General features: G+C 35.7%; 1 protein-coding gene across 1 annotated transcript; it reads right to left on the bottom strand.

Moving 5' to 3' along the window:
• Nucleotides 1–245,442: 245,442 nt before the first annotated feature.
• LOC131076676 (transcription factor KUA1) lies at nt 245,443–249,212 on the bottom strand. Its single transcript, XM_058013974.2, has 4 exons — nt 248,964–249,212; nt 248,500–248,853; nt 248,088–248,296; nt 245,443–246,129 (listed from the first exon to the last, which is right to left on the bottom strand). Exons 2-4 carry the CDS (start codon nt 248,789–248,791, stop codon nt 245,644–245,646), a joined length of 987 nt encoding a protein of 328 aa, XP_057869957.2. The 5' UTR covers nt 248,792–248,853; nt 248,964–249,212; the 3' UTR covers nt 245,443–245,643.
• Nucleotides 249,213–288,358: the final 39,146 nt, after the last annotated feature.

The following is a 288,358-nucleotide window of genomic DNA, read 5'->3' on the forward strand; positions in this document are numbered from 1 at the left end:
ATCGCCCGTCCACCGAGATCAGCTACCGGCCACCGGAGCTCCGCCTGTCCGCCATCGGAGCACCACTCCCTGGCCACCTCCGCCCAAACAAGCCACCAGACTCCCTTTTTTGGCTTTTTCAATGGGGGGGTTTGGTTTTTTGGCCCTATCTTGGGCATACAGAGTCATTTTTTTGAAAACGAATAGGTGTCAGAAAGCTAGTTCTGAGCTCGACCTCATGGTGTTGGTAATTTTTTTCCAATTTTTCTGTTTGACTGTGTTTTTTTCCAGTCAAAGTGAGGTCTAGTTTTTGCACTTCGGGAGCCATAGAATGAGCATCCGACCTCCGTTTTTTGAAAAATTTATATTTTCGGAAAGCGTGTGTTGTTTACTTTCCATCCATCTAAGTTTTATTTCCATATTCTACTCCATGCATATTTTATTCAGTTTTTTGCTTTTTCAGCACTCTAGTGGATATCGTGGTTGTTTCAGGTCCTGGGATCTCTTCTTTGAGTAGGATGTCTCTATTTTGGTTCACATTTCTATTTCCAGTCTTCTTATCATTGTAGCTTGTATTTATGCAAACGCACTGAGATAAAGTGCCATTATGAATTGTTTACTTGGAATCTTGCATATCTTGTGTCTTGTTGTACATGCACTATTGATCAAGTGCCATGAGGGGGTTGATGTTTGCCTATTGTTTGCCATCTTCCTTTGTCCAGTGAGTGTTCCTTATATGACATTCACCTCATGATGATGTGTCTCAGCACCTTTGATGTTCTTGGTTCTTCATCATGCAGTTTTTTTTGGCTGTCCTTTTCAGTCTTCCTGTCCCTCTCCCACTTCCACATTATGGGGAGGTTTATCCTGTTGGTTCTACTACTTTCATGGTTTGATTGATCAGCTCTTCAGGCTTTGGTTTCTCATGCCATCTGTATCTTCAATTTTAGTTATTTTTTGCCTTGTTTCCCTCCTAATTCGAGTAGTGTCATTTGAGGGCACTCATGCAGATTACAGTCTTCTCTACCTGGTCATGTTCTAGTTCAGTGGATGTTCTTCAGATCAGCAGTTATTCTTTGACAGAGTTTGCAGGTTCTTCATGCTTCAGTGATATTCTTTTCCATCTCTTTTTGGAGTAGAGTTTTGTTCCCATGTGGTTTTCTCTATTTCTCCAGTTCATAGAGATTTCATTGTATTTGGGTACCTGATCAGGCCTTGTTGCCGAGACCCATCTTTATTGCTTTTAGTAGTTGTTCTAGGTTTTAGCTTCTCCCTAAGTCTATCTTAAGGGGGGGTGTTAGAGTATTCAGGTATTTACTTGATTAATTAAACATTATTTGTTTAATTATTTAAGTTCCCTTTATCTCTTTTTACACTTAAGCTAACTTTAGGTGCATATAATTAATTATTTTAATTAATTATTATGTGCAAACCTAGGTTTTCCCTTTTAGGGCTTCTTGACCTATTAAAGGTTGAGTTCTTTCTTTTCATTGTATGAAGAAGGATTATTATTGACAATACATTTTGGAGATTATTGAGCTCTCATCTTTTGGAGCATATTTTTCCTATGTATTTTTTCCTTCTGTGATTTGCTTCATTGCTTCTCCTTGTAACAGGTTTTTCAGCTTGCAGAGATTATTTGGGCTCTTGTGGTGTTGTATTTTCTCAACTCCTATATAAGAAGCATGAGTGTGTTTTGATGTACTGTAACCTTGTGAGTTCTCAATAGCCTTGTGAGGGACCTTGTGAGAAAGTGAAGGGTTGTCACCTTATTGTATAGGTGAGTTGGGAGAAATATCTCCCCTATTGATTGAGTTTGTTGGATTCTCAACATCAGAGATTGTTGCAAATGGAGATTGTTTGTTGGACTAGTTAGTTGGGCATTTTGATGACAAAAATACTTTTTGTAGCACAAACACATTTTGATCCTCTTTGTCCTATTATCTTTAGTTGCATGGTTACTATTTGTAATAGGTTTTCCATATGGTTTTTATATATTATGATGGTGTTGTTAAAGCTTCAAATGAAATTCTATGTTCATGTTGAATATTCTCTTGTTCTAGTTCACAGAGTGTTGGATATTAGTTGTAGCCTCTTTGTTGTATACAACTTAGATATATGTGTGTTTGTGTGTGTGTGTTTTAATTTGTTCCATGATGTTTGATTTTCTCTCAGACATGTATGCATATTATTTCTTGGTGAGCAAGGTTTCTGGACTACCTTTCTAAATCTCGATTTGTTCTTTATAAGAAATTTTTTCTTCATAATGTAGTCGACTGTCTTGGCAAGAGTGATTGACATCTCTTCATAACTTGTCAAGCTGCACTACCATTTATTTTGTTAAGGACAAGTATTACAATAATTGTCTATTGTGGTTGAAGATGGTTATTGGACCGAATAACTACAAGTGGATAACCACCTTGATGGCAAGCAAACTATTTAAGAAGCAAGTAAAGTTGAAATGGGTTGTTGATTATGTTTTTTGTGAAAAAGGTTGATCAAGAAGAATAACGAAGCAGATAAAGAAATTTAGTGTTGATATTATGTTTAATGTTGTGTAATCATTTGTGTAGTGAATAAACTTTGGTGTATATGGAAAACATAGGTCTATTTTTGTAAGTATCTTTTTCATATGTTCTAAGCATTTCTCAATGTCGGTGAGATAAATTTTGTATGTCAGTGAGACTCTGTTAGTGGTTATATTAGTGAGGTAACATTGTATCTGTCAATGAGACATTTTACTTAAGCCAGTGAGGCACTTTTTAGAGTGGTTTTTATACCCTAAAGGGTTTTCCACTCATAAATTTTTGTCTCTTTTGTTGTGATCATAGTGTTATTCTTTGGTACTCATTTGAATTTGAAAAATAACAATTTTTTAATTACTTGCAATCTGCTTATATTTGTTTGTTTCAATTTTCAAGAGATTGAAAAATCTTATATGTCATTTGTCACTGATTCACCACTTTGAGCCCCTCTCAGTGACAATAGTATTTGTACACCATCACCATTGTACCAAACCTCAAGAACACTCACAAAAATGATTGTGAAACTAAAAGATTCACTTGTGGACCTCTAAAACACAAACCATCTAATTTGAGGATACACCAGAATGTCCCAAACACTCTGACAAATCTGCAAACCAAGATATTGAAATTCCGGAGCAATGTAGAGCAAAATCTATAACATTGAGCAATGTTGAACAACTGAAAAACCAACCTCAATACCAGACCTCATAACTCGAACAAATCACCATGCAGACCACTAAAATTTCTGTTGAATCAATTAGAGATAATTATCACAAAACCCTTTAATCCACAACAATTCATCTGCAACATAGTGGTCAAACCAACTCATTTAATCTAACTGCAACACTAGAACACATAGAGGAATATGTTGACATCAATGAGAAAAATTTGTTCCAACAAACTTCTCAATAATATCCAACAATATAACCCTTTGTCTAGAACCCATTTGACAAAATATTCTTTATTGGACTAATGTGTAACTTCTTAAATTATCTTGTATTACAACATAGAGTTTTAAATACTTATCTAAATTGGACACACTCCTTGCTACTACAAACTAGGTTCTGGGTTATCACCCTTAGTCCAAGCAAAAGAATATTTAAGACTTCTTAATAACAAAAAATACAAACATGAAAGCCTGGAAACATAACCCTTTGTCTAGAACCTATTTGACCAAATATTCTTAATTGGACTAATGAGTAACTTCTAACATTATCTTGTAACTAGTAATTAGACCATAGTTTCCTTTTTAAAGAGGAGAACAACTCTTATGTTATATGATCCTCACAAAATAAAAAATACTAATATGTAGACATGCACAAGAAGGAAGTCAAAATGATTCCACATGCATATCAAGCTACTTTTCATACCGATAACATAATAATAAATAAACCCAAATAGTTTTTTTCATATTATCATACAAGTATTTCAATAAAAAGGTGTATGTGCGTATGTGTACAATGTGCATCTATAATATCAATTAAAAGGAAGAAAAATGACTTCCAAGCAAATGGAGAATAGGCCTGGATAATTCTTCAAAAAACTTGAGATGAGAGAAGATGTGAGCCCTTGAATCCTTCACATAGTAAGCTCCTCCAATATCCCTCCAAAACTTCTCAAGTAGACAAGGCTAAATCAAAAAGATCACTTCTCTATCTTAACTATGAAAGAGAGAACACCAAGCTAACTATTTTCCCTTGCAAAACAAAAATAATTTTGCTTTTCTACAATTTTCCCCCAAGCACAAAATAGGTGTGTGCCAATTCTCAAAAATACCTCTTTATATAGGTGAAGGAGAATAGATTATTAAGCTATGTAAGCTTATCCATTCCCCATGAAAAGTTTAGTTTATTTCTAACCATAATGTGTGGGTTGGTTTAAACTAAAATAACCCCCATATAGTGTTATTAAATTGGCTTAACAAAATAATTTTAAATACACTCTCCCTATAACCTACCTTGTGGTGCTATTAAAGAGGGGGGAAATTTTATATTTCAATTATCCTTATTCCATGAGAGTAGGGTACGCATGATATAGTCCCCACTCCCTTGTGAATAGGGAGTGCCACCTATGGTGGTTACCCCCCTCTATTTGTCGTGCACCTCCTCACCACTACATAGTGATTAATGAATTCTTCTCACCACTATGTGATGGTTGTTGAGTTTTTCAAATAATCCCCACCACATGGTGATTGACCAAGTCTCCCATGATGTGGTGATGGAGACTCTTTAATATGGCCCCCTTAAAAACCGATTCATTAATATTTGATTTCCATTTTGTTAAATGATAACAAAAGTATGTACGTATGTATACAAATTTATATGCATGTATTATAAACAACAAATTTGATGTATTAGAAAAACAAAAAATTGTATTATTAAATACATACATGCATACATACATACATACATACATACATACATACATACATACATACATACATACATATATACATATACATGTATATATATATGTGTGTGTATATATATATTATTATTAAAAAATTACTCATAAATACATACATACATGCAATGTATATATGTATGTATGTATGTATGTATGTATATTTGTTCCTAATATAATGTCACATTCATTTAAACATATACATATATCTAGATGTATTCTTTTACGTATATGCATATATATTTAATATATTTACATTTCTAACATAAATATGTGTATTTATAATAGTCTGTCGAAAAGGAAATATGATGTCTATAGTTATACCTAATAACAAAAGAGAGATTTAATGCAAAGCACAAGAATGACATAAGGTCTAACACTAGGGTTTAACAAGGACAACTTACAAAATGTAGTTGACCCAACACAAACTACTTGCAACACTTACTCATGATCATTGCAACTTAAGTGTGTGTGTGTGTAGGTCTCAATATGGCATCAACACATTTTCCCTCTGTCTATACTCCTTTCCCAGATGATACTCCACATGTTCTTTTGGTGGAAAGAACTCGATGAACTCCTTCCTAGATATCACTTGGAAAATCAAACATGTGATTAGACCACTTTCATACCTAGTCATATTCTATAATGAAATATTCTTGTGTTCAAATTCATTACAAAATGAACAATTTAATCTATGTCTTTCATTGAGAATTTCAAAACACATTAGAAACCAAATTGACATCATCACGTCATTAATGACAATTCATCCAAATTCATAATAATTCTACCTCTATAACATAAAAGTTAAAAGTAAAAAACCATTTAGAATTGGAATAAAATACTAGAAAAAATCTATGGATGTAACATAGACTCCAATAATGTTTTAAATTATTAGCTATAACATCGATTTCAATGAAAATAAATAACCTTCACAAGAAAGAAAAATAGATGTGTTGGCAAATGTACACTCCAATGAGGAATTGTAGGTGATTGAAGGTATTGTCTGTTGGCATTATAACAGGCAATAAGAGATTGTTGGCATTTCAATTAGGATATTGAAAAGGTTGTTGATAATTATGGATATAATTGATTAAGGATGTTTACTATCTTCGCAATATTATTTTGTCATTGATGTCAAGAAATTGATTTTCTGATTTAGTATGATGTTTCCATATCTTAAGAAGTATGTTTTGAAGAGAATTAAGATGTCGGTAAAAGACATAGAAAGAATGTGATGAATAAGGGGAGGAATAAGTTATTCAATGGGCAACTATTACCGAGTTAGACAATGATGAGATCATGTTGTTTAGATTGTTTTGATATCCTACATATGCTATTGTTTCTAAGGTTAATACTATACTATGTTACCGAGCAAGGAACCTAGTCGGTAAACCCTAAGGAACCTAGTTGGTAAACCCTAAGGTTATTGCTATCGGTTAATGAAGGCGGAATGTCTACCGAGTGAAGTTTAGTATTTACCGAGTTGCAACAGAGTAATAACAGAATGCATTGGATGTATACATGTGTTATTTAATGATGGAAGCTGATGAGCTGGTTATGATTAAATGATTGATACAACATGTATGAAGTTTGTTAAGGATCTATGGCAATGGAAGATTGGCAGGAAGATCTACAGCTCAGATTGAACCGCAATACCCTAGCACAAGTTCCAAGAAATGTATGCAAGTTCCAAGGTGAGGTAAAACATTTTCAGATCGAAGGATACATTGAACCTGGTCAAGATTGAAGATCTAATGGCTATGATTGATCATGGGAAATGTGATCAAAGAGATTAAGCGGTTAGCAAATTGTTTATAAATAAGGAACTATTGATAAACAATGTATGCAGGAAAGTGTAAGCACAGGGATGCTACATAGTGATTACCGGGCACAGAAGCTTGAAGACCTGTTTGAATAACAGAGTAAGGAGCCCAACAGAGGGACAAGATAAGTCCTATGACTAGATTGTATTGAGCAAATAAGAATCTGCTTTAGCATTTTAGATGCAAAGTTGCAGACATATTCATTACTGTTATTTATTTGTAAGTGACAGAAAATCTCTTAACTAAGTGGACTTAACAGTCTTATTTGTAAATCCTCTAGCAAGGTGACATTCTGATTGAGTGTTTGAAACCCTCTAACAAGGTCACCTCTAACAAGGTGAAGATCCTAACAGATCTAAGGGAAATCCCTTAACCGGGTCACATCTAGCAATGTGTTTGTAATCTTTAACAGGATTTGCTTTTAACCAAGAATACTCTAGAAGAGTATATTTCTTAGTGGGTCCGAAATCCCACAATGGTTTTTCCCTATTTGGGTTTCCACGTTAAATCTAGTGTTATGAGTGTTGTTATGATTATGTGTTCTTAAGTTTGCATGTTTTACAGTTTTGGCTACGTATATCTGTTAAAGCTACCGAGGTTGAATCTGTTGAATATATTGAAGATTAAGTTTGTATGATTCACCCCCTCTCTCATCTTATTAACAATTGGCAGCAGAATTATCAATTGGTATCAGAGCTTTGGACTCCGGAAGAAAATTTTAAAGGTACTTGAGGAAAAGATCCAAAGATGTATAAGAGGGATGCACCGAAGCTGAACAAGTCAAGTTTCTCTACATGGTAGAAAAGGATGAAGCTGCACCTATCAGGAATTGGAGAATATGTTGTATATTATCTGGAGAATGATTTCATTACACGTAGCACCTATCCATTGACAATGGAAGAGATAAAGGCAAAGCAAGAACATATTCAAGCAATGATTGAAATAACATCTACATTGACCAACTCAGAGTTTAATGATCTAGAAGGCTGCAATGATGCCAAGGCAATGTGGAACAAGCTCATACCTGTGTATGGTGGTGATAAACATGTTCAAAGAGCAAAAGTGGACAGTCTAAGAGGACAAATTGAATCTATGAGAATGAATGAAGGTGAGAACATAACCCAGTACAGTACAAGGTTGAAGGAGATTGTCAATCAAATCAAAGGAGTAGGAGGAACCATTGAAGAGAAGGATGTCACAAGTAAGCTATTAATAACCCTTCTACCTGCTTATGCAATCCGAGTCTCTGCAATCAATGAATTGAGGTCTGTACCCAATATGCTAGTTTCTTTGGATGCTACTATTGGTAAGCTACATGCATTTGAGTTAAGTAACTTTGATAACAGTGGGTCTTCGGTAAATAAAATTGAGTCTACATTTAGTTATTTTCATCTTGATGAATCTGATGATTACAAGGGAATCACAGTGGAGCAAGTGAAAGATTTCACAAAAACATGGAGGAGGTACACAAACTTTATGAAGAAATTAGAAAGCAAGAGAGTTTGAAGCACTATTAGCCAGAAGGCTACCGAGAGGAAAAGGTAAGTACAAAGGAAAGTTGCCTTTGAAATGTTTTAACTATGATAGAATAGGACATATGGCTTCTAATTGTCCTGACAAAGAATCCAATGAAAAGAGAGATTACTGAGATGATAGATAGAAAGATAATCATTACAGAGGACACCAAGACTTCAGAAGAAGAGATAAAAAGACATGTCTAATAGCTGATGAGGAATCCAATGATGATAAATCAGATGAAACTGATACAAAGGAAGTTGTTTATGTGGCTATCAAAGATGGATTAGATGAAGAAAGGTACGAAGAAAAAGCTTTAATATCTCACATAAATACTAATGATTCTTGGATCATAGATAGTGGATGCTCACATCACATGACAGGTGATAAACACAATTTTGTTATGTTAGAAGATTATGATGGAGGTTATGTAAGATTTGGTAATGATGCACCATGTCTAGTGAGAGGTAAAGGATCTATAACACTTCTTGACAATGCTAAATGTAATGATGTTTATTGGGTTGAAGGTTTGAAATACAATTTGTTGAGTGTAGCACAGCTAAATAATACAAGATACCGAACAGAGTTTCAGAAAGGAATTGTCAAAGTTCATGACAAGCATGGAAAGTTAGCAGCTATCGGGACACAAACAAAAGGTAACACATTTCACCTTGACTCAACTCGGAATAAATGTCTATATGCAAAGATAGATGATACCTGGTTATGGCATAAAAGGTTTTGTCATGTAAATTTTCATGATCTGATCAAAATAAGAAAGAAGCACCGAGTGAGAGGTCTACCGACTCTTGAGAAACCTGAGAATTCTATATGTCAAGGATGCTAGATGGGTAAGATGACAAGATCAAGCTTTACAAGTAAGTCCTACACTTCTAAGGGAATTTTAGATCTTGTGCATATTGATCTTTGTGGTCCTATGAAAGTACAGAGTTATTATGGTGATAAGTATTTCATATTATTTGTGGATGATTACTCAAGGATGATGTCAGTAATGTTTTAAAAAGAAAAATCAGAAGCTTTTCAAATGTTTAAATGGTACAAGGCAAGAGTAAAAAATGAAACAAGAAGACAACTGAAATGTCTTAGATCTGATAGAGGAGGTGAGTTCACTTATGATGAATTTAACTTATACTGCAATGATCATGGTATAAAGAGGCAAGTATCTGCACCGAGAACACCCTAGCAAAATGGGATGCCGAGAGAAGAAATAGATCAATTGTGGATTGTGCAAGAACCTTGATAATAGAAAAGAAGGTACCTCAAATATTTTGGAGAGAAGCAATCAGCACTGCAATTTACACCTTGAACTGAGTACAACTAAAGAAAATAACCTTGAAGACACCATATGAAATCTGGTATGACAAGAAACCTAATGTAAGTTATTTTAAAATCTTTGGAAGTAGATGTTATATTCACAAAGATGACAAAAATGGTAAGTTTGATCAGAAAAATGAAGAAGGAACATTTCTTGGTTATTCTTATAGAAGCAAAGCATTTAAAAGTCTGATCAAATCATCTAACAAAATAGTAGAAAGTGCAAATGTGAAAATTGATGAATTTGCAGAAAGAAATGATGAAGGAAACTCCAAAGAACTAGAAGATTATGAAGGATTTGTATATGTTCTATCGAGAAGTCCTATCGAGAAAACTACTGAAGGAAATGAAGACAATATCCAGTTACCGAGTGATGAAGAAGATCATACAGAATCTACTGAGCCTATATTAGCCAAGTATGTCAAAAGAAAGCATGCATCAAGTTAAATTATAGGAGATAAGAATGATCCAGTGATGACAAGGAATAAACTGAGACAGAACACATGTCTGATATCTGAATTTGAACCAAGGATAGTGAAAGAGGCATTTAACAGTGAAGATTGGATAAATGCTATGACAGAAGAGATTGATCAAATCTAGAAGAATGACACATGGACACTGGTCCCAAGACCAAAGGACAAAAATGTAATTGGTACAAAGTGGATTTTCATAAGCAAGCTAAATGAAAAAGGTGAGGTCATTCGAAATAAAGCAAGACTAGTTTGCAAAGGTTATGCTCAAGAAGAGGGAATTGATTGTGGTGAGACTTTTGCACCTGTGGCAAGACTTGAAGGAGTAAGAACATTGTTGGCATACACTGCTTACAAGAATTTCAAAGTATATCAAATGGATGTCAAATCTGCATTTCTGAATGGTATATTAGAAGAAGTTTTTATTGAACAACCTGAAGGATTTGTTGAAGGAGAGAATAAAGATCAGGTATGTAAACTGAACAAAGCTTTATATGGTCTGAAACAAGCACCTAGAGCATGGTATGAAAGATTGCACTCTTATTTAATCAAGATTGGTTTTATAAGGACAAGTGAAAACAACAATATGTACATGAAGAATGATGAAAATGGAATACTGATCTCAGCCATATTTGTTGATGATATTATCTTTTGTGGAAATGACTCTTTATGCAAGAACTTTGGAAATGAAATAAGCAAAGAATTTGAGATGTCATTAATTGGTGAGATAAAGTATTTTATAAGTCTAGAGATACTGCAAATGAAAGATGAGATTTTCATTACTCAATCCAAGTACATAAGAAATCTTGAAGAAATTTGGAATGGAGGATTCAAAACTAGTAAGTACTCCTATGACTACCAACTGTAAGCTATCAAAGAATGATGAATCTGCATCTGTTGATGAGACATTTTACCAATCTATGATTGGAAAGTTGCAATATGTTGTTAACAGTAGGTCAGATATAGCACATGCAGTAGGTATAGTTGGAAGATTTTCTGCAGATCCCAAGGAAACACACATGATAGCAATCAAGAGAATTTTCAGATACTTGAAAGGCATTGAGGATTATGGCTTAGTATATCAGAAAGGAAATGACTTTGATTTAAAAGTTTATACTGATGCTGATTGGGCAGGCAACATAGATGACAGGAAAAGCACAAGTGGTGGAGCTTTCTTTTTAGGAGAAAGACTAGTAAGTTGGCTTAGCAAGAAACAAGGATGTATTTCACAGTCAACACCAGAAGCTGAATATGTTGCTACAGCATTGAATTGTACCAATATAGCATGGATCAAACAATTGTTGGAAGGCATAAATGAGAAATTTACTGAGCCAGTAACTATATTATGTGATAATACTAGTGCCATTAACATTTCAAAGAATCCTATTGTGCACTCTAAGACAAAGCACATCTCTATCAAATATCATTATCTTAGAGAAGAATTTCAAGAGAAGAAAGTGGTGTTGGAGTATGTTAGTTCAAAGGAACAAATAGCAGATATTTTCACCAAGCCACTACCAAGGGACACTTATGAGTATCTCAGAAGTAAGTTAGGGGTCCTACCCCTATCTTCTACTCACTGACCGAGTTCGGTGAAAGAATCAATTTGATGACTCTAAAGAACACCTTTAAGGAGTTTATGCTGATTTACACACTTTAGGATGTTTTCTAAAGGTGTGTAGGAAACAAAAATAGGGAACAAGAATTGAAGACAAAATGCTCTAACTGAGACTGATTTGATACCGAACAGCAAAGGAATTACTTCACTCAGGAAGAAATTATGTATTAGTTTTCTTTTGGCATTATTGTCAAAGGGGGAGAAGACTAATGTATGGGGGAGAAGACTAATTATAGAGGGAGAGCATTTCACCAATCATAGCAATCTGAATTCAAATCCTTTTAGGTCAAATCAATTGGTTTTGCCATCAATGCCAAAGGGGGAGATTGTTGGCATTATAACAGATAATAAGAGATTGTTGGCATTTCAATTAGGATATTGAGAAGGTTGTTGATAATTATGGATATAACTGATTAAGGATGTTTATTGTCTTCACAATATTATTTTGTCATTGATGTCAAGAAATTGATTTTCTGATTTAGTATGATGTTGCCATATCTTAAGAAGTATGTTTTGAAGAGAATTAAGATGTCGGTAAAAGACACAGAAAGAATGTGATGAATAAGGGGAGGAATAAGTTATTCAATGGGCAACTATTACCGAGTTAGACAACGATGAGATCATGTTGTTTAGATTGTTTTGATATCCTACATATGATATTGTTTGTAAGGTTAATACTATACTATGTTACCGAGCAAGGAACCTAGTTGGTAAATCCTAAGGTTATCGCTATCGGTTAATGAAGGCAAAATGTCTACCGAGTGAAGTTTAGTATTTATCGAGTTACAACCGAGCAATAACAGAATGCATTGGCTGTATACATGCGTTATTTAATGATGGAAGCTGATGAGCTGGTTATGATTAAATGACTGATACAACATTTATGAAGTTTGTTAAGGATCTATGGCAATGGAAGATCACCAGGAAGATCTATAGCTCAGATTGAACCGCAATACCCTAGCACAAGTTCCAAGAAATGTATGCAAGTTCCAAGGTGAGGTAAAATGTTTTCAGATCAAAGGATACATTGAACCTGGTCAAGATTGAAGACCTGATGGCTATGATTGATCATGGGAAATGTGATCAAAGAGATTAAGTAGTTAGCAAATTGTTTATAAATAAGGAACTGTTGATAAATAATGTATGCGGGCAAGTGTAAGTACAGGGATGCTACATAGTGATTACCGAGCACAGAAGCTTGAAGACCTGTTTGAATAACAGAGTAAGGAGCCCAGCAGAGGGACAAGATAAGTCCTATGACTAGATTGTATTGAGCAAATAAGAATATGCTTTAGCATTTTAGATGCAAAGTTGTAGACATATTCATTATTGTTATTTATTTGTAAGTGACAGAAAATCTCAACCGAGTGGTCTTAATAGTCTTATTTGTAAATCATCTAGCATGGTGACATTTTGATTGAGTGTTTGAAACCCTTTAACAAGGTCACCTCTAACAAGGTGAAGATCCTAACAGATCTGAGGGAAATCCCTTAACTAGGTCACATCTAGCAATGTGTTTGTAATCTTTAACAGGATTTTCTTTTAACCGAGCATACTCTAGAAGAGTATATTTCTTAGTGGGTCCAAAATCCCACAGTGGTTTTTCCCTATTTGGGTTTCCACGTTAAATCTGGTGTTATGAGTGTTGTTATGATTATGTGTTCTTAAGTGTGCATGTTTTACAGTTTTGGCTACATATATCTATTAAAGCTACCAAGGTTGAATCTGTTGAATATATTGAAGATTAAGTTTGTATGATTCACCCCCTCCCCCTCTCATCTTATTAACAATTGGCATCAGAATTATCATTGTCATTAATGGAAACCTTAAAATCATGTGATACCAGCATGCAAGCATAGGCACCGGCACCGACGGACTCTACATCGGCATACAGATCACCGACACCAAAAAAGAAGATTACTGGCACCATGGCCGACAAGAATTTTGTATAAATGTATTTTGTAATTAATTGTAAAATCTTTTATAAGCTGACATGGTGGATTATAATATAACTCATATATGTATGAGATCATTGTAGATCATTTATAGAGTGAACAATGAAAAAGAATATTGCAGACCTAATGTGCGAATTATTAGGATAAGGGTTTATGTATATTGCAGAGCTTAAACTGGTACTGAATTTGGCATAGTAGATGTTGATCTGAAGCAGTACAAGACATTGGATTTGTATAATCCAATTTTGTAAGTCAGTGTGACTTCTTTTTGTATCTGGGCAGTGAGCTCCTATTGTAAACAGTAATATTCTCTTATTACTGCATGTGCACTTGGCCTTCCTGCACGTGCATGTGCAGGTTTTTCCCACACCGGGTTTCCTCGTTAAAATATTGTGTTATGGTGTTCTTTTCATGTTGTGGTTGTTGTTCTTATTTGTTGCATTATTTTTGGTTTACCGGTACACAATTTTAATATGTTTTTCATGTTATAAGTTAAGAAAGTTATCCAACCGGTCATATACTGATTCACCCCCCCCCCCCCTCTCAGTATCTTTGGGAATCCTAACAAGATGCACATATATAAACAATAGTTAAAATTTAAACTTATTTGAGGTTTATTTAAAGAACTATTTAAGCATCGAAATTTAAATCAACTGCCTTATAGTTATGTTGGTAAACAGATTTGTCACTACAGTCCTTTATCTGAAACTGGCCTTGTTTGCCCAATGGGCAGTGATGAACGTTCCAACAGTTGGAGAGATTATGGTGAAACCACAATCTTCATTGGAGTGAAACCACAATCTTCCTCTGCATTTGAGAGGGGCAGCTCCCTCGTATGATAAGGGTATTTAGGATTTTTGTGTACTTTTAACCTGAAAGTACATAAAGGAGAAAACATAGAACTTAAACCAAGATTAATAATAGAAACCCTACTAGAAGACATACAAGTAGGATTCCATAAAGGATAACAATCATAAAAGGGGTTAACACCAAAAAGGTTAGTCATGCAACAATGATGAAAGAAGTACAATAAACCTCGACACATGAAGAGATAGGTTGTACTAGCACATGCAAGTCAAGATACCATGAAATGATGTATTTCATCAATAGATTTCACCAATACATAAAAGGGATTACTAATTCAGCATACAAGAAATGAGTAACAATAACTCATGAATACATTCAAGACACATGAACTCAATGCATTCTTCATTATTCTTTTTGAAAATCTACAAGTTCAAAAACCCCTTAGTACAAAGGTATGAACATCAAAAGATCTCACTTAGTTTCTCTACAAAAATTCTGCAAAGTTTTCCCCCTTTGTAAGAGTCCCCATACATTATAAATAGCCTTGTATTTATAGGATTTCCAGAATAACCACCTTATAACCAGCTTCAATCCTGGGTTAATAACTAACTCTTCTCTATGCAAAAAAAAAAAGAGTTTAGTTAGAAACTACTTCACTTTTGCGTGAATAAGGTCCACTTTCTAACCTTTAGTTACAATAAGTGACAAAAGTCACTTTTACAAAAATACAAGTTCAAACTTGTAATATCGATGAAGAAACAAGTCATGAGTTATGTTGAGGTACTTCTCCATCTTCATCCATTTCTTATGATCTCATAATCATATCACCAACATCTCTCTTGATCACACTTGGGCATGCACATTGTGTGTATGATGTAGTAATCCATCAATCCTTTGCATCAAACATATTCCGAAATAAAGGTGGTCTTCCTTGATTTGGAGTAGGTTCTATTTGAAATATACACATTCATTCCTATCAGAGATAACTCTATCCACTTTCATTCTAGTCACAAAATTATCTCCTCTCTAAATCTTGTCTAGCTCTTGAACATCCTTATCCCTCATGAACATAGTATTTCTTTGAACAATAAGAAGGCTTATATGATGGTATGATCAATTCATATGTAGTCACCTTCATCAATCTTCTGAAAAGTGATAATGCATCCCTATACACAATTAACCTCCATCTTTTCATTACAATATTCACATGCCTAAGAACAATTGACATAAGTGCCCATTCTTATGTAATCATCAAATTTGAAGTGAGACAAGCTATAACCACCACGAGGCAATAAAACTCTCCCTTGTCAATGGTGTTGCCATATCAACTCTACCTTTTTCAACAACCTGTTTCCATCTATTGTTAGACTCTTTCATAGATTTAGCTTTACCACACATGGTACCCTTGTGTTTATAGCCATAGAATACATGAGACCATAGCCTTGAACAACTATATCATAGCTCTTTCATCTTTTGGCTAAAACTCTACCAAATGTCTATCGAGTGAACAATGCATACCCACATTCATTGGCATATTGGGAAAAGCTGCATTATCTGGCACATATCTACCACAATCACTTACTTTTCTTTCTATGATGAACCCTTTTTCCGAGGATCCAGACGTTATCATGTTCATGACATTATTTTCATGGTCTCCTAGCTCTTGTGTGTCGTTCCACTACGGTTGGATAATATTGGTTGAGGTTCGTGAAATTAGTATTGCAATCTGTCAGACACTTGAAGTTCCTTGACAATGGTTCCACAAGCTTTGCACATAGATCTTCTCAACAAATATATTTGTCTATTTCTTGAGATCAATGTGAGCCATGAGTCATGCCATTACATTTGTTTGAAATCACTGCAAGCCATGAGATGAATTAGAGGCATTCTATAAAATGAATAGCACGTCTTGTCTTATGCTTCAATTTGTTTATGTATGATGACCATGGCTTTATATCTGACAACAATCCTCATTTATTTAATGCTTCGATGAATTTACATACTTTGTTTCAAAGTTTTCATTTTGGGTAGGCATGGAGGGTGGCGGCAAATAATTTGACTCTATACCTGCCAATTGCATTCACTTTAAAGTTTCTATCACTTTTCCAATGAGTGCATGAGTGTATCACTGCCATCATTTCATTACATTCCTAAGATAAAATCTCTTCGAGGCACTCTACAAATAATTCATGTGCTTGGTCTATGTTTCCATATTTTGCCTTTGGCATCTTGTGAAATGGTTCACTTGCCATGCATATCAACTTGAGCATTTCTAAATATAATGTCTAACAGAGATCTGCCTTTAATCATGCTTTAATGGATGTCTCTTCACTGCTCAAAAACTCACATTTTGGGACGAGCAAGAAAGATGCTAGCAAAGGGTTGCAGAATTTGGCTTTATACCCACGAACTGCATTTGCTTGGAAGTTTCACAATCTTTGAGATGACATCTCTATGAAGCATTTTGTTAAATTATTCACGTGCATTGCCTATGCTTCCCACAATTCGCATCATTCTATTTTGTCAAACATCTCACGGTATTGGCTATGATCCCACAATTTTGCAGTCATATCTACCAGAGCAGTTGCAACTTCATTCCTCTATTCTCTGTGGCTTGATGAATACCGCGAATGTCATATCTACTAGAGAAAATGGACACTTAGCGGTTTGATGAATTCCGTGATTAGTTTTGGGCATATCCCATGATCATTGCACTAAACCACATTTTTGTAAGGCATTCAGTCAAACAATTCACATGTCGTTCAAGCTCCACGCTCAGCATTAAAGACATTCATGGTAGCTACAACTCAACTTCAGATGAAATCACCCTATCTTCTATGCATTTGATGGATGTTGTGACATTTCAACTAATTATCGGGCAAAGAGGGAATAAAACATATAATTGCCATAACAAAACTTCCATATTTTGCGAATTTTAACCACAATTGGTATGCATGTAAACTTTACATCATTCAGTCAAACACTGCATCATATACATCATTCCCTGGGAAGATAGTTTGTTGAGGCATCTTGTCAAATGGTTCGCACCCTATCCACGCATTCTACATTTTACACACATCTGCATTTTACAACATGTCTTTGCTTTTATATCTTTTGCAAACATCTTAGTCGGGGCATAAAACATATTATACTTTGGTGGATGTCGATTCTCTTTTCAGAGCTTCCATTTCAGCACAGGTAGGGAGGATGCTAGCATAGGTTGCAGAGGAGTTCATTACCCTTGCCAACTGCAATCACTTGAAAGTTTCAAAAGTCTATTCAACAAATACATTATGTGTGTTCTGCCATTATTGCAACCGTGAGATGATATCTCTTTCAGAGGCTCCTGTAATTCACTTTCATGTTTCCAGAGAAGCTTGCAACTTCAACATATGATGAACTCCCTCTCTTCTTCAATGCATTGATGAATGTTCATAACCTGTTATTTGAAGTTTCTTTTTAAAAACTCTTATAGAGGAGGTTAAGAATGCTCCGAAATGAAGTATTTCTAACCTTCTTGACAAAGCGAGCCCACAAGGTTAGGAAATAAGGTTAGAGATGCTCCATTTTGGAGCATTCCTAACCTTTTTGTGAGAGGTTATAAATATGGGTTAAGAATGCTTGAAAACGAAGCATTCCTAATCATTTTTTTCTCAAAGGTTATGATTATGGGATAAAAATGCTCGAAAATGGAGCATCTTTAACCATTTCTTTCAAAGACTATGACATTGACCTCTAGAAACCATCGACCACAGAGGAAAATAAAGGAGAAATAAAAATGACATTTTTACACAACTTTTTCCTTCAAATGACCAAAATATTAAACTATTTATTTGAAAAATAATTTAAATATTTTAATGCTCAAGCTTGAGAAAAATGACCATATCTTCCAAATGGTAGGGAGTTAGATCCTGAAATTTGAAATGATCCAACAACATCAGTGACGAATCCTAAAATGAGAGATTCTAATCATTTCTAGGTGACAGACACCAAACTTTGAAAGTTTAAAATATGACAAACTATGCACTGGGTTCATGTGAAAATTGGCCACATGACATAGAATGATGCTAAGGGCATGTGTATCAAATGATTTCCCTCAATTCTTGGTAATTTCCAAAATTCATCCATTTTTCATATTTTGATTGGCAACGACCTTGGGCCACATGCTCACTGCTTACACATAAACACCTATTGGATCTTTACTCAATACTGAGATCGATTTGAAGTTCAAATTTTAGGTATGCCAAATATAGGGGCAACAAGTTATAAGAAAAGGTTGTTTTTTTGGTTTTTTTTTAAGAAAAAATTGTTAGAAGAGCCCAATCTCTCAACTCAAATGTAGAGTAATCTATAATGTCTCTAGTGCCATAAATATCAACATTCTCAGTAACTCCAATTACTTCAAATAAAGTTACTTCTTGAGAAGTAGATGATTTAGTCATTATAAATTGTTATGGATTACTTATCTACCTTTCACCAAGATTACTTAACAAGGAAAAAGGTTAGCAAGAGAAAAAGAGACAGAAAGAATCAAAAAAGAAGATCAAAGAACAAAGTCTAGAATGATTATAAATATAATGATGTAAGAAATTCTAATTAATTCAAACAAATTTATCTTAAGCATAGACAAAAGCTTTAATATGTAATCAACATTAATTATCTTAAGAAATGTAGTTTTTAGTCAACCCAAGGATGATCAAGGATCGTTACCTTCACAAAATGTCATATTACCTATTCTTGATTTTTATTGTAACAACAAAAGTGAGATTAGAAGAATTGTGCATGAACTTATAGGTTGGATAGAAACACAGAGTGAATTACAAATTACTAAGTAGAAATCTCATACTGTTTGCTTCATCAATCACCAATTGGTTCAAAGGTCAAATTTATAAATAGTGGGCAACTACCACAGATAATGCCAAAAAAAAATCTTTATGGTCAACATTCTATTGAAGATCTATTCTAGATCATACTTTATTTATTCTATGGTAACATCATTGATGAAACACAAAGTTCAAAATAAAACTATGAAGCAAAACCTCTAACATAGGACCATGAAAACAATATACATAAATTATATTCGGATTAATTAGAGAAAGTACAAACACAAGAAATGCAAATATGAAGTTAAATTAGAAATCAACATTGAAACATCTAAACATTTCATGATTGATGGGATGAAACAACTCAAAAAAAATAAAAAAAATCAAGAAGCTTTTAACAAAGAGAAATTACAATCCTTGAGAAAAACTAAAAAAATAATTCTTCAAAAATTGGTAATCAATTCAAAGACACTTTAAATTTTGAATGTGTAACTTAAAATTTATGTCATTGTAAACATAAATCAATATTTAAGGGAAAGTGATATGCATTTACACACGTTGCATGAATTCCAATTTTACAAATCTTCATTTTGCAGGTAACACTCATCTACAAAGAAGTCACCTCAATGGTTTATGGATTTTCATTTTGCAAGGAAAACACATCTATGAGAGCTCCAACATTAATCGCACTCATCTCCCCATTCAACTATTCTTTTTTAAATTATTTTAATTCCATAATGTTCAATTATATACAGAACAATAACTTTCAATGTGTAGATATTGCATAAAGTTATGTTTGAAAGGACAACATCAGGAACGAAGAGGACATCTCGACATCCGAAGACAATTGTATTTGATGTACCTAAATTTGAAAATTCTTGATCTCGTACATTGTGAAAAATATTTTATATTGTACAAACATTATATATAATTCACAATTCTAAATAAATTTACATTCATTCAAATTTAGAATTACAATATATATTACTATCCACGTAACCATTACACCTCCTTTAATACAAGTGCTAGAAAGTAAAATCAAATTGTATTAATTTATTTAAATATAAAATACTCCATGCTTCTTTTTTTAAAAAAAAAAAGTGTTTGATTTTTGTTGTTATTTTATGGAACCATCATAAAGATGCCTATCCTTTGTTTAAATAAATTAAAATAAAGAACACAGGGTTTTATATTTATTTTTCCTTGGCAGCTTTCACTATCTGATTTTGATGTATCGTACATACTCATCAATTTCTTCTCTTTATTTTTACCACCTATTTCTAAATGAACGGTGCGCATTGGTGCTTTGTACAAGACTTTGATGTCACATTAGGTTTGTGTCTTTATCTAGATGGGACATGTCTCATATCTTACTTTACCAATATATTCCTCATTTAAAATGATATCATCTTACCTAAATTTAATAATTTATTATTGCCAAAAAGAAATTTGATTGTGATAGGAAGTTTTAACTTAATTGTTTGAGTTTTGTGATTGATGAAAATTCTTTTATTAATTTTTTTTTTCTAGAAGAATGTGTACATTACTCTAGCCATCCAGAAATCTAAAGATTGAATTGATTTGATGAGGTTTGTGTGGCCTACTTGATTTTACAATATAATATGAGGGCATTTAAGGTGATAGATATTGGAATATGAATTTATTAATATGAGTTGAGATAAAAGTAATGAAGAAAATGCACCCTTCTTGATTTTACAATCTAATAGAAGGGCATTTAAGGTGATAGATATTGGAGTATGAATTTCTTAATATGAGTTGAGATAAAAATAATGAAGAAAGAAAGATGAGTCAAAATGTTGAGATAAAATTTGGGTTTATTTAAATTTAATGTGTTGATAATTATTTTGATTTGTTTATAGGTTATAATAAAGATTTGTAAATTAGTGTTTGGTATAGAATTAATGATTGGATATTTATGAGATGAGTTTTAGTTTTTTTAAAGTTTGGATTATGTCTTGTGATTTGATTCATAAATGCTTTTCTTGATGTAGTTTCAAACTAAAAAATAAGGATCCTAGAAGCCCCAAAAAAGTTTGGAAATTGGACAAATAGATCTTCAAATGTGTTTGATGTTATAGATATCTTCACGATATTTCCAATGTTATGTTGGAATCAATGAACATTGAGAGGGGGGGTGAATCAATGTTCTGCAATTTATGAGATTATTAAACAGATTCTTAAACCACTGGATGCAAAGAATAGAAAGTATAATGCAGAAACTCAAAGAAAATAACCACACAGCCATAACATCAGAATTTTTACGTGTAAACCTGAAAAGGGAAAAACCATGATGGGATTTGAACCCACAATATTATTATACTATGGAAAGTAGTAGAATAGTATTACAAAAGGGGAATGCACTTGCATTCAAGCACGCTGCCTAGAGCTCATTGCTCAATTACAAAACAAGGTTGCAACCTCGAAGAACTCACTATCCTACAAATAAGATATAAAGGCAATTACAAAGTTTGAACTAAAATATAGTATCTACCAATGCTAGAAATCAGTTATGGTTATGCTCAAAATGATCCACTGCCATTGATCTAAAAATTTGCTTTGTTATGCTCTGCTGCCAAATACTAGATCAACAAAACTCAAGATGTGCACGTGAAACTGCGCTCAATCGCACCAAAAATAATTTCACTCACATATATTCGCACCAAAATGATCACCCAAGTCCATCTTATATATCTGCATCACCAAAATAGATCTATATCAAGTCAACTTTGCAAAACTGCAAAACATGAAACATGTAGTCTCATGTCGGCTCAATCCATCACAAATTCATATTCTGGACCTAAAACATGTGGTCATAGGCTTCATACGCAACGACACAAATGACTCAAACACACACCAATCACCAAAATCATTCCTATAGTTCTGCAACACACATTACCCAACTTACTACACAATAGCTCTGTTATTTTGGAATCATTGGATACCCGAGCCCTAAACTTGCACATAATTCAACACCAGTTGATAGGATTATGAAATAATCTATCTCAAACCTCAAACCAACTGCCTAGGTCAAATTTGCAACCAAAAATACTTCACCGAAATCAGGATATGCACCATAAACTCATGGTCTATCAGTTACTGTGTTCCACCTTCCAAACTTATGCCTTATGAACAAAATGGCTTCCAGTAAACCGATTCTATGTACACCGGATAGGATCACTAGGCCAAGTTGCCATCAATGGCAACCCCTAAGTAATCTCCAAGCATCTAACATCACCTGAATAGTGTCTCTTGCCAACATTATTGAATGATGAGTAAGAACTAGTCCGAAGGAGTAATTTATCTCACACAAGATGTTATTGTAATGATAAAGCTTGAAATGTTATTATAAATGGTGGTCTAGTGCTAATAACCTTATTTTAGATGAAATGGTTAGTAAATTGAAGTTATTAAAAAGAAGACATTTGAATCCCTACTATGTTTCTCGATTGCAGAAGTGCCATGAGGCTTTGGTCAATGAACAATGTCCGGTAAAGTTAAAGATTGGAAACTATTATGATGAGTTATTATGTGATATTATGCCTATGCATATTTGTCATATGATGTTGGAGAGACCATGGCAGTTCCATTACCATGTTGTACATGATGGGTATGCAAATACTTATTATTTGACAAAGAATAAAGTTTGACACAAGCTAGAGTCATTAAAGGAGATAGAGGAAAAGGTATGTAGTAATCCAAGAATATGTTTAGTTGATGGAATAAAATTTTTAGATGGCATGAAGCATGAGTATCTATGTTTTTCTTTAATTTCTAAAGATAACAAAGAAGAAGTACAAGGTATCTATGGAAGTTGCAGATTTGTTGGATGAGTTTTAGGATATTGTATCTAGTAATGTACTTGACAACATACCACTAGTGAGAAATATTAGGACCATCAAATGGTCATGATTCCTAGAGCTAGTATGCCAAATAAGGAAACCCATAGAGTGTATCCAATATAGAGTAAATAGTTGAACAAACAAGTGAAAGAGTTGTTGTAGAAAAGATTGATTTGAGAAAGTTTGAGTCCATGTGCAGTACCTGCAATACTAGTACCAAAGAAAAATGGATAATGAAGGATGTGTATAGACTCCTAAGCCATTCATAAAATTAATATCAAGTATAGATCTCCCTTGAGAAGGATTGATGCCAATATGGATTGCTTGAGTCGAGCCAAGTAATTCACAAAGATAGATTTGAAGAGTGGATATCACAAAATTTGTATTAGAGAAGGAAATGAATGGAAAGTAACCTTCAAAACCAAGGTGGGCTTGTACAAGTGGTTAGTCATACCTTTTGGGCTAACAAATGCACTGAGAACATTCATGTGGTTCATGAATGAAGTATTAGAAGAGTTTTTGGGTAATTTGTTATTGTTTACTTAGATAATATTGTAAGGAAAGCCATGCACAAAAACACTCTCCTATCGTCAATTCAATAGCGAATCAAGAAAGAATGCCTTTTAAAATTCTTTTGCAATACATTAAGATGACACAAACATATGATTCAAATATCCAAACACACAGAGAAATAACACCAAGATTTACGTGGGAAAACCCTTATGGGAAAAAACCCACCACCCAACTGAAAGACTACTTTATTTATAGTAAAAAGACTACAGTAAAGATACAGTCTTAACAAAGAAGGTATTCATCCTCAGTCTACATAGTTCAGAACTTTGCTATAACATCATGCAGAACATTCAAGACTACAAACATGCAAGACTACAACAACGTAGCCTCTCAGCATCCCCTCGTAGTCACTTCATTCTGCTCTGATCAACACAAACCTATTGCTTCACTCTGTTCTACCGGTTACATCTCTGGCAACATATATCAGCCATCGAGCATAACCGTTATGGAGTCCAATGGCCTAACCAACATTGTATGCGGTTCAGACAACAGTCAATTGCTCTAACTCTAATTACATCTGTCGGATGCGGTTCAGACAACAGGCAGTTGCTCCAGCCGCTAGGAAGTCTAACCGTCTATGTTGGTCTGCATTCACGACTTGTCCATTATCCCACATGCACCAGGAAGTCGGATCAATTCATATTCATATACACCAACAAGACTATCTTCAGTGTCTAAGTGTTTATCTTTTGGACTCTGGTCCGAGCACACACCCGTAGTTGGTCTCTACTCCATCAACTCATCAGGATAGCCTTCAATAGGTAGACCTGATCTCCCAATGATACCCCAATCGCCAAAGGTGCCTCCATCAGGTCATTGGCATAACACTTCGTGAGTCACCCCGATCTCTCGATAATACCACAACAACCCCATCGAACCATCGACATATCACTTTGCAAGTCATTTCAATCTCCGATGACTCTATTGGGCCATCTGTGAGACTACTTCCGAGTTATCCTGATCTCTAATATCCTAAGGCGCTTCCATTGGGCCATTGGTGAGACTGTTCCTGAGTTATGTTGATCCCCAATCAGCAGTAGACGAATCCATCGGACTTCAACATGGCACCGAACAAGGAATCCTGATAGCCGAAGGCGACTTCATCGGGTATCGGCATAGCTCCGAACAAGTAATCCCAATAGGCGATAACCCAATGACCGAAGTCGACTTAGTTGGGTCATCAGGATGACTTATAAACAACTATTTCGATATGCAAAACATTCCAACTAGAAGACAACTAACACATCGGGACTTCAATGTAGTGAATGAAAACCACTCTGAGAAGTTGAGTTCATCGGCCAAGGTTACTTTGATAGGAAGAATCCATCGGGCAAGCACAACTCGATACCTTCCCACAAGTTGTTCCATCGAGGTAAGTTATACCGATCGAACCGAACACTGGTCAGGAGAATTCGAGGCATATTTCCAACAAATATTATGGTTTTCACTAAGAAATTGGAGGAGTATATAATGCATATTCATAGGGTCTTTAAGAAGTTAAGAGAAGAAAATTTATTGATTAACCTAAAGAAATGCAATTTTGTGAAGGAGTTAGTGTACCTAGGATTTCTTGTCTCAGTAGATGGACTTAAAATGGACCTAGAGAAATTAAAGGCCATCCTTGAATGACCTACTTTAAAGAGAACTATTGAGCTAAGATCTTTCATGGTGTGGCTAGTTTTTACAAAAGAATTATCAAGAATTGAAGTAGTATTTGTGAACACCTAACTAAAAAAATGAGGGAGGATAGAAATGAGTTTAAGTGGACTACAATAGTAGGAAAGAGTTTTGATAATTTTGAAAGAGTTTTCATTGAAGTTGTTCATAGTCAAGAAGGTAAACCCATTTCTTATTTAGTGAAAATTTGAATGATGCAAAGGAGTTTTCTATTCATGATAAAGAGTTTTATATAATAGCTCAAGCATTAAAGAAATGGAGATAGTATCTTTTTCCAAAAGAATTTGTTTTATTTACTGGTCATCACGCTTTACAGTATTTGAATTGTCAAGGAAAATTAAATCAAAGACATTTTAAATGGTTTGAATTTTTGCAGTCATACATTTGCTTTGAAGAATAGAAGATGAAGATTTAATAGAGTTGCAGATTTCTTAAGTAGGAGGAAAAATAAATGTTAACATCAATGCAGGTTGAAGTCATTGGGTTCAATGAACTCAAGTATTTGTATTTAGGGGATCTTGATTTTGTATAAGCCTGGAAGGCTTGTATGGAGATAGTTATATTGGGTAGAACAAATGGTTGGATTACATAATCCAAGATGGTATGTTGTTTAGAAGAAGCCAGTTGCACATTCCAATATTTTTTATGAGAGACATCCTAATTAAGGAGAAGCATAGTGAAGGACTAGCAAGAAATTTATGTTAGGAAAATGGTGTCTCAATCTTGCATATACATAATGTTACTATTTTTAGTAATTTTTCATTTGAGCATATATTTGTCCAAAATTTACCCAAAACTTTGAACTCTCTAGATTATCATGTTGGTAAATTTTCGTTGCAAGATTATGTCTATATTTGAAGTTATTAAAGTTTTTTTTGTTTTTGAAAGTTACGAACAAAAGTTTCAAAGTCAATTTTGAGGGATTTAATGGCTCTGAAATGGCCTGAAAGTGTTTTTAATTGGCACATCATGTTACAACTTGATAGAGCACCTCACAAGATTTGTTTGCTTCAAATGGTTCATCAATCAAACACTCTATACAAAAGTTATGGCCTTTGGAAGTTGGGTCTCTTGAAATAGAAAATATTAAAATGTGTGGCACACATAAATGAGTTGTAAAGGGGAGGTACATGCATTAATGTGTTGTTTGACACATCATAGGGTATCTATAATTGGAGATAGGATGGGTGCCACTTTACTGGCACTAGTACATTTGGGTCAAAATTTCGACGGCAAATCGTTGGAATTCTGACGCATTTTTGTCGCACTACTGACAAAAAAAGCCGTTGAAAACTTTTTGTCGAAAGTTCCGACTATCCTTGTGGTCGTCGCAATTCTGACATCAGCCCCAACCTTTCCGACGGCCGCCATTGATACTCATACCCAGAAAGAATACCGTCACGATCTCGGCCTACCGTCGGAACTCCGACATCAGCCGGTAAAAATTCTGACAGAGGAGTGCCGTCGGATGCATAGCATCCTCGTCGGAACTCTCCTGGAGGCTGTCGTAATTTTAACCCTTTTGTGTCGGAATTCCGACGGTGTCCAGGAGAGTTCTGATGAGGATGCTATGCATCCAACGACACTCCTCTATCGGAATTTCCCCGTTTTGATGTCAGAATTCCGACGGTAGGCCAATTTTTCGGAAAATTTTTTTTTGTAGAAAAAGATTGACATTGGTATCTCTATTCTATCTCTCTTCTCTATCCCTCTCTACTATCTCTCTTCTCTCTCCCCTCTCTAGGTCTCTTTCTCCATCCCTCTCTTCTTCTCTCCCTCTCTACTTCTCTTTCTCTACCCTCTCCAGGTCATTATCTCTTCCTCTCACCCTCTCTCTCTCTCTCACCTCTATAGGTCTCACCTTCCATTCCTCCATCATTACCCATGTTGTCAAGTTGCAAGATATTTCCCAAAGTACTTGGTTGCTAGGGTTGATTTGCTTAAGTGTTGGAGTTGGAGTTAGATGAGACCTGCATGATTAAGTTGTATTAAGTGATCAAGTCACCAAGATCTCAATTGTAAACATGACTAGGTTGTAGGGTTTTATGGTAGCATAGGTCAAGATTGAGGTATGGTGGTCAACAATTACCTTCCAATGTACAAAAGACATCAAAATGATGAAGAATGAAGGCGATGAACTCATAGACGGCTGTTTGCTCAAATTATTGAAATTATCCATCTTATAAGTGAAATCCAGTGTTTGCTTTTGGATAGTTCTGTAATGACGTTAGTAAATTATTTGATTGCTTTGAAGGGTTCCTCTGGAGACAAGGAGTTCTGCTAGTTTGTTTGCCAACTTTGCCTATTCATAACAATGTGCAAAAGTTATGTCTGTGCTTAGCACTGATAATGTTCTAATATTATATAACCTCCTGCTAGTCACTCCCTTCTTTTGCATTCCTTTGATCACAAGGAGTGAGCGTTCTTCTATCTCTAGTCCCCTAATGCCAAAGTGGAGGGCTAAAGCTTAATAATGCGAAGGGCTTTACATTCACTATCCATAATGAGTCCTCCACTTCCTGCAATACCTGGGTTGTCCTTTGGAGCAATGTCAAAATTGAATTTGAATCTGCCTTTCTGTTGTGGAACAAATTTTCTATAGGCTTCTTTGTTAGAGTTCTTTTTCATATTCTAAGCTTCAGGCTCATTCCAAGTTTTATTAAGGTTTTTAAAGCCTTAATTTATTCAAAGGTGTCACATTTGTTTTATGGTAATACTATTAAAATCTTTAAAGTGGGGAGCTAAACTTTCATCAAAAGAGAAATAAAAAATTGCGTGGCCTTATAATTCATGAGTTGAAGTTTGAGTTTAACATTTTGGAGGTAATTTTCTTAGACTATTCAATGCCCATTCTAACTAAGGTCAATCAAAATTCAAGATAAACCTATGGTAAAGATGAGGATCTCGAGTTCATTGGTAGAGGACTCCACTTTTGATGGGAGAAAAACCTAGTATTCAGTTTGGTAAGCTCTAGTCGAAGGTGCAGTATGACAGCCACGTAGAAGGAGAACCATGACATGTTGCAAAATTAGAAGGGTAATTCTAACAAAGAATAGCTACGTGTCTAGAAAATTCAAAGCATTTCATGTCTGGGCTAGCTATCTTCTTTACTCTAGTCTAGGATTTCACATTTTTGAGAAAGAATGATTTGTATGGATGGTTTGATTGTTTCAAATGAAGTATAGTCCAGCCTCCACCAAAATAACAATGACAGTAAGGACTAGTAGAGTAGTCTATTAGAAGGTTTAGACATTGATAATAGTGTCTAGGTTTTCCCCAATTCTTGAATAGTATTAATAGATAATCATAAGTATAGCAAGGAATAGATTACTTAGAGCTTGTAATGAAGAAGGGTTTTGAATTAAAAAGACAATGATAAGAGTTTTTTTACGGTTCAAAACACAAAGACAATCACAACAGAAAATTACAAGTTATAGGGTTACATTGAAATAGAAAGGTGGATTTTAGATTTTTTGTAGTAACATTCACTGTTATAGCCACGTGAACAGCTCATAAGACTTGTAACAATCAACATGGATAAGAAACGGAAATCCTCTTCTTAGAGTATGGGATCATTGTCAACTTTAGAAGAAGCTCCTTCTTTATTTGAGTAGGTTTGATTGATTATTGAAGAATTTATTGTGTTTCTCTATCAATAAATAAGAGGTCTCAAGAAGCTAAAGACAATGAAAACTAATTGATGGGCAACCTTTTGACTGTCAAGAAGTGATTGCCTCAGATGAAAGTAGTGATAAATGTCACTATCAACAAAAGAACAACCAATAAATGATAAATTTGCAGTGAGATCATAGTGCCTAAATCAGTCTAAAAGCTTATAAGGATCAGAACCAAGCCATATAAGCTTCAAGAACAATTTGAGAGCATCAAAGTCATCTACCAAACATTAGAAATTGTCAAATCAATGACACATAGCAGCCTCATTACAGTCTTATATTGTATTAAATAGCAAAAGCCAAGTCTAAGATAGTGTTAGAAGGTGTGTGAGAGTATTCAACATGGATAACTGATAGGTATAACACTGAGAGCAGCAATATATGAGATTTGATGAATAACAGTGGCCATGATATGGAGATGACAGTGTCAAGTATCACTGTCAAAGCATGAATAGAGGTCCTAATCTGAGTCTTTTCAAGAGAGAACAATAAATATGAAGCACCAAGGTCTACAATCAGATTAGAGACAACCATGTAGCAGCCCAAAAAAGAATCAAAAGGCTGTGAAAGGTCAAAATCACAGTATTTCCATAGCCCATGAAGTTCTAGAAGATGTGCAAGGGCAGTTCATAGTGCAAGGTCATAGGTATTTAGTGTCATAATTATTTTCTTCACCCCCAGATCTTGATGAAAGATAAAAGGATGCCATGACACAAAGTGAAAAGTCTATAGCACTAATAAATAGGTTAGCATTATGTCATATGCATACAAGACATCATGAAGCAGATTTGACAGTAATAAAGTTGCAACAATCATCAACTCAAGCATAATGAAGGCATGGACACTGAGCATGCAAAAATATAATTGATAACAGTGGTGAAATGATTAATGTTGTATCACAATTTGATATCAAACTGTCTATGAAGATGGTTGTTGAAAGGTTTAGTGTTGGTTTTAAAGGTGAAAACATTGCATGAGGTCTGCCACCATAAAGGAAATACAAAGCTACAAATAAGACAGTGACCATTCAAAGATAAAGCTACTCAGAACTATCAAAGAAACCATAGTCCAATGAAGAATCAAGAGACAACAGGCCTAAGTGTAGTCTCAGATATTTGAAAACGTCATTATGGATAGTTAAGAAAAATAAATGCATTCATGATATTTGCACTCAACAAAAGAGAAGGGTTTGTATTCATCAAAGATTAGTCGAAACACTTGTGAGAGAGAGATCAATATCCATCAAGCCATAAATAAGATAATCACCATTACAAAGCACGATGAGTCAAAAAGGCAATCAAGAATTATCAGTTCAAAGGATCAATAGGTGAATCTTCTCTTGTTGATAATCTCTAGTAATGGTGTATAGGATCCCTGTTCCAATCTCAATGTGCCAAAGCTTGATGAGAAGTCATGGATTAGAAGTTACAAATGCCTTAAACAGTTTTCTATTGAGAGAAGCCATATAGTCAAATCAAGACTCAAATCCACAATGGTAAGATACAAACAACGATGATAGTCAAGGAGTCATTCATTGTAGGGTTTTCATAAAATTTTAGAATATGGTATGAGCAGTCCAAAGAACTATGACACTTCACTGAAAGGAGCAACATATTAGTCCTTATTGGCATCAAACTATACAAATGACAACTAGGGATGAAGCTATAGGAGACAATCACTATCTTAGTTTAAGACCCTAGAACAATATAGCCCCAATGGAGAAAGAAAAAATCAAAACGTAGGAGAAGTCCTAGAATCCCACTAAAATCTTATTTGCAATCGCAAAGTTGCAAGATCAAAAGCATATAATGGTAAAGATGACCTAGGGTTCTCTTTTTATTATTGAGACAATATTATTTGAATATGATAGTTTAGCAGTCCTTAAATGCATGTGAGTAGTCCCAATGAAGAAACAATACCATCAAGGTATTAGAATAATTTTTGAAACCTGCAATCATGTTAGATAAAACCTACAATCATGTTAGACAAGTATTGAAAGTATAATTCATAGAGCAACCATTTCAACTAGGTTTAGATAGCATATATTCATAACTATTTCAATTTTATGTGAACTACACAATATCTATAATGCATAATTGGAGTTAAACCATAATAGGGCTTGGATGAGGAACATGATAGGGCACCTGAAGCTGTCCACATGCTAAGCCCAAGAGCGGATATACCATCCCTCTTGGCCCCATGTGGCAGTTCGCCATCCATATGAGGTGGTGTGCTTAGTGGGTAAACTTGTACCTGCCCTCCCTATCCATGCTACCTTATCCACCCTTCTATGATTGAGACCCCTTTAATCACAATGGTAGAGGTTGATGGGGAAACCACAATTACATTATGTATGATCTCCTACCTTATCTCGTTGAATTCATTCCTACACCAAGTGACTATGAACAAAAGCATAGGTATTTAACAACAATGACATGGTCCATGGACTAGTGATCCTCCTCTTGATACTCCATCTACAAATGAGAACATCTCTTGTACACGTTGCTACTTTAGAATTAAAAGTTGCTTCTTCTAGAACTTTCCATGATTCTTTGCAATAGGATTATATGTCTTCTAGATTCACCCCACTAGGACACATTCATATCAAGCATCTTTACTTTTTTGAAAAGTAGACCACATTTCAGATCTAGATGACACCATAATGACTTTGATTTCCTCTTGCAAGATATTCCTCCATCATGTATTGCTTCATCGAAGTTCAAATTTGCTTCTTCAAGGGCTCTCAATGATTCTCTATATAGGATTCTTTGTGTCTATGAGATCCACTTCATTGGGAGGCCTACTTAAACATTTCACATCTGTTTGTGGACTCTCACCTTTCAAACATTTCACATCTTATTGAGCTTCGCTTTGTTTCGAGAATAGTTTAATATTCTCTACTTAATAGGGCCAACCACATGAAGGTGGAAGCTCATTTGGCCCCTCCCCCACCCCCTAACATCACTCTAAATTCCTGGTTAACGTCTAACATTCATTCATTCTTTCATCCATTATTAAAATATAACATTCATTCATTACAACATAATGTTCATTAACACATAAAATTCATTAACTTTCATTAAAACACAACATTCATCAGTAATCATCAACACATATCATTCATGAACATTCATTAGCACATAATTACATTCATTACACATAAAAATTAGTCATTATCAAATAAGGTAGATTACAATCATTTCTTTCTTTGTTTTTTCTTTGAAGCTATGAAAAGACTAAGTGGAACATTGGTTTCTTCATCATTTCCCCCATCTTCAGATGTTTTGCCCTCTTCTCGTGCTCTTGATGTATGCCTAGTCCTATACAAAGGACAAGGATGCTGAACCAAAGGGGGTTCCTCTGCAATAACAAAGAATTGGGTTAAATTCAAAACATTTTTTAATTATTGTTAGAAGTATTTCATTAATTTAAAGAACACAACCATTACACTCTTTACCTGATGGGGCCACATCATATTCCACGTCATTTTGTCTAGCCTCAACCTTGACATGTTGAGCACCCTCTAGATCCTTTGGAGTTGAAATATGAAACATTACATTAATCAATACACCAATTGCAATTAAATTTGTTTAAAGGAATAACAGTGGTCCTCTTTACCTGATTGGGGAACATCACGTTCCTGATGTTGTCTACCCGGATCATGCTCCACTTGGTCACCACCGACTACATGCTCTAAAATATTAACAATAAAGGTTACATTAATTACTACACTAATTTTCAATTTAAGATGTTTAATTATATTAATAATTACATTAAAAAATTTGAATAGCAAATGAATACCTCCACTACTAGGATGCACATCCAGACCTTCATGTACAGGTTCTATTCCACGATTATCATGCTGTATTCCAATGTCATGTGTAGTGTTATCATTGCTTGCTTATTTAAAAAAAATATAGTCACTTTATGTTGAAACTTAACATCAAATAGATTATTGGTTAAGTATTCAATTTGAAATAATTTTCATTTAGCTTAATTACCGTTGTGATAGATGCATCAGAATCTCATGTTCGCCCACTCTTTTCTCGTAGCCATTCAGCCACGGCTATATAGCCTTGCTGGTAGCCAATTCTTTTGTCATCTTCCGTGGGAGCTCTATTGAATTCAGAGCCCTGCATTTTTGCTTAGTATTGTGAATTTTGCTTGTATTGTTTGATCAAAAAAAAATTGTTTTCAATTTATAAATATTTTGATGTGATACTTAATTTACTGATTCTTACAATTCGTGCAGCAAGTTTCATATAGCCACCAAAGCCGAGTTTGTGTTGCCCATGCTTTTCTTGTCTTGCCTTGGTTGCCTTTGACGTGTCACTCAATCTATGAAAAGTTTGAAATATGTTAGATTATATAAATATAATGAATAATTAGTACATATTCACATTCTTAATAGTATCACATACCTTCTTCTGGCGTTTGGTGGTGCATTTCCTTTTTTCCTTTCAATTCTCTCCTTTGCATCCAAAATTAGGTCCTTCCACTCCCTCTCTGAAATCATGGGGGGATGCTCATACTTTACGTTCTTCTCTAAATGTGTCCTGTATTGGTCCCTCACATACTTTAGATATGTTGCAGCTTTTTCCAGGAGCTTAATCTTGTCAAATGTGTCATTTCCAAACAACCCTACCATACGGTTTGTGAGTTCATCTTTTAACTTTTTTCTTGGTCATTCCACCTTTAAAGCAAAAACAAACCTGTTAGATTTAGAAAGAAACTAAAGCTACCTTTGATATAGTTCAAGAAATGGATAAAAGGAAAACTATTCTAGCAATGATATGAAATCAAAATAGTGGATAAGGGTTAGTTCACATATGATGTTCCACCTTTTACGTATGGTGGGCCCAAATATCTGCAATGAAATGTCATTAAGATTTTTATAAAAAATATCATTTCCTGCAAAAAAAACATGGGATCATTAGTCCAAAATGAGTGATCAGTAAGTAAATTACAATTAGACTATATATAATAATATTTTTAAAGTACTTGGAACCTTTTGTATCTTCAAGGGAATCAATTCTTTGTCGCTCACCACCAATGTGGCTCGCAACGTTCCCGTACTAGCAATACGGGAAGATCCAGGAAATGATGGTATGTTATTAGCAGTACTCACCTCTGGTGCATCCTCATGTGCATCTCCTGCCATAGTAAATGAATCCACTATGAAATGCCTCCAAGAAAGAAAACTTCAAGGGTAATAAACACATAACGAAAGAGAGAGAAAAAGAGGGATCTACCACCAGTGGGTGGGTCAACACGAGCCAGTGCAATAGACGATGTCTGCATGCTATGTGTTGCTGACATTGCAGTCGGCAATACAATTGGAGTCGACCTCGAACCCATGTCAGCACCTGAAGAGTAATACATTAAATATGTAAAACATTAAAAAAGCAAGTTCACAAGTCCAAAGGAGTGGTTTTAATATATAGAACATGGTCATCACCTGAACTACCCACAATACCCTGATCATCGCCACCAGGATGATGAAGCCCTATAAATTTCTGTAAAAACAACACATACATATTTTAGTTAATGACATAAAAGAGAAAAAAATATAAACCATTATTGAACTTTTGTTATGATTAAAGCTTTCATTACTGCTTACTTGCAAGTTTTCCATTGTCTGCAACAATAGTTGCACCCTCTCTGTTATCTCATTAGTCTGAGGGATTATGGTTGCCAAATCAACAATCTCTTGTCTAATTTTTCTAATATTCTTTTGTACAAATTGTATAGGGTTTGCGCTAAGTGCGATGTCATCAGTGCATAACACTGTCGAGTGCCCCACATCCCTATGGAGGTGTTGAGGTACTGCAGGTTCCTTTCCCTTATCTCGAACATCCATCTATGACAAGAATATAATTAACACTATCAAAATTACTTCAAAACACTCAAGAAAAAGATCATAATGTAACAGTTTGCTTCTATCTAATTTGTACAATTACAATGAGGTTTACCTACTCCGTAGAAGTGTCGGGACCTACACCCCTATCTGTGCTATGTGGTGGATCCATGTGGCCCTGTGACAGAAAAAATATAAAAACGATAGCGAAATGAAACCAATAGACTTAGCAAAAAAACTTAATAATACAATGGTTTATTGGATTCATTAATTGGAAGTTGGCTTAAATGGTATATATATAGTAGATACCACCCCCATGATAGTAACTTTGTTTGTATCTATACGATTCAAATTGTAATCGATTAGCAGCTCTTCCCCTGCACTTATTGATTTTATCGCACATACAAACACACAATTTCCCTCACATGACTCAAATATGCAATTGGGTTGCTTATTAGTTGACCCAGGTCGTGTACTATTTATAAAACCTACAATATTCCCTGTTGCTTTTGGCCTTCCATCAATGTATACAGCCACTCATTTACTTTGATCATTATCTTTTTGTTGTATATAATTGGCTGACAGTGCATACCTACGCATACTTTTTTTATATCGAACAATCTGCATCCAATCATTATAATTGTAACAAGGTCCAACAAACTCCATCAATTCAGCAACTTTGTTGTAACAGACCTTTATGTTGTCCATGGAAAATAGGCCCAAACCATGTAACGATGAAGGTGCTATGCGATATATCCTCTCATTAACACAAAAATCAGTGTTTATTGGAGGAAGTTCCTTGGGTACACATTGTTTCAGTAGATGTTTGTACCTCAAGGGCACCTCAATGTCGCCTTTGGTCTCATCATCATAAGAACATGACCCCCCTTGAGCAAGAAAAAATTCCATGTGTTTATTGAATTTTCTTCTAATCTTTTGACCTCTAGTTGATCTCCCTATTTGAGATCTACTACATGTCTCACTTTCCTCTTCTATTCCTGCATTTCCCTCACTCGAGGAGGACACATTTGACAAATACCTATTTGGTGATACCTGTGCACCATCAAATGAGAGAGTTAGTTGGTAATGAGAGAGATATTTTGCAAATGAGGGTAATATTGATGAAGAAGTCGGCCATAAAGTTGATGTTGAGATTAAAATTTGAGTAAGTCCAACTGGGGCCTCGAGTGTTGGTAACTGTATTAGATTTACTGCTAATGTTGAGGTTTGAAAAACTGAGGAAGTTTGTTTTTCTTGTAATTTTAAAAAAATATATTATTTCTATAAGGTGTATTGACTTATACCTGTCGATCCATGAGACTGTGCTGGATCCTCGTCAAAGGGGTTTAGGTTCCTGCACCAACAATTGAGCATCATAAGCATTACATTTGTAATTTGATAAATAGTAAATACTGCAGTATCATAAGCATCATAAGCATCACATATGTAATTGAGCATCACAAGAATCACATATGTATCATCATAAACATGTAATCCATCACATACATATCATAAATCACCATCCATCACATAGCTAATAAGTAGTCCACATTCCATAAATAAACACAAAGTTCAAAAAATGTCACATCTATCATCATAAGCATGTAATCCATCACATATGTATTTTAAATCACCATCTATCACATAGCTAGAGGTGCATCATGAATTAATTAAGTAATGGCATTAGAATTCAAAACATATTAATTATTTATGTAACCATATAAGTCAAATCAATTTCTATCAAGATATCAATATTAAATAGATAATATAATAATCACATCTCATACATTTCATTCATGTCATTGATCTTCTTCTTCATCCAACTCAAAATCATGACCATCATCATCATCATCATCATCATCATCATCATCATCATCATCATCATCATCATCATCGTCGTCGTCGTTGTCGTCATTGTGTTCGTCATCGTCATCGTCATCAGCATCAGCATCAGCATCAGCATCACCATCACCATCACCATCACCATCACCATCACCATCACCATCACCATCATCATCAACAGCAGCACCATCATCATCATCAGCTTCTTCTTCGTGTACATTTTTGTCAGGAACATCATCGAGTAACTGTCAATCGTGATATCATCTTCTACTTCTTCGGTATCTTCTTCTTCCATCACATTATACATTATCGGCCTTCCTCTTGGATCATGTCTAACAACAAATGACCAACCCGATTTATGTGGAACCTCCGAGTAAAATACCTTCTCACATTGACTTGGAAGAACATAGGGCTCATCCCCAACTCGTTCAAATGACCTTGTATTAACCATTGTAAATCCATTATCATGTTCGATAACAGTTCTATCAGGATCATTTTTATTCAGTCGTAGCCTATACCATTTGATGATGAACAAAACTAATTTGAAGGAATTAAAGTCACACTCAAGTATATCATCCAAAATGCCATAGTATCGATTTTGAGACACTTGAGGATGTATGTCGTTTCTAGATGAAATATTGGTCACCTCAAAGACTGCAGTTATCCTAGGATCACAAGTTTTCTTCGTGTCATCCAATTGTTTGATGCGAAATTTATGACCATTGCACAACATAGCCTTGTGGTGTTTGACTTGCAATATGTCTAACATATTAAAATTATTGCATCGTGAGTTGATAAACATATGGGTGATTAATAAAATTATACGTACCTGTTGATCTCTTAAACCATATGCTAAATCAATTTCCCTTTGTGTAACATTGGAATCTCCATTACGATGAGCTTCTTTAACCAATGAAGCGACACCATCCCATGTTAATGTGCGACCAGAATGTTGACATCGTTCAATCCACACCGTCATCCAATCAAGATTGTTTGCAATATACAAATGTAGCGCATCCCACTCCCGACCAACTGTACAAATAATTAATAGACCACTTACAACTAAATTATTTAGAAGATGAAGAATTAATTTACTACAATAACATCTTATAATTACCTCTCACTTTCTTCAATCTACCTTTCCCCATCAAGTGCTCCCCTTCAAATTTATTAATGGGGTTGGGATCCCAAATGCGATCTACGTGGATTTTTGCTGTAAACTTAGGAAGATAATCAGTAATGTACATCATAGTTTGGTATACCATATATCCCTCCACCATAGAACCCTCAAGATGTGCTCTTTGTCAAACCAAAGCCTTCAAAAATTTCAAGTGCCTCTCAACCATCCTTATTGACCTAGTGTGTACAGGTCCACACAATTCGATCTCCTCAACTTGGTGTATGAGGTAGTGTTCTTGTGCATTGAAAAAAGTTGAAGGTAGACACTTTTGCATTCCACACATTAGATGAGGGATTTTTCTCTTCCAATATTTTATATCTTCCTTGTGGATTTCTTTAGATGACAACCACCTAAAAGAGATTGAAGACGCAAAAATATATAAATGAGACTTTACAAAATAATATACAATATATTGCATAGCAAGTAAAACAAATGGCAAATATAATATCTATACAACAAATTGAACAAACATCACTACTTACCTAATGTATTTTCCAAGATCATATATGACTTGCTTGATATTATTATCGAAGTGGTCTGGGAGAGATAGAGGTAGAACATACTGCAACAATTATAAAATGATCTTTTCATTGTTTTCTAACATAATACAATGAAAAGTACATGCGCAGTATACAAATATATAGTAAATACACAAGAACGCGAATTACCTTAATGAAGGTATGCCAATCATGCGTTTTCATCCCTGACCCAAATTCACTCTTCTTTGATATGAGATTGTTTATGTTCGCAGCAAATCCTGTGGGAAATCAAATTTTTTGTATGACTTTTTTTATAGAATTGCTTTGTTGCTCTGTTAATAACCAAGGAAGGGCACTTATATTAATCTGATCTCCATTGGTATTTGATTGAATGACATTTTTCATTGCATGATTGGATTCCACAATGTCACTACAAATTTTGACAATTTTTTCTTTGTCATGCCTTCCATCCAATATTTTCCATAATGTCTCTGTTATATTCTTTCCAATATGCATTGTATCAAACAAATGCACAATTTATAGCTGCTCATAGTAAGGCAACCTACTGAATTGTCTGGGATAAATTTTTATTCCCTTTGGAAGGTGGCCATCCATGCCTTGACGACCTTCAGTATCATCAATTACATCATCAGTAAACAAAACACGATAGAAAAATTCAAATTCCAAACATAAACCATTAGATGGAATGACATTACCTTGATGATTAATTCTATTATATTCCAACTTCCATAAGTGAGGAGTCATTCTTCGTGGCTTTGATGTAGTCTCTTCTTTCCCATTGAAAAGATGTTTTTCAGTATTCCGGTACTTATGATTTTTGTGAAGGAAGTGCCTATACTCATCAAACACCTGCTTTCCTAAACTTTTTGAATGACGGGATTTCATCTTTGGACCACAAACTAGACATGTAAATTTTCCCTTTTTTTGAAGACCTACAAGATAATGTATAATTCTATTAAATCTGTTAATTTTTATAATTATAATTATCATGCACAACTTGAACACTATAACGTACCACAAAAATGTGTTAGCCCTGGGGCATCATGTATTGTCCATACAAGCATTGCATGGAATTGAAATTGTCTTTGTCCTATTGGTCTAGAGATGTCATACATGGTCAAACCATTCCATAACTCCAGCAACTCATCGATAAGAGGCTCAATATATACATTGGGTGAATTCACAAAGCTGGTTCGCACTTTTGCTAACGAAGGAATTTGGCGAAAGTGGGAACTTCGATTTTCTAGGTGTTCGAGTGAAATAGTGGTATTTGCTCGAACTACCCCTGGGAGTTCGAGCGAACCACGTTGCAGACCTGGGTTCACTCGAACCGCGGGTGACTTTGTACGGGCTGAAATGAAGCCTATTGGTTCGAGAGAATGGGGGTTAACTCGAACCATAATTGATTTGAGAGAACCCCATTCGCTCGAAGTACTGTTCATTCGAACCCTCTAATTTGAGGTTTCTCCCAAAAAATTTCAGAATTCTGAAGATTTAATGACTTCAGAGCTCTAGTTCAAAGCACGAATAAAATAATCTTGATAACCCAAAAATATTAGATTGTAGTATTCGGAGCAAGCTTTCCAACGAGTATAATTTTGTTATATTTTGAATTTATTATGTTCTTGTTTTTTTAATTTTATGGAAAATTGGTTTTTCATCGAACATGACCTTCTCTATTCAACGCATTGGGAAAAATAAGAAACTAATTCAAAAAAAATCTGAAAAATATCTATGCCCCTGGTATTGATGTCTTCTTTCGAACAAAAAAAATAAAATTGAATTTCGATTTATATAGAACAAGTTATGTGTTCAAATGTAAACCTATGTCTAAATTATGACTAGTTGGACTTCAAAACTTTATAAAATGAAAAATATTGAACATATCACTATAAAACCAAATGCAAGCCCTGGATATTGATGTTACAAACCAAAATTCAAAAGAATTGAGTTTTTATCATTTATAGAAAAAAAAAGTTATACGTTTCGGGAGGCACCTCACTCTTAAAAAATGTAATTTGTTGTAAAAAACTACTTTTCGAGGGAGATGGAAATTTTTTTTAAAAATCCTTCAAAAAAATTTGAAAAAAATGTATATAGAATCTACAAACAAAATGCTATAAATCACTAATTTACATCATCTTCAAATTTTTAATAGTTTAAAAGTTATAGTTCTCGGAAGTTGAAGATTATTTTAAAAATGTACATCTCAGTGTCAAAAGTGGCAAAAAAGTGGGAACCATTATTGTGAGTTCACCCCATTCATATCTTTAACTTGGTACTTGCCTAGTGGAATGAACAAAAACATTACATAATTATTATGACCATTTTACTGCAATATTTATAATTAAATGTAGATGACTATTAAATGATAAAATACCTGGAACAATCATTGCCAACATTATGTGCTCCCTCTTTATTGACATCCATGGAGGAATATTATTGTTGATAACAAAAATAGGCCACACCGAGTAAATAGATCTAAACTCTCCAAATGGATTGACACCGCCCACTGCCAATGAAAGCTTGAGATTACGAGGTTCTTCTTTTAAGTGTGGCCACTTTTCCTCTATGTCCATAAATGTTGAACCATCCATAGGCATTCAAATAATGTCATCTTGACTTCTATTGCGTGCATGGTAATCCATAAATTGTGCCAAGCTAGTGCACCTGAATAATCGTTGCATACGTGGAATAATGGGAATATAACGAAGAACCTTGCGATGCACCTTTTTTGTTATTTGATCTGTTCGATATCTACTGATATGACATTTAGGGCATTCTGTTCCAAATTCATGTTGTTTATGATATATAATATGATCATTGGGACAAGCATCTATTGTTTGATACTCCATTCCAATATCTTTCATAATGGCAGATAATTCTTGGTATGAGTGAGGTAGAATATTGGATGGTGGTAAGAAAAACTCACCTATCAATCTACAGCAAAAAAAAAGTTTGAGGTGTTAATATAAAGAATATTAATGGTACATGATTCACCATTTATTAACTGTAATGACATGTATGACACACCTTACATACGTGAGATTGTTATGTTGGATAAACCATTCCTAACCTTCAAGTTCACCAACAACAAATACACCAGAGAGAAGAGTTGTTTGGGAGCCTTTGTAAAGGGGCTCATATGCCTTCTCAAGAAGAGGTAAATCATGAACATCAAGGTCATCCTGATCATCATGATCAGTTGTGCCAGTACTAAATGTGTCATGGATCAATGTATTTGTACCATCATCTTCAATTGTGTTTTCTGGTGCATGATCGTCATCTTCCATGGGATCATTATCTTTAGCTTCGATATTCACACCTCCATGTTCCTCCACTTCAAAAACCATATTCTCAGGGTTTCGTTGAACCATACCATGTGCTCCAGGGTGCTCCACCTATATAAAATTGATATATATATAAATAAACCGTGATCATGATCTCATTATCAAGTGATTTCTTATGTATATAAATTGTTAAAACGATATAATGAACAACTTACCAATGGATGATAATCATGTCCCCCTTCAATGTGACCATGTTGCCTACAATGTTTCTTAGCTGTTTTGATTAGAAATCTTCTAGTCTTTAGCCCTTACAAATTTTGTAGGGACAATAACATTTCCCATCACCTTTTCTTTTCAAGTTAGACCATAATCTAGCAATTGTCTCCTTATTTTGTTCTTCGCTGATATTATCTAACATGGTCTTTCTTCATAGGAAAAAAAATTAGGCTATGGAAACTTCAGTGCAAAAGCTTCATAAAAATTGCAAATCGAACCAAAACCATTTAACTCTTCTTTTTCATCTTAAAACATTGAACTTAATAGAGAACGTATTTAATGTAGCTGATTGTGTGAATTTTTGAGCATTGTGTCTACAAATTCTTACTAAAAGTTTGCCTGTTGTAGACTTTCTGAGAGACATTTTTGAGTATTCTAAGCTAATTAGGCCATGAAAAGATAGTTTTACACCTTCCAAGGGTTAGAGAACAAGGTTTACAAAAGTTGCTCATAAGGAGTATGCAACATTGACAACTTTTCCTTTCTTTCTTTCTACAAACACATCTTTAGTATGAAAACCAATTACATTCTAGAACATGAGAAAATGTCTATCATTAGAGACATAAGAGAATCACATTAGCCCTGCACAAAAAGGCATTGGCAATTACAAAACAATAAGTTGTTCACTGTCAAGTTAATTATGACTGCATTTTTGCCCTTTCATTGGTTTTTCACTTTGGACCTGCACTTTACACTATCTAAACTCTTTCCCAAAGGTCTAATTTGTGATCTTTATTAATGCCCTATCTTTGGATGCTTGTTGTCCTTCATACTTGCTATTTGGAAGAGGAAGATAGCATAAACAACTTCAACAAAAGTGTAAAAATCAGTCATAATTGACTGTGACAGCTAGCTGGGCATTACTACTTTGCCTAAAAGATCATTAATTGATCTTGGCAACCTCAAAACCCATGGGTAGGGTCAAAAAACACTCCTTGATCTTGTTTGCAAACAAATAGAAGGAGGTTTAAAGCTTTACAAACTCCAATGTATGGTGGAGAGTAAGCAAGTGAATGGAAATCAACTCCAAAATAGTGACTCACTAGTATTCTAAATGATCATTCGACTAAAGATACAAACATTAACATGATGCGTTTCTAGCATGTCTACATGAATATCTATGGTTACTATAACGTATTTCTATCATCATGAGATTTCTACTTTTTTGGTCAGTTTAGAATAGGATGTGTGTAGATGTATATATGTAACCACAGTTATTACTTCTAACACATCAAATAGACCATAGTAGATAAAGTATATATGTAACCATAGTTATTACTTCTGACACATCAAATAGACCTACAATTCTAGGTACTAGTTTGGCTAATTTTCCCAATGATATAGAACTCTTATGAGGTTTAACCCTCAAAAAGACTTTGTTTTGAAAGTCCCATTCTTACGTGCATAGCTCTTCTATATGTTTTCTACCTCCTTTAACCACCCCTTGGTTAATCTCATTTCATCATGTATCTCCTAAGAATATTTGAACCAATTCCAATCTTGTCTTCAACTAGATATCCCAAATGATATGTGTACAATACTTTCATCCATAAAGATATTTAAATGGTGTCATACCCAAAGATGCATGATAGGAGTTATTATATGCAAACTCTTCCAATGGAAGATACTCCTCCAACATAGACTATTAATCCATGGAATACATCCTAAGGAGGTCTTCGACTACTTGCTTCACTATCTTTGTTTGTCAATTTGTCTGTGGGTAGTATGTCAAACTAAAATTCAATATTATCCCAAATATTTCATTCAATATTTTCCAACATTTAGAAATTATATGAGTATCTCATTTTGATATGATCATCTCAAGTACTCAATTCAAATGAAATATCTCTCAGATAAACTTCTTAGCTAACATAAACAATCCATCCTGAAAAATCCTTTGGGTGAAGTATGCTACCTTGGTCAACTTATCCACAACTACCAAAATGACATCATGTTTATTCTTTTATATCGACAACCCTTAAATAAAATCCATTATAATAACTTGTCATTTATATTTAAGTATGTCATGTGAGTATACAAACCCTACTAGGTGTATATGCTTAGTCTTGGCTTGTTTTCACTCCAATCATCAAGCTACAAATTCAATCTCATCCTTCTCGATTCTTGGCTAGAAATATAAAGATCTCAACTTTCCTACTATCTTGAATAAGGTGTGCTGTGGATCTCCTCTAACATCAACCTCCTCAAATCCCTAAGTTTAGAATGTACATTCTCCCTTGGTATCTTAATAATCCATCTAACTAAAACAAATATCTATTGAATCGATGGTGCAAGGAGTTTTTCTCTACATCTTTCTCCATTATGGAATAATATCTTTGAAGATTATTAACCAATTTCTCAAATTAGACCTTTTAATAATAATGGCTGCTAGATGCCTTCTTCTACTAAGGGCATCTATTTTTCTATGTTTCATCTCCTTGTAGTAATCATGTTTGCACTCCAATCATCAAGCTACAAATTCAATCTCATCCTTCTCGAGTCTTGGCTAAAAATATAAAGATCTCAATTTTTCTACCATGGTGTGTTGTGGATCTCCTCTAAGATCAACTTCCTCGAATCCCTAAGTTTAGAATGTACATTCTCCCTTGGTATCTTAATAATCCATCCAACTTAAATAAATATCTATTAAATCGATGGTCCAAGGGGTTTTTCTCTACATCTTTCTCCATCATGGAATAATCTCTTTGAAGATTATGAGCCACTTTTTCAAATTAGACCTTGTAGTAATCATGGCTGCTAGATGCCTTCTTCTACTAAGAGCATCTATTTATCTATGTTTCATCTCCTTAATGTATTCAATCCCAAATTTATATTCAATAAGAAACTATATCCATCTATTTTTGTGAGCATTGAGATTGGGCTGAGTAAATATATATTTAAGGCCTAGGTCGTCCATCTTCAATTCAAAAGGCTTACCCAGAAGATAGTGCCTCCACATCTAAAGCACATGAACTATGGCTAATAACTCTAGGTCATGGGATGCAAAGTTTAACTTATATTATTTCAACTTGGACTAGACTAATAAGCAACCACTTGCCCATTTTGCATTAGCACTCCTCCTACTCCTTATCTTAATTCATTTTGTTATCACCATGAATTACCCATTTGGATTAGCTACAGTCAATATAGGATCTGAAATGAGCTTCTTCAAAAATTGGAAAGCTTGGTCACACTTCTCATTCCACTCAAATATTTTCCCTTTCTATGGAGTGAAGTGAATGGTGCTACAATTTTAGAAAATCCTTATACAAACTTATTGTAGTATCTTGCAAGTCCCATGAAGCTCTAGATTTTAGTTACATTATGTGGTGTAGGCAACCCCACAATTGCTTTTATTTTCTCTAGATCAACTACAATCCCTCCCACTAAAATCATAAGGTGTAGATAATTCACCTTGTCCTTGTAGAAAGTACACTTGAAGAGCTTACCAAAGATCTTATTCTCCCTTAAGAATTATAAAACTATCCTCAATCTCTTGGTGCAATGTTCAATAAATTCATGAAAGTTGTAGCATTATTTGACTCAAATGACACTAATGTGAAATCATGGTAGCCATAATAATTCCTAAAATCTATCTTTTAAATATCCTCTTCCTTAATCCTCAATTTGTGGCAGCCATATCTAAGGGACCTATCCTAGATAATATTATAGATCGTCTCATATGATCAAAGAGATCATTAATCCTTCATAGGGGATACCCATTCTTGATTTTTACCTTGTTCAACATCCTATAGTCAATACACAAGCACAAGGTCCCATTCTTTTTCTTCACAAAAATGAGTAGTCCACTGCATGGAGATAGACTAGGTCTAATAAGCCCTTGGTTCAAAACTCTTGCAACTATGACTTCAATTCATTCACCTTTGTAGTTGTCATCCTATATGGATATTTTTATTGAGGCTCAATACCTTATAGAAACTGAATAGAAATTCAAACTCCCTCTTAGGGGGCAATTTTGTTAAGTCTACTATGATTATATCATAAAATTTCTTGTCGATAGGGTAGTAATGAAGTATTCGCTTCTTTTTGTCAATGTCACTAACTTGGATGGCATACATGGAACAGCCCCCCCTTAAGGCCTTCTTAAGTTGCATAGCTAAAATTTGTCTAAGATCAAGAGGCCTCTGAATGCTATGAATCATTTCACACCCCATTTTATGACTTTGATATAGTTTTAACTTTCATGTTAATGTGTGTGTATTTATGCTTATCAGAAATGTATGTCATGCTTCTCAACATATGGGAAGTTTGCCTTGCTTTGTCTCGAAGAGATATCCATAGGAACAACAAAATAGTTCTTACAAAATACAATTGATGTCTTAAGATTACAAATCATCAAGAGGAATCCTCAGATTAAGAAGATTTATTCAAAATCATTGCTTGGGGACAAGCAATTTAGGGAGGGGAGGACTGTCATGTCCCCACCTATCAACCACTTCTTATCTGCCCTCTAGCATGAACAAAAACAGAAACAAATAAATAAAGAGAACTTGTTGATCAAAAAATTGTCTCATTTATGAGACTTCACAATTTTCTGAGGTGTTTGAAATGAGCGATTAGGTCAAACAAATTATGGTATGTGTTGTTTTTTGAATTTGGTAAACTACAGATTGGGTATGTGTTGTTTTGAATTGAGCAAGTTGGAAATTAAATGTTTGTGTATGTATGTTCTATCGAATTGACCAATTAGCTGGCATATGCAGGTATTTATGGGCCAAGAGGTGTGCAAGTCCCTGATCCTCTCCAAACAGTGTTCATGAGATGGGGTAGTGATCCCTTTAGTCTTGGTTCCTATTCACATATTGCAGTTGGGGCATTTGGTGATGACTATGATATATTAGCAGAGAGCGTGGGAGATGGTAGGGTTTTTTTTGTAGGAGAGGCCACCAATATGCGTTAACCTGCAACAATGCATGGTGCATTCTTGAGTGGCTTGAGGGAGGCAACAAACATTTCTAGAGTCAGTTAAGAAGGTGATTGTCATTGTTTTAGATTAGCTAATAGATTTTATTGGCACGAGAATAACAATGAATCCACCATACATACTTACCAGGAAACAAAGATGAGGCCAGAGGTGGACAAAAGTGAGCCAGAGGTGGAAAATTCACCTGGACAAAAGCGAGCCAAAAACCCTTGCTTGCAGTGCAGAGATCACTTTGGCGGGGGGGGCAGCGGCTTGCTTTCAAAATGAAAATGCGTTGTCTTTTTTTTTTTAATAAAATGCCCGGGGTCGTCGGAATTCCGATGAACACGGGCAATTTTTTTTAAAAAAATCAAATTTTCACACAATGCTCCTTGTCCGTCAGAAACCTCCATCGGAATTTGACCCCAAATGTATTAGTGTGGGTGGTTTTAGCCCATGGTTTTATAATATCGTTTGACGGTTTCATGTATTGTATCTCCTATATATGAGGTGCATGAGATGGAGGTTGTTTGTAAGAGTCTTATAACTATTGAGTCACCTATGAATATTTGGTTGGTGATAGTCCAGTGAAATTTTTTTTTGCAGGTATATTGTAATATTTTATTGATTTCTCAATAACATAATGGGTGGCTTGTGTGAGGGTTTTCTCTCAAAAGGGTTTTGCCCATGTAAATAATTGTGTTATGGTATGCATACTATTTATCTTTATTTTTGTTAATTGTATGTAACTATTGTAATTTGATCTATAAAACAATTTGCATTGCCCTCTTCTTAAGCTTAGTATAGAAAGTTGTTCTGCTACTTAAATTATTTACAATTTTGGTTATTGCACTTGTTTGAGAATATTTTTTTTGGCCACAATTGTAACAAGATGTGAAGAAATTTGTACATATTTGTAGAGTATGCTAGATAGAAAAATGAATTAAGTAGAATACAAGGCTATATAGCCATTGCCTATACAAGATAGGCCATGGGAGGATATTAGTATGGATTTTATTTTTGGTTTACCAAGGACTAAGAGAACATGATTCTATTTTTGTGGTATTAGACAGGTTCTCAAAGATGACACATTTTATTCCTTGTAATAATATTAACGATGTTGTTCATGTTGTAGAGTTATTTTTCAAAGAGGTGGTGAGACTTCATGGTGTGTCAAAAAAAATTGTTTTGGATTAGGATACCAATTTTGTTGGTTATTTCTCGAGAACATTGTGAAAAAATTTGAAGATTTATTTGAAGTTGAGTTCAACATGCCATCCATAGACCTATGGGAAAACCAAAGTGGTGAATAAGAGTTTGATAACCTACAAAGATGCTTAGTAGACGATAAACCTAACAGATGAGATTTGAATTTATTATAGGAAGATATTATATATGGAAGTAGTCCAAGAATTATCTTGGAGTTAAGAAATATGGAATTAGGAGAAAAGAATTTGAGTGTTGAAGTCAAAGACCTTGCAGAGTAGCTAAATTTTTTGTATGAATAAGTGATAAAATATTTTAATAAGATGAATATTTAGTACAAGGCTAGGGAAGATCAAAGGAGGAGGTATAAGGAGCTTTAGACTAGAGATAAACACATATTTCATTTGAGAAAAGAGAGGTTTCCCATAGGAGCATAAAATAAGTTACATATGAAAATATCTGGGCGATGCAGAATCCTAATGAAGCATGATTCAAGAAATGCTTACAAGGTAGAGTTGCCAAGTGGAATTAACATTTCACATGTGTTTAATATTTTAAATTTGATAGAGCATCATGAATGAGGCATTGAAGATGAATTAGCAAAAGCATGGTAGAATATTCTAGCAACTAATTCAAATAAGGAGGAGATAGAAGACATCTTGGATCATAGTATGGGGAGAATCACAAGAAATAGGTAGTATGAGAATTATCTGGTCAAATTGAATGGAAGGCCTATTGAATATTCATCATGGTTGTCTAAGGCTAAGGTTGAGTATCTTGGTTTTCCTCAAACACCTAACATGTGACAAAGTCACTCATCAAATTAACCTAGGTGTGTGATATAGGAGCATCTAGTGGTGTAAGGGCAATCTTGCATCGCCCAAAAATATTGTATTTTCCTTTTTTTTGTAGTTTTCTTTAGTTTATTTGGATCCCATGATGACACTTACAAGTTGTAGGATATTTAGAAGCTTGAAACAACCAAAAATATCCATATGTTATTTTTAGTAACTCATTCTATTTAGGTTTGTGTGGACATGAAAATTGACTCCAAAGAGTAATATTGAAAAATAAAATGATTGGTAAAAGAACGATCTTAATATCTTACACCATTTGAAAGATATTAAAGTTTACATCCCAAGAAATTTCTCCATTAAAGTTTCAAACTCAAAACTGAGGACCTTAGAAGCCCTAGAAATTTTTTAAAATTGCACTTGAATTGATCTTCAGATATATATTGTGTTGTAGATCTCTTTGCGATATTTTCAAAGATATGTTATAATATAAAATCAAACACCCAAGTCAAAAGCTATGGCTCCCAATAGTGCTACCACCAAAACTAAAATTTCAATGAAAAATCCACTTGGGTGAGAAAATGAACCATTAGACCGTTGACATAGAAAAGAAGAAAAGTTGATTTCTAGAACATTCTAAGGTGGTTTTTAGTGCTAAATAAAGAGGTTAAACAACATTTATAGGGGGGCACATACATCACTGTAGATTGTGGGTCTAGATTATATAGTTTTCTAAGAGAGTTGATTTTATTTGTAATGATTTGAGGCCATGTCATTGAACCATGTAATTTTAAATATGTTGTGATTCTTATTTTATTGAGATACTAGTAAGAAAGTATTTTTTTATTGCACTTTTTGTTTATTTTCATGTTGTTGTTGTGTGTTTGGGTTAGTAAGGGGGTAATACCCTTTATCAAGTGGTAGTAGAGAAGAAGATTTTGAGTGTATCAATAGATTTCCAAACATGAGGCATTTTGCACTAAGATAATGGTTGTGGCTTGTGAGATAATTGATAAAAATACCTCCATAAAGGAACCATGGTAGAAGAAATGCTATTATGAAAGATGAGGGTTTTAGATCCCTCAAGAGACTGTTGAATATTCAGAATAATGAGACAGGAGGGGTGAATCAATATTCCCTTGAACTTATTAAAACTTATAACTAAGAAATCACATAATATAATTTAAATGTAGTAAAGGAAATTAATGCAAAACACATAACACTAGATTTATACGTGGAAAACCCAATAATGGGAAAAACCACAAAGAGGATGATCTCTCAAGTATATTGTAATATGTAACTGGTTACACAGTACAAGGTGGCTCATTTTTGGAGGGGTTCACTTCCTGGAGGGCTCATTGTCGGATAATAGACTGTTAGGTCCCAGAGACAACTGAGGGGGGGGGGGGGGGTGAATCAGTTGTCTAATAAAATTCAAACCAAAAACCATTTAACCAACTTAACACTTAATACTGGTAAACCAGTTAAGTATGCCGGTAGATAGTGTTAACAGTAAATCGCTATAACGGTAAAGATTAATGCATGAAACATAAACATAAAGTCATCCACAACACATAACACCAATATTTGTATGTGGAAACCCTGTAAGGGGAAAAACCACGGTGGGAAACCTTACCCACAATTAGATGATACTACTGCAGATAGTAAGTGTACATAAATGGGGTCTACACATGCAGAAAGGCCAACAGCCTAGAGCTCACTACTCAATCAAAAAATGGGAGTCACACTGACTACAATTGGATGGTTAAATCCACTAAGAATGTACTGCATAAAATAGCATCTTCATATGCTAGATTTAGTACTGGTGTAATGATGATATGCTTCTACTAAAACTTAGCTTCACCTTCAAATGATGTCTTCATGTATACCTCTGCTTAATCTCGCATATACCTTCACACAATTCTTCTTCACATTCCCACATTCGATCTTACAAATAAGATCTTACATTTATACCATACCCTAAGACCAATTTTAGTAGGTCGGCTCTACAAGATATTACAATAATTTTTTTTTACAAATAATATAATATCTAATGCAATAACCAATTGAACACGTCGGCTTAATGCATTTACAACAATAATAAATCATCTCCATAGCATGCCATGCTGATTTGGAAAAGATAAACCTACCGATGTAACCCTAGAAAACCCTGGACCTATTTGCCGGTAAAAGCAAATATGCAAATATGAATATACCAATGATTAATTCTTCAAAACAAAGTGTCCACATGATGTCTTTGACATTACCAAGTGTCTTCCATATCATTCCAAGTGTTGGTGAGCCATATACTAGTAACTGTGCAATAGTTACTTGCTTGCCAGTGAATGTTGCTGGATCTCCAAAGTGCTAGTGTTTCAATAGGTGTTGACATCAATGACAAAACCATACCAAAATACCAACAATCTCCCCCTTTGGCATTGATGGCAACACAAGATGGAAAACCATCAAAGTGTCAAAACAAAAATGCCAAATACCAAAAACTAACAATCTCCTCTAAACAATTTCTCCCCCTGGGAGCAACATGTGTTTATCGAAAGATTTATTTTCAATACCAATCTCTCCTCAAAAGATAATGTGTTTTTCTATAGATATCTCTCCCCCTTTGACATCAAATGCCAAAGTTACAAAAATCAAGTTCATATACAAAATACCAATCAATTCAATATACCAACTACTCCCCCTGAGAAGTAGCTTCCTCATCAAAGACCGGAGTAAAAGATTTGTCTTTCAATTATGCTGGTTGATGACAATCATCAACTATCTAAGTCTCTACCAGTGGTGGTATGACTCCAAGCTGATCTCTGAGATATTCAAAATTCTCTTTAGGCAAAGGTTTTGTGAAAATATCTGCAAGCTATTCTTTAGTATTCACATAAACCAATTTTATCTCCTTTTCTTCAACATTTTCCCTTAGAAAATTCAGTTTGATAGAAACATGTTTTGTTTTAAAATGTAATACCAGATTCTTAGATATATCAATTGTTGCAGTGTTATCACAATATATAGTAATAGGTTCTTTGCATTTTACCTTTATGTCTTTCAACATTTGCTTAAGCCATAGTACCTGTGTACAGTTAGTTGTTGCTGCAACATATTCTAATTTTGCTGTTGATAAAGATGTACAACTCTGTTCTTTACTCAACCAAGAAACTAATCTCTTTCCAAGAAAGAATGCTCCTCCAGTGGTGCTTTTTCTATCATCCACATCTCCTGCCCAATTTGCATCTGTGTATGCACATAGATCAAAATTTTCATCTCTAGGATACCATAATACAAGATTTGCAGTGCCTTGTAAGTACCAAAAAATCCTTTTTACTGCTGATTCTCGATTTTCCTTAGGATTACTTTGAAATCTAGAAACAATACATACTGCATTCATAATATCAGGCCTGATTTGTGTCAAATACAGTAAACCTCCTATCATAGATTTGTATCTAGTTGGATTAACATGTGTAGATTCATCCCTTTGAGATAATTTGTCATTTGTAGTCATAGGTGTGCTTACAGGTTTAGAGTTCTCCATCCCAAATTTCTTTAGTAATTCTTTCATATACTTGGATTGACTAAAAAATATACCTTTATCAGTCTGTGAAATCTGCAATCCTAAAAAATAATTTTATTTCTCCAATCATAGACATTTCAAATTCTTGCTACATTTTAATAGAAAATTCCTTACATAATCCATCTTCTCCTCCAAAGATTATATCATCAACAAATACTTCTATAATCAAGATGTCATCATTAGTTATTTTGTAATATAAATTATTGTCCGCATTTCCTTTAGTAAAACCAATCTTTAAAAGATACTTATCCAACCTTGCATACCAAGCTCTTGGGGCTTGTTTCAATCCATACAGAGCTTTTCTTAACCTGCAAACCATACCATTGCCATTTGTCAAAGAAAATCCATCAGGTTGTTCAATATATACTTCCTCTTCAAGATCTCCATTCAAAAATGCACATTTAATATCCATTTGATAAACTTTGTAGTCCTTGTGAGCTACAAAAGCCAAGAATAATCTGACTGCCTCAATTCTAGCTACCGGTGCAAAGGTTTCATTGTAATCAACTCCTTCTTTCTGAGAATATCCTTTACACACTAGTCTTGCTTTATTTCTGACAACCTTACCATCTTCATTAATTTTGTTTCTAAATACCCATTTGGTTCCAATTACATTTTTATCTTTAGGCCAGGGAACTAATGTCCAAGTATTATTTTTCTCAATTTGTCCTAATTCTTCTTCCATAGCTTTAATCCAAAATTTATCTTCACATGCCTCATTGATAGATGATGGTTCAATTTGAGAAATAAGACATACCTCTTCATTTGCCAATCATCCTCTTGTCATAACTCCTTTAAATTTGTTTCCAATTATCTGATCTTCAGAATGATTCAATCTTACATACCGGGGTGTCTTAGTTTGCTGTTGTTCTTCAGTTACTGTGGAATCCTCTGATGGTACCGGGGTAACTAGATCTTCATTCTGTACCAGTGGATTTAGTGTAGGTTCATTTGTCACAATTTTTGTTGCCGGTTCAGAGTCTATATACCTTGAAGTTCCTTCGAATTGTTCATCAATCTTTACATTTGTACTCTCAACAATTTTCTGCAATCTCTTATTAAAACATCTATATGCCTTGTTCTTAGATGAATAACCAAGAAATGTTCCTTCATCACTTATAGGATCAAATTTTCCAATATACTCATCTCTTCTAATATAACATTTACTTCCAAAAATTCTGAAATACTTAAGAGTAGGAGTATTACCAAACCATAGTTCATGAGGGGTCTTATCAGTTTCACCTTTGATGTGAACTTTGTTGAATGTGTAGACAGTAGTGCTAACTGCTTCTCTCCAATACACATGTGGTAGATTTTCTTTAGATAACATACTTCTTGCTGCATCCAAGATAGTTTTGTTTTTCCTTTCAACAACTCCATTTTGCTGTGGTGTCTGAGGTGCTAATAATTGTCTTCTGATTCCATTCACTTCATAGAATGTATTAAAGTCCTTAGATGTAAATTCTCCTCCTTGATCTGATCTTAAACATTTTATTTTCTTACCGGTTTCATTCTCAACCATTGCTTTGAACAGTTTGAATTTTCCAAGTGCTTCTGATTTTTCTTTGAGAAAAGTAACCCAACACATTCTAGAATAATCATCAATAATTAGCATGAAATATCTATCACCTTGTAAGCTTTTAGTTCTATCTGGACCACATAAATTAGTGTGAATCAAATCAAGAGCATTATTGGATTTTTTTGGAATACTTTTGAAACTAGCTCTAACTTATTTTCCAAATTAACATTCCTTACAAATTGTATTATGAGGTTTCACAATTTTAGGTAGATCTCTAACTGCCTTAGAAGTATTGCTTTTCACCATGCAATCAAAGTTTACATGACATGGTCTCTTATGCCATAACCAACTTTCATCTATATGTGCAATCAAGCATGCCTTTTCACTGTTATTCAAATGAAAGATATTAACTCTAGTCTGATTACCGGTTGCAATTTCCAAACCAGTTATATTCATGATTTTGCATTTTCCATTTTTAAATTGTAACTGAAATCCCTTCTCAACTAATTGACCAACACTTAAAAGATTATGCTTTAATCCTTCAACATAGTAGACATTGTCAGTGTTATGCTTACCATCAAGAGATATTGAACCCTTACCTTGTTGGCATATGCACACTCCAGTGAGACTTTGTATGTGATTGAAGGTTTTGTCATTGATGGCAACCTTGCAATCCTATGGCACCGGCAAAGGCATTATACTGGCATCAGTAGATCACACTCTACACCAGTACTCAGGACACCGACACTGACACAAAGAAAAGAAGTATACCGGCACAGAGGTCGACAGGATTTTGTTATATTACATTTTGTTTATTATTTTGTAAGCTGACTTGGCAAATTGTAAAATAACTCTTATATATAAAAAAGATCATTGTAGACATTTTGTAATGAGTAAGGAAGCATAAAAGAAAAATATTAGGCATACCTATTATGCAAAATATAGGCTAAGGGGTATATGTAAAGAACAGAGTAGGAACCAGTACTGAATCTAGCATTGAAGATGCTATTGTAAAGCAGTACAAGTTATTGGATTTATATAATCCACATTGTAAGTCAGTGAGACTTCCCATTGAGTAGTGAGCTCTAGGCAGTTGGCCTTCCTGCATGTGCAGGCCCTTATTGTAAGTAATATTCTCTTATTGGCTAGTGAGTGAATATTGTGGGTCACAAATCCCACTGGGTTTCCTCGTTAAAACCTTGTGTTATGGTGTGCTTTTCATGTGGATGTTCTTAATTCTATTTATTGCATTATTTCTTGCATACGGTACACTATTATAATATGTTCTACATGTTTTAATTCAAGAAATTCTAATCACCGGTTAGATACTGATTCACCCCCCCCTCTCAGTATCGGTGGGATTCCTAACAATTGGTATCAGAGCCTGGTCCTCTATTTTCAGAAGCCTAACAGCTTGAGGAAGATCTCGACACCGGTAAAGATGGAGAATCTGATGAAGCAACTTGAAGGAGCTCTTACAAACTATGATGCAGAGAAATTGAAAAATATCAAAGTGGAAGATGATTTAGGGAAGCTCAGGATATCATTCAAGCACTTCAAGAAAATTTTACTGTTGCAAGAAATAAGAGAAGAGAACTTTGTGAATTGCAAAATGAGAATGATGAAAAGGAATCACTTAATGATATGATAAGCAAGTTGAAACAAGAGAACATGACAACAAAGAATGAGATGTAGGATATGACTATGAGATTTTGCAAAGAAATTGAGGATAGGAGGAAGAATGAAGAAGAATTGACCAGAATACTAAGTGATGCAACAAATGAGAACACATGACTTAGCTATGAAAATGACATGTTGAAGACAGATTTGATGCATACTCAGAATGACTCAAATGAACTGATGAGACAAAAAGAAGTCTTAGAAAGAGAACTAGAAACTACAAATCAACATAAAGAAAAATTCAAGAAAAGCTCAGAGGAACTTGGCACCTTGCTGAAGAATCAAAAACCTAAAGGTGGCACTTCTAGAATTGGCTTTGAAGTTGGTGAAAGCTTCGGTACTGCAATTACTCAGGATCATAGCAAACCGGTAAGACAACCTAATGCTTATAAATTCAATGGAAAATGCTTTAACTGTAATAAGTATGGTCATAGAGAAAATGAATGTAGATCTAGAAATTATCAAAATATCAACACACCCACCGGTCAATGTTCTAAATGAAACAAAGTTGGTCACAACTCTGAAAATTGCAGAATGAATGTGAGATGTTATGTTTGTGGAAGATTTGGACATTTATCTAATCAATGCAGAACACAAACCGACATAGGTTATGGGAAAGCTATTCAGAAGAATAATGTAACTTGTTATGCTTGTAACAAGATTGGGCATATTGCAAAATTCTATAGAAGTAAAGGAACACCGGTAGACAACAAAAGTTCTAGCTTGAAAGGTAAAGAAAAGGTTGAAGAGCTTAAGCAAGAATTCTCAAAACAATGGATTAGAAAAGCTGATCTAAATATTGGGAATACTCCTCCACCGGTAGAACAAATCAATGCTCCACTGGAAGGACAGAGTGATGCTTCACCGACAGGACAGAGCAGTGCTCCACCGGTAGGAAGTTCTTCATCTAATTGAAGAAAGTTTCCTTGAAGGTTTGGCAATCTAATGACACATGTGCTATTATTCCCTCGATTAGAGATAACAATTTGAAAATTACCTTTTACCGACAAACAATGTTAAGTGAACACTTAACCGGCATGCATTTAATGTGGTAGATGGCAAAAAGACACTATAAAACTGAGGTTTTGGCTCCATTTCATTTCACGAAGATTTCAAACCTACGAAGAGCGCGAAGATTCTAAGCTAAGGCATTTCGAGCAAGAGGCAAGAACACTCCAAGCAATCATCCATCCTAAAGGCAGTAAAAGGTATTTAATCATGGCATCCACCTCTGCAATTGAATATATAGCAAACCCTACTATTATCAAAGTGATAGAAAGACCTAGGCCCGTATTTTAGTTAGTTCCGGAGGTAGCTAAGAAAGATGATACCTTAGGTGCTTTTTCTCAAATTCCAAAGGGAGTTGTTTATGCTGAAGACCCCAAAATTTACATCCACTGCAACATTGAGGAACTAGGAGATGAAGAAATTAAAACCATGTTTAAAACTATGATATGTGATAAAACCGGCAATGTAAAAGATGAACACAAGATCATTGAAACCCCAGGATTTACAGAGATCCTTAGCATTCTTGAATTTCCCAAGGATGTGATTAGGATAGTCTTAAGCAGGGTACATGGTGAATTTTTCTGGTTAGATGCAGTCCACAAAATCATTAAGGAAGCTGTGAAAACTGTCACAGGGTTACCGACCACCGGTAAAAGGCTAGATAAAACCAAGAAGGTATCCAATGACCTAGTTATAAACCTAACTGGTGCAACATTCGGCAAAAGGTCCCTAAGAGTTAATGATGTAACAGACATTAATGTGAGATTTATCAACATGATATTAGGGTATAAAGCCACTCATGCAAATAGACTCAATTTAGTTTCAAGTTTATGCATTAAGAGTGCTTATGATATGGTCACAGATAATGCAAAGATTGATATATGTGAATGGTTAAAAGATGAATTAATTGACAACCTTGGAAAGATTAAAAAGGACAAGAAAGGAACTTTCAGGTTTGGAAATTTGTTAGTATGTTTGATGCGACATATAACAAAACAGGTTCCTGGTATAGGCTACAAAGAACTTGGATATGATATACCGGTAGGCAAACAGTTAACAAAACTATTTAATAACATGGGAGAAAATAAGGAAAACAATATTCATGACTTCTTTCAAGCATTAAAGGCCAAAATGAAGAAAAGAATCAGGTTATCACAAAAGATTGTCGACAAATACAAAGATGAAATATGCTTTGTCATCAAGAAGGATGAAATCTGGATGGAAGCAGTCATTGTTGGCATATGGACACTCCAATGAGACATTGTATGTGATTGAAGGTTTTGTCTTTGATGGCAACCTTGCAATCCTATGGCACTGCCAAGACATCATACCGGCAAAGCATTACATAGGCAAGACATCATACCGGCAAAGCATTACACAGGCAAGACGATACATCGGCACTGGCACCAGCACAGAAGAAAACATGTATACCGGCATAGAGGCCGACAGGATTTTTGTTAGGTAATATTTTGTTTATTATTGTAAGCTGACCTGGCAAATTGTAAAATGACTCTTGTATATAAAGGAGATCATTATAGACATTTAATGAGGTAATGTAGCGAGCATAAAGAAAATTATTAGGCAGACCTAATGTGCGAATTATAGGTCAAGGGTATATGTAAAGAACAGAGCAAGAACTGGTACTGAATCTGGCATTGGAGATGCTATTGTAAAGCAGTACAAGTCATTGGATTAGTATAATCCTTATTGTAAGTCAGTGTGACTTCTCTTTGAACAGTGAGCTCTAGGTAGTTGGCATTCCTACATGTGCAGGCCCCTATTGTAAGTAATATTCTCTTATTGGCCAGTGAGTGAATATTGTGGGTCACAAATCTCACTGAGGTTTTTCCCACACTGGGTTTCCTCGTTAAACATATTGTGTTATGGTGTTCTTTTCATGTGGATATTTCTAATTCTATTTATTGCATTAATTCTTGCATACCAGTACACTGTTATTTTATGTTCTACATGTTTTAACTTAAGAAATACTTATTACCAGTCAGATACTGATTCACCCCCCCCTCTCAGTATTTGTGGGAATCCTAACAATTGGTATTAGAGCTTGGTCCTCTATTTTCAGAAGCCTAACAACTTGAGGAAGATCTTGACACCGGTAAAGATGGAAAATCTGATGAAGCAACTTGAAGGAGCTCTTATAGACTATGATGCAGAGAAGTTGAAAAATATCAAATTAGAAGATGATTTAAGAGCAGCTCAAGATATCATTCAGGCACTTCAAGAAAATCTTACTGTTGCAAGAAATAAGAGAAGAGAGCTTTGTGAAAAATTACAAATTGAGAATGATGAAAAGGAATCACTTAATGATCAGATAAGCAAGCTGAAACAAGAGAACATGACAACAAAAAATGAAATGCAGGATATGACTATGAGATTTTGCAAAGAGATTGAGGATAGGAAGAAGAATGAAGAAGAATTGACCAGAAGACTAAGTGATGCAGCAAATGAGAACACAAGACTTAGCTATGAAAATGACATGTTGAAGACAAATCTGATGCATTCTCAGAATGACTCAAATGAACTAATGAGACAAAAAGAAATCTTGGAAAGGGAACTGGAAACTGCAAATCAACATAAAGAAAAATTCAAGAAAAGCTTAGAGGAACTTGGCACCTTGTTGAAGAATCAAAAACCTAAAGGTGACACTTCTAGAATTGGCTTTGAAGTTGGTGAAAGCTCCGGTATTGCAAATACTCAAGATCACAGCAAACCGGTAAGACAACCTAATACTTATAAATTCAATGGAAGATGCTTTAACTATAATAAGTATGGTCATAGAGAAAATGAATGTAGATCTAAGAATTATTAGAATATCAATACACCCACCGGTCAATGTTCAAAATGCAACAAAGGTGGTCATAACTCTGAAAACTACAAAATGAATGTGAGATGTTATGTTTGTGGAAGATTTGGACATTTATCTAATCAATGTAGAACACAAACCGACATAGGTTATGGGAAAGCTATTCAGAAAAATAATGTAACTTGTTATGCATGTAACAAGATTGGGCATATTGCTAAATTTTGTAGAAGTAAAGGTACACCGGTAGACAACAAAAGTGCTAGCTTGAAAGGTAAAGAAAAAGTTGAAGAGGTTAAGCAAGAATTCTCAAAGCAATGGATTAGAAAAGCTGATCTAAATATTGGGAATACTCGTCCACCTGTAGAACCAACAAATGCTTCACCGGTAGGACAAAATGATGCTTCACTGGCAGGACAGAGTAGTGCTCCACCGGCAGGAGGTTCTTCATCTAATTGAAGAAAATTTCCTTGAGGGTTTGGCAATCTAATGACACGTGTTGTTATTCCCTTGGTTAGAGATAAGAAGTTGAAAATTACTTATTAACGGCAAACAATGTTAAGTGAATACTTAACCGGCATGTAATTAATGTGGTAGATGGCGATAAGACATTATAAAAGTAAAGTTTTGGCTCCATTTCACTTCACCAAGTTTTTAAATTTTCAGAAAGTGCGAAGACTTCGAGCTAAGGCATTTTGAGCAAGAAGCAAGCACACTCCAAGCAATCATCCATTCAAGGCAGAAAAAGGTATTTAATCATGGCATCCACCTCTGCAATTGAATACATAGTGAACCCTACTGTTGTTGAAGTAATTAAAAGACCTAGGCCCATATTTCAGTTAGTCCTCGAGATAGCAAAGAAGGATGATACCTTAGGTGCATTTTCTCAAATCCCTAAAGGTGTTGTATATGTTGAAGACCCTAGAATGTACATCCACTACAACATTGAAGAGTTAGGAGATGAGGAAATCAAAACCATGTATAAAACCGTGATATGTGATGATACCGACAATGTTAAAGTTGAACACAAGGTTATTGAAACCCTAGGATTCACAGAAATCCTTAGCATTCTTGTATTTCCTAAGGATGTGATTAGGATAGTGTTAAGCAGAGTTCATGGAGAATTTTTCTAGTTAGATGCAATTCATAAGATCACCAAGGAAGCTGTAAAGCTGTCACAGGGTTACCAACCACTGGTAAGAGACCAGATAAAAACAAGAAAGTTTCCAATGATCTAGTTATAGACCTAACAGGTGCAACATTAGATAAGAGATCTCTAAGGGTTAATGATGTAAAAGATATCAATGTGAGATTCATAAGTATGATATTAGGTTACAAAGCCACTCATGCTAATAGACTTAACTCAGTTTCAAGTTTATGCATTAAGAGTGCTTATGATATGGTAACATACAATGCAAAAATTGACATCTGTGAATGGTTCAAAGATGAACTGATAGACAACCTTGGAAAGATAAAGAAGGATAAGAAAGGAACTTTCAGATTTGGAAATCTGTTAGTATGCAAAATGCTTTACATAACAAAACAGGTTCCCGGTATAGGATATAAAGAACTAGGATATGACATATCGGTAGGAAAACAATTGACAAAACTGTTCAATAACATGGGTGAGAACAAGGAGAACAATATCCATGACTTTTTCCAAGCATTAAAGACAAAAATGAAGAAAAGAATAAGGTTATCTCAGAAAATAGTAGACAAATACAAAGATGATATATGCTTTATTATTAAGAAAGATGAAATATGGATGGAAGCAGTCATCCTAAGGACAATTTGGGTAACCAAAATGGACTATGAGATAGATGATCACATAGTTGAAACTTATGCTAAAGCACTTCTGGAAGCCCCCAAAGAACCTAAGGAAGAAGTATTTGGTAGTGCTGAGACCATAGAAAGCCAAATACAATCTAAGAAAAGAGTAAAGAAGGTTGAGGCATTTGTGAGGAAAGGATCCAGACAAGCAAAGGCCATTAAGGAAGATGTATTAAAGAAAACTGGCATAACAGAAGATGAGTTGGCAGCTCCACAACCTGAAGCTCATCTATCACTGGTAGGTACTTCTTCAGAAGGTGACATGCCAGCAACTTTTAAAAGAGTTGTTAGAAAACGAGATCCCTCACCGGCAACCACTCCTTCACCTAGAAGGACAAGGCAGAAGCAACAGGCAGTGAGATCTCTAGTTAGAAAGGTCACAACCAAGAAGAAGCTAACACCAAAGAAAAAGAAAAGGACAAAAAGTGACTTGGTACCACTAGACATATAGTTAAATGAAATCACAAAGGAAGGAAAACTAAAAAACATAGAGAAAATTTATGACACTCTATCTGCTGATGAGAAAGGGCAAGTTGAGGAAAGTGTGATACTGCATATGGACATGTACAAGAAGTTTTTGATGGAAGTAGTCAATGAAATTCCTGATGATTTGTACAAAAGACTTGAGGCCAGAAGGCAAGCAGTGATTGAATTAGATAAGAAAATAAAAATAGAAAAGCTACTTGTTGTATATCCGGTAAACTCTCCCAAGGAAATTGATGATTTGATTGCTCAGGCAAATCGGTCAGTATTCTCTACTGCACACCGGTATATTTCACTGATGGCAGGAAGAGTTACGGAAGTAATAGAGGAAACTGAAGATGGTTGGGATATATTCTTGGTTGACAAAGAAAAACAAGAAGAATATAGGAACCCTAAGCCTATAAAGGTATATCAGAAGGATAGGGACAAGGGGAAAGGCAAAGTTGGTGGACCACCAAGCATAAAGGTTAAAGACAACCTACCCCCACCTATGAAAATTACAACCACTGAAGACCAACCGGCAGCAAAAAGTATGGATGTAGAGGATAGAAATCCTAATTCTGAAGTCCTATACACTGTAAATGTTGATACCTAAAAGATCAACATAATAGTTGATAAAGATACAACTGACAAGTCAGATATGGGTAATGAGCCTCCGGTAACAGGAGAAACAGAGAAACCGGTAGAGGATATAGGGAAAAAGATAGAATCTGAGGGACATACAGAGAAACCAACAGAGCTAAAGGCTCCGGAATAGGTCCACAAGGAAACAGTACCACCGGTAAGTAGTGAAGCAGGAAAATCAGTGCTAAAAGAAATGCAGACACAAACTGACCTGCTCGAGGTCAATACAAGCATGGTTCCCACAGACACTCAGATTGATGGGTCATCATCAACATTCAAGTCAACAAATGTGACTAAGGTATTATTAGATTCTATAAAGAAAATAACTGACTGTAGTTCACAGGCTTATAAAGCAATAGATGATTCAATACCAATTTTGAAGATAATTGCTCCTAAATGTAATATAGATAATAAAGACTCTTTAGGACAATTGGACACATTATGTAAATATATTTATGGAAATATTGAGAAAATAAGGGAAGAATCAGTAAAGGACAAGGTTGAAAAAGAGAAAAAGAAATTCTTTGATGAAGAAATAAAGAAGTGTAATAGAGACTTTGACACACTTCTACTGGAACTATGTAGTTTGTTGAAAGAATACAAAAATCTGTATAAAGATACATGCAAAACAAACTTTTTGACTGTAGTTATTGACAAGAAAATAAGAAAGACACAGGATGAGATAAATAAGCTTACAGACAATTTTGTCAACTCACCGGATTCATTATCAGTTTTTGAAGGAAAGTTAGCCAATTTTGAGGAAGAATTGCTCAAACTGGAAAGAGGAAAAGAAAGAATAATAAACAAGGCTGTAGCATCCTAAAATTGCGACACTTGCAATTTCGACTGCATTTGGGTCTTCACGATGGCGATGCAACACGGAACCTGAATGGAGACCCCGAAACTTGTTCATGACATCAAAAACTGCATTTTTTAGCACCCTGGCCTGATCCTCCTTGCACCCCGCTGTCCCTGGAGGTGGGACCATGGCACCCAACGCCCTGGTCCTTCAGGACTAGGGCGCCCAGCGCCCTGGTCCCCCAAGACCATGGCGCCCAGCGCCCTGGTCCCTGGCCCTATTTTGGGCCCGGTCTCTTATGGGGCTTTGGGTCTTTAAGTTTGCAAATTGGAAAATAATGTTTCCTGGTCGGCCTAAGGTCGGGAAAATTATTCTTTCAACCCTAATTGACAAGTATATAAACTACATTTCCTCTCTCAAAAAGGGAGGAGGACATATATGTGCAAAGACGCAGAAGCGATATTCAAACATTCAAGCATTCAAGCATTCAAGCATTCCTTCAAGCAATTGGGCATTCTAAGTCTCCATTCAAGGCTAAGTGTTGCATTCAAGACAAAGATTCAACCATTGAAGAGGAGATCACTTACAACATACTACATACATTACACCTTCGCATGTAAGAATACAAACATTCTTACAACAAGGTATTAGTACTTGTTTACATTACAAACATTTACATTTACAACATTCTCATTTCTTGGTTAATTCCAAAACCGGGGTTTGACCTAAAGACAAACCCCTCATCCCTAACCCCCCAATCGTCCTCTCTTTTCTATGTGTAGGTTGCAGGTATGCACTGTAATTGAAGATCTGGAATCCTTGTGCAGAGACGAACAGATCCACCTTCGTTTTGCAGATTTTTTGGAGGACCGTGTGCATGCCGGGCGCCATCGTCCCATCAACTTTCGCTCAAATTTGCAGAACAGCACCGTCTCGACATTTTACTGCTAATTCCAGGTCCGCAGCTTCATCCCATATCCCTATCTCTGTTTATAAGCGAATATTTCCTACTTTTCATGCATTCCTAGTTCAATCTTTCTATCCACATTTCTTTACAAAAGAGGGTATCCTTGATGTCTTAACCCTTGAAACTCATTTAGAATCCAACCTTGCATTGTGTGGGATTGGATCTTGTGGGTTTCAACCCCTCTTTTGAATGTAAAGTCTCTCCTAAGTGAAAACCATCAACCCTAGTGACTCTCCCTTCTCTCTCCTCGGAGTTGGGGAGGGGAGAACGACTAGGGTTCGATTTTTCCGCTTTACAAAGGCAAAACACTTGAGATCTAAACTGAGTCCAAGATTGGACTATTTAGCATCTCTGCAGAAGGAAATCTTAGAGGCATTAGCATAGGGAAGCAAAACACTGGCAGAGCATTTGCAGCATCTCACCGATACAGTGAAGAGGACTGAAACAACAATAAAAGATAGTAAAAAGTTTATGGATAGTATAAACTTAATTTTGGGAGATCTTTTTCAGATAATAACTACCCAGCTACAGGGTTGAGGATAAGGATAAGATATAACTACAAACTCTACTAACATCTTGACAACCTTTGTCATTGATGCCAAAGGGGGAGTAGTACGATGAGAAAGTTCAAAGATAGGAATCATATGCTCAGGGGGAGCCCTTAGATTTTTGGTAAACATTTTTAACTTTTTGACTACATATTTTGGACACTTTTTGAAATTTCTCATGAGTGTTGCCATCAATGCCAAAGGGGGATATTGTTGGCATATGGACACTCCAATGAGACATTGTATGTGATTGAAGGTTTTGTCATTGATGGCAACCTTGCAATCCTATGGCACTGCCAAGACATCATACCGGCAAAGCATTACATAGGCAAGATAGTACACCAGCACCAGCACCAGCACAGAAGAAAACATGTATACCGGCATAGAGGCCGACATGATTTTTGTTATGTAATATTTTGTTTATTATTGTAAGCCGACTTGGCAAATTGTAAAATGACTCTTGTATATAAAGGAGATCATTGTAGACATTTAATGAGGTAATGTAGCAAGCATAAAGAAAATTATTAGGCAGACCTAATGTGCGAATTATAGGTCAAGGGTATATGTAAAGAACAGAGCAAGAACTGGTACTGAATCTGGTATTGGAGATGCTATTGTAAAGCAGTACAAGTCATTGGATTAGTATAATCCTAATTGTAAGTCAGTGTGACTTCTCTTTGAGCAGTGAGCTCTAGGCAGTTGGCCTTCCTGCATGTGCAGGCCCCTATTGTAAGTAATATTCTCTTATTGGCCAGTGAGTGAATATTGTGGGTCACAAATATCACCGAGGTTTTTCCCACATCGGGTTTCCTCATTAAACATCTTGTGTTATGGTGTTCTTTTCATGTGCATATTTCTGATTCTGTTTATTGCATTAATTCTTGCATACTAGTACACTATTATTTTATGTTCTGCATGTTTTAACTTAAGAAATACTTATTACCGGTCAGACACTGATTCACCCCCCCCCCTCTCAGTATCTGTGGGAATCCTAATAGTCATCCCTAGGACAGTTTGGGTGATATCTCAATGATGAACCACTAGTACCAAACCAGTACTGAGAGGGGGGGGGTGAATCAGTACAAACACAAATATAGTCCAAAACCATTTGACAACAAATACTCCAAATAACTGATAAACAGGGATACTGGTAAAACAGAGTGCAACTGGTAACATCCAGTATAGCTCAATCAGTCATGAACCGGTCACTCAATAAGCTTTTCTCTTAGCTCAATACCACAGTATCATTATATTCTCATGCATAAACTAGTAAACCTAACCATCAGATCTTCACAATAGTGAGTTCAATATGTTTTATAGACAAGCATAAAACATAGAACCTTCATGTGCTTAACAGATAAAACAAAGCATCACAAGACAAGAGCATTACACATGACACACATATTTTTCACGTGGAAACCCAACTAGGAAAAACCACGGTGGGAATGAATACCCACAAGCTAATTTTTGAACTCTTTAAAAGTCTGCTCTGTTAGGAGCCTTATCCGGTTAAGGACATTACAATAGGTTCTGGTAGGAACCAATCCTGTTATGGAATACCCAGTTAAGGGATACCCGGTTAAGGGTTAAACCCAGTAGGGTTACCTTGTTAGAGGATTTTAAGAACTCAATAGCTGAAAGGATCTCCTAAGCTTCTCTAGCTTCTCAGAACTCATTAGCCTCAAGTTACCTAGTTAAGGGATTTGAAACAAGCTGGTTAAGACCACCCAATTTAAGGGATTTTGAATCAAGCCAAGTAAGGCTACCCTGTTAGGGGATTTTACAATTGTTGAAGTGGTTAGAGATCAATAGTTATTACAATGATCTCTTAACAACACTCAATGCTAATGCAGATCCGTTTAGGCTCCTCTTTTCATTCTGCACATTCACTTTGCAGGTATCTCTTCTCTCCTTTGGTTTGGCAAGAATCGCATATCACTTTCCTTGGATACACACTCACAACTTTTTTTTGCCAACATCCTCAGACAGAAACCCAACATCGACCTTATAGGAAACATACAGGTCGGTAGCAAAAACCCTAAACCCTAAACCTATTAGGTTGAGCAATTCAAACGGTCTGATCTTGACTGTTGGATCATAGTGCATTAAATGCACCAGTCTTGAATCGATCTCAAGACATTCTCCATCATCCATTATCCATCATTTTCATGGTGGCTTATAGCCCATCACGCTATATCACCGTTTGACAGACTTCACACATTCCCGAGGTAGATAGGAATAGTCATCTTCATGCAAGATCCTTTATGCACATAGAGCTTACGTGGCAACACGATCTGTCCTTCATCATACTGCTAACTCATCACACAAAGATCACCAATTGAGTCACACAGACTTGAGGTACTCCAACTGGAAACCCCGAAGTGGAAGCTGCCTACCAACCAGTAGTCATACAGTGCTTCCATGTGCCGGTTCCCATAACTACATGCCGGTTCACCTTGAACAAATATGCCGCTTCACTTTGGCATATACCGGTTCACACATATGTCCCATATTGACATCAATGACAACATACAATATCATTATGTCTTTATGCCGGTTCACATAAGGCTCATGCCGGTTCACATAATGCCAACAATCTCCCCCTTTGGCATTGATGGCAATATACAAAAGATATCTTCTCTACTTCACATCTTCTCCCCATTTGTTGCAGATGTCTTTTCACTTTACTCCTTCTCCCCCTTTGACAACAATGTCAAAGTAGAGCTACAATCATCACTATTTCATCATGCTACTCCCCTCGATGAGTAGCATCCATAAACACACCAATCAACCAAAGATTTGTCTTTTCAATACCTGACTGATGTGGAACACTCACTTTTAGTTCACCTCCTGAAGGGGCAAGACCCCTAATTCAGCTCTCGAATGCACAAATGTTGTCTTTGGGAGAGGCTTGGTGAATATGTCTGCTAACTGCTCCATACTAGACACATGCTCTAGTGCAATCTCTTTATTCTGAACCTTTTCCCTCAGAAAATGATACGTAAGCTCAAAATGCTTAGTTCTAGAATGTAAAACCAAATTCTTTGATATATTGATAGCACTTGTGTTATCACAGAATATACTTACTGGTTCAGATACAGGGATCTTGAAGCCTTCTAGTACATGCTTCATCCAGATTGTCTGAGTGCAGTTCATGAAAGCTGCAACATACTCCGCTTCCACTGTAGACTGAGAGATGCAACTCTGCTTTTTACTCATCCATGAGACCAATCTACCACTGAGAAAGAATGCACCATCGGTTGTGCTCTTCCAGTCATCCACATTACTAGCCCAATCAGCATCTGTGAATACTTTCAGATTTAAATTATTTTTGTATGGGTACCACAATCCATAGTCAATTGTTCCCTTCAGATACCTAAGAATCCTCTTGACTGCACTCAAGTGAGATTCTCTTGGACTCTTCTGGAACCTTGCAGTGATGCCAACTGCATGTGTAATATCCGGTCTTCTATGTAGTACATAATACAATTTACCAATCATTGACCAGTATTCCTTCTCATCAATCGATGCGGAATCATCCTCCTTTGTCAATTTGCAACCAGTCACCATCGGTGTACCAACCGGTTTGCTATCTTCCATTCCAAAAGTCTTCAACACCTCTTTGACATATTTGGACTGAGTGATGAAGATTCTATCTTTCATCTGCTGGATCTACAGTCCAATGAAGAACTTAATCTCCGCTATGAGTGACATCTCAAACTCTTTCTTCATCTGATCAGCAAACTCATGACTCATCTTGTCATCTCCACCAAAGATGATGTCATCAACAAAAACTTCACAGATCAGAATCTGATCTCCTTCAGACTTCAAGTAGATATTGCTATCTTCACTTGTTCTCTCAAATCCAATCTTCAAAAGATGGGAATGTAGGCGCTCATACCATGCCCTAGGTGCTTGCTTTAGCCCATATAATGCTTTATGTAGCCTACATACCATGTCACTATCTTCAAATAGGGCAAACCCATCTGGTTTCTCAATATACACCTCCTCTTCAAGTACACCATTTAGGAATGTAGATTTTACATCCATTTGATATACCTTGAACCTCTTAAAAGCTGCATATGCAAGAAGCATACAAACTCCTTCCAATCTAGCAATAGGAGCAAAGGTTTCTCCATAGTCTTCACCTTCTTCTTGAGCATATCCTTTGCATACCAGTCTAGCTTTATTCCTAATCACTGTGCCATCCTCATTCAACTTATTTATGAACACCCATTTGGTGCCAATGACATTTTTATGTTATGGTCTGGGTACGAAGAACCATGTACCATTTTTCTCTATCTGGTCAAGTTCTTCTTCCATTGCCTTGATCTAGTCTTCATCTTTATGAGCCTCTTTGAATGACATAGGCTCAAATTCAGAGATCATACATGAGTTTTCTCTAATCTTTCTTATAGTAAGGATTCCTACATCCTTATAACTTATGATCTGCTTGGGATCATGATTCAACTTGACATACCAAGGAATGGTCTTAACTAGTTCTTCTTTCTTTTCTTCTTCATCCTCATCTTCATCAGTATCAACATTCATCAGTTCAGCAACACTGTTACTGGTACTAGGTTGACTGACAACCGGTTCCCAGAAGGTTGCAACCGGTTCATTTACAACTTGCTCATTGCTGGTTTTCTTAGTCTTCTCAGAGGATTCATCATCTCTTACATTGATGCTTTCCATAATTCTTTGAGTCCTATTGTTGTAGCACTTGAAAGCTTTACTCTTGGTGGAATATCCTAGAAATATTCCTTCATCACATTTAGCTTCAAATTTTCCCTGATGTTCACTCCTCTTGATGTAACATTTACTACCAAATACCTTAAAGTAGTTTACCACAGGTGTCTTACTGGTCCAATACTCATAAGGAGTTTTGTCCTTACCCTTTTTGATGAGTACCCGGTTCATAGTGTAAACTGCAGTGCTCACCGCTTCTCTCCAAAAGGTGTGAGCAACCTTTCCCTAGATCAGCATAGTTCTAGCTACTTCAACCATAGTCTAGTTATTCCTCTCTGATAGGCCATTCTACTGTGGAGTCCGGGGGGCAGATAGTTGTCTCTTGATGCCAAATTCTTCACAATACTTGTTGAATTCACTTGAAGTGAATTCCCCTACTTGATCAGTACTGAGACATTTGATCCTTTTACTGCTTTCCTTCTCTACTAATGCTCTGAAAGCTTTGAATTTCCCAAAAGCTTCAGACTTGTCTTTCAAGAATGTGACCCACATCATTCTTGAGCAGTCATCAGTGAGAATCATGAAGTACCTATCACCCTGCACACTTCTAGTTTTCATAGGACCACATAAATTAGTATGCACAAGATCAAGCAAGTTGTCAACAATAAAAGATTTACCTTTAAAGGTTGAGGAAGACATTTTCCCCAATTGACATTCTCTACACAAGGTATTATCCGGTTTGCTCAACACCGACAACCCTCTAACTGCCTTGATCTTACTAGCCTTCACAATGTTATCAAAGTTCACATGGCAGAACCTCCTATGCCATATCCAGCTATCATCAAGCTTAGCCATAAGACATGTACTTATATTTGCATTCAGATTAAATAGGTTACCTTTAGTCTGCATGCCAGTGGCTACCAATTTACCATCTTTACCTTTGATTCTACAAACTCCATTCTTGAATTGTAGAGTGAGACAACTGTCATTTAGCTGGGCAACACTTAGAAGGTTGTGTCTGAGACCATCAACCTAGTACACATTGTCAGCACTACTCTTTCCATTCAAAGAGATGGACCCTCTGCCTTTGACCATGCATGGTGCATCATTGCCAAAGCGAACCACACCACCATCATACTCTTCTAAGGATAGAAACTTGCTCCGGTCACCAGTCATATGGTGAGAACAACCACTGTCAATGATCCACTCATTGGAATCATCAAACTAGGAGACAAGAGCCTTCTTGTCTGCCACATCTTCCTTTACAGCAACGAACACAATGTCTTCATTCTCTTCATCTTCTGATTCCTCATCTATGACACCTTCATCAACTGCCACAAAATAATTTCTCTGGTTTCCTCCTTTGAATTTCCTGAACCTTTCCAGTTTATCCTTGCTGTCACTATTAGGACAGTTCATAACAATATGTCCTATCCAGTTACAGGAGAAACATTTTAAAGGAAGCTTACCTTTGTATTTACCGGTTCCTTTTGGAAATCTCTTGGCAAGAAGAGCTTCAAACTCCATCAGAAACTCTTCATCCTTCATTTCTCTATTCTGATTAGGTTCCCCACTAGTGCTAGCCTCTTTTCCTTTTCTAGATGGTATAACAGAAGCTTTAAAAGATGATTCTATCTTTTGAACACTACCATCAAAACTATTCAGCTCATAGGCTGTCAACTTGGCTATGATGGAGTCCAAGGATGCCTTAGACTTGTCTATTGACCTCAACTCCTGAATAGCAGCAACCCTTATTGCATAGACCGACAACAGGGATCTCAGGACTTTACTTACTACAGTGGAATCTTCTATTTTGCTACCTACACTCTTTATTTCTCCAACAACTATTTTGATTCTTATTCCATATTGCTGAATGGTCTCTCCTTCAACCATCTACATGTCTTCAAACTTTCCTCTCAAGCTCTCTTCCTTAGCCTGTTCTACATGCTCATCACCACCATAGATATTTTCAAGAGCATCCCATACCTCTTTGGGATTTTCCTTGTCCTGAACATCAATAAATTCAATGTCAGATAGGCTATTGATGAGGGCTTCCATGACTTGCCCATTTTCTTGTATCTCTCTCTTTTGGTCATCGGTGAGAGTACCGGTAGGAACAACATATACATTGTCAACATAGCTCTAGTGTTGAACACCCATGCTTTTGATGAATATCTTCATCTTGTCTTTCCATATACCAAAGTTTTCCTTGTTGAACTTTAGACCTTCTCTCTTCATCATTTGGCTAGGATCTTTTCCTCAAGCGATTAAGCTTACAACACAGAGGACTTGGATGGCTCTGATACCAATTGATATCTCAATGATGAACCACTAGTACCAAACTGGTACTAAGAGAGGGGGGGGGGGGGTGAATCAGTACAAACACAAATACAGTCCAAAACTGGTTTGACAACAAATACTCCAAATGACTAATAAACAGGGATACCGATAAAACAGAGTGCAACCGGTAACATCTAGTATAGCTCAATCAGTCATGAAACAGTCACTCAATAAGCTTTTCTCTTAGCTCAATACCATAGTATCATTATATTCTCATGCATAAACTAGTAAACCTAACCATCAGATCTTCACAATAGTGAGTTCAATATGTTTTATAGATAGGCATAAAACATAGAACCTTCATGTGCTTAACAGATAAAATAAAGCATCACAAGACAAGAGCATTACACATGACACACATATTTTTCATGTGGAAACCCAACTGGGAAAAACCACAGTGGGAATGAATACCCACAAGCTGCTTTTTGAACTCTTTAGAAGTCCACTCCATTAGGAGCCTTGTCTAGTTAAGGACATTACAATAGGTTCTGGTAGGAACCGATCCTGTTAAGGATCACCTGGTTAAGGGTTAAACCTAGTAGGGTCACCTTGTTAGAGGATTTTAAGAACTCAATAGTTGAAAGGATCTCCTAAGCTTCTCTAGCTTCTCAAAACTCATTAGCCTCAAGTTACCCGGTTAAGGGATTTGAAACAAGCCGGTTAAGACCACTCGATTTAAGGGATTTTGAATCAAGCTAGTTAAGGCTACCTTGTTAGGGGATTTTACAACTATTGAAGTGGTTAGAGATCAACAGTTATTACAATGATCTGTTTCCAACACTCAATGCTAATGCAGATCCATTTAGGCTCCTCTTTTCCTTCTGCACATTCACTTTGTAGGTATCTCTTCTCTCCTTTGGTCTGACAAGAATCACGTATCACTTTCCTTGGATACACAATCACAACTTTTTTTTGCCAACAACCTCAGACAGAAACCCAACATCAACCTTATAGGAAACATATAGGTTGGTAGAAAAAACCCTAAACCCTAAACCTGTTAGGTTGAGCAATTCAAATGGTTCAATCTTGACCATTGGATCATACTACATTAAATGCACCAGTCTTGAATCAATCTCAAGACATTCTCCATCGTCCATTATCCACCATTTTCATGGCGGCTGATAACCATCACGCTATATCACCATTTGACAAACTTTGCACATTCCTGAGGTAGATAAGAATAGTCATCTTCATGCAAGATCCTTTACGCACACAGAGCTTACTTGGCAACACGATTTGTCCTTCATCATACAACTAACTCATCAGACAAAGATCACCGATTGAGTCACACAGACTTGAGGTACTCCAACCGAAAACCCCGAAGTGGAAGCTGCCTACCAACCGGCAGTCATACAGTGCTTCCATGTGCCAGTTCCCATAACTACATGCCGATTCACCTTGAACAAAATGCCACTTCACTTTGGCATATATCGGTTCACACATATGTCCCATATTGACATCAATGACAACATACAATATCATTATGTCTTTATGCCGGTTCACATAAGGCTCATGCCGGTTCACATAATGCCAACATTGGGTAACTGAGATGGGCTATGAAACAGATGATCATATAATTGAAACATATGCTAAAGCACTTCTAGAAGCTCCCAGAGAACCTAAGGAAGAAATATTTGGTAGTGCAGAAACTATTGAAAGCCAAATACAATCAAAGAAAAGAGTGAAAAAGGTTGAGGCAGTTGTAAGGAAAGGTTCCAGACAAGCAAAGGCCATCAAAGAAGATGTGTTAAAGAAAACCGGTATTACAGAGGATGAGTTAGCAGCTCTACAACCTGAAACTCACCTATCACCAGTAGGTACTTCTTCAGGGAGTGACATGCCTACAACTTTCAAAAGAGTTGTAAGGAAAAGAGATCCCTCACCAGCAACCACTCCCTCACCCAAGAGAACAAGACAAAAACAATAAGCAGTGAGATCTCTGGTAAGAAAGGCTACACCAAAGAAGAAGAAACTGACACCCAAAAAGAAGAAGAGGACAAACAAAGACTTGGCCCCTTTTGATATATTGTTGAATGAAATTACAGAGGAAGGTAAACTGAAAAATATAGAGAAAATATATGACACTTTAATAGCTGATGAAAAAGAACAAGTTGAAAATAGTGTTATATTGCATATGGATATGTATAAGAAGTTTTTGATGGAAGTAGTAAATGAAATTCTAGATGAACTATTTAATAGACTAGAAGCAAGAAGACAAGCAGTAGTAGAACTGGACAAGAAGATAAAGATTGAAAAGCTACTTGTTTATCCGGTAAATTCACCCAAAGAAACTGATGACCTAATTGCTCAAGCCAACCGGTCAGTATTTTCTACTCCACACCGGTACATTGCTTTAATGGTTGGAAGAGTCAATGAGGTGACTGAGGAAACAGAAAATGGATGGGATATATTCCTAGTTGAAAAAGAAAAACAAGAAGAATACAGGAACCCCAAACCCATAAAAGTTTATCAGAAGGATAGAGACAAGGGTAAAGGTAAAGTTGGTGGACCACTTAGTATCAAGGTTAGAGACAACTTACCCCCACCTCCTTTGATTACTCCACTGGTAAAAACAACAGCTACAGAAGATCAACCGACATCTGAGAATATGGATATAGAGGATGGTAATCCTAATCCTGAAGTCTTATATATTGTGGATGTTGATACTCAAAAGATCAACATAGTGGTAGACAAAGATACAACTGATAAGACTGACATGGCTAGTGAGCCTCCGGTAGCTAAGCAAATTGAAAATACACAGGAGAAACCGGCAGAAGACAAAGAGAAAAAGGCAGAGACTTAGACTGAAACAATGCAACAAACAGAGCAAAAGGCACCGGAACAAGAACAACAACAACAGGAACAGGAACATAAGGAAACAGTGCCACCGACAACTGGAGAAATAGAAAAACCATTGCTTAAAGAAATGCAAACACAAACAGACCTTCCAGAGGTCAATACAAGCTTGGTTATTTCCACCGGTACTCAGAATGTTGGTTCATCTTTAGGCTTCAAATCAAATAATGTGACTGAGGTACTATTAGATTCAATAAAAAAGATAACAGACTGCAGCTCACAAGCTTACAAGGCAATTGATGATACCACACCAATTTTGAAGGAAATTGCTCCTAACTATAATATAGACAATAAAGATTCTTTAGGACAACTTGATACACTGTGTAAATATATCACAGAAAACATTCAGAAAATAAAGGAAGAGTCATTGAAGGATAAAGTAGAAATTGAAAAACAGAAATTCTTTGATGAGCAAATAAAGAAGTGTAACAGAGATTTTGACAGACTTCTACCAGAATTGTGTAATTTATTGAAAGAGTACAAAACCTTGTACAAAGACACCTGTAAGAAAAACTTTTTGACTATAGATATAGACAAAAAGATGAGCAAGGTATAGGATGAGATCAATAAACTTGCAGATAATTTTGTTAACTCACCAGATACACTATCAGTTTTTGAGGAGAAAATAACAAATTTTGAAGAAAAATTACTTAAATTGGAAAGAGAGAGAGAAAGAATAGTGAATAAGGCAAAACATTTGAGACTTAAACTAAGTCAAAGATTGGACTATCTAGCATCAATACGGAAGGAAGTATCTGAGGCACTAATATAGGGAAAGAAAACACCAACAAAGCATTTGCAGCATCTCACCGGTACAGTGAAGAGAACAGAGACAACAATAAAGGATAGCAAGAAGTTTATGGATAGTATAAACTTAATTTTGGGAGATCTTTTTCAAATTGTAACCACCTAGTTAGAAGGTTGAAACTACAAACTCTACTGACATCTTGACAACCTTTGTCATTGATGCCAAAGGGGGAGTAGTGGGATGAAAAAATTCAATATCACAGGAATCATATGCTCAGGGGGAGCACACACATTTTTGGACTTCACATTTTTGGATATATTTTTGAAATTTCTCATGAGTGTTGCCATCAATGCCAAAGGGGGAGATTGTTGGCATATGCACACTCCAATGAGACATTGTATGTGACTGAAGGTTTTGTCATTGATGGCAACCTTGCAATCCTATGGCACCGACAAAGGCATTATACCGGCATCAGAAGATCAGACTCTACACCGACACTCAGGACACCATCACCGGCACAAAGAAAAGAAGTATACCGGCACAGAGGCCGATAGGATTTTGTTATATTACATTTTGTTTATTATTTTGTAAGCCGACTTGGCAAATTGTAAAATGACTCTTATATATAAAAGAGATCATTGTAGACATTTTGTAATGAGTAAGGAAGCATAAAAGAAAAATATTAGGCAGACCTATTATGCGAAATATAGGCTAAGGGGTATATGTAAAGAACAAAGCAGGAACTAGTACTGAATTTGGCATTGAAGATGCTATTGTAAAGTAGTACAAGTTATTGGATTTATATAATCCACATTGTAAGTCAGTGAGACTTCCCATTGAGCAATGAGCTCTAGGCAGTTGGCCTTCCTGCATGTGCAGGCCCCTATTGTAAGTAATATTCTCTTAGTGGCTAGTGAGTGAATATTGTGGGTCACAAATCCCATCGAGGTTTTTCCCACACCGGGTTTCCTCGTTAAAACCTTGTGTTATGGTATGCTTTTCATGTGGATGTTCTTAATTCTATTTATTGCATTATTTCTTGCATACCAGTACACTATTATAATATGTTCTACATGTTTTAATTCAAGAAATTCTAATCACCGGTTAGATACTAATTCACCCCCCCTCTTAGTATCTGTGGGATTCCTAACATACCTTTGATTGAACATGCTTTGTCATCTCCAAATCTTACTAAACCTCCATTGTATTCTTGAAAGTTCAAGAATTTACCTATGTCTCCTGTCATATGATGTGAGCATCCTGAGTCAATGATCCATTCATCCTTTACTTCAACTTTAGCTACTAGGGCTTGTTCTACCAGTTGAGCAGTAGGTGCTGGTTGATCTTCTATTATAGAAACAAAAACCCATCCATTGTCTGCTGGATCATCATCAGAATCATCAGTCACACCTTCATCAACAATGTAACAAGATTTGTCTTTGTTCTTCTTAAATTTGTATCTCTGATATTCAGGATTAGGCTTGTATGTTCTTCTAGCTTCTTCTCTTAGTCTAGCATGTCTATCAAGGCATCTCGAAGCCATATGACCAAATTTATTGCAGTTGAAACATTTAAAGGGTGCTTTACCTTCATACTTACTTCCAATTGGACCTTTTGGCATTTTTCTTGCAAATAGTGCTTCAAGTTCTTCAAGCTCTTCATTCTCCTTCCTAGTTTCTTCAAGTTCTCTTGCATAAAAGGCTTTCTAGTCTAATTTGTCAAATGATGGAGCAGATGATGTTGATGCTTTAAAGGCCAAATTTGTCTTTATAGTAGCAACAGGACCAAATTCCTCAATTTTAAAGGCTGAAAGTTTTCCAATCAGTGTATCCCTAGTTACTGATGTATTAGGCATTGTTCTCAACTCATTTATAGCAGTAACCTTCATTTTATATGCTGGTGGCAATCCTCTTAAGATTTTTGAAATAATTTCATCCTCACTCAAGGTTCCTCCACAACATTTAATACCCAAAACAATTTCATTTACTCTTTCCATAAAAGCAAAAATTCTTTCATCTTCTTCCATTTTTAGATGTTCATACCTGACTCGGAAGCTTTCAAGTTTTGCAATCTTGACTGTAGAATCTCCTTCATTTAGTATTTCCAAATGATCCCAAATAGCTCTAGCAGTAGACCTATATGATAATCCCATGATTTGTTGATCTGATAATGTGCTCAAAAGTGCTTCTCTTGCTTTGGAATCATTCTCCTCATCTTAGGCTAAGGTAGTTGGAGTAGTTTGATCAGCTACAACAGCAGTATAACCATTCTTTGTAACTTCCTAGATGTCTTTACCAATGCAATTTAGATGTGTTTCCATCCTGATCTTCCATATCCCATAGTTGGTTCCATCAAGTTTAGGACTGTCCTTCCTGAAATAATTAGTAGACATTGGATCTCCTCAAGTTGTTAAACTTTTGCAAAAGAGGACTAAGCTCTGATACCAATTGTTAGGTCCTGGAGACAATTGAGAGGGGGGGGGGGGGTGAATCAGTTGTCTAATAAATTCAAACCAAAAACCATTTAACCAACTTAATGCTTAATACCGGTAAACCAGTTAAGTATGCCAGTAGGCAGTGTTAACAATAAATTGCTATACTGGTAAAGATTAATGCATGAAACATAAACATAAAGTCATCCACAACACATAACACCAATATTTGTATGTGGAAACCCTCTAAGGGGAAAAACCATGGTGGGAAACCTTACCCACAATCAGATGATACTACTGTAGATAGTAAGTGTATATAAATGGGGTCTGCACATGCAGAAAGGCCAACATCCTAGAGCTCACTTCTCAATCACAAAATGGGAGTCACACTTACTACAGTTGGATGGTTAAATCCAATAAGAATGTACTGCACAAAATAGCATCTTCATATGCTCGATTCAGTACCGGTGTAATGCTGATATGCTTCTACAAAAACCTAGATTCACCTTCAAATGATGTCTTCATGTATACCTCTACTTAATCTCTCATATACCTTCACACAATTCTTCTTCGCATTCCCACATTCAATCTTACAAATAAGATCTTACATTTATACCATACCCTAAGACCAATTTTAGTAGGTCGACTCTACAAGATATTACAATAAAAACATTTTACAAATAATATAATATCCGATGCAATAACCAATTGAACATGTCATCTTAATGCATTTACTACAATAATAAATCATCTCCATATCGTGCAATGCTGATCTGGAAAAGATAAACCTGCTGATGTAACCCTAGAAAACCCTGGACCTATTTGCTGGTAAAAGAAAATATGCAAATATGAATATACTAATGATTAATTCTTGAAAACAAAGTGTCCACATGATGTCTTCAACATTACCAAGTGTCTTCCATATCATTCCAAGTGTCGGTGATCATTATATCCTACCGGTGAACCATATACCAGTAACTGTGCAATAGTTACTTGCTTGCCGGTGAATGTTGCTGGATCTCCAAAGTGCTAGTGTTTCAGTAGGTGTTGACAGCAATGACAAAATCATACCAAAATACCAACATAGATTGATAGCCGAAATACAAAATTGAACTGCTAGAGTTGCATATAACATATGCCTAGGACACAGTTTTGTTGAAGCAAAATGCTTTTACATCTACTGTACATCTACCACCTAAACAAAAATTCACATTTTCAAAACTTTCACATATACAATATGTAGACATTAGATATTTTTCAACAACTATGACTATATCTTGCAAAATTATTGTTTATATATCCACATCAAATACTTTGATAAGTCGACTCACACACTACTCCAAAAATAGCTTCATATAATCTCATCTACAATATTGAATCAAAACACCTTATAGAATATGCCTCCTTCATATCCGGATAGGACCAGATTCAAAAATTGCCTTATAGAGTATGCTTGTAGACACTTAAAAATAATTATTTTAATTATTTTTAATTCCTCGCATAATTAATTAATTAATTATGTTAATTCAAATTCTTGTCAATATTAATTAATATTGTCACTATAGCATATGATTGATTTATTTAATAAATCAATCCCTTTCTTTATTCTTCTAAAAAAAATCAAATCCTCACAAATCTTCCTCTTAGCTAATTAATTTCAATTAATTAGTTAACTTACATGATTCCTACAAATCATCTTCTTAATTCATTCTTCTAGAAACTCCCTAAACTCACTTAACATTATTCTTCTAATTTTTTATTCCCTCCACTCATTCTCTCTCCTAGTCAAATTCTCCTACAAATATTAATCCCACCTAACATTTCCTCTAACCCCCCTCCTAATGAGTCGTTAATGGTTAATCATCATGATTAGCCACAAAGTCAACTCTTTGTCCTTTTCATCCAGCCACTAGCTTTAAATGCTCTTTTCCTAGGTGAATGCAAGATTTTCAAAATCACACATTCCTCTAGGCATCCCCTCTCCCAAGGAACTTTTAATTCCTTTTTATTCCTCCAATCCCCATGATATCCGTTTTTGGAGAATTTTTAATTCCTCCAATGCATCTTGTGGAGTGTGGAGATACGAAATGCCTTTAAGGCATATTGCTTGGTCTTCACACCCTCTCTTGGACGTTGTGTGAGCTCACAATTAAATATTAGCCCATCATCTCGAATTAATCCTAGCCATTCATTTTCCTCTCCTCTTCCTATAAAATAGGGCTCCATCCTTTCATTCAAAACATCTCAAAATCCAGTAAGCTTATGCTGCCCTCTTGAGCCCAGGAAATCATCTTGGCAGCTTCATCATTTTCATCCTCCTGAAATCCATTTCATGTTGTGCACATCATTGGAGAGCCATCCACATCCAGCAATCAAAGGAGCACATCAAGTGGAGGATTATCAAGGGGCGCCTTCACTTCATCAAGCTCAATCTGAAGGAGAAGGTAAAATAGCAAGGTAAAATGGTCTTTTCATGCTATTTTAGCATTTTGCAGGTTTATTTTTGTTATGTTTTGATCATTTGACCTTCAATCTGTTTTCCCCTCTTCAATGCCTTCAACATTTCTAGATGGGACCATACGTGAGATGCCCTACTGGATCATATGACTATGTGAGATAAATACTAAACAAGTATCCATACTTTTCATATTTAAAGGAGAAAACAAGGACCAAAAACATATGTCAGAGAAAACAACTGAACCAATATATATGTTGGACTAGACCACATCAATGACATATATGTTAGATCAATGACATCAACGACAACATGCAAACATAAACAAGTTAAAACACTACAAGAGAAACTATGTATAGAGTTAATGTTAGTGGAAGAGATGAAAGTGAGGATGAATTTGAAGAACTATTTGAAGAAGAACAATTAACAATAAATTGATGCAGGAGCATCTGCAATCGATGAGAAATCTTGCATCAACCAAAAACATTTCCTTTCAATTTTGTTCTTGTTTAGTTATTTGTGTAGTTTATGTATTCTTATCGGTAGGTACTGGTAGTTGCTTGTTATTTGTGGTAGATCTTGTTTGTAGTTTCCTAGCGGTTTCATGTGGTTATTTCGAGATTTATTATTCTTTTGGGGGTCAATTATAGTTTTCGATTGGCTGTTTCTGGGTTCCTGAGATAATTCTTGTGTTTACCGATTGGTTTTCCTTGATTATCGGTGTGATTCTTTGCGTGTGGATCCATCTTGGGTCTTTCCCGATGTTCTTTGGCATGTGGCCGACCTTCCTTCTAAACCGCATCTCTTGGTTCTTATTTTTTGGAAAGATTTCTTGAATCTTAGGGCTGACCTAATTACATGTTTCATTTTCCTGCATTGGTGAATGCAATCTTTTGAGGCTAACCTGGATATGTTCCGATGGGTATAAATATGATGTTTGTTGGTATTTTGGTTATGTTGATATGGTTTTGTCATTGATGTCAACACCTACTAACACTTATCAACTCTGGCACTTTGGAGAATTGGCAATGTTCACCGGCAAGCAAGTGACTTTATGCACAGTCACCAGTATCTGGTTCACTGGCAGGATATAATGTTCACAGGCACTTGGAATGACATGGAAAACACTTGGTTATGTTGAAGACATCATTTGGACACTTTCTCTTGAAATTTGTTCATTGGTATATTCGTGTTTGCATATTTGTTGTTATCGGAAAATAGGTTCAGAATAAGCACCGATAGGCTTATCTATTCCAGATCAGTACGACATGCTTTGGAGATGATTTATTGCTATTGTAAATGCATTAAGCCAACATGTTGAATTGGTTATTGCATCGGTTATCGATTTACTTGAAAAATTGTTTTTATTGTAATATCTTTGTAAAGTCGACCTATACATTTTGGTCCTAGGTTTCAGTATAGATGTAAGATCTTATTTATAAGATCGATATGTGAATGTGAAGGAAGGAGTAATTCGGTATTTGCGAGAATAAGCAGAGCTATACACACAGACATCATTTGAAAGTTGAAGGAAGGTTTTTGTAAAGGTAATCAGAACTACACTGGTACTGAATCCAACATATGAAGATGCTATTTTGAGCAGTACATCTTTATTGGATCTAACCATCTAATTGTAGTCAGTGTGACTCCCATTTGTGTTTGAGCAGTGAGCTCTAGGCGCTTGTCCTTTCTGCATGTGCAGACCCCATTTGTATACACATACTATCTGCAGTAGTATCATCTAATTATGGGTAAGGTTTCCTACCATGGTTTTTCCCCTTACAGGGTTTCCACATACAAACATTGGTGTTATGTGTTGTGGATGTTATTGTCTTTCTATTTCATGCATTAATATTTACAGGTACTGCAATTAACAGATAAACTATCTACCGGCATAAAGTTTGGTTTACCAGTATTAAGCATTTAGTTTGGATAAGTTGTTTTTGGTCTGAATTTTTTAGACAACTGATTCACACCCCCCCCCTCTCAGTTGTCTCTGGGACCTAACAATGTTATGTGATTATTTGTAGGAGTAGGGGAAGTAGAAATGAGTAAGGATTGAGATTCATAGGTTGTGATCTGGTTGATTCTTACAGTCCTGGTTGGATTGTATCTGGCTTGAAGCTTGCATGTAATCTGTTAACTACCGGATGTTCTTGATGATAACATGAATATTGCCGGATGATTGTCAGAAGCTATAAGGTTGTAATCTAATTTTGTATGTGAATTTTTTATGTTTTCTTACTACTTTCATTGTGTCTCTCTTGCTGCATAAGATGGTTGACTCTTTTGAGGGTTTTACCGGTTATGGTTGCATCATAAATACTAATGAAGGTATGTTTTTTAGAGCCATTTCCAAGATTGGAAAGAGATCAAAGATCAAATTTTCTACATTTTTTAGAAATCTAAATCTAGAAGAATTAATCATTGGATCAATGATATGGAGGTGTATTTTGGGTATGAATAGGTAAAGGATGTTGAAAGAGTTGAGTTTGTAAAGACCAAGCTAAATGGCCATGCCAATATTTGTTATGAAGGAGTCTAGTTGGAAAGGAATAATGAGATGGGATTGATGATAGAAAAACTATAGAGACAGTTCATTCTTGTTGACTATAAGCTTGATTTTCTAAATAAGATGCAAGGGTTGAATCAAGCAATAAAATTTGTCAAAGAGTATAAAAAAGAGTTCTATTGAGTCCTAATAAAAACAAGCCATTATGAGGCCAACAAGGAGAAATTTGCCTATTACATAAATGGGTTGGAGCCAAACATTCAAGAACAATTGAGTTTGATAAGAATCTATACCATTGAATATGTATATTAGTTTTCTTTAAAGGTAGAAGAGATGATAAACCTAATATTTGTGAACAAGAAAAATGGAGAAGTCAGTAAAAGATATTTGTATTCAACAAGAGGTTATTGGTTGAAGGTGTAGATGAAAATAAGACCTAGGAATTCAACATTAATATCCAAATCACCAAGATAGTTAGGGGATAAGGACTTGTTGAATTGATGGCAAAAATAAATCTTGAGCCTACTCAAGTGAATCTTGTTGAAAAGGAAGTTGATGTTGTTTGTAGTCTACAAATATTCCCATGGTATGATTAAATCATATATTACTTGAGACATTTAAGTTATGTAGAAGGTTTAACTAATATTCAAAAGATGACATTAAAATTGCAACCTCTCAAGTATGTGTTTGTAAATGGATATTTAAATTGGAAGCATAGGGATGGTTTTTTTTTTTTTTCAATCATATCTAGATGAGTATCAATCTAAAACAGTCTTGAAGGAGATGCATGATAGAGTCTATGGTGGTCATTTTATAGGTAAAAAAACTGCTCACAAAATTCTTAGGGTAGGTTACTATTGGCCCACTCCATTTTCTAATGTTCAAAAGTTTGTGAAAAAGTGTGAGGCATGCTAGATGTTTTTGATAGACTTATAAAGCACTAAGAGGGGGGAGTGAATCAGTGACAACATAAACAATACCACTTGAAACACAGGCCGGTGGAGATACTTAAAAAGCTTACTTAATAATATGCATGCAATCCAAAATGATATTAAATCATCCACAACAAGTAAAACATCCACCATAACACAAGTGTTTATACGTGATAGAGGTTCACCTAGCCTGCTCAACACTTCCCAAGTTGATGTTGCTCAATTCCACCAACTCAACAAGCCTAGTTTCTTCCTAGACCTCCAAGTCCCTTTCACTCTCTTCTAGGGCTTCATTCTTGTCCCTACTAGGGTGTTTGCTTCAGGTGTTTTGGTTAGGAACCCTATCAATTCACTGTGCTTCTTAGATGCTCAATTCTGGCCTCTTAGTCTCAACTTGTCATAATGACCCCCAATTGATATGAGATGTTGCAGTGGTGTAATAAGGTCTTATAACATGTTTTTAGTGCATATGGAGTCCTTTGGTGGGTTGCAACCTTGAGATTTCCTACCGGTTTCACAATCTTGCCCGGAAAAAGGGCTACAAGGAATTAGGCCTAATTAGGCCTCCAAGACCGGTTTTCTAGGGCTTGGAGGAAAATGACTCAAAGAACCCCAAAAAAGTTTTACTTTTATTCAATGATACACCCATGCCTAATATATTTTTGTGGTTTTAGGCCCTGGTCTGATCGTACAAGGTATGAACCCCAAAATGAGGGTTTGTAGGGTTTTTAAGGGCTTTAACTGGCAGTGAGTGGGCAATTTGGGGTTTTGCTATTAAATGGATTCTTAAAGACTCCTCCTTGTACATAAAAGTCTTCCCCAACCCCATGAACTCCTCCAAATTTAGAAATAGTGTTCTTGCATTCACCTCTGTACTCTTCACCACTTTTTCACCTCTTCTTCTCTAGCCGGGTTGCTCCTGGACTCGCCTAGAATGAGGTGACAGTCATATCCAAACACTTCTCCAACACTTGAACCTGCATATTTACAATGTACAAGAGGTTTCCAACCATGCCCCAACTAGCCGTGATGGCAGCACGTGTGGGACTCATGGGGCAACCATATTTACAAGAAAATGACTATTTACAAGACAAAACTAACTACTTGTGAGTCAAATCACTTAAACAGTAGTAAATGCTAAATACTATTGGTATTTTGGTATGGTTTTGTCATTGATGTCAACACCTACTAAAAAACTAGCACTTTGGAGATCTAGTAGCATTCACCGGCAAGCAAGTAACTATTACATAGTTACTAGTATATGGTACACCGGCAGGATATAATGATCACCAACACTTGGAATGGCATGGAAGACACTTGGTAATATCGAAGACATTGTGTGGACATCTTGTCTTAATGAATTAATCATTGGTATATTCATATTTGCATATTTTATCTTACTGGCAAATAGGTCCAGGGTTATCCAGGGTTACACCAGCAGGTTTATCTTTTCCAGATCAGCATGGCACGCTATGGAGATGATTAATTATTGTTGTAAATGGATTAATCTGACATGTTCAATTAGTTATTGCATCGGATATTGTATTATTTGTAAAATAATTTTATTATAATATCTTGTAGAGCCGACCTACTAAAATTGGTCTTAGGTTATGGTATAAATGTAAGATCTTAGATGTAAGATCAAGTGTGGAATGCAAAGAAGGTTTTTGTGAAGGTATATGCAAGATTAAGTAGAGCTATACATGCAAACATCATTTGAAGGTGAAGCTAGGTTTTTGTGAAAGCATATCAGCATTACACTGGTACCGAATATAGCATATGAAGATGCTATTTTGAGCAATACATTCTTATTGGATTTAACCATCTAATTGTAGTCAGTGTGACTCCCATTTGTGTCTGAGCAATGAGCTCTAGGCGTTTGGCCTTTCTGCATGTGCAGACCCCATTTATGTACACTTACTATTTGCAGTAGTATCATCTAATTATGGGTAAGGTTTCCCACCATGGTTTTTCCCCTTATAGGGTTTCCATGTACAAACATTGGTGTTATGTTGTGTGGATGACTTTGTCTTTTATTTTCATGCATTAATCTTTACCGGTATTGCATTTATCTGTTAATCTGTCCATTGATATAACAGACTGTCTCACCAATCTAAATAGTAAATTGTTTAAGTTGTTTTTGGTTTAAAATTATTAGACAACTGATTCACCCCCCCCTCTTAGTTGTCTACGGGACCTAACAATTGGTATCAGAGCTAAGTCTTCTTTTGCAGAAGTTTAACAACTTGAGGAGATCCAATGTCTACTAACTATTTCAGAAAGGACAGTCCTAAACTTGATGGAACCAACTATGGGATATGGAAGATCAAAATGGAGACACATCTGAATTGCATTGGGAAGGATATTTGGGATGTTACAAAGAATGGCTATATTGCTACCACTACCACTCAGCCTAATCCACCTAACTTGACTAAAGATGAAGAAAATGATTGCAAAGCAAGAGAATCACTTTTGAGCACATTAATAGATCACCAAATCATGGGATTATCAGATAGATCAACTGCTAAAGCTATTTGGGATCATTTGGAAGCACTGAATGAAGGAGATTCCATAGTCAAAATTCCAAAACTTGAAAGATTTTGGGTCAGGTATGAAAATCTGAAAATGGAAGAAGATGAAAGAATTTCTGCTTTTATGGAAAGAGTAAATGAAATTATTTTGGGTATTAAATGTTGTGGAGGAACCTTAAATGAAGATGAAATTGTTTCAAAAGTTTTAAGAGGATTTCCATCGGCATACAAAATGAAGGTTACTGCTATAAATGAATTAAGAACAATGCCTAATACATCAGTAACTAGGGATACATTGATTGGAAAACTTTCAGGCTTTGAAATTGAAGAATTTGGTCTTGTTGCTACTATAAAGACAGATTTAGCTTCCAAAGCATCAACATCATTTGCATTATCATTTGATAAATCTGATTGGAAAGCCTTTTATGCAAGTGAACTTGAGGAAAGTAGGAAAGAACTTGAAGAACTTGAGAAACTTGAAGCACTATTTGCAAGAAAAATGCCTAAAGGTCCAGTTGGAAGTAAGTATGCAGGTAAAGCACCCTTTAAATGTTTTAACTGCAATAAGATTGGTCATATGGCTTCAATATGCCTTGATAGACATGCTAGACTAAGAGAAGAAGCTAGAAGGACACACAAGCCTAATTCTGAATATCAGAGATACAGATTTAAGAAGAATAAGGACAAATCTTGTTATGTTCCTGACGAAGGAGTGACTGATGATTCTGATGAAGATCTGCCAGACAATGGATGGGTTTTTGTTGCTATAACAGAAGATCAACCGGCACCTGCAGTGCAACCGGTAGAATAAGCCCTAGCAGCTAAAATTGAAGCAAAGGATGAATGGATCATTGATTCTGGATGCTCACATTATATGACTGGAGACAAAGGTAAATTCTTGAACTTTCAAGAATATAATGGCGGTTTAGTAAGATTTGGAGATGACAAAGCTTGTCAGATCAAAGGTAAGGGTTCAATATCTCTTGATGGTAAGCATAACACTAACAATGTCTACTATGTAGAAGGTTTAAAGCATAATCTTTTGAGTGTTGGTCAATTAGTTGAGAAAGGATTTCAGATACAATTTAAGAATGGAAAATGCAAAATCATGAACATAACTCGTTTAGAAATTGCAACAGGTAATCAGACTAGAGGTAATATCTTTCATTTGAATAATAGTGAGAAGACATGCTTGATTGCACATATAGATGAAAGTTGGCTATGGCATAAGAGACTCTGTCATGTAAACTTTGATTGCATGGTAAAAATCAGTACTACTAAGGCAGTTAGAGACTTACCTAAAATTGTGAAACCTCACAATACAGTATGTAAGGAATGTCAATTTGGAAAATAGGTTAGAGCTAGTTTCAAAAGTATTCTAGAAAAATCTAATAATGCTCTTGATTTAATTCATACTGATTTATGTGGTCCAGCTAGAACTAAAAGCTTACAAGGTGATAGATATTTCATGCTAATCATTGATGACTATTCTAGAATGTGTTGGGTTACTTTTCTCAGAGAAAAATCAGAAGCACTTGGAAAGTTCAAACTGTTCAAAGCAATGGTTGAAAATGAAACCGATAAGAAAATCAAATGTTTGAGATCAGATCAAGGAGGATAATTCACATCCAAGGAATTTAATACATTCTATGAAGTGAATGGAATTAGAAGACAACTATTAGCACCTTGGACACCTCAGCAAAATGGAGTTGTTGAAAGGAAAAACAGAACCATCTTGGATGCAGCTCGAAGTATGTTATCAGAAGCAAATTTACCACATGTGTATTGGAGAGAAGCAGTAAGTACATTGGTCTATACATTCAACAAAGTTCACATCAAAGGTGAAACTGGTAGGACTCCTCATGAACTATGGTTTGGTATTACTCCTACTCTTAAATATTTCAGAATATTTGGAAGCAAATGTTACATTAGAAGAGATGAGTATATTGGAAAATTTGATACTAGAAGTGATGAAGGAATATTTCTTGGTTATTCATCTAAGAGCAAAGCATATAGATGTTTTAACAAAAGATTGCAGAAAATTGTTGAAAGTACAAATGTAAAGATTGATGAACAATTCAGAGGAACTTCAAGGTATATAGACTTAGAACCAGTAATAGAAATTCTAACAAATGAACCTACACTGAATCCACTAGTACAGAGTGAAGATCCAGTTACATCGGTATCATCTAAAAATTCCACTGTGACTGAGGAACAATAGCAAACAAAGACACCCCGGTATGTAAGATTGAATCATTCTGAAGATCAGATAATTGGAAACAAATACAAAGGAGTTATGACAAGAGGAATATTGGCAAATGAAGAGGTATGTCTTATTTCCCAAATTGAACCATCATCAATTAATGAGGCATGTGAAGATAAATATTGGACTAAAGCTATGGAAGAAGAATTAGAGCAAATTGAGAAAAATAACACTTGGACATTAGTTCCCCGACCTAAAGATAAAAATATAATTGGAACAAAATGGGTATTCATAAATAAACTTAATGAAGATGGTAAGGTTATAAGAAACAAAGCAAGAGTAGAGTGTAAGGGATATTCTCAAAAAGAAGGAGTTGACTATAATGAAACCTTTGCACCGGTAGCTAGAATTGAGGCAGTTAGATTGTTTTTGGCCTTTTCAGCACATAGGAACTACAAAGTATATCAAATGGATATTAAATGTGCATTTATGAATGGAGACCTTGAGGAGGAAGTTTACATTGAACAACCTGATGGATTTTCTTTAATAGATGACAAAGATATGGTTTGCGGGTTAAAGAAAGCTTTGTATGGATTGAAGCAAGCTCCAAGAGCTTGGTATGCAAGATTGGATAAGTATCTTTTGAAAATTGTTTTTTCTAAAGGTAATGTTGATAGTAACTTATACTATAAAGTAACTAATGATGACATCTTGGCTATAGAAGTTTTTGTTGATGATATAATATTTGGAGGAGAAGATGGATTGTGTAAAGACTTTTCTATCAAAATGCTGCAAGAATTTGAAATGTCTATGATTGGTGAAATAAGATTCTTTTTAGGATTGCAACTTTCATAGATTGACAAAGGTAAATTCTTGAGTCAATCAAAATACTTAAAAGAGTTACTTAAGAAATTTGGGATGGAGAACTCTAAACCGGTAAGCACACCTATGACTACAAATGACAAACTATCTTTAAGAGATGAATCTACACCTGTTAATCCAACAAGGTACAAATCTATGATAGGAGGTTTACTGTATTTAACACAAACAAGACCTGATATTATGAATGTAGTATGTATTGTTTCAAGATTTCAGAGTAATCCTAGAGAAAACCATGAATCAGCAATAAAAGGGATTTTTTGATACTTACAAGGCACTACAAATCTTGGATTATGGTATCCTAGAGATGAAAACTTTGACCTATGTGCATACATAGATGCAAATTGGGCAGGAGATGTGGATGACAGAAAAAGCACCACTGGAAGAGCATTCTTTCTTGGAAACATATTAGTTTCTTGGTTGAGCAGGAAATAGAGTTGTACATCTTTATCAACAGCAGAATCAAAATATGTTGCAGCAACAACTAACTGTACACAGGTACTTTGGCTTAAACAAATGTTGAAAGAATTAAAAGTAAAATGCAAGGAACCTATAACTATCTATTGTGATAACACAGCAACAATTGATATATCTAAGAATCTGGTACTACATTCTAAAACAAAACATGTTTCTATCAAATTGAATTTTCTAAGGGAAAAAGTTGAAGCAAAAGAAATAAAACTGGTTTATGTGAATACTAAAGAATAGCTTGCAGATATTTTTACAAAACCTTTGCCTAAGGAGACTTTTGAATATCCTAGGGAACAACTTGGGGTCATACCCCCATCGGTAGATACTTAGAAAGTTGATGTTTGTCATCAACCGACAAAATTAACAGAGATATATTCTTACTCCGGCTTTGATGAGGAAGCTACTTCTTAGGGGGAGTAGTTGGTATATTATAATTGGTTGGTATTTTGTATATGTATCTAACAATTGGTATTTTATTGTAACTTTGGCATTTGATGTCAAAGGGGGAGAGATATCTATGGAAAAACAAAAACACATTATCTTTTGGGAAGAGATTGGTACAGAAAAACATAAGGAAACTCATGTTACTCTCAAGGGGAGAGATTGTTACTTTAGGGAGATTGTTGGTTTTTATACTTGGCATTTTTGTTTTGGCACTTTGATGGTTTTTCCATCTTGTGTTGCCATCAATGCCAAAGGGGGATATTGTTGGTATTTTGGTATGGTTTTGTCATTGATGTCAACACCTACTAAAACACTAGCACTTTGGAGATCCAGCAACATTCACTGGCAAACAAGTAATTATTGCATAGTTACTGGTATATGGTACACCGATAGGATATAATGATCACCGACACTTGGAATGGCATGGAAGACACTTGGTAATATTGAAGACATCATGTGGACATCTTGTCTTAATGAATTGATCATTGGTATATTCATATTTACATATTTGTTCTTACCCACAAATAGGTCCAGGGTTATCCAGGGTTACACTGACAGGTTTATCTTTTCCAGATCAGCATGACACGCTATGGAGATGATTAATTATTATTGTAAATGGATTAAGCTAACATGTTCAATTGGTTATTGCATCGGATATTGTATTATTTGTAAAATGATTTTATTGTAATATCTTGTAGAGCCGACCTACTAAAATTGGTCTTAGGTTATGGTATAAATGTAAGATCTTAGATGTAAGATCAAGTGTGGAATGCGAAGAAGGTTTTTGTGAAGGTATATGCAAGATTAAGAAGAGCTATACATGCAGACATCATTTGAAGGTGAAGCTAGGTTTTTGTGAAAGCATATTAGCATTACACTAGTACTGAATCTAGCATATGAAGATGCTATTTTGAGCAGTACATTCTTATTGGATTTAACCATCCAATTGTAGTTAGTGTGAATCCCATTTGTGTTTGAGTAGTGAGCTCTAGGTGCTTGGCCTTTTTGCATGTGCAGACCCCATTTATGTACACTTACTATCTGCAGTAGTATCATCTGATTGTGGGTAAGGTTTCCCACTGTGGTTTTTCCCCTTACAGGGTTTCCATGTACAAACATTGGTGTTATGTGTTGTGGATGACTTTGTCTTTTATTTTCATGCATTAATATTTACCGGTATTGCATTTATCTGTTAATCTGTCCACCGGTATAACAGACTGTCTCACCGGTACTAAACAATAAATTGTTTAAGTTGTTTTTGGTTTAAAATTATTAGACAACTGATTCACCCCCCCCCCCCCCTCTTAGTTGTCCCCAGGACCTAACAAATACAATGCTTGAAAATGAAAATCCTTCTCTGCAACACACTATTGAATCTCAATCTATCATTGGATTCATGGATTAAATCCATTAAACCTTCAAAGAATACAAAAATTGACCAAAAACAATAAAAAGTGCAATCCAAAATCTTGTATTTTGATTATTGCTTTCAAAATCCAAGTACACAAAACTTGGTAAATGTGCAAGAGGGGGTTTATATAGCTTTACCATGTGTGGAGTCCTTCCATGGCATTGGGAAATTCCTAAATCCACTGCTAACCAGTTTCAGGACAAAAGTTGTCATGACAACTTTTTGCAACTTCATATTTTTGCACTTTTGATCCCTCCCACCTATGAGACCTATATATAGTCATCACATATGACATTTCAAACATTTATAAGGCCTATTTAACCCTCTCTAAGGATTTTTTCAACATTTGACACTTTTGACCAACAAAAAGGCCAAAACTACTCAAAACACACTATTTACACAAAAATGCAAACCTAGGTAAAATGAATTCCACCTAGGCCTACATTAACCAATTACACACTCTTGGACCCTCCTAGAGTCCTTATTCCATACTAACTTGGCTAGGTTCAGTACAAGCCAAAATTTGCAAAAACAAGAAAGCTAGAACCTAGGTGCTCCTGCACCATTCTCCCTAACAAAAACAGACCATGTCACATCTTGAGGAATTAGTGTTGGATAAATGCCAAGCTTCTAGAACTCTAGGTCCATCACCCATGTAGCCTCATCATCATCCATTCCCTTCCATTTAATAAGGTGCTCCCAATAGGCTTGATGCCTAGTCTTCTTGGCAATTCTTGGACTTAATACCTTCTCAGCCTTAGGATTAGGCTTGGCCGGTAACTGAAGGTTATGCACATCATCTGAAACATCTATAGGACTGCATTCTACACCTTGGACTATCCCCTTGTATGCAACCAAGTCTGCTATGTTAAAAACTAGTGACAAGCCTATGTCACTAGGAAGATCAACTTTGTATACATTTTCACCATACTTAGCTAGAATGGCACATGGACCTATCCTCCTCATCTGCAACATGTTTGGCACACCTTATTGTAGCCTTTCTTTGTTCAAGTGCACCATAACAAGATCCCCCACTTGAAATTGTAGATTTCTCCTCTTTTCATCATCTTTTTATTTCATTTTTCTTGTGTTCTCCTTCAAAGCTTGCCTAACTAATTCATGTACCTCCTTCATGGATTGGGCAAAGTCCTTTGCATATCCACTTCTAATTGCTGCACTTCCTAAATCCCTCAACTCAAAAATTCCTCTTGGGTGCACACCATAGACTACTTCAAAAGGGCTTTTATCGGTAGTCCTATTTATGGTGTCATTGTATGCATATTTAGATTGAGAAAGTACTTGATCCCATGTCTGCCCATACTCCTTGGTAAGGCATCTCAACAAGTTTCCCAAACTTCTATTCACCACCTCAGTCTATCCATCTATTTGAGGATGGTAGGCTGATACAAAAGAGAGGCTTGTGCCAAGCTTTTTCCATAATGTTTTCCAAAAATGACTCATAAATTTGGAGTCCCTATTTGAAACTATACTTAATGGTAAACTATGTATCCTTACTATTTCCTTAAAGAACAACTGAGCTATGTGGCATGCATCATGAGTGGTCTTACAAGGCACAAAGTGAGCTATTTTTCTAAATCTATCCACAATGACATAAATACTGTCATATCCTTGCTTTGTCTTTGGAAAACCTACCACAAAGTCCATGCTAATGTATTCCCATGGTCTACTTGGGATGGGAAGAGGTTGATACAAACTGACATTTGTTGAAGTACCCTTAGCTTTTTGGCAAACTATGCAAGTCTCCACATACCCCTTCACATCTTGATTCATCCTTGGCCAATAATAGAATCTCTGAACCAATTCTTGAGTCTTATTGACTCCAAAATGACCACTAAGGCTGCCATTGTGTTTCTCTTGTATAAGATTCTCCCTCATTGAGCCTTTAGGCACACAAAGTTGTCCACCTTTGAATAATAGCCCATTTTGTAAAGTGAAATCTGAGTATTCACTATGGAAATGATTTTGATACTCCTTGCATACTTGGTAGGAACTTGAGAAGTCTTCATCCTCTGCATACAAATCTTTAAAACTATCCACAACTATGCTTCTCAACTGAATTTCTTGGACTATCAAGAGCCTCCTACTTAGTGCATCAGCTACCCGATTTTGCTGCCCTTTCTTGTGCTTAATGGTGAAAGTATAGGCCTGCATATACTCCACCCATTTCATGTGTTTGTGACTGAGTTTGTTTTGAGAATTCAGAAAACTCAATGCTTGGTTATCCGTGTACACCACAAATTCTTTGGGTAGGAGATAGTATCTCCATTTTCTCAATGCTTGCACTAAAGCATATAACTCAAGGTCATAAGAAGATTATTTCCTCTTGGCATCACTTAGCTTCTCACTATGGAAGGCTATTGGTCTTCCCTATTGGTTTAGGACAACACCTACTACAAGATTTCTTGCATCACACTTTACAATAACAAGTTTCTCAAAACTAGGCAACACTAGTACCGGTTGGGTAGCTATTTTCTCCTTCAAGGTTTCAAAACCTTTGTTTTCTGCTTCACCCCACTGAAATGGCCTTCATACCACCTCTAATGGTGTCTAACATTGGGGCACATATAGCACTGGATTGTCTAATGAACTTCCTATAGTACTAGGCTAATCCATGGAAGCTTCACACCTCTATTGCTGATCTAGGAGTGGGCCAATATACAATAGCTTCAACCTTGCTTGGGTCCATCTTGAGGTTTCTTTGAGATAACACAAACCCAAGGTAAACCAATTCCTACTTAACAAACTCACATTTCTCCAAATTCATGGTTAACTTCTCATCATATAATATTTGTAATACATCTTGCAAATGACTAATATGTGTTGCTCTATCCTTACTGAAAATGAGAATATCATCAAGATATACTACCATAAATTTACCTATGAAGTCCTTCATCACCTCATTCCTGAGTCTCATGAAGGTGCTTGGAGCATTGGATAAGCCAAATGGCATTACAAGCCACTCATAAAGACCTTCAGTAGTCTTAAAAGCAGTCTTCCATTCATCACCCTCCTTGATTCTAATTTGATGATAGCCACTCTTAAGGTCAATCTTGGTAAAGTAATTGGCTTTCCCTAAACAATCCATTAGGTCTTCTATTCTAGGAATAGGGAACCTATATTTGATGGTGATCCTATTTATGGCTCTAGAATTAGTACACAATCTCCAAGTACCACCTTTTTTGGTGCCAACATAGTAGGGACAATACAAGGGCTAATACTCTTCCTAATTAGGCCTTGGTCTAAGAGCTCTTGGATTTGCTTGGCAATTTCAACATTTTGTTGAGGAGTCATTTTATAGGTTGCCTTATTAGGAAAGGATGCTCTAGGAATGAATTCTATTTGATGGCTTATGGTTCTTTTAGGAGGTAAGGTGGCTGGCTGTCCTTCACTTACTATACCTTTTTAGTTTCTTCAACAATTCTTGCACCTCTATTGGTAAATCTTGCTGCTCTTTGTTGTCTTCTTATTTGGGCTTCATCACAAGTGAAAACCCTATGCCTTCACCATCCTCAAGTGTCCTTAAGAACTTCTTTTCACTCACCAAAAGAACATTAGGACCTGCTGCCCTTTTTTCACCTTCTTCAAGGATAGACTGAATCTTGAATGTGACTCCATCCTTCTTGAATGAATATGCATTCTTGGCTCCATCATGGATAGCTTGTCTATCAAATTGCCATGGTCTTCCTAATAGAAGATGGCATGCATCCATGGGTAAGATGTCACATAACACCTTGTCCTTATACCTCCCAATAGTAAAATCCACCCATGCTTGCTCATTAACAAGAACATGTTGGCCTTTGTTCAACCAAGTGACTCTATAAGGGTTGTTGTGAGGTATCCTCTACAATTTGAGCTTGCTCATTGCCTCTTCTGACACAATGTTGTCTGTAGACCCTGAATCAATGATCACTTTGCACACTTTATCCAAAATCTTGTATTTGATCCTAAACAAGGGCCTTCTTTGGCTAGGCTCTTCTCTGACTAGTTCTTTGATAAAAGTTATCCTTATCAACAAGTTGTCACCTACTTCTAACTCTAAGGCAACTTCTGATTTCTTGCTGCTTGAAGACTCTTCTTGAAGATAGCTCACTCTTCTTTCACCACTATGTGATGATAATCCCTTCTCTGGACACCTATATGCTGGATGACCAAGTTGGTTACAATGGTAACACTTCATTGTTGCAAAGTATGAGGAACCTCTACCTTGGCTACTAGATCTTCCCCTGGAACCACAATTTGATCCCCTTCCTCTATTGAATCCTCCTCTACTACTTTCACTATCTTTCTTCTTAGTGAGTTTAGACTCTCCTTGTGTTCTTTGTTCAGAACTTCTTCCACCAAAGCCTCCTCTATGGCCTCTATTGTCTTTTCCTCTTCCTCTGTCCCTATTGTTGCTTTAGTCATGTCTCCTTTTCAGTTTTTCCTCTACCTTAAGGGCAAGTTGAAAGGTTTTATGGACTATTTTTGGGCTCATTAAATTGATTTCTTCTTGGATTTTCCACCGTAGGCCATTTAGGTACCTAGCAACCTTGAGACTCTCCTCTTCTACCACATGAGATCTAAGGCCAATTTTGTGAATCTCTTCAGTGTAGCTACTGACATCAAGATCTTTCTTCCTTAAGTTTTGCCTCTTCTTATGAATTTGCACTTCATAGTCATCGGGGAGATAGACTTCTTTGATTTTGACTAACATCCCTTTCCAAGAAGAGATGGGTGCTTTGCCCATTTTCTTCCTCTCATCTTGTAAAAATTGCCACCATGTGAGAGAAGCTCCTCTCATCCTAGACTTGACTACCCTAACTCTCTGGGCTTCAGTTATGCATTCACACTCAAACTGGTTCTCCATACCTTCTATCCATTCTAGGACCACTTCTACCTCCATCTTGCCTATGAACAATGGCAATCCTTCCAGTGACTTGCCACTCAAGGCATTCAATGCCTTCAAGAAAGGTTCTTTCTTTAAGATAGGATCAAGCTTAGGTATCTTGCCTATCTCTACCAATTCTTTACCCTTTCCTTCTGCTCCTTCCACTTTTTCATACACTTCTTCTGCCTTGGTCTCAATATCACCAAGCTTACTCTCCAAGATTTCCAACTTTTCCTTCAGGAGCCTGTTCTCTTCCTCCCAATCTTCCACTTTCCTTTCCAATTTAGAATTGGTCACCATGTTGTCTCCAACTGACTCTCCTAACAACAAGGACATCAACCTTAATAGCCCAAATCTTGTAGGCTCTGATACCAATTTGATAGAGGTTCACCTAGCCTGCTCAACACTTCCCAAGTTGATGTTGCTCAATTCCACCAACTCACCAAGCATAGTTTCTTCCTAGGCCTCCAAGTCCCTCTCACTCTCTTATAGGGCTTTATTCTTGTCCCTACTAGGGTGTTTTCTTCAAGTGTTTTGGTTAGGAACCCTATCAATTCACTGTGCTTCTTAAATGCTCAATTTTGGCCTCTTAGCCTCAACTTGTCATAATGACCCCCAATTGATATGAGATGTTGCAGAGGTTTAATAAGGTCTTCTAACATGTTTTTAGTGCATATGGAGTCCATTGGTGGGTTGCAACCTTAAGCTTTCCTTTCGATTTCACAAGCTTGCCCAGAAAAAGGGCTACAAGGAATTAGGCCTAATTAGGCCTCCAAGACCGGTTTTCTTGGACTTGGAGGAAAATGACTCAAAGAACCCCCAAAAAAATTTTACTTTTCTTCAATGATACACCCATGCCTAATATATTTTTGTGGTTTTAGGCCCTAGTCTAACCGTACAAGGTATGAACCCCAAAATGAGGGTTTGTAGGTTTTTTAAGGGATTTAAATGGCAGTGAGTAGACAATTTGGGGTTTTTCTATTAAATGGATTCTTCAAGACTCCTCCTTGTACATAAAATTCTACCCCAACCCAATGAACTCCTCCAAATTCAGAAATAGTGTTCTTGCATTCACCTCTGCACTCTTCACCACTTTTTCACCTCTTCTTCTCTAGTCGGGTTGCTCCTGGACTCGCCTAGATTGAGGTGACGGTCATATACAAACACTTATCCAACACTTGAAACTGCATATTTACAATGTACAGGAGGTTTCCAACCATGCCCCAACTATCCGTGATGGCAGCACGTGTGGGACTCATGGGGCAACCATATTTATAAGAAAATGACTATTTACAAGCCAAAATTGGCTACTTGTGAATCATATCACTTAAATAGTAGTAAATGCTAAATACAATGCTTGAAAATGAAAAGGCTACTCTGCAAAATGCTACTAAACCTTAATCCATCATTGGATTCATGGATTCAATCCATTAAACCTTCAAAGAATGCAAAAATTGACCAAAAACAATAAAAAGTGCAGTCCAAAATCTTGTATTTTGATTATTGCTTTCAAAATCCAAGTACACCAACCTTGGTAAACATGTAAGAGGGGGTTTATATAGATTTCCCATGTGTGGATTCCTTCCATGGAATTGGGAAATTCTGAAATCCGCCACTAACCAATTTCAGGACAAAAGTTGTGATGACAACTTTTTGCAACTTCATGATTTTTGCACTTTTGATCTCTCCCACTTAAGAGACCTATATCCAGTCATCTCATATGACATTTCAAACATGTCTAAGGCCTATTTAACCCTCTGTAAGGATTTTGTCAACATTTGACACTTTTGACCAGCAAAAAGGCCAAAATTACTCAAAACACACTATTTACACAAAAATGCAAACCTAGGTAAAATGAACTCCACCTAGGCCTACATTGACCAATTACACACTTTTGGATCATCCTACAGTCCTTATTCTCTACTAACTTGGCTAGGGTCAGTACAAGCCAAAATTCACAAAAACAAGAAAGCTAGAACCTAGGTGCTCCTGCATCAATATGTGGAAAACCCAAATGGGAAAAACCACAGCGAGATGAGACTCACAAGTTAACTATCTATAGTAATAGATAACTGACCGGTTAAGGTCTAGAAAATTACTCTTCTAGGAGCGAATCCTATTAAAGATCCCAAAGCTCTCTTAGGAGCTATGCCTTGTTAAAGGTAGTACCATGTTAGGAGTAACCTCGGTAGAGGATTTCAGAATATAAACTAATGGATCACCTTGTTAAAGGATTTTTACAATAAAGCTTGTTAGAGCTTACCCAATTAGGGGATTTGACTGTTGTAGTGATTAGAAAACAACAAGTAGTGTGATCTAGAAGTAGCACAACTTTCTTGAATAGATCTTCCTCTACTCACTCAAAACTGCATCACCAACATATTCCAGAACGCCTTCAACAACTCAACACTTCTATTTTGCATCATAAAATAGTTCATCTTAATGTCATTATATAGACATTAGATTTTATGTCAGCTCAGGAATCATATCACAATTTCCTAGGTGCAGTGTATCTAGACAATCTAACATAACTCATCACAATTTGCTGCCAAATCTGTCAGTTAGGGATAGCTCATCATGACCGGTGATAACTCATCACAATTTGCCGTCAAATCTGTTGGTTAGGGATAACTCATCATGACCGATGATAACTCATCACACAATCAATGAATACTGGTTGGAACATTGATACCGGTTAAGAGTCCTCATTCAACAAATAAACCAATTGTCCTTCATTTTCTTCTTTGATGGTTTCCGCTAAATCTCCAAGCTGGTGTCAAGGCATTCCTGCATATATCGGTTGTCTACATATACCAGTTTGACACCCTCTAAACTATCTTTAAACTAATCATCCAATACTGGTTGCAATACAAAGACTTTTTAGGAGTAATATCGATTTGTCTTAACTAAGATGACTAAGACAATGTGAACATGTGTGTGTATACATGTGCCATCAATGACAACACATGAAGTCATCTATTACAATCATCATCAAACCAACAATCTCCCCCTTTGGCATTGATGACATCACTTAAATTTTTACAACTAAGTATGCATACAAAAATTGTACAAACATATTTCTAATCCCCCTTACTAATACATACAAAATTTTCACAACACATACATATTACTACTCCCCCTTTGATAACAATACCAAATTGAAAAGTAAAATACATATGTATATGTAGCAAAAATTTGCATCAAAAGTTTACATACACAAAAATGTAAGAGTCTTTATCAAGGAGTGTTCACTGCAAGTTTCAAGAAAATGTCACTGAAAGTGATCTTCATTTGAGAAAAATCATTTTCCCATGTTTCCAATAAGGTTTCAGTGATCTCTATGGTTGTCATAACCTGTGTAGCGAATTCTTCCATCGCATCTACTGTGCTCATCTCAGAGTGGCCAAAACTGCTTCTGCTTCCCTATATGCCCATTGCAAGATGTCCACTTTGGGTCTCAATTGGTTCTTTAGTTCCTTCAGGGATCAGAGTCTCTTAGCTTGTTCAAAATCATAGATATCTAAGTGATTTTGCAAATCATCAACTAATTTTCTAAATCCTAAGGATGAATCCTGTAAAGGTATGTAGGTAGTACATATATTTTATAGTTCCTGTTTTGTCTCTTCTTGCCTCTTAATCAAATCAGTATAAAAAAATGAAACATTAGATGTATAGGCTAGTATCCTTCCTCCTGTTTCAATAGAAGTTTTCAAAAGATCTTTATTCAAGGATAAATCAATCTTCCCTGTATCAATATCTTTCATTATTTGCTTTCCTCTTTTCTTTCTGTAATTCTTCTCAGCTAAAGTCTGAACAACTTCTTCAAGGGACTTCAGTTGGTCAGAAGCATCAACAACCAACTAGCCAAGCTTTCCAATAGGAGTTGACAAGTTTCCAATGTTAGTCTTTGATAGAAGACTGGACAAAATCTCAACGAAAGTTTGAATTGTTTATGCTTCCTTCCTCTGTTCTTTCAATCTTTTCTTTTGAGCTCTACATTGCATCACTTTTGCAATCTCCATAAGTTCATATGCACTCATATTTTTTACATCGATAGGCCCTTTGATTCCTATTGAGTCATCTTCATCATCGAATTGCTACTTGAGTATTGCTTATACCTTTTCAGTGGGTCTTTTCTCTTCAATTTTCTCTTTCTCTTGTTCTTTTCCTATTCAAATGCCTTCACTTAAACCTATTTCTCAGGTTTCTCTTTCTCATTTTCTGCCTTTGTTTGTTTCTCTTGAGTAACCATTGTAACTAATGGCAATTGAGTTTCTACTCGATGATCTTTTTGTGGTGGAGGTGGAATATGTTGGCAAATGTACACTCCAATGAGAAATTGTAGGCGATTGAAGGTATTGTCATCAATGGCAACCTTGCAATCATAGGATACCAACAGGCACCAACATCGACAGACTCCACATCGGTATACAGATCACTGACACTGAAAAGACTGATCACCGACACCATGGCTGACAAGAATTTTGTATTTAATTGTAAAATCTTTGTAAGCCAACATGGCGGATTGTAATATAACTCATATAAGTATGAGATCATTGTAGATCATTTAGGATGTGAAGAATGAAAAGAGGATAGTAGACCTAATGTGTGAATTATTGGGATAAGGGTTTATGTATATTACAGAGCTTAAACCGGTACTAAATCTGGCATAGTAGATGCTGATATGAAGTAGTACATGACATTGGATTTGTATAATCCAATTTTGTAAGTCAGTGAGACATGATTTTGTAACTGAGTAGTGAGCTCTAGGCACTTGGCCTTCTTGCATGTGCAAGGCCCTATTGCAAATAGTAATATTCTCTTATTGGCCAGTAAGCGAATATTATGGGTCACAAATCCCATCGAGGTTTTTCCCACACTGGGTTTGCTCATTAAAAATTTTGTGTTATGGTGTTCTTTTCATGTTGTTGTTGTTCTTATTTACTACATTAATTTTTGTTTACCGGTACACAGTTTTGAAATGCTTTTCATGTTACAATTCAAGAAAATTCTTTTACCGGTTAGATACTGATTCACCCCCCCCCCCCCCTCTCAATATCTTTGGGAATCCTAACAATTGGTATCAGAGCTTGGTCCTATATTTTCAAAATCCTAACAACTTGAGGAAGATCTTTACACCGGTAGAGATGGAAAACTTGAGAAAGAAATTGCAAACAACTCTTTCAGACTATGATGCAGAAAAAGTGAAGAATATCAAACTTGAAGATGATCTGAAGGCTACATAGGATATCATTCAAGGAATTCAAGAAAATTTCACTATTGCAAGGAACAAAAGAAGAGAACTTTGTGAAAAGATGCAGAATGATGAAGATGAAAAGGAAACTGTTAATGATCTGGTAAACAAGCTGAGAAAGAAATCAGTACAATGAAGAATGAGATGTAGGATATGACTGAGATTTTGTAAAGAAATTGAAGATAGAAAGAAGAATGAAGATGACTTGACTAGAAGAATCAATGATGCTACAAATGAAAATCTAAGACTCAGTCATATGAATGATATGCTAAAGACAGATCTAATTCACTTAGACATGATAAAACTGAACTCACGAGACAAGGATTTCTTGGAAAATGAATTGGCTACTGCAAATCTACACAAGGAGAAATTCAAGAAAAGTTCAGAGGAACTTGATGACATGCTGAAAAATTAGAAACCTAATGGTGATATAAATGGCCTTGGCTTTGAAGTTGGTGAAAGCTCCGGTATTGCAAATAAACATGATCATAGCAAACTGGTAAGACAACCTAATGCTTACAAATTTAATGGGAAATACTTTAACTGTAACAAGTATGGTCATAGACAAAATTAGTGTAGATCTAGAAACTATCAGAACACTAATACACCCACCAGTCAATGTTCTAAATGCAACAAAGTTGGTCATAATTCAGAAAATTGCAGAATGAATATAAGATGTTATGTTTATGGAAGATTTAGACACTTATCTAATCAATGCAGAACACATACTGGCATAGGATATGGGAAAGCTATTTAGAAAAAAACAATGTGACTTGTTATGATTGTAACAAGATTGGACATATTGCTAAATTTTGTAGAAGTAAGGCATCACCGACAAATAACAAAGGACCCAAATTGAAAGGTAAAGAAAAAGTCAAAGAGCTAAAGAAAGAATTCTCAAAACAAAGTCAGATGGGAATACTCCTCCACTGATAGAACATAGTAACACTCCACCATCAGGAGACTCTTCATCTAACCGAAGGAAAATCCTTTGGGGGTTTGGCAACAAATTGAAAAACATACTAATATACCCTCGATTGATGGCGAGAAGTTGAATTACTTCTTTACCGACAAATGAGTTAAGTTTTCACTTAATCGACAAGCATTAAATGCAGTAGTTGGAGAAAATAACTTTATAAAGTAAGTTTTTTGGCTCCTTTTTCATTCACCGAGCATTCAAATCTCCGAGACCGTAAAAATTATGAGCAAGGGCATCCATAACGAGAAGGAAACAAGTCATTCAAGCACACATACCTAAAGGAAGATTGAGGTATTTATAACCATGGCATCCTCCTCTGTTTCTAAATTTATAGCAAACCCTACTGTGATTGAGGTTATCAAGTGCCCTAGACCCATATTCAAACTTGTTCCCGAAATAGCGAAGAAAGATGATACCCTAGGTGCATTCTCTCAAATTCCTAAAGGAGTAGTATATGTTGAAGATCCTAGGATATACATACATTGTCATATAGAGGAATTAGGAGATGAAGAAATCAAGAACATGTATAGGACTGTTACTTGTGATGTAAATGGCAATATCAAACCGGAACATAAGATAGTGGAAACCTTGGGTTTTACTGAAATCCTTAGTGTCCCGGATTTTCCCAAGGATGTTATATCGATTGTGCTAAGCAGAGTGCATGGTGAATTATTTTGGTTGGGTTCCATCCATAAGATCACCAAAGAAGAAGCTAAGGCAGTAATAGGCCTGACAGAACTAAAAAGGTCTCTAATGACAAAGTAATTGACCTAACCAACACAACATTTGACAAGAGATCACTTAGAGTCCAAGATGTAAAGGACATAAATGTTAGATTTGTTAGTATGATCCTTAGCTATAAATCCACACATGCTAATAGATTAAACTCAATCTTTAGCTTGTGTATTAAAAGTGCATATGACAGTGAACAACAATGCTAAGATTGACATCTATGAATGGCTTAAAGATGAATTAATAGACAATCTAAAGAAGATCAAAGGAGATAAGAAAGGAACTTTCAGATTTGGAAATTTCTTGTATGTTTGATGCTATATATTACTAAGGAAGTACCCGGTATTGGAAGAAAAGACTTTGGCTTTGATATACCGGTAGGAAAGCAACTATTGGACACATTAAACAACATGGGAGAAAATAGAGAGAAAAATATAAATGAACATTTTCAAGCACTGAAGGCTCGAATTAAGACAAGAATAAGGTTGTCTCAGGAAATTGTAGATAAATATCAAAATGAAATATGTTTTGTAATTAAGAAAGATGAAATCTGGATGGAGGGATTGTCCCTAGGACTATCTGGGTAACTAAAATGGGATATGAAATAGATGATAACATCATTGAAACTTATACAAAATCCCTCCTTGAAGCACCAAAGGAACCATCTGAGAAAGTCTTTGGCAATGTAGAAACAATTGAGAGTGGTATTTAGTCTAAGAAAAGAGTTAAGAAAGTTGAACAAACAGTGAGGAAGGGAAATAGACAAGCTAAAGCTATTAAAGAAGATGTATTGAGCAAAACTGGTATCAAGGAAAGTGAGCTAGAAGGACTTCAACTAGAAGCTCATCTTTCACAGCTTGCAACTTCTTCTGAAAGTGATATACCGACAGTATTCAAAAGGGTAGAAAGGAAATGAAAACCCTCACCAGTACCCTCACCCACACCTAGAAGAACAAGACAAAACCAATAGGTAGTTAGGTCTCCAGTTAAGAAGTTAACTCCAAAGAAAAAGAAGGTAAAATAGGTTATTGCTCCACCGGATAAACTTCTAAGTGAAATAATAGAAGATGGAAAATTGAAAAATATTAGCAAGTTGTATAACACACTTTCTGCTAATGATAAAGAGAGTGTAGAGAATAGTGTAATTTTACACTTGGACATATACAAGAAATTTTTGATCAAGATTGTTGATGAAATACCCAATGATTTATATAGGAGACTAGAAGCTAGAAGGGTAGCTTTTGTTGAGTTAGATAAAAAGATAAAAATTAAAAAATTTCTTGGAGTTCACCCAGTGAACTCCACTTAAGAGATAGATCAATTAATCAGTGAGGCCAACCGGACATAATTTCTGAAGAATGAATGAAATTTCTGAAGAGACTACGGATCAATGGGATATATTCTTTGTTGAAAAGGAAAAATAGGAAGAACTTAAAAGACCTAAGACTATCAGAGTCTATCAAAAGAACAAGGATAAGGGGAAAGGTAAGGAAGGTGGACCTTCGAGCCTTAAGATAATTGATAACTTACCCCCACCTCCTTTTGATACTCCACCGGCACATACTACAAACAATCAATCGACTATAGAGAGTATGGAGACTCCTCAAGAGGATACAATTCTTGAGTCTGAAATTTTGTACACTATGAATATAGACTCTCAAGAGGTAAACATTGTGGTGGATAAAGAGACCACTAAGGATAAGAAGAAAGATGTGGCTACTGAGTCACTGAGTGCAAATGTTGAGATTCGGGTTACAGATATTGTAAATATAAGCACAAAAAAACCTACCTAGACAGAGGAACCGACAGAGGACACCACTGGGAAACCATCAGAATCACCAGTAGATAAAACTGAGAAACAATCAGGAAAACTGAAAATGGACAGTGGAAAGGTACATACTAAGACTTCATCAGAATAACTGACAGTTGAGAGCATATAGAAACCCTCTGAGACATAGGTTGAGAAATAGGAACTGAAATATGTTGAGGTACAGGTTCGTGCAGAGACAGTGCCAACGACAACAACTTAAAAGCCTGAACCTTTGCTAGTAGAAATGCAAAAACAAACTGACCTACCAGAGGTCGAAACAAGAAAAGTTATTACTACAACCGACAACATGGAGATTGTGAAAATAGTTGGGCAGACATCTGGCTCTTCAATGACAGAGTTCAGACCAATGAATGTGACAAAAGTATTATTAGATTCTATTAAGAAGATCACTGAGTGTAATGCACAAGCCTATAAGGCTATTGATGACACAATTCCTATTCTTAAATTAATAGCACCCAAGTGCATTGTGGGAAGTAAAGATTCCTTAGGTCAACTAGACACATTGTCTAAATACATCACTGGTAACATTTTTACAGTTGATCAGATAAATGAAGACACATTCAAAGAGAGAATGAATAAGGAGAAAAAGAAATTCTTTGAGGAAATAGTGAAGAAGAATAAGGAGAAAATGGAAACCTTATTACCGGCACTAGGAGAAACAATTTTGGATTTCAAGAAACTGTATAAATATACCTGTAAAACTAATATTTTGACAGCAGACATAGATTCAGAGATCAGCAAAGCACAAGATGAAATCAACAATATTGCTGACAACTTAATAGGAACATGAGATCCATTTTTGGGAATTGAAAAGAACATTGTAGATCTTGAAGAGAAAATTGAGAAGTTAGATAACGATAAAGAAAAGATAAAGGTTAAGGCAAAGAACTTAAAATGCAAACTAGGTCCTAAACTAGATTACCTCATTTCTTTGAGAAAAGAAATTTTTGAGGCTCTGGTTCTTGGACTCAAGACACTGGAAGAGAAAATGCACATACTCACCTGTATAGTTAAGTGAATAGAAGTGGCATTAAAGGATAGTAAAAGGTTCAGCGATAGTCAAAATTTGTATTGGCAAATCATTTCTAGATTGTAACCCACCAGTTACAAGGATCTAGGCAGGAACCACACTCCACTGACAGTGAATGACAACCTTTATCATTGATGTCAAAGGGGGAGTAGTGGAGATAAGAAAAATGATTAGAAAAAAAAGATCATTAGCTCAGGGGGAGCACATAGTTTACACAGTTTTGGTAAGACAATTTTGGCAAAACATTTTTGGATATACAATTTTGATTTTTCTCATGAGTGTTACCATCAATGCCAAAGGGGGAGATTTTTGGCAGATGCACACTCCAATGAGAAATTGTAGGTGATTGAAGGTATTGTCATTGATGGAAACCTTGCAATCATAGGATACTAGTAGGAACCGACACCAACAAACTCCACACCAACATATAGATCACTGACACCAAAAGGACTAATCACCGGCACCATGGCCGACATGAATTTTGTATAAATGTATTTTGTATTTAATTGTAAAATATTTGTAAGCCGACATGGCGGATTGTAATATGACTCATATAAGTATGAGATTATTGTAGATCATTTAGGATGCAAAGAATGAAAAGAGGATAGCAGACCTAATGTGCGCATTATTGGGATAAGGGTTTATGTATATTGCAGAGATTAAACTAGTACTGAATCTAGCATAGTAGATGTTGATCTAAAACAGTAAATGACATTAGATTTGTATAATCCAATTTTGTAAGTCAGTGAGACTTCATTTTGTAACTGAGCAGTGAGCTCTAGGCACTTGGCCTTCCGACATGTGTAGGCCCCTATTGTAAATAGTAATATTCTCTTATTGGCCAGTAAGCGAATATTGTGGGTCACAAATCCCAGTGAGGTTTTTCCCACACCGGGTTTCCTTGTTAAAAATATTGCATTATGGTGTGCTTTTCATGTTGTGGTTTCTCTTATTTACTGCATTAATTTTTGTTTACCAGTACATAGTTTTGAAATGCTTTTCATGTTACAATTCAAGAAAATTCTTTTACCAATCAGATATTGATTCACCCTCCCCTCTCAGTATCTTTGGGAATCCTAACATAATATCCACACTAGGTTGAATTACCAGTGCTTCAATTGCTTTTACCTGTGTAACAATGATATCTAGTTGTTGTAATGGTTCTATAACTGGATCAATGATATTACCAGATAGATCAATGGTGTCTTGAATATCATCAACAAAGATAACTGGTAGAGAAGTAGTGTCATCCTTATGATTACTAGGATAGACAATATGTGGTGCAAAAATTTCCTTTTCATCTAACTCCGGTTGTTCTCCAGTCTCTATTTGATCATTTTTATGAGACTTTGCTTATGCATCCATTAAACATTTTTGGCTATATGATGAGTTCCCACTCCAACAGATTGCACCTTTCCATTCATTAACATCAATCTTCTTGTCTTAAAATGAAACTATCCTTTGAATATATCAAGCATTGCTACTAACTCATCTTTAGACAATTTAGGAAATACTAAATGAAAGTACTATCAATTATTTCTTGATCCTGTTCAACCACCACTTTCCACTTATTTACAAGAATAGAATACAAAGAATTAGAAATGTTATCTTTAAGATCCTGAGGCAATCAATTGTATTGACACAAGTAGATGATTACCTGTTGAACAATTTGTTCCTTCTAAAATTCATTAAATGAATCAAAATATTCTTTCACATTATCAAACCTATTTCTCACTAATGTTTTTACAGTCCTCTCAAAATTATTCATAGGTTTGTAAGATAAAGAATTAATAGGAATACCCTATTGTGAGGTGTCTTATACTGGTTTGGATTTCTTACCAGTTGCTTTCATTTTCTTGGGCTCCTCTTCAGTGTCGTTATCATCAGATTCTTCTTGAAGATTAAGTTGCCTGCCTCTCTTCTTCATTGCAGTTTGCTTCTTAGCATATGCTTTTGGTGTTGGTTCCTTCTTGACTTGTACACTTCTTGTTACTCTTGTATTAATTGGCACTGAAGATGCTTGCTCAGCCTTCTTCTTCTTTCCTTAAGCACTACTGGGTTGAGTACTACTAGTTTGAGCTGATGCAGTTTGCTCCTCAAATGTTCCCAGTCTTTTCTTCTTCTTATCCACTAGAGATACCAACATATCATTAGAATAACTGATTAAAAAGTCATAATTTACTTCATAACTCATATCTTTCATTTCATCTTCCATGGGTTCGATGGTTTCCACGAGACAAAAGTCTATAGTGACTATGATACAGATGTCTTTTGCAAAGTTTTTCACCACATCTTCAAGTAGCTTTACCCTCATACTCATCTTCTTTTGGAATTCATTGAAATATCTATTTATTGCATAAGAAAATGTGTTCTTTACAAACTTAATGTTTTTCTTGATTTGAGCAGTTACCGGTAGGTCCTTTGACCATTTAATGTCATCAATTCCCAGTAGGAAATTCTAAAAGTAAAAGAATAGACCAATCGATAATTAACCAAATTTGAACTTTTGACTATTGTCTTTCTTTATTGATTGCAAATTCAACATCAATTGACTCCTTATAGCCTTGCATATGTCATAATCTGCATTCTCAATAATCATTCTATAAGTTGTATACATAGCTGCAGATGGCACACTATTCATTCTACTAGAATAAAATATCTTGTAACCAATAACTATAGTAGCCAGTCTAACTATTGGGTCCTTATTGTTGTTAACTAAAAAATGCATTTCTGTCAAAGGTGGTCTGAGTTAATGTAGTCATAGTTTCTTTTGAAATCCTCCTCAGCTTTGGAATTTTATCGGTTTGCTAAAAACCAATCACAACATGGATTGCTTCCTTAGTGATTATGTGTGACCTTTGAAGATACACATTTTCACCATGCACTCAACTAAGAATTATCCTAACATGTTCCTCTTCAAAGTCTTCAAGAAAATATGCCGCATTATGAAAACCCTTTTCATAAACCCTAATGTACTCGGGTTTGATCTTGTTGCTTTCATCACACAAGGATTTCAGTTGAGAGTAAATTGATAATGATCCTAAATCCTCAATTTTGTAGTCAATGTAACTAGATAAATAACCTTTTATAATAACACCATTAGGAACTTGAGACAAAGAATTGTATGACACTATTTGTTCAAATTCCATAGTCTCCATAGGTTCAAATGTGATCATAAGTCTCTCTACTTGCCTAGACAACGATGCCATTCTAGATAAACTCGATTTGAAAGAGATTGACAAAATAATACCTTAATTCTTCCATGTTGGCATGGTTTTCGGTTGATCTCTCAAATGTACACCAGTTCTGCCTTCACTAATATTTGAATCAGCTTCAATCTTTCAATTAGTAGCACAAAACCATCTACAATCAGCTAGCAATTCTCTTTTCTATCTGCAAGTGCTCAAGAATTCTCTTTCGAAAGCAATTAGGGTAAAAATGTCATATTAAAACTCATTTTTATATACTTTACCTACTGTATTAATTTCTCAACCAATAGGGTTACAAACCCTAATACATCGCTTAACAACACTTCCAATACTGACAAGTATATAACTAATTGACAATCTTTTAAAAAACCGATAGACAAAGATATCAAGATTTCTCACAAAATAACTCAAAATGCAAACTCTCTTACCACACATTTTTCAAGGGGTCTGGAAGTGGATTTACCATTATGCTCCCCTTAGGCCTGTTGAAAGTCTTAATTCACTAGTGCAGGATTCTCCGCATTGGGTGAAGGATTAGATTCTTTTGCAGGCTTATCCTCACTCTTCTTCTTCTAGATTTGGTTCATCTCCTCTTTGGTTTCCTCAACATCTACCTTATGCTTACCCTTCTGATCTACAAAATGATTAACCAGTTTGTTCTTTCTAGTTCTACAAAACTTTGCCATGTGTCACGGTTTGTGACAATGATAGCAAGCAATTCCAGATGATCTCCAAGGTCCTACATTACCTCTTCCAGTTCTCCTTCTAAAGTTCATAGCCACATGACCATAATTGTTACAAATGGTACAAACAACATTAGTTACCTTTTCCATTTCAAATGGACTAAACTAGTTAACATAAGGTTTCTACCAATTCATGTTTCCCTAGTTGTCATAGGTTCTCCTCTAGTCACCATTAGGTCTTGGATTCATGTGCGATGTCGGATTATTTGTTCCATATATGCATTCAACTGATCTATGTCCATACATGTTGCATGTAAAACAATGACCTTGAAATCTCCTAGATACATACCTAGCATTTGCATTATAGCCTGTATTCTCATTGGGTCTATTTGTACACATATTTGTAGTATGTCCAGGTTTATGACAGACAAAGCAGATAGGTTTAAAAAATTTCTTACTAATAGGCTTGTTAGCCTTAGGAGAAGTTTTACCTGTGTGTATGTTACTCTTTGTACCGGAAGATTCTCCTTTCTCATATGTATTACAACCTAGTCCAGATGTGTCACCTTTCATCCTCTAAGATTGGATCTTCTCATCCAACATATAAGAACTCTTATTGAACTTTTCCAGTTTTCTATTAGCCACAATGAGCTCTCTGGTAAGATCTTCATTATGTTTTGTAAGAGTCTCTCTTAGAGATGATGCCATTTAAAAAGATCTAGTTGCAAAGCCTCCTTTTCTTCTTTTTCTTCATGCCAATGCTCATGCAAAGTTGCATTCTCTTGTTTGATCTTAGCAATCTCATGATCTCTTTCTTTGATTAGGTCTTTAGTTGCCCTCCTTAATTCAAGATCTTGGCTCATGTAGATAGGTAGGGCTTCTAACTCTCTTCTTAGATTTAGCTTTTCACTATTCAGTTTATTAACTTATTCAGCCAATGTATCAATGTTAGCTTCATCTGAAGAACTATTATCAAATATCTCCAATAGTTGTTTAGTCAGCTCTCTCCTTTTGACTTGTGAAGCTTTAAATCTAACCCTTAGGGTTTCAAGCTCTTCCTTGGTAGCTTCAAGAACTCTAGCCATCTCAAAGTAGCTCATATCCCCCATGGTGTCTTTAGGGTTTCCTTCCAAGTGATTAAGCCTTAAGGAAGTTTGGTTCTGATACCAATTGATAGACTTATAAAGCATTGAGAGGGGGGGATAAATCAATGACAACAAAAACAATACCACTTGAAACACAAACCGATGAAGATACTTAACAGGTTTACTTAATACTATGCATGCAATCCAAAATGATATTAAAGCATCCACAACAAGTAAAACATCCACCATAACACAAGTGTTTATACATGGAAAACCCAAATGGGGAAAACCATGGTGAGATGGGACTCACAAGTTAACTATTTGCAATAATAGATAACTTACTGGTTAAGGTCTACAAAAGTGCTCTGCTAGGAGCGAATTCTGTTAAATGTCCCAAAGCTATGTTAGGAGCTATACCCTATTAAAGGTAGTACCCTATTAGGAGTAACCTCGGTAGAGGATTTCAGAATCCAAACTAATGGATCACCTTGTTAAAGGATTTATAAAATAAATCTTGTTAGAGCTTACCCGGTTAGGGGATTTGATTGTTGTAGTGATTAGGAAACAATAGGTGGTGTGATATAGAAGTAGCACAATTTGCTTGAATAGATCCTCTTCTTCTCACTCAAAACTGTATCACCAACATATTCCACAACGCCTTCAACAACTCAACACTTCTATTTTTCATCATAAAATAGTGCATCATAATGTCATTATATAGACATTAGATTTTATATCAACTCAAGAATCATATCACAATTTCCTAGGTGTATTGTATCTAGACAATCTAACATAACTCATCACAGTTTGCCGCCAAATCTGTCAGTTTGGGATAACTCATCATGACCGGTGATAACTCATCACACAATCAATGAATACCGGTTGTAAAATTGATACCGGTTAAGAGTTAACCTCATTCAACACATAAACTGATTGTTCTTCCTTTGCTTCTTTGATAGTTTCTGTTGAATCTCCAAGATGGTGTTAAGTCATTCCTGCATACACCGATTGTCTACATATTGATTTGACACCCTCTAAACCATCTTTAAACTAATCATCCAATATTAGTTGAATACAAAGACTTTTTAGGAGTAATACCGGTTTGTCTTAACTAAGATGACTAAGACAATGTGAACATATGTGTGTATACACATGCCATCAATGACAACACATGAAGTCATGTATTACAATCACCATCAAGCCAACAATGTTTTGAAAAAAAAATCAAATATTCAAGTGCATTGCCTCTTAGACCTAGGCAAGTGGAATCCCTTTTTCATCGGTTGGGTATGATTTTATTGGTGAGATTAGTGAAAAATCCAATGGAGGATACAAATGGATCTTAGTTTCCACTGACTAATTTACTAAGTGGATTGAAGCTATTCATACAAGGGAAGTAACAAGTAAAGTATTCATTGATTTCATCTTCGATAATATTGTTACCATATTTGGAGTACTAGTAGGATTGATCATGGATAATGATATGAACTTCAAATCTAAATAATTTTTTATTTATTCAATTCTTTTGGAATTAGTATGTCATACTCATCACCTTTTCACCCATAAGGTAATGGTCATGCTGAATCTAACAGCAAAATCTTGAAAATAATTAGAAGAATGTTGGAGAAGAAAAATTAAGATTGGGATTCAAACCTTCGACTTGCATTATGGGCTGATAGGTTTACAATTACAAAGGCTACTAGTAAGTCACCATTTTAGTTAGTCTATCGCATTGAAGCTATATTTCCAGTAACCAATTTATTGCCTATGTACAAGTTCATTGTATAGAATGATGAAGATATATATGATTCTATTGAGGATAGGTTATATCAGTTGACTAAACTTGATGAAGATAGAAGATATGCACAACAAAGTAATGTTAAGTTGTAGTAACAGGTCAAGTACTTGTTTGACAAAAGATCTACTAATAGAAAATTCAAGGTTAATTATTTGGTTTTGTATACACATAAAAATGGCTATGAGCAATTAAATAAATATTTTATATTTATTTAATAATTATTCTTCTATTAAATTGTTAATTTGAAAAAGAATAATTTATTTAATTCATTTCATGTCTTTCTATTAATTAATTTAATTTAAATATTTTATTAATTCATTCATTTATCCTTTTCTTCTAATCAATTAATTAAATATCTAATATTTAATGATTATTCTTCTATCCTATAGTATCAAATATTAAATGATTTCTTAAATTATTTAATTCATTTCCAACTCATCCTTCCATCTCCACTTCATCTTTCCTTTGCCAAATCATCATTCATGTGGCTAAATTAATTCAACAAAATTAAATAAATAAAACATTTATTAGCCACTTATCTCCAACTTCTAAAATAAATAAAATATTGTGTACGTACACATATTTCTTAACCTTCTTCTATATTCTCTCCAACATCCCTACATCTTAGGAAGGACTTGAGTCCATTTGTTGTCTCATGCCTAAATCTTCTCCAACCATCCCTAGATTCCCTCATTTAGCAACCCAGTCAAGGTGAGATGAGTGACACTTGTCTTCTCCTTCCCTCTTTCTCTCAACCTTCACCTTTGCTCACAACCATCCAAATTTGCAAATTTGATCATGACTATTGATCCAAGACACATCATCTTATCCTCTCAAAATTCTATAAATGTGGGAATTTGAGTTGAGAAAGAGTTAGTCTTCAAGTGAGTTTTCAAGTTAACAATTTGAGTAAACTTATGCATCTGTGAGTTTAATCTTGAAGAAATTAGCAATTTTAGCATTTTCTCATTTAGCATAATCATTTAACCTTAATCTTTTGCATTGAATATCATAGTATCAGTTAACTATCAATTATCAGTCCATTCTTCATATGCCATCTTGGAAGCTATCAGTGCTTGTCTGAGAGCACATCATATGCAACCAAGAACAGTGGAGTTAGGACACAATGAGACTAAAATCATGAAGGTAAAAATAGTGTTTTTATTTTATATCAATTTTATGTAGTTTCATTGGTTGAGGTTGGATTTTCTGTAGCATTTCCTTTGTATTTTGTGAAACTAACATGTTGCAGGTAGTATTTTGATGATGAAATTCAAGTCAACACAAGTTTTAATGTGGAATACCACATAAGACAAGGGAAAACATATAAAATTTAAGGCATTATGGTTAGGCCCCTATATTTTTGTAGAGCCACATGGATAAAATTTCTACTTTTTGTAGATCTTGAGTGGAGAAAGACAATAATTGTCAGTGCATGGACAATTCTTGAAACAACATTTTGCTTAATCCATGTCCATGCATAGTTTTACATTATGTAAATAGGTTTTCTCTTATTTGGTGTTCTCTTCTTGTTTTCCTATCTTGTAAAGTTGGTTGTGTTTTTTCCTACTCTTCCTTATAGAGGTATGTATCCTTGTGCTAATCTTGCAATTAGCCATCCACAACCAAAACCACTATCATTACTTTGTGAATTTTTAGGGTTTTAAGTCTATTCAACGTTTTCAAGATCAATCCACCTTAAACCCTAAAACCTTTGGGGCTTTGATGAATTTATTTTTTAGTTCATCATCAACTTAATATACCCTATAACTAGTTATTTAAGTTACAACTTAAGTATATTATAATATCATGATGACCAACCCCATAACCTAGTGTTTCATTTGTTTTATAGGATGCATCCCCCTTTGTTCATCATGGTTCATTGATATATCTCTATCAAGATCAATGGTCCTTGTTGATTGCATATTTGAACATGATAGTCATTGGCCAAGTTGCACACTCCACACACTTGTGCACTACCTTTTAAGATAACATATGATGTTTGTAGCCATACTAAGATCAATAGCCCAAGATATTTGTGTGGTTGTGCAAGATCAAGTAACCAATGAAGTTGTGCGGTTCATAATTGTGAGATGCTTAGAATATTCCATCTTTCAATTGGTGCTTAAATGTTATAAGATTCTTTAAAGATCAATGGCTATCCTTTGTTGCATGGTTGCACGAGATCAAAAGGTTGACCAAGTTGCATGATACTCACCTACACATAAGGAAAAGTATAAAGTGTTAAAGGCCTACTACTTCATCCATGATGAATGATGTAGGAGCATCAAGTGATTGGACTCATGATCTAAAGAGTGTAGAAGTTGTTCTATGTGCAATTACATACAAGGTGAAGATATGATGAATCAATAAGGATCCAAACAACTGTTGGCATTATGTGAACCGACATGAAGACATAATGACATTGTATGATTGTCATTGATGTCAATATGTGACATAATGTGAACCGGCACATGTGATAGGTGAGTGATAGGTGAGGAGAGAGGAACCAGCATATGTATGAACCGGTTTATATGCCAAAGTGAAGCGGCATATTTTGTTCAAGATGAACCAGCATGTAGTTATGGGAACCGGCACATGGAAGCATTGTGTGACTACCGGTTAGTAGGTAGTTTCCACTTCAGGATTTCCGGCTGGAGTACCTCAAGCCCGTGTGACTCGATCAGTGATTTTTGTGTGATGAGTTAGCAGTATAATGGAGAACAGATTGTGTTGCCACGTAAGCTTTGTGCACGTGAAGGATCTTGCATGAAGAAGACTATTCCTATCTACCTCGGGAATGTGCGAAGTTTGTCAAATGGTGATAATGCGTGATGGGTTATCAGCTGCCATGAAATCAGTGGATAATGGACGATGGAGAATGTCTTGAGATCGATTCAAGATTGTTGCATTTAATGCAGTATGATTCAATGGTTAGGATTGAACTGCTTGAATTGCTTAACCTAATAGGTTTAGGGTTTAGGGTTTTTGCTACCGACCTGTCTGTTTCCTATAAGGTCGATGTTGTGTTTCTTTCTAAGGTTGTTGGCAAAATTTGTAAGTGTGTATCCAAGGGAAGTGATACGTGATTCTTGCTAGACCAAAGGAGAGAAGAGATATCTGCAAAGTGAATGTGCAGAAGGAGAAGAGGAGCCAAAATAGATCTGCATTAGAATTGAGTGTTGTTATCAGATCATTGTAACTCCTGTTGATCTTTAACCACTTCAATAGTTGTGAAATCCCTTAACAGGGTAGCCTTAACTGGACTTGATGCAAAATCCCTTAACAGGGTAGTCTTAATAGGCTTGATTCAAATCTCTTAACAGGGTAACTTGAGGTTAATGAGTTCTGAGAAGCTATAGAGCTCTGGAGATCCTTAGCTATTGAGTTCTTGAAATGCTCTAACAAGGTAACCCTAACCGGGTTTAACCCTTAACTGGGTATTATAGCCATCCCTTAACTGGGTGATCCCTGATCAGTTCCTAGCAGAACCTATTGTAATGTCTTTAACTGGACAAGGCTCCTAACAAAGTAGACTTCAAAAGAGTTCAAAAGCAACTTGTGGGTATTCATCCCCATCGTGGTTTTTCCGAGTTGGGTTTCCATGTGAAAAATATGTGTGTCATGTGTAATGCTTTTATCTTGTGATGCTTTGTTTTTACCTATTGAGCATATGATGGTTCTATGTTTTATGTCTGTCTATAAAACATATTGAACTCACTGTTATGAAGATCTGATGTTAGTTTACATGTTCATGCATGAGAGCGTAATGGTACTATAGTATTGAGCTAAGAGGAAAGCCTAGTGAGTGACCGGTTTATGATTGTTTAAGCTGTACTAGATGTTACCGATTGCACTCTATTTTAACCAGCATCCCTGTTTGTCAGTCATTTGGAGTATTTGCTGTCAAACCAATTTTGGACTGTATTTGTGTTTGTACCGATTCACCCCCCCCTCTCAGTACTGGTTTGGTACTAGTGGTTCATCATTGAGTTGTCAATTGGTATCAGAGCCCTCCAGGGCCTCTGTGTTGTAAGCTTAACCACTTGAGGAAAAGATCCCAGTCAAAAGATGAAGAGGGAAGGTCCAAAGTTTAATAGGGAAAATTTTGGTATATGGAAAGACAGGATGAAGATATTCATCAGAAGCATGGGTGTTCAACACTAGAGTTATGTTGAAAATGTATATTTTGTTCCTACCAGTACTCTCACCGATGACCAAAAGAGAGAGATACAAGAAAATAGGCAAGTCATGGAAGACCTCATCAGTAGTCTATCTGACATTGAGTTTATTAATGTTCAAGACAAGGCAAATCCCAAAGAGGTATGGGATGCTCTTGAAAATATCTATGGTGGTGATGAGCATGTAAAATAGGCTAAAGAAGAAAGTCTGAGAGGGAAGTTTGAAGACATGTGGATGGTTGAAGGAGAGACCGTTCAGTAGTATGGAATAAGAATCAAAATGGTTGTTGGAGAAATCAAGAGTGCAGGTGGCAAAATAGAAGATTCCACTATGGTAAGTAAAGTCCTGAGATCCTTGTTGCCAGTCTATGCAATAAGGGTTACTGCTATTCAAGAGCTGAGATCAATAGACAAGTCTAAAGTATCCTTGGACTCCATCATAGCCAAGTTAACAGCCTATGAGCTAAATAGTTTTGATGGCAGTGTTCAAAAGACTGAATCAACATTTAAAGCCTCTGCTATACCATCTAGAAAAGGAAAAGAGGCTAGCACTAGTGGGGAACCTAGTCAGAGCAGAGAAACAAATGATGAGGAGATTCTGATGGCATTTGAAGCTCTCCTTGCCAGGTAGCTTCCTAAAGGAACCGGTAAATACAAAGGTAAGCTACCTTTGAAATGTTTTTCTTGTAACCGGATAGGACATATTGCTATAAACTATCCTAATGGCGATAACAAGGACAAACGAGAAAGGTTCAGGAAATTCAAAGGAGGAAACTGGAGAAACTATTTTGTGGTAGCTGATGAAGGTGTCATAGATGAGGAATCAAAAGATGAAGAGAATCAAGACATTGTGTTTGTTGTTGTAAAGGAAGATGTGGCAGACAAGAACGCTCTTGTCTCCCGGTTTGATAATTCAAATGAGTGGATCATTGATAGTGGGTGTTCTCACCATATGACTGGTGACCGGAGCAAGTTTCTATCCTTGGAGGAGTATGATGGTGGTATGGTTCGCTTTGGCAATGATGCACCATGCATGGTCAAAGGCAGAGGGTCCATCTCTCTGAATGGAAAGAGAAATGCTGACAATGTGTACTAGGTTGATGGTCTTAGACATAACCTTCTAAGTGTTGCCCAGCTAAATGACAGTGGCCTCACTTTGGAATTCAAGAATGGAGTTTGCAGGATTAAAGGAAAAGATGGTAAATTGGTGGCCACCGGCATGCAGACCAAAGGTAACCTATTTCATCTGAATGCTAATATAAGTACATGGCTAAGCTTGATGATAGTTGGATATGGCATAGGAGACTCTGTCATGTAAACTTTGATAACATTGTGAAGGATAGTAAGATCAAGGCAGTTAGAGGGTTGTCAATGCTAAGCAAACTAGATAATACCTTGTGTAGAGAGTGTCAATTGGGGAAAATGTCTTCCTCAACCTTTAAAGGCAAATCTTTCACTGCTGACAACTTGCTTGATCTTGTGCATATTGATTTATGTGGTCCTATGAAAACTAGAAGTGTGCAGGGTGATAGGTACTTCATGATTCTCACTGATGACTTCTCAAGAATGATGTGGGTCACATTCTTGAAAGACAAATTTGAAGCTTTTGGTAAATTCAAAGCTTTCAGAGCATTAGTGGAGAAGGAAAGAGGTAAAAGGATCAAGTGTCTTAGAACTGATCAAGGAGGGGAATTCACTTCTGGTGAATTCAACAATTATTGTGAAGAATTTGGCATCAAGAGACAACTGTCTGCCCCCCAGAATCCACATCAGAATGGTCTAGTAGAGAGGAATAACTAGATTGTGGTTGAAGCAGCTAGAACCATGTTGATTCAAGGAAAGGTAGCTCACACCTTTTGGAGAGAAGTGGTGAGCACTACAGTCTACACTATGAACCGGGTACTCATCAAGAAAGGTAAGGACAAAAATTCTTATGAATATTGGACTGGTAAGACACCTATGGTTAGCTACTTTAGGGTATTTGGTAGCAAATGTTTCATCAAGAGGAGTGAACACCAGGGCAAATTTGAACCTAAATGTGATGAGGGAATATTTCTATGATATTCCAGCAAGGGTAAAGCTTTCAAGTGCTACAACAATAGGACTCAGAAAATTATGGAAAGTATCAATGTAAGAGTTGATGAATCCTCTAAGAAAACTGAGGAAACCAATAGTGAGCAAGCTGTAAATGAACCAGTTGCAACCTTCTGGGAACCAGTTGTTAGTCAACCAAGTACCAGTAACAGTGTCCCTGAACTAGTGAACGCTGATACTGATGAAGATGAGGATGAAGAGGAAAAGCAAGAAGAACCAGTTAAGACCATTCCTCGATATGTCAAGTTGAATCATGATCCTAAGCAGATCATAGGTGATAAGGATGTAAGAATCCTTACAAGAAGAAAGATCAGAGAAAACTCATGTATGATCTCTAAATTTGAGCCTAAATCATTCAAAGAGGCTCATAAAGATGAAGACTGGATCAAGGCAATGGAAGAGGAACTTGATCAGATAGAGAAAATGGTACATGTTCCTTGGTACCCAGACCAGAGCATAAAAATTTCATTGGCACCAAATGGGTGTTCAGAAACAAGTTGAATGAGGATGGCACAGTGATTAGGAATAAAGCCAGATTGGTGTGCAAAGGATATGCTCAAGAAGAAGGAGAAGACTATGGAGAAACCTTTTCTCCTGTAGCTAGATTGGAAGGAGTTTGTATGCTTCTTGCATATGCAGCTTTTAAAAGGTTCAAAGTATATCAAATGGATGTAAAATCTGCATTCCTAAATGGTGTACTTGAATAGGAGGTATATATAGAGCAACCAGATGGGTTTTCCCTATCTGAAGATAGTGATATGATGTGCAGGCTACATAAAGCCTTATATGGTCTAAAGCAAGCACCTAGGGCATGGTATGAGCGCCTAAATTCCCATCTTGTGAAGATTGGATTTGAGAGAACAAGTGAAGATAGCAATATCTACCTAAAGTTTGAAAGAGATCAGATCCTAATCTATGAGGTTTTTGTTGATGACATTATCTTTGGAGGAGATGACAAGATGAGTCATGAGTTTGCTGATGAGATGAAGAAAGAGTTTGAGATGTCACTCATAGGGGAGATTAAGTTCTTCATTGGACTACAGATCCAGCAGATGAAAGATGGAATCTTTATTACTCAGTCCAAATATGTCAAAGAGGTGTTGAAGACCTTTGGCATGGAAGATAGCAAACCGGTTGGTACACCTATGGTGACTGGTTGCAAATTGACAAAAGAGGATGATTCCGCACTGGTTGATGAGAAGGAATACCGATCAATGATTGGTAAGTTGCATTATGTAGTGCATAGTAGACTAGATATTGCACATGCAGTTGGCATTATTGCAAGGTTCCAGAAGAGTCCCAGAGAATCCAACTTGATTGCAATCAAGTGGATTCTTAGGTATCTGAAGGGAACAGTTGACTATGGATTGTGGTACCCATACAACAATGATTTCAATCCGAAAGTGTTCACAGATGCTGATTGGGCAGGTAATGTGGATGACTGGAAAAGCACAACCGGTGGTGCATTCTTTCTTGGTGGTAGACTGGCCTCATGGATGAGTAAAAAGCAAAGTTGTATCTCTCAGTCTACAGTGGAAGCGAAGTATGTTGCAGCTTTCATGAACTGCACTCAGACAATCTGGATGAAGCATGTACTAGAAGGCTTCAAGATCCCTGTATCTGAACCAGTAAGTATATTCTATGATAGCACAAGTGCTATCAATATATCAAAGAATCCGGTTTTACATTCTAGAACCAAGCATTTTGAGCTTAAGTATCATTTCTTGAGGGAAAAGGTTCAGAATAAGGAGATTGCACTAGAACATGTTTCCAGTAAGGAGCAGTTAGCAGACATATTCACCAAACCTCTCCCAAAGACTACATTTGTGCACTTAAGAGGTGAATTAGGGGTATTGCCCCTTCAGGAGGTGAACTAAAAGTAATTGTTCCACATCAGTCAGGTATTGCAAAGTCAAATTTTTTTTGATTGATGTGTTGAAGGATGCTACTCCTCAGGGGGAGCAACATAATGGAACAGAGATGCTTTTGCCTCCACTTTGGCATTGTTGTCAAAGGGGGAGAAGGAGTGAAGTGAAAAGATATTTGCAACAAATGGGGGAGAAGATGTGAAGTGGAGAAGATATCTTTGTATATTTCCATCAATGCCAAAGGGGGAGATTGTTGGCATTATGTGAACCGACATGAAGACATAATGACATTGTATGATTGTCATTGATGTCAATATGTGACATAATGTGAACCGGCACATGTGATAGGTGAGTGATAGGTGAGGAGAGAGGAACCGGCATATGTATGAACCGGTTTATATGCCAAACTGAAGTGGCATATTTTGTTCAAGATGAACCGGCATGTAGTTATGGGAACCGACACATGGAAGCATTATGTGACTACCGGTTGGTAGGTATTTTCCACTTCAGGATTTCCGGTTGGAGTACCTCAAGCCTGTGTGACTCATTTAGTGATCTTTGTGTGATGAGTTAGCAGTATAATGGAGAGCAAATTGTGTTGCCATGTAAGCTCTGTGCGCATGAAGGATCTTGCATGAAGAAGACTATTCCTATCTACCTTGGGAATGTGCAAAGTTTGTCAAATGGTGATAACGCATGATGGGTTATCAGCCGCCATGAAATTGGTGGATAATGGATGATGGAGAATGTCTTGAGATCGATTCAAGATTGTTGCATTTAATGCAGTATGATTCAACAATCAGGATTGAACCACTGGAATTGCTTAACCTAACAGGTTTAGGGTTTAGGGTTTTTGCTACCGACCTGTCTATTTCCTATAAGGTCGATGTTGTGTTTCTTTCTAAGGTTGTTGGCAAAAGTTGTAAGTGTGTATCCAAGGGAAGTGATATGTGATTCTTGCCAGACCAAAGGAGAGAAGAGATATCTACAAAGTGAATGTGCAGAAGGAGAAGAGGAGCCAAAATAGATCTGCATTAGCATTGAGTGCTGTTATCAGATCATTGTAATTCCTATTGATCTTTAACCACTTCAACAGTTGTGAAATCCCTTAACAGGGTAGCCTTAACTGGGCTTGATGCAAAATCCCTTAACAGGGTAGTCTTAACAGGCTTGATTCAAATCCCTTAACAGGGTAACTCGAGGTTAATGAGTTCTAAGAAGCTATAGAGCTCTAGAGATCCTTTAGCTATTGAGTTCTTGAAATCCTCTAACAAGGTAACCCTAACCGGGTATTATAGCCATCCCTTCACCAGGTGATCCCTAATAAGATCGGTTCTTAGCAGAACCTATTGTAATGTCTTTAACCAGACAAGGCTCCTAACAAAGTGGCCTTGAAAAGAGTTCAAAAGCAACTTGTGGGTATTCATCCCCACCGTGGTTTTTTCCAGTTGGGTTTCCACGTGAAAAATATGTGTGTCATGTGTAATGCTTTTATCTTGTGATGCTTTGTTTTTACTTGTTGAGCATATGATGGTTGTATGTTTTATGCCTGTCTATAAAACATATTGAACTCACTGTTATGAAGATCTGATGTTAGTTTACCTATTCATGCATGGGAGCGTAATGGTACTATAGTATTGAGCTAAGAGGAAAGCTTAGTGAGTGATCGGTTTATGACTGTTTGAGCTGTACTGGATGTTACTGGTTGCACTCTATTTTAACCAGCATCCCTATTTGTCAGTCATTTGGAGTATTTGCTGTCAAACTAGTTTTGGACTGTATTTGTGTTTGTACTGATTCACCCCCCCCCTCTCAGTACCGGTTTGGTACTAGTGGTTCATCATTGAGTTATCAATAACTATGGAGAGGGGGGGTGAATCGGTAGATAGAAAATTGACTATACATTCACCAAACTCAAAAACCCAACTCATAAATCAATCACTAAACTAACTGGTTCAAACACTAAACTACAACTGCACTGTCAAATTTACTGGTTGACTGGCATAACAAAATAACAGTGTAACAGATCTAAAAATCTCAAACCATTTAACCAAAACATCAAAACAATTTACTAACATTAGTAAAAGAACTTTTTAGATCACATCCAATCATCTTAACATATCTATGTGGATCTACTAGTTAAACAAATTAACCATATCAAAACATAACCACAAAAACCATTCACCACTTGACACAATGATTTTTGACGTGGAAACCCAAATGGGAAAAATCATGGTGGGGATGAATACCCATAAGTATTTTGAACTCTTCTGAAGTTCACCCTATTAGAAGCCAAGCCTATTAAAGCTTTACAAAAATGTCCTGTTAGGAACACATCTAGTTAAGGACCACCTGGTTGGGATTGACTATAATGCCCTATTAGAAGAAATACCCTATTAGTAGTAACCTCGATAGAGGATTTGAAATCCAAGGTAATGGATCACCTGGTTAGAGGATTTAGAAAACACTAAGCCTGTTAAATCTTACCTGGTTAAGGGATTTAACTATTGTAATTGTTAGAGAACAACAGGGTTTTTGCTGATCTGGTAAATAGCACTACTCTACTTGATTAGATCCTTTTCATGCTCCTATCTGCCTTCAAACATTTTGCAGATACTCCTTCTGGTTCGACAATCAATCACACTGACACTTGACCAAAATTCCCAACACTACAACACAACAACTCATCAACCTTATAGGCAAAACAATAGGTTGGTAACACATCACAAAACATAAGATCTCATAGAAATTACAAACAAATTGGTTCAAGCATGACCGTTAGATCACATAGAAATCATCAGCACATTGTACAAGATAACCTCGACTGCTCCTTGATCAACTCTCATCGAATCATGTAACTCATCACGTGGTTTCCACTTCATGCAATGTACTCGCTCATTCCCAAGGTAAAACACTTATCTCTACATGCCAAAAACCACTTGAAACTCATCATGTGCATCATGAACACGTGGCATAATCATCTCTGATTACCATTTGATCATAGATCAATACAAATGATTCACCAAGATCCATCAGTTAGGGTTTGGCATATCAATAGGTAGGGTTACTAGTTGATCTCACTACTTCAATAGTAATAGCAGTTTCCTTCACTACTCAACTACCGGTTGCATAACAACTACATTACCAGTTATAATTGACATCAATGACAACACTTAAACTTCATTAATGCAATCTTCATACAAATGCCAACAATCTCCCCCTTTGGCATTGATGGAAATACAAATATCAATACCCTTTGATTATGATGATTGAGAGTAATGCACATACATAGGTATATGAATCCTAGTTTATATTTCACCATGTACTCTCCTTCAACTGAGTCTCCATGTCTTTAGCTGGTAACTAGCTATAGTTATTCTCTCTATCAATCATACAATTCTTCTCCCCCATAATCATACAGTTCTTCTCCCTCTTTGACAATAATGCCAAAGTGAAAGTAAAACATACAGTGTCATACTTCACTATCCTGCATCAAGTTACTCCCCCTATGGAGTAGCTCCACTCTACACCAATATTGCTTCAAGATCTTCAATAAGCTCAGGGACTGATGTCTTCCACATCTGTTCAACTAGCCTCATGTAGGGGCACACCCCCTAGCTGACTTCTAAGATACTCAAAATTAGTCTTAAGCAGAGGTTTAGTAAAGATATCAGCAAGTTGTTCCTTAGTAGATACATTCTCCAGTAACACATCTTTACTCTACACTTTCTCTCTCAAGAAATGACATTTTAGCTTAATATTCTTGGTTCTAGCATGCAACACCGGGTTCTTTGAAATCTTTATTGCACTGGTGTTATCACATAAAATCCTTAATGGTTCTATGATCTTTAACTTGAATCCTTCTAGAATGTGTTTCATCCAAATTTCCTAGGTACAATTCATATACATTGCAACATATTTAGCTTTGCTTCTTGCTGCTCCAAGATACGAGCCTTCCTCAAAGAAAGAATGCACCTCTAATTGTACTCTTTCTATCATCAACATTTCCTACCCAGTCTGCATCTATATAAAATTCAAATCAAAGTTACATGCATATGGATACCATAATCAATAGTACCTTTCAAATATCTGAATATTCTCTTAGTTTCTATCATGTGTGTCTCCTTCAGGGTCTTCTGAAATATGGCAACTAATCCAATTGCATGAGCGATATCCGGTCTGTTATGAACAACATAATGCAATTTCCCTATCATAGACCTATTCTCCTTTTCATCAACAGATGCAACATCATCCTCCTTAGATAGTTTACAACCTATAACCATTGGTGTCCCAACTAGTATACAATCTCCCATTCCAAATGTCTTCAATACCTATTTCACATAATTGGACTGTGTGATAAAGATACCATTCTTCATCTATTGAATTTGTAATCCTATTAAGAATTTTATCTCTCCTACCAAAGACATCTCAAATTCACTTTTCATCTCATTTGCAAATTCATCACTCATGTCATCATTGCCTCCAAAAATGATATCATCCACAAACACCTCACTAACCAATATCTTATCTCCTTCAGTCTTGAGATATATATTGTTGTCTTTACCGGTTCTCTGAAAACCTATCTTCATCAGGTTTGAATGTAGTCTTTTGTACCATGCTCTTGGTGCTTGCTTCAAACTGTATATAGCCTTGTGTAGTTTACACACCATATCCTTTGCATCAGTCAAAGCATAACCATCTGGTTGTTCAATCTATACTTCCTCTTCTAGTATTCCATTTATAAATGTTGACTTCACATCCATCTAATATACTTTGAATCCCTTATATGTTGTAAATAAAAGTAGAGTCCTAACACCTTCTAATCTAGCAACTGGTGTAAATGTCTCACCATAGTATTCTCCTTCTTCCTGTGCAAAACCTTTGCATACCAATATAGCTTTGTTTCTGACTACTACTCCATCTTCATTCATTTTATTTTTGAAAACCCATTTAGTAGCTATTACATTTTTGTTCACCGGTCTGGGTACTATAGTCCATGTATTTTTCTTCTCAATCTTGTCAAGCTCCTCTTCCATAGCCTTGATCCAATGATCATCTTCAGAGGCTTCCTTAGTAATTCTAGGCTCAATAGTGGAGATCATAAATAATTCTCTCTAATCCTTCTTCTGGTTAATACTCCAACATCTTTATCTCCAATATTCTGATCAGGATTATCATTGAGTCTCACATACCTTGGAATAACATGATCATTATCTTCATGTTCTTTTTCCTCACTATCTTCATCTTCTGCAGAATATACCTGTTCCGGTTGAACTAGTACTACATCATTCTTTTCACCAACTTCTGGCTTCACCAGTTCTAGTTCCAAAATCAGAATGTAAGGTTCATCTTCCTTCTTCTCTTCACTAGTTTCTCATGTATCTTCAGGACACTCATCCAGTCGGACATCAACACTTTCAATGATTCTCTTTGTCAGGTTGTTGTAATATTTGTAGGCCTTGCTCTTGGTGGAGTAACCAAGAAATATGCCTTCATCACTCTTAGCATCAAACTTACCAACATAGTCACTTCTCTTGATAAAATATTTAATATCAAAAATATTAAAATAACTAACATTAGGCAACCTACCATACCAGTATTCATAAGGAGTTTTATCCTTACCTCTTTTAACCAATATCCGGTTCATAGTGTAGATAGTTGTGCTAACAGCTTCTCTCCAGAAAGTCTTCACTACACCTCCTTGTATCAGCATAGTTCTAGTAGCTTCAACAACTGACTAGTTGTTCCTCTCTACAATACCATTTTTCTATGGTGTCCTAGGTGCAAAAAGGCCTCTTAATTCCATTTTCTTCACAATATCTAGTGAATTCCTCTGAAGTAAATTCACCACCTTGATCATTTCTTAAGCACTTTATCTTCTTACCACTTTCCTTTTCAGCTAAGGCCATGACTGCCTTAAACTTACTAAAGGATTTAGTTTTGTCCTTCAAGAATGTGACCCACATCATTCTTGAGAAATCACCAATGAAGATCATAAAATATTGATCACCTTGAATACTTCTAGTCCTTATTAGTCCATAGAGGTCTGCGTGAACTAAATCTAGCAAATTTTCTGCTGAGAAAGATTTTCTCTTAAAAGTTGAGGATGCCATATTTCCTAACTGGCATTCCTTCCACAGAGCATTCACCAGTTTCTCCAACTGAGGCAATCCTTTTACTGAGTTGTTCTTATTGACTTTGATAATGTTATCAAAATTTATATGATAAAATATTTGATGCCAAAGCCAACTATCATCTACTTTAGCAATTAAACAATTGTTGACTTTAGGATTTAGGTGAAACAAGTTACCTTTTGTCTTCTTCTTGGTTGCAATCAGTTCACCTTTGCTCTCATAGATTTTGCACAGTCCATTCTTTAATTCTAATAGATAACCTATGTCATTGGGTTGAGAAACACTCAAAATACCGTGTTTCAATCCTTCAACCCAATAGACATCATCTGCACTACTCTTTCCATTAAGAGAAATGGTTCCCTTTCTTTTTACCATGCAGGGTGAGTCATTTCCAAATCTCACAACTCCTCCATCAAATTCCTTCAAAGTAAGAAATCTACTGTGGTCACTAGTCATGTGGTGTGAACAACCACTATCTATAATCCAATCATCAAAACTATCCATGTGAGAGACTAATGCCTTCTAATTTGATGTCTCCTCCTTACTGGCAACAAAGACAATGTCTTCATTTGCATCTCCCTCAAATTCCTCATCAATGATTCCACCATCAACTGCAATGAGGCAATCAGTTTTGCCTTTGCCTTTGTACTTCTTATACTTCTCACGCTTACGCTCATTGTCTCCATTAGGATAGTTAACTGCAATATGTCCAATCTAGTTACATGCAAAATACTTCAAAGGTAATTTACCTCTGTACTTACCAGTACCTCTAGGTAATCGCTTGGCCAACAATGCTTCAAGCTCAATCATATTGTCTTCATTATCAACTTCTCTGCTGGATATAGACTCATAACTGTGACTGGCTTCTCTTCTTTTCCTTATAGGTGGGTTAGAAACTGAAGCTCTAAATGCAGATTTTGATTTTTGAGCACTACCATCATAACCATTTAATTCAAATGAAGTTAATTTACCAATGACAGATTCAAGAATTACCTTTGTTAATCAATAGACTTTAGTTCTTGAATGGCTGCAACTCAGATAGCGTAGATTGGTAGAAGGGTTCTCAATACCTTGCTAACCACTATGGTATCCTCCACTTTACCACTAGCACTTTTGATCTCACCAACTATCTCCTTGATCCTTTGACCATACTGTTGAATATTCTCACCTTCAGCCATCCGCATGTCATCAAATTTACCTCTCAGACTCTCTTCTTTGGCAATCTTCACATGCTCATCATAGCTATAGATATCCTCAAGTTTCTTCCACACATCATAAGTAGTCTCCAAACCATAGACATCAACATACTCTGAATTAGACAAGGAACTGATAATAGCCTCCAATGCTTGATTATTCTCCTGTTGCTCCTTCTTTTCATCATTAGACAAAATCCCACTAGGCAAGGTATATTTGGTAATAACATGTTCCTAGTATTGACTTCCTAGACTCGATATAGATCTTCATTCTATCACTCCAGATTCTATAGTTTTCCCTATTGAACTACAGACCTTCTTTCTTCATCATGTTCTTCTAGATCTTTACCTCAAGCTATTAGGCTTAGATGTTGGCATTATAACAGACAAGGAGAGATTGTTGGCATTTCAATAAGGATATTGGGAATGTTGTTGATGATTATGGATATAACTGATTAAGGATGTTTACTGTCTTAATATTATTATTTTGTCATTGATGTCAAGAAATTGATTTTCTAATTTAGTATGATGTTGCCATATCTTGAGAAGTATGATTTGATGAGTACAAAGATGTCGGTAAAAGACACAGAAAGAATATGATGAATAAGGGGAGAAATAAGTTATTCAATGGGCAACTATTACCAAGTTAGACAATGATGAGATCATGATGTTTAGATTGTTTTGATATCATACATATGTTATTAATTGTAAGGTTAATACTACACTATGTTACCGAGCAAAGAACCTAGTCAGTAAACCCTAAGGAACCTAGTCGGTAAACCCTAAGGTTATCGCTATCAGTTAATGAAGGCAGAATGTCTACCGAGTGAAGTTTAGTATTTACCGAGCTGCAACAGAGTAATAACATAATGCATTAAATGACTACATGCATTATTTCATGAAGGAAGATGATGAGCTGGCTATGATTAAATGAATGGTATGCCATGAATGAAGTTTGTTAAAGAATCTATCGCAAAGGAAAATCGGCAGGAAGATCTATAGCTCAGATTGAACCACAATACCCTAGCACAAGTTCCAAGATGGGGTAAAACATTTTCAGATCGAAGGATACATTGAACCTGGTCAAAGTCTGAAGATCTAATGGCTATGATTGATCATGGGAAATGTGATCAAGGAGATTAAGCGGTTAGCTATTGTTTATAAATAAGGAACTGTTGATAAACAATGTATGCGGGTAAGTGTATGCACAGAGATGCTACATAGTGATTACCGAGCACTGAAGCTTGAAGACCTGTTTTGAATAACAGAGTATAGAGCCCAGCAGATGGACAAGATTAGTTCTATGTCTATATTGTATTGAGCAAATAAGAATCTGCTTTAGCATTTTGGATGTGAAGTTGCAGATAGATTTTTATTATTGTTATTTTGTAAAGTGATAGAAAATCTCTTAACCGAGTGGACTTAATAGTCTTATTTGTAAAACCCTTTAGCAAGGTGACATTTTGATTGAGTGTTTGAAATCCTTTAACAAGGTTACTTCTAATAAGGTGAAGATCCTAACAGATCTGAGGGAAATCCCTTAATCGGGTCACATCTAGCAATGTGTTTGTAATCTTTAACAGGATTTGCTTTTAATCGAGCATACTCTAGAAGAGTATATTTCTTAGTGGGTTTAAAATCCTACAGTGGTTTTTCCCTATTTGGGTTTCCACATTAAATCTGGTATTATGAGTGCTATGATGTTTATATGCTTTTGAGTTTGCATGTTTAGCAGTTTTGGTTTTATTACTAAAGTATATGTCACCGAGGTTGAATCTGATGTTTTTTATGGAAGATTAAAGTTGTATGATTCACCCCCCCCCTCTCATCTTATTAGCTTGGCATCTATACTTAACATTAAGTATCAGAACTATCAATTGGTGTCAGAGCTTTGGACTTCGGAAGAAAAAGTTTAAAGGTCCTTGAGGAAAAGATTCAAAGATGTATAAGAGGGATGCACCGAAGCTGAACAAGTCAAGTTTCTCTACATGGCAGAAAAGGATGAAGCTACACCTATCAAAAATTGGAGAATATGTTGTATATTATCTAGAGAATGATTTCATCACACCGAGCACCTATCCATTGACAAAAGGCAAAGCATGAACATATCCAAGCAATTATTGAAATAACATCTGGATTGATCGACTCAGAGTTTAATGATCTAGAAGGTTGCAATGATGCAAAGGCGATGTGGGACAAGCTCATATCTATGTATGGCGGTGATGAACATGTTCAAAGAGAAAAAGTGGATTGTCTAAGAGGACAACTTGAATCTATGAGGATGAATTAAGCTGAGAACATAACCCAGTACAATACAAGACTAAAGGAGATTGTCAATTAACTCAAAGGAGCAGGTGGAACTATTGAAGAAAAGGATATAACAAGTAAGTTGTTAAGAACCCTTCTACCAGCTTATGCAATCCGAGTCTCTGCAATCAATGAATTAAGGTCTGTACCCAATATGCTAGTTTCTTTAGATGCTACTATTGGTAAGCTACATGCATTTGAGCTGAGTAACTTTGATAACAGTGGGTCTTCAGTAAATAAAGTTGAATCTGCATTTAGTTCTTTTCATCTTGATGAATCTAATGATTACAATGAAAGAAAGTATAAGTACTCTGAAGGAGATCACAGTGGAGCAAGTGAAAGATTTTGCAAGAACATGGAGGAAGTACACAAACTGTATGAGGAAATCAGAAAGCAAGAAGAGTTTGAAGCACTATTAGCCAGAAGGTTACCGAGAGGCAAAGGTAAGTATAAAGGAAAACTACCTTTAAAATGTTTCAATTGTGATAAAATAGGACATATGGCTTCTAACTGTCCTGATAAAGATTCTACTAAAAAGAGACATTACCGAGATGATAGACAGAAAGATAATCATTACAAAGGACACCGAGACTTCAAAAGAAGAGATAGAAAGTCATGCTTAATAGCCGATGAGGAATCAAATGATGATAAATCAGATGAAACTGATAAAGAGGAAGTAGTTTATGTGGCTATCAAAGATGGATTAGATGAAGAAAGGTGTGAAGAAAAAGCCCTAATATCTCACATAAATACTAATGATTCTTGGATCATAGATAGTGGATGCTCACATCACATGATAGGTGATAAACACAAGTTTGTTATGTTAGAAGACTATGATGGAGGCTATGTAAGATTCGGTAATGATGCACCATGTCCAGTAAAAGGTAAAGGATCCATAACACTTCTTGACAATGCAAAGTGCAATGATGTTTATTGGGTTGAAGGTTTGAAATATAATTTGTCGAGTGTAGCACAGCTAAACAATACAGGATACCGAATAGAATTTTGGAAAGGAATTGTCAAAGTTCATGACAAGCATGGAAAGTTAGCTGCTACTGGGACACAAACAGAAGGTAACACATTTCACCTTGACTCAACTCAGAATAAATGTTTGTATGCAAAGATAGATGATACCTGGCTATGGCATAAAAGGTTTTGTCATGTAAATTTTGATAATCTGATCAAAATAAGCAAGAAGCACCGAGTAAAAGGTCTACCAAGTTTGGAAAAACCTCAGAATGCTATGTGCCAAGGATGCGAGATGGGTAAAATGACAAGATCAAGCTTTACAAGTAATTCCTACACTTCTAAGGGAATTTTAGATCTTGTGCACACCAATCTTTGTGGTCCTATGAAACTTCAAAGTTATTATGGTGATAAATATTTCATATTATTTGTGGATGATTACTCAAGGATGATGTCAGTTATGTTTTTAAAAGAAAAATCAGAAGCTTTTCAGATGTTTAAATGGTACAAGGCAAGAGTTGAAAATGAAATAGGAAGACAACTGAAATGTCTTAGATCAGATAGAGGAGGAGAGTTCACATCTGATGAGTTCAACTTATTCTGCAATGATCATGGTATAAAAAGACAAGTCTCTGCACCAAGAACTCCACAACAAAATGAAATTGCTGAGAGAAGAAACAGATCTATTGTGGATTGTGCTAGAGCCCTGATGATTGAAAAGAAAGTGCCACAAACATTTTGGAGAGAAGCAATAAGCACAACAGTTTACACCTTGAATCGAGTACAACTGAAGAAAGGAACTTTGAAGACACCATATGAAATCTGGTATGACAAGAAACCTAATGTAAGTTATTTCAAAATCTTTGGAAGTAGATGCTATGTACACAAGGATGATAGAAATGGCAAGTTTCATCAGAAAAGTGAAGAAGGAACATTTCTTGGTTATTCTTCTAGAAGTAAAGCATTTAAATGTCTAATCATATCATCTAACAAAATAGTAGAAAGTGCAAATGTGAAAATTGATGAATTTGCAGAAACAAATGATGAAGGAAACTCCAAAGAACTAGAAGATTATGATGAATTTGTCTATGTTCAACTGAAAAGTCTTACTGAGAGAACTGTTGAAGGAAATGAAGAGAATATTCAGTTACCGAGTGATGAAGAAGATCATACAAAGCCTACCGAGCCTGTATTAGCCAAGTATGTCAAAAGACATCATGCATCAAGTTAGATTATAGGAGATAAGGATGATCCAGTGATGACAAGGAACAAACTGAGATAGAACACATGTCTGATATCGGAATTTGAACCAAGTAGTGATAGAGGCATTTAACAATGAAGATTGGATAGATGCTATGACAAAAGAGATTGATCAAATCAAGAAGAATGACACATGGACACTGATCCCAAGACCGAAGGACAAAAATGTAATCGATACAAAGTGGATTTTCATTAACAAGTTGAATGAAAAAGGTGAGGTCATTCGAAATAAAGCTAGACTAGTTTGCAAAGGTTATGCTCAAGAAGAGGGAATTGATTATGGTGAAACTTTTGCACCTGTGGCAAGACTAGAAGGAGTAAGAACATTGTTGGCATATGCTGCTTTCAAAAATTTCAAGGTATATCAAATGGATGTCAAATCTGCATTTCTGAATGGTATATTAGAAGAAGAAGTTTTTATTGAACAACCTGAAGGATTTTTTGAAGACAAGAATAAAGATCAGGTATGTAAATTGAATAAAGCTTTATATGGTTTGAAACAAGCACCTAGAGCATGGTATGAAAGATTGCACTCTTATTTGATCAAGATTGGTTTTATAAGAACAAGTGAAATAAACAGCATGTACATGAAGAATGATGAAAATGGAATACTGATCTTAGCCATATTTGTTGATGATATTATATTTTGTGGAAATGACTCTCTATGTAAGAACTTTGGAAATGAAATGAGAAAAGAATTTGAGATGTCATTAATCAGTGAGATAAAGTATTTTAAAGGTTTACAAATACTGCAAATGAAAAATGAGATTTTCATTACTCAATCCAAGTACATAAAGGAAATCTTGAAGAAATTTGGAATGGAGGATTCAAAACCAGTAAGTACTCCTATGACTACCAACTGTAAATTATCAAAGAATGATGAATCTACATCTGTTGATGAGACACTTTACCGATCCATGATTGGAAAGTTACAATATGTTGTTCACAGTAGGCCAGACATAGCACATGTAGTAGGTATAGTTGCAAGATTCTCTGCAGATCCTAAGGAAACACATATGACAGCAATCAAGAGAATTTTCAGATACTTGAAAGGCACTGAGGATTATCGCTTAGTATATCAGAAAGGAAATGACTTTGATTTAAAATTTTATACTGATGCTGATTGGGCAGGCAACATTGATGACAAGAAAAGCACAAGTGGTGGAGCTTTCTTTTTAGGAGAAAGACTAGTGAGTTGGCTTAGCAAGAAACAAGGATGTGTTTCATAGTCAACAACAGAAGCTGAATGCGTTGCTGCAGCATTGAATTGGACCAACATAGCATGGATCAAACAACTGTTGGAAGGTATAAATGAGAAAGTTACCGAGCCAGTAACTATATTCTGTGACAATACTAGTGCCATTAACATTTCAAAGAATCCTGTTATGCACTCTAAGACAAAGCACATCTCTATCAAATATCATTATCTTAGAGAAGAAGCTCAAGAGAAGAAAGTGGTGTTGGAGTATGTTAGCACAAAGGAACAAATAGTAGATATCTTCACCAAGCCACTACCAAGGGACACTTTTGAGTATCTCAGAAGTAAGTTAGGGGTCCTACCCCTATCTTCTACTCACTGACCGAGTTCAGTGAAAGCATCAATTTGATGACTCTACAAAATATCTTTTAGGAGTTGATGCTGATTTACACACTTTAGAAGGTTTTTGAAAGGTGTGCAGGAAACAAATACAGGAATTAAAGACATAAAATCTTTGACCGAGACTTAATTGACACAAAATAGCAGGAATTCACTTCTCAGTAGAAGAAACTATGTTTTAGTTCTTTACTTTTTGGCATTGTTGTCAAAGGGGGAGAAGACTGAAGAAAAGAAAGACTGAAGAGAAAAGAAGAGAAGACTAATGTATGGGGGAGAATTCTGATGACAGGGGGGAGAGCATTTCAGCATTTCAGAATCTCACAGCAATCTAAATCAATTAGGTCAAATCAATTGGTTTTTCCATCAATGCTAAAGGGGGAGATTGTTGGCATTATAACAGACAAGGAGAGATTGTTGGCATTTCAATAAGGATATTGAGAAGGTTGTTGATGATTATGGATATAACTGATTAAGGATGTTTACTGTCTTAATATTATTATTTTGTCATTGATGTCAATAAATTGATTTTCTAATTCAGTATGATGTTGCTATATCTTGAGAAGTATGATTTGATGGGTATAAAGATGTCTGTAAAAGACACAGAAAGAATATGATGAATAAGGGGAGAAATAAGTTATTCAATGGGCAACTATTACCGAGTTAGACAATGATGAGATTATGATGTTTAGATTGTTTTGATATCATACATATGTTATTAATTATATGGTAAACCCTAAGGTTATCGTTATCGGTTAATGAAGGTGGAATGTCTACCGAGTGAAGTTTAGTATTTACCGAGCTACAACTGAGTAATAACAGAATGCATTAAATGACTACATGCATTATTTAATGAAGGAAGCTGATGAGCTAGCTATGATTAAATGATTGGTATGTTGTGAATGAAGTTTGTTAAAGAATCTATAGCAAAGGAAAATGGGCAGGAAGATCTACAGCTCAGATTGAACTGTAATACCCTAGCACAAGTTCCAAGAAATGTATGCAAGTTCCAAGACAGGGTAAAACATTTTCAGATTGAAGGATACATTGAACCTGTTCAACGTCTGAAGATATAATGGCTATGGTTGATCATGGAAAATGTGATCAAGGAGATTAAGCGGTTAGCTATTGTTTATAAATAAGGAACTATTGATAAACAATGTATGCGGGCAAGTGTATGCACATGGATGCTACATAGTGATTGAAGACTTGTTTTGAATAATAGAGTATGCACATGGATGCTACATAGTGATTGAAGACTTGTTTTGAATAATAGAGATTAGTTATATGTCTATATTGTATTGAGCAAATAAGAATCTGCTTTAGCATTTGGGATGTGAAGTTGTAGATAGATTTTTATTACTGTGATTTTGTAAAGTGACTGAAAATCTCTTAACTGAGTGGACTTAACAGTCTTATTTGTAAAACCCTTTAGCAAGGTGACAGTATGATTGAGTGTTTGAAATCCTTTAACAAGGTCACTTCTAACAAGGTGAAGATCCTAACAGATCTGAGGGAAATCCCTTAACCGGGTCACATCTAGCAATGTGTTTGTAATCTTTAACAGGATTTGCTTTTAACCGAGCATACTCTAGAAGAGTATATTTCTTAGTGGGTCCAAAATCCCACAGTGGTTTTTCCCTATTTGGGTTTCCATGTTAAATATGGTGTTATGAGTGTTGTGATGTTTATATGCTTTTGAGTTTGCATGTTTAGCAGTTTTGGTTTTATTACTAAAGTATGTGTCACCGAGGTTGAATCTGATGTTTTTATGGAAGATTAAAGTTGTATGATTCACCCCCCCCCCCCCCCGTCTCATCTTATTATCTTGGCATCTATACTTAACATTAAGTATCAAAACTATCATTAGACACTAGAGAACCTGCAATTCTCTGATACCAATAGATGATATGATGAATCAATAAGGATCCAGACAACTACTAAGAGGGGTGGTGAATTAGTAGATAGAAAACTGACTATACTTTCACCAAACTCAAAAACCCAACTCATAAATCAATCATTGAACTAACAGGTTCAAACATTGAATAATAAACTACAACTGCATTGTCAAATTTATCAGTTGACTAGCATAATAAAATAACAGTGTAACATATCTGAAACTCTCAAACCATTTAACTAAAACATCAAAGCACTTTACTAACATTAGTAAAATCACTTTTTAGATCACATCCAGTCATCTTAACATATCTAAGTGAATTTACCAGTTAAACAAATTAACCATATCAAAACATAACCACAAAAACCATTCACCACATGACACAATGATTTTTTACGTGGAAACCCAATTGGGAAAAACCATGGTGGGGATGAATACCCACAATTATTCTGAACTCTTTTGAAGTTTGCCCTATTAGGAGCAAAGCATGTTAAAGCTTTACAAAAACGTCCTGTTAGGAACAAATCTGGTTAAGGGATTGGCTATAATGACCTGTTAGAAGCAATACCCTGTTAGGAGTAACCTCAATAGAGGATTTGAAATCCAAGCTAATGGATCACCTAGTTAGAGGATTTAGAAAACACCAAGCTTGTTAAAGCTTACCTAGTTAAGGGATTTAACTGTTGTAATTGTTAGAAAACAATAGGATTTTTGTTGGTCTAGTAAATAGCACTACTTTGCTTGATCAAATCCTTTTAATGCTCCTATCCACCTTCAAACATTCTATAGATACTCCTTCTGGTTCACCAATCAATCACATTGACACTTAACCAAAATTGCCAACACTACAACAAAACAACTCATCAACCTTATAGGCAAAACAATAGGTCAATAACACATCAGAAACCTAAGATCTCATAGAGATTACAAACAAATCGGTTCAAACATGACCATTAGATCACATAGCAATCATTAGCACATTGTACAAGACAACCTTCACCACTCCTTGATCACTGCTCATTGATCCATGTAACTCATCACGTGGTTTTCACTTCATGCAATGTACTCTCTCATTCCCAAGATAAAATCATTATCTCTACACGCCAAAAACCACTTGAAACTCATCACATGCATCATGCATATGTGGCATAATCATCTCCGATCACCATTTGATCATAGATCAACACAACCGATTCACCAACCTCCATCGGTTATAGTTTGCCATATCAATGGCTAGGGTTACTGGTTGATCTCGTTGCTTCAATAGTAATACCAATTTACTTCATTGCTCAACTACTAGTTGCATAACAACTCCATTACCAGTTACAATTGACATCAATGACATCACTTAAACTTCATTAATGCAATCTTCATACAAATTCCAACACAAGGAAAATACAAAGTAATTATATGCCCACTGATTGTGTTCAAATCAATGGTTGGTGTGCATTATGTGATTGCACAATATTGAAATACTCCCAAAGGTGCATGTTGTATAATTGTGCATAAAATAAGTATGAAGCAATTAGTTTCCAAATAGGTTCAAAAGGATCTATATTCAAGATTCATTATATGAATGTGCAAGAAGTTAAAAGATTCATCTTCCACACTCACAAAAAGTATGACCCCACCAATAGTGCTCATCTTCGTTGGTGCTTATGTGTCCAGTGTGGTCATTGGTGATTTGTTGTGCAATTGTGCAAGCCCTAAAGTGGGACCAATTTTGAGTTAGCAAATGTGTGCAAAGTTCAAATTCAAAAATAATAAATACATAACAATGCCAATTGCTTGCTCCTATATGTATTAATGGAAATTTTCTATCTCAATTGTTCATTCAAGCAAAACCAATTTATCTCCTAAGCTCTTGAAAGCAAAAAAGTGACGGTGTGCAAGAATTTGAGTTTGTGGTGTTGTGTTCTCTTTGTAATTTAGAATTTCAAAAAGAGGTAAATCTAGTGAGTTGTCTTCATACTTCCTTTCCCTAAACTAAATTTAAAAATTATACATTGAAGTGTTTGTAAAAAAATTGAAAATTTTCCCTTTGTTTTAAGGTTTGAATTCTAGGTAATTGTTATTGTTTGAGATTCTATTTTGCAAACTTAGTTGAAACCCTACAACCCTAGTTTTCAAAACCCTACTTTGCAAAATGGCCAAAACATCTAAAGGCACTAAGAGTCCAATCGCTTGGATCTTTAGAGACAACAAGTAAATCCGAGTGGCTAGAACAACTTATGATTTCTTCATAGATGATGGTAGAGATTGTTGGGACCTAATTATACCTCATAATAGTTTCTAGTTATTCACAAAATGTTATAAAAAGATAAATCCAAGATCCCTATTATAAATATATGGATCTATAACCTTGGGAGATTGGTAGTGCCTAATGTATTTGTGAATGTTGACCTAGTGAGAGTCATATCTAGGGTTTATAACCCTTTATTAAGAGCCTTAGTGAGCAAAGATAGAATACTTTGATGAAGGATTTTGCCAAGGTAATGAAGGGATAATTTGATCTTAAGATGGAAGAGGATCATTAGATGGAGTGGAAAGGGTTCTTTCCTCTTGATTTTGAATATGATCATTGGAAAGGATGGAAGGGATATCATGGTATTGTTTAGGAAGTGGATTATGACTGGGAATTGGAAGTATACATTTCTCTTGAGATGGAAGGGGTCATCTTGGATGGAATGAAAAGGGATAGTGGAATCATCATGAGATCCTAGGGAGATGAGATCTTCATCTTAAATTGGGTGGGATGGGAAAGATTTGGAATCTTTATCTTGATTTATTTTAGGAATAATTTTTGTTAGACAGTTCAAATAATCGGAAGACAACTAAGAGGGGGGGGTGAATCAGTTGTCATAGATTACCAAAACCATTAGCAATTTAAACTTTGATACTGGAACCCAAAACATTAATACCGAAATAGCAGTTAAACCAATTAAGCATAAATAATCATTATAGAATAAATACCACACATGACATAAATATTTGTACGTGGAAAACCTGGTAAAGGGAAAAACCACGGTGGGAAGCCTACCCACAGTCAAATAATACTTTTGCAGTAAGTATGTGAATTATAATTGAGGGGCCTACACTTGCAGGAAGGCCAATAGCCTAGAGTGCACTGCACATCACAAAAGGATCCCCACTAACTACATAGAAATCCATCCTACAATTTGGGGAAGTTTTGAGCTGCAAAAGATAGCATCTCCTATGCCTGAGTATAGTTTTGGTTAAGCTCAATATTAGAGGACTAAATCCTCTTACATAAACCCAATTCAATCTTCAAAGATTGAACAACTCCTCTACCTGTATGATATTAAATTAATCGCACATTACATTTCTTGACCATGACCTCTAACAATAACCATGATGATCTACAATGAGATCCTACATCTATATATACAAACCCTCGACCATAAACAATCAGGTCAGCCACCAGACAATAAACCAATTACATAATTACAAACCATGTTGGCCTAAGACCAAACAAATAATATCCAATACATAACACATCTCGGAAATACATTCAGAGGCCCAATCCATAGGTTACATTAAAGCTAGTCCATAACCTAGATCAACCGGGACCCAGTACAGGTCCACACATTATAGCAATGATCTCCGTCCACCAAGTCTCAAACATGATCACCAACAACATCCTGAAACTCCACCAAAAGTTGCACCAATACCACTTATGCAATTCATCAAATATCTCTACCAAAAGCTCTGCCGATGAAACCCTCGTCGGAACCAAAAACTAAGCTTTTAAGCAAGAAGGATAGCATCCGATCACCAGAACAAAACCAACTAACCAAATATGATCATAAGTATCATGAACAAGCCAATTCCGTCACCAAACTATACCAGAGCCTACTGGATCATGCCGGATCCAAGTTAACCAGAAACCACTCAACCTATCGGTACCAAAAGGGTGTCAGTAAAGCATCCAAATAGTTAGTGTTGGCATCAATCACAAAACATCAATGCAACACATAATCAATTCCACCAAATGGCTAACAGCCTCCCCCTTTTGCATTGATGGCAACACTAGATGTGAAAAAAATCTAAGTACCAAGAAATGCCAAACAAGTCTCCCCCAATGGAAGATAGCCAACAATCTCCCACATACATCTCTGAATATCAATATCTCTCCCTATGAATAATCTCTGTAAAGCTCTGAATTTCTCTTACTTTTTCACAACAATATCACTCCCCCTTTCTTTTTCTTTTTCACTTTCTTTTTCTTTTTCACATCAATATCACTCCCCCTTTGGCATCAATGCCAAAAAGGTAACAAAAATATTAAAGAAAGAACATAAACCATTGAATCATAAAGCTGACTACTCCCCCTGAGAAGTAGCATCCCACATCAATGTTGGAATGAATAGTATCTTTAATAATGCATGTCAAACTGATTCCAAACTGTATCAATCAAGTCTCTACCAGAGGGGCAGAAACTCCCAATCTGTCTCTCAAGTACTAAAATGATTCCTTGGGTAAAGGTTTAGTGAAAATATCTGCAATCTGCTCTTTAGTGTTCACATAAACTAGTCTAACTTCATTTTCTTCCACCTTCTCACTAGTACATTCGGAGCTGATTTTCGATGGCCGTTTGTTGGATTTTTGATGAATTTTCATTGGAGTGTCGACAAAATCCACCATCGAAAACTTGATGTGGGATTGGTTGACGATGCCATTCTGGTCGGAAATTCGACAATCCAATGGACTATGCCAACGATCAAAGAAGTCGTCGGTCGAAAGCTTGGTATTCGTCATAATTCCAATGATGACCATTTTTATTAAAAAAAGTAATATTTATCATCGATATAAAAAAAAAAAAAAACCTGAGAAAAGCCCTTTTGGTTTCTTATTTGGCGTTACTGTACTATTCACTTAAGCAATGGGCCCATTTATCATAAAATTGTTCTCCCCTTGTCATTTACCTAGGTGGTCCCTTTAAATATTTTATTCTTGTTTGCTTTTAATCTGCCTTTTCTAATGTCCATCCGGCCTTATAAGTATCATGCAATTTTCTATTGATCTGACGGCCCACCTTGATTCATGACCAAAAAGTGCTCGAAACTTAGTTTCCGCGAAGTAGCAAAAGGCAAAGGTGGACCCGACATATAGGTTTGGACCAAAGCTAAACACTGATCAAGTTTCATCTGATCGAATGGACAGCGTGGTTTCATGAGATCAAGCTGAACGTGTTTTAACCTTCGCGAAGTGGCCAAAGGGTTTAGTGGGTCACAGAGATAAGTAGTCTTCTTTGGTTAAAGAATGATTGGGTTAGAAAAAGATCAATGGCTTCTCGTTGTTTCGTGGTCAGGAGATGCACGAGCTATACCTTCAGCAAAATAACGAAAAGGTGGAGGGTCCTGCTAAGAGTGGTAGTAAATGTGGTAACCCTAGTTGGCGATGACATGGTGGTGACAAGGCATTGAGTTGGTAGTATGCAGTGGGTCTGGGCAAGGTTGTCATAAAAAGAGTAAACAACGAGCAAGTTCTTGAGATCTAACGGCTCATGTGAATTCGCAAAGATAAGATGCTAGCAAGTTAGTCATTGCAAAGTAGTGAAAAGGCCGATGGGCCCAAGGGACAGGCATGGCATGAAGTTAAAAGCAAATCAGGTCTATTTTGATCTAACAGTTCTCATGGTTTCGTGGCTGCAAGCCAAACGAAGAATAATGTTCGTGAAGTCATGAAAGATAGGTGGAAATCACATGGAGGAGTGACGTGGCATAACAGCTGCCGCTTTTTGTAGAGCTTGGAAAAAGATCAATGGCTTCTTGTTGTTTTGTGGCCGGGAGATGCACGAGCTATACCTTCAGCAAAATAGTGAAAAGGTGGAAGGTCCCTCTAAGAGTGGTAGTAAATGTGGTAACCCCAGCTGGCAATGACATGGTAGTGACAAGGCATTGAGTTGGCGGTATGCAGTGGGTCCAGGCAAGGTTGTCATAAAAAGAGTAAACAATGAGCAAGTTCTTGAGATCTAACGGCTCGCGTGAATTTGCGAAGATAAGATGCTAGCAAGTTAGTCATTGCAAAGTAGCAAAAAGGCCAATGGGCTCAAGGGACAAGCATGGTATGAAGTTAAAAGCAGATTAGGTCTGTTTTGATCTAACGGTTCTTGTGGTATTGTGGCTGCAAGCCAAATGAAGAATAATGTTCATAAAGTCATGAAAGACAGGTGGAAATCACACAAAGGAGTGACATGACATGTGGTTTAAAAAAGTGGTTGAGGGCCCACCTAGGTGTAACTAGCAGTTATGTGGGAATAGTTAAAGGGAACACGTGGCAGATAAAGGGTGGAACCAAAAGGAGTTTCTAGGGCTAATGGCCAATTGCCATGTGGCGTTTATTAACTGGATAACAAGTGGGGTAAGTAATTCTCGGATAAAGGGCCCACTTAAAAGGCATTCATGTCAAGATTGATCCAACGCTTCTCGTTGTTTCGTGACCCGAAGATGCTCGTAGCTTAACCTCAGCGAAATGGTGAAAACTGTTAGCCGTCAAGATGAGGTGCGGTTAGTTAAAAGGATTGATGGTCCCAGTTGGAGTTAAAGGCTGGGTGATTTGAGTTTGATCTAACACTTGGTGTGGCCTCGCGAAGGAAAAGTGCACGACTGTTAAACTCCGTGAAGTGGCGAAAAGAAGGTAGGGCCCGACACTTAAGAAAAGAGATTAAACAGAGATAAAGGCAATGTAAGTTCTCGAGATCCAATGGCCAGTGTTGTTTCACGAAAGAAAAGAGCATGGGTTTTATGTTCTGCGAAGTAGCGAAAGAGAGAAACAGAGGAAAGACTTAGAGAAATATTGACCTGTTGGAGCTAGTTTTGAATTCGATTTGGCAAATTTAATTTTGAAAAGAAAGTCGAAGCATGCGGAGTTAATTTCTAAAAACTTAAATGCCAACTTGCCCTTTTCAGTTCGCATCAACTTGATTGCTAAGTATTGTTTCATTGAAGTTTGTTGCAGAGCGAATTGTTGCAGAGCGATTTTCTTCAAGTGAATAATCAGGTTTCTTGTGCTTTTCTTGATCTCTTGGTTTATTCTCAAATACTATTGTGTGAATTACTTCATTAGAGGTCTATGCTAGCTTCTAGTGGTATAATTGTTTGACCAGAATGGCACCTAGAAGAGAATTTATAGGGAAAGTGAATTACCAAGACCAAAATATCTGTGATGATTTTTTAGAGCAATTAACCATGTCCACCAATGCTGGGGCTAAGACCAAAGAGCTAGTACCTCAGAACCCTCGTCTAAAAATTGGAGATGGCCTTTATGATAAGGGTAATTGGTTGAGGGACCTTGAAATAGGATTGTCAGGCTTAGGACTCTTCAAAGTTGGTCTTGGGCAGAGGAATTCCCTAGCTCCTTTGAATGGCATATGGGAGCAAGATGTAGGAAAGCTTGTGGTCCCAGGTGTTTTTATGGATGTAGATCTATTAGCCCTGATTGCACAAAATTATGACTCTGTGGCAAGGTGCATCAGGAACATAAAGGGATTAGTCTTGATTGAGATAAATGAAGATGAATTCAGGAAAGTGTTTAAACTCAGTGAGTCCTCCAATTTGTTAGAACCTATTGACTTTGAGTCATTAGCCCAGGTTTACAACACACAAAGGGATCATCTTAGAAGTGGCCCATTGAAAGAATTCTTTGTAAAGATAGGGGGTTAACAGTTGTAGGCCCCAACACAATGGAACCATTCTCTCTCAACCTATTCACTCTTAGAGCTAAGGGTATGTATTGGGCATTATGCCAGATTTTTGGAGAGGATGCTGAAAAGAATATGCCAACCCATTATATGTTAATGATTGCACAAATTCTAAACCCCTCCCTAGCAATAACATTTGATTATGCCTCATACCTTGCTTATGCAATTCATAAAGGGCTAGTAGGAATCAAAAATGGTAAGGTGGATAGGCCATTTGGATGGTACTCCAAGTTAATGCATATGTTTCTGTTCAAAGGGGTTGATTATTTTGGAAAGGAGATGGACCTGATTAAGGTCAAGGACAAAGAGGAGATGCCAATGCAATTGTGGAGTATTGTTCTATCTTGGGATAGAGAAGATGAAAGTTATTTAAAGTTTGATAGATGCTTTGCATCTAAAATTAGGATTCTTCTATGCAGAGAAAACCCTAGAATTCCTAAGGCTCTTTTGGAGTTTCTCAGACCAAAGCAGTTTGCAGAGGATATCAAGATTGTTCACAATTGGGGAGACATATATTTGTACCCTGTGTCTACTATTTTTAGAGTGTTTGGATTTAGAGGCACCCCCCTTTTACTACCCTATTAGGTCCCATTGAATATAGGGATTGCAGAAGTCCTGAGATAAATTGGGGGAGTACAAGAAGCAGAGCTAACCAATAGAGGTAAAGGGACTATTTTCCCAACTATTACCATGGCTCACCATTTTGTGATCACTAAGGGTGGATGGAGATTTTTTGAAGAATTCTTTAAGCCATATAGGTTGTCTACTGCAGTGTCAAGATGTGCAAACCCCGAGGATTTTTTCAATGGCATGTTTAGAAAAAGAGCAGTGTGCATAGGTAGGCCACATCAATTTCAGATCCCAGAAAATCTGATTAGAAATGAATTCAGCTTAGATGAGAAAGAATTGAGGAAGGAGAAGTGGGTGGCATATAAGAAAGGCCTTGATTTTATCCATCAATTTGACACTGGATATGACCCCCTTTCTAGCTTCAATCCATTTAAGGAGAAAATAAAATTCTTGATTCTTTATTTTGAAGATCTCATGCAGACCTTAAAAGAAAAGAGGGAGGCCATAATGCAAAATGAGCCTGATAAGGCTAAGATGGTATTGGCTAAGCCTGCCTTTGCTAGAGATATCCCACACGGTGACTATGTAATGCACAAAAGGTCAAAGTACACTGTGATAATGCCAGTGACAGGTGAGCCTTCCACTTCAAAAGGGAAGAGGAAAATTGAAGATGTCATTGACACCCAGGATTCCCCTAAGAAGTAGAGAGTGGGAAAGGAAATTGAAACTAATGAGCCTCAATATTCTCCATCTCAGTCTCCTATCCACATTAGAGATGAACAAGTTGTGGGTGAACAATTATTGCAGTTAGGGAGTCTCTGTGAGATTGCCTATACCTATGAGGAGACCCAAGAGGGGATGCTCGAAGAGCCACCTAATGCTGAAATGAATTTGACTAATGGTGAGTTAAGGGCAAAGAAATGGACCTTACTGTTAAGCAAGCTAGTGAACAATTCCTAGCTGATAGTAATTTTGTCACATCAGGAGCTTTTATATAGTTTCTATGGAAGCAAAATATTGATCAATTCAAGACTAGATGTGAACAAAGGAAAAGTGAACAGCCTCTTAAAATTACAACTCAGGTAGATGAAGAGGTTAAGCAAGAAATGATGGAGGAGTTCAAAGCAATCACCCCTAAGAAAGGAAGAGATATGGTAGCAAAGGCTGGTGTGTTGATTCTCCCTGAATGGGATATAGTTGATGCCTTAGTGCTTGATGCAGTGAGGAAAGAAACAAAGCCTATGGAAGGAGTGACATTCAGCAAAGATATTGCTTCTCTTTTCATGTGGTCTTTAAAGAAGGATGAAAACAAAAGAAGGAAGGACGCATCAGATTCTAGCCTCTTAGGAGGCATGATAGTTAAAAGAGTCCAAGACACAGGGGTAGTGGAAGCTGCAAGCACAGTCCTAGAGAGTGCAAAATTCAGTGTTGCAGTGGCAGAGAAAGAGGCACAAGAAAAGGCTAATCTCCAATTGAAGTTGGAGACTATTTTAAAAGCTTACAATGATGCTAAAGAAGGAATAGCCAACAGAGACAGCATAATTGCTAGACTCCAGAGTCAACTGGCAAGTCAATATCATCCCGGTGAATCTTCTACACTCATGATAGCCTCCTCTCTAGCAAGACCCCCTCCTACTAGTCCCATCATTGAATATCCCCCTTCTCCTATGCCTTCTAGTTCCCAATTACCTGAAAATGTCCAACATGAGTTGGAAAAATTGAAACAAGCTTAGACATTGTATGCAAACAAATATGAGGAGAAGGTGAAAGCCACCATCTTGAAGTTTGCTGACTCGGTCAAAAACTCCAATGTATACATAAATATGAAGAGGATTCTTGAGATTTTGATCAAATTGAGAGAAGAAGAAGCCACTTTGGAAACAATCCTGAATAAGTGGGTGCCTAGAGGTAAAGAGTTAGAGCTCATGTGTTCTTCCCATGCAAATGCAGAAGAGAATGAAAATCTAAGGTCCACATGTGAGTTTATAAAAGTGATGAATATTCTTTTAGTGGAAGGAGCAGGTATAAAAAGACAAGCCCAACTTTATAGGAAAGAATATGCAAATCATAAATTTGAAATATTTCCAAGAGGTTTCATTGGTCTTGTCCAGCTAAAGGAAGAGAAGACTTGGTTAAATGAGGTGGACCATAATTTGTCCCTAAGGACCAATCAAATTATTAGTACTAATGACACATCCTTATTTGTCCAAACAATTGAGGAAATTGAAAAAGTGAAATCTCATTATGGTTTCATAGAAACAGAGATTGGGCATGTATGAGTCACTTGGAAGTGGCTAGAAGATATGAAACAGAAGATTGCTAGTTTTACTTGGCCTAGTGATGATGTGTATCAGGAGTGGAAAGACAAGTATATGGGACAGAAAGAAGATGTTCGGGAGCAGTTACAGGAGGTTGCAATAGAACAACAAGCAGAGGAAGCCACAGATGCTGAAAAGGACTTATAACCACTTCTTGAAAATGACCGATTATTTGTAACAAACTTTCTTTTGAAGGGTCCAAAGCTTGTATGCATCCATACTATTATAAATGGATACCAAGACTCCTAAAAAAATGATTGCAAGTAATTGTAAGAAAATGCTGCAGAATTTATCTGAGCTTTTTTCTAGTCTTATGGAGAATACTTTGAGTTTTGTAATATTTTCTCCAAATTAATATCAATATACAGACTAGAAATAGTGTATATACATAAATGTGCATAGCAGTCATAGGGAAAATCATATCAAATGTGCAACTCAATACAATAAATAATCTTAGTTTGTAGCCCTATAGCATCATAATGCAGTCCTTGACCAAGTATGCATACAAGAAACATCTAGTTCTATTAAGGCACAAGCATCAAAGTCAAAGGTTATGACAACTAGTGAAAAACATCAAGAACAAAAAGTTTAGTCTCAAGAATTAGGAGTTGTAATAAAAAAACTTACAAGGATGAGGCATATTCATAACTTTTGTAGTCCCACCTTGGATATCAACACTAGAAGCAACTCATATTGTTCGTGTAAAGACAAGACAATATGGGAGTTCATTATACCCAGCAACTCGTGGTGTTGATGTTCGTGTTGGCTCTGTTGGACCCTGCAATTAAGATTCAATATACATTATTCAATAAGATTAACTATGGAACATAATGAAATATTGAAAAGTGTGTTACGTTGTTGAGCTTCGCTTGGTTTCAAGAATAGTTTAATATTCTCTACTTAACAGGGCCAACCATGTGAAGGTGGAAGCTCATTTGGCCCCTCCCCCCCCCCCCCAACATCACTCTAAATTCCCCGTTAACATCTTATAACATTCATTCATTAATTCTTTTTACCATTAATAAAATATAGCATTCATTCATTAATATCACATAACGTTCATTAACACATAACATTGATTAACATTAATTAACATGCAACATTCATCAACATTAATTAACATATATCATCCATAACCATTAATTAGCACATAATTACATTCACTAACACATAAAAATCAGTCATTATCAAATAAGTTAGATTACAATCATTTCTTTCTTTGTTTATTCTTTGAAGCTATGAAAAGACTAAGTGGAACATCGGTGTCTTCATCATTCCCCCCCTCTGCAGATGTTCCGCCAACTACTCATGATCTCAATGTATGCCTAATCCTATACTGAGGATGAGGACACTGAAGCAAAGGGGGGTCCTCTGCAATAGCAAAGAAATGGGTTAAATTCAAAAAAAAAATATTATTGTTACAAGTATTTCATTAATTTAGAGAACATAATTGTTGTGCTCTTTACCTGATGGGGCCACATCATTTTGTGTAGCCTCAACCTCAACATGCTGAACACCACGGTCCTCTTCACCTGAGTGGGGAACATCACGTTCTTGAGGTTGTGTACCCAGATCATGCTCCACTTGCTCACCACCGACTACATGCTCTAAATTATGATTCTTCTTCTTCTTCTTCTTCTTCTTCTTCTTCTTCTTGGTGTTTGACCTGTGATATGTCAAACATGTAAAATTTATTGCATTGTGAGTTGATAAACATATGGGTGATTAATAAATTCATACGTACCTATTTATCTCTTAAACCATATGCTAAATCAATTTCCCTTTGCGCAACATTGGAATCTCCATTACAATGTGCTTCTTTAACCAATGAAGCCACACCTTCCCATGTTAACGTGCATCTAGAATGTTGACAACGTTCAATCCATACCATCATCCAATCAAGATTGTTTGCAATATACAAATGTAGTGCATCTCACTCTCGACCAACTATACAAAAAATAAATAGATGTCTTACAATCAATTTATTTTGAAGATTAAGAATTAATTAACTACAATAACATCTTATAATTACCTCTCACTTTCCTCAATCTACCTTTCCCCATCAAGTACTCCCCTTCAAATTTGTTAATGTTGTTGGGATCCCAAATGCGATCCACGTGGATCTTTGCTGCAAACTTAGGGAGATATTTAGAAATTTACACCATAGTCTGGTATACCATATATCCCTCCACCATAGAACCCTCAGGATGTGCTCTTTGTCGAACCAAAGCCTTCAAAAATTTCAAGTGCCTCTCAACCATCCACATTGACCTAGTGTGTATAGGTCCACACAATTCAATCTCCTCAACTTGGTGTATGAGGTAGTGTTCTTATGCATTGAAAAAAGCTGGAGGTAGACACTTTTGCATTTCACGCATTAAATGAGGAATTTTTCTCTTCCAATATTTTATATCATCTTTATGGATTTCTTTACATGACAACCACCTACAAGGTATTCAAGAAGAAAAAAAATATATTACATAAGAAGTAAAACAAATCACAAATATAATATCTATACAATGAACAAAACAAATATCACTACTTACCTTATGTATTTTCCAAGATCATATATGACTTGCTTGACATTATTGTCGAAGTCGTCTGGGAGAGATAGAGGTAGAATGTACTGGAATAATTATAAAATTATCTTTTCATTTTTTTGTAACATAATGAAAAGTACATGTACGCTCAGTACTTAAATACATACTATAAAACAAGAACATGAATTACCTTAATGAAGGTATGCCAATCATGCATTTTCATCACTGGCCCAAATTCACTTTTCTTTGATATGAGATTGTTTATGTTCACAGCAAATCCTGTGGGAAATCAAATTTTTCGTATGACTTCTTTTATAGCATTGCTTTGCTGGTCCGTTAATAACCAAGGAAGCTCACTTATATTAATCTGGTCTCCATGGCTATTTGATTGAATGACATTTATCATTGCATGATTGGAATCCTGAATGCCACTACATATTTTGACAATTTTTTCTTTGTCAAGCCTTCCATCCAATATTTTCCATAATGTCTCTATTGTATTCTTTCCAATATGCATACTATCAAACAAATGAACAATTTGTAACTGCTCGTAGTAGGGCAACCTACTAAATTGTCGAGGATAACTTTTTATTCCCTTAGGAAAGTGGTCATTTATGCCTTCACGACCATCATGATAATCAATCACATCATCAGTAAACAAAACAAAATAGAAAAGATGTTTTATGATAAACCAATAGATGGAATGGCATTACCTTGACGATTAATTCTATTATATTCCAACTTCCATAGGTGAGGTGTCATTCTTCATGGCTTTGATGTATTCTCTTCTTTCCCATTGAAAAGATGTTTTTCAGTATTTCGATACTTATGATTTTTGTGGAGAAAGTGCCTATACTCATCAAACACTTACTTTCCTAAACTTTTTGAATGACGAGATTTCATCTTTGGACCACAAACAGGACATGCAAATTTTCCCTTTGTTTGAAGACCTACAAGATAATGTATAATTGGATTAAATATGATAATTTTTTGAATTATAATGTTCATGCACAACTTAAACACTATAACATACCACAAAAATGTGTTAGCCCCAGGGCATCGTGTATTGTCCATAGAAGCATCGCATGGAATTGAAATTGTCTTTGTCCTATTGGTCTAGAGATGTCATACATAGTGACACCATTCCATAACTCTAGCAACTCATTGATAAGAGGCTTGATACATACATTCATATCTTTAACTTGGTTCTTACCTTATCGAATGAACAAAAACATTACATAATTATTATGACCATTTTATTGCAATATTAATAATTAAATTTAGATGACTATATTTAAATGATAAAATACCTGGAACAATCATTGCCAACATTATGTGCTCCCTCTTTATTGACATCCATGGAGGAATGTTATTGTTGATAACAAAAACAGGCCACACTGAGTAAATAGATCTCATCTCTCCAAATGGATTGACACCGTCCGCTACCAATGAAAGCCTGAGATTACGAGGTTCTTCTTTAAAGTGTGGTCACTTTTCCTCTATGTCCATAAATGCTGAACCATCCACAAGCATTCGAATAATGTCATCTCGAATTCTATTGCATGCATGGTAATCCATAAATTCTGCCAAGCTAGTGCACTTGAATAATCGTTTCATACGTGGAATAATGGGAATATAGCGAAGATCCTTGCGAGGAACCCTTTTTGTTATTTGATCTGTTCGATATCTACTGATATGACATTCAAGGCATTCAGTTCAAAATTCATGTTGTTTGTGATATATAATATGATCATTGGTACAAGCATCTATTGCTTGATACTCCATTCCAATATCTTTCATAATGGCAGATAATTCTTGGTATGAGCGAGGTAGAATATTTGATGGTGGTAACAAAAACACACCTATCAATCTATAGAAACAAAATATAATTTGTTATAATAAAGAATATTAATGGTACAACATGATTCACAGTTTATTATTGATAACTCAATGATGAACAAATAGTACCAAACCGATACTGAGAGGGGGGGATGAATCAGTACTGACAAAATATAGACCTAAACCGGTTCAACAACAATCACTCCAAATGACTAGCAAACAATGACACCGGTTTGAAACAGAGTGCAACTGGTAAAACTTAGAACAACTAAAACAATCATAAACCGGTTACTCACTGAGCTTTCCACTCAACTCAGAACTACACTACCATTTCACCCTTATGTATGAACAAGTAATCTATCATCATATCTTCACAACAACTAGTTCAACATGTTTTATTGATAGGCATAAAACACAGAACCATCATATGCTTAACAGATAATAACAAAGCATCACAAGATAAAAGCATCACACATGACACACATATTTTTCATGTGGAAACCCAACTGGGAAAAACCACAGTGGGGATAAATACCCACAAGCTTGTTGTTGAACTCTTTGGAAGTCCGCTCTTTTAGAAGCCTTGTCCGGTTAAAGACATTACAAAAGGTTCTGCTAGGAACCGATCCTGTTAGAGATCACCTAGTTAAGGGATGGCTACAATACCCAGTTAAGGGTTAAACCCTATTAAGGGTACCTTGTTAGAGGATTTCAAGAACTCAATAACTAAAGGATTTTCAGAGCTCTCTAGCTTTCCAAATCTCAATAACTTTGAGTTACCCTGTTAAGGGATTTACATCAAGTCGATTAAGGCTACCCTATTAGGGGATTTTCCAACTATTGAGGTGGTTAGAGATCAACAGGTATTGCGATGATCTGGTAACAACACTCAATGCCAATGCATATCCGCTTAAGCTCCTCTTCACCTTCTGCACTTACACTCTGCAGGTATCACTTCTCTCCTCTGGTTTGGCAAGGATCTCATATCCCTTCTCTTGGATACTCACACACAACTTTTGCCAACAACCTCTGAAAGAATCACAACATCAACCTTATAGAACAACAAATAGGTCGGTAGCATAAACTCTAAACCCTAGACCTGTTAGGTTAAGGAATTCAAACAGTTCAATCCTGATCGTTGATCATACTGTATTAAATGTAGTAGATCTTGAATAAATCTCAAGACATTCTCCATCGTTCATTATCCACCGATTTCATGGCGGATGATAATCCATCACGCATTTTCACCGTTTACAAACTTCGCACATTCCCAAGGTAGATAGGGATATTCTTCTTCATGCAAGATCCTTCATGCGCGCAAGGCTGACATGGCAACATGATCTGTTCTTTGTTATACTGCTTACTCATTACACAAAGATCACCGGTTGAGCCATACAGGCTTGAAGTACTTCAACCGGAAACCCTGAAGTTGAGACTAGCAACCGATAGTCATACAATGCTTCCATGTGTCGGTCCCATAACCATATGTCGGTTCATCTTGAACAAGCACACCACTTCACTTTGGCACAAATACTGGTTCACAGTGTTATACCGGTTCTCACATATGTCGGTTCATACCTCTTTAACATATTGACATCAATGACAACATACAATGTCATTATGTCCACATACCAGTTCACATAATGCCAACAATCTCCCCCTTTGGCATTGATGGCAATATACAAAGATATCTCTCCGCTTCACATTTTCTCCCCCAATTTCTGCAGATATCTTCTCCGCTTGACATCTTCTCCCCCTTTAGCAACAATGCCAAAGTGGAGGCAGAAGCTTCTTGGTTCCATTATGCTACTCCCCCTGAGGAGTAGCATCCTTCAACACATCAATCCTGAAGAAAGATTTGACTATGCAATACATGACTGATGTGGAGAATATACCTTTAGTTCACCTCTTGAAGGGGAAGTACCCCTAATTCACCTCTTAAGTGTGTAAATGTAGTCTTTGGAAGAGGCTTGGTGAATATGTTTGCTAACTGCTCCTTACTAGACATATGCTCCAGTGCAATCTCTTTGTTTTGAACCTTTTCCCTTAAGAAATGATACTTAAGCTCAAAGTGCTTGGTTCTAGAATATAAAACCGGATTCTTTGAAATATTGATAGCACTTGTGTTATCATAGAATATACTTACCGGTTCAGGTACAGGGATTTTGAATCCTTTCAGTACGTGCTTCATCCAAATTGTCTGAGTGCAGTTCATGAAAGCTGCAACATACTCCACTTCCACTGTAGACTGAGAGATGCAACTCTGCTTTTTACTCATCCATGAGACCAGTCTACCACCAAGGAAGAATGCACCACCGGTTGTGCTCTTCTGTTCATCTACATTACTAGCCCAATCAGCATCTATGAACACTTTCAAGTTGAAGTCCTTGCTATATGGATACCACAATCCATAGTCAATAGTTCCCTTTAGATACCTATGAATCCGCTTGACTGCAACCAAGTGGGATTCTCTTGGACTTTTTTGGAACCTTACAGTAATGCCAACTGCATGTGCAATATCCAGTCTGCTATGTATTACATAATGCAACTTACCAATCATTGATCGGTATTCCTTCTCATCAACCAATGCAGAGTCATCCTCTTTGGATAGTTTACAACCGGTCATGATCGGTGTACCAACCGATTTGCTATCTTCCATGCCAAAGGTCTTCAACACCTCTTTGACATATTTGGACTGAGTGATAAAGATTCCATCCTTCATCTGTTGAATCTGTAGTCCAATGAAGAACTTAATCTCCCCTATGAGTGACATCTCAAACTCTTCCTTCATTTCATCAGCAAACTCATGACTCATCTTGTCATCACCACCAAAGATAATGTCATGAACAACTACCTCATAGATCAAGATCTGATCTCCTTCAGACTTCAAGTAGATATTTCTATCTTCACTTGTTCTCTCAAATCCAATCTTAAAAGATGGGAATGTAGGCACTCATACCATGCCCTATGTGCTTTCTTTAGACCATATAAGGCTTTATGTAGCCTACATACCATGTCACTATCTTCAGATAGGGCAAACCCATCTGGTTGCTCAATATACACCTCCTCTTCAAGTACACCATTTAGGAATGCAGATTTTACATCCATTTGATATACTTTGAAGCCTTTAAAAGCTGCATATGCAAGAAGCATACGAACTCCTTCCAATCTGGCTACAGGAGCAAAGGTTTCTCCATAGTATTCTCCTTCTTCTTGAGCATATCCTTTGCACACAAATTTGGCTTTATTCCTAATCACTATGCCATCCTCATTCAGCTTGTTTCTAAACACCCATTTGGTGCCAATGACATTTTTATGCTCTGGTCTGGGTACCAAGTACCATGTACCATTTTTCTCTATCTAGTCAAGTTCCTCTTCCATTGCCTTGATCCAGTCTTCATCTTTGTGAGCCTCTTTGAATGATTTAGGCTCAAATTCAAAGATCATACATGAGTTTTCTCTGATCTTTCTTCTTATAAGGATTCCTGCATCCTTATCTCCTATGATCTGCTTAGGATCATGATTCAGCTTGACATACTGAGGAATGGTCTTCATTGGTTCTTCTTGCTTTTCCTCTTCATCCTCATCTTCATCGGTATCAACATTCACTAGTTCAGGAACACTGTTACTGGTACTTGGTTGACTAACAACCAGTTCCTAGAAGGTTGCAACCGGTTCATTTATAGCTTGCTCACTACCAGTTTCCTCAGTTTTCTTAGAGGATTCATCAACTCTTACATTGATACTTTCCATAATTCTCTGAGTCCTATTGTTGTGACACTTGAGAGATTTACTCTTGGTGGAATATCTTAGGAATATTCCCTCATCGCATTTAGCTTCAAATTTGCCCTGATGTTCACTCCTCTTGATGTAAAATTTGCTACCAAATACCCTAAAGTAGCTAACCATAGGTGTCTTACCAGTCCAATACTCATAAAGAGTTTTGTCCTTACCGTTCTTGATGAGTACCCAGTTCATTGTGTAGACTGCAGTGCTCACCGCTTCTCTCCAAAAGGTGTGAGCTACCTTTCCTTGAATCAACATGGTTCTAGCTGCTTCAACCATAGTCTAGTTATTCCTCTCTGCTAAGCCATTCTATTGTGGAGTCCGAGGGGCAGACAGTTGCCTCTTGATGCCAAATTCTTCACAATACTTGTTGAATTCACTGGAAGTGAATTCCCCTCCTTGATCAGTTCTGAGACACTTGATCCTTTTACCGCTTTCCTTCTCCACTAATGCTCTGAAAGATCTGAACTTCACAAAGGCTTCAGACTTGTCTTTCAATAATGTGACCCACATCATTCTTGAGCAGTCATCAGTGAGAATCATGAAGTACCTATCACCCTGCACACTTCTAGTTTTCATAGGACCACACAAATCAGTATGCACAAGATCAAGCAAGTTGTCAGCAGTGAAAGATTTACCTTTAGATGTTGAGGAAGACATTTTCCCCAATTGACACTCTCTGCACAAGGTATTATCTAGTTTGCTTAGCACTGGCAACCCTCTAACTGCCTTGATCTTACTAGCCTTCACAATGTTATCAAAGTTTACATGGCAAAGTCTCCTATGCCATATCCAGCTATCATCAAACTTAACCATAAGACATGTACTTATATTTGCATTCAGATGAAATAGGTTACCTTTGGTCTGCATGCCAGTGGCCACCAATTCACCATCTTTTCCTTTGATTCTGCAAACTCCATTCTTGAATTCCAGAGTGAGGCCACTATCATTCAGCTGGGCAACACGCAGAAGGTTGTGTTTGAGACCATCAACCCAGTACGCATTATCAGCACTACTCTTTCCATTCAGAGAGATGGACCCTCTGCCTTTGACCATGCATGGTGCATCATTTCCAAAGCAAACCACACCTCCATCATACTCCTCCAAGGATAGAAACTTGCTCTGGTCACCAGTCATATGGTGAGAATAGCCACTGTCAATGATCCACTCATTGGAATTATCAAACTGGGAGACAAGAGCCTTCTTGTCTGACACATCTTCTTTGACAGCAACAAACGCAATATCTTCATTTTCTTCATCCTCTGATTCTTCATCTGTGACACCTTCATCAACTGCCACAAAACAATTTCTCTGGTTTCCTCCTTTGAATTTCCTGAACCTTTATGGTTTGTCCTTGTTATCGCCATTAGGACAGTTTATAGCAATATATCCTATCCGATTACAAGAAAAGCATTTCAAAGGTAGCTTACCTTTGTATTTACCGGTTCCTTTAGGAAGCTTCCTGGCAAGGAGGGCTTCAAATGCCATCAGAATCTCCTCATCATCCATTTCTCTACTCTGTCTAAGTTCACCACTAGTGCTAGCTTCTTTTCCTTTTCTGGATGGTATAGCAGAGGCTTTAAAAGTTGATTCAATCTTTTGAACACTGGCATCAAAACTATTTAGCTCATAGGCTGTCAACTTGGCTATGATGGAGTCCAAGGATACCTTAGTCTTGTCTATTGATCTCAGCTCCTGAATAGCAGCAACCCTTATTGCATAGACCGGCAATAGGGATCTTAGGACTTTGCTTACCACAGTGGAATCTTCTATTTTACCACCTGCACATTTTGATTTCTCCAACAACTATTTTGATTCTTATTCCATACTGCTGAATGGTCTCACCTTCAACCCTTCGTATATCTTCAAACTTCCCTCTTAGGCTTTCTTCCTTAGCCTATTTTACATTTTCATCACCACCATAGATATTTTCAAGAGCATCCCATACCTCTTTGGGATTTACCTTGTCCTGAACATCAATAAACTCAATGTCAGATAGACTACTAATAAGGGCTTCCATGACTTTCCCATTTTCTTGTATCTCTCTCTTTTGGTCATCGGCGAGAGTACCAGTAGGGACAACATAGACATTCTCAACATAACTCCTGTGTTGAGCACCCATGCTCCTGATGAATATCTGCATCCTATCTGTCCATATACCAAAATTTTCCCTATTAAACTTTGGACCTTCCCTCTTCATCATTTGACTGGGATCTTTACCTCAAGTAGTTAAGCTTACAACACAGAGGACCTAGAGTGCTCTGATACCAATTGATAACTCAATGATGAACAAATACTACCAAACCAGTACTAAGAGGGGGGGGTGAATCAGTACGGACAAAATACAGACCTAAACCGCTTCAGTAGCAATCACTCCAAATGATTGGCAAATAGTGACACCTATTTGAAATAGAGTGCAACCGGTAAAACTCAGAACAACTAAAACAATCATAAACCAGTTACTCAATGAACTTTCCACTCAACTTAGAACTACACTAGAATTTCACCCTTATGTATGAACAGGTAATCTATCGTCATATCTTCACAACAACTAGTTCAACATGTTTTATTGATAGGCATAAAACACAGAACCATCATATGCTTAACAGATAATAACAAAGCATCACAAGATAAAAGCATCACACATGACACACATATTTTTCATGTGGAAACCCAACTGGGAAAAACCACGGTGGGGATAAATACCCACAAGCTTGTTGTTGAACTCTATGGAAGTCTGCTCTGTTAGAAGCCTTGTTCGGTTAAAGACATTACAAAAGGTTCTGCTAGGAACCGATCCTGTTAGAGATCACCCAGTTAAGGGATGGCTACATTACCCGGTAAAGGGTTAAACCCTGTTAAGGGTACCTTGTTAGAGAATTTCAAGAACTCAATAGCTAAAGGATTTCCAGAGCTCTCTAGCTTTCCAGATCTCAATAACTTTGAGTTACCCTATTAAGGGATTTACAACTAGTCGGTTAAGGCTACCCTGTTAGGGGATTTTCCAACTGTAAAGGTGGTTAGAGATCAACAGGTATTACAATGATCTGGTAACAACACTCAATGCCAATGCAGATCTGCTTAAGCTCCTCTTCACCTTCTACACTTACACTCTGCAGGTATCACTTCTCTCCTCTAGTCTGGCAAGGATCTCGTATCCCTTCTCTTGGATACTCACACATAGCTTTTTCCAACAACCTCTGAAAGAATCACAACATCGACCTTATAGAACAATAGACAGGTCGGTAGCATAAACCCTAAACCCTAGACCTGTTAGGTTAAGGAATTCAAATAGTTCAATCCTGATCGTTGATCATACTGTATTAAATGCAGTAGATCTTGAATAAATCTCAAGACATTCTCCATTGTTCATTATCCACCGATTTCATGGCGGATGATAATCCATCACGCATTTTCACCATTTACAAACTTCGCACATTCCCAAGGTAGATAGGGATAGTCTTCTTCATGCAAGATCCTTCACGCGCGCAAGGCTGACATGTTAACACGGTCTATTCTTTGTTATACTGCTTACTCATTACACAAAGATCACCGATTGAGCCATACAGTCTTGAAGCACTTCAACCGAAAACCCTGAAGTTGAGACTACCAACCAGCAACCGGTAGTCATACAATGCTTCCATGTGTCGGTTCCCATAACCATATGTCGGTTCATCTTGAACAAGCACACCACTTCACTTTGGCACAAATGTCGGTTCACAGTGTTATATCGGTTCTCACATATGCCGGTTCATACCTCTTCAACATATTGACATCAATGACAACATACAATGTCATTATGTCCACATACCAGTTCACATAATACCAACAATTATGACATATATGACATGCCTTAACATACGTGACATTGTTATGTTGGATAAACCATTCATAACTTTCAAGTTCACCAAAAATAATACAGCGAAGAGAAGAGTTTCCTGCGAGCCTTCATAAAGGCCCTCAGATGCCTTCTCAAGTAGAGGGACATCATGAACAACATCAAGGTCATCTTTGTAATCATGATCAGCTACATGAGTACTAAATGAGTCATGGATCAATGTATTTGTACCATCATCTTCAATTATGTTTTTTGGCTCATGATTGTCATCTTCCATGGGATCATTATCTTCAGCTTCAATATTCACACCTCCATGTTCGTCCACTTCGAAAATCATATTCTCAAGGTTGTGTTGATCCATAACATGTGCTCCGGGGTGCTCGACCTATATAAAATTGATATACATAAATAAACTGTGATCATGATCTCATCATCACATGATTTATTATGTATATAAATTGTCAAAACGATATAATGAAAAACTTACAAATGGATGATAATCATGTCCACCTTCAATGTGACCATGCAGCCTACAATGTTTCTTCGTTGTTTTGATTAGAAGTCTTCTAGTCTTGAACCCCTTACAAATTTTGCATGGACAATAACATTTTCCATCACCTTTTCTTTTCAAGTTAGACCACAATCTAGCAATTGTCTTCTTATTTTGTTGTTCGTTGATATTGTCTGACATGGTCTTTCTTCACAGGCAAGAAAATAGAAATTATTGTCTGACATGGTCTTTCCCTTAGGAGATGGCAGATCTTGCTTCCATACTTTAATTCTATTTTCCCAAAGGACAATCCTAAAAATCCATGCATTGCAAACAAATTTTTACACCTTTGTTCGTTGTGGTGGCATCACAGAGAGTTTACATCAATAAATGAAGAACATGCCAATGCTTTTAATGCAACAATAGAAATCTATCTCTTATTCAATATCTCTAGTGAAACCCCCATGATCTTTTGTTGGAGTAGAATTTTTTTATATTCTAGAAAGTGTCTTGTCCTTTGTTGATGGGATATTCATCTACCTCAAGAAATAACTGTTCTTATCTCCAACAAGAAGTGGAACTAAATGAAGATCTAGCACTGTGAAATTAATCCTCAAAAGGATTACTATAGTTAGTTTTGGTAGATAATGATTTGGGTAAAATACTAATGTGGCTTTATGAAACATTATGTACTAGCTTAGCATACTCTAACAACTCTGGTGCGACATGCTACATCCAATTAAGTCTCCATCAGTATCTCTATTGTGTTTATGGATTGGGATTCAATGTACTCTTTTTATACACAGATTTTACTTTCAACTGAGGAGGTTTGTATGTACTTACTTGTCTTTCGATTGTATCCCTATTTCAAGAATTTCTTCTATCAACAAATCATTTATTGTAAGTTGTACAAGTGGAAGCTTGAACATGCCTTCCATGCTAGCCTTGTTGATACGTTCAACACCATCTTGTGCAACAAATATTTAGAACTCCATTTTTCTGAATTGAAGAGTGAGTAGTAGGGACAATCTAGGACACTTACAGAGGTTTTGTAAGAGAGATAAATAGACCTAAATATTATGGCTTAATAATGATCAATAGGTAAACAGATAAGAAACTCTCAATATCAAAATGACTTTCTCAATTGTCTTTACTAGAAATGGATAGATCTGCTAATAATGGCTTTATGACTGTATGTCAACTTTAGACTCAATCCAAGAAGAGCTATAACTAATATGCGATATCTAGATTTATGATCTCTATAATATAACAATCCAATAATTATGTTTCCACACATCTATACCACAACACAAACATCATGCTAGTGTTCAGCCATAGCAATTGATATCCTAATTATAGAATGTGAAATATGCACATAACTATGAGTAAAGATTAAGAAAAACAAAGAAAGATGCTTATTGCAAACATAAATGACTAATGGACAAGAATTGAATTCATTGTAGATAGTTTTGAATATCAAATTCACTTATTTGTGTGCATTTAGTAACTCATGTACTTGTGGCCAACCATTTTTCTCTTTCATAAATTAAACACTTATTAATAACATTAAATGGCTGAGTAATTATGTTTTAGTAGAAATTGAAAATAAAATATTTTATTTCAGGACAGCTCATACTATTCCCTATCATATTTTAGACTCTCAATTTTGTTAGTAGTGGTTTGATGTCTTTGGAGCTGATCATTGCATTTCTTTAGTTACGTTTGCCAGCCTACTCCCAACCTGTGCCAAAATGGGAGCTTTGGAACAGGGTATGGACATCCATCAAAGCATAAAAGATAGAGGAATTTTGTCAGATGTAGTTACAATTGCACAAAATGGATTTGTTGAGAAGGCTTTAGAAACTTTCAAGCAAATGCAATCAGCGGGTGTAAAGCCAAATTCCATGACCATTTCTACTATCCTCCCTGCTTGTGCCAAAATGGGAGATTTGGAACAGGGTATGGACATTCATCGAATCATAAAGGATAGAGAAATTTTTTCAGATGTTGTAGTTGTAACTGCCTTGGTAGACATGTATGCAAAATGTGGAAGCATAGACAAGGCACGTGAACTATTTGATAGAATGCCTAAAAGAAATGTTGTCTCATGGACTACAATGATTGTTGGATATGCACAAAATGGATTTGTTGAAAAGGCTTTAGACACTTTCAAGCAAATGAAATTGGAAGGCATAAAGCCAAATTCCACAACCTTTTCCAGCATCCTCCCTGCCTGTGCAAAAATGGGAGCTTTGGAACAGGGTATGGACATCCATCAAAGCATAATGGATAGAGGAATTTTGTTAGGTGTTGTACTTGCAAATGCCCTACTTGACATGAATGCAAAATGTGGAAACATGGACAAAGCTCGTGAATTGTTTGATACGATGCCGCAAAGAGATGTGATCTCATGTGAACAATCAACACACGCGTATACGGGAGGAAGGGATTGCTGATACAAAATTGAACGCTTACTCCTCAATCATAGTTCTATGGTTTTACGAGATTGAACTAGGACAATTAACCACCACATGTATATTTTTTGCAACATGAAATTAAAAACTAGGGCAATTTGAATCTACCTCCTACGTGGGATTGCCTTCGATGCAGGTTTGATGTTCTTGGGAGTTGAAGTCACCACAAACACCTACATAGGATTGCAATTCACAAATGAATTCCCCACCTCTTTTTTTATTTTGTAATGGCCGTTGTCATTGGAAGTACAATGAACTCGAGCACTTTTTTGAAAAAAAGAAAATTCTCATTGCTAATACCTTCTTCATCAAAACCAAATGGGTAATTTCCATCGGAATTACGACGAATGCGAGCATTTTTTCAAAAAAAAAATCAAATTTGGCCATAATATACCTTCTCCATCGTAAACCTCAGTCAAAAATCTAGTCCAAATGTATTAGTGTCTCCTTCAAAAAGTTATACTTGATAGATATGTGCTTTGTTTTAGAATGAAATACCGGATTCTTTGATATATCAATAGCAATAGAGTTATCACAGTGAATAACTACTGATGCATCACAATCCAACTTTATATCCTTCCAAATTTGCTTCATCCATAAAACTTGTGTACAGTTAGTAGCAGCAGCAACATACTCAGCTTCAGTAATAGATAAAGAAGTACATGACTACTTCTTGTTGATCCATGAAACCAACTTCTTTCCAAGAAAGGAAGCTCCATCGAACGTACTTTTCCGGTCATCAACATCTCTAGCTCAATCAGCATTTGTATATGCACATAAGGTAAAGTTATCATCCTTAGGGTACCACAAACCATATTCTGATGTACCTTGCAAATATCTAAAAATCCTTTTCACCGCCATCTCATGATTTTCTCTAGGATCACTATAAAATCTTGAAACAATAAAAACAACATTCATAATATCAGGCCTAGTCTTAGTCAAACCTCCAATCATAGATTTGTATCTTGTAGGATTTACCAGTGCATAAACATCTTTTCTTGTCAATTTCTCATTTGTAACCATAGGAGTACTTACCGGTTTAGAATCTCCCATACCAAATTTATTCAACAATTCCTTAGCATATTTAGTTTGAGAGATGAAAATACCTTTGTCAATCTGAGTAAATTGCAAACCTAACAAAAAATTCATCTCACCAATCATAGACATCTCAAATCTTTTCTCCATATTCTTAGAGAATTCTATTCATAACTTATGTTCACCTACAAAAATAATGTCATCAACAAATACTTCAATAATCAGTATATCATCATTAGTGATTTTATAATATAAATTACTGTCAGCACTACCCTTAGTAAAACTAAGCTTCAAAAGATATTTATCCAACCTTGCATACCAAGCTCTAGGTGCTTGTTTCAATCCATATAAATCTTTCCTTAACCTACAAACCATATTTGTATCATCTGATAGTGAAAAACCATAAGGTTTCTCAATATAAACTTCCTCATCAAGATCCCCATTCAAAAATGCACATTGGTAGGGCTATCTGGACTTTAGAAACAGTTTCATCTTTGCTCAGAGTTCCACCACAACATTGAATTCCCATAACAATCTCATTTACCCTTCCCATGAATGTAGTAATCCTTTCATCTTCTTCCATCTTCATATTTTCATATCTCACCTGGTAATCATCAAGTTTATCAATCTTCATTGTAGGGTCACCTTCATTAAGAGTCTCCAACTTATCCGATATAGCCTTTCCAGATGATTTGTTGGTTAATCCCATTATTTGTTGATCAAAAAGTGCACAGAAGAGGGATTCTCTTGCTCTACAATCATTCTCAAGTTCCTTGTCTAGGTTTTTTGGAGGAGGATTGCCAAATCTTGGATTATAGGGTGTGACACCATTCTATGTGATCTCCCAAATCTCCTTGCCAAGACATCTCAGATGAGTCTCTATCTAAATCTTCCATACTGTGTAATTTATTCCATCAAGCCTCAAACTATCCCTTTGAAAGATAGCTCCAGAAGAACTGGATGAACTTGAACTATTAGTCACCATAGGAACTTCCTCAAGCAATTAAGCTTCCTATAGAGAGGACCAAAGCTCTGATGCCAATTGTTAGATAGTTCAAATAACCGGAAGACAACTAAGAGGGGGGGTGAATCAGTTGTCATAGATTACCAAAACCATTAGCAATTTAAACTTTGATACCAGAACCCAAAACATTAATACCAAAATAAAAGTTAAACCAATTAAGCATAAACAATAATCATAGAATAAATACCATCCACATGACACTAATATTTGTACGTGGAAAACCCGGTAAAGGGAAAAACTACAATGGGAAGCCTACCTACAGTAAGATAATGTGAATTACAATTGAGGGGCTTGCACTTGCAAGAAGGCCAACAACCTAGATGGCACTTCTCATCACAAAAGGAGCCTCACTAACTACATAGAAATCCAAACTACAATCCGAAGAAGTGTTGAGCTGCAAAAGATAGCATCTCATGTGCCTGAGTACAGTTCCAGTTAAGCTCAATACCAAAGGGCTAAATCCTCCTACATAAACCCAATTCAATCTTCAATGATCGACCAACTCCTCTACCTGAATGATATTACATTATTCGCACATTACATTCCCTGGCCATGACCTCTAACAATAACCTTGATGATCTACAATGAGATCTTACATCTATATATACAAACCCTCGACCATAAACAATCAGGTCGACCACCAAACAATAAACCAATTACATAATTACAAACCATGTTGGCCTAAGACCAATCAAATAATATCCAATACATGAGACATCCCATAAATACATCGAGAGGCCCATCCATAGGTTACATTAAAGTCAGTCCATAACCTAGATCAATCGGGACCTAGTATAGGTCCACACGTTATAGAAATTATCTCCATCCACCAAGTCTCGAACATGATCACCAACAACATCCTGAAACTCTACCAGAAGCTTCACCAACACCACTTATGAAATTCATCAAAGATCTCCACCAAAAGCTTTGCCGGTGAAACCCTTGTTGGAACCAAAAACTAACCTTTTAGGCAAGCAGGATAGCATTCAATCACTAGATCAAAACCAACTAACCAAATATGAGCATGAGTATCATGAACAAGCCAATTCTAGCATCAAACTATATCGGAGCCTACCAGATCATGCTGGATCCAAGTTAACTAGAAACCACTCAACCTACCGGGGCTAGAAAGGTGTCGGTAAAGCATCCAAACAACTAGTGTTGGCATCAATGACAAAACATCAATGCAACACAAAATCAATTCCACCAAATGTCCAACAAGTTTTTCATAGTTTGGATTATCCTCTTGACATGGAGCGTGAGTTTGGATATGCATGGGGGATTCTTGGATGGATTCCATGTTTTGGCATGATAGGAGTAGATATTGAATGGGACTCTCTTGAGTGTGTTTGATTGGAGATGGAGCATATGGTGGCATTGGTTCTAGGATTTTTTATGCATGGGAGGATTGATATCAAGAAGTGGATTAGTTTGGATTTCTAAACCGAATAGCCTCAGGGGGTAATTCTAAAAGGTGTCATCATTAGATTTATAGTTTTATGAAGATGGTAGGGATTGTTGTTGTAAAGCTTTAGGGGATGAAGGAATGGTGGGAGAAATGGAGGCTACCTATGGTCCAATTTATTTATGGGAGGTAGATGTGTCATTGGTGTGATAGTTCTAGGATAAGCCATTGCTAGACATAGGTAGATGATTTTGATCATGCTTGGAAATAGTGTCTTGACACATACATAATTCCTTATTAAGTGAACTTTTAAGATGTTCTTCAATACTAATGTCACCTTGATCAATAAGGTCTTGAATGAAGTTTTTATAATCTTGAGAAATAAAAATTTGTATGTCTTTTGATCGTATGGTATCCATAAAGTACATTATCATTCCACTATATGGATTTTACTCTCAATTAAAATAATCTAGCCTTAGGTAGTGTGATAAGTTTATTGGTAACAAGTTTTTGCAAGGCTGATTCAATTGGATCTCCTGAAGGTGTAAATTGTCTAAATGGTTTATTAGTTAGTATTGAGATTGTCCTTTTGGTATTGACTTGGTTGTTTGAAGTTTTAGGTGTGCATGTGGATTTTTGGTTGGGTAGAATGTTATTTTGGTAGATGTAGTTTGGATGTGTGAATTGGAGGTTTTACCTAGATTCTTTAACTTCCATAATCATTTTTTAAACCAATCCATGAAGTTTGGGTTTGGATTGTATGTGTTTGTGGAGGTATTTTGTTATATTGTTATTGAGGTATGTAGTTTTGGTGCAATTTTTGTGACATGTGGAAGTTGGATTTATATGATTGATAGGTTGGTTGCAATGGTATCTTTTCATGTGCTCTTTTGATTGGAGGGATAAATTTTTCACCTTCCCTATGAAATGTGTAACACCAATCAATGTTGTTTTTATATAGATTTTTTGATCTTGTTTCAACTACATAAGATATGATTGGGTTGTTTTGGAATTTTCTTGGATTTATTTTTATTTTTTATTGGCTTTTTATTTTTATGATTTTCTTTATGGATTTTTTATTAAATATGAAAACACACAATAAATAAATACAAAAAAAAACCTATGGCTTAATTTGGATGATGTGTCCCCTTTTGGTTTCAAGTGGGGAAGGTGGTCTAAACATTCAAGCACATAAAAAACACCAACAATCCTACTCAAGTGGCAGTATCAATCCTTGCACACACAAGAAACGATGTTCAAAAGGTTGGTATCCTTTATATGTTAGCGGAAATTAGGAAGGAACACTAAGAGGGGGGGTTGAATCAATCTTCACTGGAATAACAAACTTAACCACCAAAAACAAATCTAATAAACTACAACAATATGACAGATAGGAGAATTGAAAACACAACACACAACACCAAGATTTTGACGTGGAAAACCTAGTTAAGGGAAAAACCACGATGGGAACCTACCCATAGTAAGATGATACTCTACAATAGTAAGTGAAAATATTGCATTGGGGAATGCACATACATTCAAGCACACTGCCTAGAGCTCACTGCTCAAATCTAATGGCCCGAAAGGCTACAACCCTCAGGGAAGTCTCATTGACTTACAATAAGATTTAGACTAAAATCCAAAAGAAATGAACTGAAAGAATTGTTAATCCTATGAGGATCCGATTAATACTGAGAGGGGGTGAATAAGTATTAAGACCAATTGAAACTTTAAACCCAAAAACAAACTTATATTAGATCTAAATATATCTCAACTTCTTTTATCAAATCTAACAACCTCTTTATTAGATTTGCTAACACATTAATCAAATCATTTACCACATCTATTAATTCTTTCACCACTTAAGCAATCATATAGATTTGATCATTTACCAACTTATCTTATCAAATAAATCACTTTTCTCTATCAAATCTTATCAGTACCAATAACCTCTGATAAACTTATGATAAAACATCATAACCGATGTCTCAGAAATAATGCGTGAAATGAAACATGAACAAGAACATCACAAGAAAAATATTCCACACATGAACACCATAAGTTTTGGCGTGGAAACCCAAATAGGGAAAAACCACAATGGAAGTTGGCACCCACAAATATTTGTACTATTTTGAAGTACGACCTGTTAGGAGCTTACAATACGCCTTGTTGGGAGTAGACCCTATTAGGAGTCACTCGATTAAGGGATTTGCCTAGAAGCCCAGTTAGGAGCTTGATGATTTGTTAGGATAAAGCTTGTGAGAGGATTTAACACTCTTTTGAGAGCTTCCTTTTTAGGGGACTTAAATTTTTAAGGCCTATTAAGACCTACCTGATTAAGGATTTAACCTGCTGCAACTGTTAGGGAACAACAATGAATAAGTAATATGTTACTTGCACTTATTTGCTTGCTTGATCAGATCCAATTATGTTCAACACTCAACAACTCTCAGGAAGATCTCAAACTTCACTTGGATGACTCAACACATTCTCTTAGATCGCTGACACCATAAACATCAACTGTGTCAACCTAAATAGCCATCTCAACTAAGTTGGCCACTAAACCCTAATTACATCATGAATTTACAATAAAAATCATAAGAGGTCATCATAGATTGATATACAGATCATTACAACAAATTTAAATGCAATGTCAACCGTTGGTTGATCATAACCCATCACAAAAATCTGATCTGTACCAAAGTTAAAACCTCAAAACACTCCACTAAGTGTTTCACTGATTCCCAAGAAATTCTTCCTTGAATTGCACCAAAACAAAAATCAAATATTTTCACGTGGGTTGTGACATGTTACCACCTTCATGTAGACTCGTTGTTGATCATCGCCATAACAAAAATCATTACCATTTTGATAATAGCTTCACCGGTCTTAAACCCTACTAAAACATTAGTAAAACTTTGTCAGAAATTTAAAATACGCCTTACGATAATCTTCACAAGTTCTGGTTTCGGTCAGATACTCCTTTCCATGATACAAGCTCACCTTCCAAACCCTAAATTACCAATCATCATTGATCGTCCGATTCAACCAAAATATCTCTACTTTACCAGTCAAAGTACTATTTCACAAACTTCAGTTCTTTGATGGCAAACCCTATCTTTCGATAAACCAAATCACTTAGATGACAAAACAAAACATCAGGAACATCATTTGACATCAATTTCCATCAATGACAACACAAATAACCAATCCTATCATCTAATCACAAAATATCAATCTCTTCATCACAAATAGACTTCAATCCTTTACCGGTACAGTCATCAATCTTCAACTACATCACCTCATCTATATCAGTTATGCCAAATGCCAACAATCTCCCCCTTTAGCATTGATGGCAACAACAATTAGATATACAATCAGAGTAACATCATCATCTACAACTTGCTTGCTGGTATCACATCATTTGTCGGTTCTCCTTCTTTTCTCATCTCCCTCTTAACCAGTGCTTCTCTCAACATGATCTTCAACTTTTCCCATATCTAATTTCTTTTCTTCTCCCATATCTGCCATATCTAATTTCTATTCTTCTCCCCCTTTGACAACAATGCCAAAGGTGTAAATGTATTACTTGTCTTCAATTATATTGATGCCTCTTCCATCATCTCTGCTAATCAAATCATAAAAATTATAATAAAGCATTAAATCAAAACTTTACATCAGACTTACTCCCCTAAAGGAGTAGCCTACACCTTCATCAATCCTTAGTGAAAGATAAACATGAGATCCACAAGATTGATATATCTTCATCATTCTAGTTCTTCTGGTGTATGGGTCTAACACCTAGTTTACCTCTAAGAAACTCAAAGGTAGCCTTTGGTAAGGTCTTAGTAAAGATATCAACTAACTGATCTTTACTCTTCACATATTCCATCTTCACCTCTTTTTCTTTAACTCTTTCCCTTAGGAAATGATACTTCAATTCAATGTGCTTGCTTCTAGAATGAAGTATAGGATTCTTATAAATATTTATTGCACTTGTATTATCACAATAGATAGTCATCGGTTTAGACATATCTATGTTGAATCCTTTTAGCACATGTCTCATCCATATTATCTGTGTGCAATTCATGGATGTAGCTACATACTCTGCTTTAGTTGCAGATTGAGAAACACAAGTTTGTTTCTTTCTTGTCCATGCCACTAATCTTCCACCAAGTGGAAAAGATCCACCAGTTGTGCTTTTTTTATCATCCACATTACATGCCCAATCAGCATCAGTAAAGACATCCAAAGTAAAATCTCCTTTATAGGGATACCATAAACCATAGTCTATTGTGCCTTTGAGATATTGAAAAATTATCTTCACAGCCACCATGTGACTCTCGTTAGCCTCTTTTTGAAATCTAGCCACTAATCCAACAACATGAGCAATGTCTGGTTTGTTATGAACAACATAGTCTAGCTTGCCAATCATAGATACACACTCTTTTTCACTAACAATAGGGGATTCATCTTGCTTTGATAACTTGCAACCTTTCACCATCGGTGTTCCTACCGGTTTGTAGTCTTTCATGTCGAAAGTCTTCAACACCTCTTTGATATACTTGGTCTGACAAATAAAAATACCACCATCCAGTTGTTGGACCTGTAAGTGAATAAAGAACTTTATTTCACCAATTAGAGACATTTCAAATTCCTTTTTCATTATATCAAAAAATTCCATACACATCATTATTTCCACCAAAAATTATGTCATCTACAAACAAGCTTGCTATCAGCATCTTGTCCCCATCAGTCTTCAAATAAATGTTGTTTTCCTCACTGGTACATTGGAATCCAATTTTGATCAAATGTGCATGTAATCTCTCACACCATGCTCTCGGTGCCTGCTTTAGACCTTATAGTGATTTATGCAATTTACACACCACGCCCTTATCATTAATCAAGGAAAATCCATCCTACTGTTCAATGTATACTTCTTCTTCTAGAATCCCATTTAGAAAGGTTGATTTGACATCCATTTGATAAACTTTGAATCCCTTATATGCAGCAAATGCCATCAGCATCCTTACACCTTCTAATCTAGCAACAAGTGCAAATGTTTCACCATAATCCTCACCTTATTCTTAAGCATACCCTTTGCAGACTAAACTCGCCTTGTTTCTTACAATTCTTCCTTCTTCATCCAATTTATTCCTAAAGACCCATTTTGTTCCAATTACATTCTTATCTTCTTGTCTAGGAACAAGTGACCATGTTTTATTCTTCTCAATTTGATCTAATTCTGCATTCATTGAATTCACCCAATCATCATCTTTTAGTGCTTCCTTAATAGATTTGGGTTCTATTGTAGATATCAAACATGAGTTCTCTCGGATCTTTCTCCTAGTTTGCACACCTGCATTCTTATCATCAATTATCTGCTCTTGTGAATGATTTAGTATGACATATCTAGGTATTACCTGTGTCGGTTCTGCATCAGGTTCTTCATTTTCTTCCTCACTGTTATCGCTTACCAGTTGAGCATCTAATTCTGCATTTACCGGTTCTTCATTATTCTTTGCCTTTGGTTCAATGATTACAAACTTTTCCTCATTATCATCCTTTTCAGGTTTTGATTTGCTTGTACCTTTAGACTTATCAGATAGACCATCAACTTTTACATTAGCACTTTCAATAATTTTCTTAGTTCTCTTATTGTAACATTTATATGCCTTACTCTTAGAAGAGTAACCAATAAAAATTCCTTCATCATATTTTGCATCAAATTTCTCATTTTAGTTATCTCTCTTAATAAAATATTGACTTCCAAATTTTTTGAAATAACTTACACAAAGTGCTTTTCCATACCATAGCTCATAGGGTGTCTTATTGTTACCTCTCTTTACCAGTACTTAGTTTAAAGTGTATACAACAGTACTGACCACTTCTCTCCAGAACATTTTGGATACATCACCCTGTAATAACATGGTTCTTGCAGCTTCAACTATTGTTTTGTTCATCCTTTCTGCTATGCCATTCTGTTGTGGTGTCCTTGGAGCAGACATCTGTCTCTTTATACCCTATTCATCACAATACTTAACAAATTCATCAGATGTGAATTCACCTCCACGGTCTGATCTTAAACACTTCAAGTTCTTAGTGGTTTCATTCTTAACCAGAGCTTTAAATGATTTAAATGTATTAAATGCCTTTGATTTCTCCTTCAAAAATGTTACCCACATCATTTTAGAATAGTCATCGGTGAAAATCATGAAATACCTATCACCGTAACAACTCTTTGTTCTCGTAGGGCCACAAAGATCAGTATGTACCAAATCTAAAATATTCTCAGAAATACAATTCTTGCTCTTGAAAGAAATAGAGGCCATATTACTTATTTGAGAATCTTTGCATATCACACTATCCGATTTAACAATTTGGGGTAATCCTCTTACAACACTTGACTTGCTTATCTTAACCAAATTATCAAAATTATTAATATTATAATAACCAACTGTCTTCCATTCTTGCAACCACATAATTATTAATATTACTATTCAAATGGAATAAGTTACCTCTAGTTTGCTTCTCGATAGCAATCAGTTCACCATTACCTCCAAGAATTCTATAGACTCCACTATTAAACTCAAGCAAATAACCTTTATCATTGAGCTAACCAAAACTTAAAATATTATGCTTTAGACCATCAACCCAAAACACATCATCCACATTACTCTTCCCATTTAGAGAAATTGAACCTTTACCTTTCACCATGCAAGGAGAGTTATTTCCAAATCTAACAACACCTCCATCAAATTCATTAAGGGTTATGAACTTAATTTTATCTCTGGTCATGTGGTGTGATAAACCACTATTTATAATCCATTCATCATTATTCTTCATATGAGATACTAGTGCCTTTTTATCTGTTAGTTCCTCCTTCACAGCTACAAACACAATTTATTCATTGTCATCTTCATCTTCAAACTCCTCATCGGTCACACCTTCATCTACTACAACATAATAATGTTTCTTGCCCTTTCCTTTAAATCTTCTAAACTTCCCTTTCTTGTCAGTGTTAGGGAAGTTAGCAGCAATATGACCAATTTTACTACAAGAGAAACACTTGAAAGGTAGCTTTACTTTATACTTACATGTGCCTCTTGGAAATATATTTGCTAACAGTGCCTCAAGTTCCATCACTTGATCTTCATTGTCTTCATTTCCCCAATTACTTCCATGACTTGTCCTACACTCATGATTTTGACATATATCTTTTCCTTTTCTAGCAGATGAACTGGTAACAAAAGCTTTAAAGGAAGATTCAATAGATTTTGTCACACTATTGTCAAAACTATTTAACTCAAAAGTTGTAAGCTTACCAATCAATGAATCAACAATTACCTTATCCTTTGAAATAGATCTAAGTTCTTGGATTACAGATACTCTTATAGCATATTGAGGTTGAAGAGTTCTAAGCATTTTACTTACTATAGCATCATCTTCTATTTTACTTCCAACACTCTTTATGCCGCCAATAACTTCTTTGATTCTTTGACCATCCTGTGCAATATTTTCTCCTTCAAGCATTCTCATGTCATCGAACTTTCCTCGCAAGCTTTCCTCTTTGGCTCTTTGAACATTCTCATCTCCTCCATAGATTGTTTCTAACTTTTCCAGAAACCTCACCTGCAGTTTCCAATCCTTGGACATTAATATATTCTGAATTAGATAAAGTACTTACAATAGCTTCTAGGGCTTGCATGTTATCTTGTTTCTCTCTAAGTTCATCTAGTGTCAAGGGAGTAATGATGGGAGCAACATGTGTTGTTTAAACTTGCTTCCAATATTGTGCACCGAGACCTTTGATGTAGATCTTCATTCTATCTTTCCAAATCTTGTACTTATCCTTTTTGAACTTAGGACCCTCTTTCTTTATCATCTTAACTTCCTCATAATTTATTCATCAAGTAGTTAGGCTTTCTGCACACAAAGGACCAAATCTCTAATACCAATTGTTAATACTATGAGGATCCAGTTAATACTAAGAATGGGATGAATCAATATTAAGACCAATTGAAGGTTTAAACCAAAAAACAAACCTATATCAAATCTAAAAATATCTCAGCTTCTTTTATCAGATCTAACAACCTCTTTATCAAATTTTCTAAAACATTAATCAAGTCATTTACCACATTCTTTCACCACTTAAGCAATCATAAAGATTTGATCAATTATCAACTTATCTTATCAAATCAATCACTTTTCTCTATAGAATCTTATCAGTACTGATAGCCTGTGATAAACTTCTGATAAAATATCATGACCGGTGTCTCATAAATAATGCATGAAATGAAATATAAACAAAAACATCACATGAAAAACATTCCACACATGAACACCATAAGTTTTGACGTGGAAACCCAAATAGGGAAAAACCACAATGGGAGTTGGACCCCACAAATATTTGTACTCTTTTCAAGTATGCCTTGTTAGGAGCAGACCCTATTAGGAGTCACCCGGTTAAGGGATTTTCCTAGTAGCCCGATTAGGAGCTTGATGATATATTAGGATCAACCTCATGAGATGATTTAACACTCTTTTGAGAGCTTCTCTATTAGGGGACTTAAATGTTTAAGGCCTTTTAGGACCTACTCGATTAAGGGATTTAACCTATTGCAATTGTTAGGGAACAATAGTCAATAAGTGATCTGTTACTTGCACTTATTTGCTTGCTTGATCAGATCCAGTTATGTTCAACACTCTGCAACTCTCAAGAAAATCTCACACTTCACTTTGATAGCTCAACACATTCTCTTAGACCACCGACACCATAAATATCAACTGTGTCAGCCTAAATAGCCATCTCAACTAGGTCAGCCACTAAACCCTAATTATATCATGAATTTACAATATAAATCATAAGATATCATCACAAATCAATATACAGATCATTATAACAAATTAAAATATAATATCAACCATTGATTGATTGTAACCCATCACAAAAATCCGATCTGTACCAAAGTTAAAACCTCAAAACATTCCACTAAGTGTTTTGTTGATTCCCAAGAAATTCTTCCTTGAATCATGCCAAAACAATAATCAAATCTTTTCACATGGGTTGTGTCATGTTACCACCTTCATGTAGACTTGTCGTCGATCACCACCATAACAAAAATCATTATCGGTTTGATGATATCTTCACCATTCTTAAACCCTACTAAAACCTTAGCAAAAATCCATCATAAATTTAAAATACACCTTCCGATAATCTTCATAAGTTTTGGTTCTAGCTAGATACTCCTTTCCATGATACAAGCTCACCTTCCAAACTGTAAATCACCAATCATCGTCAATCGTCCGATTCAACCAAAACATCTCTGCTTTACCAATTAAAGTCTTATTTCACAAACTTCAGTTCTCTGCCAGTAAACCCTATCTTCTGGTAAACCAAAGCACTTAGATGACAAAAAAAACATCAGGAACATTAGGATCATCATTTGACATTAGTTTCCATCAATGACAACACAAATAACTGATCATGTCATATAATCACAAAATCTCAATCTCTTCATCACAAATAGACTTCAATCCTTTCCCAGTGTACTCATCAATCTTCAACTACATCACCTCATATGTATCATTTATGCCAAATGCCAACAAGAATAGCATTTCCAAATTCCAACAAGAATAGCATCTCCAAATGCCTGATTATAGTTTCGGTTAAGCACAATTGTCTGCTTTGCAACACTAATCTCTCCTCAAACTCAACATCAAAGGATAAATCACCTATTTGCACATACACCTCTCTCTGATAATGCTGACACAACATCTACATCCAAATTACATGAATGCATGAACTATATATACAATTCATCAGCCTTGATAATACGATTCGCTAAACCCTAACCCTCGACTCATAATTATATAATTACACCACATGATACAAAGATCGACCACCAGACCAATATAATTATTTACATATCATAGCATGGACCTAAATCAAATTCCCAAATGCACAACTCCACCGAAAATCATGCCAAGATCAACTGCAACACGCTACACCATCAGAAATACCGCATAACACAAAAATCAATACTAGTTGATGAAAAACACAAAAAACTTGCACAACGATCAATGCAGATCACCAACAAGCATGTTAGAATTATCAGAAATAGTTGCACCTATTGGGACTAATTAAAATTGAGTCAAGTTTAGAGGCCCAATTCGAATTTTTGCTTTGCATTTCCAAATGAGTCAATTTGAATGGCCTAGTTAGCAAGGGGGTAAAATGGAGCCAGTTGATCTTCAGAGGGTAAGGCTCGGGATTCATGTCCTAAACCTTTCATTTGGCCTATGCAGTGATGTGCAAATTTCAGAATTCAGTTTGGAGAAGTTTACCAGGTACCCATTTCGAGGGGTGAGCTGAAAGTGCATTTTAGGCACAAATGCAGATTTTATTGAGTAGCCTACTTTGAGTGTTTGCATCTTTTGCCTTGTTGATCATCATGGAGAATTTAAAAATGGATTCAATTCTATGCATAAATTTGAGTCAGCTTGCAAATTTTCAAGTCTTGACGAATCCATTTGCTCAGTTTTCAAAGCCAAATCCATTTGCAGTTTGTGTGGTTTGACTAGTCCCTATTTCGACAGCTAGTCGGAGCCCTGTTTTGCACAAACGTAAAAGTTGCCTCAGTAAGTGTTATGACATAATGTTTGCTCCAGGTTATTACTGGTATAAATTATGAGCTACCTTTCAAATTTTAAGCCTCTGTCAATTTGTTTGATTGGTTTTCAAAAAGGTTCATTTAGCCATCGTTTTTAGTTATCCGTACTTTCAGTGCTATATCAGTTAATGTAGTTGTTTTTATGAGCGCGCCATTTGCATCCTGTCAGGATTTTGGTTGAACTAAGAATTCAAAGATTTAGTATGTACTTCAAGGTACCTATGTTTCAAATTTGAGGGTCTGCGGAGGTCGTTTGGTATTTTTGAGAAAGGCGTCATCTGTTGCCAAAACATTAACTTCATTAGGTCCGCAATGTCGACAAAGCTAGTTGGTCATTTTTGCCAATTAATATCTCTTCGCTCGAGACTCATCTTGGGAAACTGCTTGGCAATTTTCATGCTTGTATATCAGAGTACACACCTATCAGATGGCGAGCTCCAGAAAGGTGATTTGACTGGCTTGAAAAATACGTCTTCGCGATTAAACGCGAAAATGTGGCATAATCGCCTAAAGGTTGTAAAATTCAGTCCGATGATCCGAAAATGATGCCGATAATTTCCAGAGGTATGGGTAAGGTTCCTAAAGCTTTCCGAAGGTTAGTTGCATGACAACGAAATTTTTTTTAGTCGGACCCACTTTCGGGCCCGACTTGACTCAATGCCTGTGTTTTTTTTTATGGCGACAATGTTGATAGTGCATGTCTTCATGATGCATAAATATATAGAATTGTATCAAATCATTTGACTAACATTGCAAACAAGTTATCCTCCTTGATGACACGTGAAGATTTGGAGGGTCTAAAGGCTGAATTGAGGCTCATGATCCGTTGTCAAGATGCCAGGCGTATCAATGCAAATCGTGCTTTGAATGATCCTTTGATGGTGGTTCCAACTGCGGTTGGATCATATCAAAAAGATTTCATCCAGTCTGGCAGAGTTGTTTAAGTTGCCAAATGACCAAGTTGATTCTCTTCTAATGGCATGTGGTTTGCTAACACATGGGAGGTTTTGATGCTGAAATACGAGGGTTGAAAGCCCACATAGGTTTCCAATGAAATTTCTTGTGAGAACAGTGATTATTAACCATGCTAAAGGTTGTCAGACATTGCTACAATAAATTTAAGTATTCCAATGGCAAATGTAAACATGGTATTCCTCCCTCACGTGCCCCCCATTCCCCTTAATGCTCACATAGTTGAAGGGGCTGCAGTTCTAAATGTTTCACGTGGAAATGGAGTTTGGAGTGCAGTAGAATAGACCTCCAGGAAAAGCGTGGTGTTTGTAGTATAGCAGAAAGATGCTATGGTAGATCAAGTGGTAATGAAGAAGGCAGCCAAGCTCACGCGGCATTTAAAAAAAAAGACCAGCAAAAACATTCAAACAAACGCAATGTGAATTTGGCAAAAGCATTAAATTTCAAATGAGAACACCAATAGCTTGTGCCTCCTCCCTTGTCTAACGTGGGGTTTTGTTGTGACGTATTCACACATCGCCCCATTGCAAATGGGGACCCCTGCTTTTTTCTTTCTAGGGTTTGTTTTCTAGGTCTTTTAGGGTTTTGTCTGTTAGCCTTTGCAGGATGAGTGTTGTCGAGGGGATCGTTGGATTACAGGCTTTGCTTGAGCTAGGGTGAGTCCACATGGCCCAGAATTAGGGTTTCTTTGAGAGTCTTCCTTAGGGCCTAGTTTTTCTCTTGTTGCTAATTGTGTCTTGCTTGGTGAGTGAGTATCATCCTTGAAGGTCTAAGTTAGGTCGAGTTGGTGAGTGATGAAGTCTAGAATGTCATCCTGGTCTTCAAATGCCCTGAAATTTGGCTAAGTCTAGAATGCCCTGATCCTGAAATTTGTCTAAGTCTGGAATGTCTTGATCCTGAAATTTGACTAAGTCTGGAAAACTGAAGAATCCTCCAAAAACTAGATTTTGCAATATAACTCCTGGAGGTCTGAAACCACTCTCAAACATCCTGAAAGTATATATGGAATATAACTTAAAGTATAAGAAATTATATCTTTCTTCTTTCTTATACTTAAATGTTATATTCCATAAAATGATCCTAACGGAGAGTCCAAAATGTCAAATTTCGCTCCTGACCCTTCCAAAGGGTCCAAAGCGAATTTCGCTCTTGACCCTTCCAAAGGGTCCAAAATGAAATTCTCCATAAGACATTCTACTTTGACCAAAACCTAGAACTAATGCATTCCTAGGCTTGAATGAAGGTAAAACCACTTGTTTGAATGAAGAAATGTGAAAATGAAGTCAGGATCTTGGCCAAGATTAGGAATTTCGCTCCTAACCCTTCCAAAGGGTCTAGAGCGAATTTCATCCTAAACCCTATTTCTTGCCTTGGATGGACTTGCAACCTTGTTCCTAGCTTGGAAAAAGACCTAACTTTGCCTTGTGAGGTGGTTTGAAACTTGAAAACTGAGCAATTTGGCCTAGAATGGAGATTTCACTCCTGACCCTTCCAGAGGGTCCAGAGTGAAAATTTTATTAGAGCTTATTTCTTCCTAACTTTGGCTAAGTTTTGATGTGCAGGGTTTCTTGGAATAAATATTGGACATTATTTGATACCTTTGAAGATTTGGAAGCATGTAAAAATGAAGAACTTTGGACAAAATAGTGAATTTCGCTCATGGCCCTACCAAAGGATCCAGAGTGAAATTCCCAAAAGCTCTTATTGTGCAGTGAAGAAGGTCAAGTTTTGGCATGAATGAAACAAGAACAACTTGCTTTTTCATTTTGAAGATGTTTAAACTTGGAAAGATGAAGGATTTTGCCCAAAATTTCGCTCCTGACCCTTCCAAAGGGTCCAGAGCGAAAATCTCTATAAGAGATATTTATTGCCTTGTTTGTTCAAATTGAGGTGTCTAACGCATGATGAAAGGAAGAATGAGCATGTTGAAACCCTTGGGCATGTTTAGAAGTCATGAAAATGAAGGATTCTGGTCAGGAAAGGCAATTTCGCTCTTGACCCTTCCAAAGGGTCCAGAGCGAAATTCCTTATAAACCTATTTTTTAGCCTTTCTTGGACATGAAATCCTATTCCTAGCATAATGAGACATGAAATCCCACCTTGCAAAGAAGTTTCAAGTTTAAAAAGTGAGGATTTTGGTCAAGATTGAGAAATTTGCTCCTGACCCTTCCAAAGGATCTAGAGCGAATTTTCTCAAAATCACTCTTTGCTATCAAGTTTTGCTAAGTCAAGTGTGGGATAAGGTGAAATATAGAAGGAATTGCCCTTGGGAATGACTTAAAGTGCTAAGAAATCATTGAAAAGTGAAGGAATTGAGCCAAATAGTGAATTTCACTCCTAACCCTTCCAAAGGGTCCACGGCGAAATTCCTAAAAACACCTATTTTCCTTGCAGGGTCAAGACAACTTTTTGGTTTTTATGGCTTGAATAGGTATGAGGAAGTGTGTTTTTTCCTTTTGAGGATGATTGAGGTTGAAAAGAGGAAGAAATTGAGACTAGAACATGATTTTCGCTCCTGACCCTTCCAAAGGGTCCAGAACGAAAATCCTTGAAAACATTGTTTTTTCAAAATTTTGGGCAAGGCCAAGCTAGGAAAAGGGTGTGAGAAGGCATTTGGATTTCCTTAGAATGAATTTTGGTTGCCAAGAATACAAAATTGAAAGCCTAATGAAAATTTTGCTCCTGACCCTTCCAAAGGGTCCAGAGCGAAATTTCCAAATTCTCCTTTTTCCTTGCAATTTAAGACAAGATTTTGATTTTCATGACTTGGAAAGGAGCGAGGCAAGATGTTCTATGCCTTGGAGGTGATTTGAAGATGAAAGGATTGGGAAATTGCCCTAAAACCTGATTTTCGCTCCTGACCCTTCCAAAGGGTCTAGAGCGAAAAACACTAAAACCATCCTTTTCTCCAAATTTTGTGCTAAGTCAGGCCTGGACTAGGGTGAGAAAAGCTATTTGGAATGCCTTGGAAAGATGTTTGACCTTCAAAAATGTGAATTTTGAGCTAAAATTGGAATTTCACTCCTGACCCTTCCAAAGGGTCTAGGGCGAAATTCTTATAGGGTCTGTTCCTGGAGAAAATCTTGGGCAAGTTTCATGTTGATATCTTTTCGTTGATGATTTAAGTTGAAAATGCTATGTTGAAATGAATTTATCATGTGTCCTTAATCATCTTTTGGTTTTTTTTGGCAAATGAAAGAAGACCAGGCCAGGACAAGGATGACCTTCTCCAGCCCAGCATCAACAAGGATGACCTTCTCCAACCCAGCCTCATCAAGGATGACCTCTTCCAGTCCAACATTTGAAGGAAAGACAAGGTGACATCCCAGTCATCACTCCTCCAGTCGGGTTGGTCCACTTCAGCATGTCTAGATTCAATGTACCTGACTCATCAAAGATGGCACTAACTTCAATGTACCTACCCCGACTATCCATTGGTTGAATATTCCAGAGAAGACATGTGTCCAAATAATGCAATTATTTCATTTGTCAGAATTAAGGTTGTTGTAACAAACCCTAATTAGGGTTTCATTGTAAAATCTTGGCCATTGATCTCAAATTGATCTAAGCCATTGAATTGTATTGTGGGCACTATATAAGCCCTAGCTCCTCATTTGTAAAGGCTAATAGTTAGTCAATAGTTGATAGTAGGTGAATAGTTAACTATTAGTGAATAGTCAGTTGATAGAATAGCAAGAGAAGGCAAAGATTGTTGCCAAGATGTTGTTGTAAAAGACTTGTAAAACTTCATTGAATAAATGGTGAAATCTATGGGTTGATTCAACAATTTGCATGGTCTTTATACTTCTCAGATTTGATTTCATGTTATTAGATGAGTGGAAGAAATGTGTTTGATTGATGGTGAAATTTGTATATCCATACTACTAGCAGTTTGTTGATTGCAGACTTGCCTTGTGTAGTCAACTAGAATCATTCAGCTTAAGCTTAATTCAATTGTCGCTTCTTCACTGATATGCATCAACCTGATGGTGTCTATGCTTATAGCGATGATCTGAACATCATAAAGCTTTCCTCTGAAGATCACACTAACCTTGGGGAGATGGTCCTAGGATGTCAAAACAAGACTTAGTTAGAATTTCACCAAAGGTTATTCATTGCTCCTACATTCTTAGTGTCAAAATTAGATCCTTTCCTTGCCCTCATCCTTTTTCTTTTTTTTCAAAATCTAGGCTAGTGAAATCTTGTGAATCCAGCAAATCAGACATTCAGGTCATCGAGTGTAAGTCCCCTTGTGATTCCAGCAAAATCACATCATACCACGGAGAGCTTATCCACACGTAGAGATCCTACATAACAAAACCTTGGAGTTACTCCGACTGATCCTTCAGCGAGATCTTCAGCAGTCGGGAACTTTGTTCAAGAGAGGATAAGATACTTCGATATTTTATTCTGTGTTTGCATGTGCATAAAAGACACATCAACAGGTTTCAAATTCAAAGAAAATGCAAATTTGGCAAGTCAAAACTAGTGACTCCTCTGCGTGGGGGTTTTCAGATTGCACCAAATGCAAAGTGCGTGGTAAATGGTCTGAAATCAAAGGCACTGCAACAACATTCATAACTTTTACTTCAAATGCCATTGACAGGTCCAGAATGAGTTCCAAAAGGCATTTTAAAAAAGGGAATCCCAAAGACAAAGTATTGGGAAAACATTGATCGCAAAGGAAGGAAAGCTTTTTGCAGACAAGCTTAGTTCAAATGGCATTGAAGAGTATGTTTGAAATAAGCACCCAATGTCATTAGAAGTTTTTATAAATTTACTCTCCAACATTCTCCTTGTCGTAAGCTGAGAGGTGGTGTTTATTATGGGTCTTTGGCATGGGAGAAGCATCATGGAACTTCCAAACAAATGCAAATGTGGCAGGAGTGAATAGCAAACTCCACGACCCTGCCAGTTACCCCTCCAATTTGATGATGCCTCCCTAAATCTCTCTCCTATGTGGAACATCTAGAATGGGAAGGTGTTGTAATTCCAGCATCCAAGCTTCACATGGTTGGAGGAGACAATGTAGAATCCCTCACCTCTCACGTGGTGGCAGAGAAGCTCCAGCAGACATAGAAACCATAAAAAATGCAATAATGGCAGCCCTGCGTAAATGAAGGAGGAGTATCCATTAAATCTTCAACAAGTGTAAATCTGAAAACCCACGTGACTTTGCCAGTGTCCTCCCTGTGTAGTGTCTGGTGAAAAGGTAACAGAAGATGTTCAAGCAAGCTCCATTAGAACTCAAGGGGAAAAGCTTAAAACATGCAGTCCCGGATAAAATGTAATATCCCACATTGGTGGTGGGAGGGAAAGTTTTAATATTTATAACCAAAAGCCCACACATCTATAATGTCAAAGCCATCAAGGCTTTTGATGGACGGTGCTATTGGGGGCCCAAAGTGGGCCCATGTGCGGGTACAGATCCCAAGGTGACCTAGGTGGCGACTGAGCGGTGACCAAGGGGACCCCACGCAGACATGCTTCCCAAGGCAAACAGGCAAATTTTGCAGAGAAGGGTCGGATCAACCAGTGAGCAGGTCTGAGATGATCTGATGAAGTGCATTGATTCGCAGGCCGAAGATGCACGCAAGTTAAGCCCTATGAAATGGTGAAATGGTTTGGTGAAAATGCAGCAGTGGTAAAGGTCAAACAAGTTCGAGTTGATCCGACGGTCTGTGCGATTTCGGAGATTGAAGATGCATGAACGTTAGAGGCCGTGAAATGGTGAAAGGCAAAATGCAAAATGGCAAAGTCCAGCTGGTGATGATGTGGTAGGTACAGTCAAATGTCCAGCAGGTAGGTCCTGTCCTAGTGGCGAGGATGTGGCACAGAGGTGGTGATGATGTGGTGCTAAGGTGGCGTACACGTGGCGGCCAAGTGGCAGTGACAAAGTGGATGACATGGCGGTGGTGAGGTGTCATCCGAGGTGGCATCCAGTCAACCCCATTAACCAATCAAAGGCCACCACGTGGCAAAGCGTCAGGACCAAAAGGGAGCAAAAAATCAAATTTAAAATCAGTTAAATATATAGTTTCAACTATATGAATAATTCAAAAATTTAAATGATGGTGCACATTGGAAGGATTAATTCACCCAAGGCTATATTTTTGGGCAAAATATGAAGTATTATATGTTTCCGAAAAGCTCTCAGCGTGAAGAATCCAATTATGTAGTCAATTTTGACAAAGATTGGATGTTTTGGGAGAAGTTTTGATGGGAATGAAATTTAGTTAGAGAGGAGACACTTGGCAATTTCAATTGCAGATTTGATTTTCTTCCCTCTCCTTCTTATTCCCAATTTCTTCTCATTTGTAAGGGTTCCAGAAATTTGGAGAATGGCTCCCTATTTTCATGGCTTCCAATTCTAAGTTTTCTTCAAGATTGTACAGGGCAGGGCTTTTCTTTCAGTAATGGAGTTCAATTCTTTGCTATAGGTGTTCTTAGTTGCAAGTTCTTGTGTATGTAAGGCATGCACAGATTCATGCAGAATTTGTCTCTAAAATGTAATCTCATTTTATTCAAATCTGATTCTTAAGGAGGATCATGTTGGTCATGAGCAGTTGTGTCTGTGAGTGTAATGTTGGTTTGTAGGTAATCTTCAAGGAAGATTTTAAACTCTATGAGCAAACATTAATAAAATAGGGATTATGTTTCTGGATCTGATATTTTTTGTGGATGAGTTGAGTAATGCATTTATGCAAGGCATTAAATGCAGGAATACTTGAGAATTAAGATGAATCTATAGTATAAGTTTTCACCTATAGTTTGATTTGTGACTCTGTTGCCCTTGGATAAGGCACTGATCTTGCAATTAAGGGGGTTCTCAAACCAATTTAAAATCCAATCAGAATATCTTTAGTGTATGTTATGTTTTGAAATGTTTCATCTATCTCATGCTCAAGCATGGTTGAGTTTTATGTGTAGATCTAGCCCATCTGCAATAAACTACTTATTTTGGAGCCCTGGTGAGATCTATCTGTTTATGTTGATGCTGTCATAGGTGTGTAATAGGTTTAATTCTAAGCATCAAAGGTATACCCGCCTAGGTTTTGCAGAGCCTGAAGAGTAGAAGGATTCATATCCTTGTCATGTTGTCCAAGCCCTGAGGTTTTTCATAGATTGAACTGGCTACTTCATAGATCAATTGTAGATGTTCTTGGGTTAATCAATTTTCATGAACAATAGCACCAACACCACTTATCAAATCTTCATTGATCAACATCTAAGAGCTCAAGAACACAACCAATTGACAACTATCCTGAAGAAAGATAAATTGCGGAGCACCAAATCATGAGCCATCTGAAATGAAGATACACAATACCATCCCAAACATTATCCCAAAAAATCAGCACAAGATCTGATCACACTGAAATGTATCAGAGGATATACCAAACTCTGCAAAATAGTGATCAACAAAACCAAACTACAAAATCGGATCATAAGATCTTCCCAACCAGCAATCACTAGAGCAATACATAGGAATATGTTAACATCAATGACAACATATCCTATCATCAACAATGCATGACAATATCCAACAATTTCCCCCTTTGGCATTGATGGCAACATATGCGTGTGAAAAATAGTCAATGCAAAGAAAGAAGATATCTCCAACAAACTCCCCCTAAGATCAAGATATGTAAAGCAATTTTTCACATGATCTCTCACCCCCTTTGACAACAATGCCAAAGATCTCAAAATAGAAAACCAAACTCTCTCTCCAAAACATAAACATGAATCTCTCTCCCTAGGATACACAACCAAGATAACAAACAACTCCAATAGAGGAGCAATACCAACTCACCAATCTGAATAAAAAAATAAAGCTCTAAAATTCACTAGATTAATGCAAATTAATGCATCTAGTTCTTATCTAGAGGGGTGGATGCCCCTAACTTGTCTCTCAAATAGACAAATGTATCTGCAAGAAAAGGCTTAGTGAAAATATTAGCTATTTGTTCCTTTGTAGATACATACTCCAGCTTCACCTTCTCTTCAATGACTTGCTCTCTTAAGTAATGATATTTGATTGACACATGTTTAGTCTTTGAATGTTGCACCAAATTATTTGACATGTTGATAGCACCAGAATTATCACACTAAATAACAATAGGTCATCATAAATAATTTTGATATCTTTCAACATTTGCTTCATCCAAACTACCTGAGTGCAATTACTAGCAACAACAATGTACTCAGCTTTGGCAGTAGATAAGGAAACTAAATCTTGTTTCTTGCTATCCCGTGAAACCAACTTCTTACCCAAAAATAATGCTCCACCAATAGTTCTCTTCCAGTCATCAACATCACCAGCCCAGTCAGCATCAATGTAAGCACATAACATGAAATCATCATTCCTTGGATACCATAGTCCATAATCTACAGTTCCCTTCAGATATTTGAATATCCTCTTAACAATGGTGACATGAATCTCTTTCGGATCAACTTGATATCTAGTAGCCATGCACACAACATGCATAATATTTGGTCTAGTCTGAGTAAGATATAACGTTCCACCAACCATAGATCTATGCAAACTTTGATTAGCTTTCAGAGATTCATCATTTTGAGATAATTTACAATCTTTACCTGGTTTGTGTCTTGATGGCATGTCAATTAGAGAATTTCTTATATTCTCATGGTTGTGATATCTGATTGACTGAAGATCTTTTGAACATCTTGAGCCGCTCAATAGATCGCAAATTGTATTCCATTAAATGTAGATATTACTCATTTCTACCTATGATCATATCTAATTAGACTTCAAACTACCACATTCAGTGTGTTTATGTAACCCACCTCTATAAGAAAAATATCCTTTCATCTAGATGGACATTAATTCATTCTATATGCTTCACAACCACAACATCTCTTTCTATGTCATTGGGTCAACCTCAATCAACCATCCATGTGGACCACTCACATATCAGCATGCACTGGTAAGGAGAAAAACACGACATTTTTTTATCTTTCCCTATTGTTAGAGACATTTCACCAAGACTCCTCACAGTCACAGCAAAGTAGAACTCATATCTCTATAGCTCAAACTAGTCGGTAAGAAGTAGTTTGGGTCCTACCAAAAGGATAAGTCTCAACGAAGAGGAAACTTTATCGGCAAGACACACTTAATATTACACCAAAGTAGGGATATCAAAACAACACAGGGAATTTGCATGGTTCAAAATAGGTCTTACCAAAGCACAAAGTCACATTGAAAAGGATCTATATTGGCAAGACAGGTTTGATATCACATCGAAACAGTTTATATCACTACACCACCAAGGGGTCAACAAGAAGCATAAATCATTTCACCAAAACACAGTCATACCGAAAAGATACATTATCAGCAAGACATCTCATCCATCACAATGAAACAAAACATGTTGGTATAGCATCAAAGGTCAGCAAAAAGAAAAAAGATTCTTATTGAAATGTAGAATCACTCTGAACAAAAATCCATATCGGCAAGACCGAACATATGTCTCATTGAAACCTAGGGATATCAGTATGACATAAAATACTTGCAAAGCCCGAAAGAAGTCACACCGATAGGAAAAGTCATACCAAAAGACATCATATCAGCTAGATAGTTGAACGTTATACCAAAATGGGGATATCAGTATAACCTCAAGGATTTACACAACCTAAAAGTAGTCTTACTCAAAGAGGAAGTCACCACGAATTGTAGGGATTTCGAAGAGACTTATGGGTTCTCTCACTAAAAGCTTCAACAGAACTGAAATATTAGAGAGACACTATGGGTTGACCAAGGCTGAAAAAGGTCTTGCCAAAAGGAAATCTCACATCAAAATATTTTAATACTAAGATGCAAAACCCAATTCTGAGCGAGATCGACAAGACACTAATGATCTCCACGACAGTCAAAAAATCTTACTGACTGAATATCTCTTAGCAATAAACTTAGGCGTGTAGTGAGGATAAATCTCCTAGCAACATGAACTATGTAGTCGACATGAAAAGCACACTATGAGTCGACATGAAATGCCTAATATGAACCAACTCGAATCCAACTCGAACTAACACTTCTACAACCTTAACCAGATCAATCTACATTTGAACATGTTGACATCAATGATAACTAATTCCAACATCAAGGCTACTAATGGGATCCGAGAGGAGATCATACATAAGTGATCTTGGGGATGAAAGGACACTTGTTCATTTTAACTCCAAATCCAAATGTGTATTTGATCAATTTTAAGTCCATTTTTAATATGTGGAAGACATACTAATAAATTTTATCTAAAGAAAGAAATGATTTTATGATAAATGAAGAAGATTGTGATTAGTTTTATAATTTAAATGAGAGGATTTAGAACAAGTGCACCTTAGTTTAACGCTTTCTAACTATGTTTGAAACCCCTCGATCCAATATGATCATATCTAAACTAGTTTCTATCAACCTCAAATCATGTGTATGAAAGCATGCCAACAATAATAACCAAAGAAAATAAAAGTTATTCATAAGTTAATTAATTATGGTTTTCTCGTAGATTTTAAAAAAAAACTCACTAAGAGATGATTTCATATGAAAAAACTATGAAAAATGAAGTTTTAACAAGAAGGGTTGACTTTGAGTAAATTTAATAAAAGTTTTATACAAGATCTAGAAAAAAAATTAGAGCATGGGATAAAGTATAAAATCACCTTTCCAATGCATTTTGAATTTCAAAAATTTGATGTGTTATGCAAAAGTTATGGCCATTTTCATAAAAATTATTGCAAAAATGCAAGATTACAGAAAAAATAAAATGTAGGAGTATGATGCAAAAATGAAGGAATGAAACAATGTAGTATCATAAAAAACCTTACAAAAATGAAGCAAGATGGTGCAAAAATTAAGGGAGATGGAGATGGAGCAAAAATATAGGATAAAAAAAATCCGTACAAAAATGCAACAAGATGGTAAAAACATAGCAAGATGGTGCAAACATGTAGGAAGATGGAGAAAAAATTGTAGGATCATACAAAAACCTACAAAAAACCAACTATATCATGCAAAAGCACAACAATATGGTGCAAAAATGCAACAAAACCTTGCAAAACCATAAGAAGACCAATGTAGGAACAAAAAATGTTGCAAAATTTTGAAAAATGAAACCCTAAATGTTCAAACAAAAACACAATTCTGGTTAACAAAAACATGGGAAGAAGATGCATAAACACAACATGATCCCACAAAAATGCAAAATTGGTAAATTGTCACAAATTCAACCTCCAACTCCTAAAATCACTTTAAAACCCAAAGAAAATGACCAGTAACATGGGACCTAGGTCCCACTTAAGGTTCCAAATGTGTATGCTGAATTTTTGACCTATTTGTAAACCCTATCTAAGTCAACCACTAACCTAGATTTATAAATGAATTCAACAAACAATCAATAAAGAAACTACAAATGCAATGCAAATAACATGAAATCATTATAAATATACATTCACATGCATAAGAGGCTTGTTTCCATTGTTCTCCTATCTTCCATTACCACATTTTGGAATTTTTGACCTATTTGTAAACCCTAACTAAGCCAACCACTAACCTAGATCTACAAACAAATTCATAGAACAATCCATAGAGAAACTACAAATGCAATGCAAATAACATTAAATCGATATAAATATACATTCACATGCATAAGAGGCTTGTCTCCATTGTTCTCCTATCTTCCATTACCACATTTTAGAATTTTTGACATGTTTGTAAACCTTAACTAAGCCAACTACTAACCTAGATCTACAAACAAATTCAACAAACAATCAATAGAGAAACTACAAATTTAATGCAAATAACATGAAATCAATATAAATATACATTCACATGCATAAGAGGCTTGTCTCCATTGTTCTCCTAGCTTCCATTATCCTGCATTTGATAGTATTTCTCTCAAATTTGTGTTTCACTTTCACAAGAGCTCAAGAAAGAATGGATGTGTTTGTGATGATGTATGACTATGTTGGATGTGGTTGTGATGATGTATGACTATGATGAACTTGAAAAGCATTGAGAGGGGACAGGGGTGAATCAGTGATACCAAAACTAAAACTACTTCAAACACTAATCGGTAGATGGACTTAACAAAGCTTTTAAACACAATGCGTGCAATCCAAAATGATATAAAAACATACACAAAAAGTAAAGCATCCACCATAACACAAGTGTTTGTATGTGGAAAACCCAAATAGGTAAAAACCATGGTGAGATGGAGCTCACAAGTTAACTATTTGTAGTAATAGATAACTGACCGATTAAGGTCTACAAAGTGCTCTACTAGGAGCGAATCTTGTTAGAAATCCCAAAGATTGATTAGAAGCTTATACCTTGTTAAAGGTAGTACCTTGTTAGGAGTAACCTCGGTGGAGGATTTCTAAATCCAAACTAATGGATCACCCTGTTAAAGGATTTATACATTGAATCTTGTTAGAGCTTCCCCGGTTAGGGGATTTGATTCTATTGTAATGGTTAGAAAACAACAAGAATGGTTTGATCTATTATGAGTAGCACAATACTTTCTTAATCAGATCCTTCTAAACATATTCAACAGTACTCTTCTGCATACTCTGCAACTTAACTCTTTTTCCTTTTTCACATAACATAACACTTTTTAGTATATCAAATAATTCATTGCAAAGTCAATACATAGACCTTATGATTTCACGTTGGCCTTAAGAAATCATAATACAATTTCCTAGGTGTAGAGTATCTAGACAAGTGATCATAACTCATCACAAAAAAATTGCCACCAAGCAGTTGGTGCAAGTAACTCATCATGAAATATGGTAACTCATCACAAAATTACCAAATACCGGTTGGAACAATCAAATACCGGTTTGAATAAAACATATGAACCATTGTCCTTGAATCTCCACTCAATCTTCATCTTGATCTTCATCTTGATGCTGACTTAGTATAATCACAGACTGTCTCTTATACACATATCGGTTGACACAAAGTATCGGTTAGAGATAAACCTCTTAGTATAGCCTCTAACATACTGGTTGACAGAGTAAACAATTGAAGTTACACCGGTAGTCAATATAATCATATGTGTGTGAGTGAGAGAGAGTGTTTCATCAATGACAACAAATGATGAATACATTACCATCATCATCAAGACAACAATCTCCCCCTTTGGCATTGATGGCAACACTTAGATAATTTTACAGTAATACCACTAAGTGTGCATACACAACAAATTTACACATTTACTCATGCTCCCCCTTAATGCATACATTATACAAAATTTTCAAAAACACACATACATATTTCTACTCCCCCTTTGACAATAATGCCAAATTGAAAAAGCAATATATATATATATATATATATATATATATATATAGAAAATTTGTATCAAAGTGTTCAACATATACAACAATAACTTAAAAGTTCATGCATTAGATAATCTCATAAAAATATCATCGTAGCTCTTCTTCATCTGTGAAAAAGAATTTTCCCATGATTCTAATATGTTCTCAGTATATTCAAATGTAGACATCAACTGTGAATGGAATTCTTCCATTGAGTCCAATGTGCAGGTTTCAGGGGTTGCAAGAATAGCTTCTGCAGTGGAGTGGGCTCTCTAAAGTATGTCTACCTGTGATGTGAGATAGATTTTTAGTTCTTTAAGAGATCGGAGTCTTTTTGCCTTCTCATTATCATAGATGTCCAGTCCGTTATGCAAATTATCTACATATTTTCTAAAGGCAAGTATGGAGTCCTGGAGTGGGACATATGCCTTGCATATCCTTTCCAATTCTTTCTCTGTTTCAATTTGACTTTTTGAAATGTCAGAATAAAAGAAAGTAACATTGGAGGTAGAAGCAAAATACTTTCCTCCTATTTCAATAGCTTTACTCAACAAACTTTTATTGTGTGATAGAGCCATTTTACCACTATCAATATCCTTTGCCAATTTTTCTCCATATTTCTTCTTGTGACTCTTTTCAGCATACAGTTGAACATCTTCTAGTGACTTAATTTGATTAGATGCATCTGCAACTAACTAATCAAGTTTGCTAATAGGTGTAGATACATGTGTTGTAGATGTTTCCAGTAGTAGACCAGATAAAATATCTATTGCAGTCTGAATTATTTCAGCTTCAACCCTTTGCTCTTTCAATCTCTTCTTATGCGTCCTAGATTGCATGACATTTGCAATCTTCATCATTTCTGATGCGCTCATTTTGCTCATATCAATAGGTCTTGAAATACTTAGAGAATCATCGTCATCTTCATCAAGTTGTTTCTATTTTGTTGGTTTAGAGTATACAACCTTAATGATTGCTTTCTCTATATTCTTCTCCATTTCCTTTTCAGAGGACTATGTGACAACAATTTCAGTAGGCTCCTTCTGAATTACTTGAATGACCGGTGGAGATTGGGGTTTCTCTAGTTGTTCTATTTCTGGTGTATTGTCCACTTTTAGTTGAGTTGTTGGTTTCTCAACTAAGGTAACCTGTACATCAGTATTTGCAGGAGACTCCATATCTGGTGTAGTGTTATCTCCAGATAGGTCAATTGAGTCCTAAACATCATCAACAACATGAATAATGGATTCATCCTTTTTTCTTGAGAGGATAGACCTCATCAAGTTGAATAATCTATTCTTCATCCATTTCTGGTCGATTAACATAATCAGCAACATTATCCTCATTCATATTGGATTTGATAAGTTCTTCCATTTTTTTTATTTCACTGGCTATTTGATGGGTCTCAGTTTCAAGAACTGCCTTCTTTCCACTGAGTAACTTCAGTATTCTTGCTTTGAATGTAAAATGAGATTTGTATCGAGCAACTAAGGCACTAATATCATCTTTAGAAAATTCAAAGAAATATTGTACAAATACCTCATCAATGATTTATTTTTCTAGTTTAATAGCTTCCTCCCATTTATTCAAACTAATAGTGTACAAAGAATTTGAGATATCCTTTTCCAATTGATGTGGATATCTACTATAATGAAACAGGTGAGTGATTACCTATTGAATCACTTGCTCTTTCTCATTTTCGGTGAAGGAATCAAAATTCTATTTTACATTGTCAAACCTATTCCTCCTTAGTGTCTTCATTGTTCTTTCAAAATGGGTTTCTGGCTTGAAAGATGCTATATCAATAGGCACAATTGCCTTTGGCACTTCCTTAACCTTCTTGGATATTTTGCCAGTTGTTTTTGCATTCTTTGGTTCTTCATTAGAATCCGTTCCCTCATACTCTGGTTGTAAAATTAATTTTCTACCTCTCTTCTTTGTCTCCTTCTTAATATATACTTTGGGTTCTGGTTCCTTTTTGTTTAGGACACTCTAGGTAACCCAAGTACTCTTTATTGCTGGAGTTGCTTCATCAGATTTTTTATTCTTTCCTCTTGCACTTTTAACAGGTGTAGTACTGGTTTGTGCAGGTGCATCTTGGACTACCACAATGTCCAATTTCTCCCTCTTTTTGTCTTTAGGTTATGCTAATAGGGTATTAGCATAACCAACAAGTAGATCATAGTTTACCTCATAACTGGTGTCTTCCATTTCTTCCTCTCTTGGCTCAATTGCTTGCATCAAGCAAAAATCAGTGGTAACAGTGACGATTATATCCTTTTCAAAGTGCTTTACCACTTCTTCTAGTAGTCTCATTCTCATGCTCATTTTCTTTTGGAACTCATTAAAATACTTATTCATGGCAGCAGGGAAAGTATTCTTTACAGCCTTGATGCTATTCTTAATTTGTGCCGAGACCAGTGAGTCCTTTGACCACTCAATGTCTCTAATTCCTGGTAGAAAGTTCTGAAAATAAAATAATAGTCCAACTAATAGCTGACCAAACTTGAATTTCAAACTGCTATCCTTCTTGATAGATTGCAAATTCAAAAATAATTGACTCTTGATAGCTTCACAAAGATCATAATTTGCATTATCAACAATCATTATGTGAGTTGTATGAACTACTGCTGAAGGGACACTATTAAGTCTACCAAAGTAAAATACTCAGTAGCCTATTACCATTGTTGCTAGTTTTACTACAGGGTCTTTAATGTGGTTAACAAAAAAGCACGCCCATCAGATGTAGAACCAGTTAAGTTGAAGACAGTATCCTTAGAAATTCTCTTTAACTCGGGTACTTCACCGGTTGAGAAATAGCCAGTCACAGCCTAAATGGCTTCCTTTGTAATTGTGTGAGTTCTTTATAAATACATGTTTTCTCCATGAACTCGACTCAAAATGATTCTGATATGCACTTCTTAGGCATAATATGTCTTAACCTTACCGTTCTCATCACAAAGTGATTTCAACTATGTGTAAATGTATAGAGATCCTAAATCTTCTATCTTACAGTCAATGCAACTAGACAAATCACCTTTGACCAAAACTCCACTCGGAACTTGTGACAGTGCATTATATGACACAATTTGTTCTACCTTAACAGCTTCCATAGGCTCAGAAGTAATCATTAACCTCTCTATAGTCTTTAAAGATGATACCATTTTAGATGAACAAGATTCAAAGTAGTATGTTCAAAGAAATACCTTGTTTCATGCACGTTGCCCTGTTTACCAGTTGAAATGTCCAAGTGCACACCAGTTAGACCTTTTGCAACCTTCAATTCAACTTAATTTCACAAATCATGAAACGATTTGGCAATTAACAACAAAACAATCTTTCTCAGCTTAGCAAGCGCTCCAAATTTCTTTCTTGAATGTGTTAGGGTAAAAATATAAAAGTAAAACTCACTTTAATCCTTTTTACCTACTGCATTAAATGCTCTCTCGTTAGGGTTACAAACCCTAACTTCATCGCTCAAGGGGAAAATCGGTTGATAACATATTGACAAAAAGTTACCAGAATTTCATGTTTTAAAATTCTTTTCCCGTTCATTTTTCTCAAGGGGTCCGGATGTATTTTAATTGCTAAGCTCCCCTTAGCCATATTAAAAAGGCTTAAGTTATCGGTGCAGGATTCTCTTCACTGGTTGAAGGAACATTTTCTTCTCCAAGTGAGTCATCACTTTTCTTCTTCCAAATCCAATTCATTTCCTCTCTGGTTTCTTCAACTTTAACTTTCTACTTTCCTTTCTGATCCTTAGAAGAATTGACCAGTTTGCTATTTCTGGATCTACAAAATTTTGCTAAGTGCCCCGATTTGTTATAGTGATAAAAGGCCATACCAGATGATCTCCAAGGTCCTACATTTCCTCTTCTTGTTTATCTTTTGCAGTTCATAGCCACATGACCAAAGTTATTGTAGATGGTGCAAATAACATTTGTTACCTTTTCCATCTCAAATGGACTAAACCAATTGTCGTAGGGTCTTTTCCAATTCAGGTTTACCCGGTTGTCAATGATGAATACTAAGAGGGGGGGTGAATTAGTATGCCCAAAAACTTAACCAAACTTTTAAGCAATTTTACTATAGACCGGTATAGTAGTTTAAACAACAAATTGGTTAAAACACAAACAAGCCAAATATCAAATAGAGAATTCACCCACAAAAGCACAATCACCATAACATGATATTTTGACATGGAAACCCAAATGGGAAAAACCACAGTGAGTAAAACTCACAAGTCAAATATCTACAGAATAGTAACCAGACTGGTTAAGGTCAAACTGGTTAAGCCCCTAAAATGTTCTTCACTAGAATAGATCCTATTAGGAATATAGATCTATGTTAGGAGATAATTCCTGTTAAAGACTACCCTGTTAAAGGATTTCAAATCCACAACTATGAACCACCTTGGTAGAGGATTTACAATAGGCTTGATTGGGCCCACCCTGTTAAGGGTTTCAGACTTGTTGAAGAGATTAGTAATCAACAAGTGAATGATCTAGCAAGTAGCACAAAATGCTTGATTAGATCCTTGACTGCTCTCTGTTAATGCATTGCAACATTAATTCAGTCTTCTATCCTCTGCATGTTCAATCTCTATTGCATGATGCTTCTATAACAACTTCTCTCTTCAATATACATACATGCATACACACTCTAAACCCTAGACATGATGTCCTTAAATAGGAAGCTCATTTCATGTCGGTCCAATGAGATTGGATTACAATTTCCTAGGTTCAAAGCATCTAGACACATTTGGTAACATGACACAAAAGTACTGCCAAAGTGTCGATGGATGATAACTCATCACACTTTACAATTTTACCAGTTTAACGTAGTATACAGATTATCGATAAACAGAGACGGGTAAACTGGAACATATTGTTTTGATAAAAAAGATTAACTACCACTAGGGGTTCTCGTTCCACTTGAGGTCTTCATACTACTTGATGTCTTCATACCACTTGAGGTCTTCGGTCATGCTTTGACTAGTAAGCGTCTTCTCCAAAACACCGATAGTCTTCTACAAACAAAGACTATACATTCAATGGCATACAATATTGGTGTGATCAATAGAACACATATTACCAGTTGAGAATAACTCATACATAAAATAAGTGTGTCTCCATCAATAATAATCACAACTAAACATCATCAAAATACCAACAGTCAAAGTTCATTATCCATTCACCATCTGGTCTTGGATGCATGTGTGGTATAGGATTTTTTTCTCCATATCTGCACTCAACAGATCTATGTCCATACATTCCACATGTGAAGCAATGACCTTCAAATTTCTTGGACACATACCTAGCATTAGTATTGTAACTTGCATTTATGTTAGGTTTGTATCTACAAACATTTGCAGTGTGACCAAGTTTATGGCAAACAAAACAAACAGGTTTAAAGACCTTCTTATCAGTAGGCTTATTGATCTTAGGAGCTGATTTGTTCTTAGGATTGCTGCTCTTTGTATCAGAGGATTCAACTTTTTCAGTTGTGTGAAAACCAAGTCTAGAGATATCACCCTTCATTCTTTGTGATTGAATTTGTTCTTTTAGCATGGTAAAACTTCTACTGAACTTCTCCAATTTCGCAATGGCTTCAGTAAGTTGTTTGGTGAGATCTTCATTATGCTTTGACATGTTCTCTCTCAAAGATGATGCCAGTTCAAGATCTAGCTACAGGTTATCCTTTTCTTCTCTTTCAGCAACCAAATGCTCATGCATAGTGACACTTTCCTATTTGATCTTTGTAATCTCTTGATCTCTTTCCTTGATAAGATCTTCAATAGCTCTTCTGGCTTCTAGTTCCTGACTCATGTGGATAGTGAGACCTTCTAGCTCTCTCCTCATATTCAGTTTCTCACTGTTTAACTTTTCAACTTCCTCTGCTAAAGAAACAATATTGGTTTCATCTGAAGAACTATTATTAGATATCTCTAATAGTTGTTCAGTTAGCTCTCTCCTTTTGATTTGTGAAGCTTTCAGCTTGACCTTAAGGGTTTCAAGTTCATTTCTGCTAGCTTCTAGCTCTCTAGCCGTCTCGAAGTAGATCATGTCCCCCATAGTGGTTTCAAGGCTACCTTCTAAGCGATTAGGCTTCAAAGAAGTTAGGCTCTGATACCAATTCATGGACTTGAAAAGCACTGAGAGGGGGGGTGAATCACTGACAAAAAAAATAAAACTACTTCAAACACTAACCGGTAGATGAACCTAACAAAGCTTTTAAACACAATGCATGCAATCCAAAATGATATAACAACATCCACAAAAAGTAAAGCATCCACCATAACACAAGTGTTTGTACGTAGAAAACCCAAATAGGTAAAAACCATGGTGAGATGGAACTCACAAGTTAACTATCTACAGTAATAGATAACTGATCGGTTAAGGTCTACAAAGTGCTCTGCTAGGAGTGAATCTTGTTAAAGATCCCAAAGCTTGATTAGAAGCTTATACCATGTTAAAGGTAGTACCCTGTTAGGAGTAACCTTAGTGGATGATTTTTGAATCCAAACTAATGGATCACCATGTTAAAGGATTTATACACTGAATCTTGTTAGAGCTTACCCAGTTAGAGGATTTGATTCTGCTGTTATGGTTAGAAAACAACAAGAATGGTTTGATCTATTATGAGTAGCACAGTACTTGCTTAATCAAGTCCTTCTAAACATATTCAACACTTCTCTTCTGCATACTCTGCAACTTAACTCTTTTTCCTTTCGCACATAACATAACACTTTTCACTATATCAAATAATTCATTGCGATGTCAATATATAGACCCTATGATTTCATGTCGGCCTTAAGAAATCATAACACAATTTCCTAGGTGCAGTGTATCTGGACAAGTGATCATAACTCATCACAAAAAAATTGCCGCCAAGCAGTCGGTGCAAGTAACTAATCTAAAAATTACCAAATACCGATTTGAATAAAACATATGAACCATTGTCCTTGAATCTCTGATTGATCTCCATCTTGATCTTCATCTTGGTGCCAACTTAGTATAATCACATACTATCTCTTATGCACATACCGGTTGACACAAAATACCGGTTAGAAATAAACCTCTTAGTATAACCTCTAACATACCGATTGACAGAGTAAACAATTGAAGTTACATTGGTAGTCAATATAATCATATGTGTGTGTGTGTGAGTGTTTCATCAGTGACAATAAATGATGAATACATTACCATCATCATCAAGCCAACAAACTATGCTTATGATGATGTATGCTCTGGATGGATTTTAGTAGAGTGTAGGTATGATCAAGGTATGCGTGATGTGGAATGATAGGAAAGAAGCCTCTTTTATAGAGATCATATTGAAAACAAAGGGTTTAGACTAAGAGGTTAAATTATGAATAGTCACGATCTCATATATGAGAGAGAATCAATAAGATTAGAGGGTAGGTAATGATGAAGGGAGGAGATTAAGAAGTGGCTTGAATTTGGAAAATCACAATGTGAATGAAGAGATAATTAACACTTGTAACATGAATATTATTTTCAATTATGATCCATGTGAATAAGTAGGATGGCTAGGATTCAAGAGGAAAAAGGTAATTAATTAATTATATGAATAAAAATATTTTTAACTAATAGAGGAAAGGGCTAGATAAATTAAATAAATAAAATATTTTAAAAAAATTAGGAGAGAGGATTAGATTAAATAAATGATAAATATTTATTTAATTATAGGACAATTTTAGGTGTCCACACCTTCTGTTGACAAGGCCATAGTGATGTACATGATGAGTTTTAATGTGGATCTCAACAAAATAATTGATCAACTTCTGGAGAGTATTGCAAACATACTTAGTGATAAAAGGGAAGAAGCAATATTATATGAAGCTAAGATGAGACAATAGGTATTGGACAACGTCGAATCATCCATTACTCAGGAAAAAATGTATAGGCTATCTCAAAGATAGACACAATATTTCTAGACCAAACAAAGAGTTAACACTCTAATGGGCATGAGAAAAATATAAAGAAAGGATGGCAAAAGAAATTAAAGAAAAAACTACAAAAAGCTTAATGACATTGAAAAACCTGAGGTGGTCCTTGAAGAAAAAGCTCCTTTAAATGTTCCTAACTTTCAGGATATACTCAATTTTTCTTCTCAAGGAATATATTTATCATCTTTTTATGTTTATATGAAAGGAAGTGATGAGGCTAAAAATGAGAAAAATTAGCAAACTTCTCCTCTAGAGAGAATTGAGTGTCCCTCCTCTAGGGAGCACAAATCTAGATGAAGGGCAAAACATTCCTCCTCCATAGAATCTAGTGCATGATGAGTAGGAGAAAGAAGATAATCCTGAGAAAGAACAGGGTTCTACTACCTATTGTATCCTAAATTGTAATCACCTACAATTTTATCCTCACTTTGGCATTCATTCTTTAAGGCCTAAATAAAGCATTGGTTCTACTCGCACCAGCTATCAAACACAACTTTTCAATGTCTACATTATCTCCCCTTGATTCTAGAGTCTTGATTACTAGGACCATGACCCAATGCCATTGTCCTCTCAAAAAGGGCCTGTTTTGAGGCCTCATAACGATCACCTAATTTGGGCAAGGACCAAGATCCCGTGTTGGCTCATGTAAAAAATTAAATTTGTTTTTCGAACAACAAGAATAAAAGGAGGTCTAATCTTCTCATTTCAAAGATAATCAATCAAGCAATAAATTCAAGATCTCAATTACACTCTAGCAAATTCAAGTGAGCAAGCAATCAGTCTTCTATCAAGCATTGAAGTAAAAGTAAAGTCAAGTTTCAAGCATTGGATATGTCATTCATATTCTATGTTTTATGAAGACTATCTACATGAAACCCTAATTCCTTGTGAAGATAAACAAAAATTCATTAAAGGTATATTATTAGGTTTTTCATTCATTCTCATCCTTTCCCTCAAAAGGAAAGTATTTTACCATAGTACTTCATTTACATTTTCAACTCAATTTCATGGTTAATTTCAAAATTAGGGTTTGACCTAAGGAAAACCCCTATTCCCAATAATTTCCCCCTTCTTTTTGTTTACAAGAAATAGGTACAAAGGTTCATTTTGGAGGATTGACATGATTCTTAGAGATGAACATGTTCACTTTTGATGACGAGAAATTCAAAGGACTAGGGTGCCCAGTAGCACGGTCTTGAAAAATTAGGTCAAACTTCTAGGAACATATCTGAATCATCCTATTTTTCTTAGATCTAGGTTGGTGGCTTTTCATGACATATGTAGCTCATTGTTTCTATCATGTACTATTTTGATAATTTACTATTTTTCCCTAATCTTTAACAATTCAATTTAGGGAAGAAAGAGCCCCGTTTAGGAGGCCAAGAATCTGATCAAAATCTTGACTTATCAAGGTCTGATATATTATATTTTATCTCTCCTCTAATGTAATGGTAAATTAGTCCATTTAGTGGTTTTATTATCTTAATTTAACCCTAAAACCTAATTTTCTTTTCATTACACAAACTAAGAAGATAGTTGAGAAGCAACATGCTTCTATGAGGATTTTCACTCTTTAGATGAATTTCCAAAGATTCCTTCCTGTAATTGTTAACTCTTTAGATGTAGTTCCAACCAATGCCAACACCACAACTAATGAAAATTCCAACTCATGTAGGACATTTTTACTTGTCTAACATGTCTCCCAAATATCCTTCACTCATCAACAAGAAAAGAGATTCGGCAACAACATTCAGAGAAGAATAGGCTCTTGTATGATGTGAAGATCATTCAGGAAGGTTTACCTCAAGTAAATATTGATTCATCTTTTCCTCCAGAGTAAAAGTTGAAACTTTGGATGGATTTATATAAAGGCCATTCTTCTCACATTGAACAAAAGGTAGAGCAAGAGGCATTGAGAAAGATAAATGATAAGAGAATGACAGAAGCCTCTGATAGGTGTGCTAATGCACACAACAAGTTGCAAGATAATATGCGAACCTTTAAGGAATGTGTAGATGAGATTATTCCACTATATTAGTTTTTCCTAAGATGGCCAAATTCCACCAGCAGTATAAAGGATTAGATTGACTCCATTGAGTTAGATCACACAAATGGCCAACATATATGATCTAACAAAAGATAAGGATGGATCAATAAGAGCTCAAATTAAAAATCTACATTTACTGTTATCATTTCTTCAAGACCAAAGAGAGAAAATAAAGAAATAATATAATTAGCTAAGGGAAGCACTTAACTTGAGACTTGCATCATTATCTAGGTTTCTAGATGATACAGAGAAGATTAACTAGAAGATGAAGGCACTTAGTAGTGAGGATGAGGTAGAGGACCTATGCATTCAATTTGAATGTGAGAATCACATTCTATCCTCAACAAAAGAAAATTGGGATGCAACTCTTATCCAACTCAAGGTAATTCACTAGAATATTCTACATTCTAAGTAAGTTGTACAATATTGTTGTAGATAAGACAATTTTGTCTTTGTATAGACTTGCAATATCATTTTTTAATTTTTGTTCAAGATGTTATGTATATAACATTAGTTTTTGGGGCATCTCCATCTCAAGGGAAGTATTTTGCTATAGATGATACAGTTAGGGAGAGTACATACATAATTTTGGTTGTCACGAGTATATACAAATTCCCTTTACCATTGATGTAAAAGGGGGAGAGGGAGAGAGTTGCTAAGTATTTCCATCAATGACAAAGGGGAATATTGTTGAAATATGTGCAATATGTTGCCATTGATGTCAACTTACCATTGATATCAACCTAACATACTTGTATAGAGATAGATTGTTGTAGTTGAAAGAGCAGATAAATGTTTTCATATTGGCATGTTTAAGAGAGATGGTTTGACACTAATGAAGGCATGGGATCAACATGTTTAAGGACATGAGAGTCCATAAGACTGTGCAGATGTATTCATCATATAAGATGACAACAAGATAGTTCAAAAGTATGGTATGTACATGGTTAAGTTAGTATCATGCAATTTAGAATTTGAATGAGAAATAAACTAGTATCTGCATGTTTGAAGGAGATGAATATATTTGGTCTATATTCATACTTGTGTGTGTGTGTGTGTGTGTGTGTGTGTGTGTGTGAAAGTTTGTCTAAGGCACAAGCAGTGCATTTCCTAAAGATAGAATCTCAATATTTTGGTATGCTTTTCCTTCGTATTACAATATTTGGCCTTGTGATTTTGGACCTAACTTTTTAAATTACCAAAGAGGTTGTTCCCAGATTTCTATCATAACATATTCTATAGTAAGAGTTTTTGAACACACCATGAGATTGAGAGGGGGTGATGAACTGGGCTAGACCTCAAAATAATCTACTTTTGATCTTTTAAATCTCAAATGAAAATTAACTTATTACTGCAGTTATGAAAAATGAAAGAATAAAGTACAGTAAACTCATGAACACCAGATTTACATGGGAAACCCTAAATAGGGAAAAACCATAGTGAGATTCACACTCACAATATGAATAATTTAGTACTATGTTTAGGTTCAAAACCAAGGAGCTCACTACCCCTAATTGGACTTGCAAGAGTAAGGTTCACAACCTTAGCGCAAGATATAAAGAACTGCACTAACTACCAAGAGGAACACACCTTCTTTCAAAAAGTGTAGAGGATCAATGAATTGAATGAACAAGATATTTTGATCATGAAAATTGTCCTTTAACAACCATATCAAGTTACCAATATCATGGAAAATGCATTTGACATCAATCATTGTCTTAAAGCTCTTCATAACCTACCTTTAGCACTTTTGTTATACCAAATTTTATTGTGCATCATTCACATCCACTTCACATAAATTCACACACATCCATTCTCAACTCATACAACCACACATCTATATATGCAAGATCATTCATTAAAACCCTCAACTAGGTTGGCCACATATAGAATATACAATATTATGTAAATTAGGCCACCTAGACCAAAAGTACTAAATGTGGTGCACTCTAGAAGATAAAGGGGACCCAAACACATCACAATAAATCCTCCCCAAATTATTCTAATGAACCACACATTCTAACACATCGACATCAAATGAAAGATGTAGATAAACAATTCAGCACACCAATCAATTGGCCCAAATACATGTTCCAATACAAAATACATAATGCAGATTGACACCATAGTGAGATCCATATAAACATCCAAACTCAACCTCCAATGCATATCCTGACCAAAAGTCATGATCCAAATGATGTACACCACTTTAATTAGCTAAAAGCCAAACCAACTAATAACATTGAACACAAAAAAATATAACTTAACTTTCTAACAAACTAACACTAGAAATTTGACCTGTAACACTACACAAACAAAATTAACGTGTCCTCCAAGCCGCAACACTTAAATCCACATATTTGAGAACTGCCATGCTTCTTCAAACTCGTTTTGACAAACACCTGGTTGTCAAAAACAACAACACCTAACTCTACCATATAAGCAACAGAGGACCTATACAATTGACAGTGTAATATACATAGATCATAAACATTATATCCAAAACTACAATTCATAATATTCACAAATCAAAGGAATGCACAAAAGTCTTCCACTAGGATGTTAAATACTCTTTCCTACATGTAAATATTGTTTCCTACACATTGAAACTTCCACCAAATCAAATTTCTGGAAATGCCTCAAACTTTTTCAAGATCACTACTAGACCACACAATAACATCAAAACACACTTTTGATCCATCTACAACACATAGTGATATCAATAACAACACAAGTTAACATAACTCAAGATTTCAAAATTCTTCACCTTTGTCATTGATGGCAACACTTATACCACCAACAACAAAGAACATTGAACTCTCAACTAATATATCTCTCCCTTTTACATAAACGAAAAAGGGTGCAAAAACTATCAACAACATCTCTCTCTCCCTCTTTTAGATAAATATCTCATAGCTATAACACTCACTACTCCTCTTGAGAGTAACCATCACATCAACCTAGGAGCAAAAATGAACTTTAGAGCTCACCCTAGATAGATTCACCCCTTAAATGCATCTAGTTTAAAGAACGAGGGGAAATAACCCCTAACTTCAACTAGATATACTCAAAGGTATCCTTTTCTAGAGCCTTAGTAAAGATATCTATGATTTGTTCCTTTGTAGGTACATACCCCAATTTTACTTCCTTCTTTACAATTTGCTCTCTCAAGCAGTGGTACCAGATTAAAATACGTTGTCCTTGAATGCATCACCGAATTCTTTGAAATTTTAATTTCACTTGTATTATCACATAAAATAGGAAATGCCTCATCATGCTTCACCTTGATATTTCTCATATTTTGCTTGATCCACATGGCTTGAGTATTGCAATATGTTGTTGTAATGTATATATCTTCTATAATAGATAATAATACATAATCTCATTTTTTACTCAACCAAGAGACCAATTTGTCTCTGAAGAAAAATGCACCACCACTTTTACTTCTCATGTCATCCGCACATTCAGCCCAATCAACACTTTTATATACTTTCAAAAGGAACTAATCATAATACATAATCCAAAGTCCCTTTCAAATATCTGAATATCCTTTTTATTGCTTAATCATGAGATTGCTTAGGATTAGGTTGATATCTGGCAACCAAACAAACAACTTGCATAATATTTGTTCTTGGAGTAGTCAAATACAACAATCTCCCAATCATAGATCTATATTTTTTTTAATCAACATCCATAGATCCATCATCCTTGCCTAATTTACAACTAGTAGCCAAAGGGGTTGCAACTAATTTAGAATTCTCCATCCCAAACTTGTTTAACATATCCTTGATATACTTGGTCTAAGAAATGAAAAATGCCCTTTTATGATTGAGTAACTTGAAGACCAAGGAAAAATGATATCTCACCTATCATAGACAACTAAAACTTCTTTTGCATCTCTTCTACAAACATTTTACATATATTATCATCTCCTCCAAATATGATATCATCAACATACACAACAATAATCAATAACTTATCACTTTCAACTTTGAAATAAAGATTGCTATTTATAGTACCTTTTCTAAAATTGTGTTGCAACAAATACCTATCTATCCTTGCATACCAAGCTCCAAGAACTTTCTTGAGTTAGTAAACATGAATCCATTTGGTTGTTCAATGTATACTTCTTCATTTTCTCCATTCAAGAATGTTGACTTGACATCCATCTGATATACCTTAAATTTCTTGTTTTGGAATGCACTGATGCTGACAGTAAATTGAGAGGGGGGTAGGGTGAATCAGTTTACTAACAAGTACATAAATTAATTCAATTATAAACTGTATACTAGAGCACAACATAGTGAAGGATATGACATGAAAGCACAACACACATAACACCAATATTTTGACGTGGAAAACCTGGAAAGGGAAAAACCACAGTGGTAAACCCTACCCACAATCAAATGAATACTCTATAGTAGTATTATAGATAATTACAATGGGGTCTGCACTTGCAGAAAGGAAAACATCCTAGAGCGCACTTCTGATCACAAAGGGAAGTCTCACGAAATTACACAAAAAGAAATGAATTGTGAAAGTAGCATCTACTAATGCCTGATACAGTTCCGATTAAGCACTAATGTCTGCTCTGCAACACAAAACCTTCCTCAAACCTTCCCTGAATGATATAACCTTTTTTCTCATAAACCACTCTCTGATAATGCAGACACAACCACCCATAACCATCCTATTTCAATTACATGAATAAGTCACCTATAAATACAGATCATCAACCTTATTGACAAGGTCGGCTAAACCCTAAACCCATAAACCAATAATTATAAAAATTACATCACACGATACCACCAAACCAATATTATGATTTACATTACATATCATGGACCTAAATCAAATATCCAAACAATTATATCTACCAGAAATTCTTCTTAGACCAAAATCCAACACTCTTCACCAACTCATATAAACACTCAATGAAGTAACATAAAGTTTAATTGGATCCAAATAGAACTTTCATAACAACACGCCATCCAATGCAAAGTCACCAAAAGATGGGAACATGATCAAGAAACACCTTCAACATGAAAGAAACTGATTCCATAAGCCAAACCCAAAATCCACTCACCAAGTCACCAAATAATACATACCGGTAAAGCTAACTGGCAACAATAGACAAGTTGGTAAAGCCAAAATCTAGACAGGTACCGGTAGATACCAAATCATGAACCATTGGAATATATAAAGCATGTAACCATCCAAAATAAGCATCCAAAACTGATTCCAGAGATCTGATCATATCGGATCAGAAACACATCCAAAACCAAAATGATCACCAAGACTAACTAGGATAGATCCAACCGAGATTGTGTCCAACTGGGATATAATGTTGACATCAATGACAACACTTAACCAAATCCAGCATATTGCCAACAATCTCCCCCTTTGGCATTGATGGCAACACTGAATGTGAAAAACATCCAAGTACCAAGGAATGCCAACAATCTCCAAAAGATGAATTGAAATATATCTCCCCCTTTGATTAAGAGTTTTTCACATGAGCATCTCTCCCCCTTTGACATCAATGACAAAGGATCGATACCAAACCAAGAATACTGAACCAAACAGCTGACTATTCCCCTTGAGTAATAGCACCATCTTCGTCAACCTAGATCAAAAAAGTATGTCTGATAAGCTCACTGGATCTCTGCATCTCTAAGTATCTTTCAAAGGGTTGGTAACCCTCAACTGATCTCTGGGATATTCAAAAGTGTCTTTAGGAAATTGTTTTGTTAGAATATCTTCAATCTATTCCTTAGTAGGTACATAAATTAATCTGACTTCCTTTGCTTCAACCTTTTCCTTCAAGAAATTATACCTTATAGAAATGTGTTTTGATTTGGAATGAAATACTGGATTCTTTAACATATCAATAGCAGTAGTATTATCATAGTGAATAACAATAGGTTCATCATAACTTACCCTTATATCCTTTAACATTTATTTCATCCATAAAATATGAGTACAGTTGGTAGCAGCTGTAACATATTCTACTTCAGCAGTAGACAATGAAGTGCATGATTATTTCTTGCTAAGCCATGAAACCAACTTCTTCCCAAGAAAGAATGCACCACCAGTAGTGTTCTTCCAGTCATCCACATCTCCTACCCAATCAGAATCTATATATACACATAATGTGAAGTCATCATCCTTAGGATACCATAACTCAAAGTCTTTTGTACCTGCCAAATATCTTAATATTCTCTTGACAATAATATCATGAGTTTCTCTAGGATCTGCCTAAAATCTAGAAGCAATACAAACAACATTCATTATATCAGGTCTAGTCTGAGTTAGGTAGAGCCAACCACCAATCATTGATTTGTATATGCTCAGATTCACTTTAGGGGATTCATCATCCTTTGACAATTTGCAACCGATTATCATAGGAGTACCGACAGGTTTAGAATTATCAAGTCCAAATTTGTTAAGTAACTCCTTCACATACTTAGTTTGACAAATGAAAATACCTTTATCAATCTGAGTAATCTGCAAACCTTTACTGAAACCAATCTTTGAAAGATACTTATCCAATCTAGCGTACCATGCTCTAGGGGCCTGTTTTAGTCCATATAAATCTTTCTTCAATTTGCAAACCATGTCCTTGTCTTCTAATAAAGAAAATCCATCAGGTTGTTCAATGTAAACTTCCTCTTCAAGATCTCAATTCAAAAATGCACATTTGACATCCATCTGATATACTTTGTAGTTCTTGTGTGCAACATAAGCAAGAAAAAGTCTTACCACTTCAATTCTAGCAACCAGGGCATAAGTCTCTCCATAATCAATTCCTCCTTCCTATGAATAACATTTGCAAACCAATCTAGCCTTTTTCCTTACAACTTGACCTTCCTCATTCAATTTATTCCTAAAAAACCCATTTAGTTCCAATAATGTTCTTGTATGTAGGTGTAGGTACTAGTTCCCATGTCTTATTCTTTTCAATCTGATCTAATTCTTCTTTCATTACTTTTATCCAATTTTCATCCTTAATTGCTTCAATAATATATTCTGGTTCAATTTGAGAGATTAAACATACCTCTTCAGCAGCTAACCTTCTCCTAGTCATCACACCTTTCCTTTTATCTCCAATAATTTGATCTTCAGAGTGATTTAGCTTTACATACCTGGGAGTCTTTGAATTTCTTGATTTTCTTACTCATTTTGTTGCTCTTCTGTCATAGTTGAATTTTTTGATGCTACTAGTATCACTGGTTCACTGTTCTAGAACTAATTCTTTCATTACTAGTTCCAGCCTGATAAATTCTTCTTGTCCATAATCAAATGATCTGATCTAATTACTGTCGTGCTCATCCACCTTGACATTTATGCTTTCCATAATCCTATTCAATCTTTTGTTATAACATCTATATGCTTTTCTCTTAGTAGAATAACCTAGAAATATTCCTTCATCACTTCTAGGATCAAACTTTCCTAATGCATCATCTCTTCTAATGTAACATTTGCTTCCAGAAATTCTAAAATATCTGATAGTAGGAGTGTGACCAAACCATAATTCATAAGGAGTCTTACTAGTATCACATTTAATATATACTATGTTGAAAGTGTATACAACTATATTTATAGCTTCTCTCCAATAGATATCAAGTAATCTAGCTTTATTCATCATAGTCCTTGCTACATCCAATATTTTTCTTTTCTTCCTTTCCACCAATCCGTTCTGTTGTGGGGTCCTAGGTGCAAAAAGTTGTCTCCTAATACCATTTCTTTCACAAAAGTTGTTGAACTCACCAAATGTAAACTCACCACCATGATCTGATCTTAAGCACTTTATCTTCAGTCCTATCTTAGTCTCAACCATAACTTTAAAGATTTTGAATTTCTCAAGAGCTTCAAATTTTTCCTTCAAAAATGCTACCCACATCATTCTAGAATAGTCATCAATAAGTAACATAAAGTATCTATCACCTTGAAAACTTTTAGTCCTTGCCAGTCCACACAAATCAGTATGAATAAGATCAAGAATTTTATTAGATTTATCATGTATGCTTCTAAAATAAGTCCTAACTTGCTTACCCATTTGACATTCTCTACATACCGGATTATGAGGTTTAACAAATTTGGACAAATCTCTAATGGTCGATATTGAACTGATCTTTACTATGCAATCAAAATTTACATGGCACATCCTCTTATGTCATAACCAACTTTTGTCAATATGAGCAATCAAGAAAGCCTTCTCGCTAGAGTTCAAATGAAAGATATTACCTTTGGTTTGAGTTCTGGAAGCAATCTCCAATCCATATCTATTGATGATTTTACATTTTCCATACTTGTATTGCAAATGAAATCCTCTATCCACCATCTGACCTACACTTAAAAGATTATTCTTTAAGCCTTCAACATAATAAACATTATTAGTATTAGTATTACCATCCAATGATATTGTTCCTTTGCCTTTGATCCTACACGCCTTGTTGTCTCCAAATCTGACCAATCCACAATCAAATTCTTACAATGATAAAAACTTTCTCTTGTCACCAGTCATGTGATGCGAGCATCCACTATCTATAACCCATTCATCCTTTTTTTAATTTTTTGCAGCTAAAGCCTTTTCTTCATTATGTGTTGTTTCAATCATGGATTTTGGAGAATCATCCTTAATAGCAAAAAAGGCCTAATCTTTGTCAGAGGAAGCTCCATTACCCATTACCGGATCAACTCATAGGTTCATCATCACTAGCATAATAACATGATTTATCCTTATTCCTTCTGAATCTAGGTCTACTCTGGTATTCAAGATTAGGCTTGTAATTCTTCATAAATCTTTCATGATTCCTAGTAGCTCTTTTAGGACATCTAGAAGCAAAATGACCAATCTCATTGCATGAAAAACATTTAAAAGGGAATTTTCCTTCATACTTACTTCCAGCTGATCCTTTAGGAATTCTTCTAGCAATCAAGGCTTTCTACTCTTCAAGTTCTCTTTCTTCTTTCTCAATTTCCTCCATATCCTTAGCATACATTTCTTTCCAATCTATCTTCTGCTTACTGGAGGAAGATGCTTTAAATGCAGTCTCAGTTTTAACAACACTCTGATCTCCAAGTTCTTGAAGTTAAAAAGCATTCCATTTCCTAAGTAATGTATTTTCGATCACAGGGGTATTTGACATTGTTTGGAGTTTAGTGATAGCAGTAGTCTTCATCTTGTAAGCTAGAGGTAGAACTCTTAGAACTTTTGACATTACTGCAACATTTGATACCCATGACAATCCCATTGACTCTAACCATGAAAGAACTTATCTTCTCCCATCTTCAAAGTTTCATACCTTACTAGGAAACCTTCAAGTTTAGAAATCTTTATTGTCTGGTCACCTTCATAAAGAGTTTCAATCTTCAACCAAATCTACTTAGCATTCTCCAATTCTATGACATTCAATAGCTTTTCATCAAATAGGGCGCTCAACAAAGCTTCTTTTTCTCTCACATTATTTTCAGCTCTCTTATGTTCATCAGCAGGTGTCGGTGTTCTAGAATTAGGATCATGAGGTATATACCCTTTCTCCACTATCTCCCAAACTTTTGTTCCAAGACATCTGAGATGAATCTTCATTCACTCCTTCCAAATTTTGTAATTAGTACCATCGAATCTGGGACTCTTCTTCTAGTAGGGATTGAATGTGGAACTAGATGCTAATGCCATAGGATCTCCTCAAGCGGTTAAGATTCTGCAAAGGGGACCTCGCTCTGATATCAATTGTTAGACAACTTAGATACCAATTGTTGGAATGCACTGCTACCGGTAGTAAATTGAGAGGGGGGGTGAATCAGTTTACTAACAAGTACAACAATTAATTCAATTATAAACCTTATACCAAAGAACAACACAATGAAGGATATGACATGAAAGTACAACACAAATAACACCAATATTTTGACGTGGAAAACCCAAAAAGGGAAAAACCATGATGGGAAACCCTACCCACAATCAGATGAATACTCTGCAATAGTATTGTGAATAATTACAATGGGGTCTACACTTGCAGAAATGTCAAAAACCTAGAGCGCATTTCTCATCACAAAGGGAAGTCTCATTGACTTACATAAACATTGTACTATAATCCAAATTGAAATGAAGTGTGAAACTATCATCTACTAATCCTGATACAATTCTGGTTAAGCACCGATGTCTTCTTTGCAACACAAAAACTTCCTCAAACCTTCATTGAATGATATAAACTTGTTCACTCATAAACCACTCTCTGATAATGCGGACATAACCACCCATAACCATCCTATTTCAATTACATGAATAAGTCACCTATAAATACAGATCATCAGCCTTATTGACAAGGTCGGCTAAACCCTAAATCCATAAACCCATAATTACAAAAATTACATCACACGATACCACCAGACCAATATCATGATTTACATTACACAACATGCACCTAAATCAAATATCCGAACAATTATATCTATCGGAAATTTTGCTAATACAAAAATCCAACACTCTTCACCAACTGGTAGAAACCCTCAGTGAAGCAACATAAAGTTTAATTGGATCTAAATAGTACTATCATAACAACACGCCATCCAATGAAAAGTCACCAAGAGCTAGGAACACGATCAAGAAACACCTTCAACATGAAAGAAACTGATTTCATAAGCTAGACCCAAAATCCACTAACCAAGTCACCAAATAATGCATATCGATAAAGCTAACCGGTAATGCTAGACAAGTTGGTAAAGCCAAAATCTAGCCAGGTACCGGTAGATACCAAAAGCGATAACCAAATTATGAACCAACAGAATATAGCAAGCATGTAACCATCCATAATAATAATCCAAAACCAATTCCAGAGATCTGATCATACCGGATCAGAAACACAACCAAAACCAAAATGATCACCAATACTAACCAGGATAGATCCAACTGGGATAGTCTCCAACCGGGATACAATGTTGACATCAATGACAACACTTAACCAAATCTAGCATATTGCCAACTCTTGTAAGCAACATATGTAAGAAACATCCTTATAGCCTAAATTCTTGCAATTGGACCAAATGTCTCCTCAAAACCTACACCTTCAACTTGTGAATAACCCTTACACACCAATCTTGCCTTGTTTCTTATGATTTTTTATCTTCATTTATCTTGTTCCAAAACACCCCCTTAGTTCCTTTCACATTCATATCTACTGGTCTAGGTACCAATTCTTATGTTTGATTTTTCTCTATATGATTTAGCTCCTCTTTCATCACCTTTATCCAGCTTTCATCCTTGCTAGCTTCTACATAGGTTTTTTGGATCCAACTAAGAAAAGAAATAGTTATTTTCTTGTCCACTAGTTTTTGCAATTCTTCTTCTTATCTGGACTCTATTATTCTTGTCTCCAACAATTTATTCCTCTAAATGATTCTTCCACACATACATTTTTGGTGGCTTTGATTTTTGTTCAGGTTCTTTTTATTCTGCACCTATCTCTTCTTTATCTTCTAGAGCATCCTTATCTTGTGCAATAATAGGAATAACTTCTATTTTTGTCTTATATTTAAATATAACATTAATCTAATTCTATTCTTCACCAACTCTAACATTTGCACTCTCCACAATCTTCTTTAGCCTCTTGTTGTAACATCGACATGCCTTATTCCTTATAGAATATCCCAAGAATATTCTTGTACCTAACCTTTCATCAAAATTCCATGGATATTCCTCATCTCTTCCTATGTAGCACGTTCTTCCAAAGATTTTGAAATACATATTCCATTCTATAGTTCATAAGGTGCCTTTGTGTGATTCACTCTTATTTCTAATTTGCTAATAATTTAAACAAGAATATGCATAGCTTCTTTTCAATACACATTTGGTAGGTTAGCATCCTTCAACATAGTTCTAGTCATTTCTACACTAGTGCTATTCTTTCTTTCAACAAATCCATTTTTTTGAGGGGTCGCAGGAGCATAAAAATATCTTTTAATATCATGATTTTCACATAATCTACCAAATTCATTTGATGTAAACTCTCCCCCTCTATCAAACCTTAAAAATTTGATCATAGAATTTACTTGATTTTCAACCATAGAATTGAATACTTTGAACTTCTCTAATCCTCCAAGTTTTTATCTCAAGTAACCCAAGACATTCTAGAATAATCAGCATTAAGCAACATAAAGTACCTTTTTCCATTTAGTCCTCTTGTCCTTGTAGATATACAAAGATCCATATGAATCAAATCCAAGGGTTTTGAAGTAGAATACTTTTTATCATTGAATCTCCTCCTTGTTTGCTTTCCCAACTAACATTCCCTACACACAGTATCAACAAATTAGATAATATTTGGTAAATCTCTTACAACATGAGTAGATCGAATCTTCACCATATTGTCAAAATTATTATGTCCCATCCTTTTGTGCCACAACCAACATTCACTTCTTTTCACCAACATACAATCGCTTCCATTAAATCCTTCACATAGTAGGCATTGTTATTAGTTCTTACACTTTCTAAATCTAATCTCTTGGAACCACCTTTTCTAATTTCACATTTAGACCCATGAATTATGAGCTTATAACCCTTTTTATATATCTAACTCATACTCAAAATAATATGTCTCAAACTCAACATAATAAACACCACCAATCTTATGCTTACTATTAATTAAAAAAGTACCTTTACCACAAATAGGTGTAGTTGTTGGCAATATTACAAGGATATTGAGAAGGTTGTTGATGATTATGGACATAACTGATTAAAGATGTTTTACTATCTTGATATTATTATTTTGTCATTGATGTCAAGAAATTGATTTTCTAATTCAGTATGATGTTGCCATATCTTAAGAAATATGATATGAAGATTAAAAAGAAGTCGGTAAAGACACAGGAAAGAATATGATGAATAAAGGGATAAGTTATTCAATGGGCAACTCTACTGAGTCAGACAATGATGAGATCTTGATGTTTTAGATTGTTCTAACATCATACATATGTTGTAAAATGTAAAGGTTAATACTATACTATGTTATCAAGCAAAGAACCTAGTTGGTAAACCCTAAGGAACCTAGTCGGTAAACCCTAAGGTTATCGCAGTCAGTTAATGAAGACAAAATTTCTACCGAGTAAAGTTTAGTATTCACTGATTTGTAACCAAGCTATAACAGAATGCATTAAATGGTTACATGTGATATTTAATGAAAGATGTTGATGAGCTGGAGCGGATCAATGATTGGCAAGCCGTAGAAAAAGTTTGTTAACAAATCTAAGGCAATGGAAAGTCGGCAAGAAGATCTACAGCTCAGATTGAACCGCATTACCCTAACACAAGTTCCAAGATGAATGTGCAAGTTCCAAGGTGGGGTAAAACATTTTTAGATCGAAAGATACAATGAACCTGGACAAGATTGAAGATCTGATGGCTATGATTGATCATGGGAAATATGATCAAGGAAATTAAGCGGTTAGAAGATTGTTTATAAATAAGGAACTATTGATAAACAATGTATGCAAGCAATTGTATGCATAGGGATGCTACATAGTTATTACTGAGCACAGAAGCTTGAAGACTTGTTAGTATAACAGAGTATTGATGCCCAGCAAATAGACAAGATTAGTTCTATGTCTAGATTGTACTGAACAAATAATAATCTGCTTTAGCATTTTAGATGTGAAGTTGCGGATAAATTGTATTAGTGTTATTTTGTGAAAGTGATAGGAAATCTCTTAACCGAGTGGACTTAACAGTCTTACATGTAAATCCTCTAACAAGGTTACATTCTGATTGAGTGTTTGAAATCCTTTGACAAGGTCACTTCTAACAAAGTGAAGATCCTAACAGATCTGAGGGAAATCCCTTAACCTGGTCACATCTAGCAATGTGTTTTGTAATCTTTAACAGGATTGGCTTTTAACCGAGCATAATCTAGAAGAGTATATTTCTTAGTAGGTCCGAAATCCCACAGTGGTTTTTCCCTATTTGGGTTTCCACGTTAAATCTGGTGTTATGAGGTTTATATTGTTCATATGCTTTTGAGTTTGCATGTTTGACAGTTTTTGGTTATATGACTGATATATATGTTACCGAGGTTGAATCTGATGTTTTTATGGATGATTAAGTTTGTATGATTCACCCCCCCCCTCTCATCTTGTTGGCTATTGGATCTGTACTTATATTAAGTATCAGAACTATCAGTAGCTTCCTCACCTACAAATTTTATAGATCCACCATCATACTTCTCAAAATGAATAAACTAAATCCTTTATCACTTGGCATATGATTTGAAAATACATAATAAATTATCCATGATTTAGGCTCTAATTATGCATGCAATGCAGTCTTCCCATCACTAGTTTTTCACCGTTATCCATATCTTTCAGATTGTGAGACCTTTCATTATTCTTCTCCTTTGTAGTTAAAGATAATATTGGCAAATGCACACTCCAATGAGAAATTGTAGGTGATGAAGGTATTTTAATTGATGGCAACCTTACAATCATGTGATACCGGTAGGCACCGACACCGGTAGACTCAACACCGACATATAGTTCACCAGCACCGAAAAGAAAGATTACCAGCACCATGGCCGACAAGAATTTTGTATAAATTTATTTTGTATTTAATTGTAAAAAAATTTGTAAGCCAACTTGGCAGATTGTAATATGACTCATATAAGTATGAGATCATTGTAGATCATTTAGTAGTAGAGAGAATGAAAGGATTATTGCAGACCTAATATGTGAATTATAAGGCAGATTTTGGATAAGGGTTTATGAATATTGCAGAGCTTAAACCGGTATTGAACTTGGCATAGTAGATGTTGATCTGAAGGAGTACATGACACTAGATTTGTATAATCAATTTTTGTAAGTCAGTGAGACTTCTTTTGTAACTGAGCAATGAGCTCGAGGCACTTGGCCTTCCTACATGTGCAAGCCTCTATTGTAAACAGTAATATTCCCTTATTGGCCAGTAAGTGAATATTGTGGGTCACAAATCCCACCGAGGTTTTTCCCACACCGGGTTTCCTCGTTAAAATATTGTGTTATGGTGTGTGTTTCATGTTGTGGTTTTTATTCTTATTTACTGCATTAATTTTGGTTTACCGGTACACAGTTTTGAATTGCTTTTCATATTATAAGTTAAGAAAATTCTATCACCGGTCAAATACTGATTCACCCCCCCCCCCCCTCTCAGTATCTTTGGGAATCCTAACAATTGGTATCAGAGCCTGGTCCTCTATTTTCAAAAGCCTAACAGCTAGAGGAAGATTTTGACACCAGTAGAGATGAAAAAATTGAGAAAGCAGTTGGAAACAACTCTTTTAGACTATGATGCAAAATAAGTGAAGAATATCAAACTTGAAGATGATCTGAAGGCTGCACAGGATATCATTCAAAGACTTCAAGAAAATCTCACTATTGCAAGGAATAAGAGAAGAGAACTCTGTGAAAAGATGCAGAATAATGATGATGAAAAGGAAACTCTTAATGACCTTGTAAACAAGCTGAGACAAGAAAACAATACAATGAAGAATGAGATGCAAGATATGACTGAGATTTGTAAAGAAACTGAAAATCGGAAGAAGAATGAAGAGGACTTGGTTAGAAGACTGAATGATGCTAGAAATGAAAACACAAGACTTAGTCATGCAAATGATATGTTAAAAACATACTTGATGCATACACAAAATGACACAAATGAACTCATGGGATAGAAAGGAATCTTGGAGAGTGAACTGGCTGCTGCCAATCAACACAAGGAGAAATTCAAGAAAAGTTCAGAAGAACTTGTTGACATGATGAAGAATCAAAAACCTAATGGTGATACAAATGGCCTTGGATTTGAAATTGGTGAAAGCTCCGGTACTGCAAACTGATAGTTCTGATACTTAATGTTAGGTATAGATGCCAAGCTAATAAGATGAGAGGGGGGGGGTGAATCATACAAACTTAATCTTCCATAAAAACATCAGATTCAACCTCGGTAACATATACTTCAGTAATATAACAAAAACTGCTAACCATGCAAACTCAAAAGCATATAAACATCATAATCCTCATAACACCAGATTTAACATGGAAAGCCAAAGAGGGAAAAACCACTATGGGATTTCGGACCCACTAAGAAATATACTCTTCTAGAGTATGCTCGGTTAAAAGAAAATCCTGTTAAAGATTACAAACACATTGCTAGATGTGACCCGGTTAAGGGATTTCCCTCAAATTTGTTAGGATCTTCACCTTGTTAGAAGTGACCTTGTTAAAGGATTTCAAACACTCAATCAGAATGTCACCTTGCTAGAGGGTTTTACAAATAAGACTATTAAGTCCACTCGATTAAGAGATTTTCTATCACTTTACAAAATAACAGTAATAAAAATCTATCTGCAACTTCACATCTAAAATGCTAAAGCAGATTCTTATTTGCTCAATACAATATGGACATATAACTAATCTTGTCCATCTGTTGGGCTCTATACTCTGTTATTTAAAATAGGTCTTCAAGCTTCAGTGCTCGGTAATCACTATGTAGCATCCCTGTGCATACACTTGCCCGCATACATTGTTTATCAACAGTTCCTTATTTATAAACAATTCACCAACCACTTAATCTCCTTGATCACATTTCCCATGATCAATCATAGCCATCAGATCTTCAAACTTGACTAGGTTCAATGTATCCTTTGATCTGAAAACATTTTACCTCGCCTTGGAACCTGCATACATTTCTTGGAACTTGTGCTAGGGTATTGCGGTTCAATCTAAGTTGTAGATCTTCCTGTCGATTTTCCTTTGCCATAGATTCTTTAACAAACTTCATTCACGGCATACCAATCATTTAATCATAGCCAAATCATCAGCTTCCTTCATTAAATAATGATTTTATTCATTCAATTCATTCTGTTATTACTCGGTTGCAACTCGGTAAATACTAAACTCACCCGGTAGACATTCTGCCTTCATTAACTGATAGTGATAACCTTAGGGTTTACCGACTAGCTTCCTTAGGGTTTACCGACTAGGTTCTTTGCTCGGTAACATAGTATAGTATTAACCTTACAATCAATAACATATGTATGATATCAAAACAATCTAAACATCATGATCTCATCATCGTCTAACTCGGTAATAGTTTCCCATTGAATAACTTATTTCTCCCCTTATTCATCACATTCTTTCTGTGTCTTCTACTGACATCTTTATACTCATCAAATCATACTTCTTAAGATATGGCAACATCATACTGAATTAGAAAATCAATTTCTTGACATCAATGACAAAATAATAATATTAAGACAGTAAACATCCTTAATCAGTTATATCCATAATCATCAACAACCTTCTCAATATCCTTATTAAAATGCCAACAATCTCTCCTTGTCTATTATAATGCCAACAATCTCCCCCTTTGGCATTGATGGCAAAACCAATTGATTTGACCTAATTGATTCGGATTGTTGTGAGATTCTGAAATGCTGAAATGCTCTCCCCCTATCATCAGTCTTCTCCCCCATACATTAGTATCCACTCCATTTCTCCAGTCTTCTCCCCCTTTGACAACAATGCCAAAAAGTAAAGAACTAAAACATAATTTCATCCTATATGAAGTGAATTCCTTACTGTTAAGTATCAACTTAGTCTCGGTCAGAGCATTTATGTCTTCAATTCCTGTTCCCTGTATTGTTTCCTGCACACCTTTAGAAAACCTCCTAAAGTGTGTAAATCAGCATCAACTCCTAAAAGATATTTTGTAGAGTCATCGAATTGATGCCTTCACCGAAATCGGTCAGTGAATGGAAGATAGGGGTAGAACCCCTAACTTACTTCTCAGATACTCAAAAGTGTCCCTTGGTAGTGGCTTGGTGAAGATATCTACTATTTGTTCCTTTGTGCTAACATACTTTAACACCACTTTCTTCTCTTGAGCTTCTTCTCTAAGATAATGATATTTGATAGAGATGTGCTTTGTCTTAGAGTGCATAACAAAATTCTTTGAAATGTTAATGGCACTAGTATTGTCACAAAATATAGTTACTGCCTCAGTAACTTTCTCATTTATACCATCCAACAGTTGTTTGATCCATGCTATGTTGGTGCAATTCAATGCTGCAGCAACATATTCAGCTTCTGTTGTTGACTGTGAAACACATCCTTGTTCCTCGCTAAGACAACTTACTAGTCTTTCTCCTAAAAAGAAAGCTCCTCCACTTGTGCTTTTCCTGTCATCAATGTTGCCTGCCCAATCAACATCAGTATAAACTTTTAAATCCAAATCATTTCCTTTCTGATATACTAAGCCATAATCCTCAGTGCCTTTCAAGTATCTAAAAATTCTTTTGATTGTTGTCATGTGTGTTTCCTTAGGATCTGCAGAGAATCTTGCAACTATACCTACTGCATGTGCTATATCTAGCCTATTGTGAACAACATATTGTAGCTTTCCAATCATGGATCAGTAAAGTGTCTCAACAACAGATGCAGACTCATCATTCTTTTTGATAGTTTATAGTTGGTAGTCATAAGAGTACTTACTGGTTTTGAATCCTCCATTCCAAATTTCTTCAAGATTTCCTTTATGTACTTGGATTGAGTAATAAAAATCTCATTCTTCATTTGCAGTATTTGTAAACCTATAAAATACTTTATCTCACCGATTAATGACATCTCAAATTCTTTGCTCATTTCATTTCCAAAGTTCTTGCATAAAGAGTCATTTCCACAAAATATAATATCATCAACAAATATGGCTGAGATCAGTATTCCATTTTCATCATTCTTCATGTACATATTATTGTTTTCACTTGTCCTTATAAAACCAATCTTGATTAAATAAGAGTGCAGTCTTTCATACCATGCTTTAGGTGCTTGTTTCAGACCATATAAAGCTTTGTTCAATTTACATACCTAATCTTTATTATTGTCTTCAGCAAATCCTTCAGGTTGTTCAATAAAAACTTCTTCTTCTTCTAATATACTATTCAGAAATGCAGATTTGACATCCATTTGATATACCTTGAAATTCTTGTAAGCAACATATGCCAACAATGTTCTTACTCCTTCTAGTCTTGCCACAGGTGCAAAAGTCTCACCATAATCAATTCCTTCTTCTTGAGCATAACCTTTGCAAACTAGTCTTGCTTTATTTCGAATGGCCTCACCTTTTTCATTCAGCTTGTTTCTGAAAATCCACTTTGTATCGATTACATTTTTGTCCTTTGGTCTTGGGATTAGAGTCCATGTGTCATTCTTCTTGATTTGATCAATCTCTTCTGTCATAGCATTTATCCAATATTCACTGTTAAATGCCTCTTTCACTATTCTCGGTTCAAATTCAGATATCAGACATCTGTTATATCTCAGTTTGTTCCTTATCATCACTGGATCATCCTTATCTCCTATAATCTGACTTGATGCATGATGTCTTCTGACATACTTGGCTAATACAGGCTCGGTAGGCTCTGTATGATCTTCTTCATCACTCGGTAACTGGACATTCTCTTCATTTCCTTCTGCAGTTTTCTCGGTAGGACTTGTCGGTTGAACATAGACAAATTCATCATAATCTTTTGGTTCCTTGGAGTTTCCTTCATCATTTCTTTCTACAAATTCATCAATTTTCACATTTGCACTTTCTACTATTTTGTTAGATGATTTGATCAGACATTTAAATGCTTTGCTTCTAGAAGAATAACCTAAAAATGTTCCTTCTTCACTTTTCTGATCAAAATTTCCATTTCTATCATCTTTGTGTACATAGCATCTACTTCCAAAGATTTTGAAGTAACTTACATTAGGTTTCTTGTCATACCAGATTTCATATGGTGTCTTCAAATTTCCTTTCTTCAGTTGTACTTGGTTCAGGGTGTAAACTGTTGTGCTTATTGCTTCTCTCCAAAATGTTTGTGGTACTTTCTTTTCAATCATCAGGGTTCTGGCACAATCCACAATAGATCTGTTTCTTCTTTCAGCAATTCCATTTTGTTGTGGAGTTCTCGATGTAGAGACCTTTCTTTTGATACGATGATCATTGCAGAATAAGTTAAACTCATCAGAAGTGAACTCTCCTCCTCTATCTGATCTAAGACATTTCAGTTGTCTTCCTGTTTTATTTTCAACTCTTGCCTTGTACCATTTAAACATTTGAAAAGCTTTTGATTTTTCTTTTAAAAACATTACTGACATCATCCTTGAATAATCATCCACAAATAATATAAAATAGTTATCACCATAATAACTTTGAACTTTCATAGGACCACAAAGATCAATGTGCACAAGATCTAAAATTCCCTTAGAAGTGTAGGACTTACTTGTAAAGCTTGATCTTGTCATTTTACCCATCTGGCATCCTCGGCACATAGCATTCTCAAGTTTTTCCAAACTCAGTAGACCTCTTACTCGGTACTTCTTACTTATTTTGATCAAATTATCAAATTTACATGACAAAACCTTTTATGCCATAACCAGGTATCATCTATCTCTACATATAGACACTTATTTCGAGTTGAGTCAAGATGAAATGTGTTACCTTTTGTTTGTGTCCTGGTAGAAGCTAACTTTCCATTCTTGTCATGAACTTTGACAATTCCTTTCTAAAATTCTATTCGGTATCCTATATTGTTTAGCTGTGCTACACTCAACAAATTGAATTTCAAAACTTCAACCCAATAAACATCATTGCACTTTGCATTGTCAAGAAGTGGTATGGATCCTTTACCTTTTACCGGACATGGTGCACCATTACCAAATCTTACATAGCCTCCATCATAATCTCTTAACATAACAAAACTTGTGTTTATCACCTGTCATGTGATGTGAGCATCCACTATCTATGATCCAAGAATCATTAGTATTTATGTGAGATATTAGGGCTTTTTCTTCATACCTTTCTTCATCTGATCCATCTTTCATAGCCACATAAACTACTTCCTCTGTATCAATTTCATCTGATTTATCATCATTGGATTCCTCATCAGCTTCTTCTTCTGAAGTCTCGGTGTCCTCTGTAATGATTATCTTTCTGTCTGTCATCTCGGTAATCTCTCTTTTCAGTAGAATCTTTGTCAGGATAGTTAGAAGCCATATGTCCTATCTTATCACAATTGAAACATTTCAAAGGTAGTTTTCCTTTATACTTACCTTTGCCTCTCGGTAACCTTCTGGCTAATAGTGCTTCAAACTCTTCTTGCTTTCTGATTTCCTCATACAGTTTGTGTACTTCCTCCATGTTCTTGTGAAATCTTTCACTTGCTCCACTGTGATCTCCTTTAGAGTACTTATACTTTCTTTCATTGTAATCATCAAATTCACCAATATGAAAAGAACTAAATGTAGATTCAACTTTATTTACCGATGACCCACTGTTATCAAAGTTACTTAACTCAAATGCATGTAGCTTACCAATAGTAGCATCTAAAGGAATTGGCATATTGGGTACAGACCTTAATTCATTGATTGCAGATACTCGGATTGCATAAGCTGGTAGAAGGGTTCTTAACAACTTACCTGTTATATCCTTTTCTTCAATAGTTCCACCTACTCCTTTGATTTGATTGACAATCTCCTTTAGTCTTGTACTGTATTGGGTTATGTTCTCACCTTCATTCATCCTCATAGATTCAAGTTGCCCTCTTAGACTGTCCACTTTTTCTCTTTGAACATGTTCATTGCCTCCATATACAGATATGAGCTTGTCCCACATTGCCTTTGCATCATTGTAGCCTTCTAGATCATTAAACTCTGAGTTGGTCAATGCAGATGTTATTTCAATCATTGCTTGGATATGTTCTTGCTTTGCCTTTATCTCTTCCATTGTTAATGGATAGGTTCTTGGTGTGATGAAATCATTCTCCAAATAATATACAACATATTCTCCAACTCCTGATAGGTGCAGCTTCATCCTTTTCTGCCATGTAGAGAAACTTGACTTGTTCAGCTTCGGTGCATCCCTCTTATACATCTTTGGATCTTTGCCTCAAGTACCTTTAAACTTTTATTCTGGAGTCCAAAGCTCTGATAACAATTGATAGTTCTGATACTTAATGTTAAGTACAGATGCCAAGCTAATAAGATGAGAGGGGGGGGTGAGTCATACAAACTTAATCTTCCATAAAAACATCAGATTCAACCTCGGTAACATATACTTCAGTAATATAACAAAAACTACTAAACATGCAAACTTAAAACATCATAATCCTCATAACACTAGATATAACATGGAAACCCAAATAGGGAAAAACCATTGTGGGATTTCGGACCCACTAAGAAATATTCTCTTCTAGAGTATGCTCGGTTAAAAGCTAATCCTATTAAAGATTACAAACACATTGCTAGATGTGACCCGGTTAAGGGATTTCCCTCAGACCTGTTAGGATCTTCACCTTGTTAGAAGTGACCTTGTTAAAGGATTTCAAACACTCAATCACAATGTCACCTTGCTAGAGGGTTTTACAAATAAGACTGTTAAGTCCACTTGGTTAAGAGATTTTCTATCTCTTTACAAAATAACAGTAATAAAAATCTATCTGCAACTTCACATCTAAAATGCTAAAGTAGATTCTTATTTGCTCAATACAATATAGACATAGAACTAATCTTGTCCATCTGCTAGGCTCTATATTCTATTATTTAAAATAGGTCTTCAAGCTTCAGTGCTCGGTAATCACTATGTAGCATCCATGTGCATACACTTGCCCACATACATTGTTTATCAATAGTTCCTTATTTATAAACAATTCACCAACCACTTAATCTCCTTGATCACATTTCCCATGATCAATCATCGCCATCAGATCTTCAAACTTGACTAGGTTCTATGTATCCTTCGATCTGAAAATGTTTTACCCCGCCTTAGAACTTGCATACATTTCTTGGAACTTGTGCTAGGGTATTGCGGTTCAATCTAAGCTGTAGATCTTCCTGCCAATTTTCCTTTGCCATAGATTCTTTAACAAACTTCATTCACAGCATACCAATCATTTAATCATAGCCAGCTCATCAGCTTCCTTCATTAAATAATGTTTTTATTCATTCAATGCATTCTTTTATTACTTGGTTGCAACTCAGTAAATACTAAACTTCACTCGGTAGACATTCTGCCTTCATTAACCGACAACGATAACCTTAGGGTTTACCGACTAGGTTCCTTAGGGTTTACCGACTAGGTTCTTTGCTCGGTAACATAGTATAGTATTAACCTTACAATCAATAACATATGTATGATATCAAAACAATCTAAACATCATGATCTCATCATTGTCTAACTCGGTAATAATTGCCCATTGAATAACTTATTTCTCCACTTATTCATCACATTCTTTCTGTGTCTTTTACCGACATCTTTATACTCATCAAATCATACTTCTTAAGATATGGCAACATCATACTGAATCAGAAAATCAATTTCTTGACATCAATGACAAAATAATAATATTAAGACAGTAAACATCCTTAATCAGTTATATCCATAATCATCAACAACCTTCTCAATATCCTTATTGAAATACCAACAATCTCTCCTTATCTATTATAATGCCAACACAAATAATCATGATCATAGTAAACCGGTAAGACAACCTAATGCTTACAAATTTAATGGGAAATGATTTAACTGTAATATGTATGGTCATAGAGAAAATCAGTGTAGATCTAGAAATTATCAGAACACTAATGTACCCATCGATCAATGTTTTAAATGCAACAAAGTTGGTCATAATTCAGAAAATTGCAGAATGAATGTAAGATGTTATGTTTGTGGAAGATTTGGACACTTATCTAATCAATGCAGATTACATATCGGCATAGGATATGGAAAAGCTATTCAGAAAAACAATGTTACTTGTTATGCTTGTAACAAGATTAGACATATTGCAAAATTTGGTAGAAGTAAGACATCACTGGTAAACAACAAAGGACCTAGCCTGAAAGGTAAAGAAAAAGTTGAAGAGGTAAAGCAAGAATTCTCAAAGCAATGGATCAGAAAGTCGGATCTGAATATTGATGGGAATACTCCTCCACCGGCATAACAGAGTATCACTCCACTGGCAAGAGACTCTTCATCTAACTGAAGGAAAATCCTTTGGGGGTTTGGCAACTAATTGAAAAATATGCTATTATACCGTCGGTTGATGGTGAGAAGTTTAATTACTTCTTTACCGACATGATGTGTTAACTTTGACTTAATTGGCAAGCATTAAATATGGTAGTTGAAGGAAATAACATTATAAAGTAAGTGTTTTGGCTCCTTTTTCATTCACCAAGCATTCAAATCTTCGAAAGCATGAAAATTCCCGAGCGAAGGCATCCTTTGCGAAAAAGTGAAGTAGTTCATCAAAGAACTCATCCTAAAGGCAAATTGAGGTATTTATAACTATGGCGTCTTCATCTGCAACTAAATTTATCGTAAACCCTACTGTGATTGAGGTTATCAAGCGTCCTAGACTCATATTCAAACTTATTCCTGAAATTGCGAAAAAGGATGATACCCTAGGAGCATTTTCGAAAATACCTAAGGGAGTAGTTTATGTAGAGGATCCTAGAATATATATACATTGTCATATTGAGGAATTAGGAGATGATGAAATCAAGAACATGTATAGGACTATAATATGTGATGAAAATTGTAATATGAAACCAGAACACAAGGTAGTGGAAACCCTAGGTTTTGTGGATATTCTTAGCATTCCTAAATTTCCTGAAGATGTGATAAGAATAGTCCTAAGCAGAGTCCATGGCGAATTCTTTTGGTTGGATTCCATCCATAAGATCACTAAAGAAGCAGTTAGGATAGTAACAGGGTTACCTTCCACCGATAGTAGGCCTGATAGAACTAAGAAAGTTTCTAATGACACTATGATAAACTTAACCGACACAACATTTGACAAAAGATCCCTAAGAGTCAATGATGTGAAGGACATAAATGTTAGATTTGTCAGTATGATTCTTGGCTATAAGGCTACACATGCAAATAGGTTAAACTCAGTATCCAGCCTATGTATTAAAAGTGCATATGACATGGTAAATGATAATGCAAGAATAGATGTGTGTGAATGGCTTAAAGATGAATTGATAGACAACCTGAAGAAAATCAAAGGTGATAAGAAGGGAACATTTAGATTTGGCAATCTGCTTGTATGTTTAATGCTATACATTACCAAGGAAGTACTCGGTATTGGTAGGAAAGACTTTGGTTTTGATATACTAGTAGGAAAGCAACTATTGGACATATTAAACAACATGGGAGAAAACAGAGAGAAACATATAAATGAACATTTTCAAGCACTAAAGGCCCGAATTAAGACAAGAGTAAGGCTATCTCAGGCAATTGTGAATAAATATCAAAAGGAAATATGTTTTGTAATTAAGAAAGATGAAATCTGGATGGAGGTAGTTGTCCCTAGAACTCTTTGGGTAACCGAGATGGGATATGAAACAGATGATAACATAATTGAGACTTATGCAAAAGCCCTCCTTAAAGCACCAAAGGAACCATTTGAGAAAGTTTTTGGCAATGCAGAAACAATTGATAGTGGTATTCAATCTCATAAAAGAGTCAAGAAGACTAAACAAATAGTGAGGAAAGGTAGAAGACAAGCTAAAGAATTAAGGAAGATGTATTAAACAAAATTGGTATTAAGGAAAGTGAGCTGAAAGGACTTCAACTGGAAGCTCATCTTTCATTGGTTGCAACTTTTTTTGAAAGTGATATAGTGGCTAAGTTCAAAAGGGTAGTAAGGAAAAGAACACCCTCACCTACACCCAGAAGAACAAGACAAAAGCAACAGGCAGTTAGGCCTCCAAATAAGAAGTTAACTCCGAAGAAAAGAAGGTAAAATGAGATATTGCTCCACTGGACAAACTTCTAATGAAATAACAAAAGATGGAAAATTGAAAAAAAATTAACAAGTTGTATAACACACTTTCCACTGATGATAAAGAGAGCATAGAGAATAGTGTAAGTTTACACTTAGACATATACAAGAAATTTTTGATGGAGATTGTTGATGAAATACCCACTGATTTATATAGACGACTAGAAGCTAGAAGGGTAGCTATTGTTGAGCTACATAAAAATAGAAAAATAGAAAAATTACTTGCAGTTCACCCAGTGAACTCCATCGAAGAGATAGATCAATTAATCAGTGAGGCCAAGCAGACAGTATTTCTGACTGGTCACCGGCATGTAGCACTAATGGTAGGAAGAGTAAATGAAATCACTAAAGAAACTGCAGATCAATGGGATATATTCTTTGTTGAAAATGAGAAACAAGAAGAACTTAAAAGACCTAAGACTATTAGAGTCTACCAAAAGGACAGGGATAAGGGGAAAGGTAAGGTAGGTGGACCTCCCAACCTAAAAATAACTGATAACTTTCCACCACCTCCTTCTGATACTCCATCGGTAGAAACTATTGACACACAACCGGCAACAGTGAGTATGGAGACTCCTCAAGAGGATACAAATCCAGAGTCTGAAATTTTGTACACTATGAACATAGACACCCAAGAGGTAAATATTGTCGTTGATAAAGAGACCACTGAAGATAAGAAGAAAGATGTAGCTACTGAGCCACCAACAACAGATGTTGAGATTAGGGTTGAGACACAAATTGAACAATCAGTTGATCCCCTATCTACTGGAATGGTGACTGATACAAAACCCACTAAGCAAGAGCAACAAACTGACAAACCAATTAAGACATCAACAGTGGACAGTGTAGAGGTGCATACTAAGAAACCGATAGTGAATACTAAAGCTTCATCAAAGAAACTAGCAATAGAGACCACAATAAAACCCACTAAGACATAGGTTGAGAAACAAGAATAGAAACAGGTTGAGGTACGGGTTCATGCAGAAACAGTGCCACCGGAAACAACTGAGAAACCCAAGCCTTTGCTAATAGCAATGCAAACACAAACTGACCTACTAGAGGTTAATACAAGCAAAGAGGTTACTCACACCGGCGGAATGTAGATTGTTGGTTCTTCCATGATAGAATTCAGACCAATAAATGTGACAGAGGTATTATGGACTCAATTAAGAAAATCACAGAGTGTAGTGCACAAGCATATAAGGCTATTGATGATACAATTCCTATTCTAAAATTGATAGCACCCAAGTGCAATGTGGAAAATAAAGATTCTTTAAATCAACTAGACACATTGTCTAAGTATATCACCGATAACATTGTGACAGTTTGTCAGATAAATGAGGAGACATTCAAAGAGAAAATGGAGAAAGAAAAACAAAAAAATTTTGATGAGAAAATAAAGAAGTGCATGGGACAATTTGGTACCCTTTTACTGGCACTAAGCAAAACAATAAAGGAGTTTAAGGAGTTGTATAGAGACACATGTAAAAATAATATTTTGACAGTAGATATAGACAAGGAGATTAGTAAGGTACAAAAAGGAATAAATGATATAGCTGACAATTTCATTGATTCATCTGAACCATTACCAGTTATAGAGCAGAAAATAGCAGGTTTTGAGGAGAAACTTGAAAAATTGGAAAAAGAGAAGGAAAGAATAAAAGGAAAGGCAAAAGATCTTAAATGCAGACTCAGTCCCAAATTGGACTACCTCATCTCTTTGAGAAAAGAGATCTAAGAGGCACTTGTTCAAGGACTGAAGACACCGGAAGAGAAAATGCAACACCTCGCCGGTACAATTCAAAGAATAGAGACCACATTGAAGGACAATAACAGGTTCACTAAGAGTCTGAATCTTGTATTGGTAGACCTTTTCCAAATTGTAACCAACCGGTTACAAGGATCAAGTTGAAACTGCACTCAATTGACACTTTGACAACCTTTGTCATTGATGTCAAAGGGGGAGTAGTAGAACTGAGAAAAATCCAACGATAGATGACATCATCGGCTCAAGGGGAGCATTTTTTTGACAACACAGTTTTTGGTAAGACAATTTTGGCAAAACATTTTTGGATATACAATTTTGTATTTTTCTCATGAGTGTTGTCATCAATGCCAAAGGGGGAGATTATTGGCAAATGCACACTCCAATGAGAAATTGTAGGTGATTGAAGGTATTGTCATTAATGGCAACCTTACAATCATATGATAACAGAAGGCACCGACATCGGCAGACTCAACACCGACATATAGTTCACCGACACCGAAAAGAAAGATTACTGGCACCATGGCCGACAGGAATTTTATATAATTGTATCTTGTATTTAATTGTAAAAACTTTTGTAAGCCGACTTGGCGGATTGTAATATGACTCATATAAGTATGAGATCATTGTAGATCATTTAGTAGTAGAGAGAATGAAAGGATTATTGCAGACCTAATATGCGAATTATAAGGCAGATTTTGGATAAGGGTTTATGAATATTGCAGAGCTTAAACTGGTACTGAACCTGGCATAGTAGATGTTGATCTGAAGCAGTACATGACACTGGATTTGTATAATCCATTTTTGTAAGTTAGTGAGACTTATTTTGTAACTGAACAGTGAGCTCTAGGCACTTGGCCTTCCTACATGTTCAGGCCCCTATTGTAAACAGTAATATTCCCTTATTGGCCAGTAAGCGAATATTGTGAGTCACAAATCCCACCAAGGTTTTTCCCACACCGGGTTTCCTCATTAAAATATTGTGTTATGGTGTGTGTTTCATGTTGTGGTTGTTATTCTTATTTACTGCATTAATTTTGGTTTACTGGTACACAGTTTTGAATTTCTTTTCATATTATAAGTTAAGAAAATTCTATCACCAGTCAGATACTGATTCAACCCCCCCCCCCCTCTTAGTATCTTTGGGATTCTTAACAAATAATTATTCTTAATTTGATTCATCACCATATTCTTTTTCTTCTTCTAACAAATAGGTCTCCAATGAACATAAATTCTTCTTAGGCCACTCTTTGTCATCTATTCTCTTATTTCTATTTTCCATCTATAATTATCTTTTCCCTTGGTTTCATCATCATATCTTTTCCTATAATCTACCCTATAAGTATATCTAGAAGCATAATGAGAAACCCTTCCATAATTGAAACACTTAAAGGGTAACCTACCTTTTTATTTTATGGATCCTTTCTTCAGTCTACTCAAAAAAAATTCTTCTAGTTCATCCATATTGTTCCTTGCTTCAGGTTCATTTTCAATCTTCTTGGTAGCTTTGAATGTTGCCTCCTTATATTTCCACAAATCATCTATCTCAAAAATTACAAAGGCAGAGAGTGAGTCATAAAGCTGATCCAAAGTGAATTTTTTTCATATCATCTTTCTTCAATAACACACTTCTCAGCTTTGTAGCATTTAGGCAGCGTTAACATTACTTTTCTCATAGATTCACTTTCTTCTAGTTTTCCACCAATACCCTTAATTGCACTCACAATCTCATTTACTCTATGTAGATAGCCTTAAATATTATCATAATAAGGCATCCTTGAGTCCTCAAATTTATGCCTCAGATTTGTCAACTTGGCTTGCTTTTTCTTCAAATCACCTTCATATACACAACTCAGGCTCTCCTAGATTTCTTTAGCAGACTTTATCCATATAACCTTAGCAAATACTGAATCACTTAAACAACTAATAATTGCAACTCTAGCCTTCACATTATTCTCATGTGCCTTCACCTCATCTGGTGTTGGAGGACCATTTGTAAGAGTAGTATACCCAGCCTGGATAATGTCCCATATTTCAGCTGACAAAGATTCTAAATGATATTTCATCATTTCCTTCCAATAGGATTAATTTGTGCCATCAAACATTGATGCCTTGTAATTATTTTCATGTGTTATTTTGAATCTTCCTCAAGTGATTCATCTTCCCTAAGAGGATCCAAGCTCTAATATCAATTGTTGAACACACCACAATACTTAGAGGGGGGAGTGAATCGGCCTAAACCTCAAAATACAATTTTTTATCTCTTAAACTTCAAACCATAATTGAGTTATTATTGCAATTATGCAACATGAAATCACAAAGAACAATAAACATATGAACAATAGATTTACATGGGAAACCTTTAATAGGGAAAAACCATGGTGAGAATCACACTCACAATATGAATAACTAATTAAAATATTTAGGCTCAAGGTCAAGAAGCTCACTATCCCTGATTGGACTTGCAATACTAAGCCACACAACCTTAAGGAAAGATACAAAGGACTACACAAGCTGCCAAAAGGAACACACCTTCTTCCTACAAGTAAAAAGATCAATGAATTGAATTTAACAAGATCTCCCAATCATGAATTTTTCCTTGACCCACTGTGTCAAGAGACCAATATCATGACAAACATATTTGGCATCAATCACTGTCTCAAATCTCTTCACAAACTATATTTATCACTTTTTCTACACTAGATCTACTTGCGTATAATTCACATCAATTCACACACATCCATGCTCAGCTCATACAACTGCACATCTATATATACAAAATCATTCAATTAAACCCTCAACTAGGTTGACTATAGACAAAAATACACAATATTACATAAATTAGGCCACCCAAACCAAAAAATGCCAAATGTGTTCCACTCGAAGAGATAGAGGGGACCCAAACACGTCACAATACATCCTTCCCAAATGATTAAAATAAACCACACACCTATCATATTGACATCAAACGAAACATGTAGATATATGATAAAGCATGCCAATGAGTTGGCCCAAAAACATCTTCCAATATAAAATACATAATGAAGATCTATACACAACACAATGAGACCCATATCAGTATCCAAACTCAACCTCCAATGCATATTTGGACCAAAAGGCATAATCTAGGTAAGGTACACCACCTCAATCTATTGAAAACCAAATTAGCTAACAACATTGAACACTAAACAACATAACTTCACTTTCCAATCAAACCAACACTAGAAAAATGAATTGGAACACTCCACAAACCAAATGAACATGTCCTCCAAGATATCACACTTGAATCCACATATCCGAGAACTGCTAAGCATTCTTCAGACTAGTTCTAACAAACACCTCACCATTAGAAACAACAAAAAATAACTCTACCATCTAAGCAATAGAGGACTTGTAAACTTGATAGTGCAACATACATAGATCATAAACATTATATCCAAAACTACAATCCATAATCTTCAAAAATCGAAGGAATGCACAAAATTATTCTACTAGGACATTAAATACTCTTTCCTGCATATAAATTTTGTTTCCTGCATATGGAAACTTCCACTACACCAACCTTCTAGAAAACACCTCAAACATGCTCAACATCACTACCAAACCACACAATAACAACAAAACACTCACTTTCAAACCATCTACAATATGTAGTGACAAAAATGACACCACTAGACACGTTGACATCAATGACAACACAACTCAACATAACTCAAGTTTCTAGCAAGAGTTAGTATTGAATGTTCTTTGGATTATATTATAATAGTTATCTATCTTAGAAGCTTACCAAAATGCTCTACAATCCTCCAGATTGATAGATGTATTTGTGTGGACTTGGGGATATGATCACGAAGGTAAAAGGTTTCATCCATACATATTTTTTATTATTTGGTATTCTACAATACAATATCCAAAGTGTTAATGAGTTACAATTAGACTAGGATGCTTTGTTTTCATCAATTTCATATATTTCTCTTCTTGCACTAGCACATAATGATCATATACTTCAAAAGAAGGTTGTAGGGATATTGTACATAGACCACAATGACCATGTCTTGGTCTCTCTCCAGTGGTACAAAGGTGTACAGTTGACAATTTTGGTAAATTACTACTGTTTCAAGGACAAATCCAATTTCTTTCACTTTCAATGATTTTTGATCAATTATATTTACTTTGGAGGATGTTTTGTAATGTGTTTGGTCCTGATTATGCCTTGGATTTATCTATAACTCATTATATTTCATGACGTATTTGGTTGAGGTTGACTTGTAGAGTGTTATATGCTTTTGATTAAAATATTTATTGGGGATGACCTAATTTGAGCTTTGAGGTGTTGCGGAGGATACATATAGAAGTTTAAATCATTTTGCAAATTGTGTCAATTTAGTCAAATGGTGTGAGTGTCCAAAAAGGGGGCTGCAACATCCACACATGACAAATGCATCGTGTATAGTAGTTCAAGTTCATTGTAATTCAAATTTTCATGTATCCTACTTTGAGATAGTAGATCTCTTTAGCAGGTCTTTGTATCTTTCTTAGCAAGTCCTTCACAAGAAGTGTGATTTATTAGGAAGTGAGCCTTAAAACAATATTGTAATACTTTGTTCATATATTGTGAGATAACTCTCATTGTGGTTTTCCCTTATTAGGTTTTCCTGTTAAAAACCTTGGTGTCCTTGTGGAACGTTGTGATACATTCTTTTCTTTCAATTATTCTTTGTATAAAATCTAATTTGATGCTTAATTTACAAATGGAGTTATTTAAGTTTAAGTAAATATTGGTACATCTCCACCTCTTAGTATTTTAGTGTGTTCAACAAGTTGGAGATATACCCAAAAATTGAGGAGGACACTACACCATTTGAATTGAATAAAAATTGACATCAAAGCTATTGTAACTGCTTGGAGAAGAACACATGATTGCAAAGCTAATGACATGGAAAAAATGGCCCTTAGAGATGACCAATTAAAATGCAAATAAAATTTGCATTAAAATTTATTTCATTTCACTTTTTTAAACATGTCTAAGAATTGATGATGTGGCCAACACTTGCTAAGTGTAACAATCATTACACTATTGGGTAAGCTAGTTTGCAATATTTTTATTTCCATGTTGTATGTACGATAGCTTCTGTGGCTATTCTGATGTTGATATTTTTTGAAGTCTATACAAGTGTTGCTAATATCTAACATCTATAACTTCTCTATCCTCTAGAATGAATATTTAAAAATTGGACTAAACCATGACAATTTTAAATCCACAACATCATTAAATATTTCAAGACTAATCTCCTTATCTAAATTAATGAATAAAAGAATAAATAAAAATTAGATCTCCATTTAAATAATCCTTTATTTTCCTCTATGATCAAGAATATTTGGAATAATTCTACATTGAATGTCCTCAAAGGATTTCAACATTTATTTTAGTTGTTGCTCTAAATGTTGTAAGAAGACATTTTTCTCCATCATTGTTGATGTCATGTGTGTTGAAGGGTTGAGTTCTAGATGAATGTTAGGATCAAATTGGACAATTTTTCTCTTTAATGACAATGTTTTGCTCCTTGACCCCCATCTTTCAACCAATAGCCTTAGAATTGGAGCATGCTTGACACATTCTCCCTGAGTTATGCATAGTGCTCTAAAATTTGTATATGTATCCTCAATCTTGTGATTTTATTTTTTATTTTTATGCATGAGGACTCCTTCAAGGGAAATCAGTTTGCTAGATCTCCATTTTTTCCCACCATCTTATTATTTTATTATAATATATCTATAGAAATAGTAGCAAATGGAGGAATTTGCACTACAAGAATTAGAGGCTCCAAGGTTGAAGTGGAAACAACATGTTTCATAACTTCCTTATTGTATGAATTAGTTAACTTAACATGCTCTTCCTTATGAGTGTAAGTTTATAATCCCACTAAAGTGAGGACTAGATGTAATGAAATAAATTGTATCTCTTTAAAATTTTACACTTTGTTTTGGGACCTACTTTAGTGTGCTTTTTCCTAAATTATTTTAAGCCTATTTGGGCCCTGTAATGCCCCGCTAGGAAACCCCTAAGGGTTTAAGTTAGAAACACTCAAATAGAGTGTAAATATTTTATTTTTTTCTTATAATAATAGTTAAGAGTATTACTGATAAGTTACAACCTCAAGATAAACTAGAGTTAACAAAAACTTAGATAGCATAGCGGAAGGCTAAACGATCCTAAGGAGTTTCCCAACGTGATTACATAACCTTACACCTAACTCAACTTGCGTCAATTGATCCAATAAACTGGATGGCTTAGTTACGAGATAATGCATTCAACATGGTCATATGTATGTTCAATGAATTGACGTCTTAGAATTTTAGGAAGCGTTCATTTTCTTTGGGTGGTTAGGAGGCCATCATGAGGTTATTTACTCAATGCACATTAACACCTATTTAATTTAAGAGGCCTCCCTTAAGGTTCAATGAGATAAATATAACGAAGTTCATTCATTGGTTTTAAGATACCACCCACATTTGATATCTTTCTTAAATATTAAAAGTTTGGCTAATAAGATGAGATTCGTTCATTAAGGATTAAACTTCCATTAATAGAGTGGGGTTCCATCATTTGAATTCAAGCCTAACCAACCAATGAGTCGTAGTTCTTTTATGGAGGATAAGATGCAAGAAGCCATAGAGTTCATTCATTGAAGCTTTAATAGTGCTATTAGATGGACTCAATTCATTAAGGTGGATATGTATTAGGACACATGAGTTCATCCTTTAAATTAAAATATAGTTAGCAAGATGAAATTCATCATTACAGGATTAAAATGTAAGTTTCATAGTGATGTTCTTCCATTAGGATTAAAATATAATTATCTTATTGCGTGTCACTCTTTTTAGTAAACGAAGTTAATATGAAAGGATACATTTACCAAGATTAAGATATAAACAACTATACGAATACTTCCCTTTTCAGTTCAATTTTAGCAAACATAAAGAGAATTCTTTTATAAGGGTTATAATTATGGATAAATAGTTGAGTTCACCCAATTATCAAGTTAATTTGGTAGGGATTATTTGTTAAGATTAAAACATAAATAATTCAACAAATTCATCCAATATAGTGAAGTATGATTAACATGGTGATACCCATTTAAGAAGATAAAGAGGAAAATACCTAAATGAAGTTCATCCTTTAGATTTCAACTTAGAAATTATAACATCAATTCTAACTTTGTTTCCCATACACATTCGATCAATTTACCAACTTATATCAAGCTAAAACAATAAAGGCATCCTAATGAGATTCTTTCCACCATTATTTCCTTTAATTAACATAAACCAAATTCTTTTCCATAATCATACTTACAATGTTTTATGAACCTTATTACTACATTTATCAAGATGAATAATTTTATGCACTTTGATTTAAATTCATTAAATTTCCACCATACACTTATACAAGATAACAACCATACATGATAACTTTAAGCATGAAACAAAGGAAGCTAAAACATCGCATAACATAGATATGATCTCGGAGTTCACCCCTAAAGGGCTACATCTTCAGGTCTGCTCAACTGCAAGACCCCTATGGCATTTAATATCATTAGGAATACATAATTTATAAGTCTTTTACATCTTTTCCACTTGGGCAAACACAACCAATATACAATAGACACCTCGGTTGGAATTTACATAATGATCCCTTTTGAAGCAGATCCAACTGAACACTTCAAAGCAATTACAGGTTCTAATGACTGACATTACTCTGACTAGGGACATAATCGGCCATGACCAACACAAGTAAACGGATGATAGAGTCCAAAACAAACCTAGCAAAGCCTTGCCAGTACTTAACGCAAACTAAGATGTTAGGCCTATTCGTGTTCCAAAGTTGTTCAAAAAATATTTGAGATCTTAGTTTGCATCCATTATGATAGGATCTCATTTCTATACACATCACCTCCTACTAAGATTGAAACCCATGTATTTTTTTTATTGACATGTTTTTCACTTTTTGTAAGTTGACTCACTAATGTGACACATTATTAAACTTCAATCCATATAAACAAGTATTTGATTTATAAATAGGTTTTTAGTATAATGAATCATAATGTCCATGTTTTTTTGAAAAAGTCTATCACTATAATGAATGAGGATCAATAACATTTTAAACTATACTTTGTGCTCTATTATCAAGGCAACTAAGAGAATACTTGTGCTCATTTTGTAGCTTGATATTTGAAATAGTAGTCATTACATTTTGAAAAGATTAGTTATAACAAATTAGATTACCAATTATAATGAATTTAATAGCTTATATAGTTTTTGTGTTCTTTTATCTAAAATAATTGCACATATACTTTAACAATAGAATTATGGACAAAAGAGAACATTATAAATATTTACAACACTTAACCAACACTTAATCTTTATAATCAACTTAAGTGATATTTTAAGAAATTTATCTTACAAAATTATAATAAAAGAATATATATTTTAATCAAAAGTGGTATGTTTATAGTTTGTTTTATTACACTATTTTTCTATGATTAATTGTATAGTGTTATTAGGTTATAGTATGTTTTGGGGCTTTCTAGTGAGACCATCATAAAAATGAGAGCATATGTTTCAAAAAACTCTTTATCAAGATGAATTGAGAAATTATAAATAGTTGTAAAATTGTATCATCCCCATGAATAATAGGTAGTTGTTGGCATTTTGATGATGTTTTGATTGTCATTGATATACACACACTTTCTTGATGCATGAGTTATGCTCAACCGGTAATTGTTCCAACCGGTAATATGTATCATTGGATGTATAGTCTTTAGACTATTGGTGTTTTGCAGAAAATCATTTACCGATCACAGATTGTATGAAGACCGCAAGTGGTATGGAGACCCGAAGTGGTATGAGCATCCCAAGCGGTTCAAGGAGCTCAAGTGGTATGAAGGAATCAAGCGGTAGTTAACTTTTGATCAGAACACTACAATCTACCAGTCTTCATTTTTGACAATCAGTAATCGGTATATTGTATTAATCAATATTACTCTGTGATGAGTTACCATTTGGTATTACTGTAATATGTGATGAGTTATCGTCCACCGACACTTTGGTGGTGATTTTGTGTCGTGTTACCAAATGTGTCCAGATGCACTGAACCTAGGAACTTGTAGTCTAATCCTATTGGACCGACATGAAATCAGTTTCCTTTATAAGGACATCATGTCTAGGGTTTGCATGTAAGAGATGTATGATATAGAAAAGGTTATGTGCAATCATTGAAGAAAAAATTAGGTCTGTGTGAAAAGATAGAGTGTGGAGATATTGAAGACTGAAGTAATGCTTAAATGCATTAACAATGAGCTGTCAAGGATCTAATTAAGTAGACTGTGCTATTGTCTAGATCATTCACTTGTTGGTTACTAATATCTTCGACAAGTCTGAAACCCTTAACCGGGTAGGCCCAACAAAGCCTTTGTAAATCCTCTAACAAGGTGGTTCACAACTGTGGATCTGAAATCCTTTAACAAGGTAGTCTTTAACAGGACTTATCTCCTAACAAGATCTATTCTAGTGAAGAAAATTGTATGACCTTAACCGATCTGGTTTCTATTTTGCAGATAGTTACTTGTGAGTTTCTGCTCATCGTGGTTTTTCCCATTTGGGTTTCCATGTCAAATATCTTGTGTTATGGTGATTGTGCTCTTGTAGGTGAATGCTTTGTTTTCTATTTGGTTTGTATTTATCTTAACTGGTTTATTAGTGAATCTGTTGTACCGGTTATCTACTAAACTATTTAAAAGTTTGTTTACAGTATTTTTTGGTATACCAATTCACCCCCCCCCACTCTTAGTATTCATCAATTGGTATCAGAGCCAACCTTTCTATAAGTCTAACCACTTGGAAGGAGATATGGGGGAATACAATGTGAGGGAACTTTCTCATCGTCTCACTCAGACTGAGAGAGCTTATGATGAACTCAAAGTCAAGTATAAAGTCTCTTTGGCCAAAAGAAGAGAGCATGTTGAGAAATTGATGGAACTTACTGAAAATAGCTCTTAAGATGAAGCTGACATGGATGCCCTAGTTGAAGAAGTTGAAAAACTGAATGAATCTAAAGCCAATCTGAGAAAAGAGTTGGAAGGACTAACTATCAGAATGTGTCAAGAGCTTGAGAATAGAAGAAAAGATGAAGATCTGGTAAAAGATAAAGATCATGAGATCTCCAAGCTGAAGCAAGAAATCAGTGCCCTTACCGCTCACCTCCAAGAGAGTAAAGTGGAAAAATAAGAAATGCAAGGTGAACTAAACATGGCTATTTTTGAGAATGCAACCTTGATGGAATATAATGCTTCTATTTCCAAGGAACTTATTGAGTCAAAGGAGATACTTGCCAAATTCAATCAGAGTACTGCTAAGCTAGAGCAAAAGCTAGAATCGGCAAAGCTAGTAAAAAATACCACTGGACTTGGTTTCTCTAGGTATGAGGAAGGTGAGACCTCTGGAACAAAAGTTGAAGCATCAAAGAAGCAACCAACATTCAAGGATAAAGGTAAGCAAATAATTAAACCTATTTTCTTTAATTGTCTCAAAGAAGGACATACTCCTAATGTGTGTAGAAACAAGGCCTACAACAATTTTCCTTATTTTCTAAACAATATGCCTAGATCTAATAGATTCAATGAAAACTATTATGCATGCAACAAGTTTGGGCATAGACCATTTGAATGCAAGTCGGTTTTGCACAACACTGGGAGATATCCTCCAAGGACTCGAGGAGTTATCCCGAGACCTTCTGTGAACCAGAATCCCAACCGGTACAATACCTATGACCATCGATCAGGTGGTTATCAAGCGGCAACTGGTTGGAGAGCAACCTGTTTGATCTGTCGTGGTAGTGTTCACATTGCTACAACATGCAGAAGGAAGAATGGAAGTATGAATAATGGACCATGGAGAACACCTGGAATGGTATGTTATCATTGCAACAAATCGGGACACACTACCAGATAACCTATCGGATGATATACCGATCACTCTAGAAGGGAAGATTGATGTTGAAACCATTCAAACAGAAATGAATAAAACTTGGAAAAAGAAACCAGAAGAAGTGTCATGGAATGAACTTGTTTTTGCACCTAGTGTGGAAGTCTCTGAACTAGCAAACTGAGCTTTAGAAAATCTTCGGGGGAACATATCGGTGAAATATTTCAAACCCCTAGTTTATATCGATAAAGACCTTAATCGGTATATGTTACCTGTCAATCAGCAGAAGATTTGAAGCGGTAAAAGGTAAAATTAGGGTTTGTGCCCTAACGGTGATGCATTTATTATGGTAGGTGAAAGTTTGTTTAAAAGGGTTTTCGTCATCATTGTCACTTATCTATTTTTGAGAGAATAATTTTTCAAGAGCAAAGTAACAAAGAGCAATTCATCTAGCGATTCAAAGTGAATTCAAAAATCTTGCAGAGGAATCTAGAGATCTTTTTCAATCTATCAGTGAAGAACACTAAGCGGTAATCCAGCAACCGAAGTGGTGTATTGTGGGCGACATTAGCAAACCCTAAATTTTGGATTGTGAAGGTATTTCTCAAATTTCTTTCTTATCATTGCTTCTACATCGCACTCTAGTTCTAGTGCACCTATAGATTCAATCGAATTTCTTCAAAAGAAAATGAAATATAATGCCTTATCTCAAATACCCATTGGAGTTATTGTTGAGGGAGATATTTCAGGGTATATTGACTGTAAATTGGAAGACCTAGGATCCCTAGTGATTCATTCCCATCTAAGTCTATTCTGTGGGGATGACAAGAAGATCAAACCTGAGTATAGTGTCCTTGAGAAGATGAAACTGCACAATGCAGTGTACTTTCTGGAAGAGTTCATAGAAGAACATATCTGCATCATCCTCAATAGAGTACATGGTGATAAGATGTATCTCGAGTAGATGCATGACATCACACCAGAAGCAATTCATGTCGTCACCAATTTCTACAATATTGGAGAGGTACCAGCTCTAAGGAAGGTCACCAAAACTGAAATGACAAAGCTCACTAGTTCTATGAGTGACCAATGGGTGATGACCGTCAACACCATCAAAGATGATCTGGTGAAATATGCTTTCATGGTGATTGGTTACCAGATATTCTATGCCAGCAGAATGAACTTTGTCCCTACTATTGCAGTGAATGTCGCTTACAGGATGAATAAGGAAGACACTACATTTGACCTATGTACTTGTCTATAGAAGCAATTGCTATTGAACCTGAAGTCCATCAAATAGGACAATTCTCTAAGGTTCAGGTTTGGACAACTTCTGGTTGGTTTATTCTTCTACTTTCAAGGTTATTTCCCTAAAGTAGGTGATGTGTAATGATCTGCTGACCTACCGGTCTCCAGGCAAATCAAGAAAAGTCTACAAGTAGTAGGAACTGGATATCCTGAGGTTCTATACAAATATTTCAATGAATTCAAGCGGAAAATGAACCAGAGAATGAGTATATCTGATGATATTGTGAAGGAATATAAAGATGACATCTGCTTCATAATAAAGGTAGATGAATGCATAATGGAAGTGGTGGAACTGAGGAAGGAAGCAGTTGAACCTATGGGTTATGAAGTGGTGAATGACCTATTGATCGAGTATGCCTCTACCCTACTTGCCTCACCACTGGATGCTAAGAAAAAGAGAACTGGTACCTACTTGGAGAGGGTCATACCGATTGAAGAACCAAAACGGAAAAAGGACAAAGCAGTGCCATCGGTATCTACACCGGTTACCTCTGCCAGTCCGAAAGTGACCAAGCGATCACTAGCTAAGAAGAAACCTGAGGTTATTCCAGCAAAGGTATTTGAGAGGAAGCAGAAAACCAAAACCAACTCACCGGAATCAGAGGACACTGAACCAGAGATCCAAACAAAGAAGACAAGGCAATCAAGCAAGAAGACAAAGTCTACTGGTAATGTACCTGCAACTTCAACACCAGTAAATATAGATATTTCCTCTTATAAACCAATGACACATTGTCAGAGGACAATTAAGAATATTAGGAGAAAAGTGCTTGACGATTTAAAGGAGTATTTTGATGATTTTAATGATAGCGAGAAAGAAGAGGTAGAACAGGAAGTCATTAAATATTTATGTGTTAATGACTGGTCACCATCAGAGATTAGATCGGTTACAACAGATTCTTTGTATAATTCTTTAGATAACAAATGGCGCATTACCATTGAAAGAGAATAGGAGATCAAGGAGAAAATTTTTGCACAATACTTTCCTGATGCTTCTAATTCAGAATTATTTGAGATAATAGATAAGAACAAAGGCATCTTCTTCATGAGAAGGAGAAGACTTGGGCTACTAGAAGGAAAAGCTTCTGAAGTGGAAAAGGATACTCACATACATGTGAAAGTTGTCAGGATACACCAAGTATCTGAAGCCAATAAGAAGGCTGAACAAGAACTTGACCTATCATCAGGCAAACTAGATGAAGTATTTGACAGTGAAGATGAAAGAGAGACAGAGTAAACTTATCCTATTGATGTTGATGCATTAGATAGTGAGGATGTCACTCCAGACAAAGAGAAAGAGAAACAAGATAAAGAAAAAGCTGAGAAAGAGAAACAGGACAAAGCAGAGAAAGAGAAATAGGACAAGGAAAAAGATGAAAAAGAAAAATAGGACAAAGAGCAAGAGGAAAAAGCAAGGCAAGAAGAAATCAAGAGGAAAGAGTCAGAGAAGAAGAAAGAGGAAGAAAAGAAGAAAGAGGAAGAGAAGAAGAAAGAGGAGGAGAAGAGGAAAGAAAAGGAGAAGAGGAAAGAAGAAGAGAAGAAGAAAGAAGAAGTCAGTCAAGAGGAAGGAAGAAGAAAGGAAGAAGGAGGAAGATAAGAAAAAAGCAGAAGAGGAGAAGGAGGCAGAGAAGAACAAACAAGTGGAGACTCCTAAGGAAACTAGTGATCAAACCAAACAGGTTGATACCACCAGTCCTATTGATCTTCAATCATCAGATGAGTCTGAGTTGCTACAAGGTATCAAACTTGCACAGGAGAGACTAGAAGAGTTGCAGAGGAAGAAAGAACAGGATGTCATACAAATTGCAGTTGACACCCTTACCAGTCTAATTCCTGGTACCAACCTCCCCAGTACCGATTCCTCTCTATCCAAGCTTAAACTTCTATGTATCGTAGTGGAGGACTAGGTACAATTCTTGGAAGATGTTGCTGAAGCAACTGCAAAGAAGAATCATGAAAAGGCACTCAACACTGCCTTAGTCAAGAAAGTGAATGAGCTTTGGTCACAACTACTGAAACAACAGAATGATATCAGTGTTGCAATGGGTGAAGGTAAATTATTGTTGAGTAAAATCTGCCAACCCCATCTATTTTGTGACGATGTGCTTAAACAGAAAGCTCAACTCCAATCGGAGTTACAAGCTTATATCAACAATTTCAAGATGACATATGATTCATTCACTACATATGGGAAAATGGTTCATCATTATCAACTTCAGACTGCCAAGATGGACTCATAGATCAACAACCAGACTAGAGATTTGCAGGAGCTTCAACTACTCTTATTGCCAAGACTACAGATTCTTCAGAAATGTTTTCTCAACCTGGAAGCTATCACGGTAACTCAAGAGATGAGTACCATTGATGTAATGGAAGAATTGGCATTCCAAATGAAGATTGAAAGTGAGTTTGCTACCTCATTACTTGAGTCATGGACATTGGCCATGAAAACTATTATGCGAGACTTTAAATCTATTTTTGATAAGTTTCATTCCTTATTGTCATGAACATTTACTCTATTTTTATATATAAGGAAACAGGGGTTATTCTACATTACTTTGTCATTGTTGGCAAAGGGGGAGTAGTGTACATTAAAATTTTGGTGAATGTTACCATTTTGGGAAGTAGTGTACATTGTAATTTCTGCAAAAGGGATAGTATATATGCTTAGGGGAGTAATTTTGATTATGACATTTTTGTTGTAAAAACACTTAGATGTCAAAATTTTCCTAAGTGTTGCCATCAATGCCAAAGAGGGAGATTGTTGGCATTTTGATGATGTTTTGATTGTCATTGATGGATACACACTTTCTTGATGTATGAGTTATGCTCAACCGGTAATTGTTCCAACCGGTAATATGTATCATTGGATGTATAGTCTTTAGGCTATCAATGTTTTGTAGAAAATGGTTTATCGCTCACAAATTGTATGAAGACCGCAAGCGGTATGGAGACCCCAAGCAGTATGAGGATCCCAAGCGGTTCGAGGAGCTCAAGTGGTACAAAGGAACCAAGCGAAAGTTAACTTTTGATCAGAACACTATGATCTACCAGTCTTCATTTTTGACAACCGGTAATCGATATATTGTATTAACCGGTATTACTGTAATGTGTGATGAGTTATCATCCACCGACACTTTAGCAGTGATTTTGTGTCGTGTTACCAAATGTGTCCAGATGCACTGAACCTAAGAACTTGTAGTCTAATCCTATTGGACCGACATGAAATCAGTTTCCTTTATAAGGACATCATGTCTAGGATTTGCATGTAAGAGATGTATGATATAGAAAAGGTTATGTGTGATCATTGAAGAGAGGATTAGGTCTGTGGAAAGAGATAGAGTGTGGAGATATTGAAGACTGAAGTAATGCTGAAATGCATTAACAATGAGCTGTTAAGGATCTAATTAAGCAGGTTGTGCTATTGTCTCGATCATTCACTTGTTGATTACTAATATCTTTGACAAGTCTGAAACCCTTAACCAGGTAGGCCCAGCAAAGCCTTTGTAAATCCTCTAACAAGGTGGTTCACAACTGTAGATCTAAAATCCTTTAACAAGATAGTCTTTAACAAGGCTTATCTCCTAACAGAGATCTAGATTCTTAACAGGATTTGTTCTGGTGAAGAACATTGTATGACCTTAACCGGTCTAGTTTCTATTCTGCAGATAGTTACTTGTGAGTTTCTTATCACTGTGGTTTTTCCCATTTGGGTTTTCACGTCAAATATCTTGTGTTATGGTGATTGTGCTTTTGTGGGTGAATGCTTTGTTTGCTATTTGGTTTGCATTTATCTTAACCAGTTTATTAGTGAATCTGTTGTACCGGTTATCTGCTAAACTGTTTAAAAGTTTGTTTACAGTATATTTTGGTATACTAATTCACCCCCCCTCTTAGTATTCAACGGTAGTTTTATTGTTCTATCATCATGGTGAATTAGTATTTGTCAATCTCCATCACGATGTTGATGATGATGATGAGGCAAATAATTTATATTTTAGATCACTATATTGTTCATCTATATGATTTATAGCTCAATTTTTTAAAACTTCAAATATATTTAAAAATAAATGTTTACAAAAAGTAACATATAATGTCAATTACCCATTAACCAAAAAAATAATAATAATAATTTAAACACTAAAAATTAATCATCATAATGAATGAGAGGCCAATAGTCCATATTTTAAGTGACACTTTGCAATTCATTATCATGGTGATGTAGAGAGCATTATAAGTATTTAAACACTTAATCAACATTAATAAAAGAAAATATATATATATATGAGATCAAAACATTAATTACTTACTTTTGATTCAACTTAATGATAAACCAAAAATATAACTCAACATATTAATTCTATTAATTCTTTTATTATAAAATTTCACACAATTTTTTTCCTTTTAACATAATATATTATCAAAGTCCTAAATATTTAAACTACATAATCTAAAATAGACCACTTAACTCTCATTCCTTCGAAAAATAGACCACAAAGTTTTGTCCTAATCATTGATTACTTGCCTCTCGTTTATTATAGAGATAAACTAATTTGAAACACCTAACTATTTTCCTATTATTCATCTTGACAATAAATCAACAAAATATGTTCTAAAAAATCAATTCTCTATTATAATATAATTGATTACTGAAGTTTTTAAATTAAAAATAGAACAGCTCACGCATCTCAGATATATGTCATTTCGTTTTCCCTTAACGTCAACTTCACAACCACTAAGTCAATGTCAATCCTGACTAAATGTTTTTATGATTTAAACTTCTTTATCTATGGGGTGGGCAAAACGAGCTCACTCCATTAAAAATTGTCCCGTACAAGCTACGTTACATACACGAAGACAAATATTTCGTTTTCTTGATTAAAAAGAAATGCACCAATAACAAGCTAGTGGGATATTCTCGAAGACAATCGAAACTTATATTCTAAGCATCTAGCACTAAATAACAACAATAATAACAGAGCTGTCTTGCACTGGCCGCAAATCCATACTGGCCAGGAAACATTTTAAATTCATCTTTAGACAAATCTAGATGAGCTATAATACTCTAATAGCATTGCTATTGGATCCGATATTGTTGGAAAGATCGGCACATGGAGGAGCTATGCTAAGGTTTAACCCACTATTTTCAATAGATTCTTTTGTCTCTAAATTTGGCGGCTTTGTGGCTGCACTTGATTTAGTGACATGCCTTGTGTTTGTAGCTAATTCTGGCCCCAACCTTAGAGGGAATGAATAATGGCAAGCAGAATTAATGGGCTCTCTAGAGTCTTGACGTTCAACCATTTTTAGGATGGAGAATGCGGCTTTTTCTCCTGCTATTTTGTCGACGATGGGATTTTCTGCCTTCGAAGTTGTCAAAGATAGAGGATGTGGATTAATTAGCGATGGTGAAAATGACGGCAGAGAAAATGGTCCCATAGACATGGCGAAATTCGGCGGTCCACTTTCGAAGAAGTTTCTAGAATTGTGCTCGCGGACGGCCGCTGAAAACTGTGGGATTCCTTGATGGTAATCTGCAGCCTGCATGAACATTATTTTTTGGTGTAAGACAAAATGAGATTTATCTAATAAGGAAAAACTATTTCTTAAATCTAAATTTCACTTAAGCCAAAAAAAATTGTAGTAATTTTTAACTAACGATAAACGCAGCATACAATCCAAAGAACCGTTAAGAGTTACAGGTAGAGATAATAAAGCTACACACATAAACCAGTATATACAAATAAACTGTGAACAGCAGTGTTAGAAAAGAAGATGATGCTACCATAACCAGTAGATCAGGAATCCAGCAAACGGGATAACAATGGAAAAGGAGACATAGGGGCAACAACTAGGAAATGCTGCCAGTCAGGAGCACTGAATCACCAAACACGTGTCATTTTATCATTAATTTTCTTCGTCTTTTGTTATGGTCATACAGTCAATAGATTTTATATTTCATTTAAATTTAAAGTAGTAAATAAAATGCATACAGATAAGTCAATAGATTTGATTTACTAATTTTTTTATAGAAATCTATTTTGAAAGTCAATAGATGGCTTGTAAAGAAATAAAGCTTAAAAAAAATCATAATTCTTTTAGGTTTTAGTTTTTTATAAGATTTTTACTAACTCGATCAATGAGATTGATTAATTCAATCAGAAAAGGAGGTTAAGTAATCAGGATTAAGGAGGTTGAATAATTTAACAATTAGTAACTTGACTGTTAAAGTCTGGCAATAAAGAAAAAATTGACGTAGAAGTCACTCTATTGCAAAGGTAAGTAAAAGATCAAACGCAAGAACAATACGAAGTCACCACCAAACTTCCTTTCGTCTCAGAAACATAAATGCGTTTTTGTCCTTTGGATAGTTTTTTAAAGCTTACACTTACTTTTTGCGAACAGGTATATTTACATGTGAGGCATCCCTTATCCCATGTGAATCAATTTTACATGGACAACTAAGCGAAGCAATTACACGTGATACCATTATAATAGACATACGGAAAGTGATAGAACATTTCTAAAAATTAATTGGCTGGGCTAAAAAGAAAGTTGGAATCCCTCTCCAAATATATAGCTGGTTTCAACGAGTTTCGGGTACTTCAGGTATAACTTTGCAATTAAGTTACTGGGGTTCCTCTTCTAACTAACCTGTACGTATGACAGAACATTTTAAAAATTAACTAGCTGGAAAAAAACAACTTAAAATGCCTCTCCAAATAGCTGGTTCCAACGAGTTTTGAGGAAATAACTTAACAATTAAGTTACTGGGGCTCCTCTTCTAAGTTTCTAGCCTGCAAGTAACTTCTGTCGATGTCCCATAGAAAGTAAAAATGTATAAAATGTGTTATAGGAATTAATATAAACATTTTAAATAATACGCAAAGTTTGTGCTTCGACGCTACTAGATTGGATCTAATAGGTATTAGGTACTTAGTCTTAAACACAGTACTAAAGAAGAGATTAAGCCATTTTACCACGAACTTAGCTTTGTAGGATTATTACTGCTGTATCGGTTGAAGAATGGTCGGGATGAAAATGAACCAGGCACAAATTCAAGATACGGCTGTGATTCCTTCCATTTTCCGTAAGTAAATTTCGAAAAGATGACATGTTTTGGAAAAATTGACAGAAGAATGGATCAAATGTCGGAAAGTCCTCGAGCGAAACGTTTCCTCACGGCCTCTGTCAAAGCATTTATGAAAGTTGTTTTGACAGATGTAAGTCTGAAATACGACAGAGTTGTTTTCTCTGGCAGAGAAATTCAAGCGCAGTACGACGCTCAACGTACCGCGTAAGAAATGAAATAATAACACGGCAACTGATAAAAATGCTGAAACTAAATCTAAATTTCGAAGGAAACAACCTTGCTCATAAAAATGCTGAAACTAAATCTAAATTTCAAAGAAAACAACCTTGTAAAATAAATCTTCCTACGCAATAATAAAGGTTTTTATTTTATTTTTTAAATGCAAGGCTGCAAACAGAAAACTTACAGCATCGGCCGCTATGTCGAAAAGGCTGGAGCGGCGTTTCCTCTTGTTCAAATTGCTCTGCCTTAGAAAATATTTCTGAGCGTGGCTCGCAACCTGAGTAGGAGTCCTCGATGTGACGAAGTTTCTCGAAATGCCTCTCCAGTCGCCCTTCCCGAGCTTCTGCAGTCCCAGCAGAAACATCTTATGCTCGTCTTCTGTCCACGGAACACCTTCAAAGAAACAAAATTTCTCAACTTTAAATGCAACAACTAAAACTAAAATAAAATCCTTTCAATAACTACTTTAAGTCTTAACTGCGCAAATCCCCAAACATCTGTCAAAAAACAGTGCTACAGCGATCAAAATTCTCAAATGCTTTAAATTATTGAAGTCTGCCATTAAAAAGAGCACAAATACTGTCTCAAATACAGACCTTTTTTCCTCTCACGAGATTTGGAGCTCTGGACCATGCCGTCCGAAACATAGCCGTCATCTGCGGCTCCAGATTCAGACTGCTCAGGCGTTAAAGCCAAATTACTATTGTTACTATTATCATTATTAGCTGAGGAAGCTGAAGCCGTATAATGCATAAGATTTCCCATGCTAACGCTCTTCCTCATCAATCCTTCTGTTGTAAGCCTCACTCCGAAGAGCTTAACGCCTCTGTCCGGGCATGTTCTGGAGTTGTGGCCATTGTGTCCGCAATGAGAACACCTTCTACTCATATCTAGTAACTTCGCCAGTTTGCCTCAATCCAAAATGCTCTTCAAACCCTAAGTTACTGCATCTGAACAAACAAAAACACAACTTATCAAAAAAATTTAGCAAATTTATAATTATTGATGCACTAAAATGTTCAGATCTGCTTTGACCATAAAAGGAAATCGTAAATGTCACCTGTAATCCGCTGCGTTTGTGACTACTGAATGCGAATTATGCGGTTTCCGTATCTGCAAGAATTTAGTGCACTATCAAGGCTTTGGAAATTTTTTTTCTTTTTTTCCCCGTAGATTTACAAACCCTCACGTAATGCGTTGGGAGTGGATTCAATTGGATGTTATTCCAACTGAATTTTTGGGATTTCAGTTGCAGGAAAAAAAAAAAAAAGAAAGAAAGAAAAGAAAAGAAAAGAAAGAACTTCGGGAAAAAATGATGAGAATGAAGGCAAAAGTATGCTTTAAACGAACGGTTCCGAGAGCCTTGCTTATGACATGATGTATGCTATGTATGGCTATGCATCTATGTATGTATGTATGTATGGTTTCGTTAATATGGAGCCCATTTGAGAATATTCTAATATTTATTCCTCTACGCGTGTTAGTTGGGTGTTACGGGGAAAAAGATCACGTGGGAAGATATTACAGTTGTTTACAATAAGTTTGTAGGTTGGACTGACCGGATAAAAGCTTTAAAATAGCTTTTAGATTCAGATTTCAAAATATGGGTACACTAAGAGGTTTTTCTAAGGTGGGTTTAGAAAAATAATTGAAATTAAGCTATCATGGAAAATATTCAAGAATTAATAAGATAGGATTTTTTTTTTCCAATAATTTAAATTGATGTAATAAAAGTTTTGATTAGAAATAATTTATGTGTTTAGTATAAAGTTGTGTTTGTGTTTTTTTAGTATGATAAGATATTTTTTGTAGTCTTTTGTCAAAATTAAAAAAATGTAACAAAAATGTATTTATGGAAGTGTCATCATATGTCAAAAATTTGATAGGAAAAAACAAAACCCAACAATAATTTAAGCCCACTAAACTTGTCACGTTTGACTATTTGTATGTCAAAAATCTTTTTACGAAATTCTAACATTATGTGACTTCTTGGAGTCATATCAAAGCAAGCCACAAAGTCTTAGATAGAGGTCATGTTGGCATTCTACACTCTTATGAGAATAGTTGATGTTGTCATTGATGGCAACCAACTAGCAATCATCTGGCAACCCACCGATAGTTACCGGCATCAGCAATAGACTTCTACATACACCAGCAGGCACTTCACCGACAGCGGCAACAATGCTTACCGACACTCAAGCCGACATGGAATAAACTTTTGTTTATTGTTTTATAATGTAATTATCTCTTGTAAAAGCCGACATGGCATATTGTAAAAGACTCATATATATGTATGAGATCTTATAGGTCATTTTGATATGTGAGGGAGAGAGAGAGAGAGGATAGATGATATAGTTGACAGCGAAGGTTTTGGCTATAGACTGAGCTTAAATTGGTACTAAACATGGCATAGTTGATGTTGATCAAGTAGTACACTGTATTGGATTTTGATAATCCATTTTGTAAGTCAGTGAGACTTCTGTTTTGTAGTTGAGCAGTGAGCTCTAGGCTGCTAGCTTTCCTGTCTGTGCATGCCACTCATTGTAAGTAATATTTATTCATTGGCCAGTGAGTGAATATTGTGGGTCACAAATCCCACCGAGGTTTTTCCCGCACCAGGTTTCCTCGTTAAATCTCTTGTGTTATGGTGTGTTCTCTATGTTGTCTCTGTTATTCTTATTTGTTGCATTAATTCTTATTTACCGGTACACTATTTTGGGATACAAAGTTTTTAATATGTTTAAATATTTTGCTAACCGGTTAGACACTGATTCACCCCCCCCCCCCCCCCCCCTTCCTCTCAGTGTCTTTGAGACTGTAATTGATTCTAACAATTGGTATCAGAGCCTGGTCCTCTATTTTTAAAAGCCTAACAACTTGAGGAAGATTCTAACACCGGTATAGATGGAGAACTTAAGAAAACAATTGGAAGGAGCTCTTGTAGATTATGATGCAGATAAATTGAAGAATATCAAACTTGAAGATGATCTAAGAACTACACAAGAATTCATTAAAGGACTTCAAGAGAACTTTGCTATAGCACAAAATAAAAGAAAAGAACTTCATGAGAAGATGTAGAAAGATGATGATGAAAAAGAAACTCTTAGAGAACTTGCAAACAAATTGAGACAAGAAAACAGTAATATGAAGAATGAAATGCAAGATATGACTATGAGGTTATGTAAAGATATTGAAGACAGGAAGAAGAATGAAGAAGACTTCACTAGGAGACTCAATGATGCTGGAAATGAAAATCTAAGACTTAGTCATGAAAATGATGTGTTGAAGACATATTCGATTCACATGCAACATGATAAAACTGAGCTTGTGAGACAAATGGGAATTCTGGAAAATGAGTTGGCTACTGCAAATAAATACAAAGACAAATTCAAGAAAAGTTCAGAGGAGCTTGATGACATGTTGAAAAGTTAGAAACCTAATGGAGATACTAATGGACTTGGATTTGAAGTTGGAGAAAGTTCTAGTACTACAAACAATGTAGATCAGAACAAACCGGTAAGACAACCTAATGCTTATAAGTTTAATGAAAAATGTTTCAATTGCAACAAATATGATCATAGAGAAAATCAATGTAGATTTAGAAATAATTAGAATATTAATGCACCCTCCAGTTAATGTTCCAAATGCAACAAAGTTGGTCATAATTTAGAAAATTGCAGAATGAATGTGGAATGCTATGTTTGTGAAAGATATGGACATTTATCTAATCAATGCAGAACACAAACCGACATAGAATATGGAAAGGCTATTCAGAGGAATAATGTAACTTGCTATACTTGTAAAAAAATTGCACATATTGCTAGATTTTGTAGAAGCAAGACTTCACCGGCAAACAATAAAGGATCCAGTTTCAAAGGCAAAGAAAAGGTAGATGAGTTAAAACAAGAATTTTCAAAACATTGGATTAAAAAGAGAGATCAGAAAGTTGATGAAACTATCTCTATACCAGTAGAACAGAGTAATCCTCCACCGGCAGGAGATTCTTCATCCAACTGAGAAATAACCCTTTGGGGGTATTGCAGCAAGTTGAAAATCATGTAGATTACCCTCGGTCGATGGTGAGAAGATAGATTTCTTCCTTACCGACAGATGTTTTAAGTTTTCACTTAACCGACGAGCATTTAATGTGGTTGGTGAAAGAAATGTCATTATAAATCAGCTGATTTCCCTCATTTTCGACTCACCGAACATTCAAATTATCAGAGAGCGCGAAAATCAAGCATTTAGGCATTCAAGGTGAAGGTGCAGAATGATTTCTTCAGGCATTCAGAATATTTTCAGGCAGTAAAAGGTGTTTTTCAATGGCCTCTTCTTCTTCTCCCAAGTTTATTTCGAACCCTACCATTGTGGAAAATGTGAAACGCCCTAGGCCCGTGTTTAAGATAATTCCCGAAATTGCTAAGTAAGATGACTTTGTAGGGGCATTTTTGAAAATTCCTAAAGGTGTAGCATTTGTAGAAGACCCTAGGATTTATATACATTGCAATATAGAAGAACTAGGTTCTAAAGAATTGATGAAAATGTTTACAAAGGTCATTTGTGATGAACATGGTGTTGTTAAACCCGAACATAAAATTGTGGATACTCTAGGTTTTGTGGAGATACTGAATATCCCTCAATTTCCAGAGGAAGTAGTAAGGATTGTATTGAGTAGAGCACATGGAGAATTCTTATGGTTGGATTCTGTCTGCAAAATAACCAGGCAAGCAATTAGTGCAGTTACTGGTTTACCCTCAACCAGCAGCAAACCTGATAAAACTAAGAAGATTCCCAACAACAAAGTGATGATCCTAACCGAAGAAACATCTGACAATAGATCACTGAGAGTAAATGATATTAAGGACATCAATGTGAGATTTGTAAGTATGGTGCTAGGATACAAGACCACACATGCTAATAGGCTAAATTCAGTTTCTAGTCTCTGTATACATAGTGCTTATGAGATGGTAAATAACAATGCAATGATAGATGTGTGTGAATGGCTAAAAGATGAACTTATTGACAATTTGAAAAAGATTAAATGAGATAAGAAAGACACATTCTTCTTTGGAAACCTTTTGGTATGTTTGATGTTGTATTTCACTAAAGAGATCCCTGGTACATGACCCAAAGACTTTGGTTATGATATACCGGTAGGAAAACAACTATAGGAAGCTTTTACCGGCATGGGAACTGCTAGAGACAACAACATAATAGATTACTTCAAAACTTTCCAAGCTAAGATGAGAGATAGAGAAAGGTGACCACATAGTGTAGTAGACAAATATGACAAAGAGATTTGTTTTGTTATAAAAAAAGATGAGACATGGATGGAGGCAGTACTCCCTAGGACTATTTGGGTGACTGAAATGGGGTATGAAGTAGATCTTACCATTCTGGAGACATATGCCAAATCTTTACTAGATGCACCAAGAGAACCATAAGAAAAGGTCTTTGGTAGTGCTGAGACTATTGAGAGTGATGTAAATCTGTTGAAGGAAAGAAATAAAAGAGAAAAATACATTAGAGATGTTTCTAATAAATCAAAGAAAATTAAGGAAAATGTCATGAACATTAGTGGAATATCGGATAGTGAGCTTGAAGGACTTCAACCAGAGGCACATATTTCACCGGTTGACACATCTTTTGGAACTAACCGTGAGAAACCAACAGAGTTTCAAAGAGTTGAAAGGAGGAAGAGAAAACCTTCACCGGTACCCTCTCCTTCACCTAAGAGAACAAGGACTCCAAGAAAGAAACAACAGGCAGTAAGGGGACTGCCCAAGAAACTCACACCAAAGAAGAAACAACAACCAGTTACTCCTTCTTTGAATGATTTGTTGAATGAGATAATTGATGATGAAAATTTGGCTAATGTACACAAACTGTATAATACATTTAATGATTCTGACAGGGAAAGCATTGAGATCAGTATTATTTTACACTTGGACATATATAAAAAGGTTTTAGTTGAAGTTGTGGATGATTTACCAAATGAACTTTATAGAAGATTGGAAGCAAAAAGGATTGCAGTGATGGAATTAGACAAGAAACTGAAAATTGAAAAAATTCTAGCTGTACATCCTGTTAATTCAAAAGAAGAAATTGATGAATTTATTTATGAGGCTAACCAATCCGTTTTTTCCAGTGGGCACCGACAAGTAAGCTTAATGGTAGGAAGAGTAAAAGAGATTGCAGATAAGACTGTAGATAATTGGGATATGTTTTTTGTGGAGAAGGAAAAACAAGAGGAAATGAACTGACCTAAAAAGACATTCAAAGTGTATCAGAAGGACAAGGACAAGGGCAAAGGAAAAATTGGTGGAATTCCAAACATCAAGATTACTGACAATCTACCGCCAACTTTGGATACTGCACCGATACACACAGGTGATCCACTAGTTATTGACACTGAAGGTGTTACACATGATGACACAAATCCTGAATCTGAGATACTCTTTACCATGAATGTGGATACTCAGGAAGTAAATATTGTTGTGGATAAGGATAATTCAAAGGTTAAGGAAGACATTGTTGATAGTGGCAACATGGAAGAGAAATCGGTAGAAACTATTGAAGTTGAGATCCCAACCCAAACAGAGAAATCGTTAGAAACTGAGAAACCTATTGAAGGTAAAAATGCTAGCACAGGGCCATAGGAGACAGAGATACTGACAGTTGAACAATCTGAGGCAGAGGTACACACTGAAACAGAAAAACCGGCAATCACTAAGACATTAAAATAGTCTGAGAAACCTTTGCAGGTTGAGATGCAAAACCAGACTAATCCACCAGAGGAAAATGCAAGTACAATGGTTACACCTATTGGAAGCACAGAGGTAATAAAGGTAATTGGTCAGACATCCGACACATCTACAAGTGAATTTAGACCTACCAATGTTACAGAGGTACTTTTGGATTTAATAAAAAGATAACGGATGCAATGCATTGGCCTATAAGGCAATTGATAACACTGTACCTATTCTTAAATTGATTGTACCAAATTGTAACATAGATCATATCAAGGATTCTTTAGGTAAATTGGATACATTGTCCAAATTTATTGCTGACAATGTAATAAACATTGATAAAGTGAATGAGGACACAATAAAGGAGAGAGTTGAAAAATAGAAGGACAAATTCTTTGAAGACACCATAAAGAAATGTACAGAACACTTGAATACATTACTACCGACACTTAACTCTACAATTTTGGAGTACAAGGAGCTATATAGGGAAACATGCAAACCTCACCTTTTGACAAAGGACATAGATAAGGAGATCAGTAGAACACAGAAATAAATCAATGACATAGCTGATAATATAATTGGTTCATCCAGACACATCAATTTTTGAGAAGGAAATGACAATTTTTGAGGAGAAATTAGAGAAACTTGAGAAAGAGAAGGAAAGGATAAGGTCAAATGCCCGAGAACTTAAAAATAAACTTGATCCTAAGTTGGACAATCTTATCTCTTAGAGAATTGAAATATCTAAGGCATTACTTCAGGGAGAACGATCACCGGAAGAACAAATGTACTATCTCACCAGCACAATCCAACAAACTGAGGCAACCTTGAATGATAGCAAAAGGTTTATGCAGAGTCTAAATCTAGTTTTGGCATATATTTTTCATATTGTAACCAACCGGTTACAGACTTTGAGGTGAAATTTTTGCACTCGTTTGACTATTTTTGACAACCTTTGTCAATGATGTCAAAGGGGGAGTAGTGGAGAAAATAAAAATGCTTATTCAGAGGAGATCATTTGCTCAGGGGGAGCACATCTTTTTGGAAACTTTTTTTGGACTTCAGTTTTTGGAATAGTTTTTGGACTTTTCTCATGAGTGTTGCCATCAATGCCAAAGGGGGAGATTGTTGGCATTCTACACTCCTATGAGAATAGTTGATGTTGTCATTGATGGCAACCAAATGGCAATCATCTGACAACCCACCGATAGTTAACAACACTAGCAATAGACTTCTACATACACCAACAGGCACTTCACCGATAGGGGCAACAATGCTTATCGACACTCAAGCCGACATGGACTAAACTTTTGTTTATTGTTTTATAATGTAAATATCTCTTGTAAAAGTTGACATGGCATATTGTAAAAGACTCATATATATGTATGAGATCTTATAGGTCATTTTGATATGAGAGAGAGAGAGAGACAGGATAGATGATATTTTTGTATAAGGTGATATAGTCGACAATGAAGGTTTTGGTTATAGACTGAGATTAAACCGGTACTGAACTTGACATAGTTGATGTTGATCTAAAGCAGTACATGTTAGGTCCCAGAGATAACTGAGAGGGGAGAGGGTGAATCAGTTGTCTAATAAATTTAAAGCAAAAACCAATTAATCAACTTAATGCTTAATACTGGTAAACCAGTTAAGTGTGTCGGTAGACAGTGCTAACAGTAAATTGCTATACCGATAGAGATTAATGCATGAAACATAAACATAGAGTCATCCACAACACATAACACCAATATTTGTACGTGGAAACCCTGTAAGGGGAAAAACCACGGTGGGAAACCTTACCCACAATCAGATGATACTACTGCAAATAGTAAGTGTACATAAATGGGGTCTGCACATGCAGAAAGGCCAACAACCTAGAGCTCACTGCTCAATCACAAAATGGGAGTCACACTGACTATAGTTGGATGGTTAAATCCAATAAGAATGTACTGCACAAAATAACATCTTCATATGCTGGATTCAGTACCGGTGTAATGTTGATATGCTTCTACAAAAACCTAGCTTCACCTTCAAATGATGTCTTCGTGTATACATCTGCTTGATCTCACATATACCTTCACATAATTATTTTTCGCATTCCACATTTTCGATCTTACAAATAAGATCTTACATTTATACCATAACCTAAGACCAATTTTAGTAGGTCGGCTCTACAAGATATTACAATAAAAATATTTTACATTCAATATAATATCCAATGCAATAACTAATTAAACATGTTGTCTTAATGCATTTACAACAATAATAAATCATCTCCATAGCGTGCCATGCTGATCTGGAAAAGATAAACCTACCGGTGTAACCCTAGATAACCCTGGACCTATTTGCCGGTAAAAGAAAATATGCAAATATGAATATACCAATGATTAATTCTTTAAAACAAGGTGTCCACACGATGTCTTCGACATTACCAAGTGTCTTCCATATCATTCCAAGTGCCGGTGAACATTATATTTTGCCGGTGAACCATATACCAGTAATTGTGCAATAGTTACTTGCTTGTCAGTGAATGTTGCTGGATCTCCAAAGTGCTAGTTTTTTAGTATGTGTTGACATCAATGAAAAAACCATACCAAAATACCAACAATCTCCCCCTTTGGCATTGATGGCAACACAAGATGGAAAAACCATCAAAGTGCCAAAATAGAAATGCCAAATACAAAAAACCAACAATCTCCTTAAACAACAATTTCTCCCCCTGGGAGCAACATGTGATTATCCAAAGATTAATCTTCAATACCAATCACTCTTCAAAAGATAATGTGTTTTTCCATAGATATCTCTCCCCCTTTGACATCAAATGCCAAAGTTACAAAAATCAAGTTCATACAAAATACCAATCAAATCAATATACTAACTACTCCCCCTGAGAAGTCACTTCCTCATCAAAGACCGGAGTAAGAGATTTGTCTTTCAATTCTACCGGTTGATGACAATCATCAACTGTCTAAGTCTCTACCGGTGGTGGTATGACTCCAAGCTGATCTCTGAGATATTCAAAGGTCTCCTTAGGCAAAGGTTTTCTGAAAATATCTGCAAGTTGTTCTTTAGTATTCACATAAACCAGTTTTATCTCCTTTTTTTCAACTTTTTCCCTTAGAAAATTCAGTTCGATAGAAACATGTTTTGTTTTAGAATGTAATATCGGATTCTTAGATATATCAATTGCTGCAGTGTTATCACAATATATAGTAATAGGTTCCTTGCATTTTACCTTTATGTCTTTCAACATTTGCTTAAGCCATAGTACCTGTGTACAGTTAGTTGTTGCTGCAATATATTCTGATTCTGCTGTTGATAAAGATGTACAACTCTGTTTCTTACTCAACTAAGAAACTAATCTCTTTCCAAGAAAGAATGCTCGTCCAGTGGTGCTTTTTCTATCATCCACATCTCCTGCCCAATTTGCATTTGTGTATGCACATAGGTCAAAATTTTCATCTCTAGGATACCATAATCCAAGATTTGATGTGCCTTGTAAGTACCAGAAAATCCTTTTTACTATTGATTCATGATTTTTCCTAGGATTACTTTGAAATCTAGAAACAATACACACTGCATTCATAATATCAGGCCTGGTTTGTGTCAAATACAGTAAACCTCCTATCATAGATTTGTATCTAGTTGGATTAACAGGTGTAGATTCATCCCTTTGAGATAATTTTTCATTTGTAGTCATAGGTGTGCTTACTGGTTTAGAGTTCTCCATCCCAAATTTCTTTAGTAATTCTTTCAAGTACTTGGATTGACTCAAAAATATACCTTTATCAGTCTATGAAATCTGTAATCCTAAAAAGAATTTTATTTCTCCAATCATCGACATTTCAAATTCTTGCTGCATTTTAATAGAAAATTCCTTACATAATCCATCTTCTCCTCCAAAGATTATATCATCAACAAATACTTCAATAATCAAGATGTCATCATTAGCTATTTTGTAATATAAATTGCTATCTACATTTCCTTTAGTAAGACCAATCTTTAAAAGATACTTATCCAACCTTGCATACCAAGCTCTTGGGGCTTGTTTCAATCCATACAGAGCTTTTCTTAACCTGCAAACCATATCATTGTCATATATCAAAGAAAATCCATCAAGTTGTTCAATATATACTTCCTCTTCAAGATCTCCATTCAAAAATGCACATTTAATATCCATTTGATAAACTTTGTAGTCCTTGTGAGTTGCAAAAGCCAAGAATAATCTGACTGCCTCAAATCTGGCTACCAGTGCAAAGGTTTCATTGTAATCAACTCCTTCTTTATGAGAATATCCCTTACACACTAGTCTTTCTTTATTTCTGACAACCTTACCATCTTCATTAAGTTTGTTTCTAAATACCCATTTGGTTCCAATTACATTTTTATCTTTAGGCCAGGGAACTAATGTCCAAGTATTATTTTTCTCAATTTTTCCTAATTCTTCTTCCATAGCTTTAACCCAAAATTTATCTTCACATGCCTCATTGATAGATGATGGTTCAATTTGAGAAATAAGACATACCTCTTCATTTGCCAATCTTCCTCTTGTCATAACTCCTCTAAATTTGTTTCCAATTATCTGATCTTCAGAATGATTCAATCTTACATACCGGGGTGTCTTAGTTTGTTGTTGTTCTTCAATTATTGTGGAATCCTCTGATGATACTGGGGTAACTGGATCTTCATTCTATACCAGTAGATTTAGTGTAGGTTCATTTGTCACAATTTCTGTTGTTGGTTCAGAGTCTATATACCTTGAAGTTCCTCTGAATTGTTTATCAATATTTACATTTGTACTCTCAACAATTTTCTGCAATCTCTTATTAAAACATCTATATGCCTTGCTCTTAGATGAATAACCAAGAAATATTCCTTCATCACTTCTAGGATCAAATTTGCCAATATACTCATCTCTTTTAATATAACATTTACTTCCAAAAATTCTAAAATACTTAAGAGTAGGAGTATTACCAAACCATAGTTCATGAGGGGTCTTACCGGTTTCACCTTTGATGTGAACTTTGTTGAATGTATAGACATCAGTGCTAACTGCCTCTCTCTAATACACATGTGGTAGATTTGCTTCAGATAACATACTTCTTGCTGCATCCAAGATAGTTATGTTTTTCCTTTCAACAACTCCATTCTGCTGTGGTGTCCGAGGTGCTGATAATTGTCTTCTAATTCCATTCACTTCACAGAATGTATTAAAATCCTTAGATGTGAATTCTCCTCCTTGATCTGATCTTAGACATTTGATTTTCTTACCAGTTTCATTCTCAACCATTGCTTTGAACAGTTTGAACTTTCCAAGTGCTTTTGATTTTTCTCTGAGAAAAGTAACCCAACACATTCTAGAATAATCATCAATAATTAGCATGAAATATCTATCACCTTGTAAGCTTTTAGTTCTAGCTGGACCACATAAATTAGTGTGAATCAAATCAAGAGCATTATTAGATTTTTCTGGAATACTTTTGAAACTAGCTCTAACTTGTTTTCCAAATTGACATTCCTTAAAAATTGTATTATGAGGTTTCACAATTTTAGGTAGATCTCTAACTGCCTTAGAAGTACTGATCTTTACCATGCAATCAAAGTTTACATGACATAGTCTCTTATGCCATTACCAACTTTCATCTATATGTGCAATCAAGCATGCCTTTTCACTGTTATTCAAATGAAATATATTACCTCTAGTTTGATTACCGGTTGCAATTTCCAAACCAATTTTATTCATGATTTTGCATTTTCCATTTTTAAATTGTAATTGAAATCCTTTCTCAGCTAATTGACCAACACTTAAAAGATTATGCTTTAATCCTTCAACATAGTAGACATTGTCAGTGTTATGCTTACCATCAAAAGATATTGAACCCTTACCTTTGATTGAACAGGTTTTGTCATCTCCAAATCTCACTAAACCTCCATTGTATTCTTGAAAGTTCAAGAATTTACCTTTGTCTGCTGTCATATGATGTGAGCATCCTGAGTCAATGATCCATTCATCCTTTGCTTCAACTTTAGCTGTTAGGGCTTGTTCTACCGGTTGAGTAGTAGGTGCTGGTTGATCTTCTGTTATAGCAACAAAAACCCATCCATTGTCTGCTGGATCCTCATCAAAACCATCAGTCACACCTTCATCAGCAATGTAACAGGATTTGTCTTTGTTCTTCTTAAATCTGTATCTCTGATATTCAAGATTAGGCTTGTATGTTCTTCTAGCTTCTTCTCTTAGTCTAGCATGTCTATCAGGGCATCTCGAAGCCATATGACCAATCTTATTGTAGTTGAAACATTTAAAGGGTGCTTTACCTTCATACTTACTTCCAACTGGACCTTTTGGCATTTTCCTTGCAAATAGTGCTTCAAGTTCTTCAAGCTCTTCATTCTCTTTCCTGGTTTCTTCAAGTTCTCTTGCATAAAAGGCTTTCTAGTCTGATTTGTCAAATAATGGAGCAGATGATGTTGATGCTTTAAAGGCCAAATCAGTCTTTATAGTAGCAATAGGACCAAATTCCTCAATTTCAAAGGCTGAAAGTTTTCCAATCAATGTATCCCTAGTTACTGATGTATTAGGCATTGTTCTCAACTCATTTATAGCAGTAACCTTCATTTTATATGCCGGTGGAAATCCTCTTAAGATTTTTGAAACAATTTCATCCTCACTCAAGGTTCCTCCACAACATTTAATACCCAAAACAATTTCATTTACTCTTTCCATAAAAGCAGAAATCCTTTCATCTTCTTCCATTTTCAGATGTTCATACCTGACTCGGAAGCTTTCAAGTTTTGCAATCTTGACTGTGGAATCTCCTTCATTTAGTGTTTCCAAATGATCCCAAATAGCTTTAGCAGTAGACATATCTGATAATCCCATGATTTGTTGATCTGATAATGCGCTCAAAAGTGCTTCTCTTGCTTTATAATCATCCTCTTCATCTTTAGCTAAGGTAGTTGGAGCAGTCTGACCAGCTACAACAGCAGTATAACCATTCTTTGTAACTTCCCAGATGTCTTTACTGATGCAATTCAGATGTGTCTCCATCCTGATCTTCCATATCCCATAGTTGGTTCCATCAAGTTTAGGACTGTCCTTCTTGAAATAATTAGTAGACATTGGATCTCCTCAAGTTGTTAAACTTTTGCAAAAGAGGACTAGACTTTGATACCAATTGTTAGGTCCCAGAGACAACTGAGAGGGGAGGGGGGGTGAATCAGTTGTCTAATAAATTTAAATCAAAAACCAATTAATCAACTTAATGCTTAATACCGGTAAACCAGTTAAGTGTGTCGGTAGACAGTGTTAATAGTAAAATGCTATACCGGTAGAGATTAATGCATGGAACATAAACATAGAGTCATCCACAACACATAACACCAATATTTGTACGTGGAAACCCTATAAGGGGAAAAACCACGGTGGGAAACCTTACCCACAATCAGATGATACTACTGCAAATAGTAAGTGTACATAAATGGGGTCTGCACATGCAGAAAGGCCAACAACCTAGAGCTCATTGCTCAATCACAAAATGGGAGTCACACTGACTACAGTTGGAAGGTTAAATCCAATAAGAATGTACTACACAAAATAGCATCTTCATATGCTAGATTCAGTACTGGTGTAATGTTGATATGCTTCTACAAAAACCTAGCTTCAACTTCAAATGATGTCTTCATGTATACCTCTACTTGATCTCACATATACCTTCACATAATTCTTTTTTGCATTCCACACATTCGATCTTACAAATAAGATCTTACATTTACACCATAACCTAAGACCAATTTTAGTAGGTCGGCTCTACAAGATATTACAAGAAAAACATTTTACATACAATATAATATCCGATGCAATAACCGATTAAACATGTCAGCTTAATGCATTTACAACAATAATAAATCATCTCCATAGCGTGTCATGTTGATCTAGAAAAGATAAACCTGTCGGTGTAACCCTAGATAACCCTGGACCTATTTGCCGATAAAAGCAAATATGCAAATATGAATATACCAATGATTAATTCTTTAAAACAAAGTGTCCACACGATGTCTTCGACATTACCAAGTGTCTTCCATATCATTCCAAGTGTCAATGAACATTATATCCTGCCGATGAACCATATACCAGTAACTGTGCAATAGTTACTTGCTTGCCGGTGAATGTTGCTGGATCTCCAAAGTGCTAGTGTTTCAGTAGGTGTTGACATCAATGACAAAACCATACCAAAATACCAACAGTACATTGTATTGGATTATGATAATCCATTTTGTAAGTCAGTGAGACTTTTGTTTTGTAGTTGAGCAGTGAGCTCTAGGCTTCTAGCCTTCCTGCATGTGCAGGCCCCTCATTGTAAGTAATATTTATTCATTGGCCAGTGAGTGAATATTGTGGGTCACAAATCCCACTGAGATTTTTCCCACATCGGGTTTCCTCATTAAATATCTTGTGTTATGGTGTTTTCTTTACACTATTTCTGTTATTCTTATTTGCTGCATTAATTTTTATTTATCGGTACACTGTTTTGGGATACAAAGTTCTTAAGAAGTTTAAATATTATGCTAACCGGTTAGATACTAATTCACCCCCCCTCTCAGTTTCTTTGGGACTGTCATTGATTCTAACAAGTCCAATTAAGGTCCCAAATTTGGGACTATAGGACTACTCTCAAAGAGACTTCAAAAAGAGACATTTAGAGTAAATTTTGTCAAGCTAAAGTGAGTTAGATTGGAAAATAAAAAGAAACAAGTTGTATATGGTTTTATTCAAATAAGGTCAAGGTTCACCATGTGCATATGGTGCCTTGTGATCAAAAAATTTAATTATAAGGATAATGATAGATCAATAAACCTTAGGATTCTCGTGAGGCAATAGAAAAGTAGTTATGGAAGAAATTTTTGAAACATGTTTGTCTCTAAACTCTCAAGGGAGTAAGAAATTGATAATAGAAGGCACTAATGGGAAGCATTCATTAATAAATTAGCGTAAGGATCAAGCCCTAGTACCAATGAAAGGAAAGGCTCTTCAAGAAATTATTCAACTTTATGATGAATACTAAGAGGGGGGGGGGGGTGAATTAGTATGCCAAAAATCTCTGCTCTTAAACACTTTGCAAGACTAACAGTAAACTGGTAAAATAGTTTAGCAAACAAACCAGTTAACACACATGCAAACCAAATAGCTAATAATGCATTCACCCACAGAAGAAAAAACACCATAACACAAGAGATTTTGATGTGGAAACCCAAATGAGAAAGACCACGGTGAGATGGAACTCACAAGTAACTATCTGTAGAATAGGAACCAGACCGGTTAAGGTCTTACAATGTTCTTTACCAGAATAGATCCTGTTAGGAATCTCAATCTCTGTTAGGAGATAAGTCCAATTAAAGACTACCTTGCTAGAGGATTTTAGATCCATAGATGTGAACCACCTTGTTAGAGGATTTACAAAAGGCTTTTGGGCCTACCCGGTTAAGGGCTACAGACTTGTCAAAGATGTGAGTAATCAACAAGTGTTTGATTAGCTAATAGCACAGACTGCTCGGTTAGATCCTTGATAGCTCATTCCTAATGCATTCCAGTATTACTTCAGTCTTCTACACATTCATATTCTCTCCAACTCCTCAACCACCTTAAACCCTAGCAACAACATAAACTATCGCTACAACCACATCAACAACCTAAAACCCTAGACATGATGTCCTTATAAAGGAATCTGGTTTCATGTCGGTCCAATATGATTACATTACAATTTTCTAGGTTCAATGAACCTAGACATACTTGGTAACACAACACAAAAAGCACCGTTAAAGTGTTGGCACCGTCAAACAATTGGTAGATGGTAACTCATCACAAAATGTCGGTTGGTAACTCATCACAGAGTATTACCGGTTCATACAATATACCGGTTGCTAGTTTGTCAAAAATGAAGACTGGTAAAAATGTGTTATGCTGCTTTAATTCCTCGTACCGCTTGGGATCCACAAACAACTTGGGGTCAAAATGCTGCTTCAGACTGGGAAACACATTCTGCAAAACACCAATAGTCTAAAGACTATAATACAACATTCCGGTTGGAACAAATACCAGTTGTGCTTTAACTCATATATATATAAAGGGGATCTCAATGCAAGTGTGTGTCCATCAATGACAATCACAACATAAACATCAAAAATGCCAATAATTTTCCCCTTTGGCATTAATGGCAACACTTATGAAAATAAAATTTTGACATCTAAGTGTTTTACAGCAAAATCATGCCATTAGAAAAATTGCTCCCCGTAAGCATATACACTATCCCTTTGACAATACAATGTATAACAATTTTGCATATAGAGCATAAACATTGAGATATTCAGAGCATATATCAAAATTTTAATTACCAGATACTTCTCTCAAATAGAAATCTTCTCCCCCTTTGCCAACAATGACAAAGTACAACTGAACAACCTTGTTTTCATTTTATATTAAAATAATAAAAGTTTATGACAATAAGGAATAATACTTGTCAAAAATAGATTTAAAGTCCTGCAAGAATTTTTTCATCAATAAAGACCAGGACTCAAGTAGGGAGGTGGCTACTTCTTTCTCTATTTGCATCTGGGAGACCTATTCTTCCGTGGCATCAATTGTGCTCATCTCCTGTGTCACTGTTAAGGCATCCAGATTCAGATAGAACTTCTTAAGAATTTGCAGACGTGGGAGTAGAACCAATTGCAGCTCCTGCAAATCTCTAGACTAGGTGTTGATCTCTTGCTCCATTTTTGCTGACTGGATGTGAAACCGGTGAACAGTTTGCCCATAAGTTGTAAAGGAATATAAGGTGGCTTGAATATGCTCATGTAGGACTGTAAGTCCGTTTGAAGCTTTTGCTTCTAAGCTAGCACATCGCCATAGAATAGATGGAGTTGGCAGATCTTGCTGAGTAGCAGATTCCCTTCATCCAGAGCGTCCCTTATATCCTTTTGTTCTTTTTTTCAGTTCAGACCGAAGCTCATTCAACTTCTTCACTAGAGCTATATTAAGAGCTTTTTGATGCTCCTTCTTGACATTTGCCTCTATTGCCTCTTCTAGGCTCTGCACCTGATCATCCACTACTGTGCATAGGAGCTTTAGTTTGGCCAGTGATGATTCAGTGCACGAAAGGTTAGTATCGGGTATCAAATCGGTAAGAGTGTCCACAGCCGCTTGAATTACATCCTACTCCTTCTTCCTCTGAATGTTTTCAAGTCGTTCTTGGGCAACTTTGATGCTCTGCATCAGCTCCATTTCACTTGCAGACTAGAGGTCAATAGGACTAGTGAGGTCAGTCGGTTTGGCTTGACTACTAGTTGCCTTTGGAGTCTCCATCTGGGCGCTCTTTGCCGCTTCTCTTTCCTTATCCTCTTTTGTTTTTTTCTTCTTCACTTCTCTCCTCTTCTCCTCTTCCTTTTCTTCTTCTTCCTTCTTTTTTTGTGCTTCCTTCTTCTTCTCTTGTTCCTTGTCTTCCTCTTCCTTCCTCTTTTTCTCAGCTTCCTTCCTCTTCTCCTCTGCCTTATCTTCATCTACCTTTTTCTTTTCTGCTTCCTTTCACTTCTCCTCTTCCTTTCTCTTCTTCTCATCCTCTTCCTCTTTCTTCTTACTTGCATCTTCTTGTTTCTTTTTCTCTTCTTCATCCTTCTTCTTCTTCTCCTCTTCATCTTTCTTCTTCTTCTCTTCTTCATCCTTTTTCTTCTTCTCTTCTTCATCCTTTTTCTTTTTCTCTTCTTCATCCTTCTTCTTCTTCTCCTCTTCATCTTTCTTCTTCTTCTCTTCTTCATCCTTCTTCTTCTTCTCTTCTTCATCCTTTTTCCTCTGTTCTGCCTGTTCCTTTGCCACTTCCTGTCTATCCTCGATTTGCTTATCAACCTGTTCAGCCTATTGCTCCTGTCCTGTTGCCTCAGTTGGTATTTCCTAAGTAACATCTTCTACGTCCAGGGCATCAACATCAATAGTGTCGACCGGTTCATCAACTGGATTTCCTTCATCATCAAGTACTTCATTCGGTTTGGCTATAACTAGTTCTTTCTCAGCTTGCCATTTGGCTTCACCCACTCGATGCATCTTTAGAGCTTCTAGAGTATGGGTGTGTGTATCCTTGAGCACTTCTTTACCCTTCCCTTCCAGTAACAGGAGTCTTCTTCTTCTCATGAAGAAAAGACCTTTGTATTTGTTCATTACATTGAACAGTTCCGAATTTAATACATCAGGAAAATGTTTAGCAAAAACTTTTTCTCTCATTTCCTGTTCTTGCTCTATGGCAATGCGTCATTTATTGTCTAAGGAATTATACAAAGAATCCAATGTTTCAGATCTAATTTCTGAAGGCGACCGGTCATTAACACATAAATACTGAATTATTTCCTTTTCATCCGCTTCCTTTTCATCATCATTAAAGTCATCAAAATACTCAATTAAATCATTTAGCAATTTTCTCCTAATATTCTTTATTGTTCTTTAACAATGTGTCAAAGGTTTATAGGAAGAGATATCTATATTTACCGGTGTAGATGATGCCGATTCATTCTTTGTCTTCTTTCTTGTCTGTCTCGCCTTCTTGGGCTACTCCTTAGACACAATTTCCTCTGAGTCCGGTGTATTGCTTTTTGTCTTCCTTTTCCTCTCGAAGACTTTAGCCAGTGCCGCTTCCGATTTCTTCTTGGCCGGTGACCGTTTGGTCACTTTTGGACTTGCTGTTGTAACGGGTGTAGATGTGAATGGCACTTCTTTTCCCTTCTTCACTGAAGGCTCTTTTCCTTTCTTTGCTAGTGGTTCCTCAACCGGTGTTATCCTCTCTAGGTAGGTGCCGGTTCTCTTTGCCTTAGGATCAAGCGGTGAGGCAATAAGGGTAGAGGCATACCCTTCCAGCATATCATACATCACCTCATAGCCCATTGGCTCCACTTCTTCCACTCTAGGCTCAACAACCTCCATTATGCATTGATCCACCTTGATGGCGAAACAGATATCATCTTCATATTTCTTGATGATGTCACCTGATATTCTCATTCTTTGGCTCATTTTCCATCTAAACTCATCAAAATACTTGTTCATAACTTCAGGGTAACTGGTTCCCACTGCTTGCAAACTTTCCTTTATTTGTTTGGTAACCAATTGGTCCATCGACCACTGAATGTCTCCCACTCCTGGGAAGTATCCTTGAAAGTAAAAGAACAACCCAACCAATAGTTGTCCAAACTTGAACCTCAATGCATTATCCTGTTTGATCGACTTCAGATTCAACAGGAGTTGCCTTTGCATATCGGTGCATAGGTCAAATGATGCATCCTCCTTGATCATCTGGTAAGTGACATTTACCGCTGCAGCAGATACAGAGTTAGTTCTGCTGGCTGAGAATGTTCGGTATCCAATAACCATACATGCATACTTCACTAGATCGTCCTTGATAGAATTGACGGTCATACCTCATGAGTCGCTCACTGAACCAGTGAGCTTGGACATTTCAATTTTGCTTACCGTCCTTAGGGCTGGCACATCCCCTGTATTGTAGAAACTGGTGATGGCATGAATTGCTTGTGGTGTTATATCATGTGTTCTTTCTAGGTACATCTTGTCACCATGAACTCTGCTCAGAATGATCCTAATGTGATCATCTGTGAAATCCTCTAGGAAATAAGTAGCATTGTGGAGCTTCTTCTTCTCCAAGATACTATACTCCAGTTTGATCTTTTTATCTTGTCCACAAAACAAACCTAGTTGGGAGTGGATAGCTAGAGACCCTAGGTCTTCAATCTTGCAATCTATGTAATCAGAAATCCCTTCTTCTACTATAACACTAGCCGGAACTTGTGATAGGGCATTATACTTAGACTTGCGTTGAATAAAACTTGCAGACTCGATAGATGCACTAGAACTGGTATGAGATGCGGAAGTCATGATAGAAACTTAAAAACTCGAGAAATACCTTTTGAAACATGTGAATTTATGGCTTTCAGATTCTCCTTCACTTCACACTCCATCGGTTACAAAATCACCGCTTTGCGTTCTTCACTTGACCGTTTGCAATTTGAATTTGAATCTCCTTCGCAGTTTCTCAATTTCTCAAAATCTCAACACAAATCACCTTTTCTTTGCTCTGCTTTTTAGAAAACTTTTCTTTGTTCGAAAACTGATAGTGAGAAATGACTTGAAAAATTGTTTTAAACATATTTCTCACCTATCGCAATAAATGCTCCACTATTAGGGCATAAACCCTAATTTGCCTTTTACTGTTTCCAGTCTTCTACCAAATGACAGGTATCACATACCAGTTAAGGTCTTTTACTGGTGTCAACCGAGGGTTCGAAACATCTTGCCATTTGCTCCCCCTAAGCTTTTCTGAAGCTTAGTTTGCCGGTTCTAAAATTTCCACACTAGGTGCAGAAATCGGTTCCTTTAGTAACATCGCTAGTTTCTTCTTCAGATTTTGTTCATATCCTCTTGAACAGTGTCAATATCAATGTTTCCTTCTGGAGTGACTGGTATGTCATCAGATATGTTCTTTCTTGATCTATAGAATCTGGCAACGTGACCCGATTTGTTGTAGTGATAGCAGACCAATCCAGGTGCTCTCCAAGGTCCATTATTCATGTTTCCATTCTTCCTTCTGCATGTTGCAGCAGTGTGACCATGACCATGATAGACCATATAGTTTTCTCTCCATCCGGTTGCCGCTTGATAGCCACTGCTTCTTGGCTGATGATTGAAGGCATTAAACCGGTTGTGATTCCGGTTCACAAAAGGTTCAGGACCAACTCCTTGGGTCCTCTGAGGATATCTTCCAGTGTTGTTCATAACAGACTTGCATTCAGATGCTCTATGCCCATACTTGTTGCATGCATAACAGTTACCATTGAATCTATAAGATCTAGGCTTATCATTTAGAAAATAAGGAAAATTGATGTAAGCCTTACTCCTACACACATTGGTAGTATGTCCTTCTTTAAGACAGTTAAAGCAAACAGGTTTAAACTTTTGCTTACCTTTACCTTTTGATGCCGGTTGTTTCTTTGATGCTCCAGCATTTGTACCAGAGGTCTCCCCTTCCTCATGACCAGAATAGCCAAGTCCATCAGTATTTTTGACTGGTTTGGCAGATTCAAGCTTTTTCTCTAGCTTGATAGTGCTCTTGTTGAACTTAGCAAGTATTTCCTTTGACTCAGAGAGTTCTTTGGAAATAGCAGCATTTGTTTCCATCAGGTTTTCATTCTCAGAGATGGCACTGTTCAGTTCATCTTGCATGTCTTCCTTTTCCACTTTGCTTGCATGGAGTTGAGTAGTTAGGGCACTGATCTCTTGTTTCAGCTTGGAGATCTCATGATCTCTTTCTTTCACCAGATCTTCAGCTTTCCTTCGGTTCTCAAGCTCTTAACACATCCGGATAGTCAGTCCTTCCAACTCCTTTCTTAGGTTGGACTTTGATTCATTCAACTTATTTACTTCTGCAATTAGGGCTTCCATGTCTGCTTCATTTTAAGAACCATTTTTAGATAGCTCCATCAACTTTTCTGCATGTTCTCTCCTTTTTGCTTGAGATGCCTTGTATTTGACCATAAGATCATCATAGGCTTTCTCAGACTGAGTGATCTGATGAGTAAGTTCCCTTATAGAGTATTCTCCCAGATCTCTTTCCAAGTGGTTAAACCAATAGAAAGGTTGTCTTTGATACCAATTGATGAATACTAAGAGGGGGGGGTGAATTAGTATGCCAAAAATCTCTACTCTTAAACACTTTGCAAGACTAACAGTAAACCGGTAAAATAGTTTAGCAGACAAACCAGTTAACACACATGCAAACCAAATAGCTAATAATGCATTCACCCACAGAAGCAAAAACACCATAACACAAGAGATTTTGACATGGAAACCCAAATGGGAAAAACCACAGTGAGATGGAACTCACAAGTAACTATCTGCAGAATAAGAACCAGACTGGTGAAGGTCAGACCGGTTAAGGTCTTACAATGTTCTTTACCAGAACAAATCTTGTTAGGAATCTCAATCTCTGTTAGGAGATAAGTTCGATTAAAGACTACCTTGCTAGAGGATTTTAGATCCACATATGTGAACCACCTTGTTAGAGGATTTACAAAAGGATTTTGGGCCTACCCGGTTAAGGGCTATAGACTTGTCAAAGATGTGAGTAATCAACAAGTGTTTGATCTAGCTAATAGCACAGATTGCTCAGTTAGATCCTTGATAGCTCATTCCTAATGCATTCCAGCATTACTTCAGTCTTCTACACATTCATATTCTCTCCAACTCCTCAACCACTTTAAACCCTAGAAACAACATAAACTATCGCTACAACCACATCAACAACCTAAAACCCTAGACATGATGTCCTTATAAAGGAATTTGGTTTCATGTCGGTCCAATAGGATTACATTACAATTTCCTAGGTTCAATGAACCTGGACATACTTGGTAACATGACACAAAAAGCATTGTTAAAGTGTCTACACCATCAAACAATTGGTGGATGGTAACTCATCACAAAATGTCGGTTGGTAACTCATCATAGAGTATTACCGGTTCATACAATATACTGGTTGTCGATTTGTCAAAAATAAAGACTGGTAAAAATGTGTTATGTCGCTTTAATTCCTCGTACCACTTGAGATCCATGAACCGCTTGGGGTCAACATGCTGCTTCAGACCAAGAAACACATTCTGCAAAACACCAATAGTCTAAAGACTATAATACAACATTCCGGTTGGAACAAATACCGATTGTGCTCTAACTCATACATATAAAGGGGATCTCAATGCAAGTGTGTGTCCATCAATGACATTCACAACATAAACATAAAAAATGCCAACACTTTAATGAGGAATTCAAAGGGATCAATTAATAAGGGATGGAGAATTCCTTCTTCTTGTATCCTATCAACAATGTTTGATTGAATCATAAGGCATATGGATGAGCATGGACATGATGAAAGGTATGAAAAATGTTTTAGTTTTCTAAATAAGTTATTATATTTAAATTTTATGGTTTAATATTTTTTCTTAGTACTATGCAACAATAAAATGTTTTCCTAAATTGAATACAACTATGCGAATTTAATTTCTATGTGTAATTCATGTAATGTCCCAAGAATCAACTCAAGATATTAGCAACCATTCTCAAATTTGAAATGATAGAGAAACAACTGATGGACCATAAGGATATCTACCTATGAGCTAGAATAATAGGTTGATATAATATCTCACTTTAGTCTAACTAGCAATTGCACCTTGGTGTGCAATGGGTACGCCAAATAAGTATGGAAGGTTAATTTGGGAAATTTTGATCTATTTATTGGATACATTTGTGTAGTTCATAAGGTCAATTGCTAGGTCATCAAGAAAATGATGTTGTTTGTGCAACAAAAGTCTCAAAGGAAAATTGATAGCTTCAAATAAAACCATACATTCACTTATAGGGACCCAAAACATGACTAAAACAAAAGATTTGAATCAGGAAGATAATTAGGCTTCATTACTAAGAATGTCATATTATGTTTGCAATATATATATATATATATATATATATATATATATATATATATATAGAGAGAGAGAGAGAGAGAGAGAGAGAGAGAGAGAGAGCTCAATAATTAGATAGGAAGATAAAGATGTTGATAGGGATAAGAAGAGAGGTAGAGAGAGATAGGGAGTTGGAGATATAGATATGGATAGAAAGAGATATAGAGGGGTAAGAGGGAGATGAAGAGCACGATAAATAGAGAGATAATATTTAAAAAAGAGATAAAGGAAATATTATTTCTAATATGATAGTTATGATAAATTTTTACCACAACATCCTTATATTGGAATGTATTGCATTCTCTATAAGAATCAAATCAGTTGACATTGTAGATTAACAATCCATGTTTGTGGAGAGATGTGCAAGATGATTGCAATGTCTAAAGTCGGTGGATCATTATTCATTGGGTTTTTTTTTTCTCTTTTATTTTTTACCTTTTTTTCACCAATTGTTTTCCACTCATCAAGACACTAGTATCCTTTCTTGACATTATATCTGTAGACACCTAAAATTGGTCTGTCTAATTAAATAAACATTTTTATTTATTTAACTATTTAATCCTAAGTCTTCTATTAATTAAATAAATCTTTATTTATTTAAGTAATTCATTAATACTCTTCTAAGCTTTTCCTCATTTAAATAAATACATTTATTTATTTAAATTATCTTTTTCCTAAATTAAATAAATACTTTTATTTATTTAATTGATCCCACTTCTTCTATTAATTAAATAAATTTTTATTTATTTTGTTGGTGTAAATAAATATTCATCATGGATATTATTACACCTTACTTAAGTTTACTTAGGAAATGCATTTCATAGTAGTTTGGGTATGAGACACTTGGATGTTTGTGCCATATTGAGATAGTGTGTGTAGGAGAATTTCCACCTTTTATGGTGTGATCTTGTTGTTACACTCCACATTCAGTGGGTGATCCACCTCATGTGGAATATTATATTGTTTCTCCTACCTACCCACACCTATTTCCTACCTACCCTTGTTTCTTATTGATCCACATGTCATGTTTGTGTGCTCACATATCTATATAGCCTTGCCTATATAAGTAGACTCATATTCATTGTATAAACAACAACGATTAATGATCCAGTTGATTAGTATTTTTATCTTGATAGAATATAGTTTATTTCTATCATATATTTTGTCTCTCTTATTTGTGCTTTCCATTGCCTCTTGATCTTGGCAAAATCTCACATGGTATCAGAGCCATTAGAGTGTCATTGGTTTGCTAATTGAGAGAAAATTGATGCTATTTGGGGTTGTGTATTTTGGAGTTTTCTATTGCAGGTTATTATTGAAGCTGGATGGGTCAAATCTAAGATTACCATTGGATTCAGGAGGACCAAGAAAGTCAGTTTTGCCTTTTGTTTCATCAAAATCAGACTTTGGAGGCCAAATCTAGAGGCATTTAAAGTTTGACGCTGCGACGAAATTTTTCCAGAAATTATAATTTTGTAGACAATTTTCAAATAGTGATATCTCACTCATCCGGACTTGTTTTTTCGAGAATTTTTTTTTGTTTTGGGGTAGAATTTCATGATCTGTATAGTGGTGTAGGATTTTTCTGATTTTCGGATACCGGTTTTTTGGAAATCATGAAATCCCAATTTTTACAACTTTAGAGGCTTCGTTTGGGCTCATATGGACTCTTTTTCAAGTGCCGTTTTTTTTGAATGTGCATATTTTTTCATCTACTTTCATAATCTGCCATCCATTTGTAGTGATTTTAAGTAGAAATTGCACTTTCAGTATTTGGCCATTTTTGGCATATTTGGTACTTGCATTTTGCTTGGATCTCAGTTTAGATCACTAGCAGTATTTGTTGAAGTCTCTTAGATCTCATTTTGAGAAATTGTAAATTGAAATCAAAAATCCACTTTGCCTTGTTTTGCAAGTGGCCATTGTATACGCACTAAGTATAAAGTGCCAAAACCACCATTTTGGGGGGATTTCTTGATTGAGTATTTTGGGGGGGTGTCTTGTGTGATTGTGTCTCTCTCTATCTTGTGTTTTTTCATTTTGGTGCTATGTGTTCTCCTAAATTTCCACTTTTAACTCCTCATAATTATGCATCATGGAAAATTAAGGCATGGAGTAAACTAATGGAAAAAGGACTCATTCATTATGTAAATGAAACTATTACAACACCACCTGATCCTAAGGCTGATCCTAATGCTCAAATTGAATGGCTTACTAAGAATGCTATGACACTTGGAACTCTTAGAAAGTATGTATCAGATGACCTCATTTTTCACATTGATAAGTGTACAACAATTAAAGAGGCTTGGGATATTTTTAAGAAATTGTATGGTCAAGTTGATGAGATTAAGGGCTACAAGCTTGATAGTGAACTCACAACTTTGGATCCCAAGGATTTTGATACAATCCAAGATTATGTCACAAAAGCAAATGAGCTAAGAGCAAAGCTAAAGGATTGTGGAATTGACAAAAAGGATGCTCAATTGGTTTATAACTTGTTGGACAAACTTCCTTTAGAGTATGCAACCTTTGTATCTAGCTTTCATACCCATAGGTTAGCTCAAGGTTCCTCATACACTTCTCCCTCATTTGATTCATTCATGAAGATGTTGATACTTGAGCAATCTAAGTTGACCACGATGGGGATTCTCAAATCTTCAAAGTCACAAGCTTTGGTGGCTAACAAAGGGAATCAAAGTAATCAAGGAAAAGACAAGAATCAAAAGCAACCTAAGTCAAAACCACAACAAGATGGAGTACAATCTTCCTCTCCACAGTAAGGTGATTCACCATTCTCACCTAAGAGGAAATCATATAAGGACAATCTTTTTTGTGGATATTGTAAGAAGTCAGGACATGATGAGCATCATTGTTATAAGAAGGATATTGATGAGTTGAAGAATCTTCTTGAGAAGAATAGAATCAACCTACCTTCTAGAATGTCTACATCGGATTCTTATTCCAAGGATAAAGGAAAGGATCACTCTTTTGGGACAGATAAAGGAAAGGGACAAGCTCTTTATGCTACTACAAGTCATGATTCAGGGAGATGGCTTCTAGATTCAGGGGCTTCTCATCATATGGCATCTTCGCAGTTTATGTTTTCTACATTTGAGCCTTGCCACATGCCACATATTTTGATGGGCAATCATACATACATGGATGTGATTGGGAAAGGATCTATTGCCATTGGGGATAACTCCTTCAATGATGTGTTGTGTGTACCCCACTTGACAAATAATCTTCTTTCCATCTATCAAATCACACATGGGGCAATTAGGAAAACTGTGCAGTTCACACCTGATTCAGTTATCATTAGAGACTTGGAGAGTGGAGCTATCATTGCAACTGGGGTGGTTGATCATGCATCTTGATTGTACTCTTTTAGATTTTGGTCCTATTGATAAGGTTGGTTCTTCCTATGTTGATGATTCAAATTTTGAGGAGAACTTTGGGCATTTGAACTTGGGGATTCTCACATGCGACCCCGTTCTTGAGCCTTTCATTTCATCTCCTTCTATTTATATTACACCACCTATTGCACCTGATGATGCAACTAGTGCGACAGTTTTGCCTTCTTGTGATTTAGTGCAGCAAGATATTTCATGTCTTCCAACTTCAGTTGATTGGGATGCCTACTTGAAAAAAATTGCAGGTTTGTTTGTGGACTCCTACATTGCAGATTTGGGAGACACCATTGATGACATTCATCTTCTCTTTGATGAAGATGATCCTTCTTTGATTGTTGTGAGGGATAACTCTGGCCCTCTTGTGCATTCTCTACATGATCAATCTTTAGAGGTTGACATGATTGTGGATACTTATGTACAACAGTTGGAGGAGGTCTCTTTATCTTTTGAGGAGACATATGAGTCTTTGGATATTGTTCTGCATTCATCTCCACTAGATCTTGGAGTGCCTTTTTCAGCAGTGTGGCACAGTTTACCACCTTTGGAGGGGGTACCTTTCAGCATCAACATGGGGATACTTGAGTAGTTTTTTAGAGATTCCTTTCATCCTGAGTTTTTTTCATACATCTTCCCTTCATGGTTGGGGAAACTTCATGGATACACCTTTGGTTTTGTTTCTTCCTAAGGGGAGGAATGTTGTTCGACGTTCATGGACCAGTTTCTTCATTCATCTTCAAGCTTCTATCATTGGTGCAGATTCTAGATTGAGGGGGGGCTTCCTAGTCTCTCTTCTTCTTCTCTCATATGGGGGGGACTTTTTCCTCACATGGGGTTTTGTCCTTCACATACTTCTATGAGAGTTATTTGTATCTAGTTTTCATCTCTCTTTTGGGGGAGGGTTTTTTCCCATTGGGTTTTTCTCTCTTTCCTCATTTTGTGAGAGATTTCCTTGCATTGGTTTTCATGCATTTGCATTTGTACATGGGTACCTAACATGGCCTCGTAGCCGGGACCCATCTTGCATTGCTTAACTGCATTGTAGACTTAAGTACATTCCCCTAAGTTGCACTTAAGGGGGGGTGTTGGTGTAAATAAATATTCATCATGGATATTATTACACCTTACTTAAGTTTACTTAGGAAATGCATTTCATAGTAGTTTGGGTATGAGACACTTGGGTGTTAGTGCCACATTGAGATAGTGTGTGTACAAGAATTTCCACCTTTTATGGTGTGATCTTGTTGTTACACTCCACATTCAGTGGGTGATCCACCTCATGTGGAATATTATATTGTTTCTCCTACCTACCCACACTTATTTCCTACCTACCCTTGTTTCTTATTGAGCTACATGTCATGTTTGTGTGCTCACATATCCATATAGCCTTGCCTATATAAGCAGGCTCATATTCATTGTATAAACAACAATGATTAATGATCCAGTTGATCAGTATTTTTATCTTGATAGAATATAGTTTATTTCAATCATATATTTTGTCTCTCGCATTTGTGCTTTCCATTGCCTCTTGATCTTGGCAAAATCTCACATATTTAATTAATTCATTAGCTTTTTCTACCCATGACACCCATTCATCTCTTAATTCCTACACTACCTACCCTCTCATTATTTTCTTATTTCTTTTACCTACCCTCTAATCCTAGCCAACCATCTCTCTTTTACACCTCTTAATCTTATCCCTTCATTTCTTACAGTGTCTTCTATATAAGAGGATGCTTCCTTCATTATCAACCATAAGCATTCTAATCAGCTAAGCTCAACTATGCATTCAAACTTTCATATGCAATGCAAGCCTTTTACGATCAAGCTATCAACCACATTTTCGTTCTTTTTTGAGCTCTTGTGCACACATAAAATTTGAGAGAAAATATATCAAGCAAGATCAATGGAGATAGGAAAAATGGAGATTCAAACCCTAGTGGACAAGTGATGGTATAATCTTTGTGATTTTGTTGATTTGCATTGTCTTAGGTAGTCTTCATATGTTATGGTGGATCTTTGTTGTTGTTAGGCTAGGGTTTTGTGGTTGAATATATTTTAGTCTTTCAATATTGTTGTTTTTATCTATCCATTTTCACCATAAACATTTTGGCACGCCCGATGGGACAAGAATATTGAAAGGCTAAAATAGATTCAACCACTAAACCCTAGCCTAACAACAACAAAGATCCACCATAACATATGAAGATTACCTACGACAATGTAAATCAACAAAATCAAAAAGATTATACCATCACATGTCCACTAGGGTTTGAATCTCCATTGATCTTGCTTGGTATATTTGCTCTCAGATTTTGTGTGTGCACAAGAGCTCAACAAAGAATGGAAATGTGGTTGATAGCTTGATCGTAAGAAGGCTTGATTGCATAAGATTGATTGGATAATTAGAATGCTTAGGAGGATTCATAATGAAAGAAGCATCCTCTTATATAGAAGACACTATAAGAAATAGAGGGATGAGATTAAGAGGTGTAAAAGATAGATGGTCGGCTAGGATTAGAGGGTAGGTAAAAGAAATAAGAAAATAATAAGAGGGTAGGTAGTGTAGGAATTAAGAAATGAATGACATGTGTCATGGGTAGAAAAGGGTAATTAATTAATTAAATAAATAAAGATTTATTTAAATAATAGAAGAAGTGGGATCAATTAAATAAATAAAAGTATTTATTTAATTTAGGGGAAGGACAATTTAAATAAATAAATGTATTTATTTAAATGAGGAAAAAGGTTAGAAAAGGATAAATAAATTAATTAAATAAATAAAGATTTATTTAATTAATAGAAGACTTAGGATAAAATAATAAAAATAAAAATATTTATTTAATTAGATAGGACAATTTTAGGTGTCTACAATATCCATACCACTCTTCCTACGAAATATTCCTAGTTAATATGAGAATGTAAGCAAGTGTATTTGATTAATGTGAAATAAATTGGGTCGATTGATCTTGGTAAGGTCATTTATTCTAGCACCCAACATAAAATATCTAAATAAAATCTGAATTCCACTACTTATCTAGGTGGGACACAGGATGAAAATTTCTCAATTCAATATTAAATATAGTCAAATGGACATCCAAAATGGTGGATAAATAGTACAATGCAAAGTACATCTGCTTCCAAAGTGAAAGAGACAAGGAGAAAGAGAGAGTTATTAAATTCTAATAATGTTTAAGTATCATTTGTAATTTAATAAAATGAAAACGAATCATTAAAATAAATCTAAATTCAATATTAAAATTCAAAGTCAAAATATATCAAAATCTAAAAAAGTAACAAAAAAATAATAATAAATAATTATTTTATTAAATTAGTAAATAATTAATTAGAATAAATTTAAATCTAAATTAAAAATTAAAATAATATAATTTATTAAATAAAAAATTTAAATATTTCAAAATAAAAATTTAAACAATAATTATAAACAATTAAATTATTAAATAAATAAATAAGAATAAAACTAATTTTTAAAGTTGATAATAAATTTAAAATAAAATTGTATAATTTGAAAAAAAAAAAAATCGTACAGAAAGATAAAATAAACATTATCATTAAAAATACAAATCATACATCAAAATCAAATAAAAATTAATATATAATTTTCATTCACTAAAACCCACAATCAAAGAAATAATACACAATTATCAATACTTCCATGCTTAAAAACTGATCAATCACAAACATCTTTGCAACTTGGAGATTACTAATTGAAGGATTCCTAATGGATGCGGTTAGCATTGAGATAGTGCCATTTGTGTAAACCATGGCTAAAGATCTTTTAAAAAATAAAAATCATTAAACATTTAGTATTATAAAAATTTGAAATGAATAAAATACAGAGTGTAAACTAATAATTTAAATATTCATAATTAATAATATATTATTAATATAACCTATCAAAAATATATTATTAATATAATATAATATTACAAAATTATTCTACCTATGCTAACTCATAGCACATCTACAAGTTAATATTTTAACACTAAAAGCAAACAAAGTAAAATAAGAAACAAAAGCAGAAAAAGCCATTTAGAGCATTGTCATTTTCCTGTGTTTTTTATTCTTTGCGGTTTCTAAGAAGACCACAGGTGACTGCAGAGTAGGCCAAGTACAAAATGATTAAATAAAGCAAGTTGTCAAGCTGTTGCATTTTTTCATTGCCATAATATAATTTAATTCGTTCTTTGAACATTACGATGGACATGAAATGTCAACATGAAAATGGGGGGATGGGTCGAAAATGAAACAAATAACATAGGGAGAAAAAACCGATCACCGGAAATAAAATAAGATCACAACAAATAACATAGGGAGGAAAACGCGATCACTAGAAATAAAATAAGATGGTACGGCTCAAGGCATTCCAATCGTCTTGCATTTTTATTGAAAAACGTAAACCGTTGATCCCGAAATTGAAGTCATCCATCTCAAATAGCTACCGCCTTCAGTGTAACAAGATACTAACCATTTTCACTCAAGGGCATAGCTTTGACCTAGAATATGTAATAACTGGTTAATGACATAAAATTTGTTGGGAAATAAACAAATTTAATAAAAAAGATTGTGAAGATCAATCTCTATCCAATAAACTAATCAAAGGATGAAATTTATGGCTTGGATAGCTACAACATGAAAATATGAAATAAAAATTCAAATTTGAAAATTAAGTTGTCTTGATTGTAGAAAACCAAGATTAGATCCTTCTTCTTAATGATGCAAAAATTCAACTTGTATATCATGCTTAATAAAGCTATTTATGTGAAATTATAACAACAACAAATAATAGTTAACATTAGTATAAGATAGCAACAATAAGGCATAAATCAACAACATAAGAGAAACACATAATATATGATTTACGTGGAGAAACCTTTGCGGGAAAAAATCCACCAAAAAGAGAGGACAAGCTTGCATTATCAAAAATAAATGTTCTTATAGTACAATAACTTTCATTCTCCTCTTTGTCTCCACCAAAGCGGCACCTATGTACATGTGAACAACTCCTTATGCCTCATGTAGACACCTAAAATTTTCCTAACATAATTAAATAAATATTTATTATTTATTTAACTATTTTACCCTTATTTCCTCTATTAATTAAATGAATATTTTTATTTATTTAATTAATTCATTAGCTTTTTCCACTATTAATTATATATGTTAAATGTTCCACACAACTAAAAGGCGGGGGGGGGGGGGGGGGGGGGGGGGTCAGTTGTAAATTACAAATTATAATGCAATTCCCATGAAAACAAATCTAGTACAGATTAGATTTAGATTACTCAACCAAGAACAAATCATAACATAAAACAACACACACATGAAACACCAAATATGACGTGGAAAACCAAAGAAGGGAAAAACCATAGAGAATATTAGTTCTCAATATGAAAACACTTGTTAGGGTGACATCAGTTAAGGTAATTTTTACAAGGTGGCTCATTACCAAAATTGCTCACTGCAAGTGGGCTCACTGCTCGACTAAAACCGCCAAAAAAAGGAGGGCTCCTACTCGAAGGAAGAAAGAAAGAATCCACCACAAACGCAAAACTACCACTCTATTGCAATGTTAGAAGAAACCTTAGGCTCACTGCCACAGGTACCAAACAAAATTAGCAAACAACCACACTGATCAACCACTTCGCATCACACAAGATAGATCTTCCTTTTACAATGTAACCTTCTTATTTTTCTATATATATTATATTGCATTACAAATATTCTTTATATATTCGGATGATCTCCAAAAAATATTTTCCAAGTTGCCCAAGGAGATAATAAATCATAATTCAACATAGGTTTTCACTAAGCATTCCCTCGATTGAAATGGATGAAAAATGGACCACAACATAATGCAACAACACATTATCCAAAAGCCACAATCACCGGACCAAGAAGACAAAGCATCTAGGGTAAACCAAACTAGGTAAGAATAATTTTGGAGCACAACAACAAGTGTCGAATCAGAATAACAAAGATACCTGCATTAGAAGCATAAATCAAAAAACACAACAAGAGAATCGAAGATGAGGAGCAATGCGAAGCTCTACAAACTGTTAAACAAATATCATCAACATAGCATATAGACTTCTAAAGAATACTTTTCGGACCACCAAAACATGAGAGAAGAATCTCAAGACAATATCCAACAACGTGCCAGCATATCATGAATATATCTGCAATAAGTCAGAACATCCGGAGCAAAAACCAAACATTGGAACAAAATCAGTACATTGACATCAATGACAACCATACTAAAACATCAATCAACTTCACATTTGGAATAGTTTCCCCCTTTGTCATTGATGGAAACATTCATCAAGGACAAACAATTTCTCCAACTGTATTTTCAACAAAACTTCTCCAAAGCACTTCTCCCCCTTAGAAAAACTATATATTTCCAAGCTTCTCTAAACTTCTCAACCACAAACATCTCAAACTTTAGCATAAACATCTCAAACTTATCCCCTTTGACATCAAGAACAAAGGTGAACATTAGCTCAACTTCAAAAACCACACTTTCCCCCTAAGAGGAAGCCCCAAACATTAGCCCATACTAAAATATGCATGAAATATTTTGGACTAATACACTGTCAAATGCACTTAGTTCAAACTGGAAAGGGGTATGACCCCTAGCATCTATCAGAGACACTCAAAAGTATCTTTTCACAACATCTTTGTAAAGATATCTGCAACTTGTTCTTTGGTAGGTATATATTCAAGTTTTACTTCATTGTCCAATACTTTATCTCTCAATAAGTGATACCGAATAGAAATATGCTTTGTTTTGGAATGCAATACAAGGTTCTTAGAGATATTGATTGCACTTGTATTATCACATATGATTGAGATAGGCTCATCAAATAGTATGCCAATATCCTTCAATGTCCGTTTCTTCCAAAGTACCTGAGTGCAACATGAGGCAACTGCAATGTACTCAACTTTTGTGATTGACAAAGATACATAATCTTGCTTCTTAATTAACCATGCAACTAACCAGGAGCCAAGGAAAAATGCTCCACCACTTGTACTCTTCCTATCATCAACACGTCCTACCCAATCTGCATCAGTATAAGCTTTCAAAGTAAAGTATGGTCCTTTGGGATACCACAGTCCAAAGTCTTTTATTCCTTTCAAGTATATGAATATCCTCTTTGCTGCAACAACATGTGACTCTTTTGGTTCTTGTTGAAATCTGGAAGGTAAACAACATACATGATATAGGGTCTTGTAGTAGTCAAATATAACAATCCTCCAATCATTGATCTATAGTTTCTTGCATGAGTATTAGAAGACTTATCATCATTAGTCAACTTGCATCCAATAGTCATGGGAGTACATACCGGTTTGAAATTCTCCAGTCCAAACTTCTTCAAAAATTCTCTAACATACTTTGATGGAGAAATGAAAATTCCTAAAGTTACTATTCTGATTCATTTACAATCCATGAAAGAAATTAAACTCGCCAATCATAGACATTTTAAATTTCTTTTGCATTTCACTAGGAAATTCCTTGCACATATCATCATTACCTCCAAAGATTATGTCATCCACATATACAACAACAATTAAGATCTTACTTGATTCAAATATGAAGTAAATATTGTTGTCAATAGACCCTTTTTGAAATCCTTGATTAAGTAGATACTTATCTAGCCTTCCATACTAGGCTCTAGGTGCTTGCTTCAATCCATACAATGCCTTCTTCAATCTACAAACAACATCTGGATCATTTGATAACTTGAATCCTTTCAGTTGTTCAATATAGACTTCTTTTAATTATTCATTTAGAAATGTTGACTTCACATCCATTTGATAGACTTTGAAATCATTATATGCTGCAAAATCCAAAAACATCCTAATAGCCTCCATTCTAGAAACAAGAGCATAAGTATCTTCAAAATCAATTCCTTCAACCTATGTGTAACCTTTTCATACCAGTCTTGCTTTGTTTCTTACAACTTGACTATCTTCATCTAGCTTATTTCAGAACACTCACTTTGTTCCAATAACATTCTTATCTATTGGCCTAGATACCAATTCCCAAGTCTGATTTTTCTCAATTGACATTCTTTGCAAATATTGTTATCCGGTTTAGTCAATCTTAGCAAATCTCTCACAAATTTTATCATACTAATCTTCACCAAGTTGTCAAAATCGATATGACACATCTTCCAATTCCATAGCCAACTTTCATTGATTTATGATAATAAGCAATGTCTTGTAGCAACTTCCAATTGATACATGTTTCAACCAACCTTTTTCCCCACAACAATAACAGTTCTAGATCTCATAGTCACCATCCTGAAAGACAACATTGTAACCATTTTCACACATCTGTCCAACACTCAAGAGATTATGATGAAATCCTTTCACATAGTAAACATTGTTAGCGTTATGCTTTTATTAAAGATAATAGAACCAATTCCAAAAATTTGAGCAGTCTGATCATCTCCAAATCTAACAGAACCACCATCATATTTTCAAGCTTTACAAACTTTCTTTTTTCACCAATCATATGATTTGAACATCCACTATCAATCAACCATTCATTTATATCTCTCCTAACATGCAAATTTAAAGCAAAAATCTCAATAATCTTAGAATTATTAGGTTTAGTTCCATCTTTCTCTACCATTAATAAATAATCATCATCCTCATAATCTGATTCATCATCTCAAACACTAGAATAATCTCTACCATAGTAGGCTTTCTTATTGCATTTTCCTTTGTTATCCTTAAACTTCTCTTTTGATCTTGTTTCCTGCATAATGACCAATATTTCCATATTTAAAATATTTAAGAGGTAACATACATTTGTACTTGTTGGTTCCTTTCTTCAGTTTTCAAACAAAGTTTGCTTCCATTTTAGCCAAGATTTCCTTGTCATTTGGATATTCATCTACAACTTTGATGCTTTAAAGGTCGTTTCTGATTTTGCTTTGTCTCTCCCAAAATTTCTAATCTAAAATGCAATCAAGGTGCCAAACAACTCTTCTCTAGTGAATTTTCATTGATCATAGGTTTCTTCAATAGCTGAAATCTTATCATTGTAACTTTCTAGTAAAGTTCTCATGATCTTTTGCATCATATCCTTCACATCCAAGACACCACCAAGATCTCTGATCTCATTTACAACACTATCAACCTTCTAAAAATAACTTGCAACTCCTTCAACTTCTTCCATTCTCAAATTCTCATAAGTTCCCTTAGCAGCCAACATCTTAGATAGCTTGACTCTTTCATTTCCTTCATAAATACTTTTCAATATTTCCCAAACTTCATAAGCAATATCCAATGTAACAACCTTCACCAATTCAGTTTTGGATAAAGCACTAAAGATAGCATACCTTGCTCGCTCATTTTCTCCATAGGCCTCAATCTCATCTGGTGCATTAGGTCCACTTGTCGAAGGTGAATACTTAGTCTTCATAGCTTTCTAGGTCTTGTAACTCAGAGAAATTAGATATCCTCACACCTTTACTTTCTAAAAACTATAGTCGCATCATTCAAAGGTAGGAATAGTCAATTTATGTGTCATCGGATCTGCTCAAGCGGTTAGTCTCACTTTCTAGGAACCAAAGCTCTGATACCAATTGTTGAATGTTTTGCAAACTGAGAGGGGGGATAAATCATTTCTAAATTAAAAATTATAATGCAATTCCCACGAAAACAATGTTGGCTTGATGTTGATGTTTTGGTGTAAAGAGTTGCTTGGTGACTTGTTTTATGTTGTCATTGATGGAAACTATGTTTTTATAGTCACATAAGTCTTGTAAGCCAACCGGTAAAGCTTAACTAGTAGAGAAGACAGTTTGATAGTGAACCGACAAATAGGTCCTCAACTAGTTAACTGGAACTGAGTTGCATTCAAGCAACCAATACAGGCGATTGATAAAGAGTTAGATGATGTAGTTTTACAGGAGTCATGGAGACAGGCATTTGGTGTTATATTCTTGACCGCATTATCAGATTCAACAAGATGATCGAGATTTGATGTAAAGATCAAGCTATCTGGAAGAACACTTAACCGGTAGTGATAAAGTCACTAAGATCGGTAAACCGGTACAATTTTATTTTTATTTTTGGTTTATTATGTCGGTGGCTGACATAAGTTCGACATGTAATGTAAATTTGTTTAGATTCATTGAACCTAGGAAATTGTTCCAAGGTTGTTAGCCGACTAAGTTGATGTCTATAAAAAGTGTGATGAGTTATGAATGCATATATGAGATCGAAGGTGAATATTGAGATTTTGATTGTGCGGTGATTAGTGAAGCTTTGTATTGATTTATTGTTGAAGTTTTGTAGGAACTGAAGTGGATCTTATCAGACACAAAAGTGTTATATGAAGATCATTGAACTGTTGTTATCCTAATAGTTACAACAACAAAATCCCTTAACCGGGTAGGTCTTGACAGGCCTTAATCTGTAAATCCCCTAACAGGATAGCTCAACATCTGAGTTTAAATCCTCTTGTGAGGTTGCTCCTAACAGGGCTCATCATAGAAAATCCCTTCACTGGGTGACTCCTAACAGGGAATATTTGTAAGACCTTAACCGGTCAGAGATTTCTATACAACAGATAGTGAATCTTGTGGGTACTAACTCCCACTGTGGTTTTTCCCTTTTTGGGTTTCCACGTATAAATCATTGTGCTATGATTGGCATGTTTTATGTAGTGTTTTCTTGTGTGATTATTTTCCTTGCATGCCTATTGATTTTAAAGTTGTTAAGAGGTGTAATCAGATTCTTAAGGTTTTTGCTTGCATTGATTTACCCCCTCTCAGTGCCTTATAAGTTTATCAATTGGTATCAGAGCCTTATTCTCTTAAGGCTTAACCGCTTGGGAAAGATCCCTAAGAATATCATGGGGGATATGAGTTATAGAGAGATGTCTAATAGACTTGCAGAAACTAAGGAAGCCCTAGAAATATTGAGAGACAAGTATAAAGCTTCTCTTGCTAAGAGAAAAGAGCTAACTGAACAACTATTGAAGGTTTCCGAGAGCAACTCTTCTAATGAAGCAAACATAGATGCATTGGTTGATGAAGTGGGGAAACTAAATGATGAGAAGGCTAACATGAGGAGAGAGCTAGAATCCCTAACCATCAGAATGAGTCAAAAACTTGAAGCAAGGAGGTTAGCAGAAGACAAGATCAAAGAGAAAGAACATGAGATCTTTAAGTTGAATTAGGAAGTCGATACCCTATATGCTCATTAGCATGAGGAAAAAGAAGAAATAAAGGCAGAAATGGATATGGAAATGTCTCTTAGAGAGACTCTTATGAAAAGGAATGAAGACCTTACATAGGAACTTGCTGATGATAATGAAAAACTTGCTAAGTTTAACAAAATTTCTACCATGCTTGATGAACAGATTCAATCACAAAGGATGAAAGGTGACACAACTGGATTGGGGTATACTACATTTGAGAAAGGCGAGTCTTCTGGTACAAAGGACAACATGGAAGAAGGTAAATATGCACCTAAAATTTAGAAATCCACTAGTAAGAAACCTTATAAACTTGTATGTTTCAATTGTCATAAGCCAAGACATACTGCAAATGTTTGTAAAAGAAGATCTAATGTTACGAATAGTTATAGACCTAATACATATCAAGGATATAATCCTAGAACCTTTAATGGATATTGTTACACTTGCAACATGCATGGGCATAGAGCTGTTGAGTGCATGTATGGAGCAAATATTCCAGCACCTCACATGAGTCAGAGGTTTGGTAGTGGTTGGAAAAGAACCTTTAATTACCAGAGAAGTCCTAATTGGCAGAGACCCTATGCTAACTGGTCTAGCCCTTATGGAAAAGAGTATGAATATGATTTACATAATCTATCATAACTACGGTCATGTAGCTATGAACTGCAGAAGAAGGACTGGTAGAGGCAATGTTGGACCTTGGAGAGCATCTGGTATGGCTTGTTATCATTGTCATCAATCGGGATATATTGCAAAGTTATGTAGAACAAAGATGAATCAACCAGTAAATCAATCTGATGACTGAAAAGGGAAGATGAAAATTGATGTGGAGGATGTTAGATAGTTCAAATAACCAGAAGACAACTGAGAGGAGGGGGGGGGGTGAATCAGTTGTCACCAAATTATCAGAACCTTAAGAAATTAAAACTTTAATACCAAAACCCAAAAGATCAATACCGAAATGCATAAACCAATTAAGAATAAGCAACAATTAGAGAATAAATACCATCCACATGACACCAAGATTTGTACGTGGAAAACCTGGTAAAGGGAAAAACCACAGTGCTAAGCCTACCCATAGTCAAATAATACTTATGCAGTAAGTATGTGATTACAGTTGAGGGGCCTACACTTGCAGGAAAGCCAACAGCCTAGAGCACACTATTCATCACAAAATGAGTCTCACTGACTACATACAAATCCAAACTACAACCCAGAAGAATGAATGCACTACAAAGATAACATCTCCTATGCCTGAGTACAATTCCAATTATGCTCAATACCGGAGGACTAATACTCTTACATAAACCCAACTCAATCACCAATGATCGACCAAATCCTTTGCCGGAATATTATTACATTATTCTCTCCTATACCACATTCATATATCCCTTACACATATTCCATACCATGATCTACAATGAGATCTTACATCATATATATATAAACCCTCAACCGCAAACAATAAGGTCAGCCACCAGATAATAAAACAATTATA

Source organism: Cryptomeria japonica, chromosome 4 (assembly GCF_030272615.1).
Source record: "Cryptomeria japonica chromosome 4, Sugi_1.0, whole genome shotgun sequence".
NCBI classification, from domain to species: Eukaryota; Viridiplantae; Streptophyta; class Pinopsida; order Cupressales; family Cupressaceae; genus Cryptomeria; species Cryptomeria japonica.

Coding starts and splice junctions, on each gene's coding strand:
- LOC131076676 (XM_058013974.2), bottom strand. CDS start 248,791: ATGAGTAGAAGGTGTTCTCATTGCGGACACAATGGCCACAACTCCAGA. Junction 248,297..248,499: donor ATCTCGTGAGAGGAAAAAAG/GTCTGTATTTGA, acceptor GTTTCTTTGAAG/GTGTTCCGTGGACAGAAGAC. Junction 246,130..248,087: donor TCGACATAGCGGCCGATGCT/GTAAGTTTTCTG, acceptor ATGTTCATGCAG/GCTGCAGATTACCATCAAGG.